The 288,358-nt window shown below is 39.6% G+C and overlaps 2 protein-coding genes, 3 long non-coding RNA genes and 1 pseudogene across 22 annotated transcripts in view; 4 read left to right on the top strand and 2 right to left on the bottom strand.

Moving 5' to 3' along the window:
- The window catches only part of PTBP3 (polypyrimidine tract binding protein 3), an 87,105-nt gene extending 11,461 nt beyond the window's left edge, over window positions 1–75,644 (top strand). For 2 of the 8 annotated variants that reach the window (XM_036915650.2, XM_036915647.2), the window contains 13 exons: window positions 19,339–19,411; window positions 34,445–34,614; window positions 38,374–38,520; window positions 45,711–45,875; window positions 50,930–51,040; window positions 52,541–52,715; window positions 63,506–63,583; window positions 65,579–65,718; window positions 66,006–66,039; window positions 68,160–68,252; window positions 69,019–69,235; window positions 70,252–70,329; window positions 70,460–75,644. In XM_036915650.2, coding sequence (XP_036771545.2) covers window positions 19,390–19,411; window positions 34,445–34,614; window positions 38,374–38,520; window positions 45,711–45,875; window positions 50,930–51,040; window positions 52,541–52,715; window positions 63,506–63,583; window positions 65,579–65,718; window positions 66,006–66,039; window positions 68,160–68,252; window positions 69,019–69,235; window positions 70,252–70,329; window positions 70,460–70,592 — 1,563 coding nt within the window. In that variant the 5' untranslated portion in view covers window positions 19,339–19,389 and the 3' untranslated portion in view covers window positions 70,593–75,644. Of the gene's footprint in view, window positions 1–17,367; window positions 17,374–19,338; window positions 19,421–34,444; window positions 34,615–38,373; window positions 38,521–45,710; window positions 45,876–50,929; window positions 51,041–52,540; window positions 52,716–63,505; window positions 63,584–65,578; window positions 65,719–66,005; window positions 66,040–68,159; window positions 68,253–69,018; window positions 69,236–70,251; window positions 70,330–70,459 lie in introns of those variants that run through there. The other 6 variants (XM_036915648.2, XM_036915646.2, XM_036915652.2 and 3 more) reach the window with 4 other exon arrangements.
- Window positions 75,645–85,922: 10,278 nt separating this feature from the next.
- On the top strand, window positions 85,923–88,269 carry LOC130683127 (60S ribosomal protein L13a-like; annotated as a pseudogene).
- A 7,370-nt stretch (window positions 88,270–95,639) lies between these two features.
- On the top strand, window positions 95,640–226,988 carry SUSD1 (sushi domain containing 1). Of its 6 annotated transcripts, none has more exons than XR_005030832.2 (18): window positions 95,640–95,887; window positions 106,289–106,396; window positions 109,005–109,160; window positions 124,301–124,453; window positions 125,103–125,282; window positions 144,435–144,614; window positions 154,110–154,207; window positions 154,828–155,014; window positions 163,237–163,346; window positions 167,149–167,341; window positions 191,135–191,226; window positions 192,147–192,333; window positions 202,026–202,122; window positions 205,334–205,589; window positions 209,977–210,016; window positions 214,070–214,124; window positions 219,650–219,743; window positions 220,057–224,595. XR_005030832.2 is itself a non-coding variant. In XM_036915654.2 (17 exons), coding segments are annotated over exons 1-17 (2,238 nt in total). In that variant the 5' UTR covers window positions 95,640–95,781; the 3' UTR covers window positions 220,058–224,595. The 6 variants fall into 6 exon arrangements, 4 of the variants coding, with proteins under 4 accessions (XP_036771549.2, XP_057354911.1, XP_036771551.2 ...); XR_005030831.2 differs by having other exon boundaries at window positions 214,070–214,128; XM_036915654.2 differs by lacking the exon at window positions 214,070–214,124.
- LOC118927439 (uncharacterized) lies at window positions 190,551–194,377 on the bottom strand. Its single transcript, XR_008996591.1, has 2 exons — window positions 194,102–194,377; window positions 190,551–192,437 (listed from the first exon to the last, which is right to left on the bottom strand). It is a non-coding gene; the product is annotated as an uncharacterized LOC118927439 (long non-coding RNA).
- Window positions 226,989–245,058: 18,070 nt separating the features above from the next.
- On the top strand, window positions 245,059–281,309 carry LOC118927440 (uncharacterized). Of its 6 annotated transcripts, XR_008996593.1 has the most exons (5): window positions 245,059–245,996; window positions 248,206–248,251; window positions 250,461–250,621; window positions 279,912–280,089; window positions 280,352–281,309. It is a non-coding gene; the product is annotated as an uncharacterized LOC118927440 (long non-coding RNA). The 6 variants fall into 6 exon arrangements; XR_008996596.1 differs by lacking the exons at window positions 279,912–280,089; window positions 280,352–281,309 and adding an exon at window positions 264,532–270,135 and having other exon boundaries at window positions 245,067–245,996; XR_008996597.1 differs by lacking the exons at window positions 279,912–280,089; window positions 280,352–281,309 and adding an exon at window positions 256,220–260,301 and having other exon boundaries at window positions 245,067–245,996.
- Window positions 275,701–281,374, bottom strand: LOC130683028 (uncharacterized). Its single transcript, XR_008996603.1, has 3 exons — window positions 281,240–281,374; window positions 278,774–278,919; window positions 275,701–276,421 (listed from the first exon to the last, which is right to left on the bottom strand). It is a non-coding gene; the product is annotated as an uncharacterized LOC130683028 (long non-coding RNA).
- Window positions 281,375–288,358: the final 6,984 nt, after the last annotated feature.

Here is a 288,358-nt window from a genome sequence, read left to right as displayed (position 1 = left end):
GGTAGTAGTGGTGGTAGTATAGCTCTGGATTTGGGGTCATAGATAGGCTTTCCCTATCTGAGGGTTATAAAGGAACTCACTCATGTCTTCTAAAGCTTGTATGATTACTTTTTAAACTTAGATCTTGATTCATTTGGGGTTTATCCTGTTGTGTGATGCAAGGTATGGAGTCAACTTTGTCTTTTTCCAAATGGCTAGTGAGTTGTCCAAATGGCATTTATAACAAAGTCCATTTTTTCCACTGTAAATTGATGATATATTTTAGTAAGGTAGCTGTTGCTAATACAGTATCATGATCATGGATGTAAGACCCTGGGTATTCTGTCAGGTTAACCTGAGCTAGAACGATAAGCAAAGTGGGAGGAAAACTTCCCTTTAAATAATAGATACTAAGTCCTCTATGTGTATATTTTTGCATGTAATCTGCCCAAAAACACTAATGAGGAAGGTGTTAGTATTTTCCTCATTTCAGATGTGGAAACTGAGGTATAAAGAGACCAAATACCTTATCCATCACGTAGTAAGCAGTGGAGCCAGGGTTTGAATCCAGAAGTTGTGACTCCATAGCCTGTGCCATGTAACCCATTTAACCCTACAACACTGTATCAATGTCTCTGATCATGTGGAGGTAGCACAGAGCCTTCAGTTTTCCTCACTTTCAAATCCATTGCTAATGTAGTAGCAGTAATGGCTGTGGAAATAGAACCCACAAGTGCTGCAATAAATATTAAGACTTACTTGGCCATTTGAGCTTAGTACATATCCATAAAATAGTGTAGGAGCCTGGAGACTGCTGTCCTTAGTAAGACTGCTTGTAAGGTTGGCCCTTGGCTGGTGACTTAGCTGGTAAACAATTTCCTACAATGGTATCATCTGTTGTTCTTAAGAGGGAAGAATGGCTTATTGTATTTAGACTGTTTTGTGTAAATGATACGGTTTATATTTTCTTAAAAGAGTCTGAAATTTTGCTGCATGTTTGGTAGAGGGTATGTGTGTCACCAGTCCCCAACAAAAACCATGGGCAGTGAATCTCTAATGACCTTCCCTGGTAAATAACATTCCATATGTGTTATCACAGTTCATTGCTGGAGGAATTAAGTATGTCCCATGTAACTCTACTGGGAGACAGCTCTTGGAGGCTGGCAACTGGTTTCCTTTGGATATGGGGCCATACACCTTTCTCTTTTTGCTGTTATTGCTTTGTGTCTTTAAGTCTCAGCCATGAACACAACTATATTCTTAGTCCCATTAGTCCTTATAGAGAATTGTCGAACTTGGCAGTGGTCTTAAAGCTGATACTAAACACTGACACTAAAATGTTTATTGTGATTTTGGCATTAGGAGTATGTGTGTGTGTATGAAACGGGTGGAGAGAGGGAGAGAATGAATGAGTGTATATAGAATTTGAGAGCCCTACAACTTGGAGAGGTTAGGAGCAACAGTAGCTAAGACAAAAACACCAGAGGAGAGTTTCCATCTGTACATACGGAGGGAATACTAACAGATTAACAGCGGTGTGTGCTCAGTCACTGCTACAGACAGGATCTTCATCACTGTACTGCTAGTGATGACATGTTTGAGCAATGGCATCAATAACCAAGGAGCAATTCATAGTAGCTGAAGAGAATCAAGATTTTTAGACTGAGCTAGCACTACTGAAATTTTAGAATTTGTCATTCAAGAGAGGACTCTTTACAAAAATAAGCCATTTTCCAAAAAAGTTGTATAACAGTTTTGGATGAAGGAAGAAATAGCCAAATCCATAGTTTATCATAGATTTCAAACCTCTCTCAATTATTGGAAGAAAAATAGAAAATCAGCATTCTGTTCACCAGTACTGCTTTTGTCCCCTCCTCCAGATTAAAAAAAAAGCATTTTATCTCTGTCTCCTAGGTCAGTGTGTAAGAAGTCCTTTTAAAATGACTTTATTTAATATTAGATCAGTTTTACTGAAGAGGATACAAGCTTAGGATGTTTTGGTCACCTAATACTCTAGGTCTAACAGGTAAAAAGTGACGTGCTGGATTCAAAGTTTGTTTCCAAAGCCCATGCTGTTGTTTTTTTTGTACACCATGGTGTCTTTGTTGGCTTCAGGTAAATTAATATTCTGGATGGTATTTGACTAATAAGCTCCATTATTTTTGGAAGTTGATTGGTCTATCTAGGACATATAGTATACCATTTTATTAGAATTAGAGGTGGAAGCATAGCTTCCAGTCTGCTAAAGCAGCAAAGTATGTTTGTAGTTTCACTAAGATGAAAAAGAGGTTGGAATACAACCCTGTTTTTGTAATGCATTGGAATTCCATCTGTTGGGGCTTGTTAACATTAATTCTGATATCTTAATGTTCTTTTTCAAACTAAGGAAACATGAAAACTAGCCTAGGTTCATATGGTAGGCTATTTCAAAATTCAGAGGTGCCTGCAAATCACTAAATGATGCAAAAAGAGACTTTAATTTTTTATTAACATTTTTGGGATGCTAATGTGTTCAGTAATGGTCAGCAGCAGAATTGACCACAAATTCTCATGACATATGTTTGATTGAAAGACCTAGCTATGGAGCCTGAGGCAAATGTGTGTGTTGGTAAAATTTTTAAAGTTCATTATTTTTAAAATGAAAATAACCCTTTAATTAATATTTAAACATGTCAGATATAAAAACCAGATACAGTAATCTCTGCCAACATTTAGGTGAATTTTCTTATACACATTTACATATATGCCCATGGCATATGTATGTTTGTATTATTATTTATTAATACATATTGTATTAGTGTGTATTTTATTACATAGTACATGTATATCTAGTATATGGCTTTCAAAATGAGCAATGTTTGTGAATTTATATCCAGGTTGATAAGTGTAGTGCCTCATTATTTTAATAACAACCTAGTAGTTCATTGAATGGATATACTGTCACTTGCTTAATCTCCTATTATGAACATAGTGATGGTTTAATATTTTGGCAGTTACTGTAGCAATTAAAAGGACTTTGAAATTGGCCTACATGGGTTTGAATCCTGACCCCAACTTTTACATTTCTTTCGTTGTTGTTGTTTTTTCAATTTTTTTTATTATTAACATATCATTGATATATAATTTTATGAAGGTTTCTCACGACCAACATTGTGGTTACTAAATTTACCCATATTATCAAGTCCACCCCACACCCCATTGCAGTCAGTGTCCATCAATGTAGTACAATGCTATAGAGTCACTACTTGTCCTCTCTGTGCTATACTGCCTTCCCCGTGCTCCCCCTATATTATGTATGTTAATAATGCCCTTTAATCCCCTTCTCCCTCCCTCTCCACTCTCTTCCCTCTGATAACTGCTAGTCTCTTCTTGGAGTCTGAGAGTCTGCTGCTGTTTTGTTCTTTCAGTTTTGTTCGTTGTTACACTCCACAAATGAAGGAAATCATTTGGTACTTGTCTTTCTCTGCCTGGCTTATTTCACTGAGCATAATACCCTCTAGCTCCATCCATGTTGTTGCAAATGGTAGCATTTGTTTTCTTCTTACGGCTGAATAATATTCCATTGTGTATATGTACCACATCTTCTTTATCCATTCATCTGCTGATGGACACTTAGGTTGCTTCCATATCTTGGGTATTAAAAATAGTGCTGTGATAAACATAGGGGTGCATATGTCTTTTTGAATCTGGCATCTTGTTTTCTTTGGGTAAATTCCTAGAAGTGGAAATCCTGGGTGAAATGGTATTTCTATTTTGAGTTTTTTGAGGAACCTCCATACTGCTTTCCACAATGGTTGAACTAATTTACATTCCCACCAGCAGTGTAGGAGGGTTCCCCTTTTTTCTGCATCCTCTCCAGCATTTGTTATTCCTTGTCCTTTGGATGGTGGCCATCCTAACTGGTGTGAGGTGATATCTCATTGTGGTTTTAATTTGCATTTCCCTAATAATTAGTGATGTGGAGCATCTTTTCATGTGTCTGTTGGCCATGTGAATTTCTTCTTTGGAGAACTGTCTCTTCATATCCTCTGCCCATTTGTTAATTGGGTAATTTGCTTTTTGGGTGTTAACCCCTTGTCAGATATGTCATTTATGAATGTATTGTCCCATACCGTAGGATGCCTTTTGGTTCTGCTGATGGTGTCCTTTGCTGTACAGAAGCTTTTTAGTTTGATGTAGTCCCATTTGTTCATTTTTGCTTTTGTTTCCCTTGCCCGAGGAGATGTGTTCAGGAAAAAGTTGTTCATATTTATATATGCAAGAGATTTTTGCCTATATTTTCTAATAAGAGTTTTATGGTTTCATGACTTACGTTCAGGTCTTTGATCCATTTCAAGTTTACTTTTGTGTATGGAATTAAACAATAATCCAGTTTCATTCTCTTACATGTAGCTGTCCAGTTTTGCCAACACCAGCTATTGAAGAGACTGTCATTGCCCCATTGTATATCCATGGCTCCTTTATCATATATTAATTGACCATATATGCTTGGGTTTATATCTGGCTCTCTGTTCTGTTCCATTGATCTATGGGTCTGTTTTGTGCCAGTACCAAATTGTCTTGATTACTGTGGCTTTGTAGTAGAGCTTGAAGTTGGGGAGCATAATGCCCCAGCTTCATTCTTCCTTCTCATGATTGCTTTGGCTATTCAGGATCTTTTGTGGTTCCATATGAATTTTAGAACTATTTGTTCTAGGTCATTGAAGAATGCTGTTAGTATTTTGACAGGGATTCCATTGAATCTGTAGATTGCTTTGGGCAAGATGGCCATTTTGGCAGTATTAATTCTTCTGATCCATAGCACAGGATGTATTTCCATTTATTGGTGTCTTATTTAGTTTCTTTCATGAGTGTCTTGTAGTTTTCAGGGTATAGGTCTTTTACCTCCTTAGTTAGGTATTTTATTCTTTTTGATGCAATTGTAAATGTAATTGTTTTCTTGATTTTTCTTTGCACTGGTTCATTGTTAGTAGGAATGCCACAGATTTCTGTGTATTAATTTTGTATTCTGCAACTTTGGTGAATTCAGTTATTAGTTCTAGTAGTTTTGGGGCAGATTCTTTAGGGTTTTTTATGTACAATATCATGTCATCTGCAAATAGTGATAGTTTAACTTCTTCCTTACAACTCTGGGTGCCTTATTTCTTTGTGTTGTCTGATTGCTGTGGCTAGGACCTCCAATACTGTGTTGAATAAAAGTGGGGAGAGTGAGCCAACTCTTTATAGTATGATTTGTTACTTAATTCATTTGTGCTTTAGTTTCCTTGTTTGTAAAATGATGTTAGGTTTTCCAACTCTTTGTTATGAGAAGTCTAAAAAATTACAAGGTTTTGTTTATGTATGTGTGAGAAGAGGGACGTTCCAATGATTGGCTTCAAAGGAACTTACAAGTATATATATATATATATATATATATATATATATATATATCAGAAATAGGTGTCAGTGTAAGTATTACTACCAGGGCAGTAAATTGTTAGGTGTGACAACTAACTAAAACCCAGACCTTTGCTACTTTTTCAGGATATACTCCTTTGTTAGAAGTAGTATTTGTAAGCAGTTTTATGACCAAAATTGTGTCTTTTTCTGCAGCTATTTGAAAGAACATTGCTTTCTTATCTTGCATAGGTTGCTTTCACAAGCAGTTTATAAGGCTCTGTGGTTTCAAAGTTAATGTACTAATATTCCATTAGGTGAGGAAAAAAGCCTATTGAAAGAGGCTCAAAACTTAAATGTGGAAAGAAAAAGATTGGAACTAGTATTTTTAATGAACGTGATATGAGACATAATAGTTTGAACCAACATTGGTCACCATAATTGTACTCACCACTTAGGATTTTATGAGGATTGATATATGTATAATATTTTATATTAACATTTCTGACATCAGAGTACATCTTAAAGTTGATAATGCATTATTATTTAATTAGCATCTTTTCTTTCTAGGCATTAAAGTTATGGGTCTTAAAATTGAAGGTTTCTTAAGATTACATGAAATATGTATGGTAAAGTGCATAGAATAGCACCTGACACATAGTAAGCAATCACTCAGTGTTAGCTGTCCTTGTGTTTTATTTTGTTCTTGTAAAGGATAGTTACATTCTGATGATTACATACTTACATACTGACTTATGATGATTTAACTCAAGATTTTTTGACTTTTACAATGGTTTGAAGGTGATATACATTCAGTAGAAATTGTACTTTAGATTTTGAATTTGGATCTTTTCCTGGGCTAGTGACATTCTATTTCATGATGCTGGGCAGTGGCAGGAAGCCACAGCTCCTAGTCAGCCACGCCACTGTCAAGGTAAACAACTGGTACACTTATATCATTCTGTACCATATAACCATTCTGTTTTCCACCTTCAGTACGTATTCAATAAATTATATGAGATATTCAGTACTTTATTATAAAATAGGCTTTGTGTTAGATGATTTTGCTCAGCCGTAGCTAATGTAAGTGTTCTAAGCACATCCAAGTTACCCTAGGCTAAGCCATGTTGTTTGGTAGGGTTAGGTGTATTAAATGCATTTTCAAGTTAGGATATTTTCAACTTGTGTTGGGTTTATTGGGATGTGAACGCATCACAAGTCAAGGATCTGTACATACATCTTTGTATATAGTTCCAATGTAAAATGATATGCAGAAGTGAATAAAATGGATCAGAGGGTTGATCATAAAGGCATAACATATTGAAGGGAGATTTATTAGGCTCAAGAGAAACAGGTATGTGGGGTGAAAAATAAACCAGGCTTAGATTTTGATTTTACTATTCACCCTCTGTGTTAAATAATAATGCCTCCTTAATTCTTAGTTTCTTTGAGAGAGAATAATGCTACTTTACAAAATTGTGAGAAGTAGAGAATATGTATATAATCTTAAAAATGTCTGTGGACTAACTATAAGACAAGAACATTTTACACTGAGGCCTATTTGGAACAACCAGGTCTCCCATCGCTTGCCTTATTCATTAGCCTGTCTTTCTAAGTATATTCATACTCAACCTACTCTGCACAGTAACTGTCACTTCCTTGGCCCCTCATTGTGTTGAGTTTCCTAACTAGAGCCTCTGCTTCTCTCCTTGCATTATTACAGACTGTTCTCAACACAGCAGCCAGAGTCATCCTTTAAGAAACAAATCAAATCATGTCATTTCTCTGTTTAAAACTCTTTTCCCACATTTTACAGAGTAACATTTTTTAGAATGGCCTTCAAGACCCCCACATGCTGTGACATGCTCTCCTAATTTTTTAAATTCTGTGGTCCCCTTCCTCACTCTCTTTCAGTTTCAGTTCATTTCTTCACTGTTTTCTAGAATTGCAAGGCATACTTTCCTCTGCCCACAAAATTCTTCCTTGGATATCTGTATAACTTACTCTTTATTTCCTTTAAGACTTTGCTTGCATGTCACTTTCTCTTTCTTTTTGACCACCTATTTAAAGTCATAATTCTCTTCATCCCAGTTACCCCTTACCCTACTTTTTAAAAAGGAGTTATACCACAGTGAGACATCACCTCACACCAGTTAGAATGACCACTATCCAAAAGACAAGAAATAACAAGTGTTGGCAAGGATGTGGAGAAAAGGGAGCCCTCCTACATCATTGGTGGGAATGTAAATTGGTGCAGCCACTGTAGAAACTGTATGGAGTTTCCTCAAAAAACTCAAAATAGAAATACTGTATGACCCAGTAATTCTACTTCTAGGAATGTACCTGAAAAAAAGAACAAAATTCCTGATTTGAAAAGACATATGCACTATGTTTATTGTCACATTATTTACAATAGGAAAGATATAGAAGCAACCAAAGTATCCATCAGTAGATGAAGGGACAAAGAAGATATGATACATATATACAATGGACTATTATTAAGCCAAAAAAAGAAAGAAAACCTTTGCAACAACATTGATGGACCTGGAGGGTATTACACTAAATGAAAGAAGCCAGATGTAAAAGACAAATACCATATGATTCCACTTCTTTTTGGAATATGAAAACGAAACAAAACGAACAAAATAGCAGTAGACTCATCAACACTGAGAAGTGACTGGTGGATAGCATATGGGAGAGGTTGGGGTGGGTGGCTGGAGAGGATGAGGGGGAAAAGAGGGCACAAAAATTCTCAACATAATAAAAGTTGCTCTCAACATAATAAAAGGGATGGTAGTACAGTGTGCAGAATATAGCCAGTGATTCTGTGACATCTTTCTTTGTTGACAAATAGTAACTGCACTAGTGGGGGTGAGGATTTAATAATGTGAGTAACTGTTGAATGACTGGTGTACACTTGAAACCAATATAAGATTGCATATCGACTATACTGCAATTTTAAAAAAAGATAGAATGTTAAAACATACTATGTAGTTTTCTTAATTTGATTACTACCTGTTTCTTTCTGCAAGATTGTAAACTCCATAAGACAAGGACAGAAATTTTTGTCTCTTTACTAGGATTTTGCCTAATAAAGACGTGGCTCATAGTTTGGTGCTCAGTAAATATTTGTTGGATTTGTTTAATAAATGTCTATTATTGCTTAAGACAGTTATACATGCTGGATTCAATATGAATAGGCTATACCTATATAGTAGGGACTAAATAAATATTCAGATGAATGGCATTTTTGTTGGATGTCATGAATTTAAGAGGCTTTTGGAGGAATAATTTGCCAGTCATTAAAAGTTAATATTTTATTGCTAAGATGCCTATATAAAAAATGAAGGCAATCAGAACCATTTCATTGAAACTGTGTCACTAACAGAATATTTTAAACATTGCCACAGCTATACGTTTGAAGAATTTGTCCCATCTCTAACTACCACCATTTTTATTTGCATTGTCCTAAAATCTCGACAGTGGCAGGCTTGAAAATGTCACAAATGAACTGTTTGGTAACTTTTCTTTTTTTGAGGAGGAAGTAACTGTTGTTTGGGAATATGTTTAGGGATAATCACACTTGTTTAGTAAATGAAGAGTGTTGATGGTACCTTTGTCATTTGTAAGGGTAGAGTTAACAAAAAGCTAGTGCCTTTGGGTTTGGGATGCATTTAGAGTAATAGGAGACTGTGAAAGGGTGAATGTTAACGAAAGGCTGGATGTTACTTGGAGTTATCATATACTACCTCAAAATTAATTTTAAACCCTTGCTAAGTATTTGTTTTATTTCTTTATAGTTACTATTCATTTTTTTAAGCAAAACCATTTTGAACATGTAGACAACATGGAAAATATTATAGTAGGTTCTGTGGAGGAGGATTTAAGGTGAGTAATCAGGAGACCATAATCAGCAAATGTATATAGTATGGTGAGACCTACATTGTAATATCACTTGTATTTCTGTTTATGGAAAAATAGTAACCGAGCAGGATAACAATGAGCTTTTTGTTTGGGGAAGTGTTCACAAAGAATCGCTAGACCATCTGCTAGAAATTTAATAGAGGGACTACCTTAACTTCATGGAGAATTTCGATGTTAATTTCAGTATTTAATAAAAAAAGATTTTTTATTCAAAGTAGTTCTAGGATCATGGAAAATTGTGAAGGTTTTTGATAGCCTCTTTTTTATGGTCATTGTATCTCAACAGACTAAAACAAATGGTATTCCTGAATTTCATATGAATCTTCAGTGTGATCTGAATTTTAACCATGAGTTAATGGTTTATTTCCAGAATCTTCCTTACCTGTTAACTTTAGTGACTATTTCTCACTTGTGTGTATTGCCTTTTATCGTATTAATAATCTCACTTCAATGCTAAATAAAACCACTTCCCATCAAATTTGATAATGAAACGCTTCATTCATGCTGCTTAATTACAGTATTCCTAAGCTTTGTTAGCCCTGTGTATTTTAATTATTCTTCATCAGGAGAGAGCTGCAGTAATTGATACTTGAGGCAGTATAGCTGATCGGTGTTGACTTTGGCCAGAGAGCTAACAAGTCTGCAGAACAACTGCTGCTCTTATGTAAATTTACTGTGTTTCTAAGGAGACCGTTGAGCTGGTGTTGTTCATGCCCCCACCCGCAACATGATACTTCATTATTTGGCTTGGTAAAGCCTTTTTGTATAAGCCTAATTTGTTTACCTGTGATTCGGAGTAATTTTTTCTCCCTTTTTAACAGTTTCTCTTGATCATCTGTAGTCACTCATCAAAACTTGCCATGATTTTTTAAATGTTTTCATTCTGTTTCTTTTCCACCCATCTCTTAAGCCATTAATATTGCTTATGGTAACAGTCATATCATGGGTACTCAATTTTACCACAGTCTGCATTGCTCTTCCTTTACTGTAATGGAAATTGCTTTTCAAACACTTAGGATATAAATATTAAGTGTAATTTTCAGAAATACTTTTTGTTTTGTACTGATAGTCTGTATAGCAGTGATGTTTTCAGGAGAAATAATTAATGTCTAATAAACAAAGCCTTAGTTTTCTAAACGAAGGGAATGTTAAAGTAATACAGAACTAATTGTGTTTTTCTTGTCCTTTACAAAGTCTTACTAAGTAATGTGACTCTTGGGATCTGAGCTTTCTAATACAAAAAAAAAAACCACTTTGTTTTCTGTAATTTGAAAATGAATTATTGGGAAAAAACCTTGGCCAGTAAATTGTGATTATCAGAATATTTTTTCTATGACTGCCTTTTCAAAAGCTCCTTTTGCCCTCTTTGTCTTTTGTTTATCGTATCCTGAAATATTAGGGTCCAAAAGGTGCCAGTGTTTTAAAGTACCATCATTATTGGAGAGAGGTGTTTATTCTATATCATGAATGGTAAACTCAGTCTGATGTGACACTTTAGTATCAAATATTTGAATTTTCTTGTGTAATAAAGCAATAAAAACAAAAATAGCTATTCCTACACTTTACTGAGGTTTTGTTTTACTTCTACATTATTTTAGGTGTATTATTTTTTAATTGCTCTTCCTGTTACTGTTGAAAGACCCAGTAGAATTATCAAACTTTAAGTTGTATTTGGAAAACTTTGCAGTGTTTACTATTTCCTTATTATTGTTATAGTAGGTAGATAGCCAGACATGAGCAGGGAGGGTGTTGGGGACTTTGGCCAGTGTTTACATTCGGTTAGATGCTTGTTTATATTCTAAATATAACAGTCCGTGTAAACTGTTCTCTGGGGAGGGACGGTATAGATACCAGATCTGCCAAAACTGACTGGTTCCATCATGGAGGAGAGGTTGACCCTGACTTCATCTCAGAGTACATTATGTGCTCATTACCATACTAAAAAATTACACCCGTTGGTGCCATGACACTTCTGAGGTAGACCATCTAAGGGCAAAAAGAAGGTATCACCCTATTTCCCAGAAATCTCTCTGTTTCCAGAAAATCCCACCTAATCTGATGAATATTCCACCCCTGCTAATTCCAGCTATAAGACTACCCAACCTGAACTCCCCTGGGCTGTTGCTCTCTGAGGTCGCCCCACTCCCATGTGAGTGTGTACTGTCTATGTAATAAACTTCTTGTTGCATGAGCCTATTGCACTTGTCTCTGAACTCTTTTCCATGGTAAAGACAAGAACTCGCCAACCTCCATCTGTGGTAATGTCTTTGCCACTTTGCACAAGTCTTTCTCTCTGTTCTACTAGTCAAGTAGGGAAATGCTACTGACATCTCTGATTTGGGTTTGCAGGTTCCTGTCGCCTGGGTAAGCCAGACAGGACTGCACCTGTAGGATCATGTTCTTTAGTAGCCTGCCTGAAAATCTCCTTTTTTTTGCTTTGGGAAGTTCTCAGAACATAATCTCACTCCATCCAGTGCTCCACAGCTCCTGCAAATCCTGGGATGGTAGGGGCTTACTTTCCACACTGTGCAGATTCAAGTGAACACTGGAGGACACCAGATGACCCTTGCTTAAAGAGTTGGCAAGGCATTTGGCTATGCCAAGCAGGAGTTCAATGAACTTCCCTTTTCCTCCCTTTGTTCTTCCTTGTTCATTACTGCCTACCTGGTTGCTGCCATTCAGTACTACTCTCGCTTTAATGAATTCCTTCCTTACCTACACTTACTGTTCTTGAATTCTTTCTTGATCAAAGTTAAGAGCCCTCTCCTGGGTTTAGTTCTCACCAAGTGCGCAGGGAGATGTCCCCAAGATTGGATTGCCTGACAACATTATGTTAGTTTATGTTTTGTGTGGATATATTGAATGTGACAGTTAATATGTTGTATTAATTTATTTAAGATGTCATATAAAATATATAAGTTGATTTTCTTCAGTTTTTTGATACTTGAATATTTTATCACATTTTTAATTAAATTTTCTTTTACAATTAGAATCTGAAATGATAATTCAGAGGTTAAGAGTAAAGTTCTAAAAACTCTTTTAATGAATAGTTTTATTATATTTGCTCTATTGATTTATCATTTAACCCTAAGAGGAATTACACCAATTGCAAAGTCAGGGGACTTAGTCCACAAAAGACTACCCTCACTTCCGAGACCAAAAAGTTCAGGAGTTTCCAGAACCACCCTCAGGTCTCACACTTTGCTAGAAGGACTTGAAAAACTCACTGAAAGCTGTTCTACTATGGTTACTGGTTGTCACAGGTGTTAATAAGCAAAAATTCAACCAAGTAAATTTGAAGATCTAATAGGCTTAAGATTCATGTATCTCCCCCTAACCCCCCATAGCAAGTAGAGAGATGCTCCCAGGAGTTGTGCAAAATGGAAAGTTACAGACAGGAGAGTAGGATGCGGTGTGTGTGTGTGTGGTGGGGGTGGGGGGATGGGAGTTATTAGCAAAAGAAAAGAAAATTGCTTTAGGCCAGGTCACTTTCCCTTAAGTGTAAGAACTGGCAGGGAGGGGGCGGGGGTGAGGGTTTTGTAGATCTCACTAGCAATCTGGAAATTCCAGACTGATTTGTTTAAAATTCTGCTCCTGTGAGAGGCTGAAACTGGTTAGATTAGTTATTGACTTGGTTTGGTGACTTGGCCTAGCAGAAGTGACACCATGTTAGGCCTGTGTCTTTAACACAGGGAAGGGATGCAGCATAATTTATCAATAAATTGCAATTAGCACCAATATTTAATATTGGGAAATAGTTAAAGTATGTCAGAACTTTACGAATCTGTTAAAAAATACAGTGAAAACTAACAATGTAGCAAAAGCTTATCATCAAGAGGATTACAGAGAGAAGCATAGATTTATTATAACTTTGTAAAATGCACATTGAAATGTAGATTAGCAAAATGAAAAATGATCTAGCTAATATCTACAGATTTATTCTGAGATAATTGTATAAGTATGCAAAGATGCTTAAATAAGCATGGTTTACAGGTAAAAAATTTAACTTTTTCTCTAAACAAATCTCATCAGTGTTCTGCGAGAAAAATCCTAATGCCTAGGCAGATGCATTTATTCTTTCTTATTCTCAAAGGTTAATCACAGATGGGACTTTATTAAATCTCTTGTGCAATCCTATACAAAGAGGTTTTCAACTTTACTAGAAATGAATACATGCTTTAGAGTATGTACATAAAATGTCAAAATTATTGTTTTCACTTTTTAATTAAGCACATTTTATCAAAATAAAGTGTTTATAAGTTCATCTGGAAGAAGGAAATTTTCTTTTTGTTAGGATCAAAGGTGACATTTCTTGTTAAAATTTTTTTATTGAAACAGTGATCTTTCACCTTTTTGGAAATTGCTGTCCAATATTAATTTATTCCATACAAGTAACTATTGGCATATGAAGTTTTTGAAAGAATGGGTAATTATGTAATCGATAGTATTTATTTGCAAATGTTTAATGGGACCTATGTATTAGAAATAATAATCCTCAGAGCAACCCATAAAAATGTATACTATTATGATCTTCATTTACAGATGAGCAGTCTGAGCCTTAGAGAGGTCAAATGTAGTTTCATACAAAAGTCAGTTAAGTTTTGTGGAACCTGTTCAAACCTGAATCTGGCTTACTCTAGAACAGTACATTTTAAACCTCTTTACCATTTTGCTTCTGTGTTCCTTCCACCCTCTGTTTATAGTAGTTCTCAACTGGCTCCACATTAGAGCTTTGGCAGTATACAAGTGCCCAAGCCTTAGCCTGGATCTACTGCTTAAGAATTTCTGGGGTAGAGTATGAAGTATTTATTTTGAACTGGGTATTTGATTGTAATGCAGAGCCAAGGTAGCTGATACATATATACGTATATTGTACCTAGGCTGTTGGGTACTATAATCGAGTAAAAGGCATAATAATAGGCTTCAACATAGCTGAGAAAAAACTTTGTGTACATACTTGACAAAATGTGTGGTATCGATAGTTATACATATAGGAAGAATATATTATGTGAAGTGTACCTAAATCCTAGAACCATTTCAATATTCACATTTTAATGCTGAAAAACAATCAAAATTAGTTTAACCTCTTCACTTTTGAGATAAGAACATTTTCAAGAATGGTATTCTTTATCTGTGATTTAACATTGGATATATAGTGAAGGGATAGTATTTGAGGCAGGAGAATAGCATAAAAAGCAGGAATAAATATGGTATATTTGGGGAAAATTCCAAGATATGAGTATTAACTATTAACAGGAAGTCCAGATTAGAAAGAGCTTTTAATTGCCATTATGGTACATTTAGACTTGTTTCAGTATGCATCAAGAAATTATTTCATTAGTAGTTGATTGGAGATTTATTTGTTAGGAAACTAGGTAACAGTTTATCAAATGAGACATAGAAAGAACTATGAGTGAGTAACTTCTCTCCCCAAATTGAAACTGAATTGGCACGTGTGCATTGAGAAGAGTATAGTCAACTTTTTGAATTCTTAGCTGGCAAGCCTTGCCTGTGGCAACAGTTTGATACCTTCTCCAGATGCCTTTTAGGTAATATCATGTGTCTCCAAGAAAGTGCTTTCTTGATATTTTCTTCATTGTAACTTTTTAATACCGAAATTACAGAGTAAGAGTTGGTTCCTCACAGCAGTTAACTTCTTTGGATGGGGAAAGGTGTTTTGTACTTCTGGCTCTCTTAGCCTTTTCTTTGAAATGTCTAGGAGAGGCTCTTATATTTTCTTTTTTTTTTTTTTTTCTATTTTATGAAGCACTATTTGCTCATAATTTAAAGTTGTGTAATTTTTCTGATGCATGTTTTCTGCCTTTTGATTCTTAGGTTCATTTTCCTTACATAGAGATTCCCACAAGGAACCCATGTGATTGTTTTTTGAATGTTGCTTGTCTTTGAAGAGACACCCCGAGGACCACCATTATGTGGAAGAATAGTGTAAGGGATGAGGTCTAAGAATGAGCAGTGGTAATTGACAGCTTGACCAGTCTTTCTTACCAGCTCTTGGGAGTTGAGCACAGAGGATGGTAATGACTATTCTAGACGAGCAAGAAATCCCTCAAGTCAGTAGGAATGCTCTGGCTCAGAATGATGTATTTCTTGTCATCGTTTTTCTTTCGTTAACCTTTTATTTAGAAACATTAGAGATACATAGCAAGTTGTAAAGGTACTAGTAAAAGTTGAGAGGCACCCTGGACCTTCATAGTTTCCTCCAATGGTTATATCTTAATTATGGTACATTATCAAAGCAAGGACATTGACACTGATACAATGCCTTAGTATAATTGTTTTATTTTGTTGCATGTGTAGATTTATGTAACTATCACCACAGTCAAGATACAGAACTAATCCACCACAAAGATGTGCCCTATGGTACCTTTTTGTAATCATACCTCCTCCAGCCATCTCTACCCCCTGGCAACCATTGGTCTGTTTTCCATCTCTGTAACTTTATCATTTTGACAGTGTTATAAAGAAAACAGAACATGTGAGTTTTTGTTTTTATCATGTGATCTTTTGAGATTCTTGTGTATGTTTCGTTTTTTAAGAAACTACCCAACTATTCCCAGATTGGCTGTACCATTTTATGTTCCTATCAGCATGAGATTGAGAGATTCAGTTTCTTCCATATCCTCACCTGCATTTGATATTGTTGCTATTTTTTTAGTTTTAATCGTTTTGGTAGGTATGTAGTGATATGGTCTTAGTTTTTCTTTGAAGTGATCTTTTTGTGATTTAGTTTGCATTTTCTAATTAATGGTGTTGAGCTCTTTTCATGTGCTTAGTGGCCATTTGTATATCTTTGGAGAAGTGTCTGTTCAGGTCCTTTGCATATTTTTTAATTGGATTGTTTATCTTTTTTTTATTGAGTTATAAGACTTGTAGGTCCTATGTATCAGTCCCTTGTCCGATAAATGATTTGAAAATATTTTCTCCCATTATCTGGTTTGACCTTTTATTTTGACTGTGTCCTCTGAATACAAAAATTTTAATTTTTGATAAAATGCAATTTATTTTTATTTATCTATTTATCCTTTTTTTCACTTGTCATTTGTGCTTTTGGTGTTAAGAAATCACTTCCTAACCCAAAGCCAATGAAGATTTACCTTCTGTGTTTCCTTCTTGAAATTTTATAGTTTATGCTTAGGTATGCACCCTTTTTGAGTTAGTTTTTGTATATGGTGTGAGGAAGGGGTCCAACTTCCATCTTTTGCATGTATGTATATGTAGTTGTATAATTTAGTTTTGACTATATTTTTGAACTCTACATAAATGCAATAATGTAGTATGTATTCTTTTGTGACTGACTTCTTATATTTGTGAGATTTATGGATCTTACTGTGTGGTAATCTATTGTCATTGCTATAAATCATTGAATACATTTACAAAAATTTATTCATCTATCTTATTGTTAATAACATTATTAATAGGTATTTCCAGTTTGGCTAGTAGAAATAATGCTGCTGAGAACCATTCTCGTATGCTTAGGTGCACATATGCTGGCAATCTCTTGAGTGTAATAGAGAAATATATAGGGATATTAGGATATTCATGTACTGAACTTTTGTATCTTTGGCCGGTTTTCCAATGTTGTACTAATTTATACTCCCTCTAGTAACATAGAAGAGTTCTGTTGCTCCACATTTTTATCAAAACTTAATATTGTCAATCTTTTTAATATGCTAGGTATTTCATTATGATTTTAACTTATATTTCCCTGATAACTACTGAGGTTAAGCAGCTTTTCATGTGTTTATTAGATGTGGTATTAGTTGTTTAGATATGGCTTTAAAAAACATTTCTTACTTACAATGTTGGTGGCTCTATATTATAGAGGTCTTTGTATTCTTATTCTGGTAATCAGGCTGAAAGCACAGCCCCTATTTGGAATATGTTCTACTTTCAGAAGGATAAGAAAAAATAGAAACTACTAACATCTTTTGAAGCTTCTGCTTAGATTCAGTGTAGGTCATATCCATTCAAATTCCATAGCCCCAACTATATCACAAAACTGTGCTCAATGTCAGTGGGCCAGGGGGATCCTCCTCTCACAGGAGGCAAAACAAGACATATGGCCATGGATGGGGATGAAAAATCCTTTCACAAGAGAAGGAAAGGGCACAAATACTCAACAGTAATAAACACCACTTTATTTGTGAGGTACCTGCTCAATTCTCTTGTCACTTTCTGCTGATTTGACTTTTTCTTACTGATTCCTAGTGGGATTTTTTTCTTTCCTTTTTTCATTTTCTTAGTAAGTTCTGGATATAAAACTTTTGATTGTTTGTATTGTAGATATTTTTTCCCACTTTATGACTTGCCTACTTAATCTCCTCATGATATAGTAGAGATATAATTGACATACACTAGTTTCAAGTGTACACCATAATGACTTGTTATTTGTATATATTTTAAATAAAATTCTTAATTTCAGTATTATCTAGTTCATCAGTATTTTTCCTTTATAAATGTGTTTTTTGTTTCTTGATTAAGAAATCTTTCCCTACTCCAAGATTGTGAACATACTCTTTTCTATTATATTTTTATTCTTACTGTTTTGCCTTCTACATTTCAGGTTGCAGTCCACCTAGAGTTAATGTTGAGTTGACATTTTAACCTACTGCTGCAAGTCTAGAAAAGAGCTAAAATGATGTCTAAGTGGTTTCTAAGATCAAATGTATTTGGTTTACATATAGAAACATGATACTAAACTCACATGTGTGGAAGATATATCTATTAGTGACACATGTTTACCAAATTTATTATATGTAGAAACATGTTCAGCATGTTTAAATTTTTACTGCATTTAAAATGGCAAAAATCAACCTTATGTAGTGAGTGAACTACAATTTCTTTAGCTACTGATACCTGTATTTTAGCTATTATCAGGAAGGCCTATTCATTAGGTGAGGCAGTAATCCTGGTCTTTCTGTAAATTGAGATTGTCAATTTCATTTATTTTATATGCTTACTTAATTCCTTCTTCATGTCCCAAGCTGCCTCTATGAACTTCTAGTGAAAGAACCAAAGAGAATCATTTCTGGATGCTTAATACAGGAATTGTTTAAATAATAATATTTCCATCATGCAGATACACTGGTGGTTTGCTTTTTTTTTTTCAGCAAAGGCTGAAGGCTGAAGTTGTTTCCTACAGAGGTGGTACTTAGACATAAACACTGAGTATCTGTTGGAGCACTGTTGTTATTCTCATATTTGTAGGATTAAGTTTTATCATCTAATAAACAAGATATTTGTTCTTAAAAATTGACCAATTTAAACAAACAGTAACATTTGATATAGGTTGGTTTAACTTTTGTACATGGTATTTATTGTCCTTCCTAAATGCAAACTTTTAAATCTTGGTAATAGATCTTATGGTTATAATGAAAAGACTTGTCTAACTTGTCTTTTAGCATTGATAGTTCAGCTTGGGAATTGGACAAATCTCCTACCTGAAAAAAAGAGTAAATTGCTTAAACAGTAGTTAAGAAATAGTATGCATTAAAAATCATTTTGAAGATTAATGGATGACAGAATCACTGAATATAAAGGATTTGGCCAATATAGAAATAATTAATTACATCTTTGTGTTTAGCTTTTAAAAAATCCATAGATAATTAAAGGTCAGAATTCTTAAGGGGAGTGCTGTACAAATTCTTTGTAGGCAAATACTTCATAATACGAAAACTTAATATACTAAATATACTTAAAAACATACTACAGAAACAAAGTCAACTTTCTGGTACTTCTAATGGTTCTGTTTCTGGTACTTCAGAATGTAACATTTCAGAATTGGTGTGATCACAAAAGGTTGCAGTATTATGCTCCCAGTTATGTGATAACACTTGTTTGTCTTATAACTAGCAATTGTGTGTATGTGCAGTAAGTTTTCTTTACTATAAAGTTCAGTTCCAGTATTTAGATTCTTGAGGACTTCCCCTTAAATGCCTTGATATTTAGATAAAATAATATTAGCTTTAATATATCTAGTAGTATAAAGGATCTTACCAAGACTTACTTTATTAACAGAATATTGCTCTTGCTTTTCAGCGGGGATCTGATGAGCTTCTTTCTTCTGGCAACATTAACGGACCTTTTACCATGAATAATTCTACTTCTACAGGTGTGTATGGTGAGTATTTTTTCAAAATCTAAAATGTTTTCTTTCTGTAGGTTTCAAAAATATTTTTTATAATCTTATTTTGCTCATTTATAAACATACATTAAAGTGTTATTTATAACAAAACTAACATTTTTGCAATAAAATTCATGTAAATGGAATTACTAGTTACAGCTCTCTTAAATTTTAAGGATTAATTTGAGTCTAATTCAGTAATTCCTTTTTTGATTGATGTTCTTTATGTTACATAGTTGTGATTAATCTGTCAGTAAATTGGTCACCCAGAACATCTGAATAAAAGAGTTAGATTTAAAAACTTATGTTGAATGATGATGGATTTAGAATAGAAGTATTAAAATGATAAGAACACTTGATTTTTAAAAATTAAAATGCCGTTTGTATTCCATAAGGTACAACATGATTTAAAAATAAATCTGTGAAATTTGGAGATGGTGAATGAGCAGGGTTTCAGTGTGTGGAGGAAGAGTGAGCATTTAAAGGGGCTATTGTTGAATTAGGATATCGTAGTAAGAGAGTAATTTGTACTATAACAGTAGTTGTTATGATGGAGAGAATTCTATAACTTACAGAAGGTGAAATTGATAATAACCAGTGATCACTTGAATGTTTGAATAAGGCATTCATTCCATTGATGATTAACAGGTTTTGGATTTGGATAATTGGGTAGACAAATGGGTGGTGCCTTTCATTTATATTAGAAAATATAGGGAGAACAGAGTTGGACAATATGTTCAGATTTTTACACATTGAGTTTGAGGTTCCTTTGGAAGGTGCAAATAGAAATGTCACGTAGGCAGTGGATTCTGGTCTCAGTATCACAAGGGACATTTGGAAGTCAATATCATACACAGTTAACAACTGAAGTCATGAGAGTGTAGAGTCTCAGAAAAGGTGAGATTTTTATCCAAATGTTTTTGGAGTTACAAGGAATTAGGGAATGACTGAGCCTCACTTTCCAGACCCTGGGTGTTTGGCAGAGTGAACAAACAGCCTTTATGTGAGGACTCTATAAATAGAGAAGTGAAGATTCATTTAAGGCAAAAGAAGAAAAGAAAATTCAGTGAAGAGATTAAGAATGTATGGGAATTGGTGAACTGTGGTACATTGCTCTAGAGGACTAAATGGAAAGATTTTGTAGGCAGGTCAGCAGTAGGGGATTTGTTCATGTATAAGTATAAACACAGTTGCTGAGTCCATCCCCAGAATTCCAATTCAGTAGGTAATGGAGTAGGTCTTGGGAATTTGCATTCAACAAGTTCGTGGGTAATGGTAATGCTGCCATTTGAGGAACCACATGATGAAGGAAATGCTAGAATCTGAAGTTCCTAAACCTGATTAGACTCTGGATCTGGTTGGCCTTTAAAAAAACTTCTGCCCTGAATCCCCAGAGTTAATAGTACATACAGGGTGGGGCCCATGTGTTTGTTCTTATTTTGAAAACTGATTATGAGTTTGTTCCTTTGGTCATATTTATGAACCACTAGAATGGATGACTGAAAGAATTCTATCCTGGTTGATTGATGACTTACAAAAAGAAGTAAAGGAAGAACGAGATGTGGGTTTAGCTGGCAGCGACAGTTTGCTGTGGTTTGTTTGTGTGTTTTGAATTTCTTCTTGGATCCCATTCCATTCTGGGGTCAGTGTTTCTCTTCCAGAAATACATCTTCTTCAGTAGTTTTTCATCAAAGCTCTATAAATGGTAACCTCTCAGACTCTGAAAGTTTCTATGTCATTATTGCTTTTGCGTGAGTCTAGGTTGACAGTTATTTTCTCTCAGCGGTTTGAAGGTACTATTATTCTTTAAGCTTCTATTGTTGGGAAGTCTGTTGTCAATCTAGATTATTACTTTGTAGATAAAATTGCTTACCTGTAGTAAACATAATGTTCTTCATGTAATTGTAGATTAATGATTAAATAAATAAATAAATAAATAACCTGTAGTTTTTAAAAACATTTTTCTCTTTATTTTTGTCCTGTGTTTCACTATGGATCACAGGTTCTCAACACTAGATGCTCACTAAAATAGCTTAGGAAGCTTTGAAGAAAGTACAGATGCTTTGACTGATCCCACACCAATTCCAAGATCTCTGGGAGAAATGGAGATCTAGGCACTATTTGTTTTTGTTTGTTTATCACCTTCTTGGGTAGTAAATCTAAGGCAGGGCCAGGGCTGAAGACCATTTATGGAGACTTACTTCCGTTTGTCCTGCTGAGGAGTCACCCAACTCTTCCACAGAATTGCCTCCTGGATCTCCAGTTAGACATGGATAAGTACCACCTTATTCAGTCCTACATTTGTTTTACTCTCTTAGCATTAATTGTCTTCGCTTTATTGATAGGGTCTTATTTTTGGGTGATTTCCTTAAAATGGTTTTCTGATTCACTCATTGTTCAGCTTTGTCTAACTTGCTGTTTAATTCTTCCCCTGAATATTTAATTCCAGGGCTTATGTTTTTCATTTCTCTATGTTCTGTTTGATTCATTTTTAAAGTTTATCTAGTTTTGTTTTTTAAAAACAGTGTCCTTTTCTTATGGTTTCTATTGTTTTCCCCTCAATTCTTTAATCATATATAACAAAATTTTTATATCCTCAGATTTTACAATTACAGAGGAGTTCTTAGGGGTGTTAATACTCCTGTTTTTTGTTTTTTTTTTTTGTATCTGCTAAAATTTGCTTATGATGTTTTATTTTTCCTTGTGTGGTTCACAACTTTTGGTTATGGAATAATCTAAGCTGAATTGTTCTTTCTACTGTGAGACTCTCCAGGATAGTTTTGTGTTTGCTCTATTAGACTTTCTAGGGCATCACCAGCACCTAACATCTTCTAATATATATGTTAATTTATTGTCTTTGGGATTCCTGTAACAGATGGGAAGAGAAAATTCAAAATACAAACATTCACATTTCCCCAATAAAAACCCTGAACAGAAATAGTCTTCCTTGTTAAATACCCTTGGTAAATGGAAAATTTTTCCTTTTAGTTTGCCTTTCACTGAGGGGATAGCCTACTGAGAGGCCTGGTGTTGACAGCAGGACATTTCACTTTTGAGGTCACCTATACATTAAATATATTTTTGTAATATTTGATCCAATATATGCAGTTCTTCAAAAGCTGAAGACTTTGGTTCTCTCTTCCTTGACTGCTTTCAATGAAGAGGTCTAATTGATTTTGAACAAACTGACAGAATTTAGGTCTTATTTACAAAAGAGTTTAATCCCTTTGTAAGATACTTAAGTAGCTCTTCAAAGACACATAAATTTAAAAAATTTTATTGATGATGGGTGGCTCTAACCCTGGGGGAAAATCCCGGGGCAAATACCTTTGAAACCAAAATCAGTCAAAGGGAGAGATAAAGTGGGAGAAACCCATTTATTTCTTACAAGTAGTCCCATGTCTCTGCTGCAGCAGAAGAGAGCTCCACCCAGCCTCTTTGGTCCAGATAAGCCCCTGCCCTGCCGATATACTTACCTATTGATATGGAGATACACTAAAGCCAGGCGAGAGATTCTGGAAATATTGCAATTTTACCCACACTAGCTAAAAGAAAGAGCCATGTGTATGTGTTGAAGGACCTTTTTTGTATTCAGTATCTCCATCACAAAATTTTGTAGTTCAGTTCATGGAAATGTGATTAACTGCTTTGTAACATTTGACATATATAGTTTCTTTTTCTAATATTCCTATATTGTTTGTTTGGTACTAGGAGTTATGTGTGCAGCAGCCAATTGCAGGTACATGTCTGCTCCATAAAATTGTCAGAACAGTGTTTTTACCATGACCCTGTGCTACACCAAAATTTGTATTTGTATTATTAACTCAAAAAAATGTTTTATCTTTAATACAGAACTTTTGAAACGGAATTTTCATTAGTGTCAGATATTTCACTTTTGAAAGAAGGATTTTTCAAAACTTTATTTTGATTCCGTTGAAAGGATGAACCCATTCTTGGGTAGTAACTGATTTTCTAACGTTGGCAGATGATAAACTGATATAATTTAAGTGTTCGCAAAGTTTTCTTAATGGAGTCAATATATTAACAACAAATTGTTACACTGTTTACTCATGGAGAAGAAACTTGGCAAGTTAAATTAATTCAAAATTACACATTTATGGATTTACTTCAAGGTATAAAATGAAATGGTGATAAAGTTGTATTTCTTGTGCATCTGGCCTGTAATTCCTACATTCCTACTAGCAACCAAATGAACTGCATAGGTAGCAAGTTGAATACTGATGGAAGGAGTTAGACGCTGTTCTTAGCTATTTGTGACTGTATTTTTTTTTAATCAAAGGCTATGTTGTCTAATTGTGAAAAAATTGTAACAAAGATTTTATGTCTTTCTGAGAGACAGAATAGATTTAATCTCTCATTGGTTGACTTTAAGATTTAACCATTATACATTTGGTTTAGAAACTACTAGATGAGACCATGCAAACACTAGAAGTTTAAAAAAAAAACACAAAACTTTTTGCCAAGCCTATTCTGGCTTATTTCAATGCAACTGTTAATTTTTTCAAAAGTGAAAATCTTTAACTGTACAGGATGCTGGAATTGGAGCAAAATCTTGACTCTTTTCAGGCTAACTGGGACATGCTATCCTTCTACTTAGTTGTTAGTTACTAATATTCCTTTAAAAATATCTCTTAGCTTATTATGGACTTATCTTCTTCTATATGAACTCTAAAATTATTTCATCTAGTTCTCAAATAATTCCTCAATCCCCAGTCTTCCTTCACAGAATCTTAGGGATTCTGATTAGAAATGCATTAAATTTATATGTTAGTGTGAAATGTTTGTGTGTGTGTGTGTGTGTGTGTGTGTGAGATATTATTTTTCCATCCAGGGACATGACATGATTCCACGATTTTAGGTCCTATCTTATGTCCTTTGATATTTCTGAAAATGTTTTATACTTTGTAAATCATGCTTTTCCTTTTAAATTTAATCTTAGAAATTATGGCAGAGACTGCTTATTGTTTACCCCAGTACTTTGTTTCTGTTTTCTTTAATACCAGAACCCTGATATTTACCTGGGCACATGCCACCAAGATTAAACAACTACTTTTTCTAGTTTTATGGCTAAGTGTGGTCATGTGATTAAGTCCTGGTTAATGAAATACAAGTAGAAGTGTTACTTCTGGGGAATCTCTACGTGGGTGCACTGATTTTCCTGTTTTATCCTGCTGCCTGCAGGAGTTCCAGCTTCCACTTTGGATGCTGAGGTTGGGGGTACATCCTAACAGAGAGATAGATAGAACTTGAGTCCCTGATAATTTTGTATATCACCATTCCAGACCAGGGATTTACTACATTCAGACTTGCTACATGAGCGAGAAATTAACCTTTTTCTTAAGCAGCTGTTATTTCAAATGTTACTACATACCGGACTGTGGTCACAGAAAGAAACAAACAAATGAGGTGAGCCCTGTAATAACCCTTTTTTCCTAGACTGTGTGTAAAGTGAGGCAACCCAAGCAAACATGGCAGAATTGCTGAGTTGAAGAGAGAGAGATCTGAGTTTGGAAAGGCTGAGACAGCTGGGAGGTATGGGGGCAGAGAAGGGAGCTCTGTGAGAAAAATACTCCAGAAATCTGCCTTTGACTCTACTGCTGAATATTACACCACGTATACCTTACCAGTAGGGATGCACCAGCTCTGGCATAAAGGCTACTCTAAACCTACCCTAACAAAGCTTAAAAATAAAGTCCAAAACAGTTACCTGATCTAAAAGAAACAACTTTTTTCCAGAAAAGAGTCTGGTACTTTAAAGGAATAAAACAAATTCCAGTGCTCATAATGTTGACCATTCAGTCAAAAATTGCCAAACATGGAAAGAACCACAAAATTGTGACTCATAACCAGGAGAAAAATCAGTGAACAGAAACAGACCTAGCAAATGACAGAGAATGAAATTAGCAGATTTGGATTATGAAATGGTTATTAAAAGTATGTTGAAGGGTTTAAAATACATAACAAGGAGAAAAGTGAAATGTAAGAGGGAAATGGAACTTCTAAAGATAAAAATGTGTCTGAAAAAATACATGGTATGGCATTAATAGTATATTACATTCTGCAGAAGAAATGATCAGTTAATTTGAAGACAGCAGTAAAACTAAAGCACATACACAACACACACACACACACGCAAGCGACTGAAAAAGAAATGAGCAGAACCTTAGTAGCCTGTAGGACAAAATCTAGTGATCCAAATATACCTATAATCGAAGCCTCTGAAAAAAGATGGGGATAGGGAAGCAGAAATATATCTGAAGAAACAATGACTGAAAATAATTCCAACTATGGTAGAAACCATAAACCCACATATCCAAGAAGTTCCATGAACCACATGCAGAATAAACAGAACAAAAACCACATCAAGACTCATCATAATCGAATTGCTGGAAAGGAGAATGCAGAACAAATCTTAAAAGTGGTTAGAGGAAAAAAGTCCCATTTTATTCAAAAGAACAAAAACAAATGACTAGAGATTTATTGTCTGAAACTGTGCACGTCAGAAGACAGTGGAGCAACATATTTAAAATGATTAAAGTAAATACAATCAAAGTGGAATTCTTTATCTATTTAAAATATTTTTCAAAAGTGAAGTTAAAATAAAACCTTTGAGGCACATAAGAGCTGAGAGCATTTGTTAGTAACAGACTTGCATTTCACAAAATGGTGAAGGAAATCCTTTAGACTTAAAGAAAATAATACCAGGTGGAAACTTGGGTCTACACAAAGTGGTAAATACATGGATATATGGCTTTCTCCCTCCTTTTTTTCTGTTTTGTTAATTTAAAAGATAATTGAAGGAAGATTCTGGCTGGGAAGATGGTGAAATAAGAAACACCAGGAATCTGTCCCCTACCAATGCAGCAACTACACTGTCTGAATTTATCTGTAACTCATTTGGAACTCTGGAGTCTTGAGGGCTTTCAGGTTCCAGGGGAAGACTTAAAAGGTAAACTGTGGTTAATTTTGGTCAGTTTCAGCTCCTAGACCAGTACCCACCCCCAGCCTCAGTCACATGGCAGGCAGTTGTATATGTGTTCCAGGAACAGCTTAATAGCAGCTTGTGGGAGCCAAGATGGACTAAAAGGACCTTGTCCTCCAACTTCCAGGGAGGGACCTGTGCTCTGATTGTTAATTGCTTCTTCTGTGGGTCACACAGAGTCAGGCAGCATCTCCACCTGTTGGTGCACCTCCCTCCACCCACTGAGAAATTTCCAGGGGATTTAGAGTGCCTCTGCTCTTCCTCACCCTCCCATTCCCCAATCCCTTCATTTTCCCTCTTTTTCCCTTTTTGGGAGCCAGATATTACAGACTGAGACATTAAAGATAACTACATCTGTGGGGAAAATTGTTAAGTAATAGTGCATGCCCAGGAAAAAGGCTCAGAAGAAACCTGAGACCTTAAGTTTACACCTCAGGCTCATCCTTGGCAGAAACAGTTCACAATAATCAACAAAAGAAAACAATAAACAAAAAAAAAATAGTTAAAACAAGAAAATCCTGGGGAAGGGGAAAGATCTGATTCCCAGAGTAACTATGTTCTTAAATTTGATGGAAAACAATAATAAAAACATCCAAGAAGCTTAATGAACTCAGACCCACATAGAGACACATCATTAGATTTTTCAAAGACAGAGAATCGAGTCATATATATAAGGGATCCTCAAGAAGAGTATGAGCAGATTTCTCATCAGGGACTTTGATGTGCAGAAGGCAAAGTGCCAAAAGAATAATATGGTCCACCAAGAATCCAGTATTTGTCAAAATTGCCTTCAGAAGTGTTTTTTATTTTAGTTTAAGTATATTGAATAGAAAGGGAAAAAATAGGCTATTTGTGTGTAATACATCAGCCTCTAAACTCAAAGTCACTGACTTTTTAAAAAAGTGAGAAAGAAATAAGGACATTCCCAGATAAACAAAAGCTGGAGTTTGTTACCATTAGATTTGCCCTGCGAATATGAAAAAAAGTAGAGTGTTCTCTATGGAAAGCTCAAGCTACATTAAGTGAATAAAACAAGATGCAAAAAGAAAAAATTAAAGAAAGATAATATGTTTTTGAGGATATAGCATATGTGAAAATTAAAATATATGACAACGCAAAAGGTATAATGGGGGAAATAGACATATACTTGGAAGAGTTCTTACATCATACCTAGGTGTTATTATATTATTTGAAGGGACACTGTGGTAAGTTAGATGCATATTCTTGATTTAACCCCAGAGTAACACAACAAAGAAGATTCCAGTTAAACAGCAGAGACTATCTGCCTTTATTTGTATATATGCTGTTTTTTTGCATGACATGTTTTCCTTGTTAAATTGACCCCTTTGTCATTATGAAATGTCTCTTTATCCCTGATAATACTCCTTTTCCTGAAATCAGCTTTGTCTGACATTAGTACAGACGCTTCAGCTTTCTTATCGTCTGTTTCCATCCTTTTACTTTTAACCTGAGATTTTATATTTAAAATGGGCTTCTTATTCACATCATATAGTTGGTTTTTGTCCAGACTTGCTTTTATCCAGACTGATAATCTCTTCCTTTTAAATTGGAATCTATGTTATTTTCACTTAATATTAATTTTTGAGATGTTTGAGTTTAAGCGTGCCATCTTGCTATTTGTTTTCTGTTGTCCCATCCTTTGTTACTTTTTTCCTTTGTTTCCTGGTGCTTTTTTTTTGGTATTGTTTTATTCATCATTTATGTATCATTTAGTATTCCATTTTATTTATTTGTATTTCTTGATATATATATCTTGCATATATATACATATTAACCTAATTACAGAGCTTCAAAATACATAAAGTAAAAACTAATAGCTCTAAACAGAAATAGACATATTCATAATTACAGCTGGATATTTCTTAGTAATAGTAAATAGAAAATCAGTAAGGATATAGAACAGGGGTTGACAAACTCTGGCCTGTGGGGCAAATCCATCCCATTGTCCATTTTCATATTACCCATGACTGAGACTGGTTTTTATATTTTTAAATGGTGAAAAAAAAATGAAGTACAATATTTTGTGATATGTGAAATTTATATGAAACTCAAATTTCAGTGTCCATACATAAAATTTTATTTGAACACAGTCACATATTAGCTATGACTTTTTCATGCTACAACTGCAGAGATGAATAGTGTAACAGAGATTGTATGGCCCAGAAAGCCTAAAATATTTATATGGCCCTTTAAGAAAAAGTTTGTAAATCCCTCAATATAGAAATTTTCAACACCTATGGAGCAGTCTTCCCAGCACCATCAGAATACGCACTCTTTTCAAGTTCACGTGAAATAATCACCAAGATAGGCTACATGCTGGGTCCTAAAACAAGTCTCAATGAATTTGAATGCATTAAAATTATATAGAGTTCTCTCACTTCATGAAAATTATGTTAAAAGTGAAAAGAGCATAATCCTCAGTTATTTGGGTAAAAATCTCCAATTATTTAAAAGAAGTAAAGCTTAAACCATTGTTCAAATAAGTCCCAAGGGAAATAAAAATGAAAATGCAACTTATTAAAAGTTTGAGGGTTTATTTACCTAGAGCCATTCTTAGAAAGGAATTTACAACTTTAAATGTTTGTATACAAAAGAAAAACAGTCAAAAAGGGACCATCTAGGCATAATGTTAAGAAGAGCAAATTAAACCACAAGTAAATAAAAGGAAGAAAATATTAAGTATGACAGCAAAAATCAATGACATAGAAAACAAAATGAAGGGAAAAATTAATGAAACCTATAGCCGTTTTTAAAAAATAGATCAATAAAATTATAAGTCTCTAGGTAAACAAGAAAACAAGGGACAGAAATTACCAATATCAAGAATGATCCTGTAGATACCAAAAGGATGTTATGTATTGAATGTGTACCCCCAGAATTGATTTAAGTCCTAACCCCCAATGTAATGGGTATTTGGAGATAGAGCCATTGGGGTAAGGCCCTTGTGATGGGATTAGTGTCTTTCTAAGAAGAGATACCACAGAGCTTGCTTTGCTCTCCAACCTTGCTTTGCAAGGACACTGAGAAGGTGGCTGGCTATAAGCTAGGAAAAGAGTCCTCATTAGAAAGTGACCATGCTATCACCCTGATTTTGGACTTCTAGTCTCCAGAACTAAGAAAGTAAATTTTTTATTGTTTAAGGCAGCATGTCTGTCCTATTTTATTACAGTGTTCTGAGCACGCTATGACAGATAGTAAGCAAATATTATGAACAATTTTCAGCCAATAAATTTGACAATTGAAATGAAGTAGACAAATTCCTTGGCACAAAAGGAATAAAAAACCCAAATAGCCCTATACTTGTTTAAAAAATCAAATTGGTAATTATAAAGTCCAGGCCAATGACTTTATTTGTGAATTCTATCAAACATTTAGGGAAAGAGTAACACCAGTGCTACACAAACTCTTTCAGAATATAGAAGAGGAGAGAACCCTTACCAGTTCATTTAATGAGATTAGTCTTAACTATTCTCATGCAAGACAGAGAGAAAAACTAAAGATTAATATCCCTCATGAATATGGACACAAAAATATTTAGCAGGACATTAAACTCAGGTGTGTATGTGTATGTGGAGAGAAAGAAGATGTTATGACCAAGTAGGGTTTATTCCAAAAATACAAAGTGGTGTAACTTTTTAAAATAAGCATAATATACTATTATTAACAGAATAAAAGAGAAAAACTTTCATCTTGATATATCCAGAAAAGACATTTGAGAAAATTCAATTCCTGTTTATGATAAAATCCTCAATCAACTAGGAATAGAAGGGAACATTTTCAACCTGACAAAGGTATAAAACTGCAACAAACCTTGTACTCACTGGTGTAAGACAGAGCTTTCTTCTGAAATCAGGAATGATGCTTGATTCCCAGTTTCATTGTTTCTGTTCAACTTTGTGCAAGAAGTTCTAGCCAGTTCAGTAAAGGTAGAGTAAGAAATAAAAGGCATGTAGATTGGAAAATAAGAAATAAAACTGGATATGTAGAAAATTATAAAGAAATGAGTAAGAATTTAATTTTTGAAGGATAGAAGATCAACATACCAAAACCAGTTGTATTTCTATAGAATATCAATTATTATTTCTATAGAATATGAAAGTTTTAAATAATACTTTAAAGTGCTAAGGAATATTCAAAGTGCTAAAACAATAAAACTGTCAACCAAGAATCCTATATTTGTCAAAAGAGCCTTCAAAAGTGTTTTTTTAGTTTAAGTAATGGAATAAAGAAAAAAAATTGGACCATTTTTGTGTAATGCATCAGATTCTAAAGTCAAGTCACTGACATAAAAAAATTCAAATTACATACTTAATAATTTTGTTAAATGCCTCAAAATAGGTATAAGACCATTACACTGATAACCACAGAATGTTGCTGAGAGAAATTTTAAAAGGCCTAAATAAATGCAAAGAGATACACAGTGTGTACTGTTTGGATGACTCAAAATTATTAGATGTGACTTCTCCCAGATAAGTACCTGATTTCAAAATACTTCAAAGCTATAGTGATGACAGGTGCACTGAGTGGCAAACCAGAGAGGTAAAGCTAAATTGAGGAGTTAGGGGTTTTAGAGGGATTGACTGCAAAAGAGCACTGGGAACTTTTGGGAATGATGGAAGTATTCTGCATCTTTTGTGGTCATGAGTATATGTATTTGTCAAAAGTTGTCAAACTCTGCATTTAAAATGTGGGTGGAGTTTATTTTATCCCTAATAAAGTTGAATTTGTAAAAGAACCTATATTTCTAGGATAGTTTTCCTGGTAGATTCCTCCAGTTTTCTGTATTGGAAAATGACCAATATATAGTAGGCATTCTATGGATTTCAATGTATAGTTCAACAAAATACAAGATTTATACTAGCTAAGTACTTTTTAAAATTAAAGTATCATTGTTATACAATCTTATGTTAGTTTCAAACACACAACACAGTGATTCAACATTTGTCCATATTATCAAGTCCTCATTCCCTGCAGTGTAGTCACTGTCCTTCAACATAGTAAAATGTTACAGATCATTAACTATATTCTCCAAGCTGTACTACCATCCCTGTGACCAACCTATACTGTGATTGTGAATTATTATGCCCCTTAATCCTCTTCCCTTCATAACCACTAGTCCTTTCTCGGTGTCTGTGAGTCTACTGCTATTTTGTTTGTTCCTTCTGTTTTCTAGCTAAGTATTTTGAATGCCTATTTTCATAGTAAAATTTTTGGAAAGTCTGTAGTGTATCCTTTTGTACAGAGAATAATTCTTCAAAGTTATGTATTCAAAGCATTAGAATTTCCTTGTGTCCTGTTGACTTGTAATAAATTATGGCCATATGATTGCTTATGTATGTTTTCCATTTTCAGATTGTTATATTTCTCAAGTACTTACAACTTTTTTGGGTCATCTAGATAAGTATTTCTTATATTTTTGGATTTCATAGAGTAATACAATTTTCAGTTATTTTTGAGCAATGTCTTAATTATGCAAAGTAATCACATTAAGAGAAAAAACCATCTCCTATAATTATTTTAATACTGAAAAAGAGAAAGAACATAATTTCCAGGTAAAACTGCTTCTTAGGAAAATCTAGACATACATTATTGATCACCATGTACTAGGCATTACACCCAACATTTAAGTATGTTATCTGACTGTATTTTTAAGTTAGCTGTGTTACTATACTCATTTTATGGAAGAATCTGAGGCTCAGGCGTGTCATGTAACCTGGCCAGAAGAAAATGTCTGATTTTATAGACTATGCTCTTAACATAGCTCAGGTACTTTTATGATGCAGAACAACTAACAAACTAACATGGTGATTTATAATTGCACATTTCTTGATGAAAATTTGTCACCTTTATTTGATAGTGCAACACGAACTCAGCTGTGTAGGTATTTGTTTTTTCTCACACATAGTTTAATAAGAGATTATGAATACCTTTATTAAAGAAACAACTTTCTTAATGTTCTTTCATTCATTTTGGAATATTCTGGGTAAATTGATTCAAGCCTCTTGCCTTTAGATTGTGTTTTCAGTCTTTAACACTTTGTGCTTGTTAGGAAATCATAAGGTGGTAGGTAGTTGTCTAGCCTACAGGGAGGGTGCAGAAAGGCACTCCATGCCCAGTTTTCACTCCTATCTAGGACGTGATATTTCGTGTTTTAATCTAGTGACAATATTATAATGATCCACATAAACCTGCACATACTTTGAAAATTTACATCAATGTCAAGTAACTTACTTTTTTCTAGGATTGGTAAGACACGTTGAGATTGTATCATTGGTAAGAAAAATTACCTTTAAACTTTACTTGAAATAATGCTTTTTTTTACTTGCTGTGTACAGAAATAAATCATTTAATCTTTGAAGCCCTGTCTCTTCATTTGTTCAAACTAGTAAGATTTAACTCAGTATATTTTTACATGTTAACTCGAATGAGGCAGTGTAAGTGAAAACAGTCAATACCAGAAGCTAGAAAAGTAGCTGGAAACCTGTCAGGGTTTTTAGTTTTTAAAGAAGGATAATGACATGATACACTGTTTTAGTTAGGTTGAAATGATGTTGGATCTGACTTGTGACAGTAGGGGCGGGGTGAAAAAGGGAGGAAGGGAGTAGAAGGGGAAATGATCATAGAGGTTGAGACATTGAGAATAGAGATGAAAATATAACCTGTCGTTTTGGAGGGACAAATCAATGTTTCATGGTGATTGATGAGAAAAAGGAGAAGAACCTCTTGGCTCCCAGATGAATTCCCAATGAATACTTGACTGCTTATTTTTTCCACGGTCTGGCCTAGGCATTTGACCACTAGGAATTGCTGGTTTTTGGGGTCTGGGTAGGGTGTTGCCTGCATTCATGAATGTAGAGAATTTGGGGCCAAGTGCCAGTTTGGGTATTAAAGTTAACCTATTCACCTGTAAGCAAGTTGAGTTCTATGCCACAGATATGGGTACAGAATACTGTCATATAATTTTTGTGTGGTATTCATGAAATTTGTTTATTTAGAATCAAAGGCATCTGATTGTGAAGTTCCATTGATGTTTTTAAAAATGATAATTTTAGACATTTGGAAAGGTTATATTTTTCCTCCCAACAGTGCTAAGTATGGCACTATGTAGGATTAAAAAAAAACTATAATGAAACTTTTGGCTTTCAGATAACTTTCAGTCTTACATGTTGGTGTTTCTGTGGAAAAAAATATTTCTGAATCTTATGTACTTATATTTGAGCATTATAGGCTTATCAGTTCTAGTTATTGTCAGCCTTAAAACAATAGAATTTAAGTAAAATTTAGCTATGAGCTAAGATGATGGATTCTTTTATAGCAGTGGTTCTCAAACTTTAGGTTGCATCAGAATCATCTGGAGGGCTTGTTAAGTTTCTGATTCAGTAGGGTGGGGGTTGGGGGCTGAAAATACTGCATTTTCAACAAGGTAATGATTGTGTTAAGAACTAATGTAATATAATAAGGAATTAAGATTATCCTAGGAAACCACAATTTAGCTTCTAAAAAATACTTTAAAGAATACATAATGCCTAAGAAATAAACTTCATTTCCATAAACATACAGCTCAAATCCAAATCCCCTTAGAATATGATAAATGTAAAATTTCTAGTCTTTCCCAAAGTTACTATTATTTATTTAGCAATAGAACAAACTAGAAAAAATACAAAGACATAAAAGACATATTGTTCTCTATTCACAACAAATAGTTGACTATTTAAAGGTATTTAATATGTAATTCTTTACCCAATACTTTTTAGTGAATTTAAAAATCAGATTTCACATTTTAAAAAAATCTATTACTTGCTTTGAAAAACCAAAAACCCCATTCATTGAAAGTGGATGGTTTTGTGTTCCACTGCCCTCTCCTCTCCCACCATTAGCCCCATAGCTATCTGAATAAACCTGAAACTCTTAGAGGAGCAAATGTGACAATGTGGTTACGTAGTATGGCAACCCAAATTAGTTTCAGTAATTAAAAAAAAAAATCTTATATTTTTTAGCTAATGGGAATGACAACAAGAAATTTAAAGGAGATAGACCTCCCTGTTCGCCTTCCCGTGTTCTCCATCTTCGCAAAATTCCAAGTGATGTCACCGAAGCAGAGGTCATATCATTAGGTCTACCATTTGGCAAAGTAACTAATCTTTTGATGTTGAAAGGAAAAAGCCAGGTATGTAATATTTAAAGATTGACCCACAGTGATTATCTCTGGGTGTTAGTGTTAAAAATGATTTTTATTTTCTTGGACTTTTCTGTATTTTCTAAATTGCATTCTATTTACGTAAAGTAGTTTTTAAAATAGAATTTGTTTATGACAGGAAACAAACAAAAATATTAACACAGGGAATAGGATAATCTCTTATTCAGTAACTTGTCCTTTTCCTCCATAACAAAAACATTTTATATTCATTAAACAGTTTATGAAAATATCTTGTGATTGTCAGAAGACTATGAATAGAGAAAGAAGACATAAATTATAGCTCATTTGGCAAATTAAAGAACATTTATGTTTTTAAAAACCTATGTGGAAATGTTTAGTGTATTTTAGTTGTAGAATTGATATGTAGCTTCTTTAATTGAAAGAGACTCTAAGAGGTCTTCATTTAAGAAGTTAGTAGTTTTTTCTTAAGATGAAAAAAGGAAACCTGCTTTTGTGATAACTGTGACAAAAATATAATACTTCTGATATTGATTTGAATAATTACATGCTTTCTTGTTCCAACCCAGACCCCACTGGGATGAATTCTTTAGTTCTTTTCTACTTTTTGATGGTCCTGATATCTTTTACTCTGAGCATTGCCTAAAAGAAGAGGACAACAAATCTATGCTCAGACGTTTTTGTCATTGTGATAAGTCCCTGATATTCTTAAGCTTTTTGTAAGTAAAAAGTTTAAGAAACACACAAGTATATTTATAAATAGATTGATTAGCATTGATCATAAAAGAGATTGGATGATGATGTATGATTCAGACCCCTATCTTTAGTAAACTGTTTAATTAACATCCCCGTTTATTTCACATGGAGTTACTAAGATCTGGAAAAGTTAAGCAATACTGTCTTAGTATTCAGCTTTTGTGTTTACACATTTATCTTACATATTTTGAAGAGCATGCATGCACTTAGATCTTATTTTTAACATAGTTGCCACTATTGAGAATAGTATGATTTGCATGGTTTAAAAAGCGCTAACATGGCCATATCTATGGCTATGTGATCTCTAATAGTTATGTATCACATACGTTGTCATGTTGATTGTCTTGTACGTTATATCAAATGCCTGTGAGAGACAGTAGGGAGATCACAATTTCCTCTGTATCTACTGTTGGTTCTAGGTTTATATTTATCTGTAGTGCTGTTATGTTAATTGCTTCTCTTTTGATCATAAGCCCCATTTAGAAAATAATCTTGCTAGTAATATAGTTCCTCAAGAGATTCTGATGTGAGTCACTAGAACTACTTGTAGGTATATTCTTTCCCATCATACATGGAAGTGTAGTGTTGAAGGCAGAGTGGGGGTTACATTCACCAGCCTTTTCTTGTGTAGTGGCTTAGGTTTGCTTTCCATCCCACATTATAAAAATTGATCCCTTTCATGTGATACTTTGGAAAAACAAATAATTCCTTTACTGAACTCCATTTTGGAAAAAAATGTTTTTATTTACAAATTTTTAGGTTGTATATACTTTACTAGAATATTTTCTGAATAGGAATTCTTGGCAGTTAAGGTAACTATAAACAAATAGTTTGATTTATAGATCTTTTCCATTTTCTGTGTTCAGTAAATTTTGTTAATATTTATTTTACAAATAAATTATAAATGTTTTATACATAATTTGAAGTGGTTACTATATGCTTGCTAATTAAATGCTTTACTATAGTAAAAAAAAAAAAGGATTGAATTGTCTAACAAGAAATTTGTGTTCAGTTGGGTCAAGGGTTCTTCCTGCATTTTAAATTGAAAACTTGCTATGACAAGAATGATGTATACTCCCAAGATGTTTTGTAGCTTTTCCTCTGTGTGACTAATTTTAGACATTGAGTTAATTCTTAACATTTTAGTAAGGAATTTGCAGAAAGGTACTTGCCCCATTTAATGAATGTTATTAGGGTACAGTTTACAGATTCTTGTTGAACAGGTGATTGAAACCAAATAGCTATGAGATACTGTCATAGCTATTTTTGTTAACTTGATCATTTTTATCCTCTTTTCTTAAAAAAAGCATATTACTGATTGGGTAAAATGGGTAGTGGCTTTAAAGTGCAACATGGACATTTATACCTTTTAGAGTAAATGATTTGAAGTCTTATTTCTTGAAAATAGTGGGATTTTGTTTATTTTGGAACAGTTAGTTAATGGTATTTGATCCATTGTCATGGGGCTAACATCACTACTTCATAGAATATTGTTAATTGAATTGAAGCATTTAATTCAGTTGGGACACTTGATAGGTACAGTTGAGCATCTTATTTAGCATTTGTCAAGTTAATATTCCTTTACTAGAATATTTTCTGAATGGGAATTCTTGGCAGTTAAGGTAACTATAAACAAACATTTCGATTTATAGATGTTTTCCACTTTCTGTGTTCAGTAAATTTTGTTAATATTTATTTTACAAATAGTGAATGTTTTATACATAATTTGAAGTGGTTACTATATGCTTGCTAATTAAATGCTTTATTATAGTAAAAAAAATAAGGACTGAATTGTCTAACAAGAAATTTGTGTTCAGTTGGGTAAAGGGTTCTTCCTGCATTTTAAATTGAGATCTTCTTAAGGTAATTCGAGGGCTCAGAATGCTTAGTACAAATCTGTATTTTATCTTCTTAATTAACCAGTAAGATAGGGTGTCAAAACTTGATCACCTTAAAGCTCCAGAAGTATCCTGTTCCTGTTACAGGTGTCCTCACACAAGCTGTAAATAGCATGACATAAATACCAAGGAGCTTCTTCCATCTCAGCTCTGCCTATGTTATTCTTCAAATGTCTAATATTACTGAATGATTACAGATGTTAAAAAACAATTCAATTGAGTAAGATTTACAGATCTTAATTGGCTTAATGAATGACAGCATCCCGCCCCACCGTCTATCCCACTAGTAGGTAAAAAGCAGCTAGCTCTGAAAGTGATACAAAACAAAAGACTTTCTCACAGGCAGAAGGGGACAGGGCAAGGAGGTTACTAGCAAAGAGTGGATTGTTCCAGGCAAGGTCATATTTCTTTAGGGAATGGCAGGGGTTTATCCAGCTGGTAATTCCAGATTGACTAAAGAGGAGAGGATGAAACTGTAATTAAGTTGTGTTCTAAGTGTTGGTTTGATGACATGGGCTTAACCCAAGTAACTCCATTTTGGGCCTGTTTTGTTTTTGTTTTTTTTTTAAACACAGGTATCCAAAAAAAGTCACTTGAAAGACTCAAATCAGTATTGATTTTAGTTTTTCTGTTTCCTTAATTTGAACAATTGAGTCTTTGCACCTGTATGCACTATTTAATCATATGCATAAATAGCTGTTCTATAAAAAGGGAAAGGAGATCAAATTGTTATGTCCTGTCTCTGAGAATTTTTTAGGAAAGAACTATTAAATCTCAATCCCTGAAAGCATCCATTTACAATGGCGATATTTCTGCTTTTTTTTTTTTTTTCGAAATTTTAGAAACAACAGAAGAGGGAGGGAAACTAAAACCACATAAAATCGTTTACTCATCTGGTGATATCCCAAGCCCATGTCCTTTATGGAATCCAGCTTTTCAAATATGTTTCCAATTAACGTCAGTGATACACTTTGAAGCTAAAATCTTTTCATCCCCTTGGGGGCAATATAATTTCTTCTGAGAATGCCAAAGTTTAGAGCAAGCTATAATGATAAAATAGTTCTTCACTGTCTTTTAAAACATGAGCTTTCACTTAATGTTCTTGTGTTTATTGCAGGCTTTCTTGGAAATGGCTTCTGAGGAAGCTGCTGTTACTATGGTGAATTATTATACTCCTGTTACTCCTCACCTTCGAAGCCAGCCTGTTTTTATTCAGTATTCCAATCACAGAGAACTTAAGACTGACAATCTACCTAATCAAGCTGTAAGTATTAAAGACATTTAAAAAATAATTATAGAACACATAGTATAATAACTTAAAATTAATTTGCTATTTTTCAGAGGGGGAAAAATGTGGGTTTTTTTTCCTTAGATTGCTTTAATAGTAAAGACTGTATGTAAATTCTTACCCAAAGGCACGTAAGAATAAGAAAGTAGTGCCATTTAGAAATATGTTTGAAGTTACAATATAGATGGTAGAATTGGTAGTTTTCCCTTGCAAATGTTTTCATGAGAAAAAGGAAAAATTTATACTGTTATATATCTCTTAAACCTCAGATCTAAAAGGAGCTTTGAAAGTCAACCCTTTCTTTTTACAGTACATGTAACATTTACATATTTAGAAGTCACCACGTTCTTTTCACAGAATATATTATAAAGACATTAAGAGGTTGTGACACTTCCATTGCAAAGCTAAGTAACTGAATTTAAGATTTATAAGAATTTGTATAAACATGTTCATTAAATGATTTTTGACTCTTCAAAATGAATGCAGAATGTAGACTATCAACATTTTTTACCTCATTTTCCAGTTTTTATTTTGATACGGTTCAGGATGAATCTTCTGTGTCTCTCCAGGTTGGTTTTTTAGTAGTTAAAATAATAATTTAAAGTTACTTAGGGGCAGAAAACATTTATCCACAAAGCAAGTACATTTTTTAAGAAAGGATTTTTTTATTATGTTAAGAGTATATTTGGCCCCTACTCTTGTTCTAGGTAAAATAACTCCTCCAACTCATTGATTCTGTCTTGAAAGTCATTATAACACAAGCTGCTGAATTTAAATTTAAATTTAATTTAAACTACCATTTGCAAAACTATTTTCAAAAACAGTGACATTTCCTGCATAAAATCTTTAACTTGTTCTAAGAAATATTAGTGGCATATAATAAACTGTATAAATTTAAGACTAAAGTGTTAGGCATTTAAAATAGTATAGACTTTTTAAATTTTTGAAAAAGTACTTTATAAATAGGCTCCATGCTCATGGCAAAACATTGAAACAATCCAGAAAAGTAAAAAACAAAACAAAACAGAAACTATCTAGTTACCCAGAGATAACTAGTTAACTAACATTTTGGCGTGTATCCCTTCTCTATAAGGTATACTATTTTCTGTCTATGTATTTTGCACCAGTGGAATCCTAATGTTTTGAAAGCTCTGACTTTTTCTCTGTGTTATGAATGTTTTTCATGATAACAAATACAGAATTATTCCATAATTTTTAAATGACTATATAATACTCCCTACAAAACAGCCATAATCTGTCTAGTTTCTTAATAGACACTGATTTTTGTTTTTCATTTTTATGCTTTTATAAATAATACTGTAGCAACATTCTTACGTATCTTAACATACAGCATTATTTTATCAGTTTACATTTCTGGCAGCAAAATTGCTGGAACTAAATATATGCATATTTTATGTTTTGATACATGTTACATGATTGCTTTCTGTAAAGATTATGTGCATGCCTTTAGGGTACCACTGATAATTTATGAACAAGGAGTTTTCCTGTCTTTGTTAATATATGATAGGTGAGAAATTGTATCTTATTGTTTACTTACTTATATTTGATAACTTGTCAAGTGTTGTGATTTCTGTTAATGCATTTTTCCCCTATTTTTAAAATTGTGGTAAAAAATATAACAAATTTACCATTTTAATCATTTTCAAGTGTACTGTTCAGTGGCATTAAGTACATTCACATTGTGCAACCATCACCACCATCCATCTCCAGAATTTTTTTTATCTTACCCAGACTAAAACTCTATACCCATTAAACACTAACTCCCCATTCTCCTCTTCCCTGTAGTCCCTAGCAGCTGTCATTCTACTTTCTGTGTCTGAGTTTTGTCTGCTAAGCAGTTTTTAAAATATCTTTTTACAGTAGTCAAATCTCAAGATTGTATTAAAATTTCTGATTTTGATATCATTCTCTTAAAGATTTAGGATAGCAAAATTAAAAAGATTTTTTTCACCTGTGTTGTCTTCTCATACTTTGTTTTAGTTGTTTTTAGGTTTAGTTGTTTTTATTTTAATTTGTAAATCTTTGTTTTATTAAGAATATTTTGGGGAGGAGAAGTGAGGGTAAGGCTTTTGTCTTTTTTTTTTTTTTCATTCCTAGTGACCAGTTTCTCCTTTGTTGTTTTTTGATAACCCATTTATTATCCACTCATTTGAAACTTGTCCTTTGTCAGGTTCAAGTTTTCCATACACATGCTATGCCTACTTACAACATGCTTATGTACACTTGTTAGACATGTCTAGACATTTTGCTCGTATGGCCTTTATCCATGTGTGTGCTGCCCACATGGAATGCACTCCTTGTCTAATCTGGACTACCTTTGGAGTCCATTCTATTCCATTCCTCTTTCAGTGTAGGGAAAAGCCCTATTCTTTATTGTCTCTTTTTAGAAATTAACTGGTTGATATATTTTATTTCTACAGATGTATTAGAATTATTTTGATAATTTCTACCCAAAAAAAGCACAGTTGGAATTGGGTTGATGTGATAGATTAATTTGAAGAAAATTAACATATTTATTAACATATTTATATTATCCTCTCATCCTTTTGAGGAGGAAGATAATTTTGTTTCCTGTCTTTCAGTAGTTTTAGGTTTTCCTTCATGTAAGTCATGCAGTTTTCTCATTAGTGATTCCTAAATATGTTAATGAAATAAATAATTGAATTTGTTAAAGAAATAAATATTTGAATAAAACTCTTAAAGCCTGGATTATTCTAAAGGGAAACAGTGAGAAATCCCAGTTGCTTGGCAACCAAAGCCAGCCCAAATGACCTAGTTTATTCTTAGATAGCCTTGATTTCTTCCCAGTGTCTTTTCCATTTTTTACTTCTATGTAATTTTTATGCACTGAAGTTTGATAAAACATAATTTTTCTTTTATTCAAAGTCCTACACCAAAGCTAAAGTCAAAATTGAAGTTACCTGTTTATATATAAAATGAACCAGATGTCTTTTATTCTGATAGCCCTGGGAAGCTGATAAATTACTGTTTCATTTTCTTTTGTTCCCTGAATAGCAAGATATCCCCAAACATGCTACATAACTTATTTTCCTTATGAACATACTTACAAGAGGGTCAGGTGAATATAAAATATTTTTGTCCCTTCATTTAAATTAAAATTATAGCTAAGAAATTTAGGTCATATTTTGAGGTAGAGTATGTAAGAAATGGTTGTGTTACTAGCAGCTGTTATTGTGTAGGCAATTTTTCTTGACCTTGTGGCTTGGAGTTTATAAATCTGCAGAGAATTGACCGTGGAAGGATTTCCCCTAAAAAAATTTCCCTCAGAATGCCATTAAACTGAACACTTAAGATTTGTGCGTTTTATTGTATATTCATTTACATCTCAGTTTTAGAAATGTCTTCTTCACATTACTCAGACATGTTTAAATTTTACATGAATATTTTCTTTTCCCACCTCAATATATATTTTTGGTCTTCTGATCATATTACTATTTCCTTTAATAATAGCTAATATAAGCATTCCAGAGAGTTTGTTGTCGAAACATTTAAAATTTTATTTCCCATAATAGGAATTCTGCCTCATAATTTTTAGCATCAGATAGATACACAGAACAAAGGTCTTCTGTGTATCTGAAATATCTCTTCATTTAAGAAGACATTTCTTGTCCCCATTCCACCCCACGACTTTTCTGTTGTCCTCAGTGGAGAGTATTCCTCAATTTTGTGTTTTGTCTTAAATGTTTTTGACTAAAAATTGCAACTATAGAGCTACTTATAAAATAAGTCTGTATTTTTTTCAAGTGTTATTTTCTTACATTTTCATTGTCAAAGTATTTTTTGCATGCCTGCTATGCAGAGACCTTTGTATTCAATACTCTGTGAAGTACTAATGCTGAGTATACTGACAACTCTAGAATGATTTGAACAGTATATACTGTGGCTTTCTATTTCTTTGCTATGGTATCCTCATGCCATAGAGGAAAGAGTGAAGAAAGAGGAACAACTACAACAGTAGTACTAATGGCAGCAAACATATATATAGAATTGTTGAATAAAAAGATTTGGTAGAATGATTAATGGGTTAATAAAGTAATGTCAGTGAGGTTAAATTTACCTTTGGTTGTGCAAGCTTAGTTTTGTTAAGATTTAATCATCGTAATCTAAAAGGAAAAGGAACCGTTTTTCCGCTTGGAACCTCTCTCTGATGGTGTCATCTTTCCTAGGTCTTCTAGAGTTGTGTCCAGTATGGTAGCTACTAGCTACATATGGCTAAATTTAAATAAAATAAAAAGTGAAAAATTCAGTCCCTCAGTTGAACAAGGTGCATTTCAGGTGCCCGCTGGCCACATGTGGCTGCTGGCTGTCATATTGACAGTATAAGATATTGAACATTTCCATCATCACAGGAAGTTCTGTTGGACAGCACTGTTTTTTATTTCCCATGTCTGTACTTAAGCTCTGTGGGTGTGTGTGTATGCGATACAGTCATAATACCACTTTAACCATCCTTGTCTGCTCATTTTAACTTCTTTCTTTTGGGTCTTTGATTGACACACACACAACCCTTACCCTCTTCTAATTGTAGGCTCAAAGTGGAAGTGTGAATCAGTTTTCAGACTTGAAAGCAGTAGAACCCTTTTTTTCCAAACAAAATCTTACTGGGGAGCCCACTGAAAAAGAGATGAGATAAACTGTCATGTTTGAAATGGGATTGGGGTGCTCAGTATTCCACAGACTTGGCTTTATAAAAGCATAGTTTTGAAAACCAATGATATAAAAATACTCAAGTATTTACTTACACATTGTTCTCAAAGATAATGATGCTTTGGAAACTGAATGTTGGGCAGTTTATGCATTACCTGATACATAAGAGTATTTATGGCATAAAAGTGTTTTTAAGAGGTATTTAAAAAATTTACACGTAAGTATAAAATGGAAATTCAAGTATTAAGCATTCAGAAAGTAAAAGAATGCCAGTTTTCAGAAAGATAGTTACTTTAATGTTATTTATCATAGCAAAGTGTTGTAAAACTACTCATCTCACGGTATAGAGGTTGGTATAATAAATAGTAATACAAAAATGTTTAAATCATGAAAACAAAACAAAACGAAAAATGTTAATTCAAAGTAACATATAAGTACTGTGATATTTAAAATTGCAAGTGAATACATAATGTAAAAATAAAAGCTAAATTAAAGTAGTGGGATTTTTCATTTTATGGTATATAAACTTTAGTACTTATCACCATTCTTTAGAAATGGTCAATATGGAACAAGAGAGTGATGAAAACTTGCATTTAATTTCAGTAATCATCAGTGGTGGTTTTTATTCCTTCAATTTTCCCTCCTTTCACTTTTTTCAAGTAATTGGTTTAAATTTTGAGACAGTCACAAAATTAGAGAAGAGTTGCAAATACAATACAAAGAATGTGATATCTTGAGGCGTTTGTGCATAAGTTGCTCATCTAGTTTGTCTTCATAGTCCAGTACTTTTTCCTCTGCATTTCCTATAAACAAGGACATTCCCCTACAAACCAGAATACAGTGGTCAGTAACAGGAAATTAACATTGATACATTACCTCCCTCCAATCCTCTCCTCATTCAAGTTTTGCCAGTTGTCTGAATAATATGTTACAGAGCCAAACAAACATTATTCAGAATCACGTTCTTTTAGAAGTCAGGTTATCTTAGTCTTCTTTCTTTTGAAATAGTTATTCAGTTTTTGACTTTCATGACCTTGATATTTTGAAAATTACAGGCAAACTTAACTTCTAGGATGTCCCCCTCAATTTGAGTTTGTCTGATGTAGCCTTGTGACTAGATTCATCATATATAGCTTTGACAGGAACACCACAGAAATAATGTTCATTTTTCTCAGCGCATCATATCAGGTGGCAGGTAGTTTCAGTTTGTTGCGTTATTGGTGATGTGCTCTTTGATAACTTGATTGGGTCAGTGTTTGCCTGGCTTCTGCACTGTAAATTTAATGACTTTGAGAGGGGAAAAGAGAGTACTTGGGGCTAAAGTACTTTAAGGCAGTGTCAATATACTGTTCCTTGTCAACTGTCAATTTATATCAGTATGGACTTAAGGTTTCTTATTTTATTTGATGGGTTATTGTTACAATCATTTTTATTTTGATTCTCAAATTTTCCTATATTTGGCCAGTGGGAACCCTTTCAAGCTGTCGTCTATGTCCTTTTGGCATGTTCTCATCATTCTTTGAATGCTTCTTTGCACTCTGGTAAAAAAACAAGAAAACACAAAAATGAAAAAGTTCCATACTTACCTTGTGCCTATTGTGCTTTCCTTGCTCCAGTCTGGAACTAGACATTTTTCAGAGCATCGCGGTTTAGTAGAGCATGGTATTTAGAAACTTGCCTGCCTACCCCTGTTTGGGCTTTAACATCGCACATCAGGCTGCCCCTTTTTGCATTACCTCCTTAACGCCATTCAGGCCCTCTTGGACCTCTTCACCCTGCACAGACTGTTTTTACCACATTGGCTACCTGCGCCAAGCAGATAGATGCCTTATAGTTTTCATGGACCTCAGATTCTGATATGTAGCATGATATCTGACATGCATAGATAATGTTCCTTACCTTGTCTGGGCTCAGGTTCCCCTAAGCAGCCCTACCATGTGGATGCTTTCCTCACGTTGCTCTGGCTCTGATGTTCCTTGCCAGGATGCCTTCCTGTGAGGGTGCCCTGCTTACCCAACCCTGAACTGTCACAGTTCCTCTCCTCCTCATATTTACATCTATCATATGCCCCCCAGAGACTTTACAACTTGATTGTTCAGGGAGGTGGAAAAAAAAAATGAGGAACTCAAGTACTTTTTAAGTGGTTGTTAATGTTAGTTTCACAGTCTTTTTTCCTACTGTCATTTAAAATTTGGGAAATAAAAATTGTATCCAAATTTTCCCTTTTTTGCTATGTGTTTTTTTCATCAAGTAAATATAAGGAAGTTTCTTAAGTATTGTGATAAGAAAGCAGGTTTTTGTTTTTGTTTTTTTACTCTTGACTGATTGCAGATTTAGGATATGTGCATACAGAGAAAGTAAGTATGTATATTTTTATTTGACTATATTACTTCAATATTACTTTACATCAACTAAGTTTTGGGATTCATATAATGCTTCTTTGTAAACAAAGCTTCTCATTTTGGATTGTTAAATAGAGAGCCCAAGCTGCACTGCAGGCTGTCAGTGCTGTCCCGTCAGGAAGTCTGGCCCTTCCTGGAGCTCCTACCAATGAAGGCACAATCCTACCTGGGCAGAGCCCTGTGCTCCGAATAATTATTGAAAACCTCTTTTACCCTGTTACTCTGGAAGTTCTTCATCAGGTAAGGAAGAACATTCTTATGAAAGCAGAGTCAAATGTGAGCTCTGTAACTTTTGATGTTTTATATCCGTAGTTTTTTAGGTTGTTGATTTTGTTGATGTATTTGTTTAAATAATAAAAATAAATCCATAGCATCCTGTTTCACAAAAGAAATAGTATCAATTGGTGATAATTTTTGACAGCCTCCTTTTTCTAACTTAAATACTTGATTCTAAAAGGAGTGTAGGAAATTAAACAAAGCATAGAATCCTGTAAATATTCCTGAGAAAGTAACATCAGTGTAGAAAACTACCAATTAATTTCTGTTGATTTGTTCTTATATCAAGTAGTTTTATTTCTAAAACTCTGTAAGGAAGGGATGCAGTTTGCGTATGCAACGTGGACTTTTCTTACAGAATTTAAGAACTGGAAGGCTATCTAGTAACATTTTGTAGTAAATAAAACTGAGATTCAGATAATTGGTACTTCAGGTAGAGAGTAATTGAAGACCCAGTGAGAACTCAAACCTCCTAATGTGAAGTCCAGTGTTTCTTTTGTATGCATGTCATATTTTAAAATAATACTCCATTATATACATACCCGCAAAATGTAACATACAGTTATCTGGTAATCTGTGCACGTAAACTTATTTGGCATCTAGCTCAAAATTTTCAGTAAGTTTTTGTTCCCTTTAGTTGCATATTGGTTATGTTTCATTATGCTTGTTAAAATATTTAATGACTAAAACATATTACATGCTTATTTTCATATTTATATCTCAACATGTATTGTACAGCATGGTACTAGGCCAGTCCAGAATCATTTGTTTTCCAAACCTTTGGATTTGCACTAAGTGAAGAGTCAAAGGGATTTGTGCATGCATGTGTATTTAAGAATTGAAATGCATCTTATTCTGATCTTATATTTTACAAATAAGGAAACTGGGGACCCCTAGAAGTTATTTCCCTACAGTCTGTACCAATTGGCAGTAGAGCTCAGATACATTTCCTGATACAGTTTCTGTGCCATGCATGTGAATATCAAAATATACCATTTATTAGGCTTACTGTGTTCCTGATGATAACTTTCTGAGTACCATTTTCTAACTATGTGCATTGGTGCAGCATATCCCAGGGAAGGCCTTAACAGTAGTATCCATAGCCACTGTTCTTTAAAGGCTCAGAAGTTGGCTTAAGTGATGGGCTTCTTTGTTCTGGTAGATTTTCATTTCTTCTGTTTATCCTGCAAAGTGGCACCGAACAATGTTGATCCATCAGCAGTGTTTGTTTACTTTTGCTACTGGAACATTGTAGCTACCACTAACTTACAGTGTTTTACAAAAGGTGTTCTTGGATCTGTGGCTCAACTTTGCCATCAGTCAGCAGTTGAGCTTAGGCAGGGTCATGTGAACCTGTCCTGTTGCTCCATTTATCATTCCCCTGAGAGCAGTAGCAAACCTTGATTCTCTCCCAAAAGGTCATGGGGTCCTTCAAGTGAGGAGGAGTAATTCTGAGAGTCCTCAGTAGTAACCATTGTGGTGGGACTCTTAGCCTTTGAGTTACAGCACTCACCTGTTTAATCCTTTCCATTGATGTTGGGATAAAACCAAACTCCTTACCAAGGCCTTCCAGGCCTCCACAGGCCGACCTCTCCCAATCTTTTTAATCTCATTTCCTAACACTGTTCTTGTTTAGTCCCCTGGCTTTTCTGGCCCTTTGGCCCTCTTTTTTTACCCCACAGCTTATTCCTGTCTTAGTTTCTGTCTTCTGTTTCCTAGACCTGGAACACTCTTCACCAAGATAGCCACTTAGCTGAATCTACATTATTCAGTTTCAGCTCAAATTCACCCCCACAGAGAGCTTTTCTCTAATTACATTAACTAAGCCATCTCCCCCTGGTACTGTATTCTATTAGCCAACTAGAGTGTAGTGTAATGTAATGATTAAGGATGCAGGGTTTGCAGCTGGTTTGAATCCTGGCTCTTCTACATACACTACTTCTGTGACCTTGGGCAACTAACTTACCTTTGTCTTTTTCTTGTAAATATATAAAATGGGATGAAGATGGTATCTATACCTTTACTGTGAGGATTACAGCTAATGCATTTAAAGCACTTAGAACAGTGCCTGGTATATATTAAGTGCCCAAGAAATGTTAGCTGTAATTATCAGATGCTAGTAAATTGCACTGTAAGAAATTGATCCTTGATCTTGTAATCTTGTATGGGTAAGATATAATTTCATAAGGAATAGCATACAATGTGATAAATATTGTGATGGAGAAATATAAAAAAGTGTGGAGTTGATTACACCCTTATATTTAAGTTGTTGTTATGATTAATTTGCAGATAATGTTACAATTTTTGCTGATCTCTTAACATCTATAGAAGCTAGTGTTTTTCCTTTAGCCTACAGTAAGAGGATTGAGAGTGACCAAGATGGAAGCAGTACTATTTTTAGTTGAGGGAAGTAAGGGGAGGGAGGTCTTTCCAGTGTAGTGACATTTGAGCAGAGGTTTGAAGGATGTGAGGGTATAATTTATGTGTACATGTGGTAAAATAATCATCCAGTCAGAAAGTACAGCAAGTGCAATGTCCCTAAAATGAAAGTGTGCTTAATGTTTCAAATATTAGAAATAAGGCTAGGTCACTGGAGTGTAAAGAAGTGGGAAATCCATAAATGATAGGGTCAGATAATTAGGAGCCAGATGAAGAAAAAAGCTTTATAACCTGTACAGTGAGATGGAAAGCCATTGGAGGATTTTGAGTAGAAGAGTGAGATGATAGATTTTTTTCATCCCATTTTAAAGTCTGAAAAGATTAAAATGCACAGGAGACATCAAGAGTTGAGTCTGTATTTCTGTTGATGTTTATGATAGCGAAATCAGTATATCAGGCAAATAGAGTCAAAGACCTTATAATTAATAAAAATAAGTCTTTATATATTAAATTTTCCTGAATGTTAATCTTTTTGAGACCAAATATGTTTAAAATTTAATATACTGATAATTATGAAAAGATGTTAAAAATCACACATCAGGCATTCCTGAATTCCCTGATGTTGGTACTTACTTATTTTATTCAAAAGTATCATATTGATTTTTGTAATTCCTCTCTCAGTAAATATAATCCAGGGGGCTCTAGAGAGCTATCCATGGTTAGCCAGTCCAGTCAATTTATATTTTCTTAGCACATCCAGATAAAAATAACACAGCCAAACAGCTGTCAGTGAGGTTGTGCATCAGGTTGTTGTTAAAATTAAATGAGATAAAGAATCTAAGCAGTAACAAAATATGAAGGATAAGTGGAAATTAAATGGGTTCTCTGCATAATTTTAGTATGAAATTATCCCAAATTTGAGAGCAAATGAAATGTTATTACTTAACAATTCCAATTTAGGTATATTCCCAAAAGAACTAAAAGCAGGGACTCAAAGAGGTATCTGCACACCCATGTTCACAGCAGCATTATTTCCAAAAGTCAAAATACGGAAGTAACCCAAGTCTCCATCCACAGATGCAGGGATAAACAAAATGTGGTGTATCCATACAATGGATACCTTAATTGGAATTGTTGGATCATATGGTAATTCTATGTTTAATTTTTTCTGAGAACCACCTTACCATTCTCCATAGCAGCCTCACCATTTTATACCAGTAATGCACAAGGTTTCTGTTTTTTTCTACATCTTCCCCAGTACTTGATGTTTTCTGTTTTTTGTGTTTTTTTTGTTGATAGTAACTATCCTACTAGACATCAGGTGGAATCTCAATGTAGTTTTTATTTTAATTTCCCTAATCATTAATGATGTCGACCATCTTTTCATGTGCTTATTGGCTATTTGATCATTATCTTTAGAGAAATGTCTGTGTAAGTCCTTCGATGGTTTTTAAATTGGGTTTTTGTTGTTCACGAGTTTCAGGAGTTCATTATATATTCTGGATATGAACCCCTTATCAGATAAATGATTTGAAAATATTGTCTCCCTTTTGTGTCTTTTTACTCTGTTGATAGTGTCTTTTAATGTACAAAAAAAAAGATTTTAATTTTGATGTATTCGAATTCATTTTTCTTTTGTTGCCTGTGCTCTAGGATAGTTCTTTATCATTCTTCCTAATAATTAAATGCAGGACCATTTGCTTATTAAGAGACACTTATACATAGTATTTGATAATAGCAAATTCTTACCAGCACAAGGAATACCTATCTTTTATTCTTAGAAGCAGAAGGACAGATTTCTCGCTCATTTAGATCCAAATTTAAAATTGGATGTCAGAGGAAAATCAAATGCACTGTAATAACTAGCCACAAATCTCTTGGTAGTTAAGTAGAATAAGTATTGTAAGAGCACTGGTAACCAGGGATCTGTCAGGAAACCTTCCCCATGCTTTGTTTATTCCTCTTCTACAAAGACACTTCAGAAAGGCCTTCCTTGACTATCCTTGCACCTTGCCAGTGTGCATTCCAGTTCACACTCATCCATTTTGCTTTTTATTTTGATTCATAAAGTTTTTTTTATGACCAGTCGTGTTATTTGCTCATCTGTTTATATCATCTTTTAACAGTGAGACTCTTGTCTCTGTTTTGTTAATTGCTGACTTCCTAGTGCTTAGAACAGTGCTCTGTGTATATTCATGAATTAATAGAGCAGCCTCTAGTTGAACATCTTGAGTTTCTCTGTCTATAAAAATCTCAAAAAGTAGATGCTGATTCTAAGGGTGAGATAGTTGATCCATACTACTCATCCACTTCATTCATATGCTTTGTAACACCATTATCTCATAAGATTAATTCCTCTTATAGCCTCCTGTTTTGGTATTGTGCCATTTATGACATGCTAAAAAATAGGTTAAATGTATTTGAATGGCTGTTGTGCATTACGCACTGTTTTAAGCCATGTGTGGGTGTTGAAACATTTTAACATTTTAGGCTTGATTTAAGTCATTTTGGTACCAAACAGTTTTAATAGAGGAAATTATTTTCATTTAAAAATGAGATTCATGAATCAAGTTATGTTTATAAAGATATGTTAGCTTAATTTTTTCCTTATATTTAACTTTATATGAACTTTTTTCCAGATATTTTCTAAATTTGGCACCGTCTTGAAGATTATTACCTTTACAAAGAATAATCAGTTTCAAGCCTTGCTTCAGTATGCTGACCCATTGAATGCACATTATGCCAAACTGGTAATTATGACCTTTAAAAATTTTTTCAATTCTTAATCAGTCACTTTAGTGATACCAAAGGAAGCCATCATGTCTTCTCCCTTGCTCCAGGTTACCATGTGTATTTTTAATTGTAATAAAATATACATTATATAAAATTGTTTTTAAAAGTATTGTTCTGTATAAGAAGCTAAAAATTACTTCTTTCTTCATAAGAAATAGTTTCAAATCACCTATCAGATCTGTGGGACTCATTTCTGTTTGTCATGCTTAAAGTCTAGAGTTGAACATGATACTCCTGATACAATCTTTCTTACTAGTAAATTTGAATTATTTTTGCCCTTGTACCTTCATTTACCTCTGTTAAATCAGCTGAAGATTGATTCATTTCACTGTTTTTGCAACCATATTCACTATTGAATCTTGTTGAGGTCTGAATTGGTGAAGAATTAATCTTAAGAAGTATATTCCTGTCAATTCATACTGTCTTTTTTACTGTAAGTGCTTCTCTTTTGACAAAATAGGAGACTTGACATTCATTTTGGTTATATTAGATTCATTCTATTGAGCGTGGTCCCTAACCCTAATTCTGCCTTGTATCAGTATCTGAATTATTTATAATTTCTTTTCAAAAATAGGAACTAAGGTTTATGGTAGTTTTGTGTACCACTCAGTGTCAGCCTCTTGATTAGAAATTATATGTGCTATACCCTCTACCTGCATATATTATTTTGATCTTTATGATGGCATACTTGTCAGGAACTATCATAGTCAGAGTTTTTTTTTCTGTTTATTTTCTATTTTTGTAGAAAATAGTTTTTTTCTTTTGGTTTCTGGTATCTATTTAATTTTTATTTGTTTTGGTTTCTGGTATCTATTTTTATAAATTCAGCCATTTGTAGAAGTTGTAAGTGGCAACAAATACCCCTTTGGTGAATTTTTATTACTGTGAAGGGAGGGATTACTGATCTTTGGTCTTGTATCAGAACTGACTTCAAATTTCCCTCAGCTTATTATTCAAAGTATTATAAAATAAATTTATGAGAGAAAAAATGATAAGTGGTAGAGAGTATTTTATTTAAGCTGTGGGTCTGACAAGTACTATTTACAAAGATTTTATTTCTTAACCTATATAAGCTATACTAAAAAGAATTAGGATAAAATGTAAAATTAAAATATCTTTAAACATTTACTGTGGACAAAATAATCATGGCTAGTACAATGTATAATATAATAATGTATAATCATTTTCTGAGTTTTTACATTTCTCTTCTTTCATTTGATCTTGCCACAGACAACATAGGGATTATCGTTATTTTACAGATGAAAAAGCTGAGAGAAATTTTCTTTTTCTCTCTTAGGTAGTGACTGAGGTAAAAGTAAACACAGGTGTCTTTGGCTGTAAGTTCAGTGCTCTCTGCCTTTCTTTACACCTGACTGCCACGCTGTGTCAAAATAGAAGCTACTTGATATCAATGTTGTTGTCTTGCAAAATATCAGTCCCTTTCTTACCTGCTTTAGGCTCTGGATGGCCAGAATATCTATAATGCATGCTGCACTCTGCGTATTGACTTCTCCAAGCTCACCAGCCTTAATGTGAAATATAATAATGACAAAAGCAGAGACTTCACTCGCTTAGACCTTCCTACTGGTGATGGCCAGCCATCTCTTGAACCCCCTATGGCTGCTGCTTTTGGTGAGTAGTTCCATTTTGGGTCACAAAGCAAGTTTCCTTAGTTGTAAGTTTCCTTTGTTAATCCATGTATGTCAGTTGGCCTTTTTTTCTTGGATTCTCTCAGAATTTCTAAAGGAAAGCAGGAATCATGGAACAAAAATGTGTTAATTAAATCATAATATTAGTATATTCTCTTAGTTGGTAAAACACCTGAATATCTAAAATTGAGTTACAGATTTATTTTCTAACATTAATATTACTCATTCTTTATAAGCCATACAACCATTTGCTTCAAATTAATAGTCTTAAATATTAACATTTGGTTTAAATATGTTGATTTATAGCCAGTAGAATATTGGCGTTAAATGCTCTGGAGAGAAATACTTTTCCCTTTTAAAGTAGTGATATTTTAAAACAATGACCTAAATTAGTGGCGTGTTCTTTATTCACATAAGAGGATTTATGTATTTGTTTTTAGAACATCAGAACTTGTAGCTTTACCTTAAGTTTGCGTGAAGTTGTAATTTTGCATTAATAAAATACAGCCTTCTGAATTGTCTTCAAATGTTGCTTTGAAGAACTTCCTTCTTTTACTTAAAGTCAGTTCTCAGTATATTTGTACTTTTAAAATAAATCTTTATTTAATAGAAAAAGCAGTGCATGGCCTATTAGGATACATCATTCGGTTAATTTATGCTACTTTTTGGGTTCGATACTCTCAAAATAAAGCATAGTTTTTTATTTAGATAAAATATTAAATTTTATTACCCTTTGATTGATTTTTCTTTCCCAAATGACACCATAAATTTTTGCTAGTTGAGACCTTAAGTTGTAAGTTTCCTTTGTTAATTTTACAGGTTAGAGAATAAAGAATGCTTGGACGAGTTGTTCAAAATTTTCTAGAAAATAGTTTGTAACTTTATTTTAAAGTAAAAGCTTTTTGTTATTTATAATTGAAAAAGTCAACGTGAATTGTTTAGTTCACATTCCTAACATGTTTAAAATTTCTCTTTGGTCTGACCAAATTCTTGTGTTTTATATTTGTTACCAGCCCCTATTTATATACCTGATTTGGCAGAGCCAAAGATCTTTGTAGTAACCATTTCAATAACATGTGATAGAAATTGAGGCTATCATTCAAGTTTGCCAGTACTTGGCTATCAAATGCAGAACTGTATTTGTTCTGAAAAGTGAATGCATATTGTTGGTGTAATTATTTTCCTGCATTGTGGAAAGCAGACATTTTAAAGATAAAATTAAGAATTTCAGTTTCTAAATATAAAGGATCAGAATATTAACATTCTTTTTCATTGTATTATTAAGCCCAGCTGTATCCTAAGATATTAGTGACTCATCAAACAGAAAGAACTTTTTCATGTACTGTGTGAAAGTTTACTGTTTCACTCATACTTGACACAGTTCACTATTCCCTCCTTGTTTCTCCTGGCTTCTGCAACACCATACTCTAATGACTTTTTTCCTACCTTACTAGCTATTCTCTTTTAAAAGTTGCTTCTAAGATTAAGTTGTAAGCACTCTGTTTTTAGTGATATGTATTGTATCTATAGAAAGCTTATAAAACATGCATGTAAGTGTATTATTTAATACCCACGTAATTACTACCCAGGTTAACATATAAAATATTCACCCATAATGAAGAAGCACTCTTTGTATCCCCTCATTGATTTTGTTCCTCACTCTGCCCCAAGATGACCATAATCTCAGATTTGATTTTGAGACCAGTCTTGCTCTTCTGCTTTTTCCAAATGTGTTTGGTTTTGTTTTTTTACCACTAATTATGCAGCATTAAGTGCTAGTTTAAATTATTCTTTTCTCCTATATTTAGAATTTTATGTAAATGGGATCATGCTATTCATTTCCTTTTGTGACTTGTGATTCATCCATATTCATATTGTGGCTATTGCTTATTTGTTCTCAATACTGTCAAGTATATAGATTCCCATTGTATGAATGTACCTGTTTTTCCATTCTACTTCAGATAGACATTTGGGTTATTTTAGTTTGAGGCTATTACAACAAGGCTGGTATGAAATTTTCCTGATTGCCAGTGAGGTTGAACATGTTTTTGTTTGTTTATTGGCCATTCTCCCTTATGTATTTTCTGTTCAACTCTTTTGCCTATTTTATGTTTGGTTTTGCCTATTTGTGTTTGGTTTCTTGTTTTTCCTTGTTTATTTGTAGGAATTTTTTATATATGCCAGACACTAGTCCTTTGTTGGTTATATGTGCTACAAATAGTTTCTCCCATTTTTTGGCCTATTGGTTCATTCTCTTCATGGTATTTGTAGGTAGTCCAATTTATGTCTTTTCCTTTATATTTGTTGTGTCTTGTTTAACAAATATTTTTTTACTCTGACATCACAAAGATATATGCTTATATTCTGAAGTTTACATATTTTAGTAACTTTGTCTTGAAATAATTTAAGTTGCAAGAATAGTATAAAGAATTCCCTTTAATCTTTCATTCAGATTCTCCAATTATTAATGTCATACTACGTTTATTTTATTGTATTTCTGATTACACATGATGTGTGTGGATACCTAGGTGGGTAGTTTTTTGTTTTGTTTTTTCCCCCCTGAATCATTGGAGAGTAAGTTGCAGGCATGATGCCCCTTTACTTCTAAATACTCATTGTGTATTTCCTGAGAACAAGGATGTTCTTACCTACAATTGAGTTAGTAAAATCAGGAAATTAACATTCATATAATACTATTATTTAACCCTTAGACCTTTTAAAAATTTTGCCTCTTGGGAAAATAATGTTCTTTATAGTAGAATTTTTTCTGGTAAAGAGCAATCTAATATCAGGCTAATTTATTTGTCATGTCTCTTTAATTTGAAACTTTTTCATCATTCTTTGGCTTTCATGACCTTTGCACTTTTGAAGAGCTCTGGATAGGTGTTTTATAGAGTGTCTCTCAATGTGGGTGTCTTTTTATTTTTGGCTGAAGTGATATTATGTCTTTCTCAGTTTATTATATCAGGAGACACATGATGTCAGTTTATCCAATTCCTGGTGTTGTTAACTTTGATCACCTATTAAGGTGGTTTCTGCCAAGTTTCTTCCCAGTACAGTTCCTGTTTTTCTCTATGAAATTAAGTTGTAGGGAGACACATTGAGACTATATAAATATCCTGTTCCTTATCACTTTTCATCCTTTTGTTTTAGCAACTATTGCTGAAATTAATTGTTACTGTGATGGTTACTGTATTGTTGATTAGTTGATTCCATTCCTTGTACATTTATTAACGGGAATTTTATTGTAAAGGACTTTCTTTTTACCATCATTCCATTCATTCATTCATTCATTTTGAATAAATTTGACATACAGCAATGTGAATTTAAGGTGTATAATGTGTTACTTGGGTATGTTTATATATTGTAATAATGGTTGCCAGCATAGCAATATCTATCACATTGTATAATTATAGTATGATGTTGTCTGTTTATTTATCATGCTGGACTCACAGACACTTATTTTATTCTGTGGGTTGTAATTTTGTACTATGATTTTTCATTTTATGCTCAACCTGTCCTAGATTTAGCCAGTGGGACCCCTTTCATATTGGCTTCTGTGGCCCTTTGACATATCTTCATTATCAAGTTTGAGCACTTCCTTACTTTGTGGCAGAAGAAAATTCAAATCTTTTTTCAGCACTTGGAATCAGCCCTGGGGGTTCCAATGAGCCCTGGGGGTTCCTTTTAGTGGGAAATAGTATTCGGAAATCTTATCAAGTTATTAGATATGCTCATTGCTAATAGGTCATCATTGCATCTAGGCTCTTTACATGGACATGAGTGGTGTGTGTGTGTGTGTGTGTGTGTGTGTGTGGTTTAAAAAAAAAAGAATTCATTAGCCTCAACATATTTACTTACTTGCTCCATCCTGTAATATACAAAAACTAGTTTTAGAATTGTTAATATATAACATTAACTTCAGCTTAATATTTGTATAAGTTTTCTGGGCATTGTTCCATTGGTCTCATTATTTGTGTTTCTTTCTATCATTACAAGTCTCAATATCTGATAGAGACATCTTTTAACTTTATTTTTCAAGAGTATCTTGGCAGTTCTTCACCATTTACAGATGAATTTTAGGATCAATTTGTCAGGCCTTCAAAAATGAATCTATTGGGATTTTGATTGGACTACATTGACTTTTTGAATCTCCTAGAAGATAATTGACTCTATCTTTACAATAGAGTCTTCCAGTCTTTGAATATTGAATGTCTTTCCATTCATTTGGATATTCCTTAATGTATTCAAGTAAAGTTTGGTGACTTTTCTCCATAAAGGTTTGCATGTTTTGTTAGATTTATTCCTAAGAATCATACTTTTTAGATTCTGATTCTAGGCCTATTATTTATGATCTCTATAACCTTAAGCAAACTGCTTAACTGCTCCATAATTTCTTTTGTTTCTTCTATGTGAAATTAACATAATAACAGTACTTACCTGGTAGAGTTGTGATGAACATTAAATATCCTAATGTACATACATTAGAGTTAAGAATGGTACTTGGTTTAAATGCAGTGTAAGTTTCAGCTATCCTTGTTATTTTCTAACTTTTGCTAATATAGAAATGCAGTGTTATTATTGATTTCATATTGAGCAACCTTGATAAATTTTGCTAATTCCATTATTTCTTTTTCTAAATTCTTCATTAATTTTTCTTTCTTTCAAAGACACACTGAACTTCTAAAATTTGTATAGAAATGGAAAAGGAAAGTAGAATAGTCAAAGACATTTTCAAAAAATTATTTAATTATAAGACTTATGAAGCTGCAGTAATCAGGCCAGTTAATAGTGTCAAAAGGATAGATATGTAGATTAATGGAGCAGAATATAGAAATAGACCCACACATTTTCAACATTGATTTTCAAAATACCTGCCAATGTAAAATTCAGTAGGGAAAGGTAAATCTTTCAATAAGTAGTTTTTGGACAGGTGGGTATTTTAATTTTGGAAAAAATTAAAAATCTCTATTTCATACCATACTGACAGATTGACTTGAAATTGATCTTAGACTTATATATAAAACTTGAACTTATAAAACTTCTAAAACATAGGAGAAAATCTTTGCAACCTGGGGATATGCAGTTTTCTTAGAACACAAAAAGCACAAACCATAAAAGGAAATTTTTTATATATGGTACATCAAGATTTCATAGTTTTACTGTTTGAAAAATACCATCAAGAAAACTAAAAGAAATCTTTTGAAGAAAAATAATTATAACACATATATAAGACAAATAAGTTACTCAAAAAAACTCTGATAGGTCAGTAAGAAAACAAAAAGACTAATAAATGGGGAAAAGATTCGAAGAGATACTTTACAAAAGATGGTGAATGAACGGAGTAACCACCTGGAAAGATATCACTACATGCCCGATAGAATAGCTAAAATTAAAAAATTTTTCAATACCAAGCATGTGGAGCATCTTTCACTAGCATACTGTGTTGGTGGCTTTGTAAAATTTAGATACTTGCATACAAATATTTATAGCAATTTTATTTGGAAGGCAAATCTAGAAATATCTATTACAGGTAAATAGATAAACAAAATGTAGTTTATCCATGCAGTGAAATACTATTCAGCAAAAAAAAAAAGGAATAGAGAAGGGTAACAGGACTATGCTGAAAATAGCCAGACAAACATTACTGAGTGAAAGAAACCAGATAAAAAAGAACACCTCCTGTATGATTCTGTTAATATGTAATTGTATAAAATGCAAACTAACCTATTGTGTTGGAAAGCAGATCAGTGGTTGTCTAGGGACAGGGTTTGGAGAGAGATGGATTGCAGAGGGACACTAAGAAGTTTTTGAGATGATGGGAATATTTGTTATCTTGATCATGATCATAGTTTCACATTTAAAAAATTACATCACAAAGTACTATTCCATACTGTCTTCACATAGTGCCTTTTACATATATACAGTTTATTGTATATAAATTAGAAAAAGAAAAATAAGTCCTGTTGATTCAGTCTAATGCTGATACCCTCCAGACGTTCCCATTTCTTTCAGAGTGAATGCTCACATTTTGTAAATGCTACATACTGGATTAGAAAGTCCTGTACTATCCACGCCAATTTTATTTTTTTTTATATCATCTCCTTTGATGCTCACCCCCTGCTCCTTCTGCTCCCCAAACTGATATCCCTCCTGTTTCTAAAACATGTAGGTATGTTCCCACCTCTGGATTGTTGCACTGGTTATTCCCTCTGCCTGGAGTGCTTTTCTTTCAGATACCCTCAGATGTTGCTCATGTTGCGCTTTGAGCTACATTGACCAGCCCTCTCTCAAGACTCCTGATTCCTGTCATCTTACCCTAGCAATTAAGTTATTTACTCTGTGTATTGTTTATTCTGTTCTCATCACTAGACTTGAGCTTCACCAGGGTAGGTTTTTTGTTTGTTTTTTTTTCTGTTTAGTTTACTGATGCTTGTGCCTGACACAAATTGGCACTCAAAAAATATTTGTTGTTAGTATTTATTTTTCACTGTTTTTTCTGCAGCTGTTTTTTTAAGTTTAGCACTTTTTAATTTTCATCTAGGATTTTCAACTTTCATACTTATTTTGCCAAAGTCTGAAGTTAATTTATATTGTACCCTTTCCTGTATGAGAACTTTAGGATGCTTTAACTCCTTGTACTTTCTTATACCTCCTCCTAACTCATGGTGTTACTGTTATGTTTAAAGATTTTTTTTTTGACCTGGCAATTTGTTAGTATTGTTTTATACAATCAGTGTTCATTTAGATTACACCATATATAGTTCTTTGGGCCTTTCATTCCTTCTTGAAATTCAAATATGCCATCTGGGATCACTTATCTTCTGTCTGAAGGAAGTATTTTAGTATTAGGGAAGTCCATGGTAACATACTTGAAGTTTTCATTTGTCTAAAAATGTCTTTATTTTGTTGCCAATTTTAAGATACTTTTGCTCACTACAAAGTTCTAGGTTGACAGGTATTTTTTCTCTCAATATAGTAAAGAAATCACTCTGATATTCTGGTTTTCATTATTGCTGCTAGGAAGTCAGCTATCAACCTAACTACTGCTCTTTTCTCTCTGGCTATCCTTTTTTTTTTCTCTTTATGCTAAAATATTTAATTAATGGCATCCTAGCTTTCATTATCTGTTACAAGCACTCTTCCACATCCATTGAAAATTAGAATACATCCATTATCATAGGCCAGTTAGCTATTGCATATTTGTTTCATATTCTTAACATTAGTCCACTTGAACCAGTCAGCATTTCAAACTGGCTATTCTTTAGATATTTTCTTCATCTTTGATGTCCTTTTGTTTCAGTATGAGTTTGCCTACCTAAGGATTTTTTGGTCTGATTGGAGCTCATTGGGCTTCTTGGTTTGGTGGATTTGTTCTAGAAATCTTTTCATATTATTTCCATTTCTCACTGTTTTTCTCTTCTTAGAGTGTCTACTGTACTACAGACATTCTTCAGCATTTTTTATTTCTTCAAGCATACGTCATCTGATAATTCCAAAGTCTGAAATCTTAGCAGTTGTCCTTTTGCAATTAAATATATCTCTTTTTTTTTTTTGATGAGTTATTCATTCTACTTAGAAAGTTCATTGTGAAAGTTCTTTGAGGTTTAGGATTAAGGTAGTGTGTTCCTCCAGAGAGAACTTGATTGTCTGCAACATTAAAGGCTCTGTGTTTGAGACCATTTCAATCTAAATCCCCAGCTTCATTAATTTCCTTAGGACTCTTAAGAAATGTGAATTTGGGCTGCAAATTTACATGATAGCTTGCTTTGATTATAACACATTAGGAACTTTTTTGTCCCTTCTCTGCCAGTCATGAAGGCAACTTTCCTTACATTCTTCTGAGGGTAAGAGGAGTGGGTACATGGGATAGGTTATTTTAGGCTTACACTTTTAGATTAATGCTCTGAAGGTCTCCTACTGACTTCCTTGGGCTAACTTGGAATTTGCAATCCTGTCAACCGAGATTTTTTTAAAGATTTTTTGATTCTTTCATTTGTTATTTTCTGCAGTAAGGTTGGTCTATATTATTTAGTCTGCTAGTGTACCCACATTAAAAAAACAATTATAATTGTGCTATTTTTTCATAATACGCTTTGTGATTTAAATGGCTGTGTATTTTGTCTTTTGTCTATTGGCTCATTTAATCATTTTCTAATTTGTACATTAAGCTTATTTCTTTAGGGTTTTGCTATTATAAATAACATAAACTGATTCCTTAGGTAAAAATGTTATCTATTAATTTATATTGCCTTAATTGCTATTGTGGTGCATTTTCCAAGTGTAAAAAACCTATTCTTAGTTATTCAAATCTTAAACCTTTTTTAAGGATTTGAATAACTTTTCATAAAGATACTGACCCACTCTCTAACACCTTACTTTGTTAAAATGTTTCTGTTTCTGCTTTTTGGAAGATTGTAAATTTATGGAAACTTTATAAATGATTCTTTTAACAAATTTTAACAAATGTGTTCTTATTAATTATATTTTACTTACTTGGAAACAATTATTTAAAATTTGGCCCTGGTAACTTCTTGCCAGTTCTTGTAATTATTATTTATTGCTATTTAATGTTCTATGATAGTTATCTCAAAATTTCTCCTCATTTCTCTAGAACCTACTGCTTGTTTTCTGCCTCACACCCTCCCATAGCCATCTGTATTAGTTTCTTTGTGTTTAAAAAGTACTTCCTTTGCCCTCCCCCCAAATCTCAGTGGTTTAAAGCAATTAACATTTATTTTTGTCACACAACTGACACTTAAACAGCTGTGAATCAGTTTTTGCAACCCTTCTTCACATATCTTTGTGTTCTGGGGCCCTGGCTGAGGGTGTCACTCCATTTGAGATATGACATTCTTGTGGCAGGGGGTGAAAAATAAGGAAGCTGGTATAAACGCATAATGCCTCTGAAAGCTTCTGCATAGAAGCAGTATATGTCATGTCTATATCCTGACACATGGTCAAACACAGTGGGAATTGCATAGAAATGTATGTGTCTTCCATAGGAGGCACATGACTGGCCGGAGTTAATCTGGAAGGGTCAAATAAATACTTGGCAACAATAATGCAATCTGCCGTGTCTCTTCTTACATTTAACTTTCTGGCATGAATTTTGTAGTGACTCATGTCCATGTGAAGTCTTGTTAAGTCTTCCTTTATGGCTTAAATATAGTAATTTCTATTGTAAAGATGAGTTATCTTACCTATGATTTTGAATCTACTTGAATATAAGCACGGTCAGAGATTCTTGTCTGCTTTGTTCAGTGTTTTCTCAGCACTAGAAGAATGCTTGGCTCATAATGTCATTTCAATAAAGTGTGTTTCCCATCTTAGTTGATCAGTTACTGTGTCAGTTACTCTGATTTTCTGTATCTTATTGTCAGTTCTCTTTGCTAGCATTATCCCCAAAGTCTTTTAGTGACTATATTTCCTCGAATTATTTTAATAAATCAGTTACCTATTTAACAAATTATGTTAATAATTCTAATACTAAATAATTTAATGAAGAGGGCAAATTTATATGAGTTTTTAACTCCTGGAAAATAAAGCCCACATACTTCTCTTCCTAGACTCTCATCACCCATGTCATTTAAAAAAAAAAAAATCCTCCCTTTAACTCCTGAAATCTAACTTCATGCTATTGCTCTATAACTATTCTTTACCTTTGACATTTCTCATTGTCTTTGACCACTGTTGAGCCCCCTCCCCTAAAAAACTGTTTCTCTAGATCCTAAGGGACTATAATACACTGGGGTGGTTGGTTGGTTGGATTTCTATTTCTAGGGCTCTTCTCTTTTTCTTTCCTTATAATGTTCCTCTTCCTTCTTCCACTTTTAAATGTACTGATACTCCCAGTTTCTGTTTTTAGCTCTCATTTCTTGCCTTGTGCTCTTTTTAGTGGAGCTCCCATTCATACAGCTTTCATATTTATTTCTTCATAGATGGTTTACAGATGTGTGTCTTATAAGTTATTGTGATTTTTTGCCCCCACATTTCCACTTGTGGCATTTCCATTTGAGTGTCTTAACCTTCACCTCAACCTCAACATGTCCAAAATTGAACTGTTTTCCTACTAACTGACTCCTCCCTTGGAAACTACCTCCTGTTTTGTAGATAGTACACCTGGCGTCTAAAAAGAACAAGGAGGAGTATCAGCATTTGTGTTACACCTAGTGCACACTAAGTACTGTGCTGCTCAATTAATTACACAGTGTCTGGCCCAGGTTTTACCTTTTGAGAAACCTTTTCCAAAATATCACAGGGAATCCTCTGTGATTCTTTCTTCTTGGGCCACTAGCAATACGTTTGTATTTAAACCACTAGATTCTCAGCATATGAATCTCCTACAATTCATATTTTTAGTTTTGTAAGCCTCCCAAAGACAAAGATTTTTATTTCATAATTTTTACCAGCACAGTACCCTATAGGTACAGTACAATTTAATAACTGCTCAGTGATTTTCCATTGGAAACAATGCCCCAAATTAGGGCAAGAATCTCAACCTAAATAACAAAACTAAATAAACTAAAACTAAATAACAAACCAAAAACTTAAAACTAAATAACCAAATTATTGAACCTTGAACCCAGTTGTACAGGGTAGTCCCTGAAAGTGGCAAAGGCTCTTATACATTAAGGATCACTTGTTGAACACATATTTACTGCATAACAGAATCTCCTTACCAATAATATACCCTCATATAGCCATTTTTATGTTGCTTTGCTAAACATATTTATAGAAGGTAAATATATTTAATTTTCTCTTCCCCATTAGGTGCACCAGGCATAATTTCCTCACCATATGCAGGGGCTGCTGGATTTGCCCCAGCCATTGGATTTCCTCAAGCTACAGGTGACTTTTTTTTTTTAAGTTGAATTTGAAATGGTTTTTTAATGATGTCCTATATTTTCTAGAAATTTACCAAGTTGAAAAATATTAGCATATTTGAAGGATTCACAGTAAAAGCAGTATATATATCAACCATAGAAGTGGCTCATTGTATGATACTCAGCTTCCTTGTCCTTACCAATAATTGTTTCTGTTCTCAATCCCCAAGTTCCACATCTTTTATACTATCCATTGGTACAGATAACTATAGGTTGACTATATTTAATAACCTTATATTTGCCCTTTTGGTTATTATATAAAATATATGGGCTTCATAAAGGATGTTTTTGCTGATAAGCTTATTAGTTACATGTTGAACAGACCTGTGTCTTATTTGTCTTTGTGTTCTCAATGCCTTTGATGGACACATGCAGTCAGTAAATATTTGAATTAATAAACATTTACTGTTCAACTTACTCATAAAGCGCTTTCCTTCTTTCCTTCTTCTGTCCTTTCAGAATATTACCATTGAGGGAATTTTAACTCCTCTCTGTGATGGAGAGGGTTACATTAACTAAAAAGGAAAGAATGATAGGGTTGAGGTTTAAGTTTTAGGGTTTTCATGGTTTTATGACATCTTAACATATATTTAATTAAGTGAATATTCTATCTGTTCCATTAAAATGAAGGCATTATACATTGTTTTTACTTATTTGATGGTCCTGAAAATTCAATTGATATACATTTGGAAGGGGATGATACATAGTTTCCCTCATTTTAGATACTTTTTTTGACACATTTATGTGTGAAAAACACTAGTAGATACAAAAAATATGTAAAGAGGACTCCTGAGTTTATAAGACTTTTAAGATTTAGTAGGAGGATATATACACACATAAGTTGTACTGTTGGTGGTATATAATACATGAAAGTTACTCAAAAGTTGCAGAATTGGATTGGAGGGGCATAGGAAGAAGTCATGTGAGTGACTATTGAGTATAGATTTCATGGAAAAGTATCCAGCCTGAGAAAGCAGTCTGCACAGTTTTAAAACTGAGCAGAATGAGTAGTAATGACCTCCTTAGACTGTCAAACAGAACAGTCTGCATATAAACTATATTGCAGTTTAATTACATGATTTTTGGTAAAGTGACCAGATGCTGCTATATATTATAAGAAATTTTGAGCTTAAAAAAACAATGAATTAAAGAACTAGTTCATGTTACATAAACTATAGAGATTTTACCTTAGATAAATTTTAAGCTGAGAACACAAGTTGTGGGACCTTTTGAGATAGTGTGCTTTTTAAAGTATAGTATATAGTATCAATACTTAAGTATTGCAGAACTTTCAGTAGTTCTGGAATGCATATAGGAAGGAGAGCTATGAAAAATCTTGCTGTAAAAGAATATTGAATTCTATAAATCTGTTGTTGATTGTAATAATGTTTATATAGCAGTTTACAAGGTTACAAAATGCTTTTCCAATAAATAATATTATATATTCTACATATGTACAATCACCTGATTTTTATTAATTTACAGTTTTGCAGCCATTACCACAGTCCAGTTTTAGAACATGCAGTACCACCTACTATGCGTATTTGTGACTTCTGCCTGGAAGAATTTTTTTTTTCTGGTATCTCTGATTTTATGGTAAAAGTCAAATGAAAATTGCATTTACCTTGTAGAAATGTGCTGGACTATATCTATTTCAAGAAACAGTGCTTATAGTTGATAGAACCTCCAAAAAAAGCCTAATAGCTTTTAAGACCAGTGAATTTGGTTGCAAGTATTGTATAGATAATAGAGTACTGAATATGAGAATGTCAAAGAATAAGTACCTCAACTTCCAGACAGAGTCTGTAGGGCAGAAAACTGGCCTTTGATAGCCTTATGATAAATTTGACACATTTTCTTCTGTATTTTTGCTTTTGTCTTTGTTTATTTACATAAATTATTCAAGTATTGTAACTCTGCAGATTACTAGACAATGAAGTGCTTTTGATGTTTTAAAAAGGTCTATCAGTCCCAGCTGTTCCTGGAGCTCTCGGTCCTCTCACAATCACCTCCTCTGCTGTCACTGGAAGGATGGCCATTCCTGGGGCTAGTGGTATACCAGGAAATTCTGTTCTACTCGTCACCAATCTCAATCCTGATGTGAGTTGAAAAGTATTACATGTAAATAGTCTTTCAGGAGGAGGTATAGTAACTTCTGATCTAGGATCATATTCAAATAAAAATGTTTTAAGTTTTTTTTAAGGACCTTTATTAAAATTCATCACTAGTATATATATGTGTGTGTATATATATAGAGAGAGAGAGAGAGAGAGAAGAAGTATATAAAGTCAATGCTTTAAACAAAGTCAAATGTTATTGTTATAAGTAAAACTTAAAATTTTTACCTCAATTAGACATTTATATTTTGTGTTATCCTTTTCAAACAGCTTATCACACCACATGGGCTTTTTATCTTATTTGGTAAGTTCCTTTTTGCTGTTCTTAATATTTTCTATGATGTGAATTGAACACTAATTCATCATTCAGTAATATTTATCATATGCCAAGTAGTGTGCTGACACTGAGGATAGAGTAGCAAATAAGATTTAGGAAGTAATTTCAATTACAAAAGTTCTATAAAAAGGGAGTAGAGATTATAATAGGAGCATATAGCTGGGAGAGTGAACTAGCTGAGGAAATCAAAGATGATGTACCAATAGAAATGATAGTTAAGCTGACTTTTGAAAAATGAGCAAAGCATTAGCCAGGCAGAAGGGAAGGGCAGTGTCCTTTCATAGATACTAACAGTGAGAGAGAACTCCTGGAACATGGAAGCAAAGGAAGTCCAATGGAGAACATAAGGGAGAGACTTGTTGAAGCTGGACGAGGGAGAGGGGTAAGGTCTCGAAGAACTTGATAAGCTAAGTTAAAGGAGCTTGGTTTTTAAACTAAGAACAATGGGAAACCATTGAATAGGTTTAGCAGGGGACAGGCTAATGAGATTCAGGTTTTTAAAATAGTCTCTAAACTTTCTAACAGTGTTCCTCACTCAGTTAAAAAAAAGGAGCACATTTTCCAAGTTGGTTCATTGAATATGATTCATTATTCAAAGATTTCATCCACCTTTTAGTGTATTCACTGTATTTAGTGTAATATGTACAAATATAAGAGCAAAAAATAAGCAGTATTTAATGAAGATTTTTTTAATAAAAACTTTTTTCATAAATGCATTTAGTGAGAAATATGGTTTAATATGTTTCATTATTTTCAAAAATCTTAATTTTGATTGACTAGTCCAAGGTCTGATTCTAAATTCACTTTATTTTAGTACTTGATCCTCTGTCATCCTTTCCTGTTGTCATAACTGGAAAAGATACTTCATAAAGATGTGTGATATAATGGAAGTGTTCAGTGTTGCTGTACACTAATTTTGATACTAATTTTCCAGTGTAATCCACTAATTTTTGTTGTACTTAATTTGGAAATGTTCCATATTTCTCTTGTTAAGTGAGTTGATCTTGAAAACTGTTGCATTAGAATATTTTTTAAAATATCACCCTCAGCTTTAAGAACAAATTATATGTGTTATTTTTCTTTTAAAGAATATCTGCTTCCGCCACTTATAATTTCAGAGGAGGACAGCAAATTTGGAATACTTGTCTTTCTGTTTTAAACTTTAAAAGTCCTCTTCATCTTTAAGTTCAGTAGTTTTAGGTGCTTGCCCACAAGATCACCAGCACCCCTTTGGGTGCCTTGCATATTTGCATAGGCACGCTCTTACCTCATTGCAAAGTATGGTAGTAATGTGACTAAAGGTCTCATTTTTATAATACTGGTGATACAGTGTAGCACATAAGCTGCAATACATGTTAATATACTGAATGAAAAAAATGAGAGAATGCCTTTCATCTTGCAGAAATTTCTGCCTATAGTTTCATGTATATATTAAAAATTAGTAAAATATAAATTTTCATAATGGTTTATATAAACAAATCAGCATAAATAGGATTTATTTGCCTCTCATACACCAGTGAATCATTCTGCCTGTCCTTTGGGATGTGGGACTCACTTTGGGGAACACTAGTGTAGAAAAATTGAATGTAATCAGATCACTTGGGAGGATTTTTGATAGTCCAGATGTGAAATGATGATGACAGTTTTGATGGTAGTGAGGATGGAAAGAAGTGAACAATTGTGAGAGAGATTTAGGCCCTGGAGTCAGTGAGTGCTGGTGATGGGTTGGCTGTTGGGGAGTTTAAGGAGAGAGAATAGTCAAATGATGACTCCCAGATGTCTGTCTGGAGCAAATATGTGGATGATCATAATATTTATCAACAGAGTTGATGAGCCCTGGAAGTGGTAAGATGGAAGGGGAGATGAATTTGTTTGGGACATGTTAAATTTGAAGTATTTATGGGACATGAAGTGAAAAAGGGTGAACAGATGAATAGATTTGGAACATAAAAAAGATACAAACTTAGAAGTAAATGTATGAAATTGCCTAGGAAACATATATGAGAAAAGCCACCTTTAAATATGTTAGGAAAATTAATTAAATATTAAACACAGGCATTAAAAAACGTTTATCTTTTTTTAATTAGGAGTATATGGTGATGTGCATCGAGTGAAGATTATGTTTAATAAGAAAGAAAATGCCTTGGTTCAGATGGCAGATGCAAATCAAGCTCAGCTAGGTATTAAAATTATTAATAATAATGATAAACTTATATACAAATTTTCCTGTAAATTAAACAAACTTATAGCTAGTACGAATGTAATTTTACTGGAGAGTGCTTTCATTATTATTTGAACCCCCTTATATTTTGAGATTAAAAAAATACTTACTATTCTTTGAAGTCTGAAGTTGATTTATCTCCTTGAACATATTGGTGATGTTTAGAGCTTTGATTCTAGGGTTTTTCCATTAAGTTTAAACTAATAAACATGACTTATTTTGTTTCATTTTAGTTTACTTACTTGGTTGTTTGTTTCCCTTCCAAATTAAGTTTTCTAGACCTGTTGCATGACTTAAAAGTGGAGATGAACTTAATAATAAAGGGGGAAGAAAATGTCTTTCCATGACCTTACTGTTCATTGTTAAAGTGACTATTAAAATATTGCTTTCAGATTTGTTATAAAAATGCTTTGCTCGAGATTAAACTAATTTATTGAATAACCATTTCCTGAGTACTTGTTATGTTCCAAGTACTCTGGAGGTTCCTAGCACTCTGCTAGGAGATAGTTATTTCTTGTTCAATTGCTTTTCTTTCATTATAGTAAAACAAAATCACTTAATACATTTCTGTATGTAAAAGTCTTGGATTTAAAACCATTTTAACCCTCAAACTGACAGTATAATTTTAAATGACTAAATAAAAGGAATTTGTGATAATTTAGACAAATTTTACAGAGACCCTACCTTGATAATCAAACTCTCCTGATTTTCTTCCTGTACACCAGCAATGAACCATCTGAGCGGTCAGAGACTGTATGGGAAAGTGCTTCGAGCTACACTGTCCAAACATCAAGCAGTGCAGCTTCCTCGGGAGGGACAAGAAGATCAAGGTCTCACTAAGGATTTTAGCAATAGTCCTTTACATCGCTTTAAAAAGCCTGGTTCTAAAAACTTCCAGAATATTTTTCCACCATCAGCCACTCTGCATCTTTCTAACATCCCGTATGTACCTAATTATTATTCATTTAGATGATTAATAATGTATATACTATATGGTTTGTGAGGGTTAGAAACTCTGAGATTATTCTAATGTAGCAGTTGTCCTATTCACTAATTTCTTGTGATATGATTTATTTGCTGTCATGTCTTAAAAAGATTATATCTCAGTTATACACTTGAAAAGTGAAAGCAAAGTTTTAGTTTTCTTTCCACATAAAAAATTAGCAATGCTTACCTTTCAGTTACTATGGGGCATAAAGTTTCTGCAGAAATACTTCATTGGTACATCCTTGTTCATCCTTTTGTATAAAAGTAAAGACTCTTAATTAACCAACTTAGCAAAATCAAATGCTTTATGTTTTTAGGAATTTGGTAAAAATGAATTCTCTTTTTTTATAAGCTATAAAGCTTTTATATATATGTTAATTACTTAAAAGCTAAAAATTATTTTCTTATGACCATTTTACTTGTTCAGTCATATTCTAACTCTGGGATCAACAAACTACAGCCCATGGATTAAATCATCTGTTTCTGTGTGGCCTGTTGGCTGAGATTGATTTCTTACATTTTCAAGTGGTTAGGAAAAAAGCAAAAAAATATTTTGTGATTTGATAAAATCATATAAAATTCAGATCTCCCCTTTCATAAATAAAGTTTCATGGGACAGAATCACAATCAAATTCATTTATATATTATCTGTGGTTGCTTTTGAGCTACAGTAGCAAAGTTGAACAGTTGCAACAAAGACTGTGCAGCTGTCAAAACCCAGTGTATTTAATGTGTGGCCCTTTATAGAAAACATCTGACAACACCTATTCTAGTTCTTGAAATCTCTGACCTACAAAGATGGCAATTTTCTTTAAATTAATCTAATACATGAGGGGAGATAAGCTTTGGGTAACAACTTTAGATTATGGGGTTGTGTGTGCACTTAAAGACTGAGAACAGAGAAAGGTAAATAAAGTTCTGGAATAAAGAATTGGGGCTAAGATAGTTGACACTCTATGATGTTTTCACAGCCCTTCTGTTACAGTTGATGATCTGAAGAACCTTTTTACAGAAGCTGGATGTTCAGTGAAGGCTTTTAAATTCTTTCAGTAAGTCCATGCTTTCAAGAAATACATTAACAATATTTAATATGGCATGCAAATTTTTAAGGTAGTTAAATGACGGTTTTTACACAATATTAATTCTATATACTTCTTATATTTTTTATACTATTTTCAGGAAAGATCGCAAAATGGCACTCATTCAGTTAGGATCTGTGGAAGAAGCAATCCAGGCCCTCATTGAGCTTCATAACCATGACCTTGGAGAAAATCACCACCTCAGAGTTTCCTTTTCAAAATCTACAATCTAACTTTTCTGTGAATTTTTTCTCCTAAGACTGGACCATAATTTCAGTAAAACCTTCAGACGTAGACAAGCAGCTCAAGACCAATTCTGCCTCTTTCACAAAAATAACTTTCTGAGTTTGATATTCAAATATATTTAAGAAAATCAAGGGATGTTATTTTTTCCCATGTTTTCCCCCCTGCAAATATGTGATCAAAGGTTTGTTTATCCTTTGTACCATAGTTTCTATGAAAACAACTTTCAGGAAAAAAAAAATCAGGAAAAAATTTTTTCCCAATAATTTAGTTCCTGATATTAAATTGGGTTTCAAGAGGACAGGCTTTCTTTTAGTTTGGGTCCAGATCAGTCTTATACAATATTTCTAAACTCCTTTGTACTTTGAAAAATTTAAGCATACATATACTTTTAAAATTACTTGAGGTAAGTAATTTATATTACCTACAATCAAGTTTTTAACTTGATGATTCAGAAGTTTGAGCCCTATAGGAAATTATGTTCACTTATAAATTACATAGATTATTTGGCATATATTGATAGTTATTATACATAAACAAAAATTGGGGTATATTTGAAGCAAATTTATAAACTTGCATGTTTTCTTTGACTGATTCCATTTTTTTTCTGTAAGACACCCCTTTGAATAATGCATATATTTAACTTCATAAGAATTTGTAGAAATGAAGTGTCTCAGCTGTCCCCAAGGAAATTAAGTGGAATCCAACAAGGATCTATTAAGTTGTCAGAATAATTAATAATTTTATTAGGAAAACTCATGTTTTAAATTTCAGAATGACACATTTGCTGAGTAATATAATGTCATCTTGACAATTAAAAAAAATCCTACTTATAAACTACTTTTTTATAATTGTTTTCAGAAAAAACGTTTACAGTCTTAAGGAAATATTCAGGTCTATCATATGGTTTGACAGATTTTTTAAAAGTTATTTTTGGTAAGGTCTTCTTTTAGAAAAAAAATAATCTCAAGGGTTTTTTGTACCACTATAATCTCTAATACTTATTCAGAATTACTGTGTATTTACTTAATTTCTTATTATGTGCCTTATTATGTGCTTATGATACAATAGGTTAGAGTTTTATCTAAGTATCTTGAAAGCTATATTGTGGGCTTGGTGAGCATTTTGTTTTTTCACTCCTTGTTTTGGTAAAGATTTTAAAGTTTTTTTTCATTGCAATTTTAAGTGGTTTTCAATAAGTAATAGTTTCTATTTAAATTTTTGGTGCTTTGGTGCAGAGATGGGGTGGGGATGGGTAAATGGTTTGGAGAGTAACTCAGTACACACCTGTAGGCCTCTTCATGTGGTGACCAGTAGGTCATTGCCAGTTACAGTGTACCAATTTGGGGCTATAAAATGCAGTTTCAGTTTCTGGATCTTGTTTGATCTCTATCACCCATTAGAATTTGTCTCAGGATTACTTGTTTTTTTCTCAGTACTCAAAAAAGAACATGCTTTTCTTTGTTACTGTAGCTTCATTACTCAGTGCCCACGTATCTAGAGGATGAGAAGGTGGTTTTTTCTCATACTCTGTCTCTTTCTTTTTGGTTGAATGTAAGAGTACACTTTAATGTTGTTTCAGTGGTTATAAAATGTAAAATTTTTTTTAATGAGAGACTTTACTTTCATTAATTACTCCATCAGTGTTTGATCAGATTTTTTAAAAGCAGTACTTGTCAAAAGGGTCATTTTTGTCCGCCTCTTTTACACTTTTAAGATTCTCAGAGTGGCTCATCTCACTCTTTAAAAAGAATATTTCAATCTCTGATATATTTCAACCATGAATTTGAACACAGGTTTTTGCAAAAGAAATGTTAAAAAATTGGAGATGATAAAAGATAGTATAAATTGTTAAAAAGTAGATTCACTCAACACTGAACAACAGTTGGTAGAACTAAATGGAGACCTTCAGATGGATCGGTTTTAGCATTAGCTGAATAGAGAGGATTAATCATTTATCTAATTTGATTTTTTCCAAATATAAAGTATATTTTTACTGAAACACCAAGTGAGAAGGAAAATCAATTTCTTTGAGAAATCTCCCAAAATTTGCTTCTTTTTTTTCCTTGCATATAGGCACATTATAATTTCTAGTAGCATTTTACATCAGATTATTTCATTTGAGGTAGGAATGACTGTAATTGTAATTCATGGTTCTTACAATATTCAGTGTAAGTGTAGCAAAAGTGTAGCAGAAAGGAGATTATAATGGGGTTGAATGTAATTTTGAAGTAGGGAAAGGCCTTTAAATCTTAGAACATTTGAATCCTTTTCAGGGATCTGTGTATAGATAAGTGTATATACTCCTTATCTGTACACTCCTCTAATGTACATATATATGCACATTACATACATTTTAATTTATCGATAAAATCAAATTAAGATTTGGAAAAGTGAGATGCTTGTTTAAAATAGTGTATTTGAAACCATCAATTGGTGTCTGAAATTAGCTGTAGCACATGGCTGTTGTCCATATTGGGCTATTTGCTGTTTGAATTACAGAGGTCTACAGTATTTGTTGGTATAGTTTCTGTAAAAATGTCAGGGGAGTAGAAAAACTAGATATTTGTATTTTTGTTTTGGCATGCATTTATTTGATATCTTCTAAGCAATGTTTATTTTTGCTGTTTGAGCTGTCATAGTATCCTATTTTTAGGTTTATTTACTTTATTTTAAGGAATATTGTCTTGTCACTTTTAGAAGTGTCTTTGACTTTACACAAAGTATATATATTCAGGACTTTAAAAAAATAGCAGTACACAGTTAACAATAGCAATTTATGCCAAAAGGTTTTACTTTGAGATTTAAATAACTTGCATAGCAGTAAAATGTGTTTTCTGTGAGATACAAATAGAAAATACCCAGTGTCTTAATTGATAACTTACTGGAGAGTATCAGAATTCCTCAGTAGCCCCTGGAGAATGCCATAAATTGTTTGTGTAAGACTAAATATTGTAATCTGTTAGTTACAGAAATGTTTCTGATTCTGTGTTGAAAGATACAGATCTCACAGTTTTTAGAGAGACAATTTCTGCCTGCCTAATTCCTTATGGGAGCGATTCCTTCTTTGGCTCCACCTAGGATGGTTGATCATAGGTTCTGTGTCAGTTGATAAAAAGTGTGCTCATGAATATCTGTTCAGTTTCATATAAACTTTTCAAAGCTTCGATGTCATTAGGCAGCAAAGTTTATACATTGAGTATATTATCATGCAGTTTCTCTTCTGTTTCCACAAAATATTTTCAGACAAAAGATGATAAGCTCAAAAGTATGTTTTACCCTCTCTCACTTAAAAACCCTATGTTTGCCAAACTGTGAGCCTCTTTTATAAAACCTAATGTGTACTGCTATTTTTAAAACCAGAAAGGCAACATTACTATGCGTAAAAGCATTTTTCTTAGCCTTTCCTTTGTCTTGATCAGTTGTTAACAAGAATAAAACCACCAGACTTAAAATAGTCTACTATTGTGCTAGAAGAAATACAATTTAGATTGCACAAAACTTTTCCTTTAAAGAAAATACAACTCAGCTGTCTTTTAAAACAGCTGTGTTCTTATCTACAAGACTATTTGCAGTCTTTTTTCAGAGCAAATTCTAACCGTTGTGAATGGCTTAAAATATAGGAAATTACTGAAATATTAGTTTTTGGTGTTTTATAGAGGGAGAGAAAACAGGACCAAAGTTTATGTGCCTTCTTCAGTAGTCTTAATTGACCTTTTCTTCCTATTTGAGACCAAGGTAGTAGTATCAGTATTCTGGTTTCAGGAAATATGTACTATATAGTTTTAAAAGAATGTTATCCCACAGGCTATTCACACAAGCAGAAAATTGTAGCTGTATAAATGAAGTCTCAGTTACACTTTTGCCTTTATCACATATTCTTCATTATATAACATTATGCAGGTCCAAGAGCAGAGCTGCTCTACATCTTTGTGGCAGTCATCTTAGTTTTTGTAACCTGAGGCATATGTTCCAGAGAACAGGGATATTTGTCTGGTCCAGTGACCTTGGTGATACTTGTCATGATTGAAAGCTGCTTATGGCAAGCTTAAATCAACACTGTAAACAGGTTTTTGTTGTTATTTTCAGTTTTGGATCTATGTAGTAGTTGTAATAACAAATATTTAAATAGCTATTTTTGATGTCATTTAATAAAAATCATAACTCTGGTCTTTTTCCCCCCTTACCATTGTTACCCAGATTTTTTAAGAATTCATCCCACATCCAGAAAATATTAACTGTAGGGATTGCTGACCAAGCAAAGTTTTGCATCAAAATGTCACCTCCTTGCTCTGACCAAAGACTGGCTGTTCTGGTTTTAACTCCTCTCTGTTCGGCATTCTTTCCCAAGCTCCTTTCTGAAAGAAGACCCAGTGCAAAGCAGCCTTTACTTTCTATTTCCTATTGGTGAATAGACTACTTTAGAGAAAATGGGGGTTTAAATGTGAACAGAATGGATTACGATGACAAGGGTTTGATGGGCATTTTCAGTACTGTATTTAAGAAAAAAAAATAGCACAGCTAGGAGCCTCTGACATTGTCTTGTGTTCTACATGGTCTGTTCATAAAATTCCCTTTTTCAGTTTGTAAGAATGTTCATCTAACAGAAGAAAATGCTGTAAATATTTGTAGCAACATTTTTTTTTAACCAGGCCAAAAAAGGAAAAAAAAATGTTTTGGGGAACAAGTTAACATATAAAGTGGTTTTATATAAAACGTCAATTGTCTTGTATATTTTGATAAGCAGCAGTACCAGCTTTCATTTGTAACACAGTTTGTGGCATTGGAAGAAAAGGATTCTGTGATTGTTGAAGTGAATTATGTTATAAATGCAAAGAGAAGATAAAATATTAAAAAACATATTTTCTAAATGCGAAGTGCATGGTTAATTCAAGCTTCTGTACACTACAGTATAATCCATTTTTGTTCAGTTTGTATATTTGCTGACTATTACTTGGTATCTCTAATCTCTTTTCCTAACAAGTATAGCATTGTAGCATGCCTTTTAATAAATGTCATGACATCTGTACGCTCTTAAAATTTTTCTGTGTTCTTGTCTGTACTTTGGGTTTCCCTTTGTCTTACCTGTAATTCTAATGATGTCATATTTTCTTTTCTTTTTCATAGCCATCCATCTAAACTTGTCTTAATTAAGGAACAGTTCTCATTTGAACAGCAAAGTGCTTCTCTAATCACCCTTTTTAATGCAGCTTCTCTGGCACTCTGCTTTAGTACAAGTACACATTTGCACGTTTGCAGGAGTGTCTCTCTCTCTCTCTCTCTCTCTCTCTCACACACACACACACACACACACACACACATACACGTACACACACTTGATAAATGTGCAGTGCCATTTCTGGTTTAGTTTTTGGATTTCCTATAGGATTGCTGTATATGCAATGAGACATGAGGAGTGATCTCAAAGTAAATTTGTGCCTTCTTTAATTAAAGGGTAACAACACAGTTATCAGCTGCCTGTATATTGCTCTTCTTTGGCAAAGGTTTTATTTCTAGGTTCTTTAAAGAGTTCATTGGATTGTAGAAGTCTAAGCAACATTTTTTTTTTAACCAGGCCAAAAAAGAAAAAAAAATCATTTATATTAATCTTTTACTCTAGGATCTTTTAGAAGTGGGAATCTATTTTTAATAGACTACAAAATTAGGTAACCATTACTGATCTTTGCTAGCTTACCTTTAAAATCTATTGTCTCCATAAATGTAATTAGATTTTTTTTTTTAAGCATGAGAGGCATTTTTATCAGGAAAGGATAAAATAACCCTATGACCAAATAAGGTTTTATAAAATTGTTTGGCCATGAAATGCTTACTTATACAGTGGAATGCTCTGTTTTGATCTAAGAGACCATCTAGTTCAATTTCCACTTTTTAAAGTTAAGTTGCACAGAAAAGGAAGTGACTTGCCCAAAGCCTCATGCTAGTTATTTGCGGAGTCTAGACTAGCATCCATATCTCCTTGACATCTATCAAGTACTCTCCATTGTGCCCAGGTGTTGTAGTTCTGTCCTGCTACCTTTTGTGAGGGTTATGATCTTAAAAGTCTGTACCAGAAATCAGGGTGCTTTATATACTCTTCTGAAAACTACCAAAACCAATTTAAAAGTATTGCATAAGTAGTGAGGGTGTTTCTGCTGAGAAGTAAAAATGCTTATCTACTTCTGAAATTTTTGAACTAAAAATGTAATTTCAAATTGCACATTTAAGACACTAACTCTTGAAGAATGTAATTACTATTTATATTAGCTTGTTAGGGCTGACAAAGTACCGCAGACTAGGTAGCTTAGATAACAAATTAATTTTCTTACAGTTCTGCAGGTTAGAAGTCTAAGATCAAAATGTCAGCAGGTTTATTTCTTCTAAGGCCTCTTCCCTTGACATATAAATGGCCATCTTCTCCTGTGCCTTCACGTGGTCTTTTCTCTGTGTGTGTCTGTGTCCTAATCTCTTTTTTTAAGGACACCAGTCATACTGGATTAGGGCCCACTCGTCTGAACTTATTTTACCCTCATCAACCTCTTTAAAGACCCTGTCTTCAAATAGTCACATTCTGAGACACTAGGGTTTAGGACTTCTACATGAGAATTTGGGGGGGACACAATTTACCTCATTAATACTATTTAATAAAAGTTGTTCACTTAGATCATCAAGTACTGATGGCCCCAGCAACTGAGCCAGGTGCTGGGGAGGATAGAGTTAAAGTCATGGTGGCTTGCCTTTTCGAAATGTGTTACCTAGTGGGAATGTCAGCCTAAATCCATAAATCAGATAGTCTTGAACTCTTGCCTTCAAGAGGAAGCCCCCAGAATGGATCATGAGGCCTCTCTCTAGGCAATTTTCTAGTCAAAATACATGTGGTTAAAGCTATCCTACTGTTAACTTATTAATGTATAGGAACACATACCCTGCAATAATTGTCTCCACTCTTAGACATAAGCCATTTCAAAACAATGATCATTCCTAAGACATATGCCATTACTTGAACAGTTGCAGAAATAGTCAAATTAAGAGGACAATATCAAACAAGCTGTGCCCAATTTTCAATGCCCAGCATTTGTTGATAATTGAACTGGGATGCTAGAATAGTTAAAAAAGCGTTAAACCCATTCTGTTTACAATTTGTGTGATTGTTCCTACATCAACTATTTTTTTCTGTTGTCCAATTTCAAGTTCTAGTGGAAATTTGTCACTGTGTTTCTATGAAAACAATTTATACTGATAAAATTCTAATAATTTTGTTGGAAATACTGCATTCATCAAACCATTGGGCATGAATATAGAACTTCCACCTCTGCTAGTATACAGTATAATTAACCAAGAAAAATTAATGATTTTAATGTTCCATGAAGATTCATGTATTTATTTTATTCCTGTTCTAAGATTATAGATAAGAGTATCAGGAAAAATTCACTGTTTTCTGTTGGGGTAAATTGCCCTTAGATTAGGTAAGCACCTTTATCCTTGTTTCTGTGCCTTAGATTGTTAAGTCTTGATCCTACAGAATTCAAATGTCGAATTCTAACCTGCTAAGGTATTGTCTTTAACCAAATGAAAGTTGGTATTAGTTACATTAATGTTTGACAAGTACACTTTAGGGCAACAGAACTATTAGAGATAAAGAGATTTCATGATGATATGTTTATATAATGAAATAATTTATAGTTACAGAAGTGGACACAAAGAAGCCACATAGTAGAATCTCACAGGTGATGTTTAACAAAGGAAGCCATACATAATGTAGAATTTTATTTACACCAATTCAAATACAGGATAGTGGTTACCTTTGGAAAGGAGGTAATTGAGATTTATGAGGAGAGGTTTCTGGTATGTGGTTAATAATTAATTTTTTAACCTTTGTACCAGTTATCCAGCAGTGTTTACTTCTGGATAATTCATTGAGTTTATACACTTTGGATTTGTGCATTTGTGTGATACACTTCAATTAAAAGGATTTTGAAAACTGATTATAATTGAGCAAGGATCTATAAACAATTCTTAATTCAGATGATGATTCTATGGACTAGAATAAATAAGTACTGATACAAAGTACTCAGGATACCATGGACTGAGTTTCACAATGAAACTCCCCCACATATGTATATATTGCATTTTTCTGACCATGTAACACCTATAGGAAAAATGTTTCCCTGACAAAACAAAAAATACAAACCATGTTTTCAACAAATTTTACATTTTTGAACAGTTTTAAACTCAGCTAAAATCATAAAATATTTCATTAATACTGTCTAGTTTTGTTTTTGTAACTGTAAGCCTGATCTGGTGGGCTATTTGTCTAACTCCTTATATGTCCATCAAAAGATGCCTGAAAGACCTACCTAGCTCTCTGGAATCTTAAGAGGAGACTATACAAAAGGTTTAGCAAAAGTTTGGGTCATAAAGATTCTTAAATATATAGAAATAAGTATAGTCTGATGAACCCCCATGTACCCAATACCCAATTGCAACTAATGGCCAATCTTGTTTCATCTATCCTACACTCCACTCCCTGGATTATTTTGAAACAAATCCCAGTCATCATGTAATTGCATCTATAAACATTTCAGTTATAAAATCCATAAGGTTGCATTTGTTAAGTCTTTTAATATATAGCTTCCCTGTCCATCTTTTTTTTTCTTTCCTTGCAGCTTATTTGTTAAAGAAACCGACCTATTTTCTCTGTAAAAATTCTAACAGTCTGGATTTTGCAAATTATGTCCCCATGATATTTTTGTAATATGTATCCCCCGCCTCAAATTTTGTGTACATTGGGAGCCACTTCTTAACTCCTACGTGGCATCCCTCTTTTTTCTTTTGCAAGAATACTCAGTAAGATAGAATTGAGCACTTAACATAGTGTGTCTTCTTTGGTGATCATTGTTAGACCCCTTAGTTTTCAGGGATTGTGAAATGCTGGCTTTACTAATTCTGTCGTTCGTTTTGCATGTATTATTTCGATGGCTTTTATATAATAAGAGAAACTTCCCAATAACTGTTTGGTTATTCTGAAGTAAAGCTTCTATAGGAAAGACAGGATACACACTTCATTCTTTCCCTTAACTGTTCTCAAAATAACTTTTTCTGTCCTCCAAAAACTTTTGCCTTCATTTTGTTTTTGCCTGTGTTTTTATGGAGAGTTTCCAAATTTGTTTGGCCTCGTTTAATCTTAATTACCTCTTTAGAGGACCCACTTCCAAATACTTATATTGGAAGTTAGGGCTTCAACATACTGATTTGGGGGCCACAATTCAGTCCCTAGCACTTAGTGCTTTGGTTGCCTCTATAAAATGAGGATGATAATACAGATGACCTTGAACAACATGGGGGAGATGAAGAGGCACCTGCCCCTGTGAGGTGGAAAACCTGAGTATAACCTGCTTCCCCCAAAACTTTACTAATAGCCTGTTGACAAGAAGTCTTACCAATAGCATAAACAGTACCTATTGGGTGTGTAGTATGTGTTATATATTGTATTCTTACAATAGAGTAAAGAAAATTTTTTGCCATATTATCACAAATCTCCAAGAACTTTTCCAATCTCTTTATTGGAAAGAAATACATATATAAGTGGACTTGCACAAATCAAATCCATGTTGTTCAAAGGTTAATATTTTTTTTAGAGTATGGAGGAATAAATGAGTTGCTATATATATAGTACTTAGAATAGTGCATGCACATAACAGATGTTACCCAAAAGTTACTTTATTATTAATATGTTATCTATTATTGGGCAGTCATCTAAAAATCCAGATTCTCAAGTCATATGCTTGACCCTTTCCTACATAAGGAAGTGATCCAGAAGTCCTAAATTTTCTTCTAGTGAATAGATATTTCCTCTTTACTAAAAACCCCAAGGACGTAGCTCTAATACAGGGATGAAGCCAAAAAATCTAGTGGCCTTGGGGAGAAAGATTGCTTTGTACCTACATGTCTGTCTCGGGCTAATTGTCTTACTGGTGTTTGGAAGAAGTCAAAGATATCTTTTAAACTAGGGGAAATAAGTCATCATATACCATCATGTTAGAGAAGTGTCAGTCAGATAAACAGTTTGGCCAGAAAATGATAGAGATTAGCATGAAGCTGGAGGGAGCTTCATGATTTGCCATGCTTCTGCTCTGATACAAGGCAATCCACAAAAAGTCTGGGGAGTAATCTGTAGTTAATGATCTCAGTGGACATAGAAGAATCAGGGACAAAGGAAAAGCAACCTTCCATCCATCTCAAAGCTGAGCCTGAGATCTAAAATGCCTTCACACTAAAGTTGCTAATCCTAAAGTCACCTTCCAACTAAGCCAGGAATTTGAGGTAAATAGGGTGCAGTCAGTATGGTGGAACCTTTGCAGACAGCTATTCCTTATCGCCCTGCCAGGGTCTTAATTCTTAGCTTTGTGTTTTCCATTTAGAGCAGTTTTTCTCAACCTTTGATAAACTTACACAAATCACATGTCCCCTTTGTAAGGTCATTAGAAAGTTTGTAATGATGCGAGCATCATGGCTAAAAACAGCAATGGCAGTTTTTTAGAACAAATATATTTTGGTCCTTAAAGAAATCCATATTTTTAACCTTCCTAACATGGTAACAGTGTGTGCACTGAATGTACCAGCTTGCCATAATACACCTTGCATCTAACGCAGTGTGGAAGGCACAGCATTTTCAAAGTCAAGCCTGCCTCTGCTTGGTTTACATGGCCAGAGGTGCAGACATTTCAGCCTAGCAAATGTACATGGATGGGAATGACATAATGGCATACAAAATCCATTCTCTTCTCTGTGATAAGCAAGGAACTACTCTATCCCTAAGTTTTCCAAGTGCTTTTCTGAATGTTTTCTTACACAACTGACTCAAAAGCTGTGTCACTTAAACCCTCATTCAAGCTTTTTCTGGCAAAGGCTGAATGTCAGGAAGGAAGTTTTCCCCTGGAGTTTCACAAAGGTTTGAGTCTACTCCTGACACAAGGAGAAAGTAGCCTGAGAGTTTATCCTGCACCTGGGCTAGATGAGGTTGGAATTTGTTTTTCTTGGAAACCAGTTTCAAAATTCTCCTTTAGTGCACCATCAAGATGACAAAATGAAAAGGGCATTTTAATATCCACTTGAATAATGTAGAAATAGATTTCTTCTACAAACACCTAAAGGAACAAACAAGGTTGGTATTTGAGCCTTTATAGTTTAGATTCATTGCCATCAGGGCTTCAATTCTATATTCCAAACTAAACAAACTCAATTGCAAGTTAGCTTTTTTTGAAAAATTAGCCTCACCCCTAAGTGCAATAATTTCTACATTTAGTCAAGTGAATATTTCTCTGGTCACCCACAAACTTCAGTGTGGAACTGAAAAAATTTGTACAAATTTGGCTTCAGCATTCAGATATTCTCAAAAATAGGCAAATCCATCCAGCTGTTTTTTTACCATCTGCCTCTCCCAATTGCCTTGATGCCCTGCAGGCCTCAGCAACCTGTCGGGGACTCCAAAACTTACGGCAGCCACACTAATTCTTTGTCTCATTTTCCTCTTTACTTCCAGTGTTCAATTTCTCATCCCCCCTTACCTCCCCAGAGATCTCTATCCATCATCCATTATCTGTATCCATTGTCCATTCTCTCCTTCCGCCTCACCTGCTCTACTGGATTTTCCTATCAGTCTTTTAAACATGCTCAAGTCTCTCCAACCTTAAAACAAGGATATAAAACCCTCAATGCTCCTTTGCCTACCCTTCTATTTCTCATCTTCCCCCTTTCCACCCAAATCCAAAACAAAATGGTTTTCTGCTTCATCCTCCTACACACATCAAAGTCTTTTTTTTTTTTTTGCCACATTGTAAGAACTCAAAATCAGGATTTGCCTTAAAATAAAAACTTACAAACAGAGAACATTTACTTTGTGTTTGCAATAGAAATTGTAGCACAGACTGTACAAAACATGGATTACAAATAATACCTTTGGCTAACAGATGTGTGCTGAGCGCCCCCTTGGTTCTACAACCTGTTCTCAATGCTTTCTTTTGCCTTGTTCTCCACGTGCTTGTCAGTCTAGAAGGTCACACTTGAGTCTCTGTATTTTGTATTCAGAAAATGAGTTTTTCAAATAAAATCAAATTTTGTTTCTCCCCATTCTCAGATTCTGACATGCACCCTTCCCACTCCCTGGTTGACAATCACTGATGTAGGGATAGCAAACATTTAGGGAAATAATAATTCCTTTTATTGTCTAAGTAGACTGTGGACCCACCTTTCTGCATCAGAGGCAATGACATCCCCGGGAAGTATAAATGATGAGAATGCAAACACAGCCTTGCAGTTAGGGTCTCTGAATGCCAAGTGACTTTTTCTCTCACTGTGGAAATGTCATTGTCATGTTGCTGTTAATTTGTGACTAAGAATGAATGACCTCACCCACAGTCTCTTGCTCTTCTGATTACTAGCTACTGTATAAATGACACAGCTACATGTAATTAAATTTCCCAAGATTGCAGACTTATTTAAAGGGAAGTGATCCTTTATTTAAGGAATGACAGAGAAAACCTAAAGAGGTAAAGTCCTAGTGAGACCAAGGCAAATTTGAAGATACCTCTTGGCTCTAAACTCAGGAAATTATTGACCATCCTTCATTCTGCACACACTAAAATGTTTCCTATGTGAGATCCTATGGTCACAAAGTCAAATAAGACAAGGCTCCTGTGCCCAGGTTAGAGGGAGAGAGACAACTAAGCAGGCATTTACCAAGCCTTAAGAGAGGAGTTTCTAAAACACCAGAGGAACACAACGGAAGGAGAGTCAGAGTGGAGTCTGCCCAGGGACTTGAGTGATGTAATGGTCAGGAGAGTCTGGGTGATGCTATGGCAACAGATAAGCCCTAGAAGTTCACAGCTTCCAATGAAGAATGAAAGTTCGTTGCTATGGGCCGGGCAACCATCCTCCCTCTTGTAGCTATGTCATCTAAAACCCACGGCCCCCAAAGTCTCCTCAGCAGGGAAAGAGCCATGATTCTTAACTGCCCCAGTTCCTAAATGCCTTTTCTGAGGAATGACACATGGAATACACTTGTATTAGCTAATATTATTGCATGGGACATACTGATACTGAAACAGCATTCATTGTTGATCCAAAATTCAAATTAACCTGGACATCCTGCATTTTTATTTGCTAAATCTAGCAAAAGTTAAGGGAAGGTTTGCTGACATTGTGTGATCAGTTGCCACCTCCAGCAGTAGAGATGGATGAGGCCTGAGCATCAGCCTGACACTGAGTTGCACGGCCGCCGCAGGCACCAAGATTTGGCTGGCAGGTTCTATGCCGGGCCAGGCAGAGTAGAGCCCAGGCAGTGGCCAGAAGGCCACAGTCACTGGAGGATATACAGGGCTGCTGGTGTGGGTGGGAGAGCTGTTTCTGTCTACACTGACAGCCCTCAGGAGCTCTTCCTGAGGCCAGAGCCTCCCACACCCAGCCTGGGAGTTCACATGGGCTTCTGGGGTCAAAACTGGTCCCACCCAGTCAGTTGCAGAAGGGAGAGGAGTCCATCTGTGTCTGTGGCCATCTGACCTGAAGCAGGGTACAGGGTGAGGTGTGTTACTGTGCATTCTGGGACTATGCCCTCCACACAAACTACCATCAAAGGCACAAGGGACCATCTCCCAAGCTCCAGCATCCAGGCTCCACCCTCAATGCAGCAGAACATGGGCATGTTTCAAAGTGCACTCTGGCAGGCCTGCTTCTGTATTTGCAGAGCCTGGAGCAAGAGTAAACATCCCTCATATTGAAAAATACACCTTCCTAAATACAAAATTGAAAAGATGGGATAAGCTCTGACTTTTATACAGCTGACGGTTGGCAGGCTATTAAAGAGGACTGAATGTAATTACTATTGCACATGTCTGGGTGTTCTGTTGAGAAGCCAGTGATGTTTGGATGAGTAATAAAGACACATAATTTATACAACTCATATATGTATTCTATAACATTTGTTTTTTCAGTATTCATTTCAGCAAAATTATGTTGACATTAAAGGTTTTCATGTAGCTTGTATTCTTTTGGCAGTAATTATCCAAAGCAGAGGTTGGCAAACCTTTTCTATGAAGGACCAGTCAGAAAAAATCTTAGATTTTATGGGCCATATGGTTTTTGTGGAAACTACTCAGCTCGGCCATTGTACCAGGAAAGCAGCCATAGATGACATGTAAGTGCTGATCAGCATGGCTTTGTTCAATAAAACTTTATTTACAAAACAAAACAAGTGGTGGGCCAGATTTAATCCTGCAAGACTAAAAATAAAATATAATTGTATTCACAGGGTATAACATTTGAATACATTTTATCAAAAGCAGTAAATCAAGATCAAAATGAAAAATTTTAATTATTTCAGTATGTTTTCCGTAAATTGTCTTCTAAAATATTCAAAATGTTAAAATTAAGAGTAGCATACAAATTATGGTTAATGTCAACACTCCAAGTCAAAATCATATAAATAAAGCTGACTTAATTTTGTAAAGATTTTATTAAATCTTACAAAGTATTTTAATTAAAATAAAGCTTTACAACATCTTACTATGCTGATAGACAGTGACTGCAGTGGGGTCGGGGTGGGGGGACTTGATAATATGGGTGAATGGAGTAACCACAATGTTGCTCATATGAAACCTTCATAAGATTGCATATCACTGATACTTTAATAAAAAATAAGTAAAATAAAGCTTCACAGTTCTAGTCTTAATATTCATTTTATTGCCAACATGAAGAACTGGTATTACACTTCATGTGTATTAGATCTAGACCTATATATCCACAAATTTGAAAGTCATGAATCATATTGTTGCAAAATGTTCCTCAGCTGTCATGAGCAATTGTTGCAAAAGCTGAAAATGTGTGAGTACCTCTAGAGTCAGGAAAACAGAAAGTAGATACTCAGCACTACTGGGAAATTGTACTTCATCCTGTAAGAATCTATTACTTTCCTACTATGAAGGGATTCAGTAAGTTAATTCATCTATCTTTTCTCTTTTTTAATGTATTTTCCGGTTTCAATCCTCCCTATGCTTTGAAGCATCTACTCTGATGTCAGCAGTGATACAGTGAGAAACTTTCTGGGCTTCTGGAAGCTACCACCTCTTGTTTCAAGAATGTGGAGCAAGAGATGTGAAGAAACATTTCTTGAGTCTGGATGGGGTTGCTCATGGGAGTGGGTGGTTAGAGTTACAGGGTGCTTATGCCAATGCTAAGAGTAAGATCCTGAATGTGGAGCACTCATGTGATTTTTAATAATGTTTATGTTTATGCCACATCTTTTTTTTTAAATAGTTTTTCTGTGTTAAAATGTTCCATTTTCCAAAGTGTTCATCTTTTCCACTATTGAAGATGGCAGAGGCAGGTTCTGGTACTCAGTGACCCAGGCCATCTCCCAAGAGCACCTGGTGGCCATTGTGGCCAAACCAGCACTGCTGGGCCAGAAGGTGGTGATTGTATGCTGTGAGGGCATCGACTTTGCTGGCAATTGCTATAGAAACAAGTTAAAGTAACTGGCTTTATTGGCAAGCAGATGATTGCCAACCCATCCCAGGGCCACTTCCCCTTCTGAGCCCCTGGCTACATTTTTTGGAAGGTGTGAGGAGACTGTCCCCAAGACCAAGTGAGGCCAGGCTGCCCTGAGCACCTCAAGGTGTTTGATGGGCACCTCTGCCCTGTGACAAGCAAAGCTGAGGGTGGTTCCTGCTGCCCTCAAGGTTGTGCATTTGAAACCTGCATGGAAGTTTGCTTAAACCAGGTGCCTGACTCTCCAGGTTGGCTGGAAGAACTAAGGCATGACAGCCACCCTGCAGGAGAAGAGGAAGGAGGAAGCCAAGATCCATGCCCAGAAGGAAGGACAGCTCATGGGGCCACAGCAGCAGATGGAGAAGAAAAAGGACACATACACAGAGGTCCTCAAGACCCTGGATCCTGATCTGAGCCTAATAAAGACCGTGTATTCCTCAAAACAAAAAGGGTTCCATAATTCTCCTATATTACCTTTATAATCGGATGATGAACCAGAAAGTGCTATTTTGTGCATTAATAAATTTAGTTTTTAGAACATATTTTTATATGCAGAGCCCTCTGAAAAGTGGGGTTCAGAGTAGGGGCCCCTATTGCTACAATTACAGAATATCCTGGTTTGGAGACATTTTCTGGGAAGCTCTTTGAGAGCATGGAGGCTTGGGGCTGGGCATAAGCAGGGTTTTCCTTTAAGCTTCCATTTAATTTCTGACTTTCTCCTCTGATCCATGGCAAATCAGACATTTCCTTCCCTTAGCAAAGTTCCCTATGTGCTGTTTTTTTTTTTTTTTCCTGAGAAAAAGCCCTTTATTGTCTCTTTTGGACCCTCTTGGGTCCCAGTTTTCACCTGTTGAAGACTTACCCAACTTGTTTGGTCTAGCTTGAAGGCTTCCTTCTTAATGGTGTTTCCTGATTTTGGCAGCTGGAAGGCCCCTCTTCTGAGGCCTCATTGTTGTTCATTAAAGCCAGACAGAAATGCATCTTAAAAACTAGGTTGGCCTAGAAGCCATGGTCCTTCCTACATCTTTGAAGAAGCTACAATAGTGTGTGGTTTAAGGAAACCATGGAGTCTCCTTAGGGAGCCCAGCACCTCACCTTCCAGCACACCCTAGAGAGGTCTGAGGAGCTAGCCTGACTCCAGGTTGGTTACTCTTGGGCGAGGTGGTGAGTTGGTTCCAGAAAGCCATTTATAGTGTATTCTGGAGTCGTGTTCTATAAGACCCAGAGGGCAGGTGCAACTGACCGCGTTTAACAATGTAAAATGTAATGGGTACGCATTTAAGGTCCTACACTTGAGTCACACAAAATATGAGTGCATTACAAGGTTCTCTATCAGGACCTGGGGGAGAGGATCCACTTGATTCTACACCAGTCAGACTATTCCCAGAGTATTGTGTTCAGTTTTGGATATAAAGAACTCTTCAGGTGGATGCAGTTTTAAAACTACAACAAAACAGAGTTGCTGAGAATGATGACAGAGTCAAAACCACGTCCTAGAATGACATGTGGAGCGGGGGTTTTGATTTGTGAAAACGCATGTTAGTTAAATTGAGATGGGAAAGATTCTGAATAGCCAGCAGGCTCACAGGCTATAGTCACACGTGCTGTTTTGCCGTTTGGCCCCCTTTATCTTTCTGATAAAATGTTACCCTGTGTTTTCAGTGGGAACCACTCCCGCCCAGCCCAGCCCAGCCCTCGGGGTTTGGGTGAGGCCAACCCCACTTTCAAGGTGAGTGCTGCTGGCTCCAGGCTAATGACTGATCCTATTCTCCAGCCTAGTGGTGTGGCTGGTTTAGCTACGGGCACTTGTCCCCAGGGATGAACAGGCTCAAAGCTTGTGTGTCACTCTTGAGGAAGAGAAGCTTTCTCTGTCCACTGGGTTTGAAGCTGAGAGGATCTAAGAATGGCTACAGCCGCTGCCCGCTTACAGTCATGAGGGACAGTTCGGAGAAGGCTGCTGGCAGAGCTATGGGGGAGAAACTGGGTTCCTTGGGCACTGTTTGAGTCTGGTCAGTGAGCCTATGGGGTTATGGGAATCAATAAATTCTAGTTTTGCTTTCAACATTTTGGAATAATTTAAGTCATTTATGCCAAAAATCTCCCAAGTAGTACAACATCAGGGCAAGGAAGAAGAGGAACCCAGGAGAGGAATTGGGCAGCTGCTGGCTAGCTGGTGGTACAGAAAGCCAGCTTGCGGGGGCAGGTGCAGGCAGCTTGATTTAGAGGATGGATGACAACCTGCTGTTTGATGTGAGCACGTAAGGTCTGTGGCCTGTCAGCCCAGCGCTGTGGCTCGTACCAGCAAATTGTGTTTAAGAAGCAGCTACCATGAGGAGAAAGAATAGTTTGATTTAAAAATTACCCACAAATGCTTAGGGTTTATTTAAACCTGTCAGAGAAAATCAAAGCATATGAAATCCTTTGAACTGGCTAAACCATGCTTCCTTTTCCATTACCCAGTTTGGCACAGATTCAAAGTTTCTCACTCATACCCACTTTAAAACAACTGAGCAAATCAGTGCGATATGGGGAGTCATCAGAGCCCCGGGGACAGTGTGGGAGACAGTCACCTGGAGATAGAGCATCTAGGAGCCAGTGAGCCCTTGAATGAACAGGAAATGAGACATGTAGGGAGATGACTAATCTGAAGCTTATCTACACCAGCTTGCTCCAAAGACGCACTGCTGAGCTGAATAGGAACACCCATTGGCAACCTAGGACTGACAGTGACTGACTCCATACCTTTCTGCCTTCCCCAAATACATAGAACACTTATGAGGTACCGGGAGTTTTGCCAGATACAGGGATAGCTGGGCAATATGGCGTTCACCATGCCCTTCAACAACTTAGAGTCTAATGGGAAAGACAGACAACTAAGTGCTAGAAGTGACTTGTAGGGGGATTTTGGAAGTAGAAATGTACACTTAATATTTGTGTATTTCACTGTATATAAATTAGAACTCAGTTTTTACAGATGGGGGAAAAAAAAGAATCACTTGAAAGCAGTACTGGAAATCCAGAGTATTATCAGAGCACCAAAACAGAGATGACTGGTGGAAGACAAAGCAGATGTGATCAGATTAATACAAACATGAAAGAGCCGATGCACTTACAACCCCATGAAAGCAGAAAGAGGATTTCCAAAAGAGTAAACTTTCTAATTAGAACTCTAAAATAACCTCAAGTTGGGAGACAGCAGGGAGAAGGAGAAGCTGGTAATTAATTCATGAGCTGCAGACATCTGCACCCATTTTCTGCTTTAGAAGTGGCTAGTTATGTGAATATTTTCCCCAAGTGAAAATTTTAAGTAAAGCTTATTGCTTCCCAAATAAGATGAGAATCATGATACAAAAGGTTCCCAGAAAGGCCCTAGAGCCAGAGAAAGTAACCACAGCCCAGTTTCCCCCTCTTCCTCCTAAAACTACTGAAATTAGGACCACTGTACCCCAATCTCACCTGGGCTGGGGAAATATAGCTAAACTACTAATTCTAAACAGACAAGACTGTCATGTAAAAAATAAGAACAGGTAGTTAAAAATCATGAACTAATTAAGAAAAAAACCAGCAAGCAAGTCATTAGACTCTACAAATAAAATAACAACCTCCTGATGAAGCAGTTACTCAGGAAAGAAAAGAACTTTAAAATAGGAAAGCTGGTATACTCAGAAGAATTCAAGATGTTATCACATCTACAGAAATAAAAGCCATTCTATAAAAAAAAGTTCTTAGAAATTAAAAGCATGATTTTGAAGAAAAAAAACCATTTTAATAGATGGACTGAAGAGCAGAACAGGTATGGAGGAAGATCAAATTAGTGAATAGGAAGACTGATATGGGGAAGTCTCCCACATTCAGCGAATAAAGGCAGAGAAAGATGAAGAAGGTAACTACTGAGTCATGGAGGCTAGAGTCAAGCTTTTAGAGGTTGTCTGCCATAAATTCTAGAAGGTACAAATAGAAAGAATTGAGAGAATGAAATTATCAAAGAATCGAAAGAAAAAATATCTCTGTTAAAGAAAGTCTCAAGTCTACAAATTGAAAGGATCCAGTGAGTGTTGGGCAAGAATATCAACAAACCACATCCTCATGCAGTTTCTGACTTCCAAGGATAAAGAGAAAATCCCAAAAGCTTGGGGTGGGTGTTGTGGGAGACCCATAACCTGGAAGGAACTGATAACCAAATTAGCCTGCCATTCTCACCTGCTACACTAGTGCTAGAAGACCAGATTGTGAGGAAAAATTATTTTGAGCCCAGAATCATAGACCCCGTTAACCTATCATTTAATTATTTTGAAATCCGAATTCTATACTCAGTTAATCTATAATTAAATCATGAGAGAGAAAAAAGATATATTTGGACATGCAAAGATTCAGAAAGTTTACCATTCAGAAATACTATTTGAAAGAAATACTCAAAGAAAGAAGGAGGAGATGGGGGAGGAGGGGAGAAGGATGACACAGGACACAAAAAATGGAGGGAAGCAAAGAAACCAGTAAAATCGGTAGCAAAGTCCACTGCAAAATAATTGAATTTTTAAAAATGTGCACTATTTGCCGGGTCAGTGACATGGGTCTTCACTGTTAGCTGGTGTTTATCAAGGGAAGTCTACCTCCATCAGCCACAGCGGCTGTGGCTCCCTCAGCAGTTGCGCTGGTCATTGCTAGTTGTGCCCCACTTCTCAGGGCTGGGGGTGGCTGCAAGGGTCCTCAGGCTGATCCTGGGTCTGGAAATAGGCTGTTAGTAGGTTTCCTTTCAGGGTTTGCGGAACAAACAGACTGACAGCTGAGGCTTCCTCAAGTGAGGCAGGTGAGTGTGCATGTGTGTGACAGACTGGGCAGCAGAGCCCCAGTCTCACTTGGTGTTGCCCCACCCCCCGGAGGTCAGGGGAGGTTGGGTGAATGTTAAGCCAGCTGCTCCCTGAACTTCAAAGTCTGTTGGAGTGTCTGAAATTTGTTCCCAGACCCAAAACTTCTCCCCCAGCTTGTGTTGGAGTCACAGAGTGTCTGAATCCCATTGGGGGACTTGCCGGTGTTAAGTGAGGAGGGAGGGTGTTCCTCGGGAAGCTTCCCTGCTCTGCTGAGCTGTCCCTTCCCACCTGTTTGTTTTGCTTTCGGAGAACCCAGGTGTTTGGGGTGGGCTGCACGTTAGACAGCACTGGTTCCAGCACAGCCATGCACAGCAGCCAGTGGTGTATTTGCCACCAAGTGCCACAAACTAACTCCAGGCAGTGTTCGGTTTGTGTTTGGTTGCATGTTTGTGGGGAGAGACATGTTGGAGAAGGCAGAAATAATCCTCTTGCTTCTCACCTGGCAACAAGGTGTCTGAGAGTCACTCAGCATCCAAGAATGACCAGCTTACTTCTGCCTGACTCAGAGACAGTCCTCAGCAGGGTGTTTCTCCACGGACACAGGTCCCTGTTATCAGTCTGGACAAATCTGCCTGAGATGATGCCTCCATGCTGGGTGACTCCTTTCAGGTGGCCCTGCTGTGTTCTCAGATGTCATGTCAGCCGGGGACAGATGCGTGTGAGTTCGGGTGTTACAGAGGGTTACATTTTTATCTGTTTCAAACACACATTGTCAACTAACATAATTCAAAGGCTTCAAACATTTAAATCATTCCTGTTAATGCAAACTTCAAGCAGTAAGGTCAGCTCCAGAGTACATCAAACTCATTATGACTGGATATTCAAACCATTCTGGAAACACCCACATAAAAGCAGTTTGCTTACAATCTGCAAGCCTGCTAGTGGTATCCCTAAGCCAGCTTCCGGGAAACGCAGTATGTCATTTCTGGTCACTAGTGTGATAACCAAGCAAGGGATTTTCCCAGGAAGGCTCAAGGACATTCGGTGTTAAGCCTCCTGCGCCCTTCTCCTGCTGGCCTTTACCCAGATGGGAACCCACTCAGCAAACCCCGAACTTTCAACTGGAAGCACACACAGCCAAGAGCAGCCCGAAAAAACCCCTAGAGATATTGGACCAGGGTTCACCTTCTATTCGCCTGCCCTCCTCCTTCCCACACCCCTGGCTGCCCCACAGCCCACTCAGTGCCCTCGTGCGATCTCATCTACTTCTGTCTCAGGGATTGGGGGATGGGGCTTTCGGAAGGATATTTCCTGTAATGCTGATCCCATATGGACTTGCCAGGATTCAAAATTGATTTGGAAAATCCTATATGTTAGTGCCTGTCTGGTAAAATAAACTTTGTTGTCATTGATTTTTTTTCCCCTAGTATTTTATCCATTTAAAAATGTACAATTAAGTGGCATTAAGTACCATCTTAACTATCACCTGCATAACTATCACCACCATCCATCCATAGAACATGTTTCTTAATTTTGATGATAGGAGACAGGAACAAATCAGCAATTCTAGAATTATCAGAAACTTCTTTCCTGTGCTCCCAAGATTAATTTTGTTCTAGAAGGGGTCTGGTTGGGAAGCTCTCTTGATCATCTATACCTGTTTGAGATCCTTGAAGGTAATTTTAGATATTGGTCAATGATCTCAATATTTTAGGTAGGACTTAAGTCTTTTGTCTAACCACCTGGAGTCTTTCTGATGAGTAAATTAGTATAAAAAACTTCTTTAAAAATGAAGTTAAAAATAATTTTTTTAAAGGTGTGGAAATGGACATTTTTCTGGAGGGCCAGGATATTGGTATTTGAGTGGCCTGAAGCCTGAAGGAGCTGACTGTAGTGAACAGCATTTACACAGAGGAACACAAATAAAATGCTTCGAACTGGTAAGAAGTATACTTTGCCTTTTTTCCAACAATTCCTATATAGTGGTTCTGAATTAAATTAAAAAATATTATACAATGTACACATATGATTTTATAATATGGTCAGTAGTGTGATAACCAAGCAGGGATTTTTCCCAGGACGGTTCCCGGATATTTGGTGTTCGGCCTCCTGTTCCCTTCTGCTGGCCTTTACCCAGATGGGAACCCACTCAGCAAACCCTGCAATATGTGCAATATAATTTGTAATATGTAAAAATAATAACAAGTATGCATAATTTTTCAAAAATTTAAAATTACACATATATATGTTTTCATCCTACGTCCTTTCTCTTTTGGTGGGTATTTTTGTGGCGGGCATGTGGCAAACCTAAGCCAGGGCTTTCCTCAAAGCTATCGGTTCACTGATGTTATCCTTTCTTGTCTGAAAGTAGTTGCCTGTGTGTGTGTGTGTGTGTGTGTGTGTGTTTATCTTTGGCCATTTTAATGGAGTTTGGGAAGGAGGGAACTTTCAGGCTTAGGATGCCACCTTGAAATAAAAAGTCAGATTTTTCCTTTAATGAAGTCATTAAAATGAAGATGTCACAGACAAAAAAAAAAATCTCTAAATTCTCTTTTAGAACATCTTAGTATATTGGCCATGCTCTCTTAAATGAAGATTTTTCTTAAGTTGAACATTTTTCTCAGCAATAATCGCAGTGCACTTTTTTACAAAAATAAAAAAGTTTCAAAGCAAAAAATGAGCCAATAAAATTGATGTAAGCCACACAATTTAATGTAGACTATAATATAGCACAATGGATTGTGCTATTAAAACATAATTAATGCAAATATAAAATGAAAACCTATCTAAGATTTTATTCAACTATTAATTCATGAGGGACTCCGCAATATGATGACTTCAAAAGACAACTTGTAAGATATCCCAGGTCAAAGGGAAGTTTGAAGACTGCATGTGTATATTCTGGAAAACATTAATTTGCTTTGCTATAGTCAATAATTTTTTGCATTATCATCAGTTTTCTGCAAGGTAATGTCTCCTCCTATTGAATTGCAAGGGCCTAGTTAATAAAAGTTCATCAAAGTCCATCAGATCATCTCCAGAAGGGCTATTAGACAATACAAAGCACACCACTGAAAAGACACCCAGTAATCTTTTGCTCATTGCCAAGTTTTAGACAATTTTTTTGATACCATCAATTAAAGAAAAAATAGACACAAATAAATTTAAATTAATTTGTTTTGCAGGGGTACATGGTAGAGGAGAGGTATAGATTGTTTTAAAAATGTATTAAATGAATGCAATTTTTTAAAAACAATTACATGATCCCAAAGTTCATGGAGAGCTGAGTTTAACAAAAAATTTGTCTAAATAATATGCACTAGATTGCAGTACACACACTACCCATCTACTACTCCCTAACGCAAGCTCTTATCTTTGCTGAAGAAAAAATAATTAGCAAAAAGCCTGATGCACAAGAGCCTAGGAAGTTTATTTTTAACTACTTCTTTTTAAGGCTGCACAAGTTTAGCCCTTATATGGGTGTGCTATGGGTGGTTAGATTTAGAGCAGGCTCATGGTAGAGAAAGCAAGTGAGGATGTGGGTGAAGTAGGGCAGGCCCTGCTCGTGGACACACATCGAGAGCTCAAAGCCTTCAAGCTGGACCTTATTTCTTTTCCCCTGCAGCCTCTCCCTAACCCAACTGGCAACAATTCCCTTTAGGTCTCTATCCCAGTGACTCCCACCACCATCAACCTAAGTCGGGCAAACCAGAAGTTTAGGTGACATCTGTAATGCTCTCTCCTTCTCCTCCACATTCCACCGGTCATAAAATCCAATGGATTCCACCCAGTGCCACTCATTTGCACCTCTCCACTCATTGCCAACGCCCTGCTTCTGGATGCGTTCTTTCTTGTCTGGATTCCTGCAGCAGCTCCAGGCTGGTCTCCCTGCATCCCCAGCCCAGTCCCAATCCCACAGGGCAGACACTGGGAGCCTTTCCTGATGAGGTCACTCTCTCGTGTTACAGTTTCTCAGCAACCTTCTTTACTTGGTTTATGAGGTTTTATTTATCTCTGCTGTTTACTGCCTCTCTTCAACCATCTGTTCCCACTTTAGGGAGGTTCTCCTCCTTTCTATAATATTTTCTCTCCTCCATTTTATTTGCCTATGCCTTTCTCACCGCTTAGATTCTTCTCCCACCTCCTTACCCTTAAGGTTCACTTCCTCCTGAAGCTGCCCGCGATGCCCCAGGCTGACTGTCCTTGGAGCAGCAGGAAGTCCTGCCACACTCTGGCCCACCACAGCTCTGTGGGCCCTAACGGTCCTGTCGTCGCCCCTGGGTGGCCTGGACGGGCGACTCCTTGCCTTCTCTCCCTTGGCGCCCAGGTCACCTCACCCAGCTCTCTATCTCCTGGAGGATTCCAGCTCCTTCTGCCCCCCACACCTCTAACTCTGCCACCCCTGGGGTGCCTCCGTGAGCCCTCAACCGGCTTGGATCTCCCGTTCGTGCTACACGCTTGAAGCCCGCAGAGGTTTCCTCCTGGCGTAGTCCCGGGCTCCACGTTCAGCTGTGTCATTGTCCGCGGGCCGTCGGTCCCCTTGTGGGAACGTGCGCGGGAGGGCCGGACCCTGTCTCCGCCCGCCGTGTCCCCACGCGCGCCGGGCACCAGCAGGTGCCCCGGCGGATCATGAGCGTCTTCCCGGCGCCCAGGCCAGGCCGGGAGGCAGCGCGCGCGCCCTGCCGCCTCCCCGGGACCTCGCGGCACCCTCCGCTCCCCGGCGCGGCGCCGGAAGCTGCCGGGCCGGGCCCTCCCCGCGGCGCCCGCCGCCTTATCTCGGCGCCTCGGGGCCGCAGGCGGAGCGGCAGCGCGCCGGGAGCGAGGCGGCCGCGGCATGGGCCGGGGGCCCCGGGGCGCGGGCCGCCCGCCTCGCCGCCTGCTCCCCCTCCTGCTGCTGCTCGGCCTGGCCCGCGGCGCCGCAGCAGCGCCGGGCGCGGACGGTGAGTGCAGGCGGAGGGGGGCGCGGCGCGGGGCCCTGGCGGGGCCTCCACGACGCCGGGCGCGCCCGGACGCCTCCCCGCCCCGGGGCCGGGCCGGCGCGGAGCCCGGGCGTGGGGGCCGGGAAGGCGGGGCGCAGAGAGGCAGGAGGGGCTGCCAGCACCGGGCCGCCTCGCAGACCCGATCCGAGCCGCCCTGCCGCGCGCGGGGCACCGAGGCGCGGTGGGGGCTGGGCGCGGAAGGGCGTGGAGGGCGTTCCGGGCGCGCGGCCGCTTCCGGCTCTGCCACGGCTTTGGCACAAGTTCTTGACCCGAAGCGGTTTTCTTTCTACCTTCGAGTTTTTCCACCGTGACGAATATGATGAGAAAGAAGTGTAAGGAGGGTTACAGGAATAAAGCATTCATTAACCCATTCATTCAACAGATGCTCCTGGAATAGCTTCCCTGTGCAGGATGTGAGGGCCTGGGTGCTGGCCCTCATGGAGCTCATGTTCTGGAGGAGACAGACGAGCACATGATCCATTTCCAGGCAATTGGAATAATTTTCTTCCCCCCGTGCAGAACGCAATGTAGAATGTGGCAGGAGTTGCCCAGAGGATTCAGGCATGTAGAGGAGGTGGCATTTACCCAAATGCATGTACTGGAAGGCAGAGGGTCCCGAGTGCTCTGAGAGGTGTGGGTGGATAGAGGAGGGCAATATTACTTCCAGCAGCGGGAGTCTGGTGGCGTCATGGATGCGGTGACCCTTGACCTGGGCCAACAAGGTTTGGCAATATTAAGATATGGGAAGATGTGCAAAAGTCATCCCAGTAGCAGAGGTCACCCGCCAGCTCTCCATGAATGTAGAATGAAAAGATTCCAGAGGGATGGGACAATGTAACAAAAGCATGGGGGCTGCGGTTCAGTTCGACTGGTACATAGGAGATGGGTGGGAAATGGGGGTGGAAAAGCAGTTGGATTTAATCAGAAGGCAAGTGTCTTGACTGGCAGATCATGGCATTTAGACGTAGCTGTTCTAGGTAGCAGGAAGTCACTGAAAGTTATTGCAGGTTTTTTACAAGGAGTTATATAAAAAGTGGGTTTAAGAAAACCCTCCAACTTCCTTAATAAAACCACTTATCCTGAAGTAGAAGGGAACTTCCACGTTAAGGAGATATGGGGGGACTTTACAGCTAAAACACCTGTTTCCCCAAATTCTCGTCACCTTGGGACTTTTACCATCACTGGTGGGTGTTTCTCTTGATGGCTCAGCCTTCTGGAGTGGCTATTTTTATACATCAGATGCCCTGGTAGTTCCTAACTTCCCAAACTTGATCTCCCAAGGTAGTGTGCATAAAGGCTTGTCTTTTGGAGCCTGTTTTAGAATCTCTGTGTTAGGATTCTCTAGCCTAATAAACGGTCCAATGTGATTCCATTAAATTGCTAGGCTAAGATGGTTGAAACAAAATGACTAAGATTGTCCAGCTGCTACTACTTAAAGGTTCAGGGGTGAATTGTGGGAAATGGAAATCCGGGTTGCCTGGGTGAGCCTCCTCCGCCTATACAGGCATCTCCCTTCATTTACAACCTTGGAGAATATGGTTTTATTAAGGGCTGCCTCCTTACAGTGGACAAGATGGCGAGTGACTGGAGCTTGGAGCCACTGAGGAGGTTGTAATAGCTGGCCTAGAAATTCTGAGGACTGGCCCCACAGTAATGACAGCAGGAGAAGAGGGCAGAATGGAGGTGATAGGTGGAAATAGAACTGCAGCGCTTAATAACATGCTAAGGTACAAGGGGACAGAAGAGGAAAGATGCCATAGAGGCTTTGGGTCTGGGTGACTCAGACGTGTTTCTACAGGAGAAAAACATTTGGGAAGAAAGATGGCTAGTTGTTTTGGATATCCTGAATTTGAGGTGATATTAGGGCTTTCAGAGAGAGGAAGTCAGTAGGGAGTAAAGACTGAGCAGCAGGTGTGTGCGAATGATGTAGACTTGATGGTCACTTGAAGCCTTGAGGTTGATAAGAGTAGGAGGGCCAAAGACTGATTCCCCGGGGAGACCAAGTTTAGATGGTAGATGCAAGGGAGGAGAAAGGGCAGCAGCCATGTAGGTCGGAGGAAGTCTCAGTTAGTAGAGCGTCAAGGAAATCAGGGGAGGGGAGTCCGAGGGAGCAGAGATTGAGAGAATGGCTTGGATTCGGTGACTCTGGTCACTGTGAGCCAGAGCCAGCAGAGCAAGTGAGCAGTGAGCATAAGAGCCAGATGCAGAGGGCTCTAGTGAGCGCAGAGCCTTGGCCACGGAGCAGATGCTCTTTAAAGAAGTTAGAAGGAAAGAGAAGATAGCATCGAGTTGGGCTGGCTAGGCAGGTCAGTGCAAGATTTTTTTGGGGGGCTGGGAGTGGTAGTAAAGCAGACTCAGGAACATTTTAGAATGAGGGGCATTATTTAGCAGAGAGAGAGAAATTGAAAATGCAAAAATAAATGAGATACTTAATGGAGCAAGCTGAAAAGCAAAGTTGGTCTCCAAGTGGGAAAGCTCAGTCTCTGAAAGGGGACAGAAAGAGAAGAGAGGATAAAACTCCTTTTCCCTCCCCCAACAGCTACCTACTTAGTGAGTACAGTTCATATTTCAAAACCAGCCCAGATGTCCTCCTGGGGAGCTTTTTGGAGCTTGCAAAACTCCCTCTGCAGCGTCAGCAATACCACACCTGTGCCTCTGTGCCATGTTTGTATGGGACACTACACACATACTTGTATGGTACCCTGTCTGTACACACTTACACCATATTGCAGTATAATTGTTTATTAGGCTGAGTTCCCTGTGAGTAGGACTGTGACTTGTATTAGGAATCTGGTATGGAAATAAATGAAGACCACCCAAATGAGAATAGGCAATATCTCTTCATTCAGAGCTTGCTATATTGCAGAGCCAGCCACCATCACTTATGTTTGTGAGAAGCTTAAAGGCAGGCACGGGAATGTAAAAGCTTTATAGGGGAACGGAGGGGAAAACTCAGGGGTGCCCTAGTTAGAGGATGATGGCCTGGAGAAGCTGGAGCCGCCTTACTAACCACAGGCATCCTGTGTGATTGGGTAAGGGAGTGTATTTGGCTTTCTCTGATCGGTCCTAAATTTGAAGGGGGAACAAGGATTAGGGAAGCTGGACATTATTGATTACATCCTGACCCTTTGGGACTTACTGCTACAGAGGTGGTGGTTTGACTTCCTGGACTGATGGTTGCAGGTTGTGGGGCAGAATTCTGTCCTCATATATGGTCTGGCTTATCATTGTCCATTTCTGTATTCAGTCTCTCGCTGGTAACATGTGCTGACTTACATGTAATGGGATCAAAGATGTTTCGGGAAGGAGAGAGTGCAGGAGCCAAAATCAGATGGCCTGAGCTGAAGAAAGTGTGAGATGCACAGCTGCTTGTGCAGGAGGGTGTTGGTGGTGGGTGGGGCGCCAAGCCTGAGGGGAACAGAGAGGTTAGGGAGGGGGAAGAGGAGGGGTGAACCAGTCAGTCCTGTTTCTTCCCCTTTCTCTGGCGTTACCCTGAGCCTGGGAGTGGCTGGGGGACAGTGCTCAGGCCTGGCTGGGTGTGGAAGGCCAGAAGGCCAGGCAGGGGCCTTGAGTCATGGGTGACCCATGGTGGAGGGGTGGGGGAAGTTGCTCTCTCTCTGCAGAGTGCATCTGGCTTCACCAACTAACCACCACTTTGTAGGCTTGCCCTTCACTCTGTCATCCTGAATCACAGTGGCATGTTCACTATGCGGAGGGAGGAAGAGGAGGAAAGAGGAGAAATGGAGTGAGTGCGTTGTTCTGGAGTGATTTCCCATTGCTCAGACTAAGGGAGCAGGATTAGAGCCCAAGACCAAGGTCCTCCCTGTGGCCCGTCTTCTGCCTCCAGGGACTAGGCGTGGGGCCACATCCTCAGCCTCCTGGTCAAATCCTGAAAGGGGCTTGGAGGCTCTGCAGCCTGAGGTAGCGAGTGGCCTATTGGCCTTGGCTCTGCACAGGAGACAAGGGAAGTGACCTGCACTTATTAGAAAAAAGCATGCAGCCTGCTCAAGATGTGAATCAGGTATAAGGCCACATGTTAGCAGGACGTGAACCTGAGGGGGTGGCCTGAACGAAGGGCCTCTTAACTCAAAACTCAAAAGCTTTGAAATTAGGGCACTCAGTATAGGTTGGTTCCTGGGCTGGAGGCCAGTTGTGGGGCCCCACTGCACATTGGTTTTGGCCAAACAGGAAGTGGACAGAAGAAGGCAAAAGGCCAAAAGAAAGCTGGGGGCCCCATAACCCTTTTATACCAGGTTTATAGGTTCTTGGTGGAGAACATGAGTCCTGGGTTGCAGTGCAAAAGGGAAATACGTGATGGTTCACGTAGCCCTGCAAGAAGTATACTGCTTGAGAGAGTAGAGTGGTCTCTGTCTTGGGGGATTTAAAAGCAGAGGCTATGTTTGTGTTTTTTTGCTGCCAGCAATGTTGGGCAGGAGAGAATATGAGGTTTCTGAGGTTCCTTCCATTTCTCGAATTTGATGCAGTCTCAGAAAAGCAACATGATTTTATGCAGTGTTGTGGGAGATTTGGGAATGCTTTCTCTTCCTGAGTTCTGGGCCCCCTTTGCCTGTTTCCTCATTGCTCGTTTCCATGTCTCTCCACAAGGCTGTAGAGACAGAGTCTCATGAAGGTTGTGCAGTAGGTTGGTTTGGTCTGAGTAGCTGGGAATTAGATTAAGATTATAATTCAAGTACTCCATGTGTGCTTTTAATCTACCTTCTTCCCTTCCCTGGACAGAATCTCTTTGTCGTATTGCCAAGGTCCACATGCTCTCATTTCAGAAGTTCGCCTAAGTTGTTACCTGTATATGGAAGTGAAGGGCCAGGGTGACTTACCCAGGTTGGCAGCATTGTTCCAGCCCGAGGTAGAAGCTGGTTTGGTGTGTGGTGCAGGGGAGGGAGGGTGGGCAGGGCCGAAAGGCGAGGAAGCTGAACTTCTAACTTCTGAGTCAGATGTTACCCAGAAGGCTGGGAGGCCGTGGGGAATGCAGGGAGTGACTGTGTAAACCAGGATATTATTGTTCCTAGAATATCAGCCCCATGAGTAGGTGGGCATTTTTCCACACAGAGATACTGCTTTGGATTTTGCATCGATACGGTTCTCCATCACTATCTTCATCAGTATAAGTGGGAGTTGGCTAGTTGTCAGTTCCTTCATTTATTCATTAACAAAGAGTTGTGGAGTGGTTGTAGTAATAATGTAACACTCTAAGTGCTTTACATGTATTCAGTCATTGACTCTTTAATCTTCACAACGACCATATGATGTAGGTTTATTATTATCCTCGTACTACAGATTTATAGGAAACTGAGGCACAGAGATGATCAAGGATTACATAGCTAGCAAGTGGCAGAGCTTGGACTGTATAGCTCAAGTAATCTCGACCTTAACCACTATGCCAAATGCCAAGCGCTTGTGTCTAACAATAATAACAGTTATCTGTGAAGAGAGACTTAAATATTCATGTAAATGAGCCCTTTGTGTAGTGCTTTAGAGATCATACAGCATTTTTATTTCTCATTTAATTCTCAAAAAACGAGCTCTGTCTCACAGATTAAAACTGGAGGACTGACATTTTAATGCGCCTGAGCTCACAGAACGAGGGAGCAAGGGAGAAGACTCCAGCCTTGGTCGGGACACCACACCCTGGCTCCGCCTCTCTCGGGCCAGGTGTGGTTTTAGCTGGCTTAGTCACTGCAGGTGAAGGGCAGTGAAACAAGGGCGGCCCACAGCCCTTGCTGGGGGATACAGTAATAGCAGCAAAGAGTACTTGTCAGTCTTTTAGTCCATCTAGATTTTGGAATCCTCACTCTCCTGTTCCTCAGCCAGTAATTCTAGGTGTCCCTGGGGTTGGGGAGGGGGTAATCGCCTCACCTCTGCAGTAGTTACCACATGGCAGCCACCTGTCTGCTCCCTGGAGCAGAGTCTGCTGATGACGGAACCAAAGTCATCCGTGACGTGGATGTGAAGCTGGCCTGGGACACAAATTTTAGGTTGCGGGTTATAGCAAAGGCATAGTGATCTTTCTATTGGCCTGGAGAATCCCTCTCCCTTGGGTCAGTCTCTCTGTCACATTGGTCTCATAGCTATGCTGCGCATCAATCTAGACGTGGCCAAAGGCTTCAGTACTGCCTTTTCTTCCTGCAGGATTCTCACCCAAGTCCTTGAAGTGGAGCTAGACTTGCAGTCCTGCTCCTGGTGTGGCCCCTTCGGGAGCTTCTTAGAAATGCAGATTCTCAGGCCCCACCCCACTCCTACTGAACAGAATCCCAGGGGAGTCTATTTTAATAAGCTCTCCAGGTAGGATGACCAGCTGTCTTGGTTTGTACCTTATTGAGGGGATTCCTGGGATTAAAACCAGGATGAATTGGTCACCCTTTCTCTAGATGACTCTTAACTAAGCTAGTTGCTGTTGAACAATGACCATGTCGTGTGGTTAGAAGCAGCCCCCCTGTCTGTTCTTGAATTGGGGTTATGCTCCCTGCCCTGTTCTTTAGGACAAGTTTATTTTTTTCCCCAAGAGGCTCCTTGGTCCCTAAAGCAATTAGAACTCAGAGGCTGCCCTACAAGGCCCTGAGGAGAAGGCTAACCATGGCTGAATTAGAAGCTTCAACCGAGACCCTTCTTCCTTTGAAAACCACTTTTTTTCCTGCAGGTGGTCTGAGAAGCCTTTGGTAGCCTGGTGTACAGTTTGTCCTTTTTGCTGGAATGGGGAGCAAACATTTATTGAGCCACACATGCCAAGTACTATCCTCATGTTAAATTATTTTTAATGGGCCATTAAAACAGGTACCCTAAGGATGAAGTGTCAAAACAGTGGAGGGAAAGGACTTGAGGGGCTATATAGCCCCTGCTCCTCAAAATGAGTCCACCTGGTAGCTTGTTAGAAATGCAAAACATAGGGCCCCACCCTAGACCAACTGAATCAGAGCTTGCAGTTGAACAAGATCCCCCGGCAGTTTGAATGCACTTTAAAATCTAAGAAGCCAAAGCCTTTGCTTTACAGATGAGAAAACTGACACCTAGAGAGGTTAAGTGATTTGCTAAAGGTCATACAATGAATTCAACTCAGCTAGATTTAGGATCCGGTTGGTTCTGATTCTCAAATCCAGTGCTTTTCCCTACAAGGTTGCTTTGCATATCTGGCCGCCTTCCTACAATGCAATTTTTTGTTTGGTTCTATTTATTGAATGAATTTGAACTTAATTCACCTTTAAAAACTATAGATTCTGTCCTTCTCTCATTCAGACTGGACTTCCTTTAGTTTATCTGAGTGGGTGGTACTACTTTGCATCTTAATTTTGGTGTGTGTTTATTAGATTGACTCAAGGTTTGCATGAAGTAATCATTTTCCATCTGATGTAAGTTTCTTGAACTGAATGTATATAAATGCTGCCATCTTCATAAAGACACGTATTCCATATAAGAAAGAAAAAAAATCAAGTATTTTACCATTTTGTTATTGATTTTATCAGTATGATGTTTACTACTGCACTACACACACACCCTGGGGAGAATGTCCCTATTTGGTTGATCACAGCTGGGTTTGTGGACTTGACCCAGGATCAGTTATTTAAAAGGTTGGTCAGAATTTGGGTTACATGTGATTACAAATTGACAGTGTCCCTATGATAGTGTTTAAAGATGTTATGTGTTAAATTATTAACATGGTTAAACATATTTACCCCATATTGGTGGACATTTAGGTACGTCAGGTATGATGCCCCTATGATCAGGAGTTTTTCTGGTGCATTTTCTCCACATTGTAAAACTCCATCTCATGCCAGGGTGAGTGAGGGGATCTGGGCATTGAATTGCTCCGTATTTCAACAAGTTCCTGGAACTTTCAGCCCCATCCCTTATGCTTGCCTTCAGTGGACCCATTCTTGAGCCTTTTGGGGTTGGCTTTTAATTCTTCCTCTCTCTCAGGCATTTCCGTAAGTCCATCTCTTCTATCTTCTCAAATAACATTGACATCCTCCTGTGCTATTAACTTCTCTCCCAGGCTTTATGCCTTCCTAGTCCTTGATGTCATTTTTGGGGAGTTGGTGGTGGTGGTTGAGAGTGTGTTAAATCTACACTATTTAACTGGAAATCTTTCATTTACAAATAAATTTTAAAAATATTTTATGTATTTTTTTGGTACTGGTTCTTCCTTATTTCTGATGATGGGTGTTTGTATATATCCCTTACCAGTCTTACTTGAGTTTTGACTATTGGTCTTTATGATACACTGACTTTGGGGCATTTTTTTTTTCAGAAAATTGAATATATTTTCTAATTCTTTAACATCTTTTTTATCTTTACTAATTCTTAACTCGCCTCTCCCACCACTAAACCTCTATTTCCTTTTCCCCCAAAACTGCCTGCATTAAAATTTTAAGCATGTTTCTTGGTTGCCTCCTTTATGTCTGTCTTTTAAAGTATAAAAACATGTGAAACTCAGCTTTGCTGGAGTAGATGTTTTTATATTTAGTATTAAACGTTTGAACTTTGATATCCTCTTTGTCCCAAGAATTATTTAGGAGAGTGTTCTATACTTTCTATGTAGGTTTTTTTCTGGAGATACTAGTCTTTTGTTTTGTAGTTTTATTACATTATTACATGGTAGTCTGAAAGTATGACCTCTATGATTCCACTTTTCTGAAATTTGTTGCATTTTTCTTTATGATCTGGGATGTATTAAATTGTGTAAATATTCCATGGTCAATTTGGTATTATTTAGTGATAAGTAATATTTCTGTGTTTTCTTTTATTTAAAAAGAAAAAAAGCAAGAGTATAGATTTTCTTTGACTTGCCATGGGGTTGCATCCTGATAAATCCATCCTAAGTTGAAAATATTTTAAGTCAAAGATGCTCTTAATCCACCCAACCCACCAAACATCATAACTCAGCCTCACCCACCTTGAATGTACTCAGAACACTTACATTAGCTTACACTGGGAAAAATCACCTAACACAAAGCCTATTTTATAATTAAAGTGTTATATGTCACATGTAATTGATTGAATACCATAGTGCAAGTGAAAAACAGAATGGCTCTAAGGAAGCATAGTGGGTGTTAAGGGTGCTGGTTGTTCACTCTCACAATGGGGAGTCTGGCTGGGGGCTGCGACTTGCTTCCCCACCCTGCATCTCGAGAGAGTGTCTGTGTACTACTTGTTGCTAGCCCCAAAAAAGATCCATATTCAAAGTTCAAAGTGTGATTTCTACTGAATGTATACTGCTTTCACACCAAAAAGTGGCAGGTCAGACCATTGTCTGGGGGCCATCTGTATGTGGAGATCTCCCTCTACTCAGTCGGTTTCAAGCCTACAGAAGCCTGAGGGCTAAGTATTCATTACCTGGGTGGTAATGGAGGCAGACCTAGGATGAAATTCTGTGCTGAAAGGTTCTCCTTACTAGGCCACCCCTGAAATTACAGACACTGAGAGTGCAACACAATATCCCACATAGCCTCAGGTAGAAATTTTGTTTAATCTTGGGCCCTATACCATCATCCAATAGATTTGGATGTTTCAGAAGTTTTAGCCCCAGACTTTTTTGCTGCTTCTCTAAGTAATTGGGGGTCTGGACATCCTCCTAGGATCTGGCTGTTATCTCACTGATAATTTAAACACATTCACTTTTTCTCTAAAAGGAAAACAGGGCACTAGCCAGGTGAGTTCTACTCCCTTCGATTTGCTTTTTGAGTTGTAGCAAGTAGGATTGCAGGTTCTCTTGTCCAGGAAGTCAATAGAAATATATTGAATGGTTATACTATGCCATTATGATATATGGGCACATGGCATAATCCTGTCCTTGAGAAGCTCATTCATAGTACCAAGCTGGAATAGAATAGAATGATGCATTAACATGGTTGATATGGGAATGTGCAAGTGTTAGGGGAGCACGCATTTAATTTTCCTCAAGACTGGAGCAATGGGGAAGACCTCAGGTGCACGTGATGTTTCAGTGGGTCTTGAAATAGGGACAGGTGCTGGCAGGATAGAGAAGAAAGGATTCTAGCTAAAGGGAACATTGTGACCATGTGTGAAGTATGACAGTGGGTAGCACATACAGGAAAGAGTAGTTGGCCTCCTGCCTAGAGAAAGAGTAGTGTGTGTGGTTTGGCTGGAGGAGTTAGCCTAGAGTCAGACTTGGATCAATCAAGAGCATTGATTGCTAGGTAGAGGAACTTAACACATTACTCTGTGAACAATGAGTAGGTTTTTCAGGATGGGATCAGATCTGTCCTTTATAGTTTTAATATTCAAATTTTAGTTCTCTATTGTGAATAAATGTCCACTGCACAAAATGTGACTTGTCTAGATGAGGTGAATGAATTTTTGTTTTCCTGACATGCACAATTTATAATTCAGATGTGTGTGCTACTTGCCATGAACATGCTACCTGCAAGCAAAGAGACGGAAAGAAGATGTGCATTTGCAAATACGGATTTGTGGGCAATGGGAGGACTCAGTGTAATGGTAAGTTCTGAATCTTGGGTTAAGTTGAAAAGTTGAATCAAGAAACAAGCTCTCTAGTGTTAAAGACTTGATGTCCTTGGCGGGGTGGGGTGGGGTGGGGAATCATTGTTATTTTGTTTCCATGTTTTTATTACAAGAAGTTTCTTCAGTTATAATAAGTCTTTGTTTTAGTGTTTGGATATATCCTTTCTCTAGCGATTCCAAGGAAATATCCCTCATGTTAGAGGTCATTGAACTTGAATCTCTGGTAACTCTCTGACCTAACCCATTTGAAATCCATTTTAAGTCTTGGGTTTAATTAAACAACTTGAGTGAATACTGCATTTCTTAATTTCCCTGGTTGTTTTGATAAAAAACTATATTAGTACTGTGAGCAAAACACAATTGCCTATTAAACTTTTTGGCTAATTAGTGAAATACTGTTGCTTTGAGCCTTATGTCTATCAGAATCCATCTTCCACATTTTTTGGAGTTGTACCTCTTTGGGGTCTTAGGTGGCTTAAAGGACCTTTAGACTAGAAGAATGAGATTATTTTTTGGCTCATGGCTTCCACCATGCCACGGGAGTCACACAACATCCAGGTTCTGGCCCAATTCAGAGGGAGAGTTTCACAGCAACTTCATGATAGTGAATGTTAGGATAATTGTAGGTTCCCCCCAGCAACTTAGTTGTGTGCAGTAAAAATACGGATAGTTTTGCCTGCGGTTGTGGATCAACAGTGTATACATACAACCTTGTGATATCTTTGCTTTTTTCTCCCCAAAGAAAAATAACAATTCTGAGTTCCAGAAACCACAGTGTCTTTCCCAGATCACATACCATTGCCTGTTCCCGTGGGCCAGGGTTGTGCCTGCTTTGACCCTCTCTCTTTAGGATTCTGCCCATGAGAGCTGTGCCGGCCATGCAGTCGGGGTTCCCGAGGGCGATCCCCTGGCCCCTCCCCCAGCACTGTGTGCTGGCAGGGCTAGGAAATGGGTTGGAACTGAGTATCAGGGACAGACCTCTGCTCGCTCCCCTGATGACGTTGCCCTCCTCTCATGAAGGCTGGCCGAGCTCGTGATTGCTCTCGGACTTCAGAACACTAAGAACTTCTCTCAGTGGGAGGAGGGAGCTTTATTAATTTATGTGGTACTTGCTTCCAAATACCAGACAGTGCCTATCCCAGGACTTGGCCTGCTGAGACTGAGCCACAGGTTGATAGGTGAGGTTATTTGTGAGCTAGAGGTGCTATAACACGGTATTAACTCAAAGGACTTAAGAATTCTAGAGTCCCCTACCCACCCGAACCACCTTTCAGGTGAAATCTGCAGGGGAGCCATGCCTCAGAAACAATGGCAGAGGACAGGAACCTCCCATTTCACGGGCCGCTGGGCTGTGTCTGAAACCCCCGTGCGGTGCTCAGCAGGCTGGACCGGACACGGCTGTGGCTCGAGGGCCCATTCTGTTTCTGTGCTCTCATGGCGATCTTACCGCAGACAGTTTTAATCATGAATCATGTGCCATTAAATTTTTAAAGAGTTAATACCTATGAGAAAAGTGGGGGAAAGAAAAGGAATTTTGAGGGGGAATACTTTTTGAGTCAAGAATTGGGTGCAATTTTGAGAAGTGACTGAACAGCTTTGAGGAACAATTATCCTCCAACCCCCTGCACTGTTCCTGCCCCCATGAAAAACACCCAGACAACTAGCTGGTTAGATCAGCTTTGAAAAGATGCATAACAGGAGTTTCCCCTGATGGTAGAGGCCAGGGCAGAGTTAGCGAACGCCGGCTGGCAGGTGTTTTTGTAATTTGGCTGCTGCCTGTTTCTGTAAATAGAGTTTTATTAGAACACAGTGTTGTCCCTTTGTTTCCTTATTATCTGTGGCTGCTTTTCTGCTCCAAAGGGGCGTGGGTGAGCAGTTGCAACCAGAGACCTATGACTGAGCCTTTACAGAAAAAAAAAAATTGCTGACCCCCAGGCTGGAGGACAAGGACAGGAGGGAGGTTTACTTTCATTTTACATCTGTGTCAAATTATTGAATTAGACATACTCGGGTCAGGCTTCTGCCGACTCATCAACTCCCCACATTCCAGCTCCTCCTCCCCGGGTGACTGACATCATTCACATGGGTCACTGACAGTTAGCAGGAGCTGTCCCTGCCGTGGCATGAGTCCTGGTCCCGGAGGAAGCTTGAGCACTAATTCCATTGTGTTCCCTGCTAACTCTGAAGTAACAAATTTTCTGGTTGATCCCTGGATACAAAAATCGTCCTACTCTGGCTTTCATGAAAAAGCAAGAGGAGGACTGAGCTGGAGAAGTGGGATTTCTAGGCCTGTGGCTAGGTCTTTTCAGGCGTGGAAAAGTTCAAAAGAATTCCCTTCTCCCAGTCAGATTGAGATGTTGGGCTTGTCTTGTGGTTTTACGTACACCTGGCACATAACTGCAAGGGGCCCACATCCAGTGGTCTGAGAAGCACAGTGGAAGGAAAAGGGGCTGGGGAAATAGTCCATTGAGGCCCTGTTGTAGAATACTGTTTCCTGTGTCAACAGCACCAGAGAACAGTCTGGATTGTTGAACACGGTATGGATTGAAAGCCCCTTCTGTCTGTTGTCTCAATGTATTGACAGATAAAAACGAGTGCCAGTTTGGAGCCACCGTGGTCTGTGGGAACCACACATCTTGCCACAACACGCTCGGAGGCTTTTACTGCATTTGCTTAGAAGGGTATCGAGCCACAAACAACAACAAGACATTCATTCCCAATGATGGCACCTTTTGCACAGGTACTCAAGAAAGGGGCTGCAGTGACGGCTGCCTGCTGATGGCAGGACAGTGTCTGAGGAGGAGGGAGAGAGCAGGGCTGGGACAGGGAGGGTCTCAAGGGAAGGGACTGTCCTTTAAGAATATCTATGGGGGAAATTTGGACATGGACTGGGTATTAGCTAATAGTAGGGAATTATTGTTAATTTTGTTAGGTGGGATAATGGTATTGTGATATTTAAGATAATATTCTTATTTTGGGAGATGCATGCTGAAATATCTAGGTATGTTATTATGAAGTCCATACCTAGTGTTATTATATCTGTATGGTACTTTAAATGGGAAAACGTGAACAGCTGTTGACTTTTGGCTGGTTGGGTGTTTGGAGTTCACTGTGATATGTTTTTTTCTTGTTTGTTGTTTCTGAACATTTTTATAACAAACAACAAGGAGAGACTCTCAAGAGATGGCATGTTATCTGCAGGTTTCTATAGCCCAAAGTGGGGTGTTCTTGGGGTGACTCACCAGCTCTGTGGACACTGCCTGGGGGCACATCGGGATGTCGGCTCTGGGTGGAGTAGGGTGCTGCCCCTCCTAGAGATATGGGCGTACCTCACAAAGGAATAAGCTGACTGGGGAGTTCATCTTTTCAGACCTCAGTAGCTTTGGAAATCAGATTTCTGAGCATATGTTGGTTCAATATAAGGGATCGGCAAAACCCTCCTAATTTTCAGTGGGCCCTCTATTATCTGAACCGTGTACAGCATGCCATGATAATATAGCTCTTTGGTTTTCTAACAAAACATTTGAACGGTGATGAAGGGGAAAAGCAGGAAGACTCTTGGTTTTAGGATGGTTTTGCATTGACTTAACGACTGCTTAAAAGCTTTGTGATATTTAAAGATTTTGTGGGGAGGAGGGGATGTTTTATCTTGTTACCCACCAGGAACCATCGGTTCTGATGCTCTGATTCATTCTCCCTCTTGAGCTGTACCAGGGTAAAACTCCCTGCAAGGGTCCATTTGATTTGTTCTTGGCATGAATGAACACATTCCTTCAGAGGAAACGTTTTATAATATCCTGTTGTTCTAGGTAGCAAATTACTTGCTACATGGTTGCGGAAGTGCAGTTTTGCAGAATTAAATTAGGTGTGTTTAAAAAAAAACAAAAGATATCAATGGGGAACAAAAAGCTTACAAGATGATGATCTGGTGTTCAGTTCATTCAGTTCACATTTCTCATATACCTCTATGTGCCAAGGCTCTGCTAGTGGGAGGAGATGGCAGAAAGCTGATTTCAGTATAAAGGGTTAGTCATAGGTAAGAAAGGGCACTTACCAGAATCGGGAACCCACAGGGCAACTTCTCTTGGAAGTGAGAAGGGATCAGGAAACTCTCTGGAAGGCATGATACCTGAAATTGTGTTTTCAAGGCTGTGGGAGTTTTCCTGGAAAAAACTTTTATGACCGTATATATCAATATAGTTCCCAAGGATGCGTTCGACTTCTAAAAACATAGGAAGAAGAAGAAGAAAGAAATATTTCATTCAAGGGCCAAATAGATGTCAGCCTAATAAGAACCAATCTTCCTGAAACAAAATCCTCATTTAGTCTCTGCTTTTATTTATTTTATTTCTTGTAATTATTTAGTGACCTTTCTCTTTAAAAAAAAATTGATGTATAATTTACCTACAATATAATTCAAGTGTACAATTCAGTGGTTTCAGTACATTCACAAAGTTGTGCAACCATCACCACTATGTAATTTTAGAACATCTCCATCACCCCAAAAAGAAGCCACAGATCCCTTGGGAGTCACTCCCAGGACCTTGCCTTTTGAGGTCTCTGCTTCTCATCTGGTCAAAGCTGATGGATGACTCTTCTTGAGGATAATGATACTGTTTCTTTCAGAATCACAGCTGCCACGGAAACATCCATGGACTTTAGCTGGGGCAGAGGCTTAGCTAGTTTGGGGGTATCAGCAGTTATCCTTGTTTGCCTGGAATCACAGGATGTGAATCCTAGTTCTTGAAGTCCAAGAAATCCTGCCACCAGGTGTTTATTGTACTGTGCAGAGTTCAAGTCAAGTTCAGGAGCTGGTGGCAGGCCGGCCTCTTTGGGTGTCTCCACCAAATAGACGAGGAACAAGTTGCAGGGGTTCCAATTCTGGAGAACCTGCAGATGTTCTGGCCCACAGGACTGTCCCTTGAACAGAAGCATGCCTTGGGATCACAGAAACTTTGCCATGAGCCACCACCCAGAGGAGGAAGTGCAGTGGCGCCTCCTCCAGTGTCGGGGTGGTGTGATGTGGGTGGGCCAGGAGTAAGTGGAGGGAAATGAAGCTGATGTGAGGATAGGACCTGGGCAGTCATTTCCCTCCCAGTGTGACTCCAAATAGGCATGGCTCTACTAGGGTCTGCTGAAAACTGCAAAACACCTTTTCTGTGCCTTAGAATTTCCCAAGTCTCGGAAATTTGTCTCAACGTCTTTTTCATAAGCTCATTTCCTAACATATCAAGGCCCTGCTGCTGCTCTTCTAGAGAAATGGAACAGCACTTCAACCTTGGCTGAGAAATGGGGGAAAAGGGGAGAAAAAAGAACCTGGCAAGTCTTACTGCTTTGCCATTCATCAGTGCCGAGAACCTCCCGCCCAATGCCTGTGTCCCACGTAGGTCTGCCTGTGGCGAAGGAAACACGTTCATTTGTAGGTGTAAATCCCTACTCCTGCCTAAACCATGTAGTCTGTTGGTGTCTCTCCCAGGTCGGGAGCCCTGCTTTCCACATCAGCCTTTGCCTACAGGTTTCTCAGCTGTTCTGCTGTTTCAGGTCTGGGAACAGCCTGCTGTGGCCCCACACAAATGCCCGGTCGCACCCACAGGCTGTGTAGGGTGTTGCTCAGTGTGTTTACAGCTGCCCTGAGGTTTCTCCCAGTGCTCTCTCCAGATGGAATTTTGCAAGCCAAATCCCAATTTATTTATTTTTAGCTGGGTTTTATTCCCAAAGTGTCATGTTTTACTGCTCTAAAAGAAGCAAGAAGCAAGGAAAGCTAAATGCAAGGAAGAGCGCACCAGGGTGAGGGGAATGCTCCCTGCTGCCCAGAGCACACTCACAACCTCTGGCTTTTGGCCTGCCTTCCCCATGGAATCCTCCTGACTCCTGCTTGGGTCTCCCCCTGGGCTTCAGGCCTCTGCCCCTGCCCCAGCTTCTAGGAAGGAGACAGAGGCTGAAGATTCTGACTCAAAAGATGGTTAAACCAAAGCTCCATCCCCCTAAATGCCAGAGGCCTTGGCCAAGGTGCTATTGCTTCCCTTTGGGAGGGAGAGGGGCATGCCTGAGTCCCCGCCCCCTGGCCCCCAGGCTGACATCTCCCACATTTTGCTCTTGCCTCTTCCTTGCTCATGTCCCAGGAGATGGGTACCCCAGGATCTTTCCCAAGGCCCTGTTGAGTATGTAAACTATGTACACAGGGTTCTTTTTTACTCCACTAAAGTTTTGGGAAGAGCAACTGGAACAGGAGCTGGACTTAAGAGTTTTTCTTTGAACAATCTATAAAATAGGTTTTCCTAAGCCAGTTATCAGTATTGGCAAGATTGTGAGAGAAATACTTAGCCTTTTGAATTCAGGCTTTAGCTCATAACCAGCGTATTTCTAAACAAGACCTCAAAAATGGTTCTCCATTTATTTGTCTACTACTTTAGCAGAAGTTGTATGTTAAAAAGGATGGAGCTATTACTCTAGTATGGAGCTCTGGAACAGAGGTGGGCCAATTAATCTTGATTATAATGATCCATGATTATTTTTCCCAAAAGGTAACAGAAGAACATGCTAATATTTTTTCCTCAGAAGGACTATAGCCTTATTTTTTCCACTTATGAAAAAAAAATCCCACATACTTGAGTAGAAAAGTGAAGGAATTATGCAAAAGTATAAAGGAGAAAGAAAAAATCACTTAATATTAACCCAGAGGCAACAACTCTCAATATTTTGGTAAATCTTTTTTAATATGCCTCTCTCTCTATATATACATAATTTTAGATTACAATCTGATTGTAATTGAGAACTGATTCTGCTACTTACTAACTAGATGAACTAAGATCTTTTCCTTAACCTTTCTAAACCACTTCTGTAAAATGAAGCTAAGTATACTAGGTTTTTGTGAAGCATTAAATAACACAGGGGGAAAGCATTTAGCCCAGTGCCCAATAGGTCCTCAATACTTGCCAGCTAACACATGTGAGGGCCTGGCCTCTTGACGTATTTAGTTTTCCCTGGAGCATAAGCCACTTCACCATAGCCCATACCTGAGCCTGAGTGTGACCACGAGCAGTTTTCACACACATATATACACACACTCTCATGGGTTTCTTAGCTGGGGTCTGAGGGGTGGCCACATGACTTGTTCCACTAGATTTGAATGCATGTATATGTTGTTCCACAATGAAGTATTTTATTTCAAAAATATAGTGTATTCTTTTCTCTGTATCTAACTCTGTCAAGTAAGAGAAAACAAAGTTTTCCTCACTCACAATACATGATCTTTCCATTTCAATAAAAATAAATATGTAACACATGAGAAATGAAAATATACGTCCACAAAAGACTTGAACAGGAATGTTCATAATAGTCCAACCTGGAAAGAATCCAAAGGTCCCTCAACAGGAGGATAGATAAACAAATTCTGATACATTTCTATAATGGACTACTACTCAACAATAAAAAGTAACTATCTGTTGACATACACACAACATGTAGGAATCTTAAAAAAGTTGTGTTGAACAAAAGATTCCATACACAAAAATGTGCATTATGAAAAAGTCCATTTATATAAAGTATAGGCAAAACTGATTCACAGTGATAGAAATCAAAATGTGGTTGCTTGGGGGTGGGATGGGGATTGACTAGAAACATAAGGTATCTTCCTGAGGAGATGGAATGTTCTAGATCTTATTTTGGATGTTGTCTAGATAGTTGTATGAGATGTTCACAACTCATGAACTGAACACTTGTGATCAGTACATTTTATTGTATGTAAATTATAACTCACTTAAAAATTAATATAGAGATATATAATACCTTTTAAATTAACTACATGGAATTCATTATATAGCTGTACTATGGTACTTAACTGATTATTTTCCCCTCTATTGTGACTATTTTCCTGCATTTTGCTACTACAAGAAATGCCATAATGAACATCCTTGTACTTACATGGTTACAAATAATTATTTCCTTGTTATAAATTCTGGAAAATAATTTCTGTGTTAAAGGTATACCTATGCATTTTACATTTTGATACATAGTTCCATACTGACTTCCAGAAAGTTCGTACTGATAGTCTGTCTCACTAATCATTAAGGTCTTTATTTCTTCACATCTTTGCCAACATTGGGTAATACCAATAAATGATGTGAATTTAATAGTCCCAATTATGAATGGTGTGTTCTTCTAATGTGACTTAAGGTTTAGGCTTTTTAGCTGAATTTGACATTTGAGGAGGGAAGGTGGCAGGAAAAAAAACCAACAATAACTTTACTTTCCAAGATGTGAGGAAGTAATCTTTGTCTTATCTTACTCCTCAGAGTTGGAAGGGGCTAGTTCTTAGGTGGTGGTATGGAGATAGGTAGACTGTGAGGGCCTTTTCATGAATTTGAATGTCCTTCAATGCATTTTTCTCACCGAGTCCATTCTGAGCCTTCAAATTTTAAGCTTTTCAAGACAAGGGCTTACATTTAATGGGGGTATTTATAGACTAGCTTCTTTGTATTTATTTATTAAACATTTTTTGAATTGAACTAACATCTTTTAAAACTCTTGTCTCTTTGGCACTTCTGTTCTAGCTAAGGGTCTTTCAGATGGATTTTCTGATTCTGTCTTGGAGCATTCAAATCTAGTGGCATGTGGCCACCCCCTGAACCCCAGCTTAGAAACCCATGAGAGTGTGTGTATAGGTGTGTGCAAACTGCTCTTGGTCACACTCAGGCTCAGGTATGGGTTATGGTGAAGTGGCTTGTGCTCCAGGGAAAACTAAGTATGTCAAGAGACCAGGTCCTCACATGTGTTAGCTGGCATGTATTGAGGACCTATCGGGCACTGGGCTAAATGCTTTCCCCCTGTGTTATTTAATGCTTCACAAAAACCTAGTATACTTAGCTTCATTTTACAGAAGTGGTTTAGAAAGGTTAAGGAAGAGACCTTAGTTCATCTAGTTAGTAAGTAGAAGAATCAGTTCTCAAACCTGGGTCTGTTTGACTTTCAAGCCCGTGCTATCAGTTGAAAGGATTAAATACAGAACACCAGGGCCCTTGGACCAGGTCAGAGTGTCCTGCTCAGTTTTGCTACTTTCTCCCAATGAGTTGTTCAGATTGCAGATCATTTAAATAATCCTTTGTATAGAATGGGACATAGGGAATTTTCCCTCTTGATTAGTTAAGTATGTTAATAGTTGCTCCGAATGTTTTTTCTTGATAAGCAAGCTTGTTATAACCTTGGAGACCCCATCGAATCTGCCATATGTGAATAAGTTGTTCACATGAGTTTAACATATTTATCCAGTCAAGATTCTAGGATGGATTATAAAAGGGATGGTTTATAAGCATTAAAAGGTAGCAGGGATTAAAAGTGAAAATCATGCCATACTGATCTCAGTGACACATGGAGAGACAGCTGGACTTCATTATTGGATGATGGTCCAATTAGATTGTAATGGGACAGACAGTGTGGTATAGTGGTTAAGAATATGGTCTTCAAAACCAGACACTGGCTTCAAATCCTGGCTTTTCCGCTACTTAATCTGTGTGACTTCAATCCAGTTAACAACTCTATGCTTCAGTTACTTCATCTGTAAAATGGAGATAATAATACCATCTACCTCCCAGAGTTTTGTGAAGATTAAATAAGATGAAAACAATCAGTAATAAATAAGGAAGTGTTTAGAATGGTGCCTGGCATGCCCAAGATGACATGCAGGAGTTGTTGTTATTAACTGTCATTATAACAAGTAAGTATTGTTATTAGGTTCTTGAATGACTGTTCACAAAGCAAATGGATTTAATGACCGTAGCGACTCATACAGAACTGATCCGTATCTAGAAACTCCGAAGTCTTTTTCATATCACTGGTACTTAGCCACATTTTTCTCCTATAGTACTTGTACTGCTTAATTTTGGAAGACTATTGAAAAATCTGTTTATTGCCATTCACTATTTTTGAGGAGTGGGACAGGTGGACAGCCTGGAAAATGATTTCTATGTCAAAAATATGCATACACATTTTACGAATTCCCAGTAGGAATAAAAAGTCTTGATAAGCTAAAATGATGTATTCAACCTAGGATCCTGCAGTGTTTAGATCATCTCTAACATTCATACTAGATTGAGATTGATTTTATCTTATGTTCTTTTTATTTGAGAGTCCATTCTTAACAATTACCCAGATTCCATGATTATATTATCAACAATTGTTTAATGTGAAGTTTTACTGGTTCCATTTCTCACCACTGTTTGTTGTCTGTTATTATGTTCCCCTTTCTTGACATTATTTAGTTTGATGTTTTTCTCTGTCTCAAGTATTTTCTCAAAATCTTTTTCAGAAAAGAAATGTCAATAGAATAATTTCTGAGATCATTTACATTCTAAAATGTCATTCCTTTGCTTAAATATAGCACAATGTTTTGGTCCCTTTTCCTTAGAACCACTGCTATCTAGCATGTAATGTTTCAGACAAGAAGTCCAAGGTCAGATTGGTTCCCTTTTCCTCATGAATTACTATTCCTTTCTCTTAGGAGACTTATAGATTTTTCTCTTATCTCATGAAATTTCAAATGACTTTCATATTTCAACATGCATGAACAATGAATGTTGTCACCACAAAAGTCTATTTAGATTTGAATAAATAAGCTGAGGGAATTTTTCTTTGGATATTAATTCTTATACATCTATTCCATTCTATTCTAAAAATTCCTCTTAAATGGATATTAAATATTTTGGATGTGTCCTCATGTCATTTTCCTGCTGTACAGTTTCTATCTCACATAATTTCCTTTTCTCTGTGTTTTTAGAAAAATCCTCAAGCTGGGATTTGAAATTTTATTTTTCAGTAGTGCCCCAATTTTTATTATTCAATGCTTCTATTCAGTTTCTATTTTTGGCATTCATATTTTGTTTTTCATTTCTAAGACCTCATTGTTTTCTCAGAAGTTCCCTTGTTTATTCACTATAAAGTATCCTCCTAATCTCATTTGGACTTCTGTGTCTCTTGACAGGAATGTCAAGAGTGTATTGGTTATCTGTTATTGCATAACTGTACTCTCCCCGATTTAGTGGCTTGAAACAATTTTTTTTTTTTTAGTTAAAAAATTTTTTTAAAAGCTTTGTTATCATTAATCTACAATTACATGAAGAACATTATGTTTACTAGGCTCCCGCCTTCACCAAGTCCCCCCCACACACCCCATTACAGTCACTGTCCATCAGCATAGTAAGATGCTATAGAATCACTACTTGTCTTCACTGTGTTGCACAGCCCTCCCCGTGCCCCCCCAACATGCTAATTATACATGCTAATCATAATACCCCCTTTCTTTATCCCCGCCCTTATCCCTCCCTTCCCACCCATCCTCCCCAGTCCCTTTCCCCTTGATAACTGTTAGTCCATTCTTGGGTTCTGTGATTCTGCTGCTGTTTTGTTCCTTCAGTTTTTCTTTATTCTTATACTCCACATATGAGTGAAATCATTTGATACTTGTCTTTCTCTGCCTGGCTTATTTCACTGAGCATAATACCCTCTAGTTCCAATCATGTTGTTGCAAATTGTAGGATTTGTTTTCTTCTTATGGCTGAATAATATTCCATTGTGTATATGTACCACATCTTCTTTATCCATTCATCTACTAATGGACACTTAGGTTGCTTCCATTTCTTGGCTAGTGTAAATAGTGCTGTGGTAAACATAGGGGTGCATCTGTCTTTTTCTAACTGGGCTGCTGCATTCTTAGGGTAAATTCCTAGAAGTGGAATCCCTGGGTCAAATGGTATGTCTATTTTGAGCTTTTTGAGGAACCTCCATACTGCTTTCCACAATGGTTGAACTAACTTACATTCCCACCAGCAGTGTAGAAGGGTTCCCCTTTCTCCACAACCTTGCCAACATGTGTTGTTGTTTGTCTTTTGGATGGTGGCAATCCTTACTGGTGTGAGGTGATACCTCATTGTGGTTTTAATTTGCATTTCTCTGATGACTAGTGATGTGGAGCATCTTTTCATGTGTCTGTTGGTCATCTGAATTTCTTCTTTGGAGAACTGTCTGTTCAGCTCCTCTGCCCATTTTTTAATTGGATTATTTGCTTTTTGTTTGTTGAGGTGCATGAGCTCTTTATATATTTTGTATGTCAACCCTTTATTGGATCTGTCATTTATCAATATATTATCCCATACTGTAGGGTACCTTTTTGTTCTATTGATGGTGTCCTTTGCTGTACAGACGCTTTCAGCTTGATATAGTCCCACTTGTTCATTTTTGCTTTTGTTTCCCTTGCCCAGGGAGATATGTTCATGAAGAAGTCACTCATGTTTATGTCCAAGAGATTTTTGCCTATGTTTTTTTCCAGGAGTTTTATGGTTTCATGACTTACATTCAGGTCTTTGATACATTTCAAATTTACTTTTGTGTATGGGGTTAGACAGTGATCCAGTTTTGTTCTCTTACATGTAGCTGTCCAGTTTTGCTAGCACCATCTGTTGAAGAGACTGTCATTTCCCCATTGTATATCCATGGCTCCTTTATCGAATATTAATTGACCATATATGTTTGAGTTAATGTCTGGAGTCTCTATTCTGTTCCACTGGTCTGTGACTCTGTTCTTGTGCCTGTACCAAATTGTTTTGATTACTGTGGCTTTGTAGTAGAGCTTGAAGTAGGGAAGCGAGCCCCCCCCCCCCCCCCCCGCAATTCTTCTTTCTCAGGATTGCTTTGGCTATTCCGGGTCTTTGGTGTTTCCATATGAATTTTTGAACTATTTGTTCCAGTTCGTTGAAGAATGTTGTTGGTAATTTGATAGGGATTGCATCAAATCTGTATATTGCTTTGGGCAGGATGGCCATTTTGACAATATTAATTCTTCCTAGCCAAGAGCATCGGATGAGTTTCCATTTGCTACTGTCCTCTTTAATTTCTCTTAAGAGTGTCTTATAGTTTTCAGGGTACAGGTCTTTCACTTCATTGGTTAGGTTTATTCCTAGGTATTTTATTCTTTTTGATGCAATTGTGAATGGAATTGTTTTCCTGATTTCTCTTTCCATTGGTTCATTGTTAGTGTACAGGAAAGCTACAGATTGCTGTGTGTTAATTTTGTATCCTGCAACTTTACTGTATTCCGATATCAGTTCTAGTAGTTTTGGAGTGGAGTCTTTAGGGTTCTTTATGTACAGTATCATGTCATCTGCAAACAGTGACAGTTTAACTTCTTCTTTACCAATTTGGATTGGTTGTATTTCTTTGTTTTGTCTAATGCCATGGCTAGGACCTCCAGTACTATGTTGAGTAACAGTGGGGAGAGTGGGCATCCCTGTCTTGTTCCCGATCTCAGAGGAAAAGCTTTCAGCTTCTTGCTGTTCAGTATGATGTTGGCTGTGGGTTTATCATATATGGCCTTTATTATGTTGAGGTACTTGCCCTGTATACCCATTTTGCTGAGAGTTTTTATCATGAATGGATGTTGAATTTTGTTGAATGCTTTTTCAGCATCTATGGAGATGATCATGTGGTTTTGTCTTTCTTTTTGTTGATGTGGTGGATGATGTTGATGGATTTTCGAATGTTGTACCATCCTTGCATCCCTGCGATGAATCCCACTTGGTCATGGTGTATGATCCTTTTGATGTATTTTTGAATTCGGTTTGCTAATATTTTGTTGAGTATTTTTGCATCTACATTCATCAGGGATATTGGTCTGTAATTTTCTTTTCTGGTGGGGTCTTTGCCTGGTTTCGGTATTAGGGTAATGTTGGCTTCATAGAATGAGTTTGGGAGTATTCCCTCCTGTTCTATTTTTTGGAAAAATTTAAGGAGAATGGGTATTATGTCTTCTCTGTATGTCTGATAAAATTCCGAGGTAAATCCATCTGGTCCGGGGGTTTTGTTCCTGGGTAGTTTTTTGATTACTGCTTCAATTTCTTTGCTGGTAATTGGTTTGTTTAGATTTTGTGTTTCTTCCTTTGTCAGTCTTGGAAGGTTGTATTTTTCTAAGAAGCTGTCCATTTCTCCTAGGCTTTCCAGCTTGGTAGCATATAGGTTTTCATAGTATTCTCTAATAATTCTTTGTATTTCTGTGGGGTCCGTCTTGATTTTTCCTTTCTGTTTTTAATTCTGTTGATGTGTGTTGATTCTCTTTTTCCCTTAATAAGTCTGGCTAGAGGCTTATCTATTTTGTTTATTTTCTCAAAGAACCAGCTCATGGTTTCATTGATTTTTTTCTATTGTTTTATTCTTCTCAATTTTATTTATTTCTTCTCTGATCTTTATTATGTCCCTCCTTCTGCTGATTTTAGGCCTCATTTGTTCTTCTTTTTCCAATTTCAATAATTGTGACATTAGACTATTCATTTGGGATTGTTCTTCCTTCTTTAAATATGCCTGGATTGCTATATACTTTCCTCTTAAGACTGCTTTTGCTGTGTCCCACAGAAGTTGGGGCTTTGCGTTGTTGTTGTCATTTGTTTCCATATATTGCTGGATCTCCATTTTAATTTGGTTGTTGATCCATTGATTTTTTAGGAGCATGTTGTTAAGCCTCCATGTGTTTGTGAGCCTTTTTGTTTTCTTTGTACAATTTATTTCTAGTTTTATACCTTTGTGGTCTGAAAAGTTGGTTAGTAGGATTTCAATCTTTAGGAATTTACTGAGGCTCTTTTTGTGGCCTAGTATGTGGTCTATTCTGGAGACTGTTCCATGTGCACTTGAGAAGAATGTGTATCCTGTTGCTTTTGGATGTAGAGTTCTATAAATGTCCATCTGTTCTACTGTGTTGTTCAGTGCCTCTGTGTCCTTACTTTTTTTCTGTCTGGTGGATCTATCCTTTAGAGTGAGTGGTGTGTCGAAGTCTCCTAAAATGAATGCATTGCATTCTATTTCCTTCTTTAATTCTGTTAGAATTTGTTTCACATATGCTGGTGCTCCTGTGTTAGGTGCATATATATTTATAATGGTTATATCCTCTTGTTAGACTGAGCCCTTTACTATTATGTAATGTCCTTCTTTATCTCTTGTTACTTTCTTTGTTTTGAAGTCTATTTTGTCTGATACTAGTAGTGCAACACCTGCTTTTTTCTCCCTGTTGTTTGCAAGAAATCTTTTTCCATCCCTTGACTTTTAGTCTGTGCATGTCTTTGCATTTGAGGTGGGTCTCTTGTAAGCAGCATATAGATGGGTCTTGCTTTTTTATCCATTCTATTACTCTGTGTCTTTTGATTGGTGCATTCAGTCCATTTACATTCAGGGTGATTATTGAAAGATATGTACTTATTGCCATTGCAGGCTTTAGATTCGTGGTTAATGAAGGTTCAAGGTTAGCTTCTTTAGTATCTTACTGCCTAATTTAACTCACTTATTGAGCTATTATAGATGCTGTCTGATGATTCTTTATTTCTCTCCCTTCTTATTCTTCCTCCTCTATTCTTTATATGTTGGTTGTTTTATTCTGTGCTCTTTTGTGTTTCCTTTAACTGATTTTGTGGGTAGTATAATGCGAATATTGTTCCATTTGGATTGGTCACACAGTTCTCTTAATATTAATTCATTCCTGGAGATTCTTTTATCTCTCTATGTCAGCTTCTATGCGTTCCTGTTCTCTGGTTTCTATTCCATCAATGGCCTCTTGCATCTTATCCATTCTGCTTATAAATCCTTCCAGAGATTGTTTCATTTCTGTAATCTCCTTCTGGACATCATTCCTTAGCTCTTGCATATTTCTCTGCAGCTCCGTCAGCAGGGTTATGAACTTTATTTTGAATTCTTTTTCAGGGAGATTGGTTATATCTGTCTCCCCAGATTCCTTCTCAGGGGAGGATGTCTGTGTTAGTCTGGTCTCTATCAAATTCTCCTGCCTTTTCATGGTGATAGAGGTAGCATGTGTGTTGGCTGGGAGAACGTCCCTTCTTGCTGGTTTATGGCCTTCCTCTCCTGGGAGAACAGCGACCCCTAACGGTTTGTGCTGGGCGTCTGCACGCAGACATGGTATCTAATTCTTGCCCGCCGCTGTGAAAGAAGCTGCCCTGCTGCTGTGGGCGTGGCCAGCGTCAGGCCACTGCTCCACTATGGCGGAGCGGCTTTGGAGGGGTAACAGGCAGGATGCTGTTTATCTCTGTGAGGGGCCTCCGAGCTGCGCTGCTGCCCAGGGGGTTAGAGTGCCTGGAGTTCCCCGGGATTCCCAGCTGCTGGGCTAAGTGTCCCGGGATGTTTGCGTCCAGATGTGGGGTCCCTGTACCTTTAACTCTTTCACAAAGCACTCACTTTTCTTTGTCCCATGGGTGCCGGCTGTGGAGGTCCACTCTCAGGTTTTACTTCCCATTTCCCTAGTATCTAGCACCCCACACACTGTGTGTCTGCGCTCCGGTGCGGATGGCTAGGGCTGGTTATTTAGAAGTCCTGGGCTTCCTCTCCCTCCCCACTCTGCCTGCTCTCCTCCCGCCGGGAGCTGGGGTGAGGGGCGCTCAGATCCCGCCGGGCCGCTGCTTGTATCTTACCCCCTTCGCAAGGCGCTGGGTTCTCACAGGTGTAGATGTAACCTGGCTGTTGTCCTGTATCTTCTAGTCTCTCTTTTAGGGATAGTTGTATTTGTGGAATTTTAAAAAATATATATGGTTATGGGAGGAGATTTCTGCTGCTCTACTCACACACCATCTTGGCTCCTCCCGCTTTAAAGAATTTATTAATTCTCACAATTCCATGGCTAGGTGGTTCTGTCACTCACATGGTTATATTCAGCTGGGGGCTGGGCTGGGCTGGTAGGTATAAGAAGGCCTTTCTCACATGTCTAAGGCCTTGATGCTGCCTATCTGGCCAGGGTACCTTAGTACTCATTCCGTGTGGCCTCCCACTTCATATGGCATCTCATCTTTAGGGCCTCTTCTGAGTGGCCTCTCCCTTCTTATTCCAGGATGACAACCTAGATTTCCTTAGAGCAAGGCCACTGGATTCCAACAGAGAGAAAGAGGAAAGAGGGTGTCTTCAAGGCTAGGTCCAGAACAGGCGGAGTGTTAACTCAAGGCCAAGGCTTCATATTAGTCCTTCCAAAATTACTGGTCTTTGAAATCCCAGAGTTTGAGAATCATCAGGCTTTCTTAAGTCATGCTGTTACCTGTCCTCTGTGCCCCCAATGGTTCTTGCACATATTCTGGGAAAAGTCCCATTTCACTTAAGGTACTTTTTTCTCCAAGTAATATGGGTGTGTGTATGGCTCTGGTAGAATTCCTAAAGGTTTACATTATGTTCTCTAAGCCACTTTTGGGGGTAAAAACTGTTACCTGGCAAAGAGGTTTCTTCTCCAGTCTCTGAATTACTGTGTGGTTTTTACTCATTTACCTGTTAGTTTGCCAATCTTCAGTCAAGGGAGCATCTGCCAATGGGCATGTCTTGTCCTTCTTGAAGCCTGTTTCAAGCCCTTGCAATCTCAGTAAAATTAGTCAGACCCTTTTGAATTATCCCCTTACTATCTGCCTTACCATCCAATAATCATGAGCTGGGAAGGATTTTTCACGCTGGTTTGAATTGTTTTGTATTTGGAGTTCTCCTTCAGATATTTTAGTATGAGGTGGAGGTCATCCTTATTTTAAGGTAATTGAATTTATTTTTAGCATACTTTTTTGGGTTCATTTTGTTGGGTGTCGGAAAGATGGTAATGGTTATTAGTTTAATATAAATTTCTAGAACATGTAGGCAAGTATTTATTGAACACCTCTTAGTACCTATGCTGTAAAGGATATACAAGAAGAACCCTTACAGAGTAGAATAAAATTCATGATACAATTGCAAACAAATACATCCATTCATAAAGGTAGATTGAGAATGTGAGAAATGACTGTCACAATTTCCCCCCCTTCCCTTTTTTTTTTTTTTTTTTTTTTTTTTTTTTCTTTTTCTGTTTTCCTTCTTGGATTTGGGATGGGTCTCAAGATGTAGATGAGTGTGAGGTTTCCGGCCTGTGCAGGCAAGGAGGACGGTGTGTGAACACTCACGGCAGCTTTGAATGCTACTGTTTGGATGGATACTTACCAAAGAGCGGGCCCGAGCCTTTCCACCCGACCAGAGATGCCACATCATGCACAGGTAGGTTTTTACTGAAGAATATAACATCTCAAGGTGAGATTCTGTTGGTGACAACTTTCTGCTGCTCTGAGCCTGTGTCTGCAGGTCTGTGTTGGGGATATGAGTGGAGATTATCTATTCCTTTGCATGTTTTCATACTTATGAAATATAGCAAATACCAACACTGGTAGCAGGGGCAATATTAAAAAAACTAAAATTAGTAAACTTCAAGGATTTTTAGCAGTTAATAGCTATTTTGATATTAAACACTATGTTAGATAGTAAACACAGCTGATCTGATAAGGACCAGTATCTCAAAAGTGACCCTGGAAGTTATAAAGGCATATATATCTTAAGGTTTTTTGAAAATCAAACTTTTTGCTTCACTGAGCTAGGCTTCTCTTTAATTAGTGTGAATTAGTGAGGGTCGATTGTCAAATTCTATCAGCTTTGTGCATCTATAGATGTAATTACCTGTGGAAGGCCAGAAAATTGAATAGACAAACATTGGAACATGTGCAGAAGTCAAGTGGAAATAAACCAGCCTATGTAAAATAAGGCTCAGGGGTGTGTGTGTTAGGGGGAAGGATGGGGTAAAGGTAGAAAGAGATTAAAATTTTTAAAAAATCTCATTCACATAGTAATGAGTTTCACATTAATTTATTTTCAGAAATAGACTGTGGTGCCCCTCCTGAAGTCCCAGATGGTTATATCATAGGAAATTATACCTCTAGGCTTGGCAGCCAGGTTCGTTATACCTGCAAAGAAGGATTTCTCAGTGATTCAGAAGATACAGTTTCAAGCTGCACAGCCTTGGGCACATGGGAGTCCCCCAAATTAAACTGCCAAGGTGAGTTTCCAAAAGGTTCATATTCCCAGCTTATATCACTTTTTGCTTGTTTTCATTTTTCTCTCTCAGTTTCTCTTTGGGGGTAGTAAATGAATCAGATATAGCCAATAAATCCCTATTGTTTTTAATAGGTTGTCAGTTGTTCCTCTTGGTATTTTCAGGAATAGAATCTTATCATCTACAAATAACAATAATTCCATTTTTTAAGCTTTTCTATATTTCTATAAGTTGTAATTTTCTCTTGATTGACCACTTGGCTAGTGTTTTCAGAACAAAAATTTAAATAGTAATGTTGACTGAATATTCTTTTCTTATTCCTGACTTTCATGACAGTGGTTTTTTGTGTTTTATTATTCATTCATGATCTTGGCTTTTTAATGTTATGTGTATCTACTTATGTTCTTATGTATACTGATATAGGGCTATGTGCTAAGTTCTGTTCTAAGCAGTCTATATATATGTAGACTCATTCAATCCTTAAAATATTATATTAGATTTCCAGTAATAATCAGTAATAATTGCTGGAATGGATTCTTCTGGGTCTTTGGTGTTTTATGCATTTAATCTGGATTATATTTGCTAAATTATACTTAGAATTCTTGCATTGATATTCAGAAGTGATACTGATCTATTTTCCTTTTCTATGCCATTTCTGTTGGGTCTGGTATCAATGTTATTCTGAATTTCTAAGGAAAATGTGAAAGCATTTCCTTCTTTCTCTATTTTCTGGAATACTAAAAATAGAATTTTTAAAGATTTGCGAGATTTCACCTGGAAAGCCATCTGGATGTGGCACTTTTGGAAGGGTAGACTTAGGGCTATTTATTTTTTTATTAAGGTATCATTGATATATAATCTTATGAAGGTTTCACATGAGCATCATTGTGGTTTCAACATTCACCCATATTATCAAGTCCCTCCCCCACCCCATTACAGTCACTGTCCATCAGTGTAGTAAGATGCTATAGAGTCACTACATGTCTTCTCTGTGCTATACTGCCTTCCCCTTGCTCCCCCTACATTATATGTGCTAATCGTAATGACCCTTAATCCCATTATCCCTCCCTTCCCACCCACTCTCCCCAACTCCTTCCCCTTTGGTAACCCCTAGTTCATTCTTGGAGTCTGTGAGTCTGCTGCTGTTTTGTTCCTTCAGTTTTTTCTTTGTTGTTATACTCCGCAAATGAGTGAAATCATTTTGTACTTGTCTTTCTCCACTTGGCTTATTTCACTGAGCATAATACCCTCTAGCTCTATCCATGTTGTTGCAAATGGTAGGATTTGTTTTCTTCTTATGGCTGAATAATATTCCATTGTGTATATGTACCAAATCTTCTTTATCATTCATCTACTGATGGAGACTTAGGTTGCTTCCATTCTTTGCTATTATAAATAGTGCTGCGATAAACATAAGGGTGCATGTTTTGAATCTGGCATCTTGTTTTCTTTGGGTAAATTCTTGTTTTCTTTGGGTGAAACGAATCAGATTACATCCAATAAATCCTTGGTGGAATTCCTTGGTGAAATGGTATTTCTATTTTTAGTTCTTTGAGGAACCTCCATATTGCTTTCCACAATGGTTGAACTAGTTTACATTCCCACCAACTGTGTAGGAAGGTTCCTCTTTCTCCACATCCTTGCCAGCATTTGTTGTTGCCTGTCTTTTGGATGTTCACCATCCTAACTGGTGTGAGGTGATATCTCATTGTGGTTTTAATTTGTGTTTCCCTAATGAGCGATTAGCGATGTGGGGTATCTTTTCGTGTGCTTGTTGGCCATCTGAATTTCTTCTTTGGAGAAGTGTCTGTTCAGGTTCTCTACCCATTTTTTAATAGAGTTATTTGCTTTTTGGTTGTTGAAGCATGTGAGATCTTTATATATTTTGGATGTCAACCCATTACTGAATATATCATTTATGAATATATTCTTCTATATGCCTTTTTGTTCTACTGATGGTGTCCTTTGCTGTACAGAATATTTTTAGTTTGATGTATTCCCATTTGTTCATTTTTGTTTTTGTTCCCCTTGCCCGAGGAGATGTGTTCAGGAAAAAGTTGCTCATGTTTATATTCAAGAGATTTTTGCCTACCTGTATTTTCTTCTAAGAGTTTTATGGTTTCATGACTTACATTCAGGTTTTTTATCCATTTTGAGTTTACTTTTGTGTATGGAGTTAGACAGTAATCCAGTTTCTTTCTCTTACATGTAGCTGTCCAGTTTTACCAACACCAGTTGTTGAAGAGACTGTCATTTCCCCATTGTATATCCATGGCTCCTTTATTGTATATTAACTGGCCATATGTATGTGGGTTTATATCAGGACTCTCTATTCTGTTCCATTGAGCTATGGGTCTGTTCTTGTGCCAGTACCAAATTGTCTTGATTACTGTGGCTTTGTAGTAGAGCTTGAAGTTGGGGAGCATAATGCCCCCAGCTTTGTTCTTCCTCAGGATTGCTTTGGCTATTCGGGGTGTTTTGTGATTCCATATGAATTTTAGAACTATTAGTTCTAGTTCTTTGAAGAATGCTGTTGATATTTTGATAGGGATTGCTTTGAATCTGTAGATTGCTTTAGGCAGGATGACATTTTAACAATATTACTTCTTCCTATTCATGAGCATGAGATGTATTTCCATTTAGTGGTGTCTTCTTTAGTTACTCTCAAGAGTGTCTTAACTTTTGGCTGTTTTTAAAAAAATTCTATACTTATTAATCTGTTTAAGAGTCCTATCCCTTTTTGTATCCAGTTTGATAATTTACATATTCATAGAAAATAATGTATTTTGTCCAGATATTCAAACTTATTTGTAGAGAAAAGTGTAAGCCACTCGTATTTAAAATTTTTCTATAGTTATATTTAATTATAGTTTTTTATGATATTGGAAACAATCCAAATGATTATCAATAAGAGATTGAGTAACTTAATCATGACATGTACATAAAATGGAATATTAAGTAGCCAATAAAAATGATGTTGAAAAATACTTTTTTTTTGACATAGGTAAATGTTAACAGTGTAATAAAAATTTATTAATGAGTGGCCTACTGTATGGATAACATCTTAATTTAGAAAAAGTTCATATGTGCATATATGCTTATGAAAAATTTTAGAAGGCTGTGTATAAAAATACTAACTGTGTTAAATTTTCATTGTGGGGATCCAGGATGATTTTTATATTCTCTATACTTTCCATATTGAAGGCATTTTTTAACATATTAGACAAAGTAAAAAAGCTGTTACCATTTTGGAAAAAAGAAAAAACCAGTTTTCACTGAATTGATTGCATAGCTGAGAAACCTAAGTGATGTACATGACTAAATTAATCCTTTTGCTATTCTGACTTGGAATTCAGGCTCTAAATGCATTTTAATCATCAATTATCATCCTGGGGGTTAAGATATTATAAAAGTACATTTTAGTTCTAACATTCATTATCTTTCAATGGATCAATTAAAGTGCAGAACTTAGATTAAAATGTGCCAAAATGCATGTCAAAGAACTCCCTAAGGACTTATATAGGAAGCCCCACATAAAACAATTTTTATTACTTTGAGATTAGTAGTCATCTGGATTATTGGACTGGGAAGGAGAAAGTTAATTTAGAGGCGAGTACTTGTTACATTCCCCAGAGAACTGTTATTCAGAAGCTCTTCCCTTCTGTCTTCCTTCCTCTGATAACTGCTCCCTCTGCCTGCCGTCACCCTCCCCCTCCTCCCCTGCATCACCACATGGTGCTGGCCTCCCAGGGCTGGGCCTGCTCCTCGAAGCACACCCCTTGGGGCGCCTGAATCTGGGCCATGTGCCAGCCGGCACTGTCTTTTTAGCTCAGTTATAAAGGCACAGGAATTGGGAATTCCAGTAAAAACACTAGCAAACTGTGAACTTGGATGACGCTGAGGAGCAGGTTCTCGTGAGGGGAGCAGCTGTGTGTTACAGGCACAGCTTTGTGTCCAGCAACAGACTTCCCCGCCACAGGTGGTGCAGTTGGTGGCTCCTGTTCTTTGCCTTCTTGCAGTTACTGCGTTCCTGGAGGCTCGGCTGCCCGGGCTGGGGCCCTGTGACATGGGTCCCCCATTCTGAGTAGGCCTCAGAAGTGGGAGCTGGAACTGAGGAAGAAAGCCTCTACTGGAAGGGGCCCCTCTGGCCACTGGTCTGATTTAGGAAGGATTTATGGAAACATCAGTCCCACATTTCCATCAACTCTCTGGAAGAGAAAGAATCTCTAGGTTGCGTTTGCTATTATTTTGTTATTATTGTTTTAATTTTCAGAATGCAAGTGTAAGCGGCAGCCTAAAGAACTTAAGTTTCTACAATTTACCCAAGCTGGGGACAAGGTGAGGGGATTGCTTTAACTGTGTCATCAGCAGCAGAAAATCCAGGGTCCTGGTCTGACACTACGAATAGTGCTACATAGATCCTGTGACTGAGCAAGCCCTGGGTCTGGGAGGAGGGGAAAGACAGGCACTCCACCAGCTCTCATGTAAGGGTGAGCTCCTGAGATTTATGTGAGAAGGAAGGAAAAGACTAGGGGAGTCCCAGTGGGGAAGTGGGGTGGTTACATGGAAGGGCTGGCATTTGTGCTCTTCTTCTGAGTGGTGTGCCTCCTGGGGAGGGTCCAGTGAGGAGTGGTTTGCAGTGTAGGCAGACTGCTTGGAGCATTCTGGGAAGACCTGCTCCAGATCTGCTCCCATACTTTATGGGGCCTTGTCTGCCTTTTTGGTGGGAATTCTCACTGACAGTGTGTCTGGTCCTGAACAGTCCCTTTAAAAGTCCACTTGTACACTTCCAGAACACTACCTCCTCCAGCCCAATCCCCACGCAGCAGCAAGAATGAACCTCTTGACACATAAATTAGATTATCCTCTTCTCTTGCTTAAAACTCTTCTGAAAACATTAAAATGGCCCCTGGATTTAGAATAAAATCCAAACTCCTAGCCATGTCCTCTGAAGCCAAGAGGATTTGGGCCTTACTTTGTCTTGTGGACCTTCGTGCTTGCTTCTCACTTGGCATGACATTTCTCTGCTTTGATCAACCAAGAACGAGGCCTGGAGGCTGACCTGGTGTGCCCTACCCATGCCCATGGCCCGCTCAGGATGGGTGGCCCAGCGCTGTGGGCCGATTGCAAAGGCAGAGTTTCTCCTTTGAGTTGGTTAACAAAGATGGGACATGGTTTCTAAAGTCTAGAAAGAGCAGAGCCTGATTTCTAGAGGTGACCAGCACTTTAAGATGAGGTTTTTTTCCCCCATAATCATTGGTTCATTTGATCTTTAGAAATGCCTTCTGATGTGATTAATAGTGATTAATAGGCTATTTCTCATTTCACACGTATTTACAACTAATAATGGAGATTTTTTCTATTATGAACCAGAGACAGGAAGTGACTTGCCTTATGTCACTAGCCTATACATCAAGATGACAACCCAAAGTACTTTTCTATAGGCAAATTTCGTGTAGAAGCAGCCTTAGTGAGCACATGGGAGGCAATGGTGAGAAGCTGGAGGGCCCTAGAAGGAGGGGGATGCCAGGTAAACATGCCTCCATGCACAGTGTGGTCCAGGACCCACCCAGAAGGTATATATTGTTGCTGAGTCAGCTCTTCATCCTTTGAGATTTTCTTAGTGGAGCCCCATCTCGTCTCTACAAAGTTGGGAAGAGTTTGAAAAAATTTTGACATCAATTAGACACAAATTAGTGCATTCAGCTGAGGGGTGGCAGACAAGTTTTTTGGCCCTGCTGCCTGAATTTTCAGTAGTGGTGTGGAGAGGATTTTGAGACCACATCCGGACACGGTGGGAAAGAATGCTGTGATCGACTGCCCACGTCCACCATGGGTGAGCAGGGTAGAGTGGCGGTGCACTTATCTTGTGTTCTAGGTGGTGGGAGGTTTGGTTCTTTTGAAGTAGATTTTCTGGCACCTCACTATTTAATGATCTTTTAAGTCATTAAAAAAATACAGTATTGTCTTCTCGCTGCATGCAACAAAGTTCAGTTATTCTTGTGCCAAGTGAATGCCGTTAAAATGATGTCACAAGTGGGTAGAGTCATTTGTGCAAAATGGATGATGACATTGGACATGACACTGCCACAGCTTTAGAATCAGAAAGACTTGTGTGAGTTTGGCTGAGCAACTTAGTAGTTATGTAACCACCTCTAACTTCTCTAAACTCCAGTTTCCTTCTGTAGATGGGGATAAGCTTGTTTTCATCCTGTGAGGGTATTTGAAGATTTAATGAGATAATTATAAAAAGCCCTTGGCACTGTGCTTGGTACAAAGCAGTTGCTTTGCTGGATAAGTAGTGCCATCATTATAAGAGAGTCTTAATGTATGGGGAGTGACGGAATGTTTCTAACAAAAATTAAGATCATCCTGAAACTTCCTACTAAACAGTGGGAAGTTCGAAAATTTTTCAGCTTTCATGGTACCTTATTTATTGGTTTCCAATTCAAATATTCTATTTACAACTTGAGCTTTAAAATGAAGAGGTTTGCTTGTTTTTTTTTTTTTTTGAAAAGAGAGAGACTCATATGCAGTTCAAAGCACAAAAAACATTATCACCTCGAAATACGGATGATCCTCACAGGAGACACACTGATAAACTCTTTTTTTTCTTTCTAGCATGTATGCTTTTACCTACTCTCTCCTCTCCTCTTCCATTTCTGAAGTGTTTAAATTCTAGCTGTTTCCATACTAGACACCCTTTGCTGACAATAAGTACTGTCATGTAGAAATTAAAGTTTTCTTTTCTTACAGACGAGCTTTCTCTATGAACAGGATCTGTAGGACGTGTATTGTTTGTCGAGGCTAAAGTTCACAGAAGACTAGAATACAAAATACATCAGAAAATAATTTTTTTTCCTGCTGCCTAAGGGCAAGTGGACTTTCTAGTCCTCAAGAGCTCATTAGCTTAGTTATGGCAGTTAATAAGCTACTCTTGAGAGTGTGCTTCACCACATACTCTATCCCTCCCATTTTCCTTTGATGATTGCAATAACATTTTCTAAATGGAAGTTGCCACATATTGAGATGTTAGATTCTAACCCACATCATTGATGATACAGGTAATGCAGTGCCCAGGTGATCCTGGAATGAGGGTCTAACTCTACTGGCCAAATCTGGAGCAAACCACACAGTGCATGAAGTTTTGTGGTCAGGTTACATTTGTCTGCCCCTTTCCTTAGGCCATATTTCTTAAATATAAACATCAAAAAGGTTAATGTTCATAATCATATTAATAACTTGCATGACTACAGGGGATATTTAAAAAATATAGGACACAGGTACTGCCTACAAAGAGTTTACTAGTAAGGGTGGAAAAGAACATTTTTACAAATGAAACAGATGAAGGAAGTAGAGGTATGAGTGCCGAATCATCTGATCCACAACATGAGTATAGTGTAGACCCTGGTGTTAATCTGCCTACACTGTCTGTCACTTACCCCTACCACACTACACTCATTTCTAGGAGGTGTGGAATTCCGATATGATTCTAAGACACAATAGAGACTTATTTTTGTTGTTGGGTGACAATGAAAACTGACTTCAATGTGATTTTCTTCAGTTTTTATACTTGTTTCTGCTCTTTTGCCAGAGTTTTCCATCTAGTAGTTAATTTTTCTGGGACCATTTTTTGGGGTCAATATAAGTAAGTGGAATAGGCCTATCATTCATTCCCCAGTTGGCAAAATGTCTGACTCAACTTACAGACATTATTGGTCACTTTTTTTCTTTCTCAGCTTCATATTTATTGCTCTCTGAAATGGTTTTAGATGAAATCTTATATTCCTATGTTATTTCTGTAATCAGTCACATTATTGTGCTGATGTTTATAATAAACAGCACCCAATGTAGATGACATTGGTGATACAAGTCAGTTGGTGATTAGATGCCCATTAATTGCCTATACCTTTCATCTGATTTCCTTCTGGAATATTTTCTTGGTAGAATGTTAAAGCTAGCAGTGCGGAAACATTTTTACCTTCAAGATATGAATTAGAGTTATAATATGAATGTGGTCCTTGACACTGGCGCAATACATTTTCCTCCCAGGGAGACCTATTTTGAAGTTGATTATTTGAATAAAATCACAGATAATAGGACAGTAAGGAAAAATTCTCAGCCATGTTCATTATTAGTTGACTATATTCCTGATGCACAGCCAAATGTTGTTACTTAATAATGTAATTAGCCAGAGAAACATGTGCTTTCATGAATACCCCCAATGCATATGCAATGAAATTTTGTGCAGCTTATTTCTTTTCTTTCCTTTAGATGTAAACCATTTTTAAATGGCTTATCTTCTTGTGATGGTGAAAGCTTGGGGCTTTTCATGTAGAACCATATTTTTATTACCACCTATTGCAGCCTCTGTTGGATTGATGTTTGAGTGTTTCTTCATAGGAGCTACATGCTTTCTTGGGCACCATTGGTCTGAGTAGAAGTGACAGTGGCTGACATCTCTTTTAAGCATGGTGGGAGTATCTGTGACAGTGCCATGTTCTGCAAGATTGCAGGCCAAGGACCCAACTCAGCACTACTGATTCAGAAGAATTATCTCTGGATGATGGAGGGGTTGTGAGACTCCAGTGTGTGTGTTTTCTAAAAGCTTCCCAAGTGATTCAAATGTATAGCTGTTTTTTAGAACCATGTGTTTAATGCAAGCCATGCTAGAATCTTCTTTAAATGTCTTTTGTCAGGGGACTGTCCAAATTGCATAGCTCTGTGATGGGGACTCATGGAATCATGGCTCAAGGTTGCCTATCACTGGGCATCTACCTGAGCCTCTGAACATTAGTCCCTAGAGACAAGGCTATTGATTGCTCATCAACTCCCAAATTAGTATTTTTGGTGTCAATTAAAAAAAAGTCTTGCAGCTTCAACTAAAGCCATCATGCCTTCCATTATTCTTACTCATGTCCAAGAGGGAAGCCAATTAGTTGTCTTCTCTACTCGTATCCCTTTAGTATCTGTGCCTCTCCCCTAATGCAACTGTCTGTCCCTGGGTTCCCCCCTAAACCTCTTCAGTGTGCTCTCTAGAATCCCAGCTTCAAGGTCCATAAATCTGGATAAGCCTATACCCTCAATCTCTTCATCGATGTTCCCTCCATTTCCTGCTGTAACTGAACTCTGGCTTAAAGTAGAAGATGTTTTAGATGTCAATAGTGACTGGACAGTATTGTGAAACATTAACCACCTTTTTGGTTGGTCGCTCATGTACACGCAAATATCCTTGTGTCTTGGAATGTTTTGGGCCCGGAAATATGTCTAAGGGTTTGATGCTGGGAAAACACGGGGACCAAGGGGTCTTGTGTCTGGTAAACACATATGAAAAGGGAATAAATCTCTTTGAGCAAATGCGGGACTTGAGAGGTAGACAGGGTTGAAATTTTTATGAAATGACCACCTCATTCTGGTCCCATAGCTGCTCATGATTTGAATCTGCACTGACCAGAGACTAACTCTTTAAAAAAAAAAATCTCAGAGCCAATCAACTGTTCAGGTGGTTTGGGTTGTTGGATTGAGGGTCTGAAGGATAGGGCCAGTGACAACAGATGAAAACCCTTCTCTGGGAGGCCTCCCCCCTCAGGAAGACAACTCTGGGGCTCTGCAGCAGACTTACAGCATCCATCATGGATTGGAGAGGAGGGAAATTCTGTTAAATACACCAATTCCCTATCAGAAGCTCATTTCATAGAAGCCACCTATTTCAAAGGCCACAAATGGCTGATGGAGAGTTGGGAACAGATCAAACCATTTTCTGTATTTTGAATGCTTTATCTCAGTAAATGGACTTAAGTTTTTTTTTTTTTTTTTTTTTAAATAATTATTTTTTATTGAAGGGTAGTTGACACACAGTATTACATTACATGAGTTTCAAGTGTACAACACAGTGGTAGAACATTTATATACATAATTCTAGGTTCCAGCTATCACCCTACCAGGCTGTTACAATATCTTGACTATATTCCTTATGCTATACATTACATCCCGGTTACTAATTTATTTTACTATTGGAAGTCTGTCCTTCTTTTTTTTGTGAGGGCATCTCTCATATTTATTGATCAAATGGTGGTTAACGACAATAAAATTCTGTATAGGGGAGTCAATGCTCAATGCACAATCATTATTCCACCCCAAGCCTAATTTTTGTCAGTCTCCAATCTTCTGAGGCATAACAAACAAGTTCTTACATGTAGAACAAATTCTTACATAATGAATAAGTTACATAGTGAACAGTACAAGGGCAGTCATCACAGAAACTTTCGGTTTTGCTAATGCATTATGAACTATAAACAGTCAGTTCAAATATGAATACTCATTTGGTTTTTATACTTGATTTATATGTGGATACCACATTTCTCTCTTTATTATTATTATTTTAAATAAAATGCTGAAGTGGTAGGTAGATACAAGATAAAGGTAGAAAACATAGTTTAGTGTTGTAAGAGAGCACATGTAGATGATCAGGTGTGTGCCTGTAGACTATGTGTTAATCCAAGCTAGACCAGGGCAATAAAACATCCACGTATGCAGAAGATTTCTCTCAGAACAGTGGGGGTGAGGTTCTAAGCCTCACCTCTGTTGATCCAAAATTTCTCACCTGATGGCCCCCCTGCGACTGTGCCTGTCTTAGGTTGTTCCTCCCTTGAGGAATCTTACCCGTCTCTGGCTAACCAGTCATCTTCCGGGGCCATACAGGGAAATGTGAAGTTGGTAAGTGAGAGAGAAGCCTTTTTGTTTGAAAAAGTTAGCTTTTTACTTCTTTGCATATTTATGCCCTGTGGCTTCTATGCCCAGCATTTGTCTTGAGGTATCTTTACCACTTGGAAGAATTATGATACTCGGTAAATTTGATATGAGGCACGAATTCTATTTAAGGGTTGTAATTAGGAAGGAAGAAGAAAAGCTGTAGAAGTAGCAGGCGGAAGAAAACATGGGAAGATTGATTATTTCTTTGACATATCTTCTTGTAGAGTAACTTCAGCATATATAGGTTTTAAGCTACTACTTAAATTGCGCACACACATTAACATAATAGGAGTATAGTTACATAACCAAAGCATATCTGTAATTACCAGCCATCTGCAGTGAAACCAAGAAAACCAGTTAGGCACCTTAGGCATTTGTGAAAACTTATCTATGATATGGTGGATATTGTCCAACTGAACTTGAACAGTCTGAGAGAAATCAGACAAATTAAAACAACCCATTCCTGGGGACTGTTCACATGCCATATGTTCTTTTAACAGTAAATAGTCTGTAGTTGTAAGAGTTTGGAGCGCTACAATTTGCGCTTCTCCAAATTCTTGGTTGAGTTCCAACAGTATAGATCCAGTCAAATTTGTTGTTTTACTGTATGCACAGGCCAGCTTAGATATCTCCTTCCTCATTCCCATGGCAAGTCCAGGAACTGGTGGGATGAGTGCATCTACAGCTGTAGCAGTGCGTGGATCTTTGTTGGGGTTTTTTGATGATCATCTTCTGGCATGAGTCTTCCAGAGAGTGCAGATGTTGGAAGTTCTTTTTCATATCGTATCTTAGTTCATTTTCGGGGTAGCCCAATTAGGCTTTGATCCTCTGTATAAACACAAACAGACCCTTTGCCTACACTTTTATATGCCCTTTATACCCTTGTGTAGAACTCGTTGGAGGTTACCACACAGGAACTGCCCTTTTTTTTTTTTTTTTTTTTTTTGCTATCACTAATCTACACTTACATGACGAATATTATGTTTACTAGGCTCTCCCCTATACCAGGTCTCCCCTATAAACCCCTTTACAGTCACTGTCCATCAGCATAGCAAAATGTTGTAGAATCACTACTTGCCTTCTCTGTGTTGTACAGCCCTCCCTTTTCTCCTACCCCCCCATGCATGTTAATCTTAATACCCCCCTACTTCTCCCCCCCTTATCCCTCCCTACCCACCCATCCTCCCCAGTCCCTTTCCCTTTGGTACCTGTTAGTCCATTCTTGAGTTCTGTGATTCTGCTGCTGTTTTGTTCCTTCAGTTTTTCCTTTGTTCTTATATTCCACAGATAAGTGAAATCATTTGGTATTTCTCTTTCTCCGCTTGGCTTGTTTCACTGAGCATAATACCCTCCAGCTCCATCCATGTTGCTGCAAATGATTGGATTTGCCCTTTTCTTATAGCTGAGTAGCATTCCATTGTGTATATGTACCACATCTTCTTTATCCATTCATCTATTGATGGACATTTAGGTTGCTTCCAATTCTTGGCTATTGTAAATAGTGCTGCAATAAACATAGGGGTGCATCTGTCTTTCTCAAACTTGATTGCTGTGTTCTTAGGGTAAATTCCTAGGAGTGCAATTCCTGGGTCAAATGGTAAGTCTGTTTTGAGCATTTTGATGTACCTCCATACTGCTTTCCACAATGGTTGAACTAACTTACATTCCCACCAGCAGTGTAGGAGGGTTCCCCTTTCTCCACAGCCTCGCCAACATTTGTTGTTGTTTGTCTTTTGGATGGCAGCCATCCTTACTGGTGTGAGGTGATACCTCATTGTAGTTTTAATTTGCATTTCTCTGATAATTAGCGATGTGGAGCATCTTTTCATGTGTCTGTTGGCCATCTGTATTTCTTTTTTGGAGAACTGTCTGTTCAGTTCCTCTGCCCATTTTTTAATTGGGTTATTTGTTTTTTGTTTGTTGAGGCGTGAGAGCTCCTTGTATATTCTGGACGTCAAGCCTTTATCGGATGTGTCATTTTCAAATATATTCTCCCATACTGTAGGGATCCTTCTTGTTCTATTGATGGTGTCTTTTGCGGTACAGAAGCTTTTCAGCTTAATATAGTCCCACTTACTCATTTTTGCTGTTGTTTTCCTTGCCCGGGGAGATATTTCAAGAAGAGGTCACTCATGTTTATGTCTAAGAGGTTTGTGCCTATGTTTTCTTCCAAGAGTTTAATGGTTTCGTGACTTACATTCAGGTCTTTGATCCATTTTGAGTTTACTTTTGTATATGGGGTTAGACAATGGTCCAGTTTCATTCTCCTACATGTAGCTGTCCAGTTTTGCCAGCACCACCTGTTGAAGAGACTGTCATTTCGCCATTGTATGTCCATGGCTCCTTTATCAAATATTAATTGACCATATATGTCTGGGTTAATATCTGGATTCTCTAGTCTGTTCCATTGGTCTGTGGCTCTGCTCTTGTGCCAGTACCAAATTGTCTTGATTACTATGGCTTTATAGTAGAGCTTGAAGTTGGGGAGTGAGATCCCCCCTACTTTATTCTTCTTTCTCAGGATTGCTTTGGCTATTCGGGGTCTTTGGTGTTTCCATATGAATTTTTGAATTATTTGTTCCAGTTCATTGAAGAATGTTGCTGGTAGTTTCATAGGGATTGCATCAAATCTGTATATTGCTTTGGGCAGGATGGCCATTTTGACGATATTAATTCTTCCTAGCCACGAGCATGGGATGAGTTTCCATCTGTTAGTGTCCCCTTTAATTTCTCTTAAGAGTGACTTGTAGTTTTCAGAGTATAAGTCTTTCACTTCTTTGGTTAGGTTTATTCCTAGGTATTTTATTTTTTTTGATGCAATTGTGAATGGAGTTGTTTTCCTGATTTCTCTTTCTGTTGGTTCATTGTTAGTATATAGGAAAGCCACAGATTTCTGTGTGTTGATTTTGTATCCTGCAACTTTGCTGTATTCCGATATCAGTTCTAGTAGTTTTGGGGTGGAGTCTTTAGGGTTTTTTATGTACAGTATCATGTCATCTGCAAATAGTGACAGTTTAACTTCTTCTCTACCAATCTGGATTCCTTGTATTTCTTTATTTTGTCTGATTGCCGTGGCTAGGACCTCCAGTACTATGTTAAATAACAGTGGAGAGAGTGGGCATCCCTGTCTAGTTCCCGATCTCAGAGGAAATGCTTTCAGCTTCTCGCTGTTCAATATAATGTTGGCTGTGGGTTTATCATAGATGGCCTTTATTATGTTGAGGTACTTGCCCTCTATTCCCATTTTGCTGAGAGTTTTTAACATGAATGGATGTTGAACTTTGTCAAATGCTTTTTCAGCATCTATGGAGATGATCATGTGGTTTTTGTCTTTCTTTTTGTTGATGTGGTGGATGATGTTGATGGACTTTCGAATGTTGTACCATCCTTGCATCCCTGGGATGAATCCCACTTGGTCATGGTGTATGATCCTTTTGATGTATTTTTGAATTCGGTTTGCTAATATTTTGTTGAGTATTTTTGCATCTACGTTCATCAGGGATATTGGTCTGTAGTTTTCTTTTTTGGTGGGGTCTTTGCCTGGTTTGGTATTAGGGTGATGTTAGCTTCATAGAATGAGTTTGGGAGTATCCCCTCCTCCTCTATTTTTTGGAAAACTTTAAAGAGAATGGGTATTATGTCTTCCCTGTATGTCTGATAAAATTCCGAGGTAAATCCATCTGGCCCGGGGGTTTTGTTCTTTGGTAGTTTTTTGATTACCTCTTCAATTTCGTTGCTGGTAATTGGTCTGTTTAGATTTTCTGTTTCTTCCTGGGTCAATCTTGGAAGGTTATATTTTTCTAGGAAGTTGTCCATTTCTCCTAGGTTTCCCAGCTTGTTAGCATATAGGTTTTCATAGTATTCTCCAATAATTCTTTGCATTTCCGTGGGGTCCGTCATGATTTTTCCTTTCTCGTTTCTGATACTGTTGATTTGTGTTGACTCTCTTTTCTTCTTAATAAGTCTGGCTAGAGGCTTATCTATTTTGTTTATTTTCTCGAAGAACCAGCTCTTGGTTTCATTGATTTTTGCTATTGTTTTATTCTTCTCAATTTTATTTATTTCTTCTCTGATCTTTATTATGTCCCTCCTTCTGCTGACCTTAGGCCTCATCTGTTCTTCTTTTTCCAATTTCGATAATTGTGACATTAGACCATTCATTTGGGATTGCTCTTCCTTTTTTAAATATGCTTGGATTGCTATATACTTTCCTCTTAAGACTGCTTTTGCTGTGTCCCACAGAAGTTGGGGCTTAGTGTTGTTGTTGTCATTTGTTTCCATATATTGCTGGATCTCCATTTTGATTTGGTCATTGATCCATTGATTATTTAGGAGCGTGTTGTTAAGCCTCCATGTGTTTGTGAGCCTCTTTGCTTTCTTTGTACAGTTTATTTCTAGTTTTATGCCTTTGTGGTCTGAAAAGTTGGTTGGTAGGATTTCAATCTTTTGGAATTTTCTGAGGCTCTTTTTGTGGCCTAGTATGTGGTCTATTCGGGAGACTGTTCCATGTGCACTTGAGAAGAATGTATATCCCGCTGCTTTTGGATGTAGAGTTCTATAGATGTCTATTAGGTCCATCTGCTCTACTGTGTTGTTCAGTGCTTCCGTGTCCTTACTTATTTTCTGCCCAGTGGATCTATCCTTTGGGGTGAGTGGTGTGTTGAAGTCTCCTAGAATGAATGCATTGCAGTCTATATCCCCCTTTAGTTCTGTTAGTATTTGTTTCACATATGCTGGTGCTCCTGTGTTGGGTGCATATATATTTAGAATGGTTATATCCTCTTGTTGGACTGAGCCCTTTATCATTATGTAGTGTCCTTCTTTATCTCTTGATACTTTCTTTGTTTTGAAGTCTATTTTGTCTGATATTAGTACTGCAACCCCTGCTTTCTTCTCACTGTTGTTTGCTTGAAATATGTTTTTCCATCCCTTGACTTTTAGTCTGTACATGTCTTTGGGTTTGAGGTGAGTTTCTTGTAAGCAGCATGTAGATGGGTCTTGCTTTTTTATCCATTCTGTTACTCTGTGTCTTTTGATTGGTGCATTCAACCCATTAACATTTAGGGTGACTATTGAAAGATATGTACTTATTGCCATTGCAGGCTTTAAATTCGTGGTTACCAAAGGTTCAAGGTTAGCCTCTTTAGTATCTTACTGCCTAACTTAGCTCGCTTATTGAGCTGTTATATACACTGTCTGGAGATTCTTTTCTTCTCTCCCTTCTTGTTCCTCCTCCTCGATTCTTCATATGTTGGGTGTTTTGTGCTGTGCTCCTTCTAGGAGTGCTCCCATCTAGAGCAGTCCATGTAAGATGTTCTGTAGAGGTGGTTTGTGGAAAGCAAATTCCCTCAGCTTTTGTTTGTCTGGGAATTGTTTAATCCCACCGTCATATTTGAATGATAGTCGTGCTGGATACAGTATCCTTGGTTCAAGGCCCTTCTGTTTCATTGTATTAAATATATCATGCCATTCTCTTCTGGCCTGTAGGGTTTCTGTTGAGAAATCTGATGTTAGCCTGATGGGTTTCCCTTTATAGGTGACCTTTTTCTCTCTAGCTGCCTTTAACACTCTTTCCTTGTCTTTGATCTTTGCCATTTTAATTATTATGTGTCTTGGTGTTGCCCTTCTTGGATCCTTTCTGTTGGGGGTTCTGTGTATTTCCGTGGTCTGTTTGATTACTTCCTCCCCCAGTGTGGGGAAGTTTTCAGCAATTATTTCTTCTAAGATACTTTCTATCTCTTTGCCTCTCTCTTCTTCTTCTGGGACCCCTATAATACGGATATTGTTCCTTTTAGATTGGTCACACAGTTCTCTTAATATTGTTTCATTCCTGGAGATCCTTTTGTCTCTCTCTATGTCAGCTTCTATGCGTTCCTGTTCTCTGATTTCAATTCCATCAATGGCCTCTTGCATTCTATCCATTCTGCTTATAAACCCTTCCAGAGTTTGTTTCATTTCTGCGATCTCCTTTCTGGCATCTGTGATCTCTTTCCGGACTTCATCCCATTTTTCTTGCGTATTTCTCTGCATCTCTGTCAGCATGTTTATGATTCTTATTTTGAATTCTTTGTCAGGAAGACTGGTTAGGTCTGTCTCCTTCTCTGGTGTTGTCTCTGTGATCTTTGTCTGCCTGTAGCTTTGCCTTTTCATGGTGATAGGAATAGTCTGCAGAACTGGGACGAGTGACGGCTGGAAGGACTTCCTTTCTTGTTGGTTTGTGGCTCTCCTCTCCTGGGAGAACAGCGGCCTCTAGTGGCTTGTGCTGCGCAGCTGCGCGCAGATAGGGTTTCTGCTTCCTGCCCGGCTGCTATGGAGTTAATCTCCGCTGTTGCTGTGGGCGTGGCCTGGCTCTGGCAGCTACTCCAAAATGGTGGAGTCGCGTTGGAGCAGGAGCTGCTGGGAGGCTATTTATCTCCGTAAGGGGCCTCCCTGCTCCCTGCAGCCCAGGGGTTAGGGTGCCCAGAGATCCCGGATTCCCTACCTCTGGATTAAGTGGCCCGCCCTGCCCCTTTAAGACTTCCAAAAAGCACCCGCCAAAACAAAACAACGACCACAAAAAAAAACAAGAAAAAAAATTTTTTTAATTAAAAAAAAAAAGGTGGTCGTTCGTTTTTCTTTATTCTCCGGTGCCAGCCTCAGGCCTCTGCTCACCGGTCTTTCTGCCCTGTTTCCCTAGTATTGGGGTCCCTGTCCCTTTAAGACTTCCAAAAAGCGCTCGCCAAAACAAAGCAGCAAAAAAGCAAAAAAAAAAAAAAAAATGGTCGCGCGCTTTTCTTATGTCCTCTGTCGCCCAGCCTCCAGTGCCTGCTCACTGTTCTTGCTGCCCTGTTTTCCCAGTATCGAGGGCCCTGCACTCTGGCCCGGATGGCTGGGGCTGGGTGTTCGGCAGCCCTGGGCTCCGTCTCCCTCCCGCTCTGCCTGCTCTTCTCCCGCCGGGAGCTGGGGGGAGGGGCGCTCGGCTCCCGCGGGGCCGGGGCTTGTATCTTACCCCCTTCGCGAGGCGCTGGGTTCTCTCAGGTGTGGATGTGGTCTGGATATTGTCCTGTGTCCTCTGGTCTTTATTCTAGGAAGGGTTGTCTTTGTTATATTTTCATAGATATATGTTGTTTTGGGAGGAGATTTCCGCTGCTCTACTCACGCCGCCATCTTCCGCCCCTCCTGGACTTAAGTTTTAAAAGCTTGGATGTCAGGAGTGCTTAATTTTCTTGACTTTATACAGACTGGGAGGAAAACTAAAAATCGGAATGAATGCCAATAGTTATATATTTTTTCTTTCTATTTTTAGGCATAACTGGGACTCTTGGTTACCTTTGGAATTATTAATGCCACTTTATATTTATTTTACTTCATTGAATGAAATTATATCTGTGAGCTCCCTGCTACTACTGCAAGGGAAATTTAGTATGTTTTATTTCTTCCTTTCACCTCACTGCTCAGATTTTATGGAGAAAATGTGGCATTTTATTTTCAAATTATTTTTACATTGTTCTGCTTTTAGTCCTAGAATCCTTTACTACTAGTTGTATCAAGCTCTACAATCACATTTAAATGATTATGGAGGCTTATTTGTACATACATCATTATGGAGGCTTAGTGTTTCTTCTGAAACCTGTCCTTCTTTTGTAGGATATTTTTTCTGATTCTTTTGCTGTTGTTGGACTGGAGTTATTTTTGAACTTTCTTTTCAGAAAAGATACACATACGGATTTCTTTAAATTGTAAAATATCTGAAAATGACTTTTACTCTTATATGTAGTAGAGTTTGACTGTGTCTAAAATGGTATTGTCATAATCCTTTTCCTTCAGATAGTTCTCTGTAAATGTTCCAGCAGCTTCTAGTAGCCATAGTGGAGAAACTTCATATCAGTTTTATAATTCCGGGTTTGTCTCTCTCTATGCAATGAATTTTTCTTTGAAAGGTCCATATAAATGGAATGTTTGGATTATTTTCCACATTAATTTTCTTTAAAAAGTTCAGAGACTTTGTATATATATTAATATTCTATTGGAAACCAAACTCCTACAGTTGCAATATCGTCTACTCAGGGGTTAATGATCTGAATATACATTAGTAAAAGGTACCAGAAAAATCGTAATATTTGAAAGGGCCCTGAGGTGGATTATTTCATTGACCAAGGAATTCTTTATAATGTAAATAATCTCATAATTAGGATATTTTCTATGTATAAATGTTTGCAAATTTCATTAAAGTCAGTCATACCAATTTTCTCTAATTCTGAACAATCCTACTTTATATACTTGCGGTTGGATTAATTGATGGGGTTAGTGTTTTCTCTTATCCCACATAGGTGGACTGTACCATTACTAAATGTTTATTTCTAAAATCTGAATTGTGGGGTCGAAGTCAGGCCATAACAAGTGCTGTGCTACCTCCCATTGCAGAGATCAGCTGTGGCCGCCCTCCGGAAGTGCAGCATGCGGTCCTGGTGGGGAATCCCAGCTCCAGCCTGGGCAGTGTGGCTCACTACGTCTGTCAAGAGGGCTTTGAGAGCCCTGGAGGAAAGATCACTTCTGTTTGTACAGAGAAAGGCACCTGGAGAGAAAGTACTTTGATGTGCACAGGTATAGACTCCATTCCACAGGGTTCCTGTATCCTGGAAGCAAACAGCCAGCAGGAGGAGGGGACCTAGAGCCAGTTTTTGCTCATTCTGGGTACTGTGCCATTTACCTGGGTAAGCATTTGGCTTTAGGTTTGTCAGCTAAGTCCTGAAGATTCAGAGGGTGGCTTTGGAAAATAAATTAGATACAAAATTTTGTGCATCCATCTTTTGAAACTTGTTTTAAATCACAGCGATTCCTGTCTTCTTTGCTTGGCTGGCTGAGTTATTTTTCTCCATGGACCATTTTCTTAGAGTCACATACCTAAAAGTCCTAACTTAGCACATGCTGACAGCTTTTCAGAGAAAAGGTAGTGTAATAGATGAAGAGGTTTATAATGTTTACTTTTATTTTTAAAATAAAATTGTGGTAAAATACACACAACATAAAATTTACCGTATTTTATGTGTTAAGTATGTTCACATCATTGTGCAACCAATTTCCAGAACTTTTTCATCTTGCAAAACTGAAGTGTATACACATTGAACAGTAACTGCCCATTTTTCCCTTTCCACAGCTCCTGGCACCACCATTCTACTTTCCATTTCTATGAGTTTACTAATTTAGATACCTCATATATCTGGAATCATGTAGTATTTGTCAATTTGTGACTAATTTATTTCATTTAGCATAATGTCTTCAGGTTCATCCATGTTGTCACAAATGGTGGGATTTCCTTCTTTTTAAAGGTTGAATAATATTCCATCGTGTGGCTATATCACATTTAGTTTTTCCATTCATCCATTGGCGGACACTTGTGTTGCTTCCACCTTTTGACTGTTGTGAATAATGTTGCTATGAACATGGGTGTGCAGCTATCTCGTTGAGACCCTGCTTTTAATTCTTTTGAATCTATACCCCAAATGGAATTACTGGTGAAAAAGAGTTTTGAGACTTCAGTTCAAATTCCAGTAGTGCCATCTATTAGCTATGTGTCATCAAGTAAGCCATTGTTCTCTCAGAGCCTCAGTTTCCTCATCTATAAAGGGGGAAAATAAAGTCTGCTTTTCCTACTTCAGAGAATTGTTGAGAAGGGATCAAGTGATTTAATCTATGGGGAGCATTCTGAAATTTTAAAGAACTGTGCATATGTTAGGTCTTCTACTTCTGAGATTGTTAGCCTTGCTTGAAGATCTTTTGCATCAAGACTGTGTACTTCCACATACTTTATTTCTCATCTCTGCCTCCAAGAAACGAAGTGGGAAAAGACAATGATTCTTACCATTTCTGATGGTTGGTTGGGGGCGGGCGGGGGTGACAAATGATTGTCACTTGAATGGCTCTGGGAATATATTTCTAGATGTTGCATTGCTTCACTCTAAAGACAGATCTCTGAAGAGGGAAATCTCAGGGTAGCTTTGATCTGGGTCTCTGGTTTGACTTGCCCTAGATGTATGGTAGAAGGTCTTGAGTCTTACCAACTAAACTTTCCCATAGGAAGATCTAGCCAGAGCAAGCAAAATATGTGGCCTGCTGGTGATTATTTGGCCATAGAGCAATGGTTCATGACCATTTTAGAGATAGGGATTTGATGAAATCTATCACTTCATTCAATAGATACCTATTGATATGTGTGAGGTACTATGCTAGACACTACATTTTTTTTTTTTTTTAAATACAGCTGCTAGGAACAAAACCCAAAATAACAGTGACCAAATGCAAACTAGAACTGTTTCTCTTTTTCACATGAAAGAAGTTTGGAGGTAGACTGTCCAGGGTTGGTTTCCTGGCTTCACCATCATCAGGGAAACTGCCCCCTTCAACCTTTCTGCACTACTTCCTGCTGTAGACACTACATTCTTAGAATTTACAGGGCAGTAGGGTAAACAGACGTTTCTCTAAAGAAATGCACATACACGTATACATATAATGTTTTACAAATCTGAGGTGTTCATGGACCTCTGAGGTCCTTGGGTAAAGCGGCCCTGGAGTAGATGGAGAACTCAGCTCTGCTGCTGAGGCCCTGTTGGTGCCATGTAGATTTCACAGTCAGTCATCACCACCAATGTAAGAGATTTGAGGCTAGAGACTGCAATCACAGAGACAAAGAAGGGTAGACATGGATAAGAACCCAGAGAAGCCAGGGCAACCTGTAATTAACATAAGGATTCCACTCTTCATAACTGGGAAAACTGAGAAGAGCTAATGCCATATTGGACCAGACTGATGGTCATTTCAGCCTGTTATTTCATCTCTAACAGCACCTCTAAGAGTTAGTGGAGGAAGTGAGGCAGCTGTCTTATGGGATGCTGAATTCAACATCTGGGGAAATGTTCTTGGCGCAGAGCTACCTATGGAGTCGCTCGGTGAGAGAGCTGGGCATAGCTTCTGGACCCTCAGCCATTTGCTTCATTGCTCAAGCGACTCTGCCTCCACCATTCAGAATTCAGTGGGGGTGCCAGGATTAGTCACGACATGAAAAACCAGTGGATCTGCATGGGGCATAGTAAGCTATTAATTAGCTGATGCTGGTAGAGCACTTTGAAGAACAAACATGTTATGTAACTGCTAATTATAATTACCATCCTCAGCCTGCCACCTTTCGCAAAGTCTGTGCCTCCAGCTGCAGCTGTTTCCAAGGGTTTAGGCAAGCTTTGATTTAAGAAGAGAAAAGGCATTCTCTCTGAGAGCTGTGATCTTTCTGTGAGGAGGCCTCCATGCCCTCAATCAAGACTGGCAGTTAAATTCAATTTCTGCAGATAAAGGGGGTGATTTACATGCTGATTAGTTCCTGGTGCTGCACAGAGGACTGCTGGGTGGGGAGGTAGGAGAGGCTTCTGGAAATGTAGTGAGAGATGGCTGACTAGTATGGCTTCTCAGCTGCCCCCGTTTGCTCCCCCATTTCCTTACAGGATCCTCCCTGTGTGTTATCTCCCTGTGGATATTTTGTATTTACCTCCCTCAGTGTTCACTTTTGAGTTTTCCCCCCATCTTCTACTTTTCTGCCTAACCTCTGAATGCCTGAACCTCTCTTCTCTGTTTTCTTCATGTTTACCCCTCTTTTTATACTTGAATGTTTAGTTCCCAATTGGGTGGAATAATTTTCTTCACCAGGCTTGTTTTTAGTGAGCCATATTTTTGGAGCCCCTGTTTCTCTGGATTAGTAGTACGGAGCTGGGTATGTTTTGAATGGGGCGTGAACTGGAGCAAGGTGGTGGGATTTTTTTTTTTTTTTCAGGCCAGTTTGAACTGGAAACTCCAGACAGCTGAGAATTAGGCAACTACTTTAGTGTCTGGAAAACCCCCCGGTGGAAGCTTGAGATTTAGTGAGTTGGTTTACCTTAAGATCAAAGAGGCTGATTCATTCTTGATAAGACTGTCCTCAGCTTTCATTCTCCACAGGTCATTTGGCTTTTTATGTTTAGAATCTTGAGTTAATAATTATAAGGTTAACACTCACTGCATGCTCTTAGAAGGGTGACATCTCTACTGAAAGACAGACTGTTTATTCTCTGGGAAACTTTCTGAGTCTCTTCACCTGATTCAATCTCTGAGTCCAAATGCTCCAGGCCCCCCATTTGCCTCTGTCTCTTCTGTGTTGTTGGTCCTCCTCTTCAGCCCAGTGAGTGCTCATTTGCAGCTCTACACATTTCAGAAGGAAAAGAAAGGTCAGTTGAAATAAATGGACACATTGATCTAAACAGCCACACAGCTGGGATTTGTTTGAATATGTGCCTAATGTTTGGACTGTCAAGCATTAAAGCAACTTTTCATTGCACACCAACTTACATGCCCTGGGCTCTGCTAGGGGCCTTAATGCTTGTCCTTAGAAAAATCCTGTGAAGTAGGTATTGTTATTTTCATCTCACAGATGAGTAATGTGAGACTCATAAAGGTTGAGCAACTTTCACAGGGGTCATTCAGTAACTAGGAAATGGCAGGGAGAGGATTTGAACTCAGGTCTGTAGGCCTGGAAAGCTCATGATCTCTACCAGTGTTTCCTAGGCTCAGATTATATGTACAGCACCCTGACAGTGTTTGCCATAACGAAGTATGTACTTAAAAAGTTTCTTAAAACAACTATAGTTATAACTTATAATTTAAATTTATCGATCAAGGAACACTCGGTAATATGTGTGATATTGTGAATTTGAGGAACATGATTTACTTTTTTCTAATTTATGCAAAAATCAATACAAAAGGAACATGTAACAATTTATTCATGCCACCAGAAATCATTCTAAAGTGTATAATGCATTTTAGGAAAGTACTACTCTAAGCCATGCTATTTCTACCTTTTTTTGTGATTCTAAAGATTAAAAAAAAAAAAGGAAACATAGCAGGACATTTATAGCCAAACATGCAAAGTAAAGTAGTGACCTTGGGAAGCCATACCCTCATTTCAATCATGCTGCTATTATCAAAGGTGTCTGTTTAGGTTTAGGAATTGCCTTTGGAAGCAGTTTATGAGTCATATTGGAATATCAATCATATTATTTTTGAAATCAGATACTGGTTTTGACTAGAAATGACACTGAGTTTGGCCCTTTAGCTAACTCACCTGAATTTATGGATGACCTTTTACTGTTTGCAGAAATAAAGAGAAAGGATGTGCAATTGGAAACCAGGAGAGTATGCTAGACCAAACCCAACCCACAGTGGGGCTTCAGAAAGAGTAGGCTATGCTCGGTCCTACTCTTTTCTCAGCCTGCTGAAAGAGAATCAGGCATCCAGTACCTCCACTTCACTGTAGTTCTCTCACCAAGGTCACTTATGACCATCTAAGTGTCAACTTCATTTTTTAGTCTCAGTTCTCATTCCTTTTAACCTTTCCACAACATTTCACATTGTTCATCTACCTATGCATTCGTCCATCTATTCAGTCAATCAACCAAATAATAAATATCTTAAAAATATCTATGTCCAAGGCACTGTATTAGGTTCTGGGGATAGAGAGATAAGCCTGGTCTTTGCCACCATAGAGCTTACATTTAGGAGGGATACATATATGCATATCAGAGAGAGATGAAGGTATGTATATTATGTGTATTAGAATACTAAAAGACATAAATTTACAAATATATGTACATTTACACACACACACACATGCACTACAAATGGAATCTAAAGCAAAACAAAGGTATTAAACTTTACTCACTGAGGCTTCAGTTCCCCACATCCAGTGCAGACTTCACATGCACGCCATGGGGAGCTTCCTTTTTTTTAAAGCCAGAGATGCCAAAGTGTCCTACAACTGGGCAAGCCAAGGGCCTGCTCTACCTCTCCCCAAGGTCAGACTTCAGACCTGATCGTGGCCCTGTGGGCACCCCGTCAGGGGAGAAAGCCGTATGAGAGAAGAGAGGCTGACCTTGCCCCCAGCGCCTTCAGGACCTGCTCCAGGCCCTTCTTGGGAGGGAAGTAAAGAGGTTGAGGGAAATTGGGAGATTGGTGGGAAGGAAGGGAGATAACTTTTGAGGAAGCAGACGCTTTCAAATCTTCTCTGTCCTTGACTTTCTTGGCCTCCCACTCTCTCAGCCAACCTCCTACCTGTCTTCTGTATTGCTCTTTCTCCTCTACATGCCCCTGGGGTCTTGGGGTTTCCCAGGGTTCTGGTTGCCATGTGTCCTATGCAGATGTTTCATCAGCACCCATAACTTTAATTGCTGTCAATTACCATTGATGATTTTCAAGACTATTTGTTCACTTGGCAAGCCTGTAGATAACTCCTCTTCAGCGTGTCCTAAACACACTTCATTGCTCTCTCACAAACCCGGGATGCTCCCTCCTATATTTCTTATGAGAACAGTAAAAGGCAATCCACTCAGTTTCTCAAAGCCTGGCAGTCAGCATCCCCACTGTTCCTGGTCTCTCATGCCCTGTTGTTTCTCCTACAGCATTGTCTCATGGTTTTAATAACAGTGCTCTGATTTCCTCTGTTCACCTCTTTGATGAATACCTGCTGCCCTGCAAAGGCTCTTGGCTTTGGAGTCTGATACACTTGAGTTTTGGATTCTGACTTGACTGCTTATACCAGCTGAGTGATCTCTGGCAAGTTACTTTTTTAAGCTACAGGTCTATAAAATGGGCACAATAGTATCAAACTCATGGATTATATATTTTTAAAATTAAATTTATTAACTTTTTTCGAATTTTATTGAGAAATAATTGACATACATCATTGTGCACATTTAAGGCATACAGCATGATGGTTTGATCCACATATATTGTGAAATGACTATCATGGGGTTATTTTGAAGATTAAATAAATGAACCATTTAAAGTACTATACGTACTCTCTTGTCCACAGTAATAACCCAGTTCCTCATTGAAAATAATGAAATGAGTGAAAATAATGTTCACTCATTATTGATTGTATTATTGCCGCTTATGGCTGCTGTGAAATGAGATCAAGGCTAAAGACCTCTCTCGCCGTGTCTGGCATACAGTGACCATTGAATAAAGGGTGTCGTTTCTCTCCTCGGGTCCTCCAGTTCCTCTGTACTTCAGTGTCTCTTTCCAAATACGCCAGAGTTATCTTTCTGAACATGAACATTTCCATCATCTTCCTGCTTTTCGCTTTCCAGTGCTCCTTGGAGTAAGTCTGCACTTAGTCTGAGAGGCAGGGTTCCTCCCAGTCTGGCCCTGCCGTCCGTCTGCAGCCTCCCATCCCCACCTCCCTGCTCTTCTCTCCGACCGCTCTGAGTCTGCAGTCCAGGCCTGCTGTGTGTCCGCGGCGATCTCTTCCCCGCTCTGCAGCTGTTTGGCCATCAGGGTGATGCCTGCCGTGAGGCCAGCCTCCTCAGGCCCTCCAGGGACAGTCGGTGGCTCCTTTCTCTATACTCAGCAGGACTTATGTGATGTGTGACTTTGTTCTAATTCTGATCGAGTTGCAATTGACCTGCATATATATTTGCTTCCCCCGTTAGACAACGTATTCTTGAGGGAAGGACTTCCGTTCTGATCGTCATCACAGCCCAGTCCTCAGCATGGAGGGGGCTTGGCTTTCAGAAATTGTCCCATACGTGGTGAATAACGAGCCCACAAGAGCCAGTTCCAAAGAGAGCTTCCAGAAACGTTGTCAGTCACCAGTACCATTGGAATGAGGCTGTCGTCTCCCAAGTCATCTCTTTTAAAAAGGCAGCATTAATGTGGATGTTTAATATCTGATTCCTTTATCAAGAAGTCTTTCCAGCTGATTGGTAGACACCTGGAGGGAAAAGCAACGAAATTTCGTTCAACTGCTTCTTGGGATGAAATATGTGACATCCCATAATCAGATCTGGGTCCCATCTGTGCAGAGAGCTTGGCACTGGGTGGAGCAGATGGCATTTTTGAGATGTCATTTGCAGTTGTCATAGTGAATGACAAAAAAGGAAACTTTCACTTCTCCTTCCCAATCTCTGCTTGGATGGCAAAGGGGTCCCGAGTACAAAGGAAATTTGCTGTCTTGGCAACCCAGAGAGAAGGTAGGGATGGGTTGTTTCCTTTTCCTTCTGGACAAGTAGTGAGTTAGTATCAGAGGGATGTGTGAATGAGCAGAGGAGGTCCAGAGCTCTGGGCTTTGAAGGGCGGAGGAGAGGAAATGGCCAGGAGTAACTGGGCCTTGTTCAAGCTGATAGAAGACTGGGACCAGCACCACCTTTATGCTATCCAGGAAGGTGAACGGATAGGATCTCGGCATCTCTTAGGGTACCTGTATCTACAATGGGAGTAGTTCTCTGATTTTAATGATCTCTGCTCTGGGGAGAGGTATTGCTGTAGAGACCCCAGAATGCTTTAGACAATCACAGGTGATCCTCTGGGGTCTCTCCAGGAGGTCACATGTTTGCCTCTCTCTGCCTCCATTTATTCTCACTTACTGATATCTCACCTGGGCTTACTCAAGACACCCTGACGTCTTTGTAGGATTGCCCTTCATTGGTGGTGGGGTGGGGGTGGGGGCCAAGAAATGGGGCAGATTTGTCTCCTATCTCCTGTCCTCAGGAGGTGTTCCTTGCCACACACTTAAGGCTGCACATGCTTGCGTGTGCAGCAGGGAAGCCCCAGGAGACAGGACAGGGTCTTTGTCAAAGCCCCTGCAGGACTGGCACAGGAACAGGAGAGGCTGAGAGGTTCTAAAGCATCCATAGGGGGTTTCTGAGTCAATGGGAGAGCTTGAATCTGGGCTGATGATATTCCTGTTTGGTGAAATGAATATTCCTTCCTCAGCGACGATAGTATGGTAACTTCTATCTGCAGGGCATTTTTGTGTGTGTGTGTGTGTGTGGTGCTGTTTTAAGTGTAATTGTTTTCTTAATTTCATTTTTACAGTGTTCCTTGCTGGTGTGCAGAAATACATGTTATTTTTGTACATAGATCTTATATCCACAGCCTGGCTTAGCTCCTTTCTTAGCTCTGTAGTTTTTGTTTTGTTCTATGAATTTCTGGGGATTTTTTTTTTAAATTTTTAAAAAGTATTTATTAAGTACCTATTGTATACAAAACACTATGTTAGACATTGAGGGAGATAAAGGACTAAGAAGAATTCTTGCATCCTTTCTTGGTGTAGAGGTAGGAGGAAGCTTGAGAAGAAATTTTTCTTGATTCTCTGAGGAAGACTTAACAACAGTAACCATCATTATTTAAAAACCTCCTCTAACAGATCCCACTGCCTTGGGCCCGGCAGTAAATGAGAGAAACTGAGGAAAGGATTATCTCTCTCCTGGGGATTTTTTTATCGACAAGATTATGTTTTGTGCAGGTAGAGATGGTTTTACTTATCTGCAGGGAATTTGACTTTAAGAGATAAAAACTTAGAACCTTGCCCTCTTCCCATCTCAACAACTTCCTGGGTGGCTTCCTGGGTCCAGTGGAAAAACCGTTATAGGGAACAGAGGCCCTCATGTGTTTCCTGTGTTGCCACATTTATTACATGAAATACACACAGAATGTTTTAAAGCAGCAGAACAGTGGAAAGAAAGTGGCTTCCTGATAAGTCAGGATCGAACAGCTTCAGTTAAAGGGGCCCCAGAAGTATCAAGGGGCCTGTGGAGAATTTGTTTAGTTTACCACAAGCTGCTTCTGAGGAGTGGTGCTCTGTGGCGATGCCGGTCACTTCCCTTTTGGGAACAGCAGTGACCTGGAGGAGGCTGGACCTGGATGGGACCCACCTGTGTAGCTGCAGGGAGGAGTCTGGCTCTGCTTGGCCTCCTTCCATCCCACCTGGGTGGAACACTAGTGGCATCTAGTGACCTGCCGGACCCATCACAGTTTGGCATTCTTACTCATCCTCAAGTGGGAATGCTCCCTTTTTGTTCAGGTCAGGTAATGGGCCAGGCTCATTCATGATGAGGATACATTGGGTGAATGGCCTGGGGCAGTTTGAATTGCCTGCCTTGGTTTCTGAATCAGAGCACGAATGATGATCTGCAGAGAAACCTGAGAGCTAGGCTGTTGTGCCCTCCAGTGTGGTTGCCATTACAATTTTTCCAAAGTCCATTGATGCATTTTGTGAGTGGATTCTCTCTTTTCTTATTTTAGAAATAATTACAGAAATTAATGATGTATCTGTGTTTAATAACACCTGTGTGAGGTGGCAAGTAAATCCAGGGAGAATAAACTCTAGGATTGTCTATGTGGTAAGTAAAATCACTTACTTTGTCCTGCTGGGGCAGAAATGGTGTCCTACAGGAACATGAGTTGGAGGGATTTGCTTCCATAAGAACTTTTTGACCTAATTGCTTTCCAGTCCCATCGTTCTTTCAATAAGTGATCAGAATTTTAAAGATGTCTGGGTTATTTTATTGTATATTTTGTGTTTGATATATTTGTCGTTCGACAGAATGTATGTGTGGGGGATATATTTATATTTGGCATCATCATTATCGCTTGTTTCCAAGCACTTGTGTTTCACTCCCCCAGAGTAAGCCTGGAAGCATCTGCTGACTTGGTGACAGGATGTAGAGTCTGGTTCTCAGATTGTGACTGCCTCTGCTGATTGCTGGTCATTTGTGTGCAGGACAGCACTCCCTAGGGAGCCTCCTCATTTTAGGTCACTTCTTAGGATTTATTGATTAGTGAGCTGATCAGAATTAATGATCAGATATCTGATAGCAGAGGTTTACTTATTTCTCTCCCCTGAGTGCACAGTGCAGTAGAAAAGGAAATAGTAAGAGAATAGGGTCCAGCAGCCCCCAGTCTTTCTCAGCTGTATTAACTGGAGTCATACTGGGTTCTCCTGTGTTCTCCCCTCACAAAGATACACATAAAAGGACAGCGGCTGGACCCTGTGGCATCAGTTCATGAGGAGACAGTCAACTTGACCACAGCCAGCAGGACCCCAGAAGTGTGCCTAGACCTGTACCAAGGCACCAACTACACCATGAGCATTTCCACGGCCCCTCCTACACACTCTGTGCCGGCCGTCATTGGGTTCCAGACAGCAGGTAGGTGGAGATGAAGTCTCCCTTCCTCCTGGGAAATGCTAAGCACAGCATGTGGGGAAATGGATGAGTCAACCGGGCAGGAGCGTTCATAGTTGCTTTCTGAGATTTGTAGTTAGGAGGGTGTAATTGCTTCAGGAGTCAGAACCAGAGCAGGTCTAACGGGAGAGAGTCCTGTCCTCTTGGTGGCAGGCTGAATGGGCACTGATGGACTGCTTCTCAGCTGGGTCCTCTGGTTGAAGCGGAAGGTAATAAGGAGACATTCAAAAGAGGAGAGCATTAGCGGTGATGCAGTCAGTTCTCAATTACCCAAGCCAATGGAGGGTAGCCAAAGAGCTTCAAGAAGTAGTAATAAACCTCATTGCACATAGTTTTTGATCAAAATCACATGGATTTTTATAATAACATTGTGAAAATTACCATAAGTTTTTCTCCCATAATTTTGTTTAAGGGGTGTCAGGACTAATTAAATACCTCGTATGCAAACCTTGAGAAGCCATTGGTGTCATTTGTTATTTGGGGGGAGTTAAGGTAGTTCTCAACTAGCTGTTTGATGTCCCTCTTAAGAAAATACCTCAGCTTCCAGGTATTGCTGCCATTAGGAACTGGGAAGTGACACAGATCTGGCAGAAATAATAAAAAAAATCTGCATTCTTAACAATATGAAACCAACTATGAAACTATACAAATTAGGTCCCAGGGTACCTGTATATAAGTAAAACAATATGATTTCTTTCTAAGTAAATGATGTGTAGGGGAAAGTTATTGTAAAATTAATATGGTGACTAATTAGAGAAACTTATTCAAAATTAATGATACACTGCCATGGATTTGTTAGGAATATGTCTTCTTTAAAAGGTCATCCCAGGACTTTAAACTCATCTGTCACTGTTCAGTCAGACTGACAGCTTGTTGCTCAGTGTCAGCTCTTTTTACTAATATCCAATTACCCCTTCAAGTAAATTTCCACTGGGAAAAACCATGGTCTTTGGGGTCAGACAGACCTGGTTTTGTATCTTAACTCTGCATTGAAGAGCTGGGTTGACCCACGGCTGAGCGTTTTAATGTCTCCAGACTTCTTTCTTCTGTCTGAAATTTTAAGTGGAATTGGATTAAGTTTGCAAGTTAATCTGGAGAAAATTGGGGTTTATATTGAATCATCCCAACTTGGAACAAGGTACATTTCTACATTTATTCAATATCTATTCAAGTTTTGTCTTTCCTGTTTATTTATGCATTGTTGCAAAGATTTCCCATTCTCTTCCTCTAGATCCTGCACATATAGTTATCTGTTTCATTATTGGCATTCTGCTAGTTCTCTTAAAATGAATTGAAAAATTTTCCTTAATATTTATGCCCTGGGAAAGTTTATATCATTTTGAAATTTTTCCCTTCCTTTAAAGCTGAACACATTTGCTCATAAGATCATTTCAGTTTCACCCTTTTGGGAGATAATTCTTTGATATCTTTGTCAATTTATTTTATTTAAAAATTTTTTCTATATTTAAATATAGATATTTAACATAAGGAAATATAGATATTTACCGTAAGTAAATATTATGTATTTATTATATTTATATATTATGTATTATATATTTATTATATTATTATAATATATATTTTTAGTTTTATTTGTCTGCTTATGTTTCCTACATTTTCTTGAGTCAATTTTTTATAGTTTATATTTTCCTTAAAAAAATGTCCATTGGGTTGTGATTCTAAGTATACTGGCAGAATATCATATGGAATATTTGTTTAGTACTCCTCTGCAATTATAGGTTATATAACCCTAGGTTATTCTGATTCCTAATTATATTTTTCTCTCTTTTAAAAAAATTGATTAGCTTAGCTTGGGTTGCCTGTTTTCTTATTGTTCTTTTCTCCAAAGAATAAACTCTTGGGTTTTTAAATTGTTTTTCTTTTTTTTAATCTTATTAATTTCCCCCCTTATTTTTATTATTTCTTTCTCCTTGCTTAAGTTGGTTATATTGTTCTGTTACTAAATTCTTGAGTTGAATGCATAATGCAATTTATTTCCATTCTTTCTTACTTGATAATAAGTTTCTCCCTTCTGGATTTGAGCGTTGGCAGAATTCCTTAGGCATTGATACATGTTTTCTTTATCTTTACTTTCAAGGCATGACATAATTACTATTCTGATTTTTCTCTCTGATCGAAGAATTACTTATGAGTGTGTTAATATATGTTCTTTTTATCTTTGCTTTCAAAGCATTATGTAATTGCTATTTTGATTTCCCCATTGGTTGAAGGATTAATTATAAGTGTGTTATACAAGTGGTAGTTTTTTTTTTTAACATTTACATTTTGTTGTTAATTTCTAGTTTGATTAAATTTGATATTCTTTTGGGGGACTTTACTAACATTTTCTTGGGGCTTAATACTTCGCAAAGTTTTGTGATAGTAGTATGCTGGCTTGTAAATAGAGTAAGATCTAGTCTTAACTCTATCGATAAGATAATTTAGGACTTCTGTTTTGTTATTGTTGTTTATTGATTACTTGGATTGCCATTTTTTAAATTTTCTCTTAGAAATTCTAATTGTTTCGTTTCACACATGTTGATGTTATGATATTTATGTTCATGACTAATACCTTGTTGTAGACTCTGATTTTCACTAATAACAAATGGGTCACTTTATCCTGTTTAATATTTTTTCCCTTGAATTATACTTTGATAGTAATAGTGGTTTTCTTGATTTCTTTTTGGTTCTATTTGCATGATGTATCTTTGGCCACTTTTGTTCTTACATGCTGCTATTGGGATAACATTGCTGTAGACAGACTCTCGGAGACAGGGTATGTTGTGAACCTTTCTGAGAAAAGTTTTATTTTTGAGTAGACAAAGTTAACCAATTTACATTAGTGTTTGTTCTTCTGACATCTTATTTTTCCCCTCTTTTTTATGGTATTTTGCTATGACCATTGCTTTCTATCTTTTTGCTACACAGATTTTCTTTTTCAGTGATTCAGAGAGTATAGGTTTTGCTTGTATTTCATTATGCATTAAAAAACAAAATCCTGTTTGAATGTGCATTTCTCTGACTGTCAGTGGTTAGACTGAAATAATGTTAACTTCTTCCTGAACAAGATAAGGAAGTCAGCATTCTTTGCTTCCCTTATGTTATTGGTTTAATATGGCATTTTATCCCCAGCTTATTATTATTATTATTTTTAATTATTTTAAACTTGTATTATATTTTTAAAGAGTTCATTTTTATATTGATTTATAACATTTATAACACTTAGTTAGACAGGTATGTTTAATAGTTTCAATTCTTACTACCAATTCTTTCATACCAAGTTTCTCTGTTTTTCTATATTTTTATTTTGCACAATGATTTCTGTCTTTTCCACACTGGAGAATGGGATACTTTCTGAGCCATGATTATCTGAGAATGTCTTTTTATTGTCTTCACAATGAAGGAGAGTTTGATTGAAGATAAAATTCCTGGGCTGTTACTATAACCTTTGTTGTCTGAATTCTGGAGGCTTTCCCCTTTGGCTTTGGGAATTAAAAGTTTGAAAGAGGAATTTGAAGAAAGTGTAATTAAAAAAAAATCCTATTTAGATAATCTGATTTTTCAGCCTGAACCTCAAAGAGACCTCCTCTACTGTGAAATTCAAGACTTCAGTCGTTTATTGCGCACATGGTAAATGTTTATTGACCACCTGCTATGTGTCTGACATTGTTTGGGGCATTGGGAATTCAATACTGACCAAGACAGAAATCCTTCCTCATGAAACTTTAGTCGTGGATGATAGAAATGTTAATGTTTTTCACTGAAGTTTTTGGATTTTGAGATTTTGGTCTACCTACACATTAGAAACATTCTCTTTCATTAAATCTCTGTTGCTTTTTTTTTTGCTCTTCAAATACTCCTATGTAGAATTTCTTGCCTGTCTGCATTAGTCTTCCATTTTCTCCTTATTTGCATCCTTGTCCTGTCCCTCTGCCTTCTGTGAGTTAGTAGTTTGTTCTCTGTATTATGCACATTTGCATCGACATTTCTGGTCTTTGCTATTCCTAAGGCTCTTTAAATTCTGTCGTTGCACTTTCATTTCCTTTGGTATTTTGCCTTGTAGTTCCCTTTTTATTTCTGCCTCTCAACCAGTTTCCTCTCCACTATTGCATTCTCTTATTATCTCATCCTGTATCTGTTTGAAACCATCTTCAAAGTTTTTTACTGAAAGTACAAAACAGATGTTGCCTGACTTTACCATTACTTGCTCAGTCTTTTTTTTTCAAAAGTATGTTCATTCTTTGCCTCTTAAGCACGATCTCCCTCTTCTTCATAGAGTCATTTCATAGGCTTATTATTATTATTATTATTTTTGCTTCTGGGTTACTTATCCTTGGAAGATGAAAGTTTTATCTGGGTCTGAAATTTCCCTCATAATAAAATAGATGGAATTCCCTTTGATCTTACTTTTATTGGATAATATTAGTATGCTTGACTCAGATCTCATCTTGAAGGATTTACTGTGACTTAGATGATCTAGCATCCTTTGGGGAACAGCTGTGAGAAAACCCGCTGCCCTGAGCTTTATTTCTGAGCACTTTGCTACCTTGATGGGTGAAGCTGTTTCTCTTGGGCCAGCTCAGCATTGCCAGGCTTCGTTATGATGCTGTATCCTACAGAGACAGGAAAGAACTATGTCTCTCCTTCTGCCGCCTGGGTTCTCTGTCAGGTGGAACCTCCAGGTCCCTAAGCCTCCCCTTAGAAGTCTCTCCCAGTTACTGATCTCCAGTGTGCCAGGGAGGGATGGTTATTATTGTTTCTAGTAGCAGTGGTGATAGTTCTACATCTACTTTTTACCCTAGCTGCCTATCAGCATTGCCTGCTGAATTAAAAAAAATACAGCTGTCCAAGCTTTACTGCCCATCTGCTGTGTCTGATGTGCAAGTAGAATTGGGAGCCACTGGGCTGAATGGCTCCAGATGGAGCGCCTGTCACTTACTTGTCCCAGGGCCTGTCCTTGCTTCCAGCCCTTAACCTCTCTCGGCCCCAGTCCTCCCTGGGCCCTGCCTTTCAGTGTATCCAGGCTCCTTTGCGGGAAAGGCACACTCTGCAATAGCTCTCAGTGTCTTCTCTTTGCCTGGTCTATTCCACACCGTGCAAGGCAGAAATATCTTCATATTTCAGTCTTGTGTATGGCAGCCAACCCTCCTTTCCAACCTAGATGCAAATTTTGACCCATTTATACTATTCCTAGGCACTTCTGTCAAGATTGGGAGTGGGAAGTAGGAGCGGATGCCTTTGTTCATATTGCCATCTTCTGCTGAATTCAGACTCTAACGCCTGTAAGTGGGAAAATCATGTCAAAACGAAAATATGCAGACAGTACTTCTGCTTTATGTTTTGCTTTGAGCAGATATATCCTGTGTGTGGTATTTCTTACATACATGTGTTTATGTATGTATATATGAGATGTGTCTCAAAATCACATGTATGCATGTGCCAATTTTTAAAATTAAAATATCGTTGATAGACAATCTTTTTATAAAAAATAAAGTTATCATTGATATATAATCTTATGAAGGTTTCACATGAACATCATTGTGGTTTCAACATTCACCCATATTATCAAGTCCCTGCCCCTCCATTGCAGTCACAGTCAGTCCATCAGTGTAGTAAGATGCTATAGAGTCATTACTTGTCTTCTTGCTATACTGCCTTCCCGGTGATCTACCTACATTATGTGTGCACCTTAATCCCCTTCTCCCTCCCTCCCCACCCGCCCACCTCCCAACCCCTTCCCTTTGGTAACCACTAGTCCCTTCTTAGAGTCTGTGAGTCTGCTACTATTTTGTTCTTTCAGTTTTGCTTTGTTGTTATACTCCACAAATGAGTGAAATCATTTGGTACTTATCTTTTTTCACCTGGCTTATTTCACTGAGCATAATACCCTTTCTTATGGTAGAAATTTTTTCTTATGGCTGAATAATATTCCATTGTGTATATGTACCACATCTTCTTTATCCATTCATCTATTGATGGACACTTAGGTTGCTTCCATATATTGGCTTTTATAAATAGTGCTATGATAAACATAAAGGTGCATATGTCTTTTTGAATCAGGGTTCTTGTTCTCTTTGGGTAATTTCTTGGAGTGGAATTCCTGGGTGAAATGGTATTTCTATTTGTAGTTCTTTGAGGAATCTCCATATTGCTTTCCACAATGGTTGAACTAGCTTACATTCCTGTCAGCAGTGTAGGAGGGTTCCCCTTTCTCCTCATCCTCACCAGCATTTGTTCTTCTTAGTTTTTTCAGTACTGGCCATCCTAACTGGTGTGAGGTGATATCTCATTGTGGTTTTAATTTGCACTTTCCTGATGGTTAGTGATGTGGAACATCTTTTCATATGCCTCTTGGCTATTCAAATTTCTTCTCTGGAGATGTCTGTTCATATCCTCTGCCCATTTTTTAATTGGGTTATTTGTTTTTGGGTATTGAGGTGTGTGAGTTCTGTATGTATTTTGGATGTTAACCCCTTATTGGATAAGTCTTTTATGAATATATTCTCCCATACTGTAGGATGCCTTTTTGTTTTGCTGATGATGTCCTTTGCTGTACAGAAGCTTTTTAGTTTGATATAGTTCTAGTTGTTCATTTTTGCTTTTGATTCCCTTGCCTGAGGAGATGTGTTCAGGAAGAAGTTGCTCATGTTTATGTCCAAGAGATTTTTGCCTATGTTTTCTTCTAAGAGTTTTATGATTTCATGGCTTACATTCAGGTCTTTGATCCATTTTGAGTTTACTTTTGTGTATGGGGTTAGACAGTAATCCAGTTTCATTCTCTTGCATGTAGCTGTCCAGTTTTGCCAACACCAGCTGTTGAAGAGGCTGTCATTTCCCCATTGTATATCCATGGCATGTTTTTCATATATTAATTGACCATATATGCTTGGGTTTATATCTAGGATCTCTATTCTGTTCCATTAATCTATGGGTCTGTTCTTGTGCCAGTACCAAATTGTTTTGATTACTGTAGCTTTGTAGTAGAGCTTGAAGTTAGGAAGCATAATCCCCCCAGCTTTGTTCTTCCTTCTCAGGATTGCCTTGGCTATTCGGGGTCTTTTGTGGTTCCATGTGAATTTTAGAACTATTTGTGTTAGTTCTTTAAAGAATGCTGTTGGTATTTTGATAGGGATTGCACCAAATCTGTAGGTTGCTTTGGGCAGGAAGGCCATTTTGACAATATTACTTCTTCCTATCCATGAGCACAGGATGTATTTCCATTTATTGGTGTCATCTTTAATTTCTCTCATGAGTGTCTTGCAGTTTTCAGAGTAATTCTAATTCTGAATGGAATAATTTATTGTTATCATAATTACTTCTTGGGTAGCAAAGACTCCTATGGGACAAATACACACAAAAGGTAATTATGAAAGAATCCTCTCTGACAGGCATTTAAGCTTTTGTCACTTATGGAAAATGCCCAGGCTTATTTGTTAGGAAATTTGCTTTTCCTTGAAAATGAACTTGGTATGGCTGGATTCTTTGTCAGTTCTTTATTCATTGTTAACAAACTTTGTCTTTTTGACTATGTTAAGGAAATAGAACATTAAAGGAATAAATTAGACTGCAGGCGGCATGGAATTACCTTTCTATCCATGGCTGAAATAAGTCTGCTCTCTGTTTTGCTGCCTTAGTCCTCGTCTGAGTAGCTCTTGAAATACTGTCTGCTGTGAGAGCAAACATCATGTCTGGTTCTACTTTCTAGTTATCATCTAGGAGAGAAACACCCACTCAGAAAGTTCTAACCCATGGCCTTTGACTTTTATTCACTTTTTTCCTTATTCTCAGGCTCTCTGGCTTCTGACACACTTACTTTCCTGACATTTGAGTATGGACTCTCCAAGTGATAGGATTAACTTCCTAAAAATATCACAGCTTTATTAGTTTACAGTGATTTAAAAATATGAATTATTGTATTTGATTCTCTCAACAGCCTGTGATGTAAGAAAAGCAAACTGGATCACTTGATTTTGCAAATAAGGAAACTGAAGTTCAGAGGGGTTAGGTGATTTAGTTAAGGTCATGCAGTTAAGAAGTTGTAGAGCCAGGACTTGAAGCCAAATACAATGTTCTTGCTGTTAAACACCCTGTTGGCTCTCTTAAGAAGTGAGGGTTTCAATTCTACTTAGCCGTGATATGTTTTGCTAAGATGATGCAATCTTTCCATATGTTCTCTTATCTTTTAGAAGATGACCTCTTAGGAGATGATGGAATGTTCAATATTTCAATATTTAATGAAGCTTGTTTGAAACTGAACAGGCACTCTAGGAAGGTTGGATCAGAACAAGTGTACCAAGTAAGAAGATCTCTTATACTATCTGTCAAAGTATTGTGTCACTTAAAAATGTGGGCGATTTCCAAGTGAGGATCCAAAGTATTTAAAAACACTAATGGAATGACTTCCAGACAGTTTGATTTTTGTTTCTAGAGATGGATGTGAGGTGTGAGATGGAAGCCAAGCAAGGGATTAAATTGTAGGAAGACACTATATTAGGTGATTTACTATCATTTTTCTTGTCTGGTATTTCACATGTATGGGTTATATTTTAGTGCATTTAGTAATTAAAGCTTATTTTGTCATCAAATTTACACTTGCATGTGTATTTTTAAGGAACTCATTGCATGGCTATTGGTCCTCATTTACCTTTTTTAAAAATCACAAATCTCAAGTAAATTATAAGTAAGTTCAGGCAGAAACAGAGATTTATTATTTTTGTGTAATTTTCAGTGCCTAGAGAGTCATTTAACAGAATAGACTAACTATTAGATTAGAATTAATTCATTGGCCATCTACCAAAGAATACCACATTTTAGCATCTGGGATTTTCAATTCAAACAACTACAAATAACTATGGTATGTTATAATGAGTGCTTTGGTAAAAAGTAAATAAATGGAATGGGAGATTGTGTGTATGTATGTATTGTCGAGGTACAATATTTTTTTTTAAATGAGAAAGATTTAATAGAGGATGAGTAGGAATGAACTAGATAAATGATGTGGGGTGATGGTGGAGAAGGTCCCTGTGGGCAAGCAGAGGAGCATACTGAGTAACAGGGGATGTGGCTGTCTTGGGGAAGAGGGAAAGCAAAGGAAAAGAGGAAGAGAGGAGGCAAAAATCTAAGCGGTGGCCAGATCATGAAAGGCCCTGTGTCCCATAATTTTGAGTTTGTATCTTATTTTGATGTCTATGTAGAGCAACTGAAGGATTTAAGCAGGTGAGTGAAATATTCAAATTTTCCTATTAGAAAGATCAGGGGCTAGACATATATTCAAGTACCCCAATAATAGTTTGATTATTATTAATGTACAGATGAGTTTTCCAGTAAGTTCAGAAATAAATGGCTCTGGGACAGTTGATTAGCTACTTGGTTGAGAAAAATAAATGATTTTTTACTTTGCATCTTACACTAAAATAATTAAAGAAGTTAATTGAAAGAAATTGCTACTTTTAATATGTTACAAAGATTAATTTAAATAGCATGTGAAATACTCTTAACAAATCCACTGGAGAAAATTGAACATTCAAAGGCAGTTTGCAAAAGAGAATATACATATTGCCAAAACACACATAACGATATTGTATCTTACTAGTAAGCAAAATCAACAAAAAACATTGAGCCAAGAGATACCATGATTCTTCTGTAAACATGAAGAGATATCATTACCCACAGCTGCTAGACACTTAAATTGGCATGGCTCTCCTGAAATAGTTATTTGTTAGTATCTATTAATAAAATTTTAGAAGTATACTACAAGTAATTATTCAGATGTCTACAGAAAGATTAGGCTTTGCTGAACTTTTATTTATAATAGGGGAAATTTTAAACAACTTAAATGTCCATCAATAGGGATTTGGTTAAACAAATAATCATATATTCATCTGGTAGAACACTATGTGGAATGAAATATGTTCTTCACACTGGACAGCATTGGCTACTGTTGACCAATATTCCTGCTGAAATGGTCTCTTCTTCTGTTGGTTTGGCCCTGTCAGTCTCCTTCGCAAGGTCCCCTTCCTCTGCTAGTCCCTTAAATTTGGTTTTCCTCAAGGTGGTGCCTGTCCTCTTGTTATTTTATACCCCTCTTTGTGTGGTCTTATCCAGTCTCTTGACTTCCTTAATTATCTCCATGCTGATGAATCCTAATCTATTCTTCAGGCCTCATCTATCCCATATGCTCAAGGCCCCATACTCCCTGACTAGCTTCTCGAGTTCTCTTTCTCACTGTGTCTTCACATATGTACTTCTCCTGCCTTCAGCACCCTTCCCTTACCTGGCTACCTCCTGCTTAGCTCAGCCATCCCCTACTCCACCCCCACCTACCCTCCCAACCCTGGGTGATGGGGGCTTGGGGGTGGAGAAAGCCTTTATTGATCTCCTACCCCAAATGCTGTTCCTGCTATCTGAATTGTTTTTCCTGCCCTGACCTTCTACATCCCAACTCCCCTGGTTAATGCTAATTTTTCCTTCCACAGTTAAGACGGGAAAGCCTTCCCTGACCTCCAAAGAGGTGGGCTAGCTGTCCCCACTGAGTGTTCCTACAGCCCCATATATTACAGTGTTTGATTTGTCTGGATGCTTACCTCTGAGTTCTTTGGGGTTAGGACCTGTATCTTATTTGCCATTTTATACCCAACACTGTGTACTCTGGCTGGCAAATGATAGGCACTCTATCTATTAATGGAATGAATTAATAGGAGGCAAAAATCTATATTGTTAAAGAAAAGGACTATATTATAAAATTGTGCATATAGTGCAATTCAAAGTTTGTAACTAGAAAGTAATTTTCCATCTATAGACTAAACTATCATGGCGTTTAGAATGAGACTGACTTCGTATAAATGTAGCCTACATAGTTGTGAATTTTGTCCAGCAGATGGCAGCCTAGGCCTGAATACAGACCTGGTCAAGTCAAACATCTGGATTGACCCAGTGGTTTGTTTTCTAAAATGGGTGGAATTAAGAACAAAGGGGCAAGAGTGTTGAGGTTTGGGCAAGAGAATAATTGAAGTGATAGACACTGGTATCTGAGATAGGTGGGTAAGATGAGGGTGGGAGTGGTAGAATATTGGTAGAAAATCTGGAGTGAGGAAATCTTGGGGGGTTTCTTGAGAGAGACCAGGCAGGCATGGTGGGAGTGAGTGGTCCAGAATAGGGGATGGTGAGATCTTGGTGGATCAGTTCTGGGGATGGCACAGCTTAGGATGTGGCCATGGATATGAGTAGTTAAAGTGGAATGAAGGAACTTCAAAGCATTGAGCTCCATGAACTCTGAGGCCAAGTTTTGATAGCTTATCTATAGGGACCTCTAAGGTACCCAAGAGAATGCTAGGAATTAGGGGAGAGAGGAATCTCCTGGTGAACTGGCTGTCAGTGTCTTAGATGGCTGTGGAAGATGACAGTGATAAGGAGGAACAGAGGGCAGTATAGCCAATGAGACAATCATCGAAGGAAAATAAACCCAAGGATGTTCAGCTAAAGCACACTGACTGATCCTATTACTTTTGGGACCTTCACATTTTTCCCTCAAATTATACATGCATCTTGAGTTGGCAATGGATAGAGTATTAATTGAGTTAATAGTGTGTGTTGACTCAGTGGATATCTCCATGGAGCAAAAACTCTTTCACCGGAGCTCCAGTAGGAAGGATCAAGTGGCGTACCACAGCATAGGTACTTTGTATACATAATTTGGAGTAGTTCTCATACAGTTTAAAAACTCTGTTCCATAAGGCTTGTCTGTGGATTCCTTATGTATGAAAAGTAATTAAAATAATTCTGCCCATGAACTCTGCTGCAATCTCCTTCACCTGGATGGGCATCAAGGATTACTTTAGAATAGCCTGACCTTTTGTTCATCTGAGATGTAGTGCATTTAAAGCTTTGTTCTTGTAGCTGGTTGAGGGAGAAATTGCAAAGGACAGGTAGCTTCATACAGTCCTTCTGCAGTTTAGCTTGCTGTTGTATTAAAAATAATTCTAAGTGGGTGAGGACAAGTAGAAGGAGCCTTCTTGGTGTATGTCCATTTTGCTTATAGTCTAGATATCTGCAAACCAGCAGAAAACTTAATGCAACATTTTCTTTTAATCTCATGACAGTTTAAAGTTCTGGGTCAAAGGTGGTATCTGAGTCATTTTTATCACTCAACATCATTTAACTTCACAACGAGGGAACAAGCTCCTGTGGTATGTTTGGATCTGTATCCAGCCACTGATTACACAGTGAATATCACCCTGCTGGGATCCCCCAGGCAGCACTCAGCCCAAATAATGATGACAACTGCCCCAGCAGGTAGGTGTGATGTCTTTCTGTTCTGTCTTTCAGGACAACAGGTGAAATGAGTGAATTGTGCAATGTAGGGGTGCATAAAGAATGCCAGTCCTGAGTCCAGAAACATAGGTTCTAATTCTAACAAACTTCCAACTTGGGGTTCAGGGTACCTGAATCTTAGTACCCACTCCTTTCCCCTCAGGGGTTCTGGCTCATGGAGGGTACAGACTAAGAATAGATGGCTTCACTCAGGGCCCCTGGGAGTGACAGACTGAGAATTCTATAAGGCTTCCTGTCTCCCACTCAGCTAAGACAACTGAGCTCTGAGGGTAGTCGCTGTGGACAACCAGAACCCACTTCCAGGAGATCAGAAAAGTGGGCGGCACTGTGTAGGGCACTGGCAGGACAAAGAGGCCTCGAGAAGGGATCAAGTACAAGCCCCTTATGCTGACACAGAGAACAGTGGTCTGTTGAAGGTCATGCTCCTTAGAAACGCCAGGTGGCCTTGTGAGGGAGCCTAATAGAGGCAAACTGTGTCATCTCTACAGCTCTCCCTATGGGAAGGGACACAGAAGTCTCTACGGTTTCTTCTGTTGTTTAATCCATTGGGTTTAAAGGATAAATTTAAGGGCAGCCAGGTGGGGAGGCTGCCTCCTTTGAAGGAAAAGAGTAGAATAGGACAGGTCCTGCTCCTGCCTTCCTGAGGCCTCTCTTCTGTACTCACCACTGCCCTTAGAAAAGCAAAGCAAAATGGTGTGATTGTTGCTCAACATTGTGAAAGTGCTAAATGTCACTGAATGTACACTTTAATGTTGTAATTTTATGTTGTGAGAATCTCACCTCAATTTTTTAAACCAGCCAATGGATTAGATATGTTCTTTTTTGCACCTGGGCCTCAGTTACCTTCTGAGTGATCATCACATAGTATAACACACATAAAATGTTTAGAACAGTTCCTAGTACATAACAATGCTGATGACAATAATAGCTATGTTTATTGAGCACTAAAGATGTACCAGTGCTATAATATATAAAGATGTTCAAAGTGCTATCCTTGCATCAGTGCAAACCTACCAAACCTTCTGAGGAAGGCATTGCTATTATTCCCATTTTATAGATAAGGGTCATGAGGCACAGAGAAGATAAGCAACTTGTCCAGGGATCACATACCTAGTGAAATGTACAACTGGGATTTGAACACAGGCAGTCTGGCTCCAAGGCCTTCATTCTTTTCTTTTTTTGGTATCATTAATATAAAATCACATGAGCAACATTGTGGTTACTAGATTCCCCCCATTATCAAGTCCCCACCACATACCCCATTGTCCATCAGATTAGTAAGATGCTATAGAATCACTACTTGTCTTCTCTGTGTTGTACTGCCTTCCCCATGTAACCCCCCCATGTTATATGTGCTAATCGTAATGCCCCTTTTCCCTTCTCCCTTCCTTCCCACCCACCCTCCCAAGTCCCTTTCCCTTTGGTAACTGTTAGTCCATTCTTGGGTTCTGTGAGTCTGCTGCTGTTTTGCTCCCTCAGTTTTTGCTTTCTTCTTATACTCCACAGATGAGTGAAATCATTTGGTACTTGTCTTTCTCTGCCTGACTTATTTCACTGAACATAATACTCTCTAGCTTCATCCATATTGTTGCAAATGGTAGGATTTGTTTTCTTTCTTACGGCTGAATAATATTCCATTGTATATATGTCCCACATCTTCTTTATCCATTCATCTACTGATGGACACTTAGGTTGCTTCCATTTCTTGGCTATTGTAAATAGTGCTGCGATAAACATAGAGGTGCATCTGTCTTTTTGAAACTGGGATCCTACACAAGGCCTTCATTCTTAATCAGTGTATCTACTGTTTCTCACTAAATGTTTAGTTGTCAAGAAGAGAAGTTGAGTAGTTGGTCCAGACCCACCTTGCTTTTGTCAACCTTGAACCTTGAGCAAAATCTTCAAATGCCACAGATACATTCACTTAATAAATGTTTATGTCTTGTCTATTATGTGTCAGTCAGGTTCTGATAGCTGACAGCATTGTAGTCATAAGATAGTTCTAACTGTCCCTGGAGTTGGAGTCAGGGGGTCAGGGAGGAGAGAGATAAACAAGTGAAATGCATCATGTTCGGTGGAGCTTTGTACCACAAAGTCCACAGCATGGCAAAGGGCGTGATGATTGATGGGCAGGGAAGGCCTTATTATAATAATAAAGTGACTTTAAGCACAGAACTGAAGAAAGTGAGGGCGTAAGCCATGCACAGGGGGAATGGGAAGTAACAAAGTTCTGAGGTAGGCATGTTCTAGGAACGTAAGGAAGCCAGTGTCGCTGGAGCAGAGTGAGCTGGAGAAAGTGGTAAGAGATAAGGTCTGAACTCTAGCTTGAGTATAATCAAGGGCCGGCCTGTGGTGTCAAGTTCACTGCTACCTTCTCCAAATTACCAGTAGCAACTATAATCTAGCATGTGGCATTTCAGCCTTCAGCCTCTATAGGTTACTAAGCAGTCTGGAGTCCACCACCTGTGAATTAAAATTTAGTTTGAGAGATAATCTCTTCTCATGAGGTCATTTGGATTCAGCCTACCACTAGGCTTCTCATATATTTTTCCTTAAAAATCTTAGAAATTAGCAGTGGTGGCTCCAGGTCTTTCTTGGTGTCTAACCCAAGTATTTAAAACCTTTGCATTTTCATTTCTTCTTTGAGCCTATTTCTACCCACCTTCCACCATTGCTGAAGATCACTCTCTTTAGTGTGGGAACCTCTTTTGTTGGCAGGGCACCCCTCATTATAGCAGTGGGAGTAGGAGGAAACTCTTCAAGGGAATTGCTTTGTCTTACATGCCCCTTTCACAGTTCCAATTTCCTGCTGTTTTCTAAGAATTTCTCTATCTCCCAGAAAGATCCCAAGAATTGTTTTGGTTTTGAGTTCCTTGGGTTCCTGCCCTGCTTCCTGGTTATGAGGCTTCACATTTGTCTCCCCGGGAGAATAACCCTCAGCTGATCCTTGAGCCGCAGTGAGTTTCTGGAACTTAGCTTTCACAGAGGGAATGAGAAGTAACAATGTGATACATATACACAATGGAATATTATTCAGCCTGGTCTGATGAGGTCCAGGAAGGTCCCTAGGTTGGTAATTTCTTACCCAAGCCCCACCTTTCCTTAGAACTGAATTTCTAAGACTTGAACCGGCTGTGCTTCTTTGATGGGAACTGAAGCATTCCTTCCTGCCACTGTTTCCTTTTCTGCGCTGGAGAGATAAGCCTCCCACACTGCAGTTCCCTCAGTACTCCTGCTGTTCTGGCAGGCCCCACTGTCAATCTCCCATCCCAGTTGTTTCGGTTCCTTCTCTCTCCCCAGGAGGGGGGATGACTTTTTGGTTGGTTTTCCTTCCCTATATTTGCTTTTTGTTTTCACATTTAGATTTTTGTTTTCCTAACATACTACTTTGGATTTTGCTGGTGATGTCTCCATAGAGAGAGAATGGTGCCGGAGAGTTCTGCCACAGTCATCCAGTGTTCAAATAAATTCTGCCCACCTTTACTTTCACTAGGAAGTGTTTGTTCCATCTCTGAGAACAATGCCACCTTGCAGCTAATTTAATGATGCTTGAAGAATTCTACACTGACCTTTCTAGTCTTTCTCTTTTCAAATATGTCCAGATTTTCTGTAATTACAGAGTAGCAATTTCAGATATTGAAGAGTTCCCCATTTGTGTTTACTATGGGTTCCCAATTTAAAACTTTAAGAGGACTCTTCTTGATAGAATAATACCCGAATCTGGGCAGCCTTTTGGGGTGATGTCCTTTTAGTTTGTTCTCCACAATAGTCCCTTTATTCTCCTCTTTGCTGATTTTGAGCCACTTTCCCTGACCTAGTCCATATTCCTATCTTTTCTGGTCTCTTTAGAGTAGTTTGAGTATATCTCCTTTCCCTTGCTTTGTTTTTCTAGCTGGGCCAATATGATTTCAAATTTTCTTCTCCTCCTTGGAATGATTTCCTTCACTTTATTTCATTCTCTCTTAATTTTGACCTATCTGCAAGACCAAAACCTGTTTTTGTAAACTGATTTCATTCTTTTTTCAGAGATGAGGCAAATCTCACTTTTAGAAACAGAGGTTTCTAGGCATACACCTTTTATGATTCTGTTTTAGCACTTGAGTTTGTATTAATCCCATTGGATTTATCTACTTAAACCCAAGAAGAACCCCTGCTGTAGCGTCCCCAGTCTGGGTCTCTGTCAAAGAAATAATCCAGAGTAATTTGGGAGCGTGTGGTGCTGGGATGACCCCGGAGCCTGCAGACAAACTATGAATTTAACTTCTCACAGTTCTCTTTTCCAAATAATATAAAGAGAAATTGAGGGCAGGAAATCTAGTGTTGTCTGCTAATACCCAGTTCCCCAAACAGTTCCTAAAATTGCCCACATCTCCCACTAATGCTGTCTTTGTGCTTGTCAAACTTTAGCAAATATAAGAATCACCAGGAGAACTTATTAAAACACAAGTTGGCAGGCTCCATTCCAGAGGGTCTGATTTAGCAGCTCTGAAGTGGGGAACCCCATATTTCACATCGAGGAAGCCTTCTGGCCTTGTTAATGCTGCCAGCCCACATCTTGAATAGCACTGCTCTAACCACATTAACCTAGGCTACTTCTAGGTAATTTAAAGCCCTTGCTTGAAGGTAAAGATGACATGGTAAGAAAAAAGGCAAAAGAATAAAAAAGTGGTAGCCAAAATAATCCAGTGTGCTCATGCATAAGAAACCTGTGTGTTGAAGTTTTGCTTGATTTGTGAAGAAGTTTTCTTGAAAATAGAATATCTACCTCATCTGTTCCTGCAGTTCAGCTATAGAGACAGAGCCTCCATCTTCCCCCATGATGCTTTGCTCCCCTTGGCAGTTCTTGTTTTTATGTAAACTCAAGGTCCACATTTTGTGTATCCACATTTTTGCAGCAGGAGAGACTGAGTCTTCTCCCTCCTTTTCACAGACTGATGAATAAGTATCAACTTGAGTGCCTGGGCAAGTTCCCAGGAACTCCTCCCAACACAGAGTTTCCAGTAAAAGTTACATTGGAAAGTGAGGCTTAGATATGGGGACAAAGGGAGCTCCTATTCCCTTTTCCCGCGGTGGCATGTGCAGCTGGATCTGTGAGGGAACCTCACCCGGCCTGCCCAGTCTCAGCCAGGAGTGAAGATCCGAGGAAAAGGCAGTGAGCAGGGACTGGTTACTTAACCTCTTGGAGACTGGGGATATACATGCCGTGTATCTGAGCTCAGGCAGGTCCCAGAGAACATGAATCTGCGACTTGTTTGGGAAGTGACCTGTACCATATGAACTCCTCCCACTAGGAAATGTGACCCAAGGAATGGTAGTTTACATATTCAGATTACATATTTACTGTTCCTTCCTTGAGGATTAGTAGGGAGTAGAGAGAGGCAGAATTGTCCCTCCCTTTATGCAAACGAGAAGAAAGGTAAATAGCTACCTTTAACACACTTGAGCAAGGTAATTGACCTCAGCAATGTTAGAGGTTTGAATAGGGAAGGTCCATTTTAGTCCTAGGGGTCTATGTTAGGAAAGTAATTTTAGGTACCTTCAAATTCATTTATTCTACATTCAAGTTTCTTGACTGATTTATTTACCATTGTTATTTCATTTGTTTATTCAATTTTGTGTTCTCATTGACAATACAGTCTATTCATACAGTAATCCTTTGTGTCAAACATTTGTTTTATAGTTTCTTTTAGTTTTTGTTGTGAAGTTTTTGACATGAAAGTTTTAGGTTTCTATGCAGTCTATATTATTGATCTTTTCCTTTGTGATTTATTACATTGATATTAAATAAAGAATTTCTTAAAACAAAAGAGTATTTATTCTTATTCCATCTTTTTTCTAGGGGAGACTTTAGGTGACCTGTGTGGGGTATATAAAATAAAAGGAAATAAGTTAGATAGGTAAGCTAAAGAAGAATGAAAACAAAGTCAGGGACATAAAAAAAGATGTAGGAATAAGGTTAAGAATAATTCATATGGGGGCGGAAGATGGCGGCGTGAGTAGAGCAGCGGAAATCTCCTCCCAAAACAACATATATCTATGAAAATATAACAAAGACAACCCTTCCTAGAATAAAGACCAGAGGACACAGGACAATATCCAGACCACATCCGCACCTGAGAGAACCCAGCGCCTCGCGAAGGGGGTAAGATACAAGCCCCGGCCCCGCGGGAGCCGAGCGCCCCTCCCCCCAGCTCCCGGCGGGAGAAGAGCAGGCAGAGTGGGAGGGAGACGGAGCCCAGGGCTGCCGAACACCCAGCCCCAGCCATCCGGGCCAGAGTGCAGGGCCCTCGATACTGGGAAAACAGGGCAGCAAGAACAGTGAGCGGGCACTGGAGGCTGGGCGACAGAGGACATAAGAAAAGCGCGCGACCATTTTTTTTTTTTTTTGCTTTTTTGCTGCTTTGTTTTGGCGAGCGCTTTTTGGAAGTCTTAAAGGGACAGGGACCCCAATACTAGGGAAATAGGGCAGAAAGACCGGTGAGCAGAGGCCTAAGGCTGGCACCGGAGAATAAAGAAAAACGAACGACCACCTTTTCTTTTTTTAATTAAAAAATTTTTTTTTTTTTTAATTAAAAAAATTTTTTTTCTTGTTTTTTTTTGTGGTCGTTGTTTTGTTTTGGCGGGTGCTTTTTGGAAGTCTTAAAGGGGCAGGGCGGGCCACTTAATCCAGAGGTAGGGAATCCGGGATCTCTGGGCACCCTAACCCCTGGGCTGCAGGGAGCAGGGAGGCCCCTTACAGAGATAAATAGCCTCCCAGCAGCTCCTGCTCCAACGCGACTCCACCATTTTGGAGTAGCTGCCCGAGCCAGGCCACGCCCACAGCAACAGCGGAGATTAACTCCATAGCAGCCGGGCAGGAAGCAGAAGCCCTGTCTGCGAGCAGCTGCGCAGCACAAGCCACTAGAGGTCGCTGTTCTCCCAGGAGAGGAGGGCCACAAACCAACAAGAAGGGAAGTCCTTCCAGCCGTCACTCGTCCCAGTTCTGCAGACTATTCCTATCACCATGAAAAGGCAAAGCTACAGGCAGACAAAGATCACAGAGACAACACCAGAGAAGGAGACAGACCTAACCAGTCTTCCTGACAAAGAATTCAAAATAAGAATCATAAACATGCTGACAGAGATGCAGAGAAATACGCAAGAGAAATGGGATGAAGTCCGGAAGGAGATCACAGATGCCAGAAAGGAGATCGCAGAAATGAAACAAACTCTGGAAGCGTTTATAAGCAGAATGGAGAGGCTGCAAGAGGCCATTGATAGAATTGAAATCAGAGAACAGGAACGCATAGAAGCTGACATAGAGAGAGACAAAAGGATCCCCAGGAATGAAACAATATTAAGAGAACTGTGTGACAAATCCAAAAGGAACAATATCCGTATTATAGGGGTCCCAGAAGAAGAAGAGAGAGGCAAAGAGATGGAAAGTATCTTAGAAGAAATAATTGCTGAAAACTTCCCCACACTGGTGGAGGAAGTAATCGAACAGACCACGGAAATACAAAGAACCCCCAACAGAAAGGACCCAAGAAGGGCAACACCAAGACACATAATAATTAAAATGGTAAAGATCAAAGACAAGGAAAGAGTGTTAAAGGCAGCTAGAGAGAAAAAGGTCACCTATAAAGGGAAACCCATCAGGCTAACGTCAGATTTCTCAACAGAAACCCTACAGGCCAGAAGAGAATGGCATGATATATTTAATACAATGAAACAGAAGGGCCTTGAACCAAGGATACTGTATCCAGCACGACTATCATTCAAATATGACGGTGGGATTAAACAATTCCCAGACAAACAAAAGCTGAGGGAATTTGCTTTCCACAAACCACCTCTACAGAACATCTTACAGGGACTGCTCTAGATGGGAGCACTCCTAGACAGAGCACAGCACAAAACACCCAACATATGAAGAATCGAGGAGGAGGAACAAGAAGGGAGAGAAGAAAAGAATCTCCAGACAGTGTATATAACAGCTCAATAAGTGAGCTAAGTTAGGCAGTAAGATACTAAAGAGGCTAACCTTGAACCTTTGGTAACCACGAATTTAAAGCCTGCAATGGCAATAAGTACATATCTTTCAATAGTCACCCTAAATGTTAATGGGCTGAATGCACCAATCAAAAGACACAGAGTAACAGAATGGATAAAAAAGCAAGACCCGTCTATATGCTGCTTACAAGAAACTCACCTCAAACCCAAAGACATGTACAGACTAAAAGTCAAGGGATGGAAAAACATATTTCAAGCAAACAACAGTGAAAAGAAAGCAGGGGTTGCAGTACTAATATCAGACAAAATAGACTTCAAAACAAAGAAAGTAACAAGAGATAAAGAAGGACACTACATAATGATAAAGGGCTCAGTCAAACAAGAGGATATAACCATTCTAAATATATATGCACCCAACACAGGAGCACCAGCATATGTGAAACAAATACTAACAGAACTAAAGGGGGATATAGACTGCAAAGCATTCATTCTAGGAGACTTCAACACACCACTCACCCCAAAGGATAGATCCACTGGGCAGAAAATAAGTAAGGACACGGCAGCACTGAACAACACAGTAGAGCAGATGGACCTAATAGACATCTACAGAAATCTACATCCAAAAGCAACAGGATATACATTCTTCTCAAGTGCACATGGAACATTCTCCAGAATAGACCACATACTAGGCCATAAAAAGAGCCTCAGAAAATTCCAAAAGATTGAAATCCTACCAACCAACTTTTCAGACCACAAAGGCATAAAACTAGAAATAAACTGTACAAAGAAAGCAAAGAGGCTCACAAACACATGGAGGCTTAACAACACGCTCCTAAATAATCAATGGATCAATGACCAAATCAAAATGGAGATCCAGCAATATATGGAAACAAATGACAACAACAACACTAAGCCCCAACTTCTGTGGGACACAGCAAAAGCAGTCTTAAGAGGAAAGTACATAGCAATCCAAGCATATTTAAAAAAGGAAGAGCAATCCCAAATGAATGGTCTAATGTCACAATTATCGAAATTGGAAAAAGAAGAACAGATGAGGCCTAAGGTCAGCAGAAGGAGGGATATAATAAAGATCAGAGAAGAAATAAATAAAATTGAGAAGAATAAAACAATAGCAAAAATCAATGAAACCAAGAGGTGGTTCTTCGAGAAAATAAACAAAATAGATAAGCCTCTAGCCAGACTTATTAAGAAGAAAAGAGAGTCAACACAAATCAACAGTATCAGAAACGAGAAAGGAAAAATCACGACAGACCCCACGGAACTGCAAAGAATTATTGGAGAATACTATGAAAACCTATATGCTAACAAGCTGGGAAACCTAGGAGAAACGGACAACTTCCTAGAAAAATATAACCTTCCAAGATTGACCCAGGAAGAAACAGAAAATCTAAACAGACCAATTACCAGCAACGAAATTGAAGCGGTAATCAAAAAACTACCAAAGAACAAAACCCCCGGGCCAGATGGATTTACCTCGGAATTTTATCAGACATACAGGGAAGACATAATACCCATTCTCCTTAAAGTTTTCCAAAAAATAGAGGAGGAGGGGATACTCCCAAACTCATTCTATGAAGCTAACATCACCCTAATACCAAAACCAGGCAAAGACCCCACCAAAAAAGAAAACTACAGACCAATATCCCTGATGAACGTAGATGCAAAAATACTCAACAAAATATTAGCAAACCGAATTCAAAAATACATCAAAAGGATCATACACCATGACCAAGTGGGATTCATCGCAGGGATGCAAGGATGGTACAACATTCGAAAGTCCATCAACATCATCCACCACATCAACAAAAAGAAAGACAAAAACCACATGATCATCTCCATAGATGCTGAAAAAGCATTTGACAAAGTTCAACATCCATTCATGTTAAAAACTCTCAGCAAAATGGGAATAGAGGGCAAGTACCTCAACATAATAAAGGCCATCTATGATAAACCCACAGCCAACATTATATTGAACAGCGAGAAGCTGAAAGCATTTCCTCTGAGATCGGGAACTAGACAGGGATGCCCACTCTCTCCACTGTTATTTAACATAGTACTGGAGGTCCTAGCCACGGCAATCAGACAAAATAAAGAAATACAAGGAATCCAGATTGGTAAAGAAGAAGTTAAACTGTCACTATTTGCAGATGACATGATACTGTACATAAAAAACCCTAAAGACTCCACCCCAAAACTACTAGAACTGATATTGGAATACAGCAAAGTTGCAGGATACAAAATCAACACACAGAAATCTGTGGCTTTCCTATACACTAACAATGAACCAACAGAAAGAGAAATCAGGAAAACAACTCCATTCACAATTGCATCAAAAAAAATAAAATACCTAGGAATAAACCTAACCAAAGAAGTGAAAGACTTATACTCTGAAAACTACAAGTCACTCTTAAGAGAAATTAAAGGGGACACTAACAGATGGAAACTCATCCCATGCTCGTGGCTAGGAAGAATTAATATCGTCAAAATGGCCATCCTGCCCAAAGCAATATACAGATTTGATGCAATCCCTATGAAACTACCAGCAACATTCTTCAATGAACTGGAACAAATAATTCAAAAATTCATATGGAAACACCAAAGACCCCGAATAGCCAAAGCAATCCTGAGAAAGAAGAATAAAGTAGGGGGGATCTCACTCCCCAACTTCAAGCTCTACTATAAAGCCATAGTAATCAAGACAATTTGGTACTGGCACAAGAGCAGAGCCACAGACCAATGGAACAGACTAGAGAATCCAGACATTAACCCAGACATATATGGTCAATTAATATTTGATAAAGGAGCCATGGACATACAATGGGGAAATGACAGTCTCTTCAACAGGTGGTGCTGGCAAAACTGGACAGCTACATGTAGGAGAATGAAACTGGACCATTGTCTAACCCCATATACAAAAGTAAACTCAAAATGGATCAAAGACCTGAATGTAAGCCATGAAACCATTAAACTCTTGGAAGAAAACATAGGCGAAAACCTCTTAGACATAAACATGAGTGATCTCTTCTTGAACATATCTCCCCGGGCAAGGAAAACAACAGCAAAAATGAGTAAGTGGGACTATATTAAGCTGAAAAGCTTCTGTACAGCAAAAGACACCATCAATAGAACAAAAAGGATCCCTACAGTATGGGAGAATATATTTGAAAATGACACATCCGATAAAGGCTTGACGTCCAGAATATATAAGGAGCTCACACGCCTCAACAAACAAAAAACAAATAACCCAATTAAAAAATGGGTAGAGGAACTGAACAGACAGTTCTCCAAAAAAGAAACACAGATGGCCAACAGACACATGAAAAGATGCTCCACATCGCTAATTATCAGAGAAATGCAAATTAAAACTACAATGAGGTATCACCTCACACCAATAAGGATGGCTGCCATCCAAAAGACAAACAACAACAAATGTTGGCGAGGCTGTGGAGAAAGGGGAACCTTCCTACACTGCTGGTGGGAATGTAAGTTAGTTCAACCATTGTGGAAAGCAGTATGGAGGTACATCAAAATGCTCAAAACAGACTTACCATTTGACCCAGGAATTCCACTCCTAGGGATTTACCCTAAGAACGCAGCAATCAAGTTTGAGAAAGACAGATGCACCCCTATGTTTATTGCAGCACTATTTACAATAGCCAAGAATTGGAAGCAACCTAAATGTCCATCAATAGATGAATGGATAAAGAAGATGTGGTACATATACACAATGGAATACTACTCAGCTATAAGAAAAGGGCAAATCCAATCATTTGCAGCAACATGGATGGAGCTGGAGGGTATTATGCTCAGTGAAACAAGCCAAGCGGAGAAAGAGAAATACCAAATGATTTCACTTATCTGTGGAATATAAGAACAAAGGAAAAACTGAAGGAACAAAACAGCAGCAGAATCACAGAACTCAAGAATGGACTAACAGGTACCAAAGGGAAAGGGACTGGGGAGGATGGGTGGGTAGGGAGGGATAAGGGGGGGAGAAGTAGGGGGGTATTAAGATTAACATGCATGGGGTGGTAGGAGAAAAGGGAGGGCTGTACAACACAGAGAAGGCAAGTAGTGATTCTACAACATTTTGCTATGCTGATGGACAGTGACTGTAAAGGGGTTTATAGGGGAGACCTGGTATAGGGGAGAGCCTAGTAAACATAATATTCGTCATGTAAGTGTAGATTAGTGATAGCAAAAAAAAAAAAAAAAAGGGCAGTTCCTGTGTGGTAACCTCCAACGAGTTCTACACAAGGGTATAAAGGGCATATAAAAGTGTAGGCAAAGGGTCTGTTTGTGTTTATACAGAGGATCAAAGCCTAATTGGGCTACCCCGAAAATGAACTAAGATACAATATGAAAAAGAACTTCCAACATCTGCACTCTCTGGAAGACTCATGCCAGAAGATGATCATCAAAAAACCCCAACAAAGATCCACGCACTGCTACAGCTGTAGATGCACTCATCCCACCAGTTCCTGGACTTGCCATGGGAATGAGGAAGGAGATATCTAAGCTGGCCTGTGCATACAGTAAAACAACAAATTTGACTGGATCTATACTGTTGGAACTTAACCAAGAATTAGGAGAAGTGCAAATTGTAGCGCTCCAAAATCTTACAACTACAGACTATTTACTGTTAAAAGAACATAAGGGAGGTGAACATTCCCCAGGAATGGGTTGTTTTAATTTGTCTGATTTCTCTCAGACGGTTCAAGTTCAGTTGGACAATATCCACCATATCATAGATAAGTTTTCACAAATGCCTAAGGTGCCTAACTGGTTTTCTTGGTTTCACTGGAGATGGCTGGTAATTACAGATATGCTTTGGTTATGTAACTATACTCCTATTATGTTAATGTGTGTGTGCAATTTAAGTAGTAGCTTAAAACCTATACATGCTGAAGTTACTCTACAAGAAGATATGTCAAAGAAATAATCAATCTTCCCATGTTTTCTTCCGCCTGCTACTTCTATAGCTTTTCTTCTTCCTTCCTAATTACAACCCTTAAATAGAATTCGTGCCTCATATCAAATTTACCGAGTATCATAATTCTTCCAAGTGGTAAAGATACCTCAAGACAAATGCTGGGCATAGAAGCCACAGGGCATAAATATGCAAAGAAGTAAAAAGCTAACCTTTTCAAACAGTAAGGCTTCCCTCTCACTTACCAACTTCACATTTCCCTGTATGGCCCCGGAAGATGACTGGTTAGCCAGAGACGGGTAAGATTCCTCAAGGGAGGAACAACCTAAGACAGGCACAGTCGCAGGGGGGTCATCAGGTGAGAAACTGGGGATCAACAGAGGTGAGGCTTAGAACCTCACCCCCCCTGTTCTGAGAGAAATCTTCTGCATACGTGGATGTTTTATTGCCCTGGTCTAGCTTGGATTAACACATAGTCTACAGGCACACACCTGATCATCTACATTTGCTCTCTTACAACACTAAACTATGTTTTCTACCTTTATCTTGTATCTACCTACCACTTCAGCATTTTATTAAAAATAATAATAATAAAGAGAGAAATGTGGTATCCACATATAAATCAAGTATAAAAACCAAATGAGTATTCATATTTGAACTGACTGTTTATAGTTCATAATGCATGAGCAAAACCGAAGGTTTCTGTGATGACTGCCCTTGTACTGTTCACTACGTAACTTATTCATTATGTAAGAATTTGTTCTACATGTAAGAACTTGTTTGTTATGCCTCAGAAGATTGGACACTGACGAAAATTAGGCTTGGGGTGGATTAATGATTGTGCATTGAGCATTGACTCCCCTATACAGAATTTTATTGTCGTTAACAACCATTTGATCAATAAATATGAGAGATGCCCTCACAAAAAAAAAAAAAAAAGAGGACAGACTTCCAATGGTAAAATAAATAAGTAACCGGGATGTAATGTATAGCATAAGGAATATAGTCTAGATATTGTAACAGCTTGGTAGGGTGATAGCTGGAACCTAGAATTATGTATATAAATGTTTAACCACTGTGTTGTACACTTGAAACTAATGTAATGTAATACTGTGCGTCAACTACCCTTCAATAAAAAATAATTATTAAAGAAAAAAAAAGAATAATTCATATTCTTGTAGCCTAGTTACTTGTTCATTAGTGGCTCACAAAGCTAGGTTTAAGTTTTTGATCCATTTAGTCAGAAAGGGAGTCATTACAGTGACCCTGGTTACAGCAAAGCTATGTTTCCTGGAAAAGTACAATTCTTTTCAACACCATGATCAGATAGGAATTTCTGATTCCAGGGGGTTTCATTAATGCTACAATGTCTGAGCAGCATTTTATGAGGGTTTTATGAGTTTCTTATATTGCCTGTCAACATGGCTTGCTATAGTGTAGGAAAAGCACCATTCAGTGTGGGGTGGACGAGGAAAGATACCTTAAAAATGTCTGTGCTCTGCTGATCTGGCTTGATTCAGGGGTAGGATTATTTTAGATTATTCGGAGGAATGGCCTGAGACCATGTCTCTCAAGCAGTGTTTCCTAAGTAGTGTTTCTCTCAGATATGATAAATGGTTGGTGTCACTGGGCTTGAGTCTTCTCCTCCATCAGTCCTCAGGAACAGCTGTTCTGTGTTGCAGCTGAATGACAGGGACCTGTGCCTGAACAGAAGTGCCCACCTCTGTTAGCAGGCTGAGCCTAGGGAGCCACGCTGAGGGAATTATTTGAATCTGCTCTGTATGGATGAATGGGTGCTTGGACCCCCCAAATTCCTCTCCATGTAATACGATCACATACTTTTAGCCTGAAAATTTCATGGTAGTTTGTAACCAGATACTAAATTTGCCTTAAGGAAAATTTCAATAAAGCAACTAACACTCCCAATGTTATAGCCTCTTGTTCCTTCTAAGATAAACTATTTGAGGACATCAAGGACAACTAAAGGATAATAAAATAATACCACTGTTTATAGAGCAGTTATAAAAATAGTGACTTGCCTTCAAAATAATTGATTTGTAGCCATTCTTCTTTCTGAAAATATTTACTTTGCAAAGCCAACTATCTATTTAGGCTGCTTCTAATTAGAGTTTTTAAAACCATATCATTTATGAGTAAGAGAAGGTTTGTTTTTCTGTTCTCTTTAGCAGAGGATTGCCTTCTAAAATAGTAGATTAAAAAAAAAATCAAAAGAAGCAGAACAGAATAGTCTTCCCTATATTCCCTGGTAGGCAACCCTAAATGTTAAGGTGGTTTATGATGCAGGTTTTCTAACAGCATGCATAATTTAAGATCTTTGCTGACCTGATAAAATTGCCTCCGTAACTGATTCCTATTCACAGAATTGAAGTCCAGTGGAGGATGATAAAGACCATAAATAAATTAACATTATTTCTGATATTCTCCCACAAAATGATAACCAGAACATTATTCTTTGGTAGCAGAGTTATGTCTGAAGTTGGCCTGATTGTCTTATAAACTAACAACCTGAGAAACTCATTCTTACAGTTGGTCAGGCTGGAAATTGGCATGTATTTTGCATGGGATATCCAGACATTTGTAAAAAGCCAGAACAGCCAGAGTAAATAGTTATTCTTTTTAAGATAAGGTAATGGCATTATAGATCCAGCTAGATAGGACCATACCCACTAGGTAAATAAAGGTAACTTATTTAGAATGGAGCCCCTCACTGAATGGGTCCTAAATGGCTCTGGAGGCAATAGCTTCATGGCCTTCTTTCAGGACCACGGTATTCTAATCATGTGTATAGACAAAGAGGCTCCCAGAATGCTATCTGTTAGGCTGAAATCAGAGAAAAATCACTTACTTCTTGGGGCTTAAAATACCCATTAATACAATGCAAAGGAAAGTTAACTATAAGATATTCTTTTTTATTTTATCTCCTTGTAACTTTCCTTTTTAATTTGATATAATTTCAAATTTCTCTCTCTCTCTCTTGTTCCTGTCTCCCTCTCTGTCCAATTCTCTCTTCCCTCCTGAAATAAATCTCACTTGGTCATGGTGTATTATATTTTATATGGTGTTGGATTCTGTTCACTAGTATTTTCTTCAGTGCTTTTGCACCAGTATTTGTAAGTGATACTGGTTTATCGTGCTTTTTTATTTTGTACCATTTTTATCAGATTGACGCATTAGTACTTTCTTTGCTTCATTAAAAGAATTTGAAACATTTCCTTCATTTTTGTGCCCTTCAGTATAGGAAAGGGTTCCTTCATGATTACAATGCATGTAGCATTTGGACTAACTGGTCTACCAGATAGTTCGGTACGATTCCCCTGTGCCAACAATATGGTCATAAAGCTTTGCTGTGGGGTAGTTCTTGATAGCTTTCTCAATTTTTCAATGAAAATTTGTCTGTTTAAGCCATTTCTGTGTAATGGTATCAATTTTGGCAAACTGTATTACCTAGGAAATACCCATTTCGTTTATGTTTTCTAATTTATTTACATAATGGTCTGCAAAGTAGTTTAACTTTCTGAATTTTCTTTTGTTTCAATGATTTTTTTCCCTCTTCCTTCCCTCCCTCCCTCCCTCCTTTCCTCCCTTCCTCCCTTCCTCCCTTCCTTCATCTTTTCTAGACTAAATTAGCTAGCAGTTTGTTTTATTTATTATTTCCAAAAGATCAAGATTTCGTTTTATTAATTAGATCTACAATTTTTTCTCCTCTACATCAGGGATTAGCCAACTATGGCCTGTGGGACAAACTTGACCTGTTGAATGTTTGTACAATAAAGATTTATTGGAACATAGCCAAGTCATTCATTTACATACTGTCATATAAGCAAGGAAAATATTTTTGTGCCATTAAGTCAGAGTTGAGTAGTTGTGACAGAACTGTCTGACCCAGAGAGCCTAAGACATTTAGTATCTGACCCTCCATAGAAAAAATTTGTTCCACCTTGCTTGACATCACTAATTTCTGCTTTTGTATCTATTATATCCTTTCTTATGATTTCTTTTGCTTTGTAAAGATATTGTCATGGTGAGTTTTAGCTTTTTGTATTAAAAAGTGTCCTTCTTTGTCATACTTAATGCTTTTTGACTTGAACTCTACTTATATCAGGATTACAACCCCTGCTGTCTTATGGCGTCCATCTTTCTGCTAAACTATTTTCTGTCACTTGAGCCTTTCTGAATCACTTTGTTTTAGGTGTCCCTCTAGTGTATAGCATATAGTTGGATCTTGCATTGTGAGACAAACTGAAAATCTTTTTATTTTTTAATAGGATAGTTAAACCCGTTTATTGTTATTGATAAGACTGATATGTTTGGACTCAATTCTGTCCTATTATTTTTATGTTGTAACAATTACATGTATTACTTGTATTTTCTGTATTTATTTCTTTATGTGGTGTGTTTTCTTTCCTGTTTATGTATATATACATTTTAAAGAAAGGTTTATGTATATTTTTCCTAATGTTTTTAATGACATACTTTAATTTCCATTTACTGCCTATATGACATTCAAATTAGTCTGTTCTATTTTCCTTTTTCTTTATTCCTTCTCTCAATTTTCAGTTGTCTTATTTCTACTTTATCAGACATATGCTGTTTATACTTTATTCTTCTACCTTGCTCCACCTTTAGTTTAGTCCTAGAGCTTCAATTTCATACATCAGATGCTCATCATCAGTCCTTTGCTAAAGTTTGCCCAGTAACCTCCTGGATGAAGCTCAGCTTTTTGTAGGTTCTTCAAGGGTGTAGTATTCCCTGAGTTCTTGCATGTTTAAAATTATTTCTTGATGGCCTTGGTACTTGAAAGATAACTTGGCTGAGTATACAAACCTCAGTTCACACTCTCTTGATTTGTTTCCTTAAAATTTAGTTATTTTGTTGCATTGCTCTTTCTGCAGATTTTGAGGTCTGATACAGCCTGATTTGTTTGTCTGTGGATCTTATTTATTTCTTTGAGGGGAGGTGCTGAAGATTTTTTCTTTATCTTCAAAGTGTAGTAGGTTTACTTGGATGAGTTTTAGGGTTGATTGATCTGGATGAGTCTCAGGTATCGGTGGTCTGTTTCAGTAATTATATTCAGTTCTTTTTATTTTTGTAGTTATCTTGGGTTATAATTTTAAATGTTATTGCTATTTTAATGTTTTTCTCTTTTTTTTAGAGACTTTAATTATACATATGTTGGATCTTTGCCTGTGTTCCATTTGAACTATTTACTTTTTTTTAATCTCATTTTTTTTCTTTTGGTTGTTTTTTTCTATTTCTTCAATGTCCCTTATTACATTTTCATTCTGGTCTATCCTGTAGGCACCATGGCATTTTGGCTTTATTTCTGATTCCTTTCCTTTTATTTCCTTCCTGAATTCACTTTTCTTTCATGTTTCTCCCTGCTTTTTTTTCCATTTCTGTTTCTTAGTTTTTCAATTTCTGACTCAAGGTGTTTTCATCATACTCCCAGTGCTTATTTCAGTTTATTGTGTTACAGGTTTTCCCCCCCTCTCTCTAGTTTGTGGGATTTTTTAAAAATGTGGTTTTGCACAAGTTGAATTGTTTTGATTTAATTTTCTTCTTCTTTTTCTTAATGAACACTATTTTTGTCTATTAATCCCAAAGACAGAGTTGGTAGTTTAGGATGATGGTTTAAGCTAGATTTCTAGATTAAGAGCGCCCTCTTCTGTCATCCAAGGAAGTGTTATTTCTTTAAAGGATGTTTTTGTTACTCTTTTGGCAAGAGTGGGGCTGAACTGTGTATTCTATTTCTGGGTTCTCTTTTGCCTTGTAGGATCATGCATCTTCCCCCTGCTTTTCTTTTTTCCACTTAGTTTCACCACTTAGTTTCCAAGGGACCCCAATTTCTTACTTTTAATCCTTTTATTTCCCAGAAGCAATGCCTTTATCATAACACTACCTGAAGTCTCCTAGACTTTTCTTTTCATCCTTTGCTTGCAGTCAGCACTTTGCTATAGCAGATCTCTGTTTCAGTATTTTCATACTTAGGTGTCATTTCTCTTCCTGGAAGTGAATCCAGCTCACTGTTGGCCCCTTTGTTCCCTTCCTCTCTTTCAAATACTCTTCTAGACCCCTCTCACTCTGGACAATGACACGTGGGGGACTGAGGGGTGGCCTTGCTGGAGTTTGGTATTTATTTGTCTCTTAAAAGGTATTTTAAAGTGCGTAGTGTTCTCTGTCTTCCAGCTGTGATAATAGTATTGGTTTTATGTTGTTTCATTTGTTCTTCTTGTTGAGCTGAAGAATATTTTGGAGAATGTGTAGAGAGGTTCGGATTTAAGGGGCCATCATTATCATTGAACATATCAGAACTCTGTAATAAATTTAGTGCTAACTTTTCCACCCCCATGATTTTGCTCATGCTATTTCTTCCCCCTGGAATCCCCTCTCTTCTCTTCTTTAGTGCCTCTATTCCCTTCATCTCTTCTTCCACAGTCTCCCCCGCTGAAAGTAAGTTTCATCCTTTCTGAATTCCCATACTCTATTTCAGGTTGAAGTAGAAGTACTAGTTTGGTGCGGATACTCTGGAGTCAGGCTGGCTCTTTAAACTCAAACCTCAGATCTGTTACTTACCATCTCTGTGCCTCGGGGCAAGTCACTTAACTTCTATGTGCCTAAACTGCCTTAACTAAAATGGGAATAACAATACTTACATGGTGGGTTTGTTGTGAGACTCAGTGGGTTATGGAGAACCCTCACAATCCCTGACACACAATAAGCATCTATCAAATGTTAACTATTACTTAAATTTACCTTATGACATTTATTGAATATTCCCTTGTATTTTTTGTTATACTAAATATAAGGTGTAATTCCTCTTCTAGATTAAATACATGTTAAGGGCAGAAACCATGTCTTATTCAGAGTACCTGTATTCCATTGGGTTTATATGATATTAGTTGCTTAGCTTTCTCCTTAATGGTGATTGTTTACATTTAAACAACTGGGAAGGCTGTGCTTGCCATTGCCAGGATGCTAGAAGTACCAAATGAATGAGACATAGCCTCTCCCCTCAGGGAGCTCTCAATTCAAAGGGGCGACAGACAAAGATCAGTAATAATACAGTGCATAAAGTGTAACTGAGGTATTTGCTGGGCACTCTGGGAGCACAGAGGAAGTAATTGATTTTGCCCAGAGTTGCTTGCTCACATTAATGAAGCAGAAACAAAGTTGCAAAGAATTTGGTGAATTAAAAACCAAATTTTTTCCTCCTTGAGGTATTCTTGTCGGTCTGGTTTTTCAGCTTCAGGATTCTGGATTAGACTGGCCCTCTGGGTGGGGAAAGGAGAGAGAGAGGAGGCAGAGTGACCACTAAAAATGGACTAGAGAAGGAATATTTGACGAGGGACAGGACATGTATTTAAAAAAGGATCAGAGAGCAGAGCAGGAAGGGACTAAGGGATCCTTTTCTTCCCAGTGAAGTCTTCGTGTGTTCAGCCTCCCTGTAGTTCAAGCTGTAAGCCCCTTGAATGGAGGGAGGGGGACCTAGAGTGAGAGCTGCTCTCTGGTTAAGATGGAACTGAACTTAACCAGAGAGACATTTCCTGTGAGCAGAAGAATTGCAGAACCACAACTGCCGTAGCATCACATGTGCATTTATGTGTGTGTATATACTCCAAAAAAAAAAATGGAATCATTATAGACATACCATTCTAAATTTTACCTTTTTATTTAACTTTTAAATGATTAGTGTTAAAATATTCTGTGGATGTACTTTCATACCAGTTCATACAATGTCTTCTCATTCTCTTTGATGGAAGCCTAGTATTCCACTATGTGAAGGTGCACTCATTTATTAACTTATCCATTCTGTAAGGATATTTAGGGTTTTTTTCCCCTTAAAATTTTTATTATTACAAACAATGCTACTGTTAGTAGCATATAAGTTAATAATAACATATATAACTTGTATTTGTTAAAAAGTATTATTTTATTCTCAAATGCACATTTTTTCATATTTTAACATCTATGAAATCTCACAACTGTTAGACATTCAGGTGGCTGCCATGAGTGTAATTGTCATTAATTACCCTTGTATGCTTCAAATTGACCATAACTGCTCATAGTGTGGCTGCATTTATTTAGCTATGGACATTTAGTGGTACTTTGAACATTTTGGGTTTAATCACCTATTAATGCTTTTTCAAAAAGTTACATTATGATTTAACATTGAAACAAAGAGTTTTTATATACGTAGAAAAGCATGGAAACAGAATTCACAGCCCTAAAGCATGCTGTCACATGGTGAGAACTTTCTAAATATTCACTGAATGAAGTGTAAGTTTACCAGGTTCCAGGAAGGTCCATTGGAATTGCCACTGGAAGAGCTTTCCATTTATAGATTGTGAAGAATTGATGTCTTTTCACTTTTGCATCTTTTCGTTCAAGGATGTGGCATTTCTCTATTGTTTTCTTTTATGTCCTTAAGGAAAAAAATTGTAAAGAAGTCTTCATGTAAGTCTTGGACATTTCTAGTTAGATTTATTTATAGGTATTTAATGTTTGTGGTTTCTTCTCTTGTGAATAGGAATCTTAAAATTTTTCTGTTGTATTTTATTACTTGTAGTTGCCTAATGTTAGTATGACAAATCACTGCAAATTTAGTGGCTTAAAACATGAATTTACTATGTTGTAGTTCTGGAGGTAGGAAGTCTGAATCAGTTTTGCTGGGTCGAAAGTAAGGTGTCATCAAGCCTGTATTCCTTCTGGGGGCTCAAGATGAGAATCCATTTCTTTGGCTTCTCCAGTTTTTAGGTGTGCCTACATTCCTTGGTTCATGGCCCTGTCTTCCACCTGTAAAGCTCATCAGTTGAATCCCTGCTTTCCTCCTTTAATTTCTCTCTAACCTTGATCTTGTCTCCCTCTTCTGTGGACCCCTGTCACTACTTTGAGCCTATCTAGATAATGCAGGATAATCTATCTTAATCACATTTATGAAGTCCATCTGCCATGTAAGGTAACATGTTCACAGATTCCAGGAACAAGGGTGTGGACATCTTTGGGGGGCTGTTATTCAGCCTACCATATACTTGTTCTTGCAGATACACAGAAAGCTATTAGCTTTTCTATGTTCTTGTATTTGGGTGCACTTTGCCAAACTCTATTATTTGTATTCATTTTTCTATTGTTTTCAAACAACTTCGTATTTGTTTTTCAATTTATTTTCTTAGATTTACTGGTGGTTGCATCATTTGTTCCCTTTCTTCCTGGCATTTATAGCTCTTTTTTTTTCTTGTCTCTTTCTGCATTGTCCAGAATCTCCTGACTAATGCTAAATAATAGCTATGAGACTATGCATCCTTGTATTGTTCTTAATTTTACTAGAAATTGCCTCATTGTTTTACCACTAAGTATGGTAGTTTTTAATGAATGCTCTTTTAAATTAAGGGTTTCTATCAAATTAAATCTAAGCTTACTAAGATTTTTAGCCAAGAATGTATATTAAATATACTAACCATTATGATTATAAATGTAACCATATGGTCTTTCTCTTTTAATCTATAATAATAGCTTTTCCAATAATGATCATTTCTATATTCCTGGAATCTCTCTCTCTTGGTCATAGTGTATTATTCCTTGAATGTACTGCTGACTTCTATTTGCTTTTACTTATTTTGGATTTTGGATTTATATTAATACTTGAGTTTGGCATAGTGTGTTTAGTGATTGGATGTATCATCCTTGTATAGTTTGGGTATTGTGGATTATCCAGTCACGTTGAATGAATTGGGAAGCTTTCCACCTTTTTGTGTGGTCTGGAGCTGTTTAAGTAGTGTTAGAGTTATTTGGTTTTTGAAAGTTTCATAAACCTGAGGTTCCTTGGCCCCCTACTACTTATCTCTGAAACCATCTCCTGCACCCGGCAGTGAGGTTGTTATCCTGGATTAACTATACATTCTTACTTGCTCTGTCTTACAACATTTGAAGTATAGCTTGTGACCTGTGGAACAGGTTTTCCCTGGACGAAGCTGCCCAGTCATAAAGACGGGTCACATCTACCGACTTGGCTTCATTCCCGGGAGCCTGTCAGGCCAGGGCTTATGCAATAAAGCCTTGGCCCCTGTGAGACTTTCTTTTTTCCAGGTGCTTTGGGAGTTGTCTTTATGACTTACTCATCATCACAGTAATCCTATGAAATTTCTTAGTAAGACTGTTATATTGTTTCCTGTTTAGGGACAGGGGTCATGGTTGAAAGAAGTAACTCTGATATCAGTTTTGAATAACTAGTCTTTATTTTAAAAAGCTTGAGGAATGTACCTCTGTATTGCACCGTACCAGATCTGAACTGCCTTCTGGATTGAATACCGTGAACTTGAGTGGAGACTAACAAATGCTTCTTTGGCCAGAAGAGATGAGGAAGCCCAGACCAAGAGGGACCCGTGAGAGGCTCATCTGCTGGAGAGAGACTTTTTCTGTTTCTCAAGGAGCCGTTCTCAGTTCTCTGTGGACGTTGTGTTACTCTCAACTCAGAATTTCAAATGGATGCTTACTTGTACAAATGAGGTTGTCTGTGGCTAGGACAAGGAGTTTTAGTTTTCGCTTAGTAAACCAAGGAAGTTTACAGTGCTAGACAGACAATTTTTAGGAGGGTCCTCTTTTGATCTTAAATCTTTCATCAGGACTGAGTTCACATAAATAGAAAAGTGGCATTTCTTGGGCTGCAACCACTCATCTCTAAATTACAGTACTGCTGAAATCTTCCTATGTAAAAGCTTGACCTTGGAAAATGGTTCAATTGAAAGCAAGTATTTTTGTATGGAATATGTTGATTTCTCATTCTTTTCCCTCTACAGTAAAACAGACCATTGGTAACATTTCAATATTTAATGAAACCTGCTTGAGATGGAGAAGCATGAAGACAGCTGACACAGAGGAGATGTATTTAGTAAGTTACTGCAAGTTACTCTATATGTGTTTTGTGTGAGAGGTTTAAAAAAATACCAACAAACCTAAAAATCTACTTATATAGCTGCTGTTATCAAAGGAAGATTTATAGTGACAATTGCATGAGAAGCAAGAGCATGGGAAGTCATGATGCATTTTTGAAGACAGACCTTGGGGACTGATGCGAAAGCCACGGGGGTTTCTTTGTGCACACAACCCGATGCAGAGGCGATGTTCAGGCAGGATCTGTGGAAGGAATCCAATGGCTTTTGCACGTGTGGGTCTCTCCACACCAGTGTCTCTGACCAGGGTCTGAATGTGTTGCCTAGAGAGTCAAAGGGAACTCTGGAAGCTAGTGTAGTTGTAAGAAAGGTAAAGATCATGAGATAAGCTGCTACTAAATTAAGTGGGAAGAAGAGTGTTGTCTATTGGCCCAAGGGCTGGGATGTTCCAGAAAAGTGCAGGGAATGTCAGAAGGGGGCAGGCAGAAGAGAAAAACCCTTCTCAGGTTTTACCAGACCAACTAGGAGTATCCTAATTCAGTCCTGCTTTGGAGAAGGCTGAGTTCAGATTCTTAATTTTCTTTCTAGGCCCATGCCCTTTGGCCTTGGCCCCGCAGTCTTGCCAGCAGACATTCCCGTTGGTCACATGCACTGTATGTGCGAAAACAAAGGGAGGCTTGTCATTATCAGGGCTGTGGCCTTCTGTGCATTTTGACTTTAAAATATATTTATTATACTGATACTCTTGTAACTACACTATTTATGGTATCTCAACTGTAATATTTGCTTACTGTTGTATTTCACTTTTTGAAGGAACTTTAGAGTCGAGGGCAAGAGAGCTCATGAGAAGGGGTCATTATCCAGGTGTTGAGAGCCTTTCAAGCCAGCGATTCACCTTGTGAACTTTTCTATGTTTTAGTTCCACGTTCAGGGCCAGCGATGGTATCAGAAGGAATTTGTCCAGGAAATGACCTTTAATATCACTACCAGCAGCCGGGCTCCAGAGATGTGCTTGGACCTGCGCGCAGGGACCAACTACAGCGTTGGCATCCAGGCTTTGTCCTCTGGACTTCCTGCGGTCATCTCCCTGACAACCCAGATAACAGGTGAATCTTGAGTAACAGCATTTTGGTGAATGAAGTCACCACAGAGCTGTAGACAGGCTCCGATACAGAGGAACACTGTTACCTTCTATCATTATGTGATGAACCTTAAGAGAGAGAGGGAGAAGGACATGGAATCGGAGAGAGATGCTAGGCCACTGGGAGTGTCGTGTTTTATTTCTTAAAAAGCTATAGTACAAAATATGAACAACTAATTAGTATAACATGTGGATGAGTGTTGGTTAAATTCTTTCTGGATATTTGAAATATTAAAAATACGTCATACTTAACAAGAATTTTTCCTACCACTGTTTCTTGCTCAGTAACATCTTTAATTGTCATTCTGTTGCAAGTGCTTGAAGAGTAGGCTCCTTTCAGGGAAAAGTGATCGCTAGTCCCCTGGCACAGTCACTTTCTACTCCTTTTTTTGTGTCTCCTCAAATCTATCGTACCCCTGCCCCTCAAGTCTGAGCTAACACCCCAAGCATTAGCTTCTTGTTTCTCATTTCACTGAGCACTCAGCAGTAATCAGGGGAGGACTTGCCGCTCCCAGATCTTCCATTGCGACCTGCATGCAGAACCGTCTACTCTGTCTTCTTTCTTGTCCCCACTCCCCAGGTGACTCAGCTGGTTCCCTGGATCCCATCCCTCCTCAGATCATCACTTACCTCCAACATAGAATCAGCCCCATATTAACAAAAGCGTGTTGTAATATCTCCTCTTTTGGTGAAATCAAAGAAAAAATACTCATCTTTTGACCCCATATTCCCACCAGCTACTTTTTCCAGTCATCCCTTGAAAGTGAAGCTCCTTGAAAGAAGTATCTGTTGTGTAGATGCCTTACCTCCCATCCTCTCTTTATCTGGTTCCAATCTGGAGGCATTTGTCCTCACTGCTTTACTAAAAGTGTCTCCATCTTGAAAAAAATCCACTGGCCTGGCCAATTTTGTTCTTATCCGATTTTCTCTGCAGCACTGGACATTTGCTCCATCTTGAAACACCGTTTCTGTTGGCTTTGGGTTCCTCCTGCCTTGCTGGCCGCTCCTTCTCAGTCTTCTGCATCATCTGCACCTGCTTTCATTAACACCCTAATCCCTGGCCCCCAAGCATTCTCCACTTCCTTCTTCTTCATTATCTTCCCTTTCTGCCTTGGTGATCTCTCCCAGGCATGGCTACAAGTATTACCTGTATGCTGAGGATCCCCAAATACATATTCTGGCCCCAGTCTCTCCTCTGAGCTCCAGGCTCACATATTCACCCATTTCCTGAATATAAACTATTGAACATCCAGTAGGCAAACCCAACAGGGCTTTGGCTCTCTCTTCCTCAAATCCATTTCCCACCCAGGCATCTCTGTCTCAGTTATTGGCATTCCTGTTCACTGCCAGCTCCAGCCAAAACGAAGTCGTAATCGATTCTACTCCTCCCCGCCAGTTTCTACCATCAACATGCCCGGTTGGCTTGTGTCCAAAAAAATATTCCGAATCCAACCCCTTCTCCCCACTTTCACCTTCACCACCAGCAGCCTGATCCGAGCCAGCCACCTGTTGCCTGGACCCTTGCAGTAACTTTCTAACGGGTCTCCCTGCTTTCACAGTTGCCTATCCTCACCCTGCCCACCATGCCAAGTCTTAATCGTCACCATAACTTGAAAAAGGTCACTTAGGAGTCAGAGTGAGCTTTTAAAAATGCATATGATTATATGTCATTCCCAGCTCAAAACTGTCCATTGCGTTTGCGTTAGTGCAAGAACGGAATCCCAGTTCCTTACCACGGAGCGTGTAGTCTGGCCCCTGCCTGCCCTCAGTTCATCTCCCTCTGCTTTCCTCTCTCTAAGCACCAGCTGCCTCCCTCCCCTCCTTACTATTCTTTAAATAGGTCATACTTGTTTTTGTGTCCGAGCCTTTCCATGTGCTGTTTATTCTTCCTGAAACACTCCCTCCACATGGCTTCTTTATAATCATTCAGGTCTCTGCTCACATGCCATCACCTTAGAGAGGCTCTCCTTGCCCATCCTTCCAAAGATAACTTCCCCATCTCTACGCCATTACTCTCTATCCACTTACCCTGCTTGAACCTCCTTCTAGAGCCTGTTTTCAAAACTTGTATTTTAAAACTTTCTTTCTCCTGTGCTGAAATAGGAGCTCCTTGAAGGCAGAGATCTTTGTCTGAACCCCTGACATATAAGAACAGTACTAGCACATAACACATCAGATATTTATATAATGAGCGAATATGAGGGCCGATCCTGAAATGGCCACTGGGTGGTACAGAGGAGATGCCTGGTTAGTTAAGAAAGGCTTTAGACCAAAAAGAATTCACCAAGTTTTGGGTTGGAAAGAGAAGTAATGTTCAATTTGGACGTTCCTCTCCGTGGTGACTTATTAAAATGAATAGGTATTCAGTCTCCTACTCTTTGGTTCTTGTTATCTTAGATGGTTTGGATCGCTGATTCAAATTAACTTCTCATATGTTTTGAGCTGGGGAGAGGGAGTTTCAACTTGGGGAGACACTTCTACCTTGTTTCATAGGCTGAATGTATGTCAAGTGCCCTGTGTCTGTGCTCCTGGCCACCAGGGGACACTGTTGAGCTGTTTAAGTTCATTGAGACCCTTAAGCTGTTCAAGTTCATTGATGTCTTGATTGCAGATTTTCCAACTCTACACTACTTTAAAGAACGTGCAATTTTAGAAAAGTGTGAAAATTCACTTTGTTAAGATCTTATGAAAGGGTTAAAAAAGAAAAACCCCAAACCCTCTCTTTTATAAAAGGGAAAAATGAGAATCTTACATGTTGCTGTGAGGAGAAATGCCTGGTTGCCTAAAATGTGGCTTTCTGTAAATCGTGAACTTTTGAATTTTACCAGAAATGAAAGGCAAGGGATTTGGGCCTGGAAAATGCGGCAGCTGATTTCCGAGAAGGAAAGTGAGTGGAATTTCCCCTCTGGGTGTCTTACATTGAGCTAAGTCTTACGTACGGATGGGAACAGGATGAAAACAAGTGCTTTAAATATGTTGCTGAGCTCAGAGGAGGGTGAACGTTCCAGGACTGTTGAGGGACAGAGGCAGGTATGGCAGTGGAGGCGGAGGAGGGTGCTGGTGAGAGGCGTGGGGACACCGACACACTGTCTCAGTGTTTTTGATGCCTGACTGACAGGCTCCCTCAGGTAGAGCCCATTGATTTGAGTTCTTCAAAAAAGTCCCACATTTTATACTCCGTTTAGGACAGGGTGAAGAACAAACTTTCGTCCTTGATGTTAACCCAGAGAGTCTGAAGAGCTTTCACATACTGGTTATGCTATTTTCTAGCCAAGTCAAAAAACTTGCAGGCAAAATTCTCTTTACAGGGAGAAAGGGAGAACCAGAGAGGGAAACTTGGGGGTGGGGGGAGAGAGAAAGAGAAAGCAAGTGCATGCGTAAATGTAAAGATAAACCACCAAATTACAACATGGTGATCATTCGGGGTTCAGTGTTTGTTCTGGAGCCGAGAATGCTGGAGGAGAACAGGGAAGAAAAGCTGTAAAGGGAGTATTTCCTTCCCAAGTCTACTTCAGTACCAAGGCCGACAACTTATATGGGAAATTTCCCATCTCTACTTTGTTATTCATAGTAGGAAAAAGAAAAATGTACTTTTTCAGAGGTTCAAGAAAACAGCAGAAAAACAAGCTGTGTCCCAGCAGCGTTATCAGACTGCTCCTTTAACTGGGAAGTCCAGTCAGGAGGGCCCCGGTTCCCCCTGCAGAGCAGCGACCAAGCCCTAGCCTCTGACATCTCCTCTCCTCTGTAGGGCATCCTCAGGAAGGCGTGGGGAGGACCAGGTCTCCTGAGTTCTTCCTCTGCAGGCTTCTCCTGCGTGGTAGCTACCCACAAAGTGCCCACAGATGGTGCCCTGCTGTGTCCCCAGAGAGAACCCTCTCTCCTCAGGCTGGTTCCAGGGTGCTGCACTTACTCCTGTTGGTCCCCTGACTCCCGGGAGACGGGGACAGAGCTGCACCAGACGTCAGGACAGAGACTGACCTTTGTCCCAGCTGTTGCCCTCTTTGTCCAGATTCTCTCAAAGCCTTTCGTGGTTCTCTGACATCTGGAGACCTGTGTTAGGTCAGGCCAGGGGGCTGGCACCTAGGCCCTGCCATACCTCCACAGGCCACCTAGTCCTCTCATACCCAGAAATCTCCTGACTACTTTCTAGTTTCAGATCAAACCCCCAACCGCGAAGTAAATGGCTGTGTGGGCTCCTAGCTCCTCTCACTGAAAGCATATGTATCCCGGCTTAGGCCCCCCTGGGACAAGATGATATACCCCAGAGGACAATGGGCTAGGTGGGTTATTTTCTTATATTTGTGTTAGCTTTTACAAAATATGAATGCAGGAGTTTCTTTATATCAGATGCCTAAATATCGGGGATTCTGTGTGCAGTAGAAGTGGGGGAGAGGCATGCTGAGCCCTATCAATTTAATTCAGCAAATACTTATTGATTGGTGATGTACTGTAAGACCGGTGTTAACTGCTGAGAGGGATATAAAGATGAGAAGATGAATTTCCTTCTCCCTGGGAGGCCGAGTCTTTTAACTTTATTGATAGGGAGACTGTGATATCTGATGACTTGCAGCAGGAGCTACCATTTTTCCACTGTCACCAATTTCAGTTTATCAGGCCTACGGTGGGTGGCATGAACTCTCTGGGCAGGTCCTGAAGATTAGAAAGGAACCGCCATGGTGCCTTAATGTGTATTTATGTGTGCAAATTCCTTGCATTTGCTTGAGGTTTATAGTGTAAGTTGGGGACCTTTGCTTGGTTTTGGTGCAGATAAATTTTCTTATAAATTTTTGTTCATTTTAGTGGATTTCAGAGGAATTTTAACACCTTTGCACTTACACTATTTCTTGATTTAATAGTTTGCCTACATTAATAATCCTAATATTTTGTTATACATATTACAAATCCCTCCCCCAGGTTATTTACTCTTTAATTTTCTTTTTGGTATTCTTTTTGACTTTTAAATTTTCATGTAATCAACTCTATTGATTCTTTTATAGTTTCTGCCTCTGGTCATGCCAAGAAAAGCCTTCCCCACCCTGAAATCAGATCACTCCTTATTCTCTACTATTTTCTAAAGCTTCTTTGTAGTTTCCTTTTCACATTGAAACTTAGAGCCATTTGGAATTTGTTTTGATGCGTGATATAAAGCTAAATTTACATAGTGACTTTTTTTTCCTCAGATGATAAGCCAGTTCCCAGTCACCTTTGGGAAGACTGTCCAGGTCACACTTTATATTTCCATTTATTTATTTGGATCTCTTCCTAGACTGTCTAGTTCTTCCATTGCTTTGCCTGTCCTCTGCGTGTACCTTACTATTTGAATTATTGTAATTTCATAATAGATTTAATGTTTTGCAGGTCAAGTTCTCCATTGCTTTTCTCTTACTCTTCAAAGTTCTCTCACATGGCAGCTCCCATATATTCTTTTGTTGTTTGCTTCTAGCAGAGGATCGATATTGTCAACACCTAGGAATGGTGATGAGGCTCTCCCTTTTGGGTCTCTCCTCTCTCAAGTACCCAGGGTGGAAATGCTGCATTCTCCGGCCCAGACACAACCCATGTCTTGCCTTGGGTCTAATTTGGTTTAAATCAGTAAATGAGGCTAATGGAAAGGAGAGAAGATCGGCCAAGGACAGCAGTTTGGGGGACAGGAAACAGCACCCTGGAAAATATGGCTAGAAGTTAAGGTTATTTAACTTCAGAATGTGGCTAAAAACCAGTCTGATCAAGTTCAGGTTTTTAGATGAGAGAGAAAAAGTAGACTGCTTAAAATATGGGGTAGGGAAGGCCTTAGGCAAGCAGAGCAAAAACAGTGCAGAAGACAACATGCAGTGGTACATTCTGACCTGCAAGAGGGAAACCCAGCAGGGAAAGGGCCTGTGGCATGGGGCAAGCAGGGAGGGCCCTCTGCCCTTGGTCAGACCTGCCTGCTCCGAGCTGAGTGAGCTCTGTGTGCCTCCGTTGCTGAGGATGGCGGGAAATGTGGTTTTCAAAGGTTAGCCAAGAGATGAGAGGAATTAGAATTAATAATCTCAGAGAAGAGCAACAAATAGAGGAATAATTGAAAATGGCCTAAGGAGGTTCCTCACGCCGAGAGTGAACAGTGAATCCCCTCTTGGCTGGAAACAGGAAATGTGTGACAAAAACCACTCTCCTGTGACATCAGGCATCACACGTGGAGGGACATTTCCATGCTTGCATGAGGGGCTGAGGGCAGGAAGTCTCCATCCGGAGGGCACATTCCCTGGAGGGCCTGGTGGGACTTTCCAGACTACAGCCGTGCCCCGCTCAGGAACCTAGCGCTGTCTTCCTCGGAGTGTCGGGTTTTGGAATCTCTGGACACCTCTAGGAAACAGCGCAGACCATCAGCGCCTTTGTGAGAGGCCTTGCCTGTGAGCCGGGGCTGTTCTAGGTGACCTCTTAGCGTCCCTGGCAATCCCACAGGTTTATGGAGAACATAATCTATGTGACCACATCTGGGTGACTTTGGAAGAAATTCTAGATTTAGCATGGGTTAATAAAAGCTGTCAGGGATGCTCACCCCTCCACCTGGTGCTAGATGCCTGTGTTCCTTGGTGGTCCCGCCTGGGCCCTCGTCTCTTTGCAGGTGCATTTGCACTGTCCCCCTGGGCAACTGCAGCCTCTCCTGCTGATGACTTGACTCCATGTCACCACCACAGTTTGTTGCTCAGCTCTGGACCTTTATTTCTAACTGCCAGCTGGACAGTCCACAAGCGCTTCAGACCTAACCCGTCTTGAAGTGAGCTGCTTCTGAACTTCTCCTCCAGACCTTGATGAATAACATCACCATTGACTCCGTTGCCAAAACCGAAGCTCAGATCCCTTTCCCCTCCTTATCTTCCCCCACGTTCTAGTCCATCTATCCCTGAGTGTCCCTTCTCCATGCTCAGCACCATCACTAGCCGCCGATGTCAGGAACCTCCTACCTAGATTTCGGACAAACTGTACTTCTGCTCTTTTCCAATTCACCCTCCACCCAGATGTCTAAATTGTATTTCTAAAATACATGAATCTTTAAATACTTCTCATTATTTCCAGGCCCTCAGATCAGACCTACATTCATACCTCTCATTTTATTGCCGGCCCCACTGGGCTCAGAAAGGACTGAGCCTTTCATCCACACTGAACTCCTTATCTCTGCCCCCCTCTCCCCTCCTGCCCCTGCATATATCCATTTCTCCATTCGATGGGCTCCACCGCCTGCCTTTGGTCTGCACACCTACAACACCCTGGGTATAACTTTATCATAGCTATAAGCACTGCGTGTTTACAAAACTGCCTCCCCTATGACACTGAGCTCATGGAAATCAGAAGCCACGTCTTCCATGGCTGTCCCTTGCAGCCTCGCATGGTGCCTAGTGCACAGAGGTGGCTGATAAATGTGTGTTGGATGGCAATGTATGAATAACATATTCAATAGGAGAATTGTTTTATTGCAGAATAATTGACATACAATATAGTATTAGTTTCAAGTGTGCAATGTAGTGGTTCGATATTTATATATATCATGAAATGGAAATTATATATAAATAGAAGTCCAGTTGCCATCTGTCACCATACAAAGTTGTTACGATGTTACTGACTGTATTCCCTATGCCATACACTTCATCCCTGTGTCTTATGTATTTTGTAACTGGAAGGTGGTGCCTCTTAATCCCCTTCAACTATTTTGCCTGCCTCACTGCCCCCTGTCCCCTCTGGAAACCAATCATATATATGTGTATATATATATATGTATATTCTTTTTTTATTAAAGTGTCATTGATATACAATCTTATGATGGTTTCACATAAATAACACAGTGGAAACCAATCATATTTGACAGAACTTTAAAAACCAGGAAGGTCTAAGTTGGGTTGAGAATTTCTACCCCAGAGCTATTTCCCAATTGGGTAAAGAGTTTTGAATGGCTGTTTTGGCTATCTCATACTTAATTTCACGGTGGCAGGTTTTAGGGCCAGGACTGGGGGTGCACTCATATTTTGTTCTTTCTCCTTCTCTCCTCCTCCCTCCTTCTATAAATCTCCTCCACCTGATAGTGTTGCTGAGAAAGGGAGATGAGGCATACACAGGACACATGCTGTGCGTTTGGTTCACGCCTAACACATCTAAGCTGTGTTACCCACAAGGCAGAACGGCAGCTGGGATGTTTATAATGTGAACATTAACTACCAGTTAGGTATTTGAATGCTGGTGTTGGCCAGGAAGTGTATTCTCCTCCCAGTGGAAAATCTATTTGGTAAATCTGTTTTTTTGGGAGAGCAAAATAAGGACAGAGGGCTCTAAATATAAAGGATCTAGAATGCTGATATCCTGGTCTTTCCCACCAAATAGGCACACCCCTCTGCCAAGTTAACTGTAATGCCCACCCTCTGTCAGTATTCGGGCATCCCTTCCTTTTTTTTTTTTAATTTTGGTATCATTAATCTACAATTACATGAAGAACATTATGTTTACTAGGCTCTCCCCTTCACCAAGTCCCCCCCACATACCCCTTCACAGTCACTGTCCATGAGCATAGTAAGATGCTGTAAAATCACTAGTTGTCTTCTCTGAGTTGTAGAGCCCGCCCCGTACTGCCCCCACATTATACATGCTAATTGTAATGCCCTCTTTCTTTTTCCCTGCCCTTATCCCTCCCTTCCCACCCATCCTCCCCAGTCCCTTTCCCTTTGGTAACTGTTAGTCCATTCGTGAGTTCTATGATTCTGCTGCTGTTTTGTTCCTTCTGTTTTTCTTTGTTCTTATACTCCACATATGAGTGAAATCATTTGGTACTTGTCTTTCTCTGCCTGGCTTATTTCACTGAGCATAATACCCTCTAGCTCCATCTATGTTGTTGCAAATGGTAGGATTTGTTTTCTTCTTATGGCTGAATAATATTCCATTGTGTATATTTACCACATCTTCTTTATCCATTCATCTACTGATGGACACTTAGGTTGCTTCCATTTCTTGGCTATTGTAAATAGTGCTGCGATAAACATAGGGATGCATCTGTCTTTTTCAAACTGGGCTGCTGCATTCTTAGGGTAAATTCCTAGGAGTGCAATTCCTGGGTCAAATGGTATTTCTATTTTGAGCATTTTGAGGAACCTCCATACTGCTTTCCACAATGGTTGAACTAATTTACATTCCCACCAACAGTGTAGGAGGGGGCATCCCTTCCTTTTTAAAAATGTCTTAATTGTGGAAAAATAGATAACATAAAATGTACCGTTGTACCATTTTTCAGTACACAGTTTATTGGCATTAAGGACGTTCACAGTGCCGTAAAGCATCACCCCTATTTCTAAAACCTTTTCATCACTTCAAGCAGAAACTGTTGACCATTAAGCAGTGAACCCCTATTCTCTGCCCACCTGCTCCATCCTCGGCAGCCTCTAATCTGTTCTGTCTTCATGAATTTGCCTGTTCTAGATATTTCATGTAAGTGAGATCATACAATATTTGTCCTTTTCTGACTGGCTTATTTCACTTAGCCTGATGTTTTCAAGATTCATCCCTATTGTAGCATGTGTCAGAATACGTTCATCGCTTCTTCCATTACAACTTGCCTTCTGATGGCCCCACGAGGACCACTGTGTCTGTGCTTCTTGTTCTGCTCATACCCTTTTCTTTTCAACATGTTTTCAGAGCCTCCCCTCCCGGAAGTGGACTTCTTCGCAGTGAATGGAGGGCCCCTACCACACCTGAGACTGAGGAAAGCCACAGAGGAAAATGGACCTATCAGGTCAGCAGTGGCCCTGTTCCAGGGCTTCCCAGGAATCCCTGTGGGGTGTTTTGGAAACTTTAGTTTGACTGAGGAGATTTTTTCTTTAGGTGGCTGCACATGACTAGTGGGCGTGAGGCAGGCAGGGCCTCTCTTTTTGTTTCCTTGGGCACAGGCTGGGCCTTTAATTCAAACCAGCAACTTGCCAAACACAGAGACTTACTTGTCAGGGACCAGAGAGGGGCATTTGGGCAGTTTAGCTCAGGAAATGAAATCCACCCGTTTGGGCACGGGATGAGCATTGGCTGGGCGCCTGTGACATGTCAGGCACAATCCTCTGCACTCACATCTCCATCTCCATCTGTCAGTGATGGTGGGTCAGGAGCCTCATTTCATTTACTACGGACAGAATGTATTTCCCTTGATTTAAGGATGATCTTGAGGTGTGTGTAGTGCCGTCTGAAAGGATCATTTGGATAATTCTTTTAATTCATTCAGATACTGAGTTATGGGCAAGACACTGCATAGTTGATGTCAGCTTCTAGGATTCCAGATAGTATTAGGAATAATTCACATAAATAAAATGCTTAATTGAACACAGTGTAGTCCTTTGTGGACTACATTGTATTCAATTAAGCATTTTATTTATGTAGGTCATGGTAGGATTAGGAAAGCAGAATTAGTCCCTTTTTTCAGAGAGGAAGATTGAGGTTTGCCTGGAGAGGTAAGCAAGTTGCTCACAGGAATAAATCGGGCTGGGAATAGCCTTGCTGTCCTTGTGTGACCTACTTGGCCTTATGTCTCTCCTGACCCATCAGTCTCAAGACCCTCAGGACAGTCAAGGTGAAAAGAGATGATGAGATGTTATAAAATTATTTTAAAAAGTCTGGAGATACTATCTATGTGTCCCTTTATAATGACACTGAGGCTTTTCCTGTCTTTCCATTAGTTAAAGTTCAGTAAATGCTCAAAGGTCTTTCCAGGGATGAATATTGCCCAAATTGTTCTGTTTCTTGATTCCTGACAAGCTACTGGAAGGCACTGTAGTTCTGTTGCTATAAGGAGAACAGATATCACTGCCTGAAAGAATTTGCAGGAGCAAATGTGATATTTAGGCCAAATAATTACACAAGGCAAATAGAAAAGCCAAATGACTGTACCCTTGTGGCTATATGCCTCCCAAACAGGAAGTGGAGAGCTGTGAGTCATTCAAGGGAGGGCAGTGGTGGGAAAGAGGTGAGAAATCCTTCCAGAATAGTCATGCTCCAAACAGCCACAACTGCTTCCCTGACGTCATCAGGGCTAATTGCCAGCAGGCAAGTGGGGCGGTTTTTCCTTAGCCTGGCCACCTGGCTTGAGCTGGGGGTAGCAGCCTTGCCAGTGTGTGTGGGGGGGCCTGAGCCAGCTTTGTGCATTGTTGGGGGGTCGTGGTGTGGGGCACATGGTGGAGCGGGGCTCTGGGACTGAGGCTCCCTTCTGTAGCCTGGTGATCTTGGCAGATGATGCAGCCTGTTCCTGGGCTTTCCTAATGCTACTGTCTTCCGCATTTACCAGGTTATAGGAATCACCTGGGGTGCTTTTTCAGCATTACAGATTGATTGGAGTTCAGAAGGTCTGGGATGGAGGCTGGGAATGTGTAAAATTATCAAGCAACTTGGGTGATTATGATGATGCTAACTGGGGAGACTGCTTTACACCCCACGAATGGTGCCTCTGGTGGGCAATGTACAGAACGAGGTGAGCCTTGAGCGTGCACCTGAGCACCACCACTGACATGGAAAGATGAGAGGGACTTGAAGATGTGCTTATGGGCAGCACGGAGCTGCTGAAACATCACCTTTCTTACCTGTGGCCATGATTGATGGGGATGCCTTCAAGTCCCCAGGGAAGTTTGCCATTACACGGGCTGAGGCAGCGGATGCTTGGCAAATGTTCAGTGTGTGATTGGTGGTAACTCATTGCCTCGCAGTAAGTTATGTAGCTTTTGTAGAAGGCTCTTTACTGAAAGTGAACCCAGAGTTTGTGGAAATCAGGGCCCTGAGGACACCTAGGATATTTGGGATGGAGGCTTTCCAAATCCAACACCTACCATGGTTCGAGGCTTCCTTTTCTTAACCCAGTGACTCAGGAAGCAGGAGATAAGGCATTAGGAATGTGGGGCAGAAAGGGTATATTTACTGGTAAAAAAAAAAAATTATGTGGCCTAATGAGTTTTGGAAATTACCCTAGTCACATTTGGTGTTCATGCATGTTTTTCCTCCTCAATGAAATACTGGAATTTCAACTCAAGAAACAATAGTGGGGAGTCAAGCATAGCCAAAGAACTGTGTAAGGATTTGCAAGGATACAAAGGTCAGTCATTCAGATCCCTGCTGTCAAGCCTGATAGGGAAGGCTGACGCCAGACACTTACTAGAGGCAGGAGGTCAGTATTGGGTAGATGGGGATCAAAAAGAAGGTGTGATTCATTTTCAGGGCATTTTCTTCTTACACCTTCTTTCACTGGCAGCTTTTCTATTTGGTGGGATCAATAATAATAAAACAAATGACACCTTATTGCTCGTGTGTTTCTATGTCCACATTTAGGGAACAGTTTCATAATGTACATAGGATGTTTCACCTTCCTGGCTGTTTCATGATAGTGTTAGACTAGACTAACTCATGGTGACCTTGCACTCTGCTTCTCATTTTTTTTTTTTCGCATCAACTTTGGTATCAGTCTGTGAGCTGCAGGGCATTTAAATCACATGAGTTTTGTTTTAGGTTACCATGTGACTGGAGCCTTTTTGCAGACTTTGTGCATTAACTCTGGTGGGAGGTCAGCCTCCATGTGACTGCCAAACCCTTTCTATAACCAGGCTTTATTTGCTCACATGAAAATCACCCATTAGATCAACTTTATGACATGTGTGCTCCAGGCAGCAATTCATGTGACAACTTCTCCCAGCTAAAGAGAATTTACTTGGCATCTGTCTGCAGCTGGAACTTGAAATGATCCCCTACCCAGGGTCATCTGGCATTAACACTGTCGGTTCACACTGGAATCCCATGAGTGTCTGAGCTGTTAGACTGTAAATCACACAAGGGGAAGGACTTTTCTTGTGCAGTGTTATATTTCCAGTGCCTAGAAAAATGTTTATCTTATAGCAGGTGCTCAATAAATATGAATAAATGAATGAATGAATCCCTCAAGCAAGGGTCTGATAGACATTTTCTTTTTTTTTTCCTTCCAGTTCTTATCAGGTGTTAGTACTTCCCCTGGCTCTCCAAAGCACATTTGCTTGTGACTCTGAAGGGCCCACCTCATTCTTCAGCAACACTTCTGGTGCTGATGGATACGTGACTGCAGAACTACTGGCCAGAGATGTTCCAGATGATACGCAGATATCTATCGGAGACAGGCTGTACTATGGGAGATATTATAATGCACCCTTGAAAATAGGGAATGATTACTGCATTATCTTACGAGTGACAAGTGAATGGAATCAGGTATATTTTTTAAAAACTCTTGTGAATTGTGTATTTTCTTCTTCCCATGAAATTTAAATGTCTGGACTTTTGCTTTTCCAGTGTTGGAAATGGACACTACGTGTAATAACCATATGAATATGTTGAATTCTTTGCCTTTATGAAGTACGGGCAGGTGAATCCTTGATGGAGGCTGATATTCTGAACTTCCTGGAGGACGTGTTGGGATCTGTGTTTAGACTGACCTAGTTTTGGTTCTTCCTCTTAAGCTTCACATACACCCTCATCCTACTGCGCTGCTGAAGCCTGAGTTGGAGAGGAACATCTAGATCCCTGTGTCACTTCTCTGTGCTCCTGCCAGGCTGCTGCCTCCCTTCATTCTCCCGGGAGCAAGAGGGAGGGGCAGATGAGGCCCAGCCCTGCTCTATTTTCTGCTTCCATGACTTCCTTGGCTATTGCATAGGCCTCATTCCTCTCCTTGTCTTTAGAAAAGTTATGTTCTTCCAGCGGTGGTTCTTTCAAGAGACATGGAACTATGTATTCATTACATAGTGAATACATATAACGAGCTGGACGAGCAGAACAGCAAGAGCTGGATCAATCAGTCAGGGGTGGACAATTGTCTGGAAGAAACTTTGTGATGGTTGCCTAGGAGAAACCCAAAGTTAGTTGGAAATTCATAGATGTCGACAATGGAAACTAGAAAAATATTAATAGAAACATCTCTTGACTAATGAATTTGGGCCATCTTGAGTGTAAGATGTAAAACTGAGATACTCTTAAATTCTGTAGAGGGCATGAGTCTCATGTGCCATTCTCATGCTTGATATCAAACAAGCATTTACTTTTAGAATATGTCCAAGTAGCATAGAGTTCTTGTAGTGTTTTGTGACAATAACACAGGAATTAAGAATTGGAAGGCTAAGGCCCAGGACATATTGCCCTGAACTTATTCAAAAGGTGTTTATGACCTAGCAGTGCCTTCTTGCTAGAAAATTACCTGGAGCTCCTGACTTGGTGTTTCTAGCCATAGGCATAGCACTGGCAGTGCAACATGCATACAGTTCAGAGACCGCCGAGAGAGCTGCTGTCCCAGATTGAGACTTTGGTCTGGGAGGGTGTACTGTAACGTTTGGGCTGCCGTAACGAAGACTTGGGGGCTTAAACAACAGGAATTCACTTCTCACAGGTCTGGAGACAGGGATGTCCAAGATCGAGGTGCCAGCTGATTTGGTTCCCCAGCGAGGCCCCTTCCCGGCTTGCAGACAGCTGCTGCCCTCACACGGTGCAGAGTGAGTGGGCTCGGATCAAGCTTGCTCATCCTCTGTGGACACCAGTCCCACCCCCATCACCTCCTCTCAACCTAATTACCTCCCAAAGGTCTTACCTCTTATCACAAAGTTCAACATAGGGACTTTGCAGAATAATAGAGGGAATGAAGTGGGAGGTTAGGATATGAATTCCAGCTTATGGGAAACTTTCCTGTGATGTCATTGGTACTCCTTTGTTATACAGCTTAGCAGCACATGAGCTTATTCTTTGGGATCTAAAGGAGATGCACGGGCTTTGAAAGAATTTATATCTGGACTTGTGGATTTGAGTTGCAGTTACTTTCCCTATGGGCTCCAAATACATTAGTGTTACAGTCCTATTAAAATCAGTAGTGAATTCAATTCAGTCGTTTTTAGTATATTCACAAGGTTGTATAGCCATAAGCAGCATCTAATTCCAGAACATTTAGTAGTGATTTATTTTTATTTGTGGTAAAATACACATAAGATTTCCCTTCTTAACAACTTTTGAGTGTGCATTTTAGTAGTGTTAAGTACATTTACATTGGTGTGCAGCTAATCTCTAGAACTCTTTCCATCTTGCAAAACTGAAATTCTCTACCCATTAAAGAATAACTCCCATTCCTCCTCCCTGCCCCACTAAATGCTGGCACTACCCTTCTGCTTTCTGTCTTTATGAACTTGACTGTGATGGGTACTCGTATGGAAGTGGAATCACACAGTGTGTGTCTGTTTGTGACTGGCTGCTCTCACTTAGCAGAATGTCCCCAAGGTCCCTCCACGTTGTAGCATGTGTACATGGGTGTACAAACACCTCTTTAAGTCCCTGCTTTCAATTCTTTTGGGTGTAAACCCAGAAGTAGAGTTGTTGGATCATATGCTAATTCTATTTTTAATTTTCTTTTGAAGAACTGCCATCCTATTTTCCACAGCTGCTGTACCATATTATAGTCTCACCAACAGTGAACAGGGTCCTGTTTTCTCCACACCCTCCTCCATGCCTACCATTTTCTGTTTTGATAATGGCCATCCTCATGGAGGTGAGGTGGAATCCCACCATAGTCTTGGTTTGCATTTCTCTAACAATTAGTCGCGTTGAGCATCTTTTCATGTGCTTTTGACAATTTGTCTGTCCTCTCTGGAGAAATGGGTATTCAAGTCCTTTGGCCATTTCAAATTGAATTGTTTATTTCTTTGCTGAGTTTTAGGCATTCCCTATCTATTCTGGATATTAATCCCTTAGGAGAGGTGTAATGTGCAAATATTTTCTCCCATCCTGTGAGTTGCCCTTTTGCTCTGTTGATAGTATCCATTGATGTGCAAAAGTTCTCAAATTTGACAAAGTCCAATTTGTCTATTTTTTCTTTTGTTGCCTTTGCCTTTGCTGTCATACCCAAGAAATTACTGCCAAATACTTCCAATTTCTGTAAGCTTTTTCTCTATGATTTCTTCCAAGAGTTTTAGGTTTGATCCGTTTTTAGTTAATTTTTGTATGGTGTTAAGGGCCCCACTTCATTCTTGTGCATGCAGATATCCAGTTTTCCTAGTACCATTTGTTGAAAAGATGGCCTTTCCCCATTGAATGGTCTTTGCACTCTTGTAAAAAATCACTTGACGTATAAACAAGAGTTTATTTCTGGACTCTATGCCATTGGTCTGTATGTCTGCCTTTATGCCAGTACCACACTGTTTTGATTACTGTAGCTTTGTAGTAAAAATCAGAAATCAGAAAGTATCAGTTTTCCAGTTCCCCAATTTAGTTTTTCCTTCTGTGTATCTGTCCCATTAGGTAGCATCACCGTGCTCCTAGTTGCTAAGACAGAAATCTAGGAATAATTCTTGTCTCCTCTCTTTTTCTCTTTGTCTAGTTCAATCATCATACTGTTTCAGTTCTATCACCTTAATGCTGTTTAAAAAAGGCCTTTCCTCTCCTTCTTTGTTATCATTTTTATCCTTTTACATCTTGTGTCTGAACATTAATTTTCTAACTCATCTTCCTGTCTCTTATTCTGCCTCTCATCTTGCTCCGTACTTCTGCAAGAATGAGTTTTATAAAATGCTAATCTGACCAAGGCACTCCATTTTAATGAGCTCCTTTCTTCACCTGGCCCTGCCAATTTCTGTCCTTTAACACACTCAGTTCCCTAGTACTGGCCTTGTTATTTGAGGACCCTCTTCCTCTCCAATGTCTTGGAATATGTCCTTCACTAGTTATTCTTGCATATTATTTTCCATTAGATGCACCTGATGTTCTTAGCATCAGTGTAAAATTTAGCCACATTCAAAACTTTATGGCCATTTTAAGCTTTTTCTAGGATTTTTCAGGGTGAATATTTTTTTTCAGTTTTTAATAAGACAAAACCCAGAATGTCCAGGGTTGTCATTGGACAAAAATCTTATATTGAAATTGAAGGGATCTTTTGCTAACCCCTGCTATTCGGTTTCTTCTGAGGAATATTTTGCCATGGACAGTAATCCCAGCATTCCTAACAGACAGATATGTATGTAATTGCAGTGGGGGAGCAGGTATTTTATTCCAGTGAGTTTGTGGGTCTCTTCTACGATCGTTGAGCTTTCATACATGTTCTTTATGTTCTTTTCCTGGTTCTTAGCTATATTTTGGGTAACTGAGGTTGCCAGGTAAGGACCATCTAGATAGGTGAAGTGTTATTATATGCTAGGACTTCTCATAGTCTTGCCTATAACATGCATCACTGTCTTGCTGAATCTGGATGTGACTTTGGAATCTTTTTGAGCATAGTTCTCCAGGCAGTCAAAGCCAACTTGCTCAGAGCTGGCAAGGGGAATGAAACTTATTGCCATTCTTATTGTTTTCCCATGGTGTGTGCTTTCTAAGATCTTTTGGGAGGACATAAAATTAATCCCTACAGCCATTTCTGTAGTAGAGAATGAGTAGGGACTATCCATGCCAGTCCCTTGAACTCTTGGTGATCACATGACTAAATCATAAGATGTTAGAGCAAGATGAGAATTTAAAAATCTTCTAGTCCAAATTAAGAGAGAAAACCATGAAACTTGGAGAGCTAAAGTGTATTATTTATAAACACTGATGTCATGTGCTGCCTGGTTAAATGTCGGTGTGTTTTCCTTTCTAGGTGAGAAGAAGCACGTGTGCAGTTTGGGCTCAGGTGAAAGGTAAAACCATTTTCTGCCTAAGAATGCTGTCCCCACTTCTCTGTCCAATCTGCATCAAGTTTCTGTTAACAAGATTTATTTTCAAATTGTTACAGGTGACAAAAGCCCGACTCGTATTAGGTTAAGCAGAAAACCGCAGCTAAGAAGGGTGGGGGTGGAGAGTGTAAGGACTCAGAGCCAGGGCAGCAGCCCAAGGACTCCAGGAACCGGGACTGGGGATGCGACTGCATGAGTGGGACTCTCTGTTTATCTTTCTCCTGTCTCTGCTCTCTGTTTCTCAGTATGAGTTGGCCTCATTTTCTCTACTATAAGCCATGTGGTGGGGATGGATGGGTACCCGCTGCCCCAGCTTAGCACCTAAGAGGAACAGAACATTTTTCAATTCAGGAAGAGTCTTTTCTCCCAGGTTCAGTGACTATCTGTTGGGTGACTGGTCCCCATTCTAGGGCACTATGAGAATGGCCTAGCTTGGGTTTTGAGCTTGCTTGTACAGCTAGCTGGTGGGGGCAGATCAATCTGATAGATGACCCCACCAGGGCTGTGTTGAGAGGTGGATGTAATCCCTGTCCAGAAGAGGTTTGGAAAATATGTTGGCAGACCAAAGCAGAGAGCTACCTTAGTTCACTGCTTTCAACCATTTGGCTACTTAGTGTGTATACATACATAACACATACACTATTAAGGAAAATGCTCTCCATTAAGAAAGTGGGACTGTCCTCTGTACAACCCAAGTTGGAGCACGACTCAAAGGTGGGTCTTTCATGGCTCCCACCCACTGGACCAGGATTCCTGGGTTTGGTCTGTTCCTCTTGATCAAATCCAAGCTGTGCTTCTCATGACCCGTTTAATAATCTGTAGCCAAATAGCAAGTTGAACCATTCTCACACCACAGTGTGTAATAGGCAAGGGAAAACTGGATAATCACCATAAGTACTTTCATGCAGAAGAAGGAAAAGGCCGAGTCCTGTGCAGGGGTCAGGGGCCCGCTGAGCCGGATGGGGGAGGCGGGCATCCCCTGTGGTGGCCAAGCGGTTATTGGCTCAGCCGCTGGGGCTGCCTGGGTCTTCTCCTGGGTCTGTCTGATGGCAGAGTGCCCCTGTCGACTTCCTTCCAAGCCATACCTAAGAAATGCAGTGGGAGGAGCTCTGCTGAGGGTCAGACAGTCTAAGCCTCTGCTTCACAGAGGGACTTAGCCAGCCTGCAGGACTGCCTTCGGAACTGAGCAATCATAGGCCCTTGTTTGCCCAGTTTGGGATTTCCCTGGCAGTACATTTCTTTAAACCAACAGGCAGCCAGCCAGTGGATTTGAGTCCCAGGAATTCCATTAGTTTGTAGCTTAATACCAGAAATCTTGTAAAGTTTATGACCTTTGAATTTGGACTTTTCCTTGTGGTTTATGAATCCTAGCAACAGCCTGAGGAATTCTGCTGTTAGCCCAGAGCATCACTTTAACCCCTTATATCCTGCCTCTTACCTCAGAGCAGCATAAACAATAGGCCAGGGCAGTGAGGAAGTGCTCACATAACCCTACTTCCAGGAGGATCCCAGAGGATGGTGCTTTGCAGTGGGGGTTTGTCACCCTGGATGTGAAGAGGGTCCTTAGGAAATGGTTGGGAGGGACTGGAGAGTTAAGCTTCCTTCATTTGTCTGCTTACCCCTAATCTTATTTCCCATGTTCTCATCTCCATTCACACTAACTTCGAAGGGTAGAAGACTTGGTTTTTCACCCGGGCAGGTTCATTACTGACCATCAGCCACCTTGGATTGCAGTCCCCAGGCAGTGAGGGCTTTACTGAGATAGAACTTACATGTAACATTGCATGAGTTTCAGGAATACAGCGTGGTGATTTGATATGTGTATATATTGCAAAATGATTACCACTAAAAGGTTAGTTAAATCCTCCATCTACTTCACCTAAGCTGTCATTAGTGACAGCACAGATGGACCTAGGGGGCACGATGCCAAGTGAAATAAGTCAGAGAAAGACAAACACCGTAAATAAACCAGTAGTTGTCAGAGGGGAGGAGGATGGGAAAATGGGTGACATAGGTGGAGGAGATTAAGATTTAAACTTTATAAACTAATAAACTGAAATAAACTGGATTTAAACCTCCAGTGATAAAATAAGCAAGTCACTGGGATAAAAAGTACAACATAGGGAATATAGTTAGTAATACTGTAATAACTTTATATGGTGACAGATGGTAACTACATTTACTGTGGTGAACATTTAGTACTGTACATAATTGTCAAATCACTATTTTGTACACTTGAAACTAGTATATCACATGTCAACTGTACTTCAATTAAAAAAAAAAAAAAAACCACACCTACATCACCTCACATAATTACCTTACACACACACATACACGTGTATGTATGTATATGTATATTTTTTGGAGGGTGAGGACATTTAACTCTCCTAGTGACTTTCAAGTTTATAATACAGTATTGTTAATTCTAGTCACCATGTTGTACATTTGATCCCCAGAACTAACACTTATAACTGGAAGTTTGTACCCTCTGACCAACATCCCCCAATTTTCCCCGTCCCACAGCCCCTGTAACCACCCACCATGCTACCCTCTCTTTGTATGAGTTCAGTTTTTTTAGATACCACATATAAGTGAGATCATATAGTATCTGTCTTTGTCTGACTTATTTCACTTGGCATGATAGATAAGGGTCTCTCTTAACAGAGATGTGTGCTGTTAATCTCTGCGTGCCAGTAGGCTACGCTGCCTTTCCTGGAGTTTAATGAAGGCCACATGAAGTGACCACATAGTCCAACATTTGGAAATGTTTCTGCCAATCCATTCCCTAAAGCTTTAAGGATGGGAATGGAGTTCCCATATAAGGAAATGAAGTGCTTTTATCAGTAGAATGGAGATGTGTAAGCATCCTGGACAGGCACAGAAATAATAGCTTCCAGAATCCACTGCCTTCAGCAGCTATTTATTATGATTAGCAAACACTCAAATGGGGCCGAAGGAATGGCCAAGGACCTGGTGCAGTCATGCCACAGTGATTAATGGGAAGGAGTTGGTTTGGAAATACCTAAGTGGCTTCTGGCACTGCCTTCCTTCTCCTCTCAGTGTAAGAACCACTATTGAAAGAGAGTTTGAACCTCTGAATTCAAATATTGGAGAGGCACTGGAGATAATAGAAAACCACTCCTCTGCTGAAGTTCTGATGGGGAATGCAGAGACCTGGGCTTCTTTGCCAGAGTCCTGCTACTAATCAACTGGGTGTCTTTGAAATTGTATTTAACTTGGCTGGTTCTCAGCTGCCTCTTTCCGAGGCTCTAAGATGCCTTCCAGCCACAGAGCACTAGGAGTCTGTGCTGTCCTGTGTCACAGAGCAAAAGGCCATTTGTTGTATGTGAGACAATGATAAACCGTGATCTGGGAACATCCTTCAGTCACAGGCATGAAACCTGTGAGTCATTACTGACCACTCGCTCTCTCTTTCAACCCACATCTTACACGTTGGGCATGCCGCTCTGATTTTCATTTCTTTGTCTGCTCCCTGAGCACAGGCCTTTATGTCAGTAGCAGAGTGATGGGCAGAGCCTCCTTTCTCATCTCCCTTCCCAAGTGCAAGGTTTCCTTTTCTCACACCAGTCTACACGCTGCCACCTGACTCCTATTTCTAAACTGCAGCACTGATTTTATTATTCCCTCCGACAGTTCTTCCCTTGTCCTGCACTACTCTTCAGTCTGGTTTCCACGGCCTGCTCCTTTCTAACTGCATTTCTCTGTCTTCTCCATTTAAACTGATGTGCCACCTCTTCTCCGGTATGACGCTCACTTACCCTCCTTAACATCTTTGCTCATATGAATACTTGCGTACTTCCCCCTGGACTGCCCTATAACCTTCCTGTACTCTCTGCTTATTACACTCCCACCTGTTCTTCAAGATTCAACTAAAATCTCCCTCCTGAACCTTTTTGTATTTCTTCAAGGGGACGGGATCTCTCTCTCTCCCTCTCCTTCTCTTTAGCCATTTTGCTATAATTCAGATCAACTGGTGCACTTGTCTTTTCTTACTAGATTTCATACCCTTGAGGGAGGGCATTTGAAGAGCTGCAGCAGTGCCCAGCACACAGTAGGTACTTAATCAGAATTTATTGAATTGGGTTGAATGATTACCAGGAAACCAGTAGTGTAGTCTGATGAAAAAATGAAGCCTAGTAAGCACAATACTTATTAAATAAGCCAGAGAAGATTTACATCAAGATAAAAGTCTAGCATATAGGCATATGGTTGTATATGCTATGCAAGTATATATATACACACACAAATGTACATAAACACACCCACTTATTTTAAGCCTTCATAATTGTGGTAGGCAGAATCCTAAGTGGCCCCTGCCATACACCCACTGACTCTCATTCATTCAAAGGCTATTCTAGGTGTTGCTGTGAAAGGATTTGAAGATGTAATTAAGGTCCCAAATAGGAAGATTATCCAGATGGACCTGACCTTCACGTGAGCTCTTTAAATCTAGGTCTAGAGATCAGAGACAGGGGAAATTAGAGATTCAAAATGAGAGCTGGATTTGACACAAGGGTTTCTACTGCTGGCTTTGAAGGAGGGAACCCCATGGCAGGAATGTGGGTTGCCTGGATGAGCTGAGTGGCCCTTAGCTTTCAGCCAGGAAGAATATGGGGACCTCAATCCTACAACTGCAAGGAACTGAATTTAGCCCATAACCTGAATGATCTTGGAAGCAGATTCTTCTCTCAGAGCCTCCAGAGGGGAAAGCCACCTGGATTTCAGCCTTGTGACTCAGTCAGTGTGTGAACTTCTGACCCATGGACCTGTGAGCTAAGAAGTGGGTGCTAGCTGCTGAATGTAAGGTAAATTGTTAAGCTGCAAGAGAAAATGAATTCAGTAATGTTGATGATTCATCAGGATTATCTCTAAATTATTTTATTTTGCTCTTCTTGCCATCTCCTACTCTGTAAGGAATTCAAGCAAGGAGACCCTAGAATGGCAAAGAGAAATTTAATTAGAAGTCACAGTGCTAATTATTTGTACCTTTTGGAGAGTAGAATTGTTGCTTTCAGAAAATGACCCTGCTCTTATAAATTCACGAAAAAGTATTCATGGCCATGAGAAATCCTCAGGCTGCCACAAGGTCTGAGAGCAGGAACGGGGCCTTTCTTACTTGCCCTTCAGCACCTGTGATGATATTTCTATTAATGAGAGTGTTAAAGATAAGCCCAGAAAAGCCCTATCATTCCTCCTGGGCACATCCCTCTTCAGGGAGCCACCTTGAAGAGAATGGTGGAGTTTAAGCCTAAGGATTTACTTTCTTCAAGAATGAGTCACTGAGAATCTTGGATATAACACACTTGGGTTTCTAAAAGAATGTTCTACAAGTGATTCAGAAGAAAAACAAGCATGACTTCATAGCATGAGACCATAGAAGTGAGGGAAAGCCGACGATGGCAAAGCTCTAACAATGTAATTCAAATTGGCCAGCGGTCAGTTTCTCAGTAAGAAATTAATGGGGGAAGAGAAGCCCGTACCCTGTGAGCACTCTTGATTGGACTGACTCGGCTTCTCACAGAGGACACAGACAAACTAGCCAGGAAGACCTACGGCAAGGAACTGTTCTGCCGGCAGGCCTCATGCCAGGAGCCAAAACCCGGGTCATGTTGTATGGAATTAATAAAGGTGACTGTCCAATACTTAGGCCTAGAGTAAGGAGTAGGTGGGCCCCCTGCTTGTGGTGAATGATGTCTGCTAGGGGGTGGTCGAGAGAAAGACGGGTTCCTCAGCTCCCTCTTCATTTTTGTCCTGTTGGCTTGTGAAGGCATATTTGAAATGAAGAGAAGAACTGTTTTATTAAGTTAAAGTCTTCTGACCTGGCTGAAGCACATTCTAGCAGGTTCGTACAATTTGCATATGAGATGGATAACCCACTGCCAGTGATCTTTGAGAAATTTTGATCAAGAAGAGAAAAGAAGACTGAGAATGAGCAAAGAATGTGGAACTCTGTACAAGGAAGCTGGATTTTGTAAAATGTAGATGATGATAACTTGCAGTCAAGGCCAGGCAAGACCTTCAAGGAGATGGCTCTGTCTGCCTGGTGGAAGCAGTGCCCAGCAGTGAGCGTGGGAGCTCGGAGCACATTAGGTCAGAGTGCTCGCTTTCTTCTCACACAGAAGCACTGATCGGTCAGGGAGACATGGCAGGCATAATGTGTTTTGTCTTCAGCTGACACTGAACAACGCCCTGTGGGCAGTGCAGGGAAGTGAGGGCTGTCTGTAAACTTAGAAACCAGCAGAATGACTACGCCAAGGTTGCTTATTAATGAGGTGATGTCGAATCCAGGAGTATGCAGGACATGGGTCACTGTCCACAGTCATCTTCAGTTCAACATTTTCATCAATCAGTGATTAAAAATATAGAGAGGATGAAACTATACTGGAAAAAAATATAGAGAAAACACTGATGACCAAAATCGGGAGGAATACTAGGTAGACTGGCTGAAACAAGCAGTACAGGAAAGTTCCAGCTTCTTTGCACTGTGTCCACTGCTGTATCGTCACTTAAAAGAAAATAAAAGTGTGGGGCACGTGCATGCGCATGCGCGCGCGCGCACACACACACACACACACACACACACACACACACACACACACACACAATACCTGGTGAATTTAGTGCACAAAAATGGCATCTCTTTGATTTGCATTTTTATTAGAGAAGTTGATCAAAGGTTTATCAGTCATCTGTAACCATGTTTTATATGTGACTTCACTATTCATAGAATTTGCTCATTTTGCTATTGAGGTATTTGTCTTTTCCTTAATAATTTGTAATACTATATGTTAACCCCTTATTAATTATTCTAAATATTTTACTCAGTTTATCCTTTGCCTTTTAACCTTGCTTATGGTAGCTTTGGTGTGCAGAAATGTATGCTTTATGTTAGAGCTCTCATTCTCTTAAGGCTCCTGCATTAATAAATATGCTTAGAAAAATATTATCTGCTTTAATATTAGATAAATATTTACTTACATTTTGTTCTAATTCTTTCAGGTTTCAATTTAAGTCTTTAATCCATCTAGATTTTATTTAGGTATATGGTGTAAACTCTACTGAGCAAAATCACTTTTTTCTAAATGGTTAGCCAGTTTTCTCAGCACTCATGAATAATGTATAATTTCCCCTATGATTTGAAACTAAACAACAGTAACAACAAAAACGAATGATAGCTGATATTTGCCTGCTGCTTACTGTGAGCCAGGAGCAGTCCTGACATGTCTGAACTCATTTATTTCTCACAATAACCCTGTAAAGTAGGCACTGTTATTATCATTTCCATGTTGTTATTTCATCCCCCCATGGGAAAACTGAGGCACAAAATGGCTGCATAAATTGCCCAGATCACCCAGTTAGGGAGTGGTGGTGTTCAGATACAGACTTGGACTACCTGACTCCAGTGTTCAAGCTTTGAAATTATGTGACAGGCTTGGGTTTGCTTCCAGGCTTTCTGTCTCATTCCATTGTATTCATTCTTGTGCTGACACTGCACTGCACTGTTTTCACATCTGGTCATTCAAGTCCCTCCCCTTGTTACTTTTCTTTACTAACTTCTAACTCAGGCACAGGTCATCCTTCCATTTTATGATGCAGCTTCTTAAAATGTCAAGGCCAGACACCAAAAGTGGCCAAACAATGTAAGCTATGTTTTCCTAGAAAGTTTCTTGACAACCCTTGCTGAGGTTGTGGGTTTTGCAGGCTCTGTATGTAGCAAGAGGTGCCTTCCCTGGCTCCTTTTGCGAGGGCCAGCTACCTGGAGAGCCTCCTGTAGGTGTAAACTGCTCTTCACCTGGGTGTGGAGATCTGAGCATTGCCAGTCAGTAGAACTTTCTGCAGTGATGGGAAGATTTTAAGGCTGTGCTGTCTAATAGCTACTAGCCACATGTGGGACTGGGTGCTTGAAATGTGTACTTGAAGTTGAGCTCTTGAAATAATATGACTAAGAAACTTAATTTTAATTGCAATTAAATTTAGATTTAGATTTAAATAGCCACCTCGTGGGCTACCCTATTGCCAGTACACATTCGATGATGAAAAAGTGAAGTAGCTTGAGCTGTTCTCAGATGTGCCTCATTCCCTGCGAGGGAATTGTCATCTATGTCTTGAGGGTCTCAAGCCCAGGAACTGCTGTTATTCCTCTCAAGCCCTTCCTCCCTCACAGTGACAGATCTTTGTTTTTGCTGTTTTCAGCCCTTCCAAGGCAGTGCCGGATTACCCAAGGGGCAGACTAAGCACATGCATGGGCACTGGGAAAAGGAGGGTACAGAAAAATGAAATCATTTGGTGTCCAGCAGTGACAACTGCAACAAATAATGTGGCAAAACTTAGACTTGGTTGCTCTTCCATATACCTATTCTGTGGCCTGGTGGTACTTTTATTTTTAATTCTATATTTGCAGAGTCAGCCACAAGTTTTCAATGTCTGGTGGCACCACTGCCCACAGGCTTTTGTTCTTCCAAAGAGAAACCTGAGCTATTATCGCCCTAAGCCCCATCGTCATGAGCCTGTGCAGGAAAGTTCTGGGCCTGCAAGCCCAGCTCTGGGTGGTGGTGGGCGTGGCCTGCTCTGCAGCAGACACAGCTGGATTCAGACGTGTGCTGGGGAAACAAGGGACTGTAGTCCAAGCAAAGACTCTGGAGCCTGACAGCTTGGATTTGAATCCTGGCTCTTACATTTTCTAGCTAGGTGATGTGGGCAAGTTATTTAACCACTCCATGCCTTGGTCTGTACCTAGTAATACACTGGGTACTATTATAATACCTGACACTATTATTCTAATACCAACCTGGGGTAGTTAGGAGAGGTCATTAGAACAGTGTCTGGCACACAGTAAGTACTAAATAAGTATTTGAAAATTACAGTAAGACCTTTAGTTCAGAAACACATGATGCTCTGATTCAGTCACTTGACCCAAATGTGCAACCCAAAGATGGGTGTTTTGCAATTGACAACCAGGGATTTCCCCAGAGGTGCCATGTGATACACCCCAGATAGAACATATGATGTCTTCCAAAGAGCTTTCACATCAATTTTCTTATTTTATCCTCATGGCAACCTGCTGAGCAGAGCAGGAGGTACCACCCATGTGTATGTATAGGGAAAATGGAAGATGACTCTATCCAACAGAGAGGATTTGCTTGCTGTGTTTGACCCCTAGAACTAACTCTCATTTTTGGACCAAAAATCCAAATGATGTCAGAATGACCTCCTCCTCAATGCAAAGAAAAACTGCCTATACAAATCTATCAAGGGTAACTGAGGAGAGAGCACCAACGAGAGCAGCAGCATGCTGTCCGTGCACCGTCTGCTAGAGCAGCCGTTTTATCCCTGGTAACATGAATGGGGCCCCTTATTAAACTTCCTTTTCCGAAATACCCCGAAAGTGTGTTTTCCTACAGCCCTGCATCCTCAGGGCCATTTCAGGGAGCACAGACACTCTGGGTATTCTTGGGGTGGTTTGTTAAGTGGGGCCAAGCCCTGGGCTAGAGTGGAGTGAGCACAGGTGGGCATGCGTCTCCTGGAAGGGCCCATGCTTCCTGCTTCGTGGGTTCAGCGTGTGGTTCTGCCCCGCAGATTCGTCGCTCATGCTGCAGCAGATGGTGGGCGCTGGCCTGGGCTCTGTGGCGGTTGTGATCGTTCTGGCATTCCTCTCCTTCTCAGCAATGTGGTATGTGAGCCTGTCGTTCTTGAGAAATGAGTGGAATGGAGGGAGGATGGGATCGGAGACTCGAAGAACAGCTGCGATGCAGGGGGGATGAAGGGGCTGTGGGCAGAGGTTGTCCTGGGCTCTCAGCATGTGGAAGGCATGAGCGACTCTGCTCCACAGGGCTGGGCGGGGGGCTGCCCTCCTGGCCCAGGAGAAGATCTGGGTCAGTGATGACTGCCCTGGCCGCTCACAGAGCATGAGTGTGCGTGAGCTGCACCATGGGCAACCAGCGTGTCAATGGACTCTCTTTTCCTCCTCCATGTCTAGACTGCAGATGGGCACTACATGGGGAGGATGCGGTGCTACGGGGGCAGATGTTCTGACAGCCTCTTGGGTGCCTGCACAGAGACCTCCTGGGACTCTCATCCAGGCGTGTGTGTGGGTCTGCAGCCTTCTCCATTCCCAGCCTGGCCCCGTTTCTGGATTCAAGACTGTGACTATTTCTATGGAATCCCTCACAAGGTGGAAACTCAGGAATTGCTGACATCTTCCCCGCTTCGTGACCAGTTCTGTGTCTGTGGGCTTGAGACCCTTGATATACAATGTCATATTGACCCAGACTACAGATCACATGGGCTGGGCCGGTGTCTTCCCTGAGTGATGCCTGAGAGCACCTCTAGACATTGAGTGCAAGAGAGCCTCTGCATCTTCCTTTATAGCATCTCTGTTAATTAATTCAAAATCCATTCTTTTACAATAATCAATGAGAGGGACTTAAGTTTGGGCTAGAATTTGACTTTCTGAAGGAGGTCATGGAAGAGGATAGAGATCACATACAGAGACAAACTGTCAAACACCTTTGAGCAGCCATTTTCCTACAGTTAGTTGACATACTAACTGGAAGTGTGCGAACCTGGCCTCTCCACTAAGTTGCCTGCCTTGTCTGGTAGGCACCAACCATTGCTTTGATACACTTCCATTTGTCTTATAGCTATTCAAAAGCCCTAAAGTCACTCCAGTAAACATATTCTGTTACTTTAGACATTTGTCTGTTCCACAGGAATGTTTGTAGCAGCCTTGAGTGATTTTTTATTATGAGTGTCTCCTAAAAATGCTCTGTGCCTCCCTTTACGTTCGGTGCTCATATTGGGTTGAAATGATCTCAAGCCCATGGCCAGAGTCCATGTGTTTACAGGGGAGGGGGAACAATGTGGGTGACACAGTCATCCCTTTAATCTACAATGTCAGTAACTCTGTGACTTTATCATGAGCCATGACACATTAGTTGTAAGCAATACTGGGCCTACTGTCAATATGCTGAGTTTACAGGTGGAGTGTGTTAGGTTTGACTGTTAAGGCCTGAATCCGTATTCTTTAACTTCCCTCCCTAACCAACAGTGTACCAACAGTGTTACTCCAAGGCTCAGTTAGAAACAAATGCAGAAGAAACACAGAGGCTGTAGCTTCTCTAAGTAACCGCATTCCCCTCCCTTTACTCCCTCCCTTTCTGGGCCCAGACAATAAAAAGCATGGGGGGTTTGCGGGGAACAGTTCTCTTACGCAACCCCAGCGTCTAGCATATATGAACCTGGTCCTGGAATTGTGCAACATCACGGTCCTGAGGAAGAGGAATGGTCCTTCTGCCACGGTGGGCTGGTGTGCTCTTCACCAGCACACTGGGCATTGAGGAGGGACAGATGTGAGCAGCCTGGGCTTGTGGGCAGATGAGGAGAGAGTAGGAACCGGTGAAAACTGTCTATGAAGCTGGCCCAAAGTGTATCCACCCAACTGGGAAGAGTCAGGGGAGGGAAGTGATGCCTGACTCTTGGGTGCTCAGTGCCAGCCCCGGGCCCCTGCCAGTACTGGGCAGTATTGGGAATAACTGTCCTTTTCCTCTGAGATACTACCTCAGACTACAAATTACGATCCGCATTTAGAACCCTTCCTGCTCTCAGATGAACTGCAGAGTAGAGCTCTCAGTAAACTAATGCAAACAGCTTTCTACTTTTGATTTTTATGTACAACAATTCAAACTCATACTGTTTTCTCTTGAATTAAACTTGGAATCTTACAAGTTATTATGATTAAATATTGGATAGGGTGTCTGATGAGTAAGGATTTTCCTCAAAGCCTCTTCTATCCAAAGAGAGAATCTGGGCCTTTCCGTCTTCTTCTTATGAACTGGTTCTGTAAATACCATGTGTTTCTATAGCCTCCCTAATTTCCAGCTCTGGAATTAACTGCCAAAGAAGCTACAGTTGTCCACATGGAACTTAGCATAATTGTCATTGAAGGGAAGAAATCCCACTTGCTTAACATTAAAATTTTATGGTTAAAATAACTGATTAAATGTTAAGTAATAAGTAAAACATACTTCTGGGTACAATGCAGAAATGTAAAAACAGTTCATGAAATCGGAGTACCAAAATAGCAAAAAACATGGACTTTGTCACTGCCTCTAAATGTTCCAAATTTCAGAGCTTTTGTTCAGCATTAATACTTAACAGGAGCAGGCAAGAAGCATTTGCAAAAAGGATGTCCCATTTTTCTGCATTTCTTTTCTAATTTCCTCATAAACATGAAGGCAGCTTTACATTTTCTGAGCTCACGTGGTAGATTTATAACAATGCTGTTCTTTTTTACCAAGTGGATTCTTGGTTAAGGTGGGGAGGGCCTCCCAGGAGACCAAGAATGGATCTCCCTGGGAGAGCACAGGGTCCTTCCATTGAAGGTCTGATCAGGTAGCACTCTGAGTTGGATTATGAGTACCACTAAATACAGCTAGATCCTAAGGTGGGGGTAGAGGAAGGATCTTCGCCCTGTTACCTGTCTTGGAGACAGCATGTAGAGGTGAGCAGAAGGATCCAGTCTTAAGCTCCCTTCTAGATTAGGATTCAAAACTGGGGAGTTGCCCAGACTGTTCCCTGGCTGGTTTTGTGTGTGCCCACAGTTTTTATTTATCTCCACCACAGTTTCTGTTTATACACGTTCTTCCATTCCATTCACACAACAGTTCTGTGTGCTGGGAAGGTTCGGTTTATCTCTTTCCCCGTGTTAGAATGGGGAGGTGGGGGTCAGACAGACACATGACTTAAATTGTGGAGCCAAAGCTGACTGCAAGTCTAGTTCTCATTCCTAGGATTTGATAGGCCTTGAGCAAATCTTTGGACAGCTCTTTTGGTTCTTGGGAAATTGAGTCCTTTACATTTCATACATACTTATATATTCAACCATTGCCTATACTGTTATAGCACATGTGTCTTTTTATATCTGTCTTTTCACTGTGAAGTTCCTCCTCCCATCACTTCTAGAAGGAGCCACAACCAACCAAACCAATCGATGGAAGTTAATTAAGGGGAATAAGTACTAGTCCATCTCTGGCTCAGGACCACCTGAAATTGCAGTTGGGCACTTAAGATTTAAGACCAGAGCAGAAGTTATTATCTTGAAATTCTGCATTAGCTTAAAGTTAATATTTAAATCGATTTTAAAGGAAGTTAAAAAGAAATTCTCAATGTTCCCTTTTTATTGCTAACCTCATATTCTTATTTTCTAAGCCTTCTGTTTTTTCATTCTATTCATCTAAGAGAAAACTGGTGGTGGTAGTAGTCAATCAAATAATGTTTTAAGGGCCTTTTGCCTACCACACCGTTGCTGGTATGTGATTAAATTGAAGTTCCTGATTTTGGAGAGGAAAGAGGGTGTTGCTTTTTCTGTGCCCTGGCTCGTGGGCCTGTGATCCAATGAAGCAAATCATGTGAAAAAGCAGTGTATGCTCATGTTTTTCAGAGAGAGAGAGAGAGAGAGAGAAAGAGAATGAATCATTTTTGTGATATATGTGTGTACCACATCCATGTTTCCATATCCATACATTCTTGGCACAGCTCAGGGTTGCCAAAATGGGTCAAACTATGCATGTCATTTTGTAACATGCTGCTTTTGTTTATCAGCATACCCTGGACACATTTTTTATGTCAGGAATGATTGCATTAAATCTCATATCCTAATTTATTTGACCAATACTCTATTGTGTGTTGTGCATTTGGAGTGTTTCCAGATGTTTACTACTTTCATACAAGTCTGTATAATTGTACGCAATTGTCAAGTAGGCAACTATTCCTGGAAGTGAAATTGTTGGAATGAATTGTTGGAATGAAAACTACATACATTTTATGCTGACCACATAATGTCAGAGGAACCTCAGAGAAACTTTATGCCAATTTACATGCACCAACAGAAAACCTCAACACCATTCGGCATTGTTGATACCTTTAATCTGGCAGGTGAAAATGATGTTTCAGTGTTTTGTTGGCATTTCTCTGACTACTTTGCATACTGATCCGTCATTTATAATTCTGTCTTGGTGAATTGCCTTTTTTCCCAGCCCAGGATTGTTTGTCTTTTGTTGATTTGAAAAAGTACTTTGTATCATAGTAATTTTCACTTGTTGCTGTCATATATTTCATGAACAAATTTTCTAGTTAATCCTTCAGTTCCTTTTTGACTTCGTTTGAGTCATATGTTGTCACACAAAAACCTTAAATTTGTATCATCAAATTTATCAGTCACTTTCCTTCATATTTTGCTTTTGGTGCCATGCTTAGAAGAACCCTCCAATTTCAAGGTAATAAATGTAACTCAGCAGTTAAACATTTAAATCTTTAATCCATCTGAAATTTATTTTAGCATAAGGAGTGAGGTTTGGCGGAATCTTTTTTTGTTGCTAAATGGTTTCAGCCTGTTGTCCTGCTAATAGTCATTGACTGCTATTTTTTCCCTTTGGGATTTGAATCATAGACTAAAGTGTATTTCTGAAACTTTCTCTTGTTCTTCCAACCTATTTCTGGGCTCATACTATCTGCTGTAACTTTAAATTTAAAAAAAAACCAACCAACTAAAAGTACCACCTTTTTCCTGTTAATTCTCAGAGTATTCTCAGCTTTTATTATATATTTATTCATGTATGCTTATTATACATAACTTCAAGATTTATTTGGCCAAGTTCCCCCAGAATCTTAAGTATTTTTTCTTGGGGAGGTGTTAAATAAAGATGGTCCTATTCCAGAACAGGATATGTGTCTCCATTTAATTTTTGTGTGTGTCCCTGTGTCAAGTATTTTAGTTTTCAACTTATAAGGTAATTCATGCTTAGTTTTTGTTGTGTATGTCTAGATATTTCATATTTTGTCATCCTGAACTCCTGAGTTACTGCCTCAAGTCCTGTCTCAGTAGTTGCATTCCCCGGCCTCTTCTGCTGGCCTCCCTGGAGTTTTCTTGCCTGGGAAGTCGGCCGGTTTTTGGGGTAGAAACCACGTCAAGATGGCTCCGCCCACGTGCTCACTCTCCAGGGTATCTGCTTGGCCCAGGAAACTCACAGATGCTGCCATGCCGAAAGGAGGTGCTCCAGCCACAGACCAGTTTCCTCACTCGTTAGTTAGCCCCTTTGTCCTCTCAGTGGAAATAGCTTGCGTCCAGGGCGGCTCCCACTTTTTTGTTCTGCTGGCCTGACAGCCTCAGCTTCTTGACCGTTGGGTTTCCGATCTTGGAACCAGCCACCAGGCCAGTGTGTCTCCCAGAGCTTTAGGGGGAACAAGTCAGATTTTCTGGGTGGGGAGGAATCTTGAAGATCCTCTTTTCAGGCTGGCACTGAGGAAGACGCCTCTGCTCTCACCACTGTGGTAGCATAGAAAATGCTCAGCAAGCCAATGGCTTGCTCCAGAGGACTTCTTCCTTTGGGACTTTTCAATTTAAACCACTTTACATCTTAGGCATTGGGCTCTGAGTCCCAAGACCATTTGGAAATCCTCATTTTAGGACATGGAAGTACTTGTAACCTATTGTTTTTTCCCCAGTTTCTGGAACCTTGGTCAAAACAATACAAAAAGAGTACAATTTGGGCTCAAAGGATATGAAAATATAGCTCACAGAAAACAATGTAAATGACTGTTGTAAAATATAAGAAAAGATACACAAGTTCACAAGAAAAATACAAATTAGTGGGATATCATTTCTCATCTATAATTTGGAGAAAATCCAGCAGTTTATCAATACCACTTTCTCCAGGCTGGTGGGAAACAGGTGCTGAGATATTGTTAATGAGAGTACAGAATGGGGCCACCTCTCCGGAAGGGAATTTGCACACTTGCCGTGCCTTGGTCCAGACCCCTTTGTCCTGTAACCCAGCCATCCTACTTCCGAGACTTATCCTATGGGTTTAGCTGCACATGTAAAATAAGACACATGTACATGGTTATTCATTGTGACACAGTTTATAACAATAGAAGCTAAGAAACAACCCAGATGTATCTCAGGAGGAAATTAGTTAAATGGAGTATAGTATGTCCATGTACATGGGAATGCCACACAGCTGTCAAAGAAGGATGAGAAAGACGAACACCAGATGACTCCAGGACCCTGGTCCTTGCATGAGCTTCTCTGTGCTGGTGATGGTCAGGGACAGCCATGAGGCTCTCTGCCATGCTGCCTTCTGGCTAAAGAAAGGCAGTGCCCAGGAAAGGGAAATTGTTATCATGGAGCCTACTAAGGGGCAGGGAACGGGCAGTGCAATTCCTGCAGCAGGCAAGGAAGACAGTGCCCTGGTCCTGGCCAGCCAATGTAAATACCCACGCTGCATGGATCCCTGTAAGGGAGATGGTGCACGGAGCTGTCGGGCTCGAAGACTCCAGCCTGACTGCAGCTTGCCCCCAAGGGCACGGAGCAGGTGAATCTGACCTGGGAGCCTGTGATTTGAGTTCCTGTACATTCTTGATGGATTTCTCATGGTCAACGAATACATGGCCATCTGGTCTGAATACCAGTTTGAGTTTGGTGCGTCTGAAGCAGCTGACTGGATTAGATGGAGACTGAAGGAACTCTACAGGAGCAGAAGGACCAGCTCCCGTACTGATCTTGTGAGGCTACGTCTCAGTGTCCAGCTGGAACACACCTCTGGTGTCACAGCTGCTTTCGTCCATTTTCCCTTGTTTCTGCAATCACTCCCCAGGCTTTCTCTCCCGCAGCTCGCAAGCTGCCATTGAGGCCCCTGTAGGCATCTATAGAGAGGCCACTCGGACGGGGTTGGAGCTAGATGGAGCTGGAACCCCCCATGGAGACAGAGCTGTGAGAGCATGTGAGTCCTAGCGAGTCTTCATGAGAGCCAGGCATGGAGAGACCGAGGCTTATACGTGGATGACAGAAAAGAAATAGAGACCTACTTGTGGAGGAAAGGAGGCAGTCTGTCTTCCCGGAAGGACACACAGTGCTGAATGGACTTTGCAGGTTGAGTGTGTGCCTTGGAGGGCTGCCTATGAGTGTTGGAGGGCTAATTATATTTATTCTACACTTGGCCTGGGAGTGTGGTCTGTACTGACTGTATCGTGCCCTTGGCTTTCTAAGGTTGAGCAGCCAGGTCATTGCTCTCAGCCTCTGTGTGCCAATAGCCCTTTATTGGCCACCCAGCTTCTGGCAGCTTGGTCACCCAGGTCATCGCCCTTAATCCATGGGACTTCCCAGTTTCCCAAGGACATTTGGTTGATACCACCTCTAGTCTGCTGCTGCACATCAGCCTGTATTTTTGGAAACTAAGTTTCCAGATTGAGTTACTTTTTTTTTTTTTTTTTTTGCTATACAACTTCTGATTTGCATAATTGCTTGCTTGGTCAACCACCATGCTGCATTCCAGTAAACTGAAAGTATCATAAATTGTTTGAATTGAGCAACAGGAAAAATAATTTATTTTGAGCAGATACTTTCTAAGTGAAATGAGAGCCTGAGGTTTGAGTCTGAGGAGAGGATGCCCAGCTATACCGAAATTAATTTTTTTCCTTGATAGGTATTTTTAATTGAAGTATTTTGATATGCAATATTATATTGGTTTCAACTATACAACAGTGATTTGACAGTTATCTGCATTATTAAATCCTTACCCCAATTAGTGTAGTTGCTATCTATCAACACAGAAAGATGTTACAGAACTATTGACTATATTCTCTATGCTCTATTTTCATCCCCATGACTAATTTATATTATGATTGAGATTGTGTGCCTCTTTTCCAGTATTTTAAGTGAGGAGGTCCAAAATTCTCTGATCTCAGTGAATTCCCATCTAATTCTGAGAAGTCTCCTCAGGAACCCCATTCTGAAGGTGCTGATAGGTCACTACAGTCATTTACATTGTGTTTATAAGATTTACAATGAATGCTTATAGGGAAAGGAAAGCCTTTTTCTTTTCCTAACCATCCATAACACAAAGGGATGGGATTTGATGCACAGTGAAAGAAATGATAGTTTAAGTCAGTCTGAGTTTTATATTGTGTATTTGGAAATGCTCCAAATTCAATACTTAATGCCACATACTCTAAAATCAAAGTGTGTAGTTTATTTTTTAGGAAAATTATTCTCAGGGATAAGCTTGCTGAATCACCACAGGTTTGTTTTTTGAGCTTCTGGTTTTCTGAGCGTTATGGTCCAGCTGGCGTGGAGTCGCTCAAGCCTGTTTGTCATTTGGAGAATACATCATTGGCAGTCCTTCCTGCTAAATATACAGCCTTGCTCGCAATTTCACAAGAGTGGGGAGTGATGGATTATCAGGGGAGAGAAATGTCTTACCATTCGAGAAAAACTTGTTTGTAATATATATGGTCAACAAAGAGTTAATAGGTGTGCTACATAAGAAGTCTTACACAGCAATAGAAAAACCGTAAGATCCTCCTGCAAGGGGGAAAATGATCAGACAGTTCACAATAAGTCTGTTGATATTTTCCTGTGGCAGTCAGTCATACCTGTATTTTAATTTTTCTTGCACCAGCAAAAACGGAGCAACACATGAAAGACATGAGAACTTAGGAGCAGGAAACCAGGTGACGTCAGACAGCTGGCCAGAATTTTCACCTACCAAAGGCTAGGTGTGATTCTTATCCTAGCTGACACAGTGTATATCTTCAACCTTTCTACTCCCAGATAATATTGTTTTCTTTTCTTGCCTTATACTACTCTTCTCTAATTAATGGCTCTCATTGATCATATCTCTCTAAGTCATATGTCTTCCACTTGAAGGAGGACTTGATGTGTGTTCCCAGGAACCTGCCCAATACAATTGCAAAGGAATGAGACAGGAAGCGTAAAATTCAGTCCTGCCTGTTGTTAATTTAGCCTTCATTAGGAGCAAATTGGATTCCTCCCGACTGAAATGAACTCATGCTTTTTGCTTTCATCTTGACCCTGAATTTCCCCGTGATTGAGAGATCACTCCAACCTTCATTTCACAACACCCCGCAAATATCTTAGGGAGCACCTTCAGTGGTGGAGTTCCACACTACGCAGTGGTTCAGAGAGACAAACAGAAGGATAGAGAGGAGTGCAGGAGGCCAGCAAAGGCTGCTCAGGTTGGGTCTGCGCTAGGCCTTGAAGGGTTAGTATAGAAAAGTAGGAGGAAAATTCAAGTAAGGAGGTCAGGGGATAAGAATGTGAACCAAGGCATGAAAACTCAAGAAGGGAAACATTAAAGCTCCATGGTTAACAAAGAGTTCATGGAGACACTGGAGAAGAAGGTCCAGTGTTAAGGGAGACATTAGTAGAGTGAAATGAAGGCGTTGACACCATGTTAGATTGGTGGGTGTTGAAGGGGTGCAGGGAGGTAGGGGCAGGAAGGGGAAGATTTGTTTATTAAGCCTTTCAAAATAACATTTAGAAAGAAGAGAACATCAGCCAGACAAATTGTGACTCAGACTTTTTTCCCCAAAACATACTGGATATTTATTTACATTGTACTTCTAAGTAGTTACTGTGAAGGAATAAACACTTAACTGCAGGGATGCCTACTAATGTTTAGGAAAATCTTTAGGAATCCCCTTTGGGAATTGCCTTCAGAACGTGTTTATGAGTGACACAGAACATCAGTTTGTCTTGTTTTCTCACAGGTTTCTCTGTCTTGTCTATACATGGTGAAAACATCATTAATGCATATGAAACAAGTATCATTCAAACTTAGCCATTTGGACATTTTGTTTATAAACTGGAGTATGTGCAAATGGTTTTTACCTATTTCCAAAATTGAATGCAATCTTAGAAGGATTTCACTGTGGATTTAGAATACATATATAGAATACATATATATAGAATACATATAGATACATATAGAATCTATATTTATATAGAATACATATACATATGAATATAGATATATACATATACATATGGATATAGAATACATATAGAATACATATATACACATCTATATGCTACAAGCTCTGATGGCAATCTTCAAAGAGGGAGTCCAGCAATATTTTGAGCAGCCCCAGCACCAGAGTCAGTCTTGGCCTCCACAGTGACTCTTAGCATAGGGACTGTGTTCCATGATTATATGCATTCTGGGAAGCTTTGTCATCATAGTTGGACAAGCTGTTTATGACAGTTTATGGTCCACAGTGGCCTCCAGTGCAGTCACTTATAATTAGAACCTCTCCACAAATCACTCATGAAGACCCTGACACAACTGGGGAAGGAAGGAGGTTTCCTAATCAAAGACTGAAACAACCGAATGGCAAAATCTGAGGAGGACTGGATTTCAGTTCATTGCACACTCTGGCTTTGTTTCACAAAAACAGAGCCCTCTTGCAAAGGGAGGAAAGGCCTTTCCCATGACTTGAACCAGGAAATAGCCATGCTTCTTCTGGTTTAAGATATCTTTCAATATTAAGAAATTATTCACCTAGCCCCAATTTACAAAGAGCATTTATTAGGAATGGTCACTAACTTTTTATGAACTGTTTTGTTGATATCCACTGATTCTACTCTGTGGGGCAGGCAGAACATGCCCCCATACAACCACACTCACTGGCAACATTCTGGATCCAGAAAGAACGCAGAGTTTAGAAACAGCTGAACAGTAATATCGGGAAGGTATACACTCCAAGCATACAAGTGTGACTCCTCAATAAATTGCCCAAGGTGTGTGTGTGGTGCATGTGTGCATATGTGTGCTGTGTTTGCATGCACACATGTGTATTGTAGGTTGTGTGTGTGAAGGGTGCTGGGGGGTTCCTGGTAGGAGTGAGTGACAGGAATTGCCACTAGCCATACCTCCTCCCTTCGCTTCAGAGTATTGGGAGAACGGGTCAGCAGAGACAGGAGAAAAAATTTTATTAGCTGAGGAACCTATGCTTTTTTACTTGGGGAGTGGAGTGATTTACTCTTAATAACTACACACATCTTTTTACACGGGAGTAGCAGCAGGTGTCTGTCATTTCTGTCGCATGCATTTGCCCACATTTGTCCTTCACCTCTCAACTTTATTTCTAGGATCTTTGTTTTTTGCCATTGGAAAGTTTTTTACATTTTACATTGTTGCACAGTTGGAAGTTACCCACCCTTTGTTTGTGACCATAGGTTTTCATGATGAGTTCAGAAAGACCTTCCACCCAAGATTATAAAAATATTTGTCCAGTGTTTCTCTGAGTGCTTATGTGATTTTAGTTTTCACTTTAAAACATTGTTGTCTTTGGAATTTATTATGCATAATGAATGAAACAAGAACCACATTTTATTTAAAACATTTCATACCAACCTGTATTTTTCTTTAATTACAGTTAAAATAGCACAATTATTTATGTGATTTTCTTTTCCCAGTCACCATTCATCTGAAATACCTTTTTTTAAAATTGTGCCATTGGATTACTTTTTAAAATGCTCCTATGCACAAATATGTTTGGAATTTGACCAGAAATAGGATGATTTTCTAGATTGTTTTGGATGAATTTATATTTTTTACACTCATAGGATATGCCTTTTCACTTAGTCACATATTATTTTATATATCTTGGTAACTCTATATCTTGGATATAATTCAAATTTATTTGTATAATTTTACATTTTTGTACTTCTACAAGTGGATTAATTTGGATTCTGTTTTTAATACATTGTAAGGCTTGATTTTCAGATATTTAGAGCATCATGAAACTTTCTTAACTCTCTTTTACTTTTCAATATTCTGCTGAATCTTAATTTTATCTTAAAACTAAGGTTTAATGTTATCTGCAAATAATGGTAATTCTGTCTTCTTCAATCCAATATTTAAACCTCTTTTGTTTTCTTGTCTAATTGCAAAGAATACAAAAGAAATGTCATATTATAGAAACTATAAGTGCTTACTCACTAAAAATGATATTGGCTTTTGGTCTAAGATATGTTTCAATATTGAGGATATTATTCACCTAACTCCATTTTATAAAGAGCATTTATCAGAAATAGACACTAAATTTTATGAGCTGTTTTGTTATCCACCATAGGATCATGTTTCTCCCCCTTTAATCAACATATAGATAAAATATAGATTTCCTAATAATTATAGATCAAATATAGATTTCCTAATAATTTAGCTGCCTGTGCATTCTTGGAATATACAGTCATAGTCATGGTGTACTGCTGTTTAAATCTGCTCCTAGATTCTAAAGTTGATTGTTGAACACTGCCAGTGTTAGGAAAACTGACCCCTGCAGTCAAAAATCCATGTATAACTTTTAACTCCCCCAAAACTTACCTACTAATACCCTACTGCTGACTGGAAGTCTTATCGATAACATTGAGTCGATTAACACATATTTAGAATGTTATATCTATTATATACTGTATTCTTAAATAAAGTAAGCTAGAGAAAAAAAAAGTTGTTAAAAATCATAAAAGAAAGGAAAATACATTTATAGTACTTCACTATTATTTATCAATGCTGTAGGTTTATGTTGTCTGTATACAAAATGAATCATCTATCAGGTATGGATATAGGAAAACACTGTAGATGTTATATGTATTAATAACACAAGACATAAAAAATGAAAAGATACTGTGATAAATTCATTTATTTGGAGGTATAACAATTCATGCATGGATAATGGAGCAGCAGCAATGACTGCTTTACAGTAGGTGAGTGTAATCGGTAGAACTGCTTCACTGTAGCCTAGCTTATACACTAATGAATGAACCATATAAACTTTTATGGCATACAGTACTACAGTCATATTCATAATACAGCATTGGAAACATTGTTACACTTTTTTGTAACAATTTGTTAATGTTTATTATTAACATTTCATTTGCTCAACAAATAATTACTTAATTTCTTTAGCATGTCAGTCACTAGAACAAGATAGGCCTGGCCCTCCCTTCATTCAAGGAGAGACAAAAATTTAAAACTTCAGAGGAGGGGCGGAAGATGGCGGCATGAGTAGAGCAGCGGAAATCTCCTCCCAAAACAACATATATCTATGAAAATATAACAAAGACAACCCTTCCTAGAATAAAGACCAGAGGACACAGGACAATATCCAGACCACATCCACACCTGAGAGAACCCAGCGCCTCGCGAAGGGGGTAAGATACAAGCCCCGGCCCCGCGGGAGCCGAGCGCCCCTCCCCCCAGCTCCCGGCGGGAGAAGAGCAGGCAGAGCGGGAGGGAGACGGAGCCAAGGGCTGCCGAACACCCAGCCCCAGCCATCCGGGCCAGAGTGTAGGGCCCTCGATACTGGGAAAACAGGGCAGCAAGAACAGTGAGCAGGCACTGGAGGCTGGGCGACAGAGGACATAAGAAAAGCGCGCGACCATTTTTTTTTTTTTGCTTTTTTGCTGCTTTGGTTTGGCGAGCGCTTTTTGGAAGTCTTAAAGGGATAGGGACCCCAATACTAGGGAAACAGGGCAGCAAGACCGGTGAGCAGAGGCCCGAGGCTGGCACCAGAGAATAAAGACAAACGAGCGAGCACCTTTTTTTTTTAATTAAAAAAAATTTTTTTTTTTTTAAATTTAAAAATTTTTTTTCTTTTTTTTCTTTTTTTTTTTTTTTTTGGTGGTCGTTTTGTTTTGGCGGGTGCTTTTTGGAAGTCTTAAAGGGGTAGGGCGGGTCACCTAATCCAGAGGTAGGGAATCCGGGATCTCTGGGCACCCTAACCCCTGGGCTGCAGGGAGCAGGGAGGCCCCTTACAGAGATAAATAGCCTCCCAGCAGCTCCTGCTCCAACGCGACTCCACCACTTTGGAGTAGCTGCCCGAGCCAGGACACGCCCACAGCAACAGCGGAGATTAACTCCATAGCAGCCGGGCAGGAAGCAGAAGCCCTGTCTGCGCGCAGCTGCCCAGCACAAGCCACTAGAGGTCGCTGTTCTCCCAGGAGAGGAGGGCCACAAACCAACAAGAAAGGAAGTCCTTCCAGCCGTCACTCGTCCCAGCTCTGCAAACTATTCCTATCACCATGAAAAGGCAAAGCTACAGGCAGACAAAGATCAGAGACAACACCAGAGAAGGAGACAGACCTAACCAGTCTTCCTGAAAAAGAATTCAAAATAAGAATCATAAACATGCTGACAGAGATGCAGAGAAATACGCAAGAGAAATGGGATGAAGTCCGGAGGGAGATCACAGATGCCAGAAAGGAGATCGCAGAAATGAAACAAACTCTGGAAGGGTTTATAAGCAGAATGGATAGAATGCAAGAGGCCATTGATGGAATTGAAATCAGAGAACAGGAACGCATAGAAGCTGACATAGAGAGAGACAAAAGGATCTCCAGGAATGAAACAATCTTAAGAGAACTGTGTGACCAATCCAAAAGGAACAATATCCGTATTATAGGGGTCCCAGAAGAAGAAGAGAGAGTCAAAGAGATGGAAAGTATGTTAGAAGAAATAATTGCTGAAAACTTCCCCAAACTGGGGGAGGAAATAATCAAACAGACCACGGAAATACACAGAACCCCCAACAGAAAGGATCCAAGAAGGACAACACCAAGACACATAATAATTAAAATGGCAAAGATCAAGGACAAGGAAAGAGTGTTAAAGGCAGCTAGAGAGAAAAAGGTCACCTATAAAGGGAAACCCATCAGGCTAACATCAGATTTCTCAACAGAAACCCTACAGGCCAGAAGAGAATGGCATGATATATTTAATACAATGAAACAGAAGGGCCTTGAACCAAGGATACTGTATCCAGCACGACTATCATTCAAATATGACGGTGGGATTAAACAATTCCCAGACAAACAAAAGCTGAGGGAATTTGCTTTCCACAAACCACCTCTACAGGACATCTTACAGGGACTGCTCTAGATGGGAGCACTCCTAGAAAGAGCACAGCACAAAACACCCAACATATGAAGAATCGAGGAGGAGGAACAAGAAGGGAGAGAAGAAAAGAATCTCTAGACAGTGTATTAACAGCTCAGTAAGTGAGCTAAGTTAGGCAGTAAGATACTAAAGAGGCTAACCTTGAACCTTTGGTAAGCACGAATTTAAAGCCTGCAATAGCAATAAGTACATATCTTTCAATAGTCACCCTAAATGTTAATGGGTTGAATGCACCAATCAAAAGACACAGAGTAACAGAATGGATAAAAAAGCAAGACCCATCTATATGCTGCTTACAAGAAACTCACCTCAAACCCAAAGACATGTACAGACTAAAAGTCAAGGGATGGAAAAACATATTTCAAGCAAACAACAGTGAGAAGAAAGCAGGGGTTGCAGTACTAATATCAGACAAAATAGACTTCAAAACAAAGAAGGTAACAAGAGATAGAGAAGGACACTACATAATGATAAAGGGCTCAGTCAAACAAGAGGATATAACCATTCTAAATATATATGCACCCAACACAAGAGCACCAGCATATGTGAAACAAATACTAACAGAACTAAAGGGGGAAATAGACTGCAATGCATTCATTCTAGGAGACTTCAACACACCACTCACCCCAAAGGATAGATCCACTGGGCAGAAAATAAGTAAGGACATGGAAGCACTGAACAACACAGTAGAGCAGATGGACCTAATAGACATCTATAGAACTCTACATCCAAAAGCAACAGAATATACATTCTTCTCAAGTGCACATGGAACATTCTCCAGAATAGACCACATACTAGGCCACAAAAAGAGCCTCAGAAAATTCCAAAAGATTGAAATCCTACCAACCAACTTTTCAGACCACAAAGGCATAAAACTAGAAATAAACTGTACAAAGAAAGCAAAGAGGCTCACAAACACATGGAGGCTTAACAACACGCTCCTAAATAATCAATGGATCAATGACCAAATCAAAATGGAGATCCAGCAATATATGGAAACAAATGACACCAACAACACTAAGCCCCAAATTCTGTGGGACACAGCAAAAGCAGTCTTAAGAGGAAAGTATATAGCAATCCAAGCATATTTAAAAAAGGAAGAGCAATCCCAAATGAATGGTCTAATGTCACAATTATCGAAATTGGAAAAAGAAGAACAGATGAGGCCTAAGGTCAGCAGAAGGAGGGACATAATAAAGATCAGAGAAGAAATAAATAAAATTGAGAAGAATAAAACAATAGCAAAAATCAATGAAACCAAGAGCTGGTTCTTCGAGAAAATAAACAAAATAGATAAGCCTCTAGCCAGACTTATTAAGAAGAAAAGAGAGTCAACACAAATCAACAGTATCAGAAACGAGAAAGGAAAAATTACGACGGACCCCACAGAAATACAAAGAATTATTAGAGAATACTATGAAAACCTATATGCTAACAAGCTGGGAAACCTAGGAGAAATGGACAACTTCCTAGAAAAATACAACCTTCCAAGATTGACCCAGGAAGAAACAGAAAATCTAAACAGACCAATTACCAGCAACGAAATTGAAGCGGTAATCAAAAAACTACCAAAGAACAGAACCCCCGGGCCAGATGGATTTACCTCAGAATTTTATCAGACATACAGGGAAGACATAATACCCATTCTCCTTAAAGTTTTCCAAAAAATAGAGGAGGAGGGGATACTCCCAAACTCATTCTATGAAGCCAACATCACCCTAATACCAAAACCAGGCAAAGACCCCACCAAAAAAGAAAACTACAGACCAATATCCCTGATGAACGTAGATGCAAAAATACTCAACAAAATATTAGCAAACCGAATTCAAAAATACATCAAAAGGATCATACACTATGACCAAGTGGGATTCATTCCAGGGATGCAAGGATGGTACAACATTCGAAAGTCCATCAACATCATCCACCACATCAACAAAAAGAAAGACAAAAACCACATGATCATCTCCATAGATGCTGAAAAAGCATTTGACAAAGTTCAACATCCATTCATGATAAAAACTCTCAGCAAAATGGGAATAGAGGGCAAGTACCTCAACATAATAAAGGCCATCTGTGATAAACCCACAGTCAACATTATATTGAACAGTGAGAAGCTGAAAGCATTTCCTCTGAGATCGGGAACTAGACAGGGATGCCCACTCTCTCCACTGTTATTTAACATAGTACTGGAGGTCCTAGCCACGGCAATCAGACAAAACAAAGAAATACAAGGAATCCAGATTGGTGAAGAAGTTAAATTGTCACTATTTGCAGATGACATGATACTGTACATAAAAAACCCTAAAGACTCCACCCCAAAACTACTAGAACTGATATCGGAATACAGCAAAGTTGCAGGATACAAAATCAACACACAGAAATCTGTGGCTTTCCTATATACTAACAATGAACCAACAGAAAGAGAAATCAGGAAAACAACTCCATTCACAATTGCATCAAAAAAAATAAAATACTTAGGAATAAACCTAACCAAAGAAGTGAAAGACTTATACTCTGAAAACTACAAGTCACTCTTAAGAGAAATTAAAGGGGACACTAACAGATGGAAACTCATCCCATGCTCGTGGCTAGGAATGAATATCGTCAAAATGGCCATCCTGCCCAAAGCAATATACAGATTTGATGCAATCCCTATGAAACTACCAGCAACATTCTTCAATGAACTGGAACAAATAATTCAAAAATTCATATGGAAACACCAAAGACCCCGAATAGCCAAAGCAATCCTGAGAAAGAAGAATAAACTAGGGGGCATCTCACTCCCCAACTTCAAGCTCTACTATAAAGCCATAGTAATCAAGACAATTTGGTACTGGCACAAGAGCAGAGCCACAGACCAATGGAACAGACTAGAGAATCCAGACATTAACCCAGATATATATGGTCAGTTAATATTTGATAAAGGAGCCATGGACATACAATGGCGAAATGACAGTCTCTTCAACAGGTGGTGCTGGCAAAACTGGACAGCTACATGTAGGAGAATGAAACTGGACCATTGTCTAACCCCATATACAAAAGTAAACTCAAAATGGATCAAAGACCTGAATGTAAGTCATGAAACCATTAAACTCTTGGAAGAAAACATAGGCAAAAACCTCTTAGACATAAACATGAGTGATCTCTTCTTGAACATATCTCCCCGGGCAAGGAAAACAACAGCAAAAATGAGTAAGTGGGACTATATTAAGCTGAAAAGCTTCTGTACAGCAAAAGACACCATCAATAGAACAAAAAGGATCCCTACAGTATGGGAGAATATATTTGAAAATGACACATCCGATAAAGGCTTGACGTCCAGAATATATAAAGAGCTCACACACCTCAACAAACAAAAAACAAATAACCCAATTAAAAAATGGGCAGAGGAACTGAACAGACAGTTCTCCAAAAAAGAAATACAGATGGCCAACAGACACATGAAAAGATGCTCCACATCGCTAATTATCAGAGAAATGCAAATTAAAACTACAATGAGGTATCACCTCACACCAGTAAGGATGGCTGCCATCCAAAAGACAAACAACAACAAATGTTGGCGAGGCTGTGGAGAAAGGGGAACCCTCCTACACTGCTGGTGGGAATGTAAGTTAGTTCAACCATTGTGGAAAGCAGTATGGAGGTACATCAAAATGCTCAAAACAGACTTACCATTTGACCCAGGAATTGCACACCTAGGAATTTACCCTAAGAATGCAGCAATCAAGTATGAGAAAGATCAGTGCACCCCTATGTTTATCGCAGCACTATTTACAATAGCCAAGAATTGGAAGCAACCTAAATGTCCATCGATAGATGAATGGATAAAGAAGATGTGGTACATATACACAATGGAATACTACTCAGCCATAAGAAAAGGGCAAATCCAACCATTTGCAGCAACATGCATGGAGCTGGAGGGTATTATGCTCAGTGAAACAAGCCAAGCGGAGAAAGAGAAATACCAAATGATTTCACTTATCTGTGGAATATAAGAACAAAGGAAAAACTGAAGGAACAAAACAGCAGCAGAATCACAGAACTCAAGAATGGACTAACAGGTACCAAAGGGAAAGGGACTGGGGAGGATGGGTGGGTAGGGAGGGATAAGGGGGGGAGAAGTAGGGGGGTATTAAGATTAACATGCATGGGGGGGTAGGAGAAAAGGGAGGGCTGTACAACACAGAGAAGGCAAGTAGTGATTCTACAACATTTTGCTATGCTGATGGACAGTGACTGTAAAGGGGTTTATAGGGGAGACCTGGTATAGGAGAGAGCCTAGTAAACATAATATTCGTCATGTAAGTGTAGATTAGTGATAGCAAAAAAAAAAAAAAAAAAAAAAAGGGCAGTTCCTGTGTGGTAACCTCCAACGAGTTCTACACAAGGGTATAAAGGGCATATAAAAGTGTAGGCAAAGGGTCTGTTTGTGTTTATACAGAGGATCAAAGCCTAATTGGGCTACCCCGAAAATGAACTAAGATACGATATGAAAAAGAACTTCCAACATCTGCACCCTCTGGAAGACTCATGCCAGAAGATGATCATCAAAAAACCCCAACAAAGATCCACGCACTGCTACAGCTGTAGATGCACTCATCCCACCAGTTCCTGGACCTGCCATGGGAATGAGGAAGGAGATATCTAAGCTGGCCTGTGCATACAGTAAAACAACAAAATTGGACTGGATCTATACTGTTGGAACTCAACCAAGAATTTGGAGAAGTGCAAATTGTAGCGCTCCAAAGTCTTACAACTACAAACTATTTATTGTTAAAAGAACATATGGCATGTGAACAGTCCCCAGGAATGGGTTGTTTTAATTTGTCTGATTTCTCTCAGACTGTTCAAGTTCATTTGGACAATATCCACCATATCATAGATAAGTTTTCACAAATGCCTAAGGTGCCTAACTGGTTTTCTTGGTTTCACTGGAGATGGCTGGTAATTACAGATATGCTTTGGTTATGTAACTATACTCCTATTATGTTAATGTGTGTGTGCAATTTAAGTAGTAGCTTAAAACCTATACATGCTGAAGTTACTCTACAAGAAGATATGTCAAAGAAATAATCAATCTTCCCATGTTTTCTTCCGCCTGCTACTTCTATAGCTTTTCTTCTTCCTTCCTAATTACAACCCTTAAATAGAATCCGTGCCTCATATCAAATTTACCGAGTATCATAATTCTTCCAAGTGGTAAAGATACCTCAAGACAAATGCTGGGCATAGAAGCCACAGGGCATAAATATGCAAAGAAATAAAAGGCTAACCATTTCAAACAATAAGGCTTCTCTCTCACTTACCAACTTCACATTTCCCTGTATGGCCCCGGAAGATGACTGGTTAGCCAGAGACGGGTAAGATTCCTCAAGGGAGGAACAACCTAAGACAGGCACAGTCACAGGGGGGCCATCAGGTGAGAAATTGGGGATCAACAGAGGTGAGGCTTAGAACCTCACCCCCCCTGTTCTGAGAGAAATCTTCTGCATACGTGGATGTTTTATTGCCCTTGTCTAGCTTGGATTAACACATAGTCTACAGGCACACACCTGATCATCTACATTTGCTCTCTTACAACACTAAACTATGTTTTCTACCTTTATCTTGTATTTACCTACCACTCCAGCATTTTATTAAAAATAATAATAATAAAGAGAGAAATGTGGTATCCACATATAAATCAAGTATAAAAACCAAATGAGTATTCATATTTGAACTGACTGTTTAGAGTTCATAATGCATGAGCAAAACCGAAAGTTTCTGTGATGACTGCCCTTGTACTGTTCACTATGTAACTTATTCATTATGTAAGAATTTGTTCTCCATGTAAGAACTTGTTTGTTATGCCTCAGAAGATTGGAGACTGACGAAAATTAGGCTTGGGGTGGATTAATGATTGTGCATTGAGCATTGACTCCCCTATACAGAATTTTATTGTCGTTAACAACCATTTGATCAATAAATATGAGAGATGCCCTCACAAAAAAAAAAAAAAAAAAAATTTAAAACTTAACACAACTGGATAAGGACTTCAATAGCATGAGGACACACAGTTAAAAGACCAGGGGTAGGACTTGTTGTTTGTTTTTTTGTTTTTATTTCCTCTTTTTAAAAATGATGGGACAAGAGTTGGGGGGGTCAAGAGAGCTCTCTGAAGCATGTGACCTTTGAGAGGAATTCTTAGAAATGATAAACTCTAGTGAGTGTAAGAGTGGAAGAAGGCTCCTGGTGGAAGGAACAGCCTGTGTCCCGCCAGCGCTAAGAGGAACACGGCACACAGTAAGATCACCAAGTGTCCTTCATGTGACATGCTGTCACCCACCTCCTCACCAACCTTTCCCAACCCCTCCCCCTTGGTAACCACTAGTCCCTTCCAATGTCTATGAGTCTACTGCTATTTTGTTCCTTCTGTTTTGCTTTGAAACCCATACAATCTCTACCCAAATTCATTTATCATTAACATTTTGCCCAATTTGCTTTCTTCTTGTATCTATTATTTTTTTCCTGAATGGACTCTAGAGTAAGTTGCATACATGATGGCCTTTACTCCTAAATTATGTAAAGATTTCACTTACATTAACATTGTACAGTTACAGACTTCAGTAAATTTTGACACTGATGTTTCTTCCTAATTTACTGTCTGCATTCCAATTTTATCAATTACTCCAATAACGTGCATTGCCCTCCAGCACAGGACCCAGTTTAGGATCCTGTGTTGCACTTAATTATCCCATCTCTTTCATCTCCTTTAATCTGAAACAATCCCTCAATCCTTCTTAGTTTTTTGTGACTTTGACCTTTTTTTTTGGAGTTTCAAGGACAGTTTTTTTAAAAAATTGAGGTGTCATTGATGTATTTTCTAATATTTTATTTAGAACCTTTAAAAATTAATTTTGATATCTCTAGTTTTCTCTTGTGCATTATCTATATAAAGCAGCAGCAGTACATTGGTATTTGTTAACTGGCAAGAATGCCTTCTTTCTCTGACCTACACCATTTTAAATAGCATAGGAATTATCTGTCTCTTTGCATCTAGTTTTCCAATTGTGTCAGCACAGGATTGTTCAATGTTCTGTGATTGTGAAGTAGGCTTTGCCTCTAGACATTGCCCCAGTCTGATGGGAAATGATGACAGAGAAGAAATAGTGTACTTGGCAGAGCAATATCTCTTTCAACACCCTGTCCCTTAGCAATCAATGAGGGACTGAAGAGCTCCAAGTGGGAGTGTTTCTTTTTCTTCCAGCAGCCTGCCCACGCTCCCAGAACTCATACGGGTGGGAAACTTCGGAATATCCTCCACTTACAACCTGCAGCACTGCACTGTGGTCATGAGCTAGAGATTGGCATCAGGTCATGGGGCTCTCTGAGTTTGTTCCAAATGGCATTATATTTGGCTGCTTCTTCAGAGTGTACAGTATAATGCTGAGGACTTCCCTGACCTTGGCCTATCTTCCCCATATTCAGTTCTTTTTTTCATTCCTGTTTGTGTGGGCATGGGTCTTGGCATTCACATGCATTTCTGCCATCAATTTCCTTATAAGTCTTTACAGATTGTTTCACTTTGGAAAAGTCCATGAGAAATAATTTATCAGATCATTTGGGGAAAAAAAATGACTGTGGAAAGCCTAGACAATTAAAACAAACAAACAAAAAAAGGTTTTGCCTACCATATTAAGCTATACCATAAAGCTATAATAAGTAAATTGGTACTGGCACTGAAAGAGAGAGATCAATTAAATGAAAGTCCAGAAACATAACCAAGGCAAATGGTATCAATGTTTCTATGTAGGCCTAAATTTTGATCCAAGTATGTGGGGCGGGAGAGGCTAGATGAGAAACTCAGATTAAGAAGACGATGCTAAAATGGTGCTATTGTTATCGCAGGTCAGTAACACCCTTGGCTTCTAGAACCTGGCAGAAACCAGTGCAAATTCCTTCTGGAGGAACACATCTTCAGTTTAGATCCTCAGGCTTCCTGTTAATTATTATGAACTGTATCTCAAAGAACACCAAACATTCAAGGATACAAGTCACCGTGGGGACTCCTGGGACTTCAGATACTAGAATTATTAGACACAGGATGTAATAAACTATGCATGGAATATTTATAGAAATACAGATGGAATTTTAAAAATGAGTAAGTAAGCAGAGATTATTCACTATGACTAGGAAGATTAAAAAAAAATCGTCACATCTCCCAGATATACTTTTAAGTAAAAAAAATCAAATTGATAATAGCATATGTAGTATGCCAAATTTTGGGTAAGAAAGAGAAAAATAAGAATATGTATATGCTTCACCTGCATAAAGAAACACTGGAGGCATACACAAGAAACTTATTGAAGTGATTACCTGTAGCGGGTGGATGGAGCTAGAGTAGGAATGAAACTTTGCAATTTACACCTTTTAATGTAATTTTGATTTTTGAATCATGTAGCTTTTTAATCTGTTTAAAAAGTAAAATTAAGAAAGAATCAAATTGAATTTTTAGAAATGAAACATAAATATTTTTTTAAAAACCTTTCTTGGTAGGTGGGTTAAACAGAATATTAAATACAGCTAAAGAGAATACTAGCAAACTGGGAGGACAGACTTAAAGAAATTACCCCAAATATGCACACGCAGAAAAGGATGTGTAAAATATAAGGAAAGGTTGAGATAGAGGATAGAACATGAAGGTCTGAAATACATATAATCACAATTCTGAAGAGAGACTGGGGAAAATGGAGGAGAGGAAATATTTGTAGGATTTGAGATGTAGGTGTTTCTAAAGTCCTAGGTATGTCTCTACTAGTGAGTGATTAATATGAAGTAATGGTGCAGATCCCTGTATTTGAGAGTGTGAAATATTATTAAAAAGGCCATGAATTGATGGAGGAGTATGGGGCAGAAAGGAAGACTGTGCAAATGGTACTAGAATAATGAATATCTGTGGTTAAAGTGAAGGTTCCTATGGCCAGGATTCTCACCTGGCCCTGGTTGGCTAGCTCACTACGCACGTGTGGGCAATGCGTTGTTATTGATTCTATATAAAGAGCTCTGCCTGGCGCTCTGAGTGACAGGTGGCATGGTTGCACAGCTGCAGGAGAGCAGAGACTGGAGTGGTGGTGGTGGCAGCGCCAAGGACAGAGACTGAGACCGGCTTGCTGCATGCAGACTCTCTCTGAGTGGACTGGATTCCAGTGATTGACTTGCCGCCTTGGGAATAAAGTTGGGTGTAAACCCTGTCACCCCAAGAACATTCCATTGTCATTTTTGGTCTCATTGAATCCATAGTGAACTTTCCCACGGCTAAAACCCATTGGCAAGACAACGTCCCAGACAGCAGTACTTAGTGGCTTTGAAGATGGGGACGTTGAGGTTCTAAGAGGTTTGGATTATGGAAATGGTGGTGGCAACAGAGAGCAAGGAGAAAGCAAGCGTGAGCTGATATGCACATGGGTGATGGTTGTGTCTCCAAGGGAATCTGGAAAATTTAAAAATAAACCAATAGTTTGTACTTTGTTTACTCAGTGTTATTTTTAGTCTTTCACTGACCATAGGGCAATAGGAAAAATCAGAGAGAGGAGCCTTACTTCAAAAAGAGAGTGGTCCCAACTGAGGGATCAGATCAGAATCAAGAATTAAGATTTCGAATAGTGCATCTCTCAATGACACCACACATCTTTTATTAATGTCAAAACATTTCAGCTATTGCTATATGATCTTTCTGTATTAGGTAATGACAGGGACATTTCTCTGGGTCTCTTAGTTTATAAATAGAATATGGCTAGAGGGATGTTTGCCATCTATTGAACGTTTACCCTGTGCTAGGCATGAAGCTAAGGATTTTGTAAACAACCTATGATAGAGATACCTAATTATCATCATCCCTATTTTAAAGATAATAGAACTGAGGTGTGGAGCGGGTTAATCATTACCCAATACCTACAAGTACTCAGCAGAGTGATTCTAACCTCAGGGTTTCATGGTGTAAACTGAGCTTGGAAATTTTTTGTGTATACCAAGTTACTTATTTGCAGAAATTTATCTTATTAGTAGAGGATTCTCTGGGTGATAAACTCAACTTCTCATTCTGTAGTTAAGAGATTACCAAAACACTGACCTCTGGGAATGAAAATCAAACATAAGCAAATATTTCTTTTTGTTTTTCAAATGTCAGGGTGACACACGAGTGTTCTATTTTTCGAATTTCAGTATGATTCATTTTGTTTCCTGATAAATATATTTTTAGTTTTGTAAACTTTGATTTTTAAGGCTATGCGTGAATATGTGTTTGTTCTAGGTTCTTGTATGTCAAAATAATTTGTAGTACAGTTAATATTTAAATGCCTCTTGGCAGTTGGTTTAAACAGCATTCCAGCCACTGGGAGGGTTAACAAATGAATTCACCTGCTAGGAAACTACTAAATGAATGACTCCTTTCTTGCTCTTAGTAATTAGATTCTCACATTCAACTCCATATAGAAGTAACTTCTCTTCCATTTCTTGTGATATTTAAACCTTTTTTTTTCCTGCTCAGTGACCAAAGCACCCCATTATGCAAACACTCTATGGCTCTCTGATTCTTGCCCATGTTCAAAAGGCCCTGGAAAACACCCCAATTCAAGGTATCAGTAGTATTTTATTTGAAGGATATCCTAAGTCAACTGGCTTGCAGACAATATACTGTCACATGAAGGACACTTGGTGATCTATCTCTAATATTTCTTCACACTAGACCTTGCCAAGGCTCACGTGTCCCAGTTCCAGAAAACAGTATTACATTGTCAGCTGATTCAGAAGCCCCAGATCAGTGGTTCCCATCCTTTGCTGCATATTGAAATCATCCGGGAAGCTTTCAAAAAATAGTGATGCTCAGGTCTCATGGGACTCTGACTTAATTGTCCTGGAGTGCCACCCAGACACTGAGATTTTTTTTAAAGCTTTTTGAGTAACTCTAATGTTCAGCCAAGTTTGGAAACCACTGCCCAGAGCCCCAGGCACAGGTGTAGCCACTCTCCCATTCCCAGCAGAATAAAAAGGGAGAGACAAATGCCAGGTAAAGCCGTTGGTACTACCTTGGTGATCAGGGAGCAGTCCCGGTGATGTCTTGGAATCCAGCGCCTTCCATCAGCCTCCACCCACGGTGGCTGTCCTCAGAACCGTACCTGACAGAGAAAAGGGTAATTTCATCATTGTTTTTACCAATAGGGAGGATGTAGTTGATTTTATTTATTTTCATAGAGTGTTTAATGTTGAATTGAGACTACAGCAAGTCTTAATGGCAATACACCTTATACAGAGCCTGAAACTAAGCAACACCATTTATGATCATCACATTATTTCAGTTATTTTGGGAAGAGGTTTATGGATTTTATAACTCTTTGGTAGTTGTGTATCCTCAGTTGCCAGTTAATCTCTTTCCTTGGATTCCTTCATTTGGGGCCACAAACACGCAAATTTTCCCTGAGCTTTACGACATTTTCAATTCTCCTGCTTCCCACTCAATCCACCATACCGCTGTCTTCCATCCTCACACTGTCAAATTCTTCAAGAGGACGATCTATACTTTCCATTCTCTCCTGAGCATCACCACATTGAGCTTCCATCTCCACGTTGCCATAGAAATTGTACTCACAAAGGTGATTAATGGTTTGGGGACCCAAATCCAAATCCAATAGCTTCTCACTCTTCCTTTTGCTTGACCTGTAGTTATTCAGCACCACAAAAAATTCAGCAAAGCAATGGTAGTTAAAACAATATGAACTTGACACAAGAATCTATACTAAGGTCAAGGAAACATGTTTTAGTCTAGAAATAACCTTGGGCGCATGTGCGTAATTAGTATAGGACAAAAGTGGACTTAATGGGAAAAGGACCCATTTCTTTAATTAGAAGGGCTGGCTGTGCATCTTGAGGAAACGAAGTTGGACCTCATCCACATCACATACAGAAAGGATATCTCCAATGGATTAAGATTTCAAACGTGACAAAAGAAGAACATTTAGAAAAATAGGTGCATAAACTTGGATAAGGGGAGAATTCTTAAGCAAATCAGAACACCCGGGATTTGTAAAGGAAAACATAGATATAGTTGGCTACATTAAAAAACTTTTCTTCTGTATATCGAAAAACACCCACATCCAAGTCGAAAGACCAATGACAGATGGGGAAAAACAATAATACATGGAATAGAGATTTAATATCCTAATATCCAAAAAGCAACTATAAACTGATAGAAAAAACCCAAGAAGCCAAATTTTACATGGGGAAGGAGAGGAATTTATAGAATTAATAGAAAGCAATTTGTAGAAAAGGAAATGCAAATGATCAATAAACGTGGAAGACAGAGTTATGCAAATTAAGGCAATTATGAGATTCTGTTTTTCGCTCAGACTGGCAAAACATAAAAGCATTGATGAGACGGCAGAAATATGAATTGCTGTGGTCTTTAGGAATGCAGTCCAGCTCTGTCCATTAAAACTAAAAATGTATTTTATCTTTGGCCTTGAAATCTCACTTTCCGTAATCCATCTCCAAGAAAGAAGGACACTGGTCTGTAAGTACATGTGCACAAGGGTCTTTGCTGCAGATTCTCTGTCTTAAATGCCAGAGGGGGGAGGCATGGGGTCTGTCACTCAGACTGGAGGGGGTAGGCCCAGAAACAACTCCGACAGACCACGTACTCTTCTAAAATTGATCCTCATTTTACTACTCATTATTCAGTTTCTCTTTTCTTTGCTTCTTTTCTTTTATTGCAGGTTTGATTTGTCACACAGTAATCAAAATATTTTAAAATCTGTCCATTTTATTACACTTGTATCATTTTTTCTTCAGCTTTCAGGAGCTTTTATTTTTCTATGTTGAGTCATATTATTTCACATATGAAAGATAATGGCTATTATATACCAATTATGAATGATGTGACTTTTTTCAATTTAATTCTTCTTTCTTGAACTCTACCGTACCTGGGAATATAACTAGAGTCCCCTTTTAGGAAGTTTGCATTTGCCTCACATTTATTTCTTTGTCCATCTTTTCACTGGCCTGTGTCATTTGTATGTTTTTCAAGATTTTGGATGTCACAGATCACATTTTAAAGTCTACTTATCATTTCCTCTAAGATTTTTTTGAGGCATTCTTTAGACTATAATTCTCTGTCAATGAAGGGATTTAAAGTAAGGGAATTTGCTTTCTTTATTGAACATGAAGAATCTAGAAAACATCTGCTCTCTCCTCTATTGTTGACAGAGCACTCAAAACACTCATTCTGGGTGTGTCGTGTATGTACTGTTGCTCCTCATCTTTATGCAGTGCAGGTTTTCTCACTAACCTATGAGATGGAAGGAAGCAGGGAATGAGGGCATTTACCGCATGTTCTCTCACTTCCAGGAGAACCAGGCCCTCGCTGCAGCTTCGCCCAAGAAGGAGGGACAAGGTAAGGGTTGGGAGCCCGAGCTCTCGGGGCTCCCCACTAAGGTATGCATCCTGACTTCATCACTTCCTAGCTGGGTGGTCTTGGATGATTAACACATTTAGCTTCCTCCCCTGAAGGAAAAAACAGGGATGGTAACAGCAGAATTCCAAAGGGCAGTTTTGAGGATGAAATTACATACTCCTGGCACAGACTAGAGGCTCAGTAAATGCTGGCTGCTTTATTATTTTGATTACTATCATGATCATCATCCATAAAAGAGGACTGGTGAACTTTAAGGGCCATTTCTGCCAGAGCTCAACAAAGTAGCATAATAATGGCTGCTCTCTCCTCCTCTAGAACTTACTGCTCACAGTTATCCCTCAGACCAAACACCTGCTGGCTCATAATGGGATAATCAGAGAGAGTATTAATGAGTGTAAATTTACTATCATGAGCAGACACAGAGACTTTCTGCAGGTGACTCATTCCTCTTAGGTAACATGAGGGCAAGTCCTTACTATCTCCAGCGAGGCGTTCCACAGGGAGCCCTCCCATCCTTACAGACCACTTCTCGCTACCTCTTTCCACAACCGTCTCTGAGGTCCACACAGATCCTACCTCCCACTCCAGTTTTCTTGGAAGCTCAAGTTGGTCCCAGGGGAGATAGCAGTCATAGTCTCCAGGTTCTTCCTAATGCTACTTCAGCATCACCTGGAGGCCAGCACAGCGCCTGCTGCTCACACTTTTCCAGCTCAAGGGAGGAGGGGGTGGCCTATCGATGTGGTAGGTGTGAGCTCCCCACTTCTAGGTTAATTTTCCTTCAACAAGTGCCCCAGCTGACTCGGTCTGACAAGCTCTTACAGCAAGTGTGCTTCATCATCCAGCCCAGGGTATCAGCAAATTTGTTAATTAGGGAAAAAAACCATATATTGAGTTGTTATATGTATTAGGGTCACTTCTGGGCTGATTATTCTTCTCTACAAATTTCTGTCCCTTCTTGTGTGTATCACTCTGATGTTATCCTGTGGTTTTGTAATATATTTTAGTCGAGAACAGAGTTGGTTCAAAAACTCGGCTTTTGTTTTTCAAAATTGTGTAGCTCTTTGTGGCCGAATCTCAGGTTGATTCCTCCTGCGCCCGTCCAGGTCCTTCTCCTCATCAGAGGCTTGAGAGGCTGGTTGCTCAAGTTCCCAACCCTTCTTGCCCGGGGAGGACAGAGGACACAGTCCTCGTCAGGCTGAAGTGCGGTCTGCTAGAGGAGCTCTGGGGAGAGCTTTTACTTAGCTAGTAGAGGGTACAATCGGATCTGTTGCCGTCCTTTCTCTTCTTCCTGTCTTGACAGCAGATGTGTGATGGTCGTCTTAAACTTAAGAATCATTTTGTCAAGTTAAAAAGGAAATAAATGAAGTCAGCTAAGCCAGAGGGCTTTATACAATTCTGTGGGTGGAGGGTTATTTTATAAAATATCCTTTCCCTAGAGCTGTGGGGAAAATTAGGCAAATACTAACCAAACTCCCGAGAATGGATTTTATTTATTCCTCCATATGACAAGGCTTCATTGAGTTTTTCCTGGATGGTGTGTGTAGGCACAGAAGATGATCTCATCATCAAAGGTTGATGGGTGCACAGACAAGGAGCGAGAAATCAATCTCGCATTTCCTAGGCTCCAGTGTCTGCCCGATTCCTACCCTCTGAGCATGACTTTTCCCATCTCAAATTGCCTTGTGTAGAGAACATTCTCTTCCAGGAAGCCTGGCCATCCTACTGGGGAGCAGGTGGCTGTCGGAACCACTCTCAAAGCCAGTGCGATTACCCCAGGGGCCTGAGATAGGCCAAGGGTACAGCAATGACCTGAATGCCGGGCACTGTTGAGTGTGTGCTTTGAGATCAGGTGGGGAGAGGCCTCTTTAGGCTGGGGGATTAGAGACCATTTCATGACTGAAGTGGCATTTGGCTTCCCATTTTTGGAATTATAGCTAAAGTACCATAGAGCTGAAGCAATTCACCGGAGGCAGAAGCAAAACAGGCTCTTGTAGAGAAAATGGCAGTTGGCTGGTAGGTGTTCTTTGTACCACAGATATGCTAGCAATCCTGGAGCAGCAGCTGTAGGGACCAGTGGTTGGCCAAGTGATTAGCAAAGTTGCTTACAAGCCAAGACCGTGAGTCACCTTCAGGGTAGCCTGGTGTTCCGGAGAAGGTTGAATTATGTACTTCCCCCGTTTTTCACCAGAATCCTGACCTCCTCTCAGAGGTTTTCTGAGGACATCCAAGACCAGTACCCACCAAGCTATGGAGCGACAAGAAAGCCTCCTCTCTTCAGCTTGGAATGTTGAGGCCCGAACTTGCTCTGGGGCTAGGAAGCTCTGGTCCTAGGCAGGATAATTTATTGAGGTATTTGTCTTTGTTTTCTTTATACATTACTCAGCACTCCAGCAGGTAGCCAAGTCTTGGTGTTCCCTTGCGGCAGGGCCTGAAGAAGTAGCCTGCAGGCCACCACCCATCCTGACTTTTCCCCTATTATCCTGGAAATGTGAGCATACATGTTAGGGAAGGGAGCTGTAGAGTGGCTTTGAGGGGTAGAATCCCTAGTAGTGAAAAAGGAGATTTTTTTCCCAAGGGAAAAAATGTATGTCTGCAGTTTTTATAAGTACCGGATTTTCCCTGTATCCCAAACAAAAATTTTGTATCTCAGTGGTGTAAAGCAAAGAAGCAATTACCGCTAATTTGTATGGAAACAGTTTGGGGGCATTTCCAGATCCAGAAAGTAACCTCTCTTAGGCTTTTCTGATAACTTGGGCATATGCTAACGGATGCACAAAATAAATCAAGCTAAAGCACAGATGCTCACAGAAAGTTCACAGCTCTGGCAGCTTGATGCCCAGTGTGGTTCCAGGGGAAGGAGCTTGGTGGCACTGCTGCCACTGCTTATGGTGTGCACTGCCTCTCTGAAGGCTGGCTGCAAAACAGATGCTGAAGCTATTTCCACTTTTTGCCTTTTTTCATGAAAATGAAAATCCTCTTCGGATTTCTTTTGGTTAGCAAAAGCAGGTACTAACATAGGTCTTACCTAAAAGCTAGGTGGTGTAATGTGAACTTTTGAAAAATGGGGGGTACCTGTAATGGATCTCAGCGGTCCATCCTCCTCTGGTTCCGTCAACCTCAGGAAGACAACAAGCCATCCGGATGTAACAATTCCATGTAAAGTATAAGGTCTTCCTAGACTTTTGGTACTGGGTTCTCAGCCCTGGCAAAGATTTCCATGTGGCAACCAGGCCACCCAGCTTCAAGGATCTTTGTAAGGTTGGTCTACAGGCATCTTGGTGGAAAACACATAGATAAGGGGTCGGCCCATAGGTCAAATGTGGCTCACCATCTGGTTTTGTATGAACTGTGAGCTAAGAATGGTTTTTACATTTTTAAATATTTGAAAACAATCAAAAGAAGAATAATATTTTATGATATATGAAAATATATGAAATTCAAATTTAAGCATCCATAAAATCTTATTAGAACATAATTTTACTTGTTTGTTCACGTATCATCTATGGCTGCTTTCAAGCAACAATGGCAGAATTGGTTAGTCAGAACAGAGACCCATCTGGCCTGCAAAGCCTGAAATATTTACACTCTGGTCCCTTGCAGAAAAAGTTTGCTGACCCCTTGTATCCACCACTAACCAGAGGTGCCTCCAGAATATAATGCTTCACATCACAACTCTTGGTCATTAACTCTCTGAGCTGGGATGGGAATGGGAGGTGGGCAAGAAGAGGACCCTGTCAATCTCTGAAATTAAATTTCCCACCAGCTGAATATAATAGGGACTCTACACTAATTTAATGCAAAGTAAATAAAGCAATGTGCTCTTCCTTGCACATTCAGGTTTGTACCATAAATTCATTTCTGTCATGCTTATCTCAGAGGCCTTCCTGGTAAAGACTTTCTGTTTGACACTTGTGGCTTTTGTTTTATTGACCTGTTTTGGAAGTAACACCCATAAGTCTCCTCCATCTCTAAATCCAAATCCTATCATTAGGTCCCAACTTAAATGTGCACCTTCTCCATTCCTGGAAGTCTTACTTCTTTTGACTTCCAAGTCCACCTAACAAGATTTTTCAGAACAAATTTGATTTCAAATATCCTGACTAGTTTTCCTAAGACAGTTGGGTCATTTCTCCCAAATTAAAAAGTTTGGATGTGGTTTCTCTAAATTCCCACTGGACTCTACTGCACACGATTATATTATGGCCATTTGTGTACATTTCTTGTGTGTTTCTTGAGTGCAGGGACTGGGTCTTAGGCAGCTGAGCTTACTGGACAAGAATCAGCATGACCCGGGTTCAAATCCGGACTCCTCCTCCAGCTGTATGATCACAGGCATATTGCTAGCACCTTTGGGCCTCAGGTTCGTCATCTGAACATCTGCAGCAATCCTCTCTGTGAGCGTTAAATGGATAGTGCCCTGAAAGTTGCCTCAGTAGGTCTGAAGTCCAACCCAGAGCCTGCAGCTAAAACTCCTCTCTGTGGCGATCATACTGGGAGAGAGATAAGGCCCTGGCTTGGGAAACAAGCACTTTACCCTGACCTTTCCTCCTTCTGAGGGTTGTGACTAGTGTTAAGAACCAGCAGGATTCCCTTGACACCACCTCGACCCTCACAATCACATCCTGAGCACATGACCATGGCCTTGGGGGGAGCCCCCAAGAGGATGGGGGAGGAGTTTGAATCGGATCCGGTGGGACTGTAAACGCCAGGGCAGCTGGCGGCCAGGAGAGGCTCCAGAGCGGAGGCAGACCCGAGTCACAAACTCTTGAGCTGATGCCGCAGGCTGGTGGGCAGACAGCCCACCCCATCCTTCCCAGGCCTCGGGCGCCTGGCCACCAGTGCCACGGCTATAATGTGACTTGGCCAGAGGAGGGGTAATGATTCCCTCTCTCCTCTTGCTTGGCCTAGGCTTTTGCGTGATCTCGTTGAAACTGGAGCCAACTGCCCTGGAGGGGACAGACACCCCTCAGGATCACATCCTGCAGGGACAGGACAGTTAATGATTCTAAATCCTCCACATTTATTTATTTTAAATAACCAAGACATCATTTGTACTTCTTGAGAAACATGCCTTGTGCCCTTATTCTGGCCACTTCCCTTGTCTTCTCGGTGGGTCCGGCTCTCCGAGGCCGCTTCATCTGACAGTTGTTGCCTCTGTCGGAAGGGGTGGGAATCGGAGTCTGGCAGTCAGCAATCCTGTGTTCCTGCTCCTGCTCCAATCCATCTTTTCCACTTATTACTGCCACTTTACACAGTGAGAGACTCTCAGGCTTTGGCTGCCTCAAGGACAGCTGTGAGGGAGTCTCTGAGGGAGGTGTGCCAGCAGGAACCAAGCTGGTTTGTCTTGGGGGAGCCTTCACACGCCGTTTTCTGCAGCCCCACTCTCACTGGCAGGGGTCCCTACTTGCACACACTGTGTGCCAGGTGGTGTCCTCCTGAGACTCTCCCGGCTGGGGCAGATGCGCCCTCAGAAGGTCTTGGTCCTGTCTTCACCATCCTCTGCCTTTTGCTGGACCACACTGTGCAACTACCTCTCTTCTGCATGTGAAATCTCTCTTCTCTGAGGCTCCCTATCAATATTAAAACATGCTCTTGTCTTCCATGCCCAAACCCAAACCCAAACCACCCTCCTAGGACCCCATGCTCCTCTTCAGAGGCAGCCCACCTTCTCTTCCTCCTTCACAGACAAACTCCCTGAGGGTTTTTGTCACCTCGCTGTCTGCGGCCCCCGCCTCCAGTCCGCCTGCAGCCCATGGCAGTCTGGTTTCTAGCTGAGGTGTCTCCCAACCAAACCTGCTCCTGGGAAGTTTGCTTATTTAAACTTAGTTGACTTCTCTCTTCTTTCCTTGGCCTCTGGGAATTCTCGCAATCCTGGGCTTTTCTATCATGTCTCTGACCACTGTTTTTTAGTCTCCTTTGTCAGCAGCTCTTCTATCCAGCCTCTTCTGCTGGAGTTCCTCAGAGCTCAGTCCTAGACCCTCTTCTCATGATCCACTCATTCCTCACGAAATTGCATCTACTTCTGTGGCGTTAGATACCATCACAGAGCTCACTCCTTACAGCAGAATGGCCCTGCCACAGTATTGGAGCTGTTAGCTTTGACATATAAGACCAGGTGGGGTCAGGATGGGCCCAGGGAAAGGGGGAACTGGGGTTTCAATGCAAGGCTTCACTGTAGAAGCAGCTCAATAGAATATCTTTCTTCATCTGAGAAAGTCACTCATTGGGGTCAGTCAAGGGAGGCGAGACCTTGATGGGTCCAGTGAGCCTGGGGTTTATTGATTGTCCTGGGGCCTCTCAGGCCAGCACCTCCCAGTCAGGTGTGTTAGTCTTAGCTCTTAAAGATGCATTACCTGTATGATTCCATTCATATGAAATGTCCAGAGTAGGCAAATCCATAGGTGCGAAAACAGATTAGTGGCTGCCAGGGTCTAGGGGGAGGGAAGGGTGGGGAGTGACTCCTAATGGGTGTGAGGCTTCCTTTTGGGGTGATGAAAGTGATCTGCAACCACAGTGGTGATGGTTGCATGACACTGTACATGTGCTGAATATTACTAATGGTATAAAAAACACATCTGGGGTTTGCCCCAGAAGAGGAACCACTACTGCTGAGCAAGCCACCTGGAGCAGGGATGCATTCAGGCTCAGCTGTGACAAGCAGGTAAGGAGCTCTAGGCCGGAAATGATACTTCCCAGCATAACACTCGAAAGCCACACTTCCCCAAGACAACATCCAGAATGTTTTATTCCACAAGATAACTAGAGGATGTCTAAACTATGTTAATTAATAGTGCACTACAGGTGTGTGGGGTGACAGTAGACTAAAGGTTTGGAGTTGAACGATACTCTCCTTTCCCTTTCAAATTTATATTTCTGTGATTATGAGGAAGTCAGATGGGGTGTTTGGTGGAACATGCAGGTAGTCTGAACTGAGGCTAAGGAGGAGGCTAATCTGAACTATGTAAAGCCTTGTAGGCTCGTCACTACAGCCACTGTAGCCAGTTGGAGAAGTCCGGAATTACCCTTGACTGGTGAAGTGAGTGAACGCTCCCCTATGCTGGCCCTTCACAGATGTTGTCTTGTTGCATTTCTCACAACGACCCTATAAGGGGACACGGTGGAGCCAGGATTGAACCAAGCATGTCTGTCCCTGAAGCTTGCTAAGTCCTCCTGAGTCTGTGAGCCTCTGTGAGCTCTTGTGCAGAAAGGGGGGATGGGCTGGCGGAGGGCGCTGCTGCCGTCCCCGGGGCTCTGCTCGTGGTTGCCGGCCAGCATCTGTGACGATGTTCCTCTTGCTGCTCCCGCAGGCTGGTGGGGCCCTGGGAGGCATGGGCTACACTCACCTTGCAACCTTGCTGCAACCTTGACATCTTTTCCATCCTGCGCACAGCAAAGTGTGACAGAGCCACACTGACAGATGAAACTTCCAGGGTTTGCTTGCTTGTCAGTTTTTCCCTCATGCTTGCCATCCCCATGCCATTTCCTGACTAGTAAACAGGCAGGAAGAGAGCAAGTGACCGATGAATATGGTAACAGGAGAACTGTGTGCTCAGCATATCCTGTTATTACGAATCTCAAGTCCTGCTTTGGCATCTGCTATCCTATTTTCCCTCCTTCTTTGGCTGGCACCTAAGGGAATGATTGGATTTATGCAGATCGACATTTACCTTTCTCAGCGTGGGAGCTGGTGTGGCATATTCGGAACATCACCAGCCTGGGAACCAGCACTGGATTCAAATTCCAGTTTCAACACCAAACTTCACTTTCCAGTTTTACCTGGCAATAAATAAAAACATTGAACTCAGAGTCATTTCTGAGGGCTGTGTGAGATAATGAAGGAGGACCCAGCTCTTACCCTGGCTTGTAGTGGATGCTCAGCTCAGTAAGCCGTATCTCCCCCTTTCCCAACTCACCCCCCTAAGTGTTTCATTTTTGGCACTAAACCAGACCGGGCGCTTGGCCGTGAGACAGCCTCCATGAGCCGTGGTCCTCAGTGTGGAGGGGAAGGATAAGCGTAGGAAGTCACTAAGAATACGGGGGTCCTCCGGACGTGGCCGGACACTGTGTGGAGCAGGAAGGGAGCAGGACTCTGAAAGACTTCCTGCCTTTTCCCTCCTCTCTTCCAAACCCGACCCAAGGCCCATCATCCTCAGCCAGGTGGGCCCCCATCGGCACAAGTTACTTTACAGGCTTTGCCCCAGGGTTGCCTCCCTCCTGAGTCAAGACTGAGGGTGGGGGTCCAGGCTTGGGAGAAATGATGAAATGTGTAGCTCGTCCCTGGGACAACTAACTTCCTGAATTTGGTCTTCTCTCCTCTTATAGTTAGCTTCCCCACAGCGCCCTGATCTCTCCTCTCCATCTTACCCGCCACACGCACATCTACTTTCACACTTCAGCTTCTAGAAGGTATGCAGATCAGACTGGGTCCCCCCAGGGGCAGCCTCAGTGCTGCCATAGCATTTTAGGACATGCTTGCCCAAGAAATGCCCAGCAGAGTGGACCGCCGTAGAGTACATCAACAGACGGACCCTCGCCTTCACTTAACCTGAACAGAGAAAGCCAGTTTGGTCCCTGGACCTCAGCGCGTCCATCTTCCTTTCCTTCCTTCTGTGTCAGCCACCTGGACAAGAACATCCAGAATAACGTCAGCTAGCATACATTAACGGAATGATACCTTTTCAGAACTATTCTAAATTATTTACATGTATTAACTCTTCAACAACGACTCTATAAACTAGAAACAATTATTATCCTCATCTGATAAATAAAGAGAGGGGCATAGGAAGGTTAAGTCATACAATACAATTGTCCATACAAAATGTCCACGGTCTTAGTTTAATTTTACCTCCTGGGCTTTTAGCATCACTTTCATGCAGAACAGGGTGCAGTATGACTTTAAGTCAAGTGTTATGGTCTGAATTTTGGGTCGTGACTTAGAGGTTACTGGGATGCAGTCAGTATCTTTTGAATGAGACCTGTTATTTGTCCATTTCTATAATTAGAGCCTGTAGGTTGGAATGTATATTAGTGCAGCCATCTTTGGAGAATACAATTTGCCCCAGCATATTTGAGGAGGTTATAAAAACCAGGAACTTATGAAGTATTAAAGCTTATTATACTAATGAAAAAGCAAAACTTAACCGCAAAATCTCCTTCTTATTCTGGGTTCCACTTACACCATCAAAGCATCTCCCATCTAGAGTGTAGGGGTGGCCCTGAAGCCACAGTCCCTACATACAGAAAAATTTTAAAGACCACATAAAAAGCACCTGCTTTCAAACTTACACATTCCCCCAGGTAAAGGATGTATCCAATCTCTTACCTGATACTTAAAAACCCAGAGCAGGGGAAAATTACTTTCAAGTTTAAGACTTAGGGAGAAAAGCCAAACCCTTTGGGTACCCCCATGTGTAGTATCCCTGCACTATAGCACGGTTCGCAGGGCTGGGCCTGCACTTCCTGAATATGGCTGTCACCTTCTGGCTATTACTGCCTGGAAGCCTGCCAACAGCATTCCTGTGTGATCTACAACCTCTTCTTACAGCACAGGCTCTGTTAGGACACGGACCTTAGCAAAGGTAGGGGCTTCAAAGTTACTTCTCCTTGAGATAAGTTTGAGCCCATATCCTTGCCCTGTTTATGGGAGAAACAGGTCAATTAACTGGCACAAATGTTGAAACACAAAACTTATGCTGTCATCAGAAAAAAAAATCAGTTCTAACCACAAAGGCAGTGAAAGTCAATTTAAAAGCATAATGCAGTGTGGTTAAAAGAAGAATGTAATAATAGGAGTCAGTGATCACTGAGTATTTTGTACAGTGTGTTTTGTTTAATTTTCGCAATGAGTCCTATAAACTGAGTATTAAAATAATCTCTATTTTTATAGATGGGGCAACTGAGGCTTTGAAGGTTGGAATAACTTGCCCACAGTCACACAGATGGTCAGTGGTGGAGCTGGAATTCCAACCCGGATAGTCTAAACTCTAGTGTTCACATTCCTAACTGTTAAGCAATGCTGCTAGGCCCTCCACACCTACGGTTACTCTTCTGAGGCCTGATTGAGGTTTGCCTCCCATTATCACCCAGTGGTACCACCTCCCAACAGTCACCCAAACCCAGGAGTCATCCTTCACCAGGCTCTCCCCATTTCCCTCACGCCCACTACTGGTTTAACATGTGTAGGCTCTGCCACGGGCCAGGTAATGTGGATACAATGGAAGAACAAGGCAGTAAAGACTCCCTGCCCAAATTAAGCCAGTCCTCTCTGAGGTTTTACAACTTGGAACCAGACAGAGTAAATATGAGCCTCCGTTTAGTAGTGAAACAGGGAGATGCCAGGCTGGGGAGCCTCTGAGCCATGCTTCCTGCTGTGTGGAGAAATCTGGAGAAATCAGGAAAGTACGCTGACATTTAGAGAGAATCAGAAATGAGAGATGGTCCTGGTAGAGTGCCTGAGATTCTGTTTGCAGCTCTTCCTGAGGCCAGTCACACCATTCCGTCACTGCATGTGTGTTAACCCTTTGATAAGTTCCACTTCCTGCTGCAATTGTTTAGAGTTGTGTTTCTATCTCTTTCAACTAAACCATTCTCAAATGACACAAAACAAAACAAAAAGATACCCACAGTCTCACCGCCAGAGGAAACCTGTTCTTGCATTGTGGTGTATATTCTCATAGTAGGACCTCTTAGGGCACCTGCCAACCTTGCAAAGAGCCTCTTTCCGGCCCGGCCCTTGAGTCACAGGGAAAGACCACTGGTTGCCATGTCAACACTACTTGTTTCTACCCTCTTGGCCAGAGTTTATTAATCCAAACAGTCATGCTATCCCAAGTTGGGCCCATCAGAAACTCTTTTCTTAAAATTTTACATTTGGACTGTTCTGATGAGTGCTACTGACTATTTCAGGAATTTCCATCTCCGAGTTCAGACTCTGATCTTGCTACCAATGACACCAGACACAAGTCTTCATACTCCTCCCTAAAGAAAATCCATTCGAAGAAATATTAATGATTGATATGGATTTTTAAAAACATTTGCTAGGAGAGAGAGAGAGAGGAGTGGGTTTCCATCACGCATCAATATACAAAGAAATCAATAAGCCCCCAGTTCCACTTGGGCTGAGCTGCCTCTGATAGCTTCATCTGCTCTATGCTTCCCCACCTGGGTCTGATGGGATTTCAAATATTTGTTTTGCAGTTAAAGGTCAGTTCACCCACCCACGTCTTGCTCAAAGACCTTGGTGATCAAGAAGTTAGGGTGCCCAAGGGGAGGACACAGGGTCTTGGGTTTCCCTTATTTACATCCTTGTGGGATACCCAGGCTCTGGAAGTATGCTGCTGCTCCTTGGTTGGGACAACTGGGCCTTCCAACTATGGCAAGTCTTTGACCTCCCTGACCTTGGTGTCTGGAGAGACCAAAGAGAACTGTTGCAGAGAAGGGAAGACTGCTAGATTTGAAGGCTGACTGTCGTGATGGCTCTAGAACAGACTCGAGTCATGTATTGTCCTATCTCATCCCCAAAAGAGCAGCAAAGGCCCCTATCCCTGCACCACTGTCATATCAAGCTTTGCTCTTTGCAAAATACTTCCACATATATTACTTTATTTCCTGCTAACAGTTCTGTGAGATAAGTGGTGGTTATCTCCAATTAACAGAAAAAAAATCTGAAGCTCTACAACTAAAACAAAAGATGCGACTAGATCTGAAACTTAACTGATTAGCTTGGTGCAAAATTGTTTCGCTTTTCCCCATGGAACATTTATTTTCTTCTTCCACTCATTCCATCCTCCCCACCCCCAACAAAATTTCCTTTCTCCTATAATAAGTTTAGTTTGGTACTTTCCAAGTCAAACACTGGGCTCTATGCCCTCTAGTCTCCACATTTACAAGCTTCTTTTTTAGTTAGGCTCTCTTACAGGGCTAAAAGCAGAGCTGCAGTTCAGGTTAAATACAGACAAGGTCAATACTACTCAAAAGGAAAGAGCATTGTGCCCTGAGATTTGCAGTGTAACCTGAACTTTTTTGCATTTTTGGGTAGAGAAAGGGATCAAACAGCCCTGCCAAGCCTAAAGAGTTAACCAGTGGCCTTTTCTAGGGGAATTTTCCTGCTTCAGACTGCTGAAGTGAGAAGTAACGTTTTGGGGGATGACAGGGGTACATTGAGTGGCAGAGGACATGGAACAAGTGGGAATTGTATATATCATCGAGATCTTCATATTCATTAGCATACAGCACTTTATGGTATCTATTCCTCATTTCTAAATCTTCATGTCAGCAATTAAATCCTTTTTAAACTCAGGATAAGTGTAGTCATTTGTGTTGCCTTATTTTTTTTAATAACTAGATTTGCCAGAGATTCATCCCTTCAATTGTTTTTCCTCCCAAAGAAACAGCTCTTGGATTTATATCTTATTCTATCCAGTTTTATTTCCTAATTAATTTGTTTCCACCTTTACCTTTATTATTTTGATGTTCTTGTTTTTTTATTTTTGTAGGTGAACTTTTTGTTATTGTAGTATGATATAAGTCTTTATCTTTAAAGGAAGTTTGAAACACCCTCTTTCTGGTTTCTCTTTGCCTGTTAGTCATTTTTTCTCAGTGCAAGATCAAGGGATGAAACAGACTGAAGTCACAATTTGTCAGAAACACCATCTCTTTATTCACAGTGCTTTGCATGTACAGTAGGTGTTTTGTGAATATCTGTTGAGTGGATAATTTTATTGCCTTTATTTAAGGAATGTCATTATTTCTTTATTATTTTGTAACCTGAACCCCTCTGCACTCTTTTTTTTTAAATTTGAAGTATCATTGATATACAATCTTATACTGGTTTCAAATACACAACACAGTGGTTCAACACTTACCTATATTATTAAACCCTCACCCCCTCTAGTGCAGTTACTATCTTTCAACGTAGAAAGATATTGCAGAATCATTGACTATATTTTCCATGCTGTACTACTGTCCCTGTGACCGACTTATATTGTGATTGTGGATTATTGTGCCCCTTTATCCCCGTTACTCTTCCCCCCATTTGCCCCACCCTTCCCCATTGATAACCACTAGTCACGTATCAGTGTCTATGAGTCTACTGCTGCTTTGTTACTTCCGTTTTGCTTTGCTTTTATACGCCACAAATATGTGAAATCACATGGTATTTGTCTTTCTCTACTTGGCTTATTTCACTGAGCATAATACCCTCTAGCTCCATCCATGTTGTTGCAAATGATAGGATTTGTTTTCTTCTCATGGTGGAATAATATTCCATTGTGTATATTATTTACCCATTCATCTATTGATGGACACTTAGGTTGCTTCAATATTTTAGCTATTGCAAATAACGCAGTGATAAACATAGGGGTGCATATTCCTTTTCAAATCAGGGATTTTGTTTTTCTTTGGGTAAATTCCTAGAAGTGGAATTACTGGGTTCAATGGCATTCCAATTTTTAGTTTTTTGAGGAACCTCCATACTGCTTTCCAGAGCAGTTACACCAATTTACATTCCCACCAACAGTGCAGAGGGGTTCCCATTTCTCCACATCCTCGGGTGTTCTTGATTTCTTTAGGGTAGTTTCTATTAAACCTCTGTCATTAAATGTTAGCATATTGTTATTCTTTGTTTAGTAATAAAAGCATGATTAGAAGGAAGCATCCCATTAGTTTTTATAAGTTCTATTTTACAATTAGTTTGCAATAGTATTTTGACGTTGGCGGGTACAGAATCTTTTCTAGTTTCCAATTGGTAGATATTAAAAATCAAGATGGAATGCTGTTGACACTGCCAGGAATATCTACATCTGGGATTGCAGAAACGCACAAGTCATCCTCACCCAGCCCCTCCGTACTTCTCTGTAGACATTCCTGCAGAGCTGTCAATAAGAAACATGAATCAAATGGGAATCAAAGCACCATTTTATCAATAGCTGAGCCAGTTCACAGTAATGTTCGGTGAGAAGCTCTGGAGAAGCTAGAATGGGACACAGAACTCAGAGTCAAGCTCAACAGAGGCCCTGCTCTTTTGGGACCAAATACTCGAGTATCGTGTGGCAAGTGCTGGCTGGGCTCTAAGAGGTACCCTGATCGTCCCACCTGGGCCTCAGGGGTCCCCAGGCACACAGAGCTGGAAACGGACAAGGAAGCGAGCAGAGCAGCTGTAAAGCCGCCTGGCTGGCAGGGAGAGTGTGAGGCAGGAAGAGAGTCGGCAGAGAAGCATGCAGCATGGGAGACGCAGCTGAAATTTCCCTTCCTAAATAGTAGAGGTTTTTTATCTTTGTGTCATTGTTTTGTTATTCATGTCTCCTAATGCCTTGTTGTCAGAGAACATGATCTGAGGAAGTTCTGTTTCAAAACTTAATGAGGTTTTCTTGCTGGGCTGTTTCTGTGCAACTGTGTCTTCAACATTTTTAAAAAACCGATTTCATCCGTATTTAATATTTAGTTGATTCAAGCTTATTATATACATTGTTTCACATTTTTATATTTATTTATTGTCCACTTGATTGGTGATGGACAGTTACAAACCTGTTGCTACAATCGTGTATTTAGAAAATCAGAACATGACAAGATTTAATGTTTCTTTGCTGTGTTTTTTACCTTTTATTCATATAAAATGATTCCCTTTATTCCATTGCAATCTTAAGCCTTGAATTCCACTTTTCTTTTATGAATATTCCCAGGCCTTTTTGCATTTGTTTGATGTACCTTTGCCCACGTTTTAAGCTTTTCTGAGTATTTCACATAAACTCTGTTTTAATCTGAAACTTTTGTGTTATTCTATGATACTGTTTTATATTTTTCTGTTTTTAAAAATATTTCTTTGTGTTCCCATTCTTTTCTCCCTCCTTCCCTTTCTATCCTCCCACCCCCACTTTCACCAGTTGTAAATATACACTCCAGTAATTTCTAGTAAATGTATAGAACTGTGCAACCATCACCATGATCCAGTTTTAGAATTTTCTCATCCTCCTTAGGCAAATGATGATATATTTTATGTCTATATTGCCTTTTCTGCAAAATTCACACAAGTGAAATCATACAATATATGGTCTTTGTGTCTATTTTCTTTTCATGATGATTTTGAAGTATTTTGCATATTGTGTATCAGTACTTCATTCATTTAATTGTTGAACAGGATTCCATTACGTAGATATACCACATTTTGTCCTGCTCACCCACGGTGGACTAGTATTTGGCTGTTACAAATAATGTGGCTGTGAGTATTCGTGTACAGTTATTATGGGAACATGTTTGTACTTCTCTTGGGTAGATTGTCAAGAGTGGAGTCTATGGTAAAATTTATGGTAAGTTTCTGCTTGACTTTACTTTATGTTTATGAAAATACTAGTAGATCAGTAGGTCATTTTTCTGACCTGACTGGCCTTCTTATTTCTCTCCTTTCCCTTTTTTTTTTTCCAAATTGAGAAGGGTATCATTTATGTAATTGAACATATCCATATAAAATTGTTGGCTTTAATTCAGACTGTTTGGAATGTGGGACCCAGTGCTTTAGTTTTAATTGAGATGTAATTCATATAACATAAAATCTATTTGAAAGTGTACAGTTGTGTGGTTTTTAATATATTCACATTGCTGTGCAACAATTGCCACTGCCTAATTCCAGAATATTTCCATCACCCTCCAAAGAGATCCCATACCTATTAGCAATCTATCCCAACTCCTCCTTTCCCTGTCCCCTGGAAACTACTAATCTACTTTCTGTCTCTATAGATTTGCCTCTTATGAAGTTTCATGGAATCATAAATACATAGCCTTTGTGTCTGGCTTCTTTCACTTAGCCTTATATGTTTGACTTTTTTAAGAATTAGCGTGAACCAGTTTGTATCCCCATCAGCAGTATATGAGGGTTCCAGTTTCTTTGGACAGTGTTTTAATGATCACCATTCTTGTTATTCTTATAAGATGGAAACAGAAGAAATGTGACTCAGCAGTAAACACCGCCCCCTGACCTTTGTCAGTATGGCAGGAACATAAACCAGGAGCTGGGGGAAGGCGACTTACCCTAAGCCCATGTGGGTGCCGGCTTTGTTTCGGTCTTTGGAGTAAGATGAGAACCCTGCAGTCTGATTTCCTTCTGGCATTTCCTTGGGCCTTCAGGGAAGTCTTTCTAGCTTTCCCAGGTCTGGACTGAAGTGAGGAAAGAAATGGTCCTCGGGCTGATTTAGGAAAATTAAAAAGGCAATATGGAATGACATCAAACACTTTTCAGGATGACTTTCTCTCTTTGCTTTTCCTGGAAGGAACGGATGGCGCTCTCTGACTAAGCACACAAGAGTCGTCTGTGTGATTGATTTGATTATATGAGTTCATCTGCAAAGAAAACCCTTGCAGTTCTGATGAACACAGCTCCCTCTAGCTCCACAGCTTTCACAGGACCAGTCCTGGGGTACACGTCTCAGGAGAACTGAGGCAGAAGAACTCTGAGTCAGCAGCCAGATTTGCTTCAGGGGCTAAACCAAAACCTGCTCATTAGACACCTTGGAAATTACTTCACTCGGTGTCACTGCTACTAAAGTTAGTTGTGGCAGGTGTTAGAAGAACAAATACAACACAGCAGAAGGACGAAGGTGTTAAAACTGTGGTTTGCTATAGGAAAACAGAAAAGCAAACAAAAATCTGTTACGCCAATATTCATTTCTTAAGGTTTCTTAGAGCAATTAGTAAGACAGTTTGGATGGGTTTCCTTACAGGTTGAAAGCACAATTATCTCTGATTGAAAAATATAGTGCCAATGTCCTTGAATGTATGTGAGTTGATTTTCTGAAAACTCGCATTTCCCTTCTTAGCTATCGGCTATTGCCTATCAACTACTGGAGGTGTCTTTCCGGGTGATAGTCCTTCTTAGATCACTGCTTCCCTTTCTTACTTGTTCTGTAGGCTTGGGAAGGAAGGACAGTTTGAGAATATGTTCAATAACCCAGTGCAAATAACTACCTCTGGGATAAAAATACATATTCATAAGGCTACTTTCTCAGTAAAAGCAACTGGGCTTGGAAGGAGGTTTGGTCTTTTCCAATAGCTGTACTTTAAATTCAAATCAACTCCCATGTATTTAGGTAAATTTATTAGTGTATTTTGAAAAGTTTGTATCTCTCCAGGAAGTGTATGGGCCTTTCCTTCTAAAGCTATTACACATAATGATGTGCAGAAATATTTTATGTAAGAAAAAAGTTGGTCAGTTTTAATATGTATATATATAGATAAATGTTGATAGATGGTAGATATAGATTAAAGGAAATACTTTTTACTGAAAATCACTTGTGAATACATAGTCTATGTTTGATGGGGAGAAATGGAAAAGAAGAGATGAATGAAACACAGGTAGGAAAAAACCCTTACTTTATGTCAACAAACCAGTAACCCACACACCTTTCAGTAAATCTTTATGGTCCCACATAGAAAATGTACCTCTTCTCCAAGTGTCTCCCCTGCTTCCCCAATCATATGGGATACAAAGCTCAGCTCCAAATTCCCCCTCCCCACCTTTTGTCCCTAGGTCTCACTGCTATTTGAGAAGTTAAGTGTTTGGTGGTGGTACTAACTTTTCCAGACCTTTCAAAGTTCAAGAGAGTGCACCTGAATTGGGTGGTTTACCCTTTTCTCACACTAGCTTTTTCTTTCTTCCACCACCTTCAGGAGGCTAAATCAATGACCAAGCAGGCAGAATGTTCCCAGAGTCAGGCAAGCCACCAGCATGCATTGCACAACCAGAGAGTAAACAAGTGGCTTTGTCATACAGGCAGGGCATCCAGTGTTGGCATGGAACTCGGGCTGGTTTCCGGACATGACTCTCTCGACATGCCCTGTTGACTCTCAGATTAATTTTTATTTCCCCAGTCTCTAGGTTCTACAGTTTGGGAGTTGGCCTGCTTATTAAATAGCTGCTCATAAAAGCAGTCATTATGCAACTGGCTGGTCCTTTTGCTAACCCACTATCCTATGTCAGGTCCCAAATGTCAGGTAGGAGAGAGGAAACAGGTGCCATCCCAAGCTAGATTCCGTGGGGATGGCACCCATCATCTCAGTTGCTCTCTGCTTTCCTGAGACAGCCTTCTCCATACTGTGCCTACCAAGCACGCCTCAGCTTGTGCATAGCCAGCTGTGAGATCTCTTTATGCCTCCAATAAACCTTGAGATGGTGATTGTTCTCAAAAGCAATGTAAAAAAGGTTACTCAAGCATCTAAGGTCTCAGAAACATGCCTCTTTCAAAATGGAGCAGTGCTGTCGATAATTTTGCTTAGAAGTTTTGCCTTGTCTCACGCAGAGCCTTGCTGCACGCACCATGGTCCCCTCGGTGCAAAATCATGAATGCATTGATTACACATGGTCTGAGGTTCCCTTGGCCTTGCTAGCTGGCTCTTGGAGGGTCTGTGAAAAAATACCTTCACCCAGCTACATGGAAGACGTGTCATAGTCAGGGAGAGAGAAATAAAGGATCCAAGGATGGGAACATCACGGCTGCCTGGAAAAATCACTCACTATTTACGATAAGGGTAACCTTAGTTCCAAAATGAGCACGAAAAGCCAAAGATTATTCTTCCAATGGATGGTATGGCTAAACATATCCAACACTGCCCTGAGTATAAAACCTGTGCTTGCCCTATTTTGCTCTTTTTATGGTCTTCTTTGCTAAACTGCAGGCTCTAGGAGAGAACAGCTTGTTTCTTTTCTTTACCATTGTGTCATCCGTGTCTCACACACACTAAGTATTCCATAAGCAGTATTGTACAATGAGGGAAGCAAAGTGGGCTAGTCAAAATTTTAAGAGCTTTTTCATCATGCAAAAGAAAGAAGGTAGCACTCACGGAATTAGAAACACTGATTTATTTTTCAAACGCTATCGAAGAACTGCCATATAACCTTAAGCTAAGTATCAGAAGAGAGCAAAGAAAGAAAGGAACCATTAGAAAAAACACAAAACATAAAACATGAGACAAGAGACTTGTTAAGAGGGTCACTAAGGAGAAGCCAGATCCCAGAAGAGTGTGGACACCAAGGGAAGAAAAGCATGCCAAGAAAGAAAAAAGGTGAAAATGTCACAGGCTGACAGGAGCTCAGGTCTTCCCTGGACCTCGAAGAGCCCCCTGAATCAGCAGCTGCAGGAGGGGTCTTAGGGACACCATGGGAGAGAAAAGCAGACTGCATGTCGTTAAGTAATGGGAGGGAGGTGAGGACAGGAAGAGAGGGAATGTGGGTGATATTTAAGAGCAGTTTGACTCTAGAAAAGGAAAAGAGGACTTATATCTTGGAGAGGACAGAGATTGATGGAGTGACGCTTTCTCCCCCCTTAAGATGGAGACACTTTTTTTTTCTTAAAAAGAAAAAATGAGAGGATTAAAGATGGCGGCATGGGAGGTGAGACAGAGGCTTCTTCCTAAAACCACATATAATATGAAAATATAATTAATAAAACTAATCCTGAGAGAGCAACAGGAAAGAGGACTGCACCAGACTGCATACACCTGGAGAAAAGAGCAGACCTCACAGAAAAGGGTAATGTACCAAAGCTGTGGCCTGGAGGGAGCCAAGCCCTTCCCCCACCCCAGCTCACTGGTGGGAGGAAGAGAAATGGAACAGGGAAGGAGTGGAGGCCTGGGACTGCTGAATACCTAACTCTGGAGATCTGCTCTGGGAGCACAAACCCACATTTCATCGTGCTTTCATGATACTCTTGTGATTAGGGGATTTGAAAGCTAAGACAGGCAGAATTCCTGGAGAGACAGAGATTCCAGCTGCTTGTGGAAAGCAGGGATCCATATCCGGCTGCTCTGGGACAAAAGAAAGGTGGGCAGTCTGAGAGACATCCTAACAAGGAAGCCCTTAGCAAGACGGCTGCTAAAGGGGCAAGGATTGCATAGAGCTTACTGCTCAAGAGAAAGGGCAGGCAGACTAAACTGTCCGGGTGCACTCTGTCCAGCAGGTTGGGAGCTTTCTCAGTCTTCAGGCACTCCAGCTCCCTGGATGGCTACACAACTTGAAGGACCCCCTCCATGATACACAGCCTACTGTGCCTTTCTCCTGGCCAGCCCCACCTGACTTACAAACCGGCAAACCCTACCCTGATGTTAGGCCAGCCAGAGGGAAGATCTGTCTACAGCAACTACAATCGCAAAGCATAGAGGCTTACACCTGTGTGCTCATCCCACTGGTTCAGGCAGTGGAGACAGGTATAGCAGCCAGGAAGCAGAAACAGCTCTTTCCTCCCCCCAGGCACCAATACCTCTCCCCTGTGACCCCCAACATTGCTTCAGGTGCTGAGCAGCTCCAGAGAGTAGAGCTTCTACACTAGAGGGTGCCATATACAAATATGAAACACCAAAGGAAACTGGTCCAAAGTAAAATTATTAATACAACTTCTGAGAAAGATGACATTGACCTCATGAATATTCCTGAAAGGGAGTTCAAAATAAAAATCATTAACATGCTCAAGGAGGTATGGAAAGACATCCAAGAACTCAGGAATGAATTCCGGTCAGAGATCCAATCATTGAAGAGCACAATGGAGGGTACTAAAAGCAGATTAGATATGGTGGAGGAGATGATAAATGAAATAGAAACTAGAGAAGAGGAATACAAAGAAGCCGAGGTACAGAGAGAAAAAAGGATCTCTAAGAATGAAAGAATATTGAGAGAACTGTGTGACCAATCCAAACGTAACGAAATTCGCATTATAGGGGTACCAGAAGAAGAAGAAGAGAGAAAAGGGGATAGAAAGTGTCTTTGAGGAGGTAATTGCCGAAAATTTCCCCAATCTGGGGAAGGAGATAGTGTCTCAGGCCATGGAGATCCACAGATCTCCCAACACAAGGGACCCAAGGAAGACAAAACCAAGACAGATAGTAATTAAAATGGCAAAGATCAAGGATAAAGACAGACTACTAAAAGCAGCCAGAGAGAGAAATAAGATCACATACAAAGGAAAGACCATCCGGCTATCATCAGACTTCTCAGCAGAAACCTTACAGGCCAGAAGGAAATGGCATGATGTATTTATTAACGCAATGAAGCAGAAGGGCCTGGAACCAAGATTACTTTATCTGGCAAGATTATCATTTAAATTTGAAGGAGGGGTTAAACAATTTCCAGATAAGCAAAAGCTGAGAGAATTTACCTCCCACAAACCATCTCTACAGTGTACTTTGGAGGGACTGTAAGGATTGAAGTGTTCCTAAGGTTTAAGAGCTGTCACCAGAGGTAACAAAACCACAGTAAAGAAAGTAGAACAGCTAATTACTAAGCAAATGCAAAATTAAATTAACTATCCCCAAAGTCAATCAAGGGATAGACAAAAAGTATAGAATATGATACCTAATATATAAAGAATGGAGGAGGAAGAAAGAGGAGGAGAAACAGAAAAGAACCTTTAGATTCTGTTTGTAACAGCATACTAAGTGAGTTAAGTTAGACTCTTAGATAGTAAGGAAGTTAACCTTGAATGTTTGGTAACCACGAATCTAAAGCCTGAAATGGCAATAAGTACATACCTATCAATAATCACCCTAAATGTAAATGGACAGAATGCACCGATCAAAAGACATAGAGTCACTGAATGGATAAAAAAACAAGACCCTGAATGGATAAAGAAGATGTGGTACATATACACAATGGAATATTATTCAGCCATAAGAAGAAAACAAATCCTACCATTTGCAACAACATGGATGGAGCTAGAGGGTATTATGCTCAGTGAAATAAGCCAGGCAGAGAAAGACAAGTACCAGATGATTTCACTCATCTGTGGAGTATAAGAACAAAGAAAAACTGAAGGAACAAAACAGCAGCAGAATCACAGAACCCAAGAATGGACTAATGGTTACCAAAGGGAAAGGGACTGGGGAGGATGGGTGGGTAGGGAGGGATAAGGTGGGGGGAGAAAGGAGGCCTTACAATTAGCATGTATAATGTAGGGGGAGGCACAGGGAGGGCTGTGCAACACAGAGAAGACAAGTAGTGACTCTACAGCTTCTTACTACACTGATGGACAGTGACTGTAATGGGGTTTGTGGAGGGGACTTGGTATAGGGGAGAGCCTAGTAAACATAATATTCTTCATGTAATTGTAGATTAATGATACCAAAATAAAACAACAACAACAACAAAAACAAGACCCATCTATATGCTGCCTACAAGAGACTCACTTTAAACCCAAAGACATACACAGACTAAAAGTGAAGGGATGGAAAAAGATATTTCATGCAACTAATAGAAAAAAGCAGGAGTTGCAGTACTTGTATCAGACAAAATAGACTTCAAAACAAAGAAAGTCACAAGAGACAAAGAAGGACATTACATAATGATAAAAGGGTCAATCCAACAAGAAGGTATAACCGTTATAAATATCTATGCGCCCAACACAGGAGCACCTACATATGTGAAACAAATACTAACTGAATTAAAAGGGGAAATAGAATGCAATGCATTCATTCTAGGAGACTTCAACACTCCAGTCACTCTGAAGGACAGATCAACCAGACAGAAAATAAGAAAGGAGACAGATGCACTGAACAACACATTAGAACAGATGGACCTAACAGACATCTACAGAACTCTACACCCAAAAGCAGCAGAATACAACTTCTTCTCAAGTGCACATGGAACATTTTCAAGAAAAGATCATATACTAGGCCACAAAAAGAGCCTCAGAAAATTGAAAAGATTGAAATTGTACCAACCAGTTTCTCAGACCACAAAGGTATGAAACTAGAAATAAATTACACAAAGAAAATGAAAAATCCCACAAACACATGGAGGCTTCACAACATGCTCCTAAATAACAAATGGCTCAATGACCAAATAAAAACAGAGATCAAGCAATATATGGAGAAAAGTGACAACAATAATTCAACACCGCAAAATCTGTGGGATGCAGAGAAGGCCATGCTGAGAGGAAAGTATATTGCAATACAGGCCTACCTCAGGAAAGAAGAACAACCCCATATGAGCAGTCTGTACTCACAATGAATGAAACTAGGAAAAGAACAAAGGAGGCCCAAAGTCAGTAGAAGGAGGGACATAATAAAGATTAGAGCAGAAATAAATAAAATCAAGGAGAATAAAACAATAGAAAGAATCACTGGAAACAAGAGCTGGTTCTTTGAGAAAATCAACAAAATAGATAAACCCCTAGCCAGACTCATCAAGAAAAAAAGAGCATCTACTCACATAATCAGAATCAGAAATGAGAAAGGAAAAATCACTATGGACACCACAGAAATACAAAGAATTATTAGAGAATACCATGAAAAATTATATGTTAACAAACTGGATAACCTAGAAGAAATGGACAACTTTCTAGAAAAATACAGCCTTCCAAAGCTGACCCAGAAAGAAACAGAAAATCTGAACAGACCAATTACCAGCAACGAAATTGAACTAGTAATCAAAAACCCACCTAAGAACAAAACCCCTGGACCAGATGGCTTCACCACAGAATTTAATCAAATATTTAGTGAAGACCTAATACCCATCCTCCTTAAAAGTTTTCCAAAGAGTAGAAGAGGGAATACTTCCAGACTCATTCTATGAGGCCAGCATCACTCTAATACCAAAACCAGGCAAAGACACCACAAAAAAAGAAAATTACAGACCAATACCCCTGATGAACATAGATGCAAAAATACTCAACAAATTATTAGCAAACCGAATTCAAAAATACATCAAAAAGATCATCCATCATGATCAAGTAGGATTTATGCCAGGGATGCAAGGATGGTACAACATTAGAAAATCCATCAATATAATCCACCACATCAACTAAAAGAAGAACAAAAACCACATGATCATCTCCATAGATGCTGAAAAAGCATTTGACAAAATTCAACATCCATTCATGATAAAAACTCTCAACAAAATGGGTATAGAGGGCAAGTACCTCAACATAATAAAGGCCATGTATGACAAACCCACAGCCAACATTATATTTAACAGCAAGAAGCTGAAAGTTTTTCCTTTAAGATTGGGAACAAGACAAGGATGCCCACTCTTCCCACTTCTATTCAACATAGTACTGGAGGTCCTGGCCATGGCAATCAGACAACACAAGGAAATAAAAGGCATCCAGATTGGCAAGGAAGAAGTCAAACTGTCCCTGTTTGCAGATGACATGATATTGTATATAAAAAATCCTAAAGAATCCACTCCAAAACTACTAGATCTAATATCTGAATTCAGTAAAGTAGCAGGATACAAAATTAATATGCAGAAATGTGTGGCATTCCTATACACTAACAATGAACTAGCAGAGAGAGAAATGAGCAAAAGAATTCCATTCACAGTTGAATCAAAAAGAATAAAATACCTAGAAATAAACCTAACCAAGGAAGTGAAAGACCTATACCCAGAAAACTACAAGACACTCATGAGAGAAATTAAAGAAGATACCAATAAATGGAAACATATCCCATGCTCATGGATAGGAAGAATTAATATTGTCAAAATACCCATCCTGCCTAAAGCAATCTACAGATTCAATGCAATTCCTATCAGCATACCAACAGTATTCTTCAACCAACTAGAGAAAATCGTTCTAAAATTTATATGGACCCACAAAAGGCCCCAAAGAGCCAAAGCAATCCTGAGAAGGAAGAATAAAGGGTGGGGGGGGCTCGCTTCCCAACTTTAAGCTCTACTATAAAGCCACAGTAATCAAGACAATTTGGTACTGGCACAAGAACAGACTCACAGACCAATGGAACAGACTAGAGAGCCCAGATATAAACCCAACCATATATGGTCAATTAATATATGATAAAGGAGCCATGGACATACAATGGGGAAATGACAGCCTCTTCAACAGCTGGTGTTGGCAAAACTGGACAGCTACATGCAAGAGAATGAAACAGGATTATTGTTTAGCCTCATACACAAAAGTAAACTCGAAATGGATCTAAGACCTGAATGTAAGCCATGAAACCATGGAACTCTTAGAAGACAACATAGGCAAAATCTCCTGAATATAAGCAAGAGCAACTTCTTCCTGAATGCATCTCCTCGAGCAAGGAAACAAAAGCAAAAATGAACTCATGGGACTACATCAAACTGAAAATTTTCTGTACGGCAAAGGACACCATCAACAGAATGAAAAGGTATCCTACAGTATAGAGAATATATTTGTAAATGACATATCCGAGAAGGGGTTAACATCCAAAATATATAAAGAAATTACATGCCTCAACACCCAAAAAGCAAAGAACCCAATTACTAAATGGGCAGAGGATATGAAGAGACAGTTCTCCAAAGAAGAAATTCAGATGGCCAACAGACACATGAAAAGATGCTCCACATCACTAATCATCAGGGAAATGCATATTAAAACCACAATGAGATATCATCTCACACCAGTAAGGATGGCCTGCATCAAAAAGACTAGGAACAACAAATGCTGGCGAGGATGCAGAGAAAGGGGAACCCTCCTACACTGCTGGTGGGAATATAAGCTAGTTCAACCATTGTGGAAAGCAGTATGGAGGTTCCTCAAAAAACTAAAACTAGAAATACCATTTGACCCGGAAATCCCGCTTCTTGGAATTTACCCAAAGAATACATCTTCTCAGATTCAAAAAGACATATGCACCCCTATGCTTATCGCAGCACTTTTTATAATAGCCAAGATATGGAAGCAACCTAAGTGTCCATCAGTAGATGAATAGATAAAGAAGTGGTACATATATACAATAGAATACTATTCAGCCATAAGAAAGAAACAAATCCTACAATTTGCAACAACATGGATGGAGCTGGGTGACATTATTCTCAGTGAAATAAACCAGGCGGAAAAAGATAAGTGGCAAATGATTTCCCTCATTTGTGGAGTGTAACAATGAAACAAAACTGAAGGAACAAAATAGCAGCAGACTCTGAGACTCCAAGAAGGAACTAGAGGTTACCAGGGGGGAGGGGTGTGGGAGTGCGGGTGGGGAGGGAGGGAGAAGGGGATTGAGGGGTATTATGTTTGGTGCACATGGTGTGGGGGATTGCAGGGAAGACAGTGTGTCACAGAGAGGACAAGTGGCGAATCTGTGGCATCTTGCTACACTGATGGATGGTGACTGCATTGAGGTATGGGTGGGTATTCTATCTCTTCTTTCTGCTTTCCATTTTAAAAAAGAGCCCTGACCTCTGAGTCTACTGTTACTTCCTCTATAATTCTGTTTGTCTCTGTTGGTTTATGGCTTTTGGAAAACATTCCTTTTATTCCTATCATTTCAATGGGTTTTTAATGAAAAGAAATAAAAAATGTGTTCAACTCGCCTTGGTTAATTAGAATCCCTTCCCCCTGGAATATTAATAACACCACTTATTTGGCCAGAAAGACAATGATCACACATTTCCCAAAGCAAACATCTTATAGGCCATATTGTCTGATGCAATGGAAAAGGAAACAGGACTTAGCTGTGACCTGGGAATGAGGGGCAGTGGTTTTGGTGTGAACCGGGGGCTTCTTTTCCTCACAGTCATTGGTTCCCGGCAGCTGTTGAGTGGCAGCTGTTGAGTATGGGGACAGCTGGGGGCAAGGAGGAAGCAGGCCTGAGCCAGATGGCACTCCGTCCATGGTCTTTGTCAATCCCCTCCCTGAACTGCAGCACTCGGTCAACCTAAGACTGGGGGGCACTCTTCTTGCTGAACTTGAGATCCTCTGGTCTCCCTAAAGCCTTAGATAGACTCAGGCCCCACCAGGGAGGAGGCAGACACAGGGTAGGAAGAGGATGGAGGTAAGAAAGGGAGTAGGAGATGGTGCTGGCAGGTGGAGCCTGCCTGTCTCATGGCCGGGGCCTGGACGGCCTGATCAGAGAGGACAGCTCTCAAGCATCCTAAGGGTTGGCACCACTGCTTTGGAGGCAGAACTGCCTGAAGGTTCTGAGGGTTTCTGGCTTCCAGTGCAGCAAGTGGAAGGGCTGCAGTATGGCTTGTGAAGGGCAGGGAGGGATCCTTCTGAGCAGGGCCCATTGGATATCCTGGTGCACAGTGACGTCTGCTGGGTCCTCCCTGGGGAAGGGACCAGCCCTCCTATGGGCACGAGCTCCAGCACTGCTGCTGAGGGACCCTCCCTGCCCAGCTCATAGAGGCTCTGAGGGGTAAGGAGAGTTCTTAGACTGTGTCCACCCCGAGGATCACTTATGGAGAAGTGTCATCAAACCATAGTCACGTTCTCAACTTTTCAAAAACTGGGCATCTGGGAAGGTCCTGGCCTTGCAGGGTAAGCCACAGGACACGCCGCTGCAGGTGGCAGTCTGGCTCCTCTGTACTCTAGGGTATGATGTTCTCTGGTCAGGCATGACTTACAAACCTCGCTGAGCTGCGCATGGAGCTAGGAGACATGGTGGCGAGAAAAGATGCGTTTTATCTCCTTAATTCCCTGGGCTCCTGATAGAGGCAAACCACACAGGGGCAGATAATCCTGAGCACAGAGAGAGATGCTCCATGTCAGTGGCCATCAGGGAAATGCAACCTCAAGGAAAGACCACTTCATCCCATTAGGATGAGAATTATTTGTGCAGCAAAGAAAATAAACTCTCTGACATTTCCCAAGATTGGGTTTGAATCCTGTTATTCCTCTTTTAAATGATTTGCTTGAGTAATTTACTTACTCTTATTTTATCCTAAAATAGATCCAGCCCATGTCAGCTATGGACACCAAGGGCTGTGTATAAAACTCTTGATTTTCCCACCTCCAACCTTCCTTTCACATTTTTTCTATGCCTTTCCATAGGGGAGAGAACCGTGCATTCAGGGGGATGCTGTGTGATAGTAGGCAGCGGAGCCATGACTGCCTGCGAGCAGGAAGGGTAGGCCGTCTCCCGGCTGGGCCTTGGTCTCTGGGAAAGCTCATGCCAGCTGAGTAGAACAGAAGCCACCGCCCTTCTCTCAAACAGCCCTGGCTCTGGCCATGAACGCTCCCTGCCCAACATGGGGCTGCGCAGAAGCTGAGCCTGGTTCCCCATCCCTGTATGCCCACCCTGAACAGGCCTGCCACCATACGCAGGCCTGGGATCAGTTCACCAGGGGTAGTCTCCACTTTGTGGGCCAGCAGATAGTGTAGAGGGAAGGAAGTGGGTTTCTGCAACAAGTCTCCTCAACATGGAGACGTCTGCTGCTGGTGGCTGCCTCGGCTCTTCCTCTGATGTGGGGCTCTGAGGAATGGAAAGTGGGGCGGCCTGCTGTGCCACCTGCTATGGCTCCCTTGCTCTGATGGCATCCCTTCCTCAGGAAAGTCTTGGGCTTCCAGCGGTCACTAGGCACAGCAGGTCCTAGCTGACAGTAGGCATGAAATCAGAAGGGATGTCAGAGAAGGACACAGAGAGCATGAGGACATGGTGGTTCTATGTAGAAATTTGTGGGGGTGGAGAGGTGTCATGGGGCAGCCCTACTGTCCCTTCTCCAGTGGTACAGTCACTCTATCATGCCCAGCACCCTCAAGAATGCAAATACTTACTCTCTTAGATGGTGAGGGACCCTTTCCTAGCAGGCTTGTGATTTGTTCATGGCCTTGATTTTAAGGTAATAATACAGGTTTCTTTTTTTTTTTTTTTTTTATTGAAGGGTAGTTGACACACAGTATTACATTAGTTTCAGGTGTACAACACAGTGATTCAACATTTATATACATGATAATTCTAGGTACCAGCTATCACCATACCAAGTTGTTACAATATTTTGACTATATTCCTTATGCTATACATTACATCCCGGTTACTTATTTATTTTACAATTGGAAGTGCGTGTATATATATATATATTTTTGTGTGTGTGTGAGGGCATCTCTCATATTTATTGATCAAATGGTTGTTGACAACAATAAAATTCTCTCTATATAGGGGGGTCAATGCTCAATGCACAATCATTAATCCACCCCAAGCCTAATTTTCGTCAGTCTCCAATCTTCTGATGCATAACGAACAAGTTCTTACATGGAGAACAAATTCTTACATAGTGAATAAGTTACATAGTGAACAGTACAAGGGCAGTCATCACAGAAGCTTTCGGTTTTGCTCATGCATTATGAACTCTAAACAGTCAGTTCAAATATGAATATTCATTTGATTTTTATACTTGATTTATATGTGGATACCACATTTCTCTCTTTACTATTATTATTTTTAATAAAATGCTGAAGTGGTAGGTAGATACGAGATAAAGGTAGAAAACATAGTTTAGTGTTGTAAAAGAGCAGATGTAGATGATCAGGTAATACAGGTTTCTTAAACCTTCTCACCAGGCTTTCCCTGCCATGACTTGGCTTCCAGTAGACAGGGCCTCTAGCCTGGTCTCTAGCCCATCTCTAAGCAGGGACCAGGCCTCCCTGGCACAACCAGAGCTTGCTCACCTCAGTGCCACATGGCCTGTCTTTCTGGTCTAACATCGGGCATTGTCCTCATGACCACCTAGTTCACCAGCTCAACCTGTATACTTCTCCATTCTGCCATGAGAAAGTGACTTATTCATCCTGGAAACAGCCTCCTATGTCTACTAGGATTCAATCCTAAACATATGACGAGCCAAGATATCTCAAGAATTAAGGTTCATAGCTAGCATTTATTAAGCTCTCAAGTCATGTCAAACACTGCGGTAAGCACTCTATGAGGAGTGGACCCATTTCTCCCCATCAACACTAATACAACTATATTTCACTGATTCTGAGACATAAATTCATTTTTACATTTTAACATTTCCAAAATCCAGTGCATCTTATAATAAATAGAACATTTTATTTAATTGGCAGCATTTTTTTCTTTCTCCGTAGTACATAATGATGTCTTAGATTTGATTCAGATAGCTCAATGTGCTGCCTCTGTGGGAGCTACTAAATCAGAGAAGGTCTGATGTCTCGTGGTGGGAGTCTTTTATATTTTAAGGCCTCAGCAGGAGTAAACATTTACTTTATTGTGTCCCTGCTTTATCCTTCCTATGAAACACACAGGGCTTTTCCTTCTGTGCAGGGCAAAACTCCCTAGCAAACTTCATTTTGCTATCAACAGCTACCTGGGGGTTGGGCAGTTAACTTTACAGATTGTGTAACAGTAAAAGGAAGAGAAGATTCTCCAGAAGGGTTTGTTTCTAAGTTTCACAGACTATTCTTTCAGCACTCTTACTTTTACAGGCTCGGTCCTACATAATCTCGTTGGGATTGATATATTTAACCCCTGCTAATGCAATAGAGATGCACATTAAAGATTGGGCTTCCCTTAAAAAATCCTTTTAGCTTGTGGACTGTACTTTTTAAAATATGAATTCATCCCTTACTGGGTTTGGGACTCACAGACAGTGGGTGTGTTTTTCCCAGAACTCCTGCCATTGGGACATTAGGCCAAAGGAGGCTTTGCAGGGCAGCAGGCAATGCAGGCAGCCAAGGTGTAAGGAAAGCTAAGAAGAAAATGCCAAGTCCCCTCCTCTGACGACCGGGGCCGCGCGCTTCCCCGCATGAGGGTCCCTGGGAGACATCACGTGAGGCACTTCGCCATCCTCCCACCCCCGCGTGGACTCACGTGTTGAGTCTGACGGTCCCTCGTGGGGACCGGAGGTTGGGCGTCCTCAGTTTCTGAGCTCGGTGGTGGTCCCTCGGTGTTCGTGGCTGCTAGCTTCCGGCCCGGGGTGGCAGCTGAGATGTCAGCCTTGTCTCTTCACTGGAGGCCTAGCAGCCCAGAGAGATGGAGCATGAATTCTTTGGGGAGTGTGTCCATAGCCCAAGGTCGTTACATTCCTGTGCCTGGCTGGGGAGCCATAACCACACAGCCGGGGGAGAGCCCGCGCTCTGCCCAGCCTGAGCCTGAGGTTACGACAGCGACTCTTAACCTAGGCAGCTGGGCGCTCCAGAGCCGAGGGGACCTCAGAGCAGTGGCCCGCCTGGTCGGAGGAGAAGGACTGTCCTGTTCTCTTTTACCTTAGGTGTGAAATGAGGAAGGTACTCTACTCATTAGCAAGTCTGGAGCATGTCTGCCTGAAAAGGAATTTCTGTGGGAGCTGTGGAGCTGTGTCTGAGGGTTTTAGTGGAGTGGGGGGGGGTGCTGTGTTTTGTTAGGGGAGGCAGAGTTTAAGTCACTAATTATGGAACCAGCCTTCCTGGGCTGGGAGCCTGACTTTGTTCCTAACTAGCTGTGTGGCTTTAGGCTAGGTACTTAATCTCTCTGTGCCTGTGGCCCTATCTGTAAAATGGTGATGAAAATAACAATGCCTTCTCAATGGATTGATGTGAATATTAAGTTACTAATGTACGTAGACAACATTAAACAGTGCCTACAGACACACGCGTGCGCACACACACGTTAGTTGTTGCTCAGTGCTGTCAGCTGTAGTTACACCATTGCCCTTAGAGGGCACTCTTAGCCTCGGGGCATGATGGTTCCTGTACTAAGGGGCACAGGATCTCCCAGCTGAGGAACCCAGCGCTGAAAGAGCCCCTGCTCTCTCCCGCATTTCAGTAAGAAGAATTGTAATTCTTGGAGAATCAACTAACCACAGCACAGGGAAAGGGCAGGGTGAGGCCAGGCCACAGAAAGACCCAGCAAGCCAGAGTGGTGGTGTCAAGGGGAGCTGGAACCTGGGATAAATGGGGACGCTGGAGCCAACAAAGGTAGCTGTTGAACCTTGGCTGTTGAGAGAGGAGTATGCCTTTCTTTATCCCAGGCTCTCTGCTCCTTGGAGTCAGCCAGAGAACAAGAGGAAGGTCCTGTGGCTTCGGTGTGAGGAAAGAGATAGAACCAGTGCCTGAATGCTGCGTGATGGAGCTTGGAAAGCCAGGAAGAGCCTGGACGTCAGGTCCCTGGGGATAGAGTGGAGAACTGAAACTAGACTCAAAGCCAGGGTAAGACATTAGCACTCAAGCTGAGGAGGAAGGTCCCAGACAAGCAGGAGGGCACACTGTGCACTTGGCCAGCATCCTGCCCTGAGCAGGGCCAGAGCTCTCCGGGACCCTCTCCTCTGCAGGCCTCCTCCTTGTGCGCCCTGTGTGGAGAATGCCCGCAGCTGTTGATAGCCTCTGTCTAGGGGAAGCTATTCTACAGCCAAAAGAGGCCAGGAAAATGCTACCTCTCCCCTTACCACCTCTTTTGCCCCACTCTTTGCAGAAATCTGACTGGTTCACACCTGGTGACTCTGCGATGCTTAGTGGTTTCCACAGACAGTGGCTTCCGTCTCAATGGACTTCATGACTGTACACCTCCTGGATGGACTTGCCCCTCACACACCCTGCAATTCCAGGGTTCTTGAAGCATCTTCTGTGTGTACGTGGGCATGTGGGTGGGAGGTGGTGAGATTTGAGTGAGCATCTGAATAGTGACTGAGATGGAATATTCCGCTCACCAAGTGCATGAGGGCCCTGAGCAAATCGATTGTATTTATAGAAACAAGGAAATGTGACATTTCTTGCACCTGAGTGTCATGCAGTAAAACATCAGCTATACTGATTTCCCAAAACTGCCTGTGTTCAGAAGGTGACGCTTTGTGGTCTCATTTGCAAGGTCCTACTAGAAGGTTCCCTCTCTCCCTGGCTCCCCTGCCACTTCATCTGTGACTGCATTTTCATTGTTAGCGTTATTCTTGTATTAGAGATGTTTGCTTAAGAGGAAATCTTTGCCACCCATTCATTACTCGATGGGCACAGCAGCCTGCCGGGAGCTGGGCTGAGGGCAGCCCCAAGTCCTCTGCTTCTTCTGATTTCTTCTCTATTTAATGAAATAGCTACACAGGAGGGTCTCCCATACATTTCCAACTCGGCTCAACCGCCACTCAAGGCCCATAGTGCTGGGGCTGCAGCCTCCTTCCTGGGGCCCGTGCCCCCTCTGCTGCCCTGGAGTCTCCTGTGATCATGGACGCTGTTCCTCAGCCCTGCTGATTGGCAGAGATGAGGTGCACACAGCCGGTCACTGTGGCCCACAGCCTGCCCTTGCCTCCTGGCCTCTCTCCTGCACACCAGGGAGTGGGACATGCTTCCCAAGTTTCCTCTTCATTTTTACCTGGATAAGGTACCCCCTTTTCAGGAAGTGGAATGGTGAGTTGTCCACTGGGAACTTCCTTCCGTTCGTCCTCACTCTGTCAGGCCAGAAGCCTCAACATCACTGGCGATCCCTGCGTGACTCCCACCCGCCACAGCAGCCCATCAGCAAGACGGCTGGTTCTATCTGCATGAGACATCTCAAACCACAGTGGACATGTTTTACTTTCAAAACCAGAAAAACTAACTGAGTGGGTAAGCATGCCCTGGGACCGTGTGTTGGAAGTTTTTCTACGTAAAAAAGCAAGAGAACTTAGGAAGTGGAGGTTAAGGGTTTGAGGAGGTGGGAACAAAAGTTTAGGTGTCAAGATTGGAAAAGAGGATGAAAAAAGCTGAGTTTTAAAACTTACTGTATTTTCTGTGCCTACCCTGCCACAAGAAAAGAGCTTCTGAAAATTGGCCTGTGTGGTCTGAGTGTGTACATACATCCCAGTTTTAGATGAAAAAGATCTGCGCAGTTAAATCAGACTTCCTACAGGCCCATAAGTGGTGTGTGTGTGGACACAAAGTTCTGCCAGGTGGGGTTCATCTCAGGTAATCTGGTGGTTTCCCTGGAGGCCAGGTGCGCACGTCGCACCCCACAGTGGCCACCGGGGCAGGAAATGAATGGATGGGGAGCGCTTGTCCTGGGCCCTGTAGCTCAAGGGTTGGTCTTCAGGACAGGGACCCTTTCAGTCATGACCCAGGGGTCTTTCCAGAGGAAGAAGGTGTGGACAGGGGACACAGGGAGGAGGAGAGGAGTCCATGAGCTCCACAGGACCACAAGACCCTGGGAGCTGGTCAGAGGCTGGCTCATTTGAAGACCTGGTGAGAGGGGTTTTCTTTCTGATCTGAAGGCTGAGGGATTCTGAGGTGCCCTGGTATTGTAAGTGCCAGGTGCCAGATTCCAGTTGGGATGAACATGTTCCCCAGCAGCTGGGAACTAGGGAGACCAGATAGCTGTCTCAAGTTCCCCACAGATGGCGGGTTTCCATCCCTAGAGAGCGTTTACTAACAGTCGGACCCCATTGGAAGCCCTCACAGGGATTGGCTCCTTCCTCAGCCCCTCTGCTCATGAGAGGCTAGGGAGTGGTGGTAAGGATGTGGGGCTTTGCGGTCTCACTTCCTGGGCTTCGATTTCCAGCTCTACCACTTAGTAGCTGGTGACTTTGGGCAAATTACCTACCCTTTCTGAGTCTGTTTTTTAATTTGAAAGATGAGGAAAATATTATTGCTATGAACATCAGATGAGACAGGAAGATAGCGTTTGGTATAATGCCTGGTCAAACAAGATACATGGCAGTAAATTTTGGCTATGGTCATCACCTCCACAAGGAGGTTAGTATGGTGGAGCATCTGTGGCCCTGGATCCTGAGTAACATACGAGAGGGAAGAGTTCTGAGGTGGTGCGGTGGACACATGACAGCACAGGACCTTCTCTGGTGCCCCCCAGTCATGGCTTCATCGTGGCGGAGGAGAACTGTGCCCCCGGCGAGTCAGGGATGCGGGAGGAACAGCACCTCAGAGGCTTACAGCTGCCAAGCCTGCCCACGTCCCAGCCTCAGGACACCCCGTGCCACCAGAAATGGGGAAGCACACATTTTCCGAAAAATCATAGTGAAAGTGCACCGACCTCAGGAAGCTGATAGAGGCTAGCTAAAATTAACCTTTGCCCAAAGACAGAGACACACGCCAGAAGAAAGAGAAGTAGCAATTTTCTGTCCAGTGCAGGCCCTGGTTTTTTCACGTTGGCTCCCACTGCCCAGAGGGGTTCCCCGGCTCATCCTGGTGGGACACAGGGCTGGAGGCGGCGGGAGGAGGGTGACCCACATCTGGGCTCGCCACGCTGCCATTACTGCGGGGGAGGGAAGCAGCCCCCACGGCGTGGGGCTTGGTGAACTGGAGCCACCTCAGCTGCCCACCTAGAGGAGAAAACAGGCGTGAGCGACCGGCAAGGCAGAGGGGAAGGGCCGCGCACGGTGGCTGGTGATGCTCTTGGTTTCAGACCATCGAGGCTAACCAGTTGCATTTAGGAGTTTTCTTCCTTCTGCTAATCTCAGAGCAGGCCTATAAATGGGGCGGGGGCCTTGCCGAAGGTGGGTGGCACGTCAGGGTCAGGATCTGGGGAGCAAGTGGTCAGCAGTGGTGCCCCCAGGAGGAGACCCCCAGCAGGCTTCCCTCCTGCCCAGCCCTCAGTGGGGGCTCTCCAAGCTCCCCCTCATTCCTCTGCTGTGGCAGCTCCTGTCCCTCCTCCCTCCTGCCCCCCCAGTTCATCAGAGGCTTCCTCCCCTAGAACACCAGCATGTTGCAGTCTTCCCTTTAATGATTTTATCACTTCCTATTGAAAGAGAAATAGGCAGGGTGACAAAACTTGTACAATGTTTTCCACTCTGACCATTGACCTAGATCTATCCGTTCCTTCATACACTTGTCCATTCATTCATTCACTTATCCATTCAACAAGTATTGCGAGCACTCGCTGTGTACCAGGGAGTGGTGTGGGCACTGGAGGTAGCGCCGTGAACGTCAGACACAGACATGTCCTGTGCTCATGGAGTTCCTGACTCCCCCAAGGCCATCAAAGGAGCCTGGGGATTTGTGCCTCCTAATATCCAGGTCCCGTGAAGGAGTCACCTGGGGACACTACCCCTAAGAAGCCTGTGTTTTAAAATGACCAGAGGCAGGACTAGACAGTCTGAGTTGCTGACTTGGAGGGGCTGGTAGCCGGGCAGCCAAGGATCGACGTGCTGGTCTGGTGGACGAGGGAAGCCGGAAGTCAGGGCCACAGGGGCCGTGCCATGAGTTAGGACTAAGTGGAGTGGGGCTGCAAACTGAGTCCAGGCATTTGGAAGAGGTCAGGGGCAGAGTGGAGGGAGGTGGCTGCTGAAAGGCAGGGGCTCAGGAGTCTATCTGCTGGGAGCTGGCTGCATGGCAGGAAATCAGGGCTTTGGTGATGGTCCCAACAGCAGCGGTAATAACACTATACCATCAAGTGCGTCCGGAGTCCTGCCGCATCTGCGCCAACCCGTTTACACATGCAGTTGCACTGTAAGAGGTAAAGGGCTGGGAGGACATTGGCTCTTAGGCAAAGGGAAAACACCACACCTCCCCTTCTCAGACTCCAGCCAAAAGTTAAGACCAAGCTGAGTCCCTCACCCCCACCCTCCACTTCAAACTCTTCCTGGCATCCGTATCTACATTGGATGTAAGGAGGGACTGAAGGCAGATTAACAGAACCCTGACCCCAAGCAGACAATCAGCGTCTCTGAGCAGCTGTATCTCTGCTAAGCCTTTGTACATCCCAGGAATGATCCTCTTCGGGCACTGCCTTTCAAAGGGACACAGAGTCAGTATTTCAGGGGCCAGGAAGGTCCTTCTCCAAGAAGACCTAGAGGAAGGAATGGGCCAGAGGCGTGCATTCAGTCCCATTCAAATCCAGGCATCTGGAATTCTATTCAATAATATAAAGAAACAAAATATATACATGCTACAGCATGGATGAACCTCCAAAACATTATACTAAGTGAAAGAAGGCAGACACAAAAGGTTACATATTATATAATTCCACTTATATGAAATGCCCAGAACTGGCAAATCCAGAGACAGAAAGATCAGTGACTCTCTGGGGCTGGGGGTAGGAATGGGGATTAACAGTAAATGGCTATCAGAGATCTTATCGGGGTGGTAGAAATGTACAAAACTGAATTGTGTTGGTTACACAGCTCAGTAAAACTACTAAGGAATTTTGTGATATCTAAATTTGTTTAGACATGTACACCCCCAGCCTTGAGGAAGACAGACAGACACACACACACACACACACACACACACACACACACACACACACACACACACACACACACACACACACACCTTGGGGAAGCACCTTCTATATAAGGCCAAAGAGGACATTAGCTTGAACACAGATAGGATCTGTTTCCCAAGGCTACTACTTTCTTGTCAGGCCTGATCGGATACTTGGACAGTTCATAGCCTCAAAGTTACAAAAGTGGCTTGGGATAAAAAAGTTGGAAGAAGGATGGTGAATTTGGTTACACTCTATGTGACTATAGGCAAGACTTTCATGAAGAAAGCTGACCCAACCTCAGACTGACAGACGGGAACAGCCCCATCCACCAACATGTCATTCTAGAGCCTCCCCTGGGCATGTAAACGCCTTGTTGGTGGTACTTTTAATCAGGACAAGGGCTGGGCTTTTACTGTTTTCTCCACCATGGCTCAGTGAAGAAGGCAAAGGGGACTTAAGGAATAAAAAGTTAAATCTTTTTTCAAAAAGAGAGAAATAAGAGACCCAAAGGGTGGTTGGTGGCAGTAGAGGAGGCAAGAAGAAAAAGATTTCTGGGTGATTTTAGCCTTCACTCACTCACTGGCTAGGTGACTACATCACATAAAACAAAAGTGTCCCTTAACATCTCTAAGCCTCAGTTCACCCATCTGTAAAACAGCAGTAATGGAACCATCTCAAGACTACCAAGAGCATTAAATGAGACCATGCGTGTAGAGCCCTCAGAATGATATCTGATTGGTGCTTCATTTAACTGATGTTTCTTGAAATTAACTATGTGTTAAGCACCAAAGAGACATGGGCACATGCATAAACAAATAACATAATTTCATAGTTGTAAGTGCTCTGAAGAAAGTAAAACAGTAATGAACAGAGAGTAACTGTGCAGGGGGTGGTGGGTGGGATGGGGTGATTTTAGATAGCCAAGTTGGAAAAGAGAGGACCTTTCTAAGATGAGGACATTAGAGCCAAAACCTAAATAACATGTTATACAGGATCTGGGAGTAACATCGCAGACAGAGAGGACAGCAAGCACAAAGGCCTGAAAATCTCAATTTGGCCAGAGTCAGGACTAGGGTGACAGAATGAAGTGCTCACTCTCAGCGTCCACCAAGTGCAGAATTAGATCCTGTCTTTAAGATTTGAATATTTTGTTCATCATGGACTTTCTTATATGAACTTGGATGTATTTTAAAGTATTGCATTAACATATTATTTATTGTGATCACTAAGTTTTTTAGCACCCCTTAAACTTTGCACGGAGGGGAGTGCCTCGCTTCCCTCCCCTTAGTCCTGGCCCCATGGGCCGTGGAAGTGGAATAAAATGGTGGCTGCTATTGATGTTGGTGTTACTGTTAGGGGTACTTTCTATGAAAGCTGGGATGGGCTGGTGGGCAAGGCCTCTGATTCTGTGGCTCATGATTTGAGCATGAGGTCAGGGTTATTGCAAAAATAATGCCAAACATCTCTCAGGTTTCCTCTTTTCTTTTTTTTTTTTTGGAAAAATCAAGAGCCCAGATTATACTCAGATTAGGCTCAGATCCCCTAAGACTCCGAGTCCACCAGTTTCCCCTTTCCCTCCTCCTCTGGGGTGACATGTGTTAAGGGGATGCACCAGAGTCTCCTCCAAATCACTCCAGGTAGGGGGAGAATTCTGGGACCCCTCCAGCCAGTTCCTCACAGGCCCAGCGTGATGACAATGTCACCATTCTTCTCCAGCCCCCAGGTGACCTCCCTATTCCACAGAGCTCCTATGAGATTACACTAATGTAAACTGCAGAATTCTAACAAAGCTTCATCTGCCGGCTCTTGGAAGGCCCCAAGCCCCTTCTGATACCATTGGAAGAAAACTCTTCTACCCTTCCTGTTGCCAAGCCCTGGGAGGAACAGCCTGGGGAGTTCACAAAAGTGTGGTGCCCACAGGTAGCTGTGCTTTGTCTGGTTCACAGAGCCTTCCGTTGGCGGGCAATCTAGGCCACATCCTGTTTTGCCAGCTGCCTCATTTACTTTCCCTTCATAGGGATTGCTGAGAAGCAGCTTTCTTCCTTGCTAATTTGCAGCAAATATCAGGGCTTCCTAGCAGCCTTTTTGCAAATGGACCCCCAGTGGCCTGCTGAGGTATCTTGCCCTCCTTCCCTCCCTCCCTTTTCCTTCCTTCCTCTCCCTGTCATTTAACAGATACATTTTGGGGGAACCTACATGCATTTATTTGGGGAGACACAATGATAAATAAGACAGATGTGGCCTCTCTCCATCTGGTCAGGGAGACTGATGAAGCAATTACAATACAGTTGTTATGATGAGACTCTAGATAGAGTCTCCCATTCTTTTCAAATATGGAAATGAAGCTCAGAGAAGGGAAAGGCAGTGTCCCCAGCTGCACAATCCCTGAGCTCTGGTCTTCTCACTTTCAGACTCAAAGTTTTTTATGCTCCATTACCTTCCTAATAAAGATCTCACTTTGGAGCCCAGAAAATCTCTAAAGGGAAAGGAAGCCAAGGTGTGTGACATAAAACTGTGGGATTTATCGGGCAGCCTTCGGCAGATGGCAGGGCAACTTCAGCCCTTCCCACACATCCGGCGGGGGCCAGCCCTCAGCGTTCAGCAGATGGCAGTGTGATCGAGCCCACCTGCTTAAAACTGAAGGCCAGGGCAACTTCAGCCCTTCTCACACAACCGGCTGGCGCCAGGCCTGGCTCGCTCTCCCTCCACTGCCCCTGACATGGCCAGTCTGCAGGGGAGAGAATCCTAGACCTGGCTGGGACCTTAATAAACCTCCTTCCTTTTTCTTCTCACACGTCCTGGGCCAACTCAACTTTTATGTGTCATGCTTAGTCTGCACAGTGTCGGTTTTCTAGCCATTGCTCCAATTCCACGTGGAGACCAGAAGTCTACGAGGGGCACTGGAAGCAAGGAGCATGTCCATATCGAGCAAACAAACAATCCCTTACCTCTTCAATCAAACCGTTCCTGTTTGCAACTTGCCCTCACCTCCCAAGGGCAGCTGTCACAAGTTTCTAGAAAAGCTAGAAATGATATGTTTTGTCATTTCTGTCTCAATAACATATTTCTGTGGGCTCAGTACAGCATTGGCCACAGGCCCCTTGGATACATCAAAGTTAAACAACTGATCCTCCTGCTTGCCCTTATCTTTAGTAGTCTAATCTTAAACTTCTCCTCCCCGCTCCCCAGCACTTGTCAACCAATGGGGCTTTGTGCATGAGCTCAGGCAGTTAGGCCTAGAAAAAGGCACTGGCTGGGAAAAGATAAAGGACATTCTTCTTCTGCACTCAGAAG

This window comes from Manis pentadactyla, chromosome 3 (genome assembly GCF_030020395.1).
Source record: "Manis pentadactyla isolate mManPen7 chromosome 3, mManPen7.hap1, whole genome shotgun sequence".
NCBI classification, from domain to species: Eukaryota; Metazoa; Chordata; class Mammalia; order Pholidota; family Manidae; genus Manis; species Manis pentadactyla.
Note: the sequence above shows the minus strand (reverse complement) of the source record. Positions and strands in the feature narration are given on the sequence as shown.

Bases quoted from the DNA above. Each gene is read 5' to 3' on its own strand.
- SUSD1 (XM_036915654.2), top strand. From the start codon at position 95,782: ATGGGCCGGGGGCCCCGGGGCGCGGGCCGCCCGCCTCGCCGCCTGCTC. The intron at 154,208-154,827 runs GTAAGTAAAATC...CCCCTCACAAAG, and splicing joins ACTCTAGGATTGTCTATGTG to ATACACATAAAAGGACAGCG. The intron at 191,227-192,146 runs GTAAGTTACTGC...TCTATGTTTTAG, and splicing joins ACACAGAGGAGATGTATTTA to TTCCACGTTCAGGGCCAGCG.